The sequence below is a fragment of the Pelophylax lessonae genome (assembly GCF_965119305.1).
Source record: "Pelophylax lessonae genome assembly, chromosome: 2".
NCBI lineage: Eukaryota > Metazoa > Chordata > Amphibia > Anura > Ranidae > Pelophylax > Pelophylax lessonae.
In genome coordinates, this window is record NC_138769.1 from 130703539 (window position 1) to 130991896 (window position 288358).

The window sequence follows — 288358 nt, forward strand, 5'->3', positions numbered from 1 at the left end:
TATCAAAGGATACAGGAGTAATCAGTAGCGATTGCTCACTGTGTCCAATTCAGAAAAGGAAATGGCCGGTAAATGACATATTTACAGGCCCCTTTCTCTGCTCTCCATCCTGACACATCCCCCATAGCTGCCGGCCAGAGAGGAGGGATGCTGGCTGCAGGGAGACGAAGGGGGACAGGGGGAGGATATGGAGGGGCAGAGGAGGACACGGGGGGGGCTGGAGGAGGAGCACACAAGGGGGGTGGAGGAGGAATTGCAAGCACCAATCTCCCTGTTTGGCTTTTCAGCTGACAGTCGTGGGAGGGAGAGGAGGAGAAGGGGCTGTTAGCTGCTTCACTGAAAAATATACAGGAAAATCGGTGCATAGCCCCCCCTCCGATCACCCCCAACTGTCAACCAGCGACAGATTATCTATGGCTGCAGTGTAGGTCACAGTAGGCCCCCCCCCTAAGGGGCCGTGTTTAGTGAACACCCTGCACCTATGAATGATATGCCACTGGCTTCCCCAGTGACCCAAGAAACCATAGAGGAACCGTGTTCCTCTTGACTTCCTCTCCTGCTTTGGTTGAGAACCCTCTGCAGTGGTGAAAGTAGGCTGCACCTGCCTACGAGCTCTTTTTCTGAAACTCTACAACTCCAAAAATTCCACTTGCCCTCTCAATAGCTCATAGGAATAAAAAAAAGCCTTGTAATGTGTATCATCTTATTTATTAGTATAATAAAACTGCACTTTCATCTACACCATCTGTTAACCAGTTATATATTTATATTAGAAGGCCAGTATGGTGGCCTGAATTTATGGGAGGAGCCCGGGGGGGGGGGTATTTAAGCAGCCCACTCACCTGTGTTCCTTGTCAGTTCCAGTGCATGATACTACATGTCACTAAGCCGACTCTCCCCAGCTCACTCAGTGTTCGTGAGTCTGTGCTGCGGCTTCTCAGTTTTTGTCTTCGTTGGTAGTTCTCGTTCGCTGTTGCAGGTAGGATTCGAACCTTTTTCATTTCAATGTTACGATCCGTTATCTTTCCTATCCTGCATCCAATTCATACTTAGCTGCCTCGGAGTTGTTGTTGGTCGTGTCCCGACATCATTCGGCACAGGCGTAGTAGATTTGTAGGTTCGCTCTGCCTTGCTTGTCATCTCATACACAAACATACAATTTGTTCATAGATAGAGTTGAGCTGACACCTGGATGTCCGTGTTCGGCAGGTTCGGCCGAACTTTAAAAAAAATGCCGGGTCCGTGTCCCGGACTTTTGCCGGACACCGAACCCCATTGAAGTCAATGGGGACCCGAACTTTTAGGCACTAAAATGGCTCTAAAACACCAATGGAAAGGGCTAGAGTGCTGCAAATGGCAGCAAAACGTAGTTAAGAGCATGGCAAGTGCTCTGCAAACAAATGTGGATAGGGAAATAACTTAAAACAACAAAAAAAAAACAGAAAAATCAAACAATGTTCTTCATCTCTGAAGGACGAGGCCCATATGGGGTAGGAGGGAGGTTGAGGTGGTGGTGGATGTGGCGGTGTCATAGGCGTGCGCACAGGGTGTGCCAGGTGTACCTGGGCACACCCTAATCACCTAGGGCACATAGCATTATCGCTCTGTTTGCCAGTGAGGAGATGGGAAAGATCTCCCTCGGACCTGCTCTGCTCTATTTCTCTTTGCCAGCAGGGAGAGTAATGTATCGGGGCCATGTACATGTAGGCAAACACATGCATGTGTATTTAAACTTTGGGGTGCACACCCTAATGCAATAGGCTGCGCACACCTATGGGCGGTGTAGGTGGAAGCGGCGGTGGAGGAGGACCTGGGCCGGATTAAGAGCATCATGGGCTTGGTGCTGAGGATTTTGAAGGGCCTTAAGGGCCGTGCCTTGGCATGCACCCAGAGGAGGAAGGGTGCAGCCATGCATGCCTAATTCAACATGGGATGCTGTCTCTGAAGCCCATAAACACATCCATGCATCGGCAACTATCCCTCCTTGTCCGGCCTTCGTGCTGTGTGGGGAGGTTCTGAGGGAGCTGCCTGGGGAAGCGAGCATAGAAGCCAGACTTCTGTGTTTACAAGTGACAGAAGAGCGGGAACAGTGAATATGGCCAACCCGGGGCCTATATTAAGGTAGGGGCCTGGAGCTGCAGCTCCAATAGCCCCTATGTTAATCTGGCCCTGAGGAGGACGAGGTAGCCAACACTGCTTTTTTTCAGAAATTTTAAATGAGGGTACACCCCAAAAGAGTGAGAAAGAGCAAAAATAGAACAATGGCTGGGTAAGGTCGGTATCCATCGCTATTCTGCACAAGGTACGGAAAAGTCCCGTGGGATCCATGCCTGGTTCATTTTAATGAACGTGAGCTTGTCCACATTGTCTCTGGACAGACGGCTGCGCTTGTCTGTGATAACGCCCCCAGCCGTGCTAAATACCCGTTCAGATAATACATTGGCTGCAGGGCACGCCAGCACCTCCAAGGCGTAAAGGGCAAGCTCAGGCCATGTGCCCAACTTGGAGACCCAGAAGTTAAAGGGGGCAGACCTGTCATTCAGTACTTCTAGGCGTGTGCACACATACTGCTCCACCATGTTGGTGAAATGCTGCCTCCTGATAAGACGTTCCATATGAGCTGCTGGTGCTGCTGTTTGTTGTGGCGTGCTGACAAAGCTTTTCCACATTTCGGCCATGCTAACCCTGCCTTCTGAGGTGCTGGCAGTGCCCTGGTTGCGTTGGCGACCTCTTCCTCCTCCTCTGCCTTGTGCTTCCACTGTGGCCCCGCTGTCAGGTGGGAATGCCAGCAGCATCGCGTCTACCAGCGTGCGCTTGTACTCGTGCATCTTGCGATCGCGCTCCAGTGAGTGAATTAAGGACGGTACATTGTCCTTGTAATGGGGATCCAGCAGCGTGGCCACCCAGTAATCAGAACAAGTTAGAATGTGGGCAACTCGGCGGTCGTTGTGGAGACACTGCAGCATGTAATCGCACATGTGTGCCAGGCTGCCCAGAGGCAACGAAAGGCTGTCCTCTGTGGGAGGTGTATCGTCTGTGTCCTCTGTATCCCCCCAGCCACGCACCAGTGATGGCCATGAGCTGGCCTGGGTGCCACCCTGCTGTGAACATGGTTCCATCTCCTCCTCCAGCTCCTCCTCCTCATCCTCCAGAACTGTGCCCCTGCTGGACAATTGTGTCCCTGGCGTTGGTGTGTGCAGGAACCCACCCTCAGAGCCCCTTGTGAATGACTGCCCTGAAAGCCTTGGAAATGTTACCTCTTCATCCTCCTCCTCCTTATCCTGTGCCACATCCTCTTCCATCATCGCCCGAATTGTTTTTTCAAGGAGGCATAGAAGTGGGATAGTTAGGCTGACAACGGCGTCATCGGCACTGGCCATGTTGGTGGAGTACTCAAAACAGCGCAACAAGGCACACAGGTCTCGCATGGAGGCCCAGTTATTGGTGGTGAAGTGGTGCTGTTCCGCAGAGCGACTCACGCGTGCGTGCTGCAGCTGAAACTCCACTATGGCCTGCTGCTGCTCGCACAGTCTTTCCAGCATGTGCAAGGTGGAGTTCCACCTTGTGGGCACGTCACATATGAGGTGGTGAGCGGGAAGGCCGAAGTTACGCTGCAGCGCTGACAGGCGAGCAGCAGCAGGGTGAGAACGCCGAAAGTGCGCACAGACGGCCCGCACTTTCTGCAGCAGCTCTGACATATCGGGGTAGATTTTAAGGAACCTCTGCACCACAAAATTCAGCACATGCGCCAGGCAAGGGATGTGCGTCAAACCGGCTAGGCCCAGAGCTGCTGTGAGATTTCGCCCGTTATCGCACACCACCAGGCCGGGCTTGAGGCTCGCTGGCAGCAACCACTCATTTGTCTGCTGTTCCATGCTCCTCCACAACTCCTGCGTGGTGTGTGGTTTTTCCCCCAAACAGGCAAGTTTTAAAACTGCCTGCTGTCGTTTACCCCTGGCCGTGCTGAAGTTGGTGGTGAAGGTGTTACGCTGTCCGGATGAGGAGGCGGTAGAGGATGAGGAAGCGGAGTAGGAGGAGTTAGGAACAAGAGGCAAACTGAAGCGCCCTGCAATCCTCGGTGGTGGAAGGACATGCGCCAAATTGCTATCCGCCTCGGGCCCATCCGCCACTGCATTTACCCAGTGTGCCGTTAGGGAGATATAACGCCCCTGACCGTGCTTACTGGTCCACGTATCGGTAGTTAGGTGGACCTTGGCACAGATGGCGTTGCGCAGTGCACACCTGATTTTTTCCCCCACTTGGTTGTGCAGGGAAGGGATGGCTTGCCTGGAAAAGTAGTGGCGGCTGGGCACGACGTACTGTGGGACAGCCACCGACATAAGGTTTTTAAAACTGTGCGTCTCCACCAGACAGAATGACAGCATTTCAAAGGCCAAGAATTTTGAAATGCTGGCATTCAGGGCCAGGGATCGCGGGTGGGTAGGGGGGTACTTCCTCTTCCTCTCAAGTGTTTGGGAGATGGAAAGCTGAACACACGTACCAACACAGACTATCCCGCAATTTATTTGTTTATACCCAAAGGTTTTTATTGAATAGCGGAATAGAAAATATTATCAAAAAAAGTGTATGTATCTCACACGTACACAACCAGACTAGGCCCCAATTACTATTTTTTGTACCCCCAAAGGCAGGATGAGGAGTAGGAGGAGTACGGAACAGGCAGCACCCTCAAATCTTCAGAAGTATGAGATGAACCCCAAAAATTGGAAAGGTGTATCTCACACGTACCAACACAGACTATCCCGCAATTTAATTGTTTATACCCAAAGGTTTTTATTGAATAGCGGAATAGAAAATATTATCAAAAAAAGTGTATGTATCTCACACGTACACAACCAGACTAGGCCCCAATTACTATTTTTTGTACCCCTAAAGGCAGGATGAGGAGTAGGAGGAGTACGGAACAGGCAGCACCCTCAAATCTTCAGAAGTATGAGATGAACCCCAAAAATTGGAAAGGTGTATCTCACACGTACCAACACAGACTATCCCGCAATTTAATTGTTTATACCCAAAGGTTTTGATTGAAAAGCGGAATAGAAAATATTATCAAAAAAAGGTGTATGTATCTCACACGTACAGAACCAGACTAGGCCCCAATTACTATTTTTTGTATCCCCAAAGGCAGGATGAGGAGTAGGAGGAGTTCGGAACAGGCAGCACCTTCAAATCCTCAGAAGTATGAGATGCACCCCAAAAATTGGAAAGGTGTATCTCACACGTACCAACACAGACTATCCCGCAATTTAATTGTTTATACCCAAAGGTTTTGATTGAATAGCGGAATAGAAAATATTATCAAAAAAAGTATATGTATCTCACACGTACACAACCAGACTAGGCCCCAATTACTATTTTTGTACCCCCAAAGGCAGGATGAGGAGTAGGAGGAGTACGGAACAGGCAGCACCCTCAAATCTTCAGAAGTATGAGATGAACCCCAAAAATTGGAAAGGTGTATCTCACACGTACCAACACAGACTATCAAGCAATTTAATTGTTTATACCCAAAGGTTTTTATTGAATAGCGGAATAGAAAATATTATCAAAAAAAGGTGTATGTATCTCACACGTACAGAACCAGACTAGGCCCCAATTACTATTTTTTGTACCCCCAAAGGCAGGATGAGGAGTGGGAGGAGTACGGAACAGGCAGCACCCTCAAATCTTCAGAAGTATGAGATGAACCCCAAAAATTGGAAAGGTGTATCTCACACGTACCAACACAGACTATCCCGCAATTTAATTGTTTATACCCAAAGGTTTTGATTGAATAGCGGAATAGAAAATATTATCAAAAAAAAGTGTATGTATCTCACATGTACAGAACCAGACTAGGCCCCAATTACTATCTTTTGTACCCCCAAAGGCAGGATGAGGAGTAGGAGGAGTTCGGAACAGGCAGCACCCTCAAATCCTCAGAAGTATGAGATGCACCCCAAAAATTGGAAAGGTGTATCTCACACGTACCAACACAGACTATCCCGCAATTTAATTGTTTATACCCAAAGGTTTTGATTGAATAGCGGAATAGAAAATATTATCAAAAAAACTGTATGTATCTCACACGTACACAACCAGACTAGGCCCCAATTACTATTTTTTGTACCCCCAAAGGCAGGATGAGGAGTAGGAGGAGTACGGAACAGGCAGCACCCTCAAATCTTCAGAAGTATGAGATGAACCCCAAAAATTGGAAAGGTGTATCTCACACGTACCAACACAGACTATCCCGTAATTTAATTGTTTATACCCAAAGGTTTTGATTGAATAGCGGAATAGAAAATATTATCAAAAAAAGTATATGTATCTCACACGTACACAACCAGACTAGGCCCCAATTACTATTTTTGTACCCCCAAAGGCAGGATGAGGAGTAGGAGGAGTACGGAACAGGCAGCACCCTCAAATCTTCAGAAGTATGAGATGAACCCCAAAAATTGGAAAGGTGTATCTCACACGTACCAACACAGACTATCAAGCAATTTAATTGTTTATACCCAAAGGTTTTTATTGAATAGCGGAATAGAAAATATTATCAAAAAAAGGTGTATGGATCTCACACGTACAGAACCAGACTAGGCCCCAATTACTATTTTTTGTACCCCCAAAGGCAGGATGAGGAGTGGGAGGAGTACGGAACAGGCAGCACCCTCAAATCTTCAGAAGTATGAGATGAACCCCAAAAATTGGAAAGGTGTATCTCACACGTACCAACACAGACTATCCCGCAATTTAATTGTTTATACCCAAAGGTTTTGATTGAATAGCGGAATAGAAAATATTATCAAAAAAAAGTGTATGTATCTCACATGTACAGAACCAGACTAGGCCCCAATTACTATCTTTTGTACCCCCAAAGGCAAGATGAGGAGTAGGAGGAGTTCGGAACAGGCAGCACCCTCAAATCCTCGGAAGTATGAGATGCACCCCAAAAATTGGAAAGGTGTATCTCACACGTACCAACACAGACTATCCCGCAATGTAATTGTTTATAACCAAAGGTTTTGATTGAATAGCGGAATAGAAAATATTATCAAAAAAACTGTATGTATCTCACACGTACACAACCAGACTAGGCCCCAATTACTATTTTTTGTACCCCCAAAGGCAGGATGAGGAGTAGGAGGAGTACGGAACAGGCAGCACCCTCAAATCTTCAGAAGTATGAGATGAACCCCAAAAATTGGAAAGGTGTATCTCACACGTACCAACAAAGACTATCCCGCAATTTAATTGTTTATACCCAAAGGTTTTTATTGAATAGCGGAATAGAAAATATTATCAAAAAAAGTGTATGTATCTCACACGTACAGAACCAGACTAGGCCCCAATTACTATTTTTTGTACCCCCAAAGGCAGGATAAGGAGTGGGAGGAGTACGGAACAGGCAGCACCCTCAAATCTTCAGAAGTATGAGATGAACCCCAAAAATTGGAAAGGTGTATCTCACACGTACCAACACAGACTATCCCGCAATTTAATTGTTTATACCCAAAGGTTTTGATTGAATAGCGGAATAGAAAATATTATCAAAAAAACTGTATGTATCTCACACGTACACAACCAGACTAGGCCCCAATTACTATTTTTTGTACCCCCAAAGGCAGGATGAGGAGTAGGAGGAGTACGGAACAGGTAGCACCCTCAAATCTTCAGAAGTATGAGATGAACCCCAAAAATTGGAAAGGTGTATCTCACATGTACCAACACAGACTATCCCGCAATTTAATTGTTTATACCCAAAGGTTTTTATTGAATAGCGGAATAGAAAATATTATCAAAAAAAGTGTATGTATCTCATACGTACAGAACCAGACTAGGCCCCAATTACTATTTTTTGTACCCCCAAAGGCCGGATAAGGAGTGGGAGGAGTACGGAACAGGCAGCACCCTCAAATCTTCAGAAGTATGAGATGAACCCCAAAAATTGGAAAGGTGTATCTCACACGTACCAACACAGACTATCCCGCAATTTAATTGTTTATACCCAAAGGTTTTTATTGAATAGCGGAATAGAAAATATGATATAAAATTGGTGTGATTTATCAATAGCACATGTGAACAGTAGTGTCTTATATCATTCAGCTCTGCTGCAGGCTATGGAGGGAAAAAAAAAATTCCCCTTTTAAGTGTAATTTTTAACTAGATTAGTACAGACTATGCCACAATTTAATTTTTTTTACCCAAGGCTGTATATTGAATAGTGGAATAGAAAAAAGTGTATGATTTTTGAAACCACTCAATAATAGCACATGTGAACACACACAGCAGTGTATTATCACAGTCAGCACAGCAGCACTGAAGGAAAAATGCTGCACACAGTGACTGATAGAAAAATACTTTTCTCCCTCCTCCTCAGTGGGTAAAAAAGATTGTTTTCACTGCACCCCACACACAGCAAAATCGATGTGGACCACTGACATCTGACTATCTCCAGCCTCTCCCTAACAGGATTGATAAGATCGGTCACTGCAAACCCCCCCCCCCCCCCACACAGCAATATCGATTGTAGAACACTGACCCTAAAAATCAGCAGCCTCGCCCTAAAATGCCTATATCTCGCCCTGCCTAACACACTCCGACCTGTCCCTCAATTCTATCCGGACACAAACGGTTTTTGCCTGTCTGTCCCTAATCAGCAGCCAGCACATATGATGTGTGCTCTGTCCCTGAACTAACACAGCAGAATGACGCAGTGGCGCTGCCTCGAACTTATAAAGACTTGGTCACATGCTTCAGATGGCCAATCACAGCTACTAATACATTTGTAGGCATGGCTGGGATGGCTTAAGGCACACCAGTTAAACGCTTGTTGATTGGCTGTTGAAAGCCTGCCATGAAAAGCGCACCATGCATACAAAACCCGGAAATAAAATGACCGAACATGGATTTTTACCCGAACATACAGTAAAGTTTTCGGGTCCGTGTTCGGGTAACAAAAATCCAATTATTCGGTACGAACGCGAATAATACAGTCCGTGTTCGCTCAACCCTATTCATAGATCCAAGCCTCCGAGCTGCTTTCGGTCGTTGTCCGATATCACTGGACACAGGTTTCACTGGTTATAGGATTCACTGTCTATGGGGTTGCTGCCTCATCCATTTGGAGATCAGCATGTATTGTTGGCACGGGTTCTGTGACTGATTGAGGTGGTAATTACCCACCTGGTGCCTTTCTGCAGTTTGATTAGCCTGGGGGGCTGGGTGGTTGGTATGTGTTTTGTTTTGGAGGAGGGGGTGGCACCCTAACACTCTAAGAGCTCTTTCACACAGCGGGGGATCGATCCGCCGATCCCCTGGTGAGCAGGAGGATGACAGCTGTTCTCTGCACTGTGTGCGGAGACACAGCTGTCAGTTCCCCATACATCTCTATGAGGGAATCGGATGGGAACGGACCATCGGTCCGTTCTCATCCGATCCCATCCAATCCGCTGGATGGATGGAAAATAGGGTTTCCATCCGTTCAGATTTGACGGATCGGATCGGATGTCAGCGGACATGTCTCTGCTGACATGCGATGCCCCATAGGGATGCATGGGGGGACCGTTCAGATCCGCCCAAAAAAAAATTTTACTCAAGCACATACGATACTCTAGTTTCATAACTCCGACCCGAGTCAACACGATTTTTCCTTGTTTTTGCCTCACTGTTGAGGCTACTTGATTATGTACGTTGCAAGCACGTCTCCAGTGGCACACAATCCAACCACTCATTGTCTCCAGTGGCACACAGTTTGGCCACACGTTTTCTTGTCTGTCATTTCTCCCTTAGGTCAGTCGTGTTCAGGTTGTTCCATCCTCGACTAGGTTAAACGTGCTTTCTAAAAAAAAAAAAAAAAAACAAAGAAAAACAAAAATTATATATAAAGTATCTCACAAAATTGAGTACACCCCTCACATTTTTGTAAATATTTTATTATATCTTTTCATGTGACAACACTGAAGAAATGACACTTTGCTACAATGTAAAGTAGTGAATGTACAGCTTGTATAACAGTATAAATTTGCTGTCCCCTCAAAATAACTCAACACACAGCCATTATTGTCTAAACCACTGGCAACAAAATGAGTACACCCCTAAGTAAAAATGTCCTAATTGGGCACAAATTGTCAAAATTTTGTGTAGCCACCATTATTTTCCAGCACTGTCCTACCCCTCTTGGGCATGGAGTTCACCAAAGCTTCACAGGTTGCCACTGGAGTCCTCTTTCACTCCTCCATTAAGACATCATGGAGCTGGTGGATGCTAGAGACCTTGCACACTTCCACCTTCCATTTGAGGATGCCCTACAGATGCTCAATAGGGTTTAGGTGTGGAGACAAAGTGTCGTTATCAAAGACCTTTGATAACGCCCATTGTAGGCGGGCGAAACGCATCAACGTACTTCCTGGCAGACGAGAAACCACACAACATCACTTCCTATACTCTGTGGAACGCATGCCGGCAGCGTACCCGGAAGTGGACGAATTTGATGTGTTACTGCTGATATTAACATGCGATCTTATGCCTTACCTTTGTGAGTAGATTTTATATATATTTTACATTTAATAAATGCTCTACAGGCTTCACTATTATTGGCTCCTTCCCTTCCTTTTGAGCACTGGATCGAGGGGGGACCTGTACATAGAGGCTGGTGGTCTGTGTGAAAGAGGCTCTGCTGATCTGTCCATCTCTATTGCCCATTTGGTTGATTAACCACTACATATTTGAGGCTCTATTATATCCGAAATCTGGTGAGTGGATCCCCAAAAGGGTCTCTTTGAAAGCACTTTGGCACCTGTGTGGAGCACTTGAGGCACTTTATCCAGCACCTTAATTTTAAGTTGACTATATATATATACATGGTAAATATGAGGGATGATATTAATAATGGAGCTATGGACGAGGCAGAATCCCTATGGGTAGAGCTTCAAAGGGAAGGCACGGCGGGGAAGGTAATATTGGGCGTATGCTATAGGCCCCCCAACCAGAGGGAGGAGGGTGAGGCGGACCTCATGTTACAGATAGGATTGGCAGCAAGGATGGGAAATGTCATTATAATGGGGGACTTTAATTATCCAGATATAGACTGGGCAGAAGGAACCGCACACTCAGCCAAGGCTCGGCAGTTCCTAAATGTTTTGCAGGACAATTTCATGGGTCAGATGGTGAATGCACCGACAAGAAGCAATGCGGTACTTGACCTACTGATTACCAACAATACAGACCTGATCACGGATATAGAAATACGGGACAACTTAGGGAACAGTGACCATAGGTCAATTGGTTTCAGTATTAATTACAGTAATAGGAAACACAAGGGTAATATAAGGACGCTGAATTTCACAAGAGCCAATTTCCCTAAACTGCGCTCGCTGCTAGAAAATATCAAATGGGATAGAACCCTGGGAACAAAGAACACGGAGGAAAAATGGGAGTGCTTCAAGAGCATACTTAACAAGGGAGTGGGCCAGTGCATTCCACAGGGAAATAAATTTAAAAGAGCAAAACTAAACCCTGGGTGGCTAAACTCCAACATTAAAATGTATATTAGAGCTAAAGAAAAGGCCTTCAAAAAATACAAGACTGAGGGGTCATTGGCAGCATTTAAGCACTACAAAGAGTGTAATAAGAAATGTAAAGATGAAATCAGGGCGGCTAAAATAGAACACGAGAGACATATAGCGGAGGAGAGCAAAAAGAACCCCAAGAAGTTCTTTAAGTATATAAACAGTAAGAAAGCCAGGCCAGAGCACATTGGCCCCATAAAAGATGATAAAGGAAAAATGGCCACTGAGGACAGAGAAAAGGCGGAAGTGTTAAATAATTTCTTTTCTTCAGTCTTCACAAAGGAATCGGGGGGCTACACGAAACCCGCTTGTAAGGCCGAACTAAATAATACACCTCAGGAAGTGCCGCCATGGCTAACAGAGGATAGACTTAGAGCTAAACTAGAGAAACTTAACATAAATAAATCCCCGGGACCGGATGGCTTGCACCCGAGGGTTCTTAATGAGCTCAGCCAGGTGATTGCCAGACCATTATTCTTGATCTTTAAGGATAGTTTACAGACGGGTATGGTGCCAGCTGATTGGAAAAAAGCCAACGTGGTACCAATATTTAAAAAGGGGCCGAGATATATCCCGGGTAACTATAGGCCGGTCAGCCTAACATCAGTAGTCTGCAAAATTTTGGAGGGGATGATAAGGGACCACATACAAGACTTTAGTAATGAAAATGGTATTATAAGTAGAAATCAGCATGGATTCATGAAAAATCGTTCGTGCCAAACCAATCTGTTAACCTTCTACGATGAAGTGAGCTGCCACCTAGATAAAGGTAAGCCTGTGGATGTGGTGTATCTGGACTTCGCAAAGGCCTTTGACACCGTTCCTCACAAACGCTTACTGTACAAACTAAGGAAGGTAGGTATGGATCATAAGGTGAGTACCTGGATAGAGACCTGGCTCCAGGGGAGAGTCCAGAGGGTGGTGATTAATGGGGAGTACTCGGATTGGGCGGGTGTGGAAAGTGGGGTCCCCCAGGGTTCTGTCCTGGGACCAATCCTGTTTAATTTATTCATAAATGATCTAGAGGAGGGGATATCTAGTACAATCTCAGTATTTGCAGATGATACTAAATTAGGCATGCCAATATCTTCTATGCAGGATGTGGAAATCTTGCAAGCAGACCTGAACAAAATAACGGGGTGGGCAACCACATGGCAGATGAGGTTTAATGTAGAAAAATGTAAAGTAATGCACTTGGGTGCCAGAAACCAGAAAGCAAGCTATTCACTAGGGGGTGAACCTCTGGGTGAGTCTAGGATGGAAAAGGACTTGGGGGTACTGGTAGACAACAGGCTTGGCAGTGGCATGCAATGCCAAGCCGCCGCAAGCAAAGCCAACAGAATACTGGGATGTATAAAAAGGGGGATTCACTCCAGAAATAAAGAGATTATTCTCCCGCTCTACAAGACTCTGGTCCGGCCACATCTGGAGTATGCTGTCCAGTTCTGGGCACCGGTCCGCAGGAAGGATGTGCTGGAACTGGAGAAAGTCCAGAGGAGGGCAACAAAAATAATTAGGGGAATGGAGGACATCGGCTATGAGGAAAGACTACAAGCACTGAACCTATTCTCTCTGGAGAAGAGACGATTGAGGGGGGATATGATATCAATGTACAAATACTGTACTGGCGACCCTAGCATAAGGAACAAACTATTCAGAGAAAGGGAATACAATAAGACACGTGGCCACTCACTAAAACTTGAGGAAAGGCGGTTTAACCTTAAAGTGCGTAAGGGGTTCTTCACTGTAAGAGCGGTAAGGATGTGGAATTCTCTTCCACAAGCAGTCGTATCAGCGGGGAGCATAGATAGTTTCAAAAAACTATTAGATGTACACCTTAAAGACCACAACATACAGGGGTACACAATGTACGGTTAAAAGCAAACACACACGCATCATGGGTTGAACTGGATGGACTTGTGTCTTTTTTCAACCTCACTAACTATGTAACTATGTAACTATATATATTTTTTTTTTTGGACTGCACAAGATTCAGCACTTTGGCACTTATGCACTATACATGAATTTAACTGCACCTTTGTATATTTATTGATTTATTAATCACATTTATTGTTATTGGGATTGAATAATTTTTTAGATGTTGTCACTAGTGCACTTTGCTATTTATATTTTATAATTTGGGAATTATTCATATTTATCACTTTTTATACGCCTGGTAGCGCTGTTTTTATACCCTTTACATATATATATATATATATATATATATAAATAAAATAATAATATATATGTGTATATACAGTATCTCACAAAAGTGAGTACACCCCTCACATTTTTGTAAATATTTTATTATACCTTTTCATGTGACAACACTGAAGAAGCGACACTTTGCTAAAATGTAAAGTATTCTGTGTGCAGCTTGTATAACAGTTTAAATTTGCTGTCCCCTCAAAATAACTCAACACACAGTCATTAATGTCTAAACCGCTGAAAACAAAAGTAAGTACACCCCTAAGTCAAAATGTCCAAATTGGGCCTGTTTAGCCATTTTCCCTCCCTGGTGTCATGTGACTCATTAGTGTTACAAGGTCTCAGGTGTGAATGGGGAGCAGGTGTGTTAAACTTAGTGTTATCGCTCTCACTCTCTCATACTGGTCACTGGAAGTTCGACATGGCACCTCTTGGCAAAGAACTTTCTGAGGAGCTGAAAAAAATAATTATTGCTCTACATAAAGATGGCCTAGGCTATAAGAAGATTGCCAAGACCCTGAAACTGAGCTGCAGCACGATGGCCAAGACCATACAGCAGTTTAACAGGACAGGTTCTACTCAGAACAGGCCTCGCCATGGTTGACCAAAGAAGTGGAGTGCACATGCTCAGCATCATATCCAGAGGCCGTCTTTCAGAAATAGACGTATGAGTGCTACCAGCGTTGCTGCAGAGGTTGAAGGGATGGGGGGTCGGTCTGTCAGTGCTCAGACCATACGCTGCAAACTGCATCAAATTGGTCTGCATGACTGTCATCCCAGAAGGAAGCCTCTTCTAAAGATGATGCACAAGAAAGCCCGCAAACAGTTTGCTGAAGACAAACAGATTAAGGACATGGATTACTGGAACCATGTCCTGTGGTCTAATGAGACCAAGATAAACCTATTTGGTTCAGATGGTGTCAAGTGTGTGTGGCAGCAACCAGGTGAGGAGTACAAAGACGAGTGTGTCAAGCATGCTGGTGGGAGTGTCATGGTCTGGGGCTGCATGAGTGCTTCCAGCACTGGGGAGCATACTCAAACAGAAGGTGGAGGAGCGCAAGGTCTCTAACATCCACCAGCTCCATGATGTCGTCATGGAGCAGTGGAAGAGTACACCAGTCGCTAACCTGTAAAGCTCTGGTGAACTCCATGCCAAATACAATAGGGTTAAGGCAGTGCTGGAAAATAATGGTGGCCACACAAAATATTGACACTTTGGGCCCAATTAGGACATTTTTACCTGCGGTGTACTCACTTTTGTTGCCAGCGGTTTAGACATCAATGGCTGTGTCAAATTATTTTGAGGGGGCAGCAAATTTACGTATATGTTCTGATCCGAAGAAGTGCGCTATCGGACAAGCCCAAAACCGTAATTATGGACATTTTCTGACCGACTTTTGTGCAGGCCAGTCAAGTTTCTCCACCCCAAACCCACTCATCCATGTCTTTATGGACCTTGCTTTGTGCACAGGTCCAAATCATTTGGTGGAGGGGGGATAATAGTGTGGGGTTGCATTTCAGGGATTGGGCTTGGCCCCCTAGTTTCAGTGAAGGGATCTCTGAAGGCCTCATCAAACCAATACATTTTGGACAATTTAATGCTCCCAACTTTGTGGGAACAGTTTGGGGATGGCCCCTTTCTTTTCCAACATGACTCAACAGTGCACAAAGCAAGATCCATAAAGAGTGAGTTTGGGGTAGAGGAACTTGACTGGCCTGCACAGAGTCCTGACCTCAACCCGAGAGAACACCTTTTGAATGAATTAGAGCAGAGACTGCCGAGAAATCACTGTAATCACTGTAATCACTTGCTTGTTTTACAGTTTGATTTGTAGTTTAATCAAGGGCATACAATGGGGTTGGCCAGACCGGCGCCCCCGCCAGGGGCGCAGGCCGAGGGGGGGGCACAAAAAAATTGGCAGTGTTAGCAGTGGTTTTTGCACCCTCCGCTCAGCCTGTGCCCCGGTGCTCCAGGCAGCGTGCGGCTCCAATCCCAGGAGCCTGTGTCCACTCCAGACAGAACAGTGGCAGTGCGGGCTCTCCAGAGCTCTGTCTCCGCCCACACATACGGACGGTCAGCAGTCACATGACTGTGACATCATTATTCGGCTTCAGCTCGGCGGCAGGCTGGTGATGGGGACTGCACTGAGCTGTCAGAGGAGCTTGTACCGCCGCTCAGCACCTTCAACCTGCTCTCCACTCCCAGCCTGAAGGACAGGCTGCCTGGGGGACCCCCCTCCCTCTCTGTCCCCCCTCCCTCTCTGTCACCTCATCCCTCTCTGTCACACCCCTCCCTCTCTGTCACCCCGCTTCCTCTCTGTCACACCCCCCTCTCTGTCACACCCCTCCCTCTCTATCACCCCCTCCCTCACTGTCACACCCCCCTCTCTGTCACACCCCTCCCTCCCTGTCACCCCCCTTCCTCACTGTCACCCCCCTTCGTCTCTGTCACCCCCCTCCCTCTCTGTCACCTCCTCCCTCCCTGTTTCCCCCATCCTCTCTATCACCCCCCTCGCTCTCTGTCACCCCCTCCCTCTCTGTCACCCCCTTCCTCTCTGTCAACCCCCTCTCTCCCTGTCACCCCGTCCCTCTCTGTCACCCCCCCTCCCTCCCTGTCACCCCCTCCCTCCCTGTCACTCCCCCTCCCTCTCTGTCACCCCCTCCCTCCCTGTCAACCCCCTCCCTCCCTGCCACCCCCCTCTCTGTCACCTCCCCCTCTCTGCCCCCCTCTCTCCCTGTCACCCCCCTCCCTCTCTGTCACCCCCTCTCTCTCTGTCACCCCCCTTTCTCTCTGTCACCCCCTCCTCTGTCAAACTCCTCTCTCTCTCTCTGTCACCCCATCTCCTCTCTCTCTGTCACCCCCTCCCTCTCTCTCTCTCTCTCTGTCACCCCCTCCCTCTCTCTGTCACCCCCTCCCTCCCTCTCTCTCTGTCACCCCCCTCTCTCTGTCACCCCTTTTCTCTCTCTCTTAATAATTGTGTTAGAACTAAAAGGGAACATGTGATCCGTGTTTAACATCTCTTATCTTATATTGGTGACATAGAATAAAGACACAAGTTAGACCTAATAGTGCAATGTACAATTACTGTGGCTAGAGTACACTAACCCATGCTATTTATTCAGAATGTATCCTGGCCATCATTTCACACTAGTAAACTGGGATCTAATTGAAAACATGTTGGGGCCCATTTAAAAAGCAGTGGTACAGTATAGTCTTACTGCAGCTATACAGTTGCTTTACAAAAAGAAAAAAAATCATACATTTAGAAAACACAGCAGTGTGCTTTACAAATGTGCTTAGAACTCTTTGAATCAGTGAGTAAAAAAAAAAAAAAAAAACGAGAGCCTAAAAACATGATATGATAAATTCAAGTGCCTGGCCTCTCCTCCAATCACTTAGTTCTCTCTGCTGCATTAAAGCGTAATTCAACTCTGCAATGCTTGCTTTTACTTCAACAGTCTGACACCTATGAGCTCCTTCGCCGGTGCTGGCATCTTCTCACTGTCTTTTTCTAGTTGCCGGTCTTCAGCCATTTTGATTAACCAGTACAGATTGACATCACTCCTGTGCATTTGCAGTTCAGTAAACATCTGCATAAGTGTGAGAAAGCAAGTAGGTTTCTTTTATTGCAGAAAAAGACATGCTAAAAACCTATGTCTCTTCTGCAATAAAAAGTCTCCCTGCTCACAGTTTTTTATTATTATACCTTAGTTTCACTTTAAGCAGTGAGAACTCCCTGACATACAGTACCAAAGGCTTCACACCTCAATCTGCATTTTATAAATACAAAATGCAGTCCACGGTGTTGAATAACCAGCAATATTTGGTAAAGAGCAGGTAGCTACATCACCCATCCATTATAACTAAGCCCCTTTGTCTGCCACACACTGTCAGAGAAGTCCACAGTTATCCATTTTTATGTATCTACTTTGCTAAAACACTGGACACTAACCACTTGCTGATCCTGGCTTTTTCTGACATGTATTGTTTACAAGTAAAAATATGTATTTTTTGCTCGAAAACTACTTAGAACCCCAAAACACCAAAACATTATATATATATATATATATATATATATATATATATATATATATATACATACTGTGTGTATATATATATATATATATATATATATATATATATATATATATATATATATATATATATATATATATATATATATATATATATTGTGAGGGATTAGCTCGGTAGCGGGTGTGGACGACCCCTTTGGGGGGGTTCGTTACACAGGGAGATAGCCGAGGAGTGGTTGAAAACAACAGTTTATGGTTTATTCTTCCTATTTTCTTCAAACACGTGCATGCATCAAAAACATCAAAAATCAAAATAAAACACAAAATAAATCCTGGCCGCTGTGGGCGTCTACCTTCTCACACACAGGAACCTACCTAAGGAGTCTTCCCAACCTACTGCTGGGCAGACACTGCTGTTCCTACAGCATACAGAAAATGTCCATTGGGTTTTTCTTTACACAGAAAAAGTTCAACACCTCACCTTTAGAAGTCTCTCATCTGACTGCTCTCCCCAGCTCACACAGCCTCAGGAGGCAGCAATCAATAGACTTCCTTTGGACAAATTATAGAGGCCTTACTTGCCTCATTCTAAACAGCTGAAGGTTTTTCAACTTCCGTACACCTTCCTGCCTACCTCTGCAGCCTACACCCTATAGTAATTGGTGAATTGTCTAAACCAAGCAGAAATGTATCTCCCGTCTGTGACAACACCCATAGATTTACCTGACTTCCTGTCACAATATATATATATATATCCTGTCACATACCCCCCCTCTTGTTTCAACCCTAGGGTTGGGACACATGTTGCCAGGCACGCATGTGCTCGGGACAAACCATCTGCATTCCCCATTTGAACACCGGGGCGATGCGTTACCACAAAACTAAATTCCTGAAGGGCCAGGAACCACCTATTTATTCTCCTATTGGTCTCCTTGTTCTGTGCCATCCACTTCAATGGGGCATGATCCGTCACCAGTTCAAACTGTCTACCCAGGAGGTACCCAGGAGGTAGTACCGGAGAGAATCCAAAGCCCATTTCACCGCCAAACACTCTTTCTCAATGGTGGCATAATTCTCCTCATAACAAGGTACATAACAGGGTGTTCTTCCCCATTGATAATCTGGGACAGTACAGCTCCTAAACCCACTTTTGATGCATCTGTCTGGACCACAAAGTCTCGTGAAAAATCAGGCGACTTTAAAACTGGCTGACTACATAAGGCCTGTTTTAAAGGCTGAAAAGCTGTTTCTGCCTCGGGAGTCCATTTGATCATGACAGACTCCTTCCCTTTGGTCAAATTGGTCAGGGAAGCAGCCTGTGAGGCAAAATGGGGAATAAAACGGCGATAATAACCTGCAATCCCCAAAAATGCACAAACCTGTTTCTTGTTGGTGGGACGTGGCCAATCCTTAATAGCCTCAACTTTGTTTATTTGGGGCTTGATTAGACCTCTACCAATGGTATACCCCAGATACTTTGCCTCTTCTAGCCCAATCGTACATTTTTTTGGATTGGCTGTACACCCAGCTTTCCAGATGGAATCCAACACAGCCTGAACTTTTGGTAAGTGTGAGTCCCAATCCTCATTGTGAACGACCACGTCATCGAGGTATGCAGCAGCATAGGCTTGATGTGGCCGAAGGGTCTTATCCATGGTACGTTGCAATGTGGCAGGAGCATTCTGTAACCCAAAAGGCATCCTCCGATATTGGAAAGATCCGTCTGGAGTTACAAATGCTGTTTTTTCCCTGGCCGACCCCGAGAGAGGAATTTGCCAATAACCCTTGGTAAGGTCTAACGTGGTCATGTACCGGGCAGTGCCTAGGCGATCAATTAGTTCATCTATGCGGGGCATAGGATAGGTGTCAAACTTAGTGATTTTATTCAGGTGGCGAAAATCATTACAAAACCGCCAACTTCCATCTGGTTCGGGCACTAAGACAATGGGACTGGACCAATCACTATTTGACTCTTCTATCACCCCCAACTCAAGCATTTTTTTTATTTCCTGGCAAATGGCCTCTCGCCGGGCTTCTGGAATTCTATAAGGCTTTAACTTGACCTTATCCCCTGGTGTGGTGATAATGTCATGTTTAACTCCAGAGACCCAACCTGGCAGGTCTGAAAACTTCTCCCTATTACGGAGCACAAATTCTTTAACCTCCTGTTTCTGAATTTTGGACAGAGTCTCTGCTATCCCAACTTCAGGGACAGCCAGTTTAAATGGAGCAGAAAATCGGGTAGTCTCAGGGACCAAGGACTCCCTATCCTTCCATGGTTTTAACAAGTTCACGTGATAGAACTGCTCAGGTTTTCGTCTTCCCGGTTGGCTAATTTTATAATTCACCACCCCTATTTTCTCCAACACTTCATAGGGACCTTGCCATTTGGCTAGGAATTTACTTTCGACCGTGGGGACCAACACCCTATCACCAGGTGCAAAAGAACGGACCTGGGCCCCACGATTGTAAATCCTTTGTTGAGCCAACTGGGCTTGGGCTAAATGTACCTTCACAATCGGCATCACTTGGGCAATTCTATCTTGCATTTGTGCCACATGCTCAATCACACTTCGACGAGGGGAACTCTCGCTCTCCCATGTTTCCCTGGCAATGTCCAGTAGGCCCCGGGGGTGCCTCCCATACAGCAGCTCAAACGGAGAGAACCCTGTGGATGATTGGGGAACCTCTCTTATGGCAAACATCAGATAAGGGAGCAGATAATCCCAATTCTTTCCGTCTTTATCCACCACCTTCCTCAACATTTGTTTTAAAGTTTTATTAAACCTCTCCACTAACCCATCTGTTTGAGGGTGATATACTGAGGTACGTAATTGGGTCACTTTCAGGAGTTTACAAAGTTCTCTGGTCACCCTAGACCTAAACGGGGTGCCCTGGTCAGTTAGGATTTCCTTAGGAAGACCCACCCGGCTGAAAACTTGAAATAACTCCTTGGCTATGGTTTTAGCAGAGGTATTTCGGAGAGGAATCGCTTCTGGGTAACGGGTGGCATAATCCATTATTACCAAGATGTGCTGGTGCCCTCTAGTGGAATTCAGTAAGGGCCCAACCAAGTCCATGGCGATCCTCTCAAAAGGGACCTCGATAATGGGCAGGGGTACCAACGGACTGCGGAAATGGGGCGTGGATGCATTAATCTGACACACTGGACAGGAAGAGCAGTACAATTCCACTTCCTTAGTGATCCCAGGCCAATAAAACCTCTGGGTGATTCTCTCCCGGGTTTTTTCTGCTCCCAAATGTCCCCCAAAATGTGCCCATGGGCCAGTTCCAAAACCATCTTGTGGTACGGTTTAGGCACTACCAGTTGCTCAAGGGTGTCCTCTATCCTCTGTGACACTCGATATAAGAGGTCCCTTTCAATAATGAAGTAAGGGAGGGCAATCCTCTCGTCAGGGTTAACTAACTCCCCATCTATCTTCACTACATTCTCCCGGGCTCTTAGCAATGTGGGGTCCCTCAATTGCTCAGTGATAAAATTTTCTCAGTGTACCTTGAGGTCATCCAACCCTAACGGCCGCTGTTCCTCTTCTGAGGTAGCAGGCTCCTCCGTAGGGACTGGTGTTTCCCCGGCTAAGACTGAGCACGGAAATTCAGAATAATCCTCATAGTTAGAGGATTCTGGAGTAGATGTTTCAGGCTCAGAAGAATCACCTACTGGGGTATCTGGGCAATCCCAGAGTTCCCAGAACTTTGGGAAATCCCTTCCCACAATGGCGTCATGTGGCAGTTTGGGAACTAAACCCACTTGGTGACACAAGTTCCCGAGGGATGTTTCAAAAGTAACTGTAGTCACCGGATATTCTCGAGTATCCCCATGTACACAAACTACCGCCATTTTCCTAGGATGTACGTTTTTTTTCACCACTAGATCACTTCTCACTAAGGTGACCAGGCTACCTGAATCCAACAATACCACAACATCTTTACCATCTAAACACATTCTATATAAAGGTTTCTCATTCCCCTTTACTGCAGTGTATGTGGTCGCAAAAAGGGACTGTCGTCTCTCTGTCAGAAAGTCACAATGCATGGGTTCATCATCCGCTGGGCAAACTGCTGGGCAAACCGCTGCTACATGTCCCTCTTCCCGGCAACGGTGACAAATCAACCTTCTGGTCCTCTCCTGTGGGATGGGTCTTCCAGGCCGCTCTCGCCAAACATTAGTAGTAGTTCCGTTAATACCTCTAGTTGCTCTTTGGATCCTCTCTCCACCCCCATCCGCTGACGCAGTCTTACTTATGGGTGGGGAGGGTCTGGTCTTGGGGTGAAAAGTCTGTGCATCTCTGGGAAAAGAGGTCAAATTCTCTGTTGTTAGGTACCTTTCGACCAGGTCTACTAATTTGTCTGCGGTTTCTGGACCACCATGGCTCACCCATTTCTGCAGGGTATTAGGAAGAGACCTAAGAAATTTGTCCATGACTACTCGCTCCAAAATTTTTGGTCCGGACAGAATTTCTGGCTGCAGCCATTTCTTAGCCAAATGGATGAGGTCATACATCTGCGACCGGGGTGGCTTCTTCAGCTGATAACTCCAATTGTGGACTCGCTGAGCACGGACATCCAAGGTTACCCCAAACCGTGCCAATATTTCCTCTTTTAATCGATCATAGTTTTTTGCATCTGCAAGCTCCAAGTCAAAATATGCCTTTTGGGCTTCTCCAGATAATAGGGGGGCCACTAGTCCGGCCCACCGGTCCTTAGGCCAACTCTCTTTCTCCGCTGTTCTTTCAAACGTGGTCAGAAACATCTCAGGGTCCTCATCTGCAGTCATCTTTGGCAATAAGTGGTTTACCCGTAAAGTCGGTATGTTACTGGCCTGACTCCCAGCCTCGGTCTGCTGTCTCTGAAGCTGTTTCACAATGGCCTCCATTTGCTGCTGTTGTCTCTGTTCCAAGCCTACAATGGCCTCTCGGTGAGCTGCCATGCTCTCTTGGTGAGCCTGTTGTTGAGCTGCAATGCTCTCTTGGTGAGCCTGTTGTTGAGCTGCAAAGCTCCGCTGAAAATCCGCATTTGCCTGCTGTTGAGCTGCATTTGCCTGCTGTTGGGCTGCATTCGATATAATCAGTTGTTTCAGTATCTCCTCCATTTTGGGTTTACTTTAACTGCCCGCGGCACTCCACCATATGTGAGGGATTAGCTCGGTAGCGGGTGTGGATGACCCCTTTGGGGGGGTTCGTTACACAGGGAGATAGCCGAGGAGTGGTTGAAAACAACAGTTTATGGTTTATTCTTCCAATTTTCTTCAAACACGTGCATGCATCAAAAACATCAAAAATCAAAATAAAACACAAAATAAATCCTGGCCGCTGTGGGCGTCTACCTTCTCACACACAGGAACCTACCTAAGGAGTCTTCCCAACCTACTGCTGGGCAGACACTGCTGTTCCTACAGCATACAGAAAATGTCCATTGGGTTTTTCTTTACACAGAAAAAGTTCAACACCTCACCTTTAGAAGTCTCTCATCTGACTGCTCTCCCCAGCTCACACAGCCTCAGGAGGCAGCAATCAATGGACTTCCTTTGGACAAATTATAGAGGCCTTACTTGCCTCATTCTAAACAGCTGAAGGTTTTTCAACTTCCGTACACCTTCCTGCCTACCTCTGCAGCCTACACCCTATAGTAATTGGAGAATTGTCTAAACCAAGCAGAAATGTATCTCCCGTCTGTGACAACACCCATAGATTTACCTGACTTCCTGTCACAATATATATATATATATATATATATATATATATATATATATATATATATATATATATATATATATATATATATATATATATTTTAGCAGAGACCCAAGAGAATAAAATGGCGATCATTTCAATATTTTATGTCACACTGTATTTGCTTTCTTTTAAACGCAATTTTGTTTTAGATAAAATATACTTTAATTAATTAAAAAAACAAAACAGTAAAATTAGCCCAATTATTTTGTATAATAAGATGATGTTACGCCGAGTAAATTGATACCTAACATGCCATGCTTTAAAATTGTGCACGCATTGCACAAATTACCTGTTTAGTTGCAGAGAAGGTCTGACGCTAGAATTATTCCTCTCACTAACAATACTTCACATGTGTGGTTTGAACACCGTTTACATATGCGCTGCTGGGTTCACTTTTATAGAAAAGCCAGTCGCCTAATGAAAAAAAAAGATACCAGGTTTATGGCAGCTATTTAACGCTAAAATCATGGCGTATATTCACAGTTAGGCAGTTGGCAAGTTGTTTTAAAGGAGCATATGGGACGAATGGGACTGTCAGGAAATTTTCACTGCAGGTGCAACGGTCATTTAAAACACATGCAAACATTCACCTACTGAATGTTTGTTGAAAGTTATATTCACTGTTTTATAAATATTCCTCTTTGTTTTAATTGCTTTTTTTCTTAGTGTGGCATCTTTCTATGTTAGCCTGATGCCAAAGAAAATAATCATACTCATGATTTCAGCAAAATGTTACCTTTATTAGAAAATGTATTTGAATTGAGGGCCAGTTCACACCACATGCAGTCCAGTGTGTTTTTTTCTCCATCAAAAATGCAAGGATAGTTGGTTACATGGTTTTTAATGGCTTATATCACACCAGTGCGGTCAGTTCCAGGGTGTTCTAGTTTCAGAAAAAAAAAGTAGAACATGCCGGATTTTTTCTCCACTGAACTCTACTGGATCATGGTAGAAAACATCAAAAATGCATCGAAACCCACCTAAACTCACCAAAAAAACCCACATTGTACCCCTACTCATTCACCAAAAAAAGTGTCAAAAATAAATAAAGACGGGAGGCAGTTTTCAACAATTCCCCCCAAAAAATAAAAAAAAACAATGTCCCCCGATGTAGGTACATCTTCCACCACGCCGCCCACTGCAACGCCAGACTAAAAAAAAAAAATGCCCCACCTGTGATGAAGGCTAACCACCAAAGGCCTGCTCCGCTGCCTGACAGTTTTTAAATAGGTGGGAGGCGGGGCCACCTGGCGACGTCACCTGGTGCCCCCTTTCCCTTACCTATTTAAGAACTGTCAGATAGGGGAGGAGGCATTCAGGGGTTAGCCTTCGTCACAGGCAGAATATTTTTTTTCCAGGTCCAGCGGTGTGGCAGGTATTGTGATTGACAATGAATCTACATCAGGGGCCATGTTTTTTTTTTTTTTTAATAAAAGGAATTGTCGAAAACTGCCTCCCATATTTTTCTTTGACAATTTTTTTGGTAAATGAGTAGGGTTACAATGTACCCCATACTCCTTCACATGGGGGGCAGGACCTAGGGGCCCCCTTTCTAAAGGGGGCTTCCAGATTCTGATAAACCCTCTGCCCCCAGACCCCCACAACCACCCCCCAGGGTTGTCAGGCAGAGACCCTTGTCCCCATCAACATGGGAACAAGGGGCTTTGGGGAGGGCCCCAGAGCACCCTCCAATGTTGAGAGCATGTGGCCTGGTATGGTTCAAAGGGGTGCTCACTCCTCCCCCCCCCCCTTTCCTGGCCTGCCAAGCTGCATGCTCGGATAAGGGTCTGGTATGGACTTTAGGGGGGACCCATGCGTTTTTTTTTCCTAATTTTTGGCGTGGTAGTAAATTATTACAACCCCTGTCGGTTTTTTCTAATGTCATGTGTGTGCCTTTGGGTAGATTTCACCTCATGTTCTGTTCTGTAGACACAACAGGAAGTGAAAAGAAATCTCCCCAAACTGAGGGCAATCCCACAGCAATATATAATCTGACAGGGATTCTGGCTCTTTACCAATGTATCCAAAACTAAAAAAAAAACAAAAGTTTTGGCTTTAGATACAACTTTCCATAAATAGATTTGAAACAGCTGTATATCTTTATTTATTGTGTTTAACATAACATACCTAAAATCCTTCAGACATTTTTATGTAGCAGTGATGACAGTGCAAAGTGCCCATGCTGTAATAAATAATCTCTTGTATTTATTAGCATTAATATATGAAAGTCAATGAAGGTATATAATTGAAGTATGGGGTGGTGTCAGCTCATTAATGGTTATGTTGAAAGAGTGAGATGTAATCTTGAAAAAAGCACAAAAGGCTGAACCTACTGTAAATCCAAATGGATTGACCTTTAATAATGTACTTTTGATTGACTTTCTTAATAGGCCTTCTTTAAACAAATAACAAATAGTATACAGTACAGTTGCAGTATATGTAGTGATGAAAAGGATTTTCATTCACAGGAAGCGGACATGTTTCAGGTGCTCTTGAACATGTGTAGCACCCCCTAGGTGGATGAGAAAGTATAGTTTTGATCTCTGTCTGCTTACCAGAGGGGCTGCAGGTAAATCTATCCAGAGAACAGGATCTGTTAGTAGGGTCTGCTAATGGTGCTCAGGATGCAACTTGTTCTGTCTGCAGAGTGTTTCACATTGGTCCAATAAGGAGGAATATTGGACAGTGGGAGAAAATCTGATGAATGGGTGCATAAGTGTTTGATACAGCCCTGGTGATTTGGCAGAGGAAGAATGCCTCATTGCATGCTGGGATACTGTATAAATACCATGAGCACATGTGCTCGGGGTCCTTCGGCTGGATAGCGGAGTCTCGGAGGTGGGGGGGCGGCTGCCTCCTCCTCTGTAGAGGTGTCACAAGGCCTCAGGGGGGTTGTCCTGAGGACCTGGGGAGAAGCAGTGAGAAACTGAACCCAAAGGTCCAGAGGAGCTGACTAAGAGGGAGACACTGGAGGATCTGACTCGGCAGTATAGGGAGCACAGAATCTCGTGCCAAGGGGCCTGACCTGAGGGTGGTCACCCCTGCTTCTAGGATAGTCAGTGGATGGGTGTCAGTTGTAAGGGGATGCTAGTTAGAGTGTCCTGAGGATAAGTGATATCCACCAAGTCGATTGCTAGGAAGTGAAGAGCAAAAGACTTAACCCCTTCCACATCTGTGGTAGGGTGGATCAAGCAGCCCAGCTGCTTACAATTAATCTATGAGGCCTAAAGATGTCCTCAGCAGTTGTACATAGTGCAAGCTGGAGTATCCCACTATTCCCTTCTCCCATCCAAGTTCCAAATAAACATAAAAAAAAACAACACCCATAGACTGTTTATTGTGTGACGAGCCATCAGGAGCCAGGAGGGATCTGTGAACAATATCTCAAGGTAACCGTGTGCTGTTAACTAGGGGAGCCCGTCAAGTCATCATTCAGCAGGCCCTACAGTGACAGTGCTACACATGCAATGACATTATTGAATATGTTTATTCTTGGACTGAAACGAAAATGTATTTCAGATATATTGTATGTGTAAAATAGGTCAACTTCGTGACCTTCATCCAAGAAACCCATTTTCGGACCGGCACCCTGCCGCTTCTTCAGAACAGATTCTACCCATGTGCATATCATGCGCTCAATCTTCAATTGAAATCTAGAGGGGTTTCTATCCTGGTTTCGAATAGAATCCCCTGGACCCTGCTTGATCAACGTGTCGACCCTGCGGGTCGTTTCCTCTTCCTTAAAGGCCGCATAGGCACTGTCAAGGTTACCTTGGCTACCGTTTATGTCCCTAATGTGCATCAGGAGGCGTTCCTGCAGAAGACTCTCACGGCAGTGATGGACTTTGCTGAGGGTCGTCTGCTCCTGGGAGGTGATTGCAATATACCCCTGGATCCGGTGCTAGATACTTCGACGGGATCCTCTTAGGTTCCGCGGGGTACAAGGAAGAGAATTTTGTCGCTCCTCCACGGCATGCAGCTTGTAGATGCGTGGCGTATACTACATCTGGGGGAACGGGATTACACCTTTTTCTCCCACCCCCATCAAGCTTATTCGCGGATTGACATGTTCTTAGTCCCGCACAAGTTACTCTCCTCCGTGTTAGACGTTGAAATTGGCCCCGTGACGTGGTCAGACCATGCCCCAGTCACCCCAATTTAACAGTCAGACTGTTAAATTGGGGGACGCAGATCGGGAATCTGCTTGGCAATGGAGACTTAATGAAAGCCTTCTCCAAGATCCCGAAGTTTTAGCGGACGTTGCTCTGCAGCTTCAAATTTATTTCCAGATGAACGATGTCCCGGAGAGTGACCCCGGAGTGGTCTGGGAGGCCCACAAAGCCGTGATCTGGGGGGTTCTCATGAGCCATGGGGCCCGTATTAAATGCAAGCGGGAAGCCCGCCTGCTCCAACTTCTCGCTGACATCACTGCGTTGGAGAATAGGCATAAGCGAACCCAAGAGGCCTCTGATGGCGCTGAGCTGCTTCGCCTACGGAGCCAGGTGTCAGATCTCTTGCACTACAGAGCCAAAGCGGCGATTCAACGCTGCAAGAAGCTCTCATAGGAAGCGGGGGATAAGTGTGGGCGGCTCCTGGCAAATTCCCTTCGGGATCAAAGAGCTGCCTCCTATGTTCCCTATGTAGCTGTTGAGGGGGGCAGGCGGCTACACCTTCCTAAAGACATTTCCCGCAGCTTTGCTTCCTTCTATTCTCGCTTATACCATCTGCCACAGGCACCGTCCCATACTTCAGATGTCTCATCCTACCTGGACTCTGTGCCCCTACTGCGTCTACCGTCACCTGCTTGTGTATCTTTGGAATCCCCATTTTCCTCGGAAGAACTCTCACAGGCCATAAAGGCGGCGAAATCGGGTAAAGCCCCGGCCCCAGACGGCTTCACAGTCCTTTACTACCAAAAGCTTCAATCTTTATTAATGCCGCATATGCTAAAGTTATTCAACGACTTAGGTCACACTGCCTCCTTTCATGACTCCTCCTTACTAGCCCACATTTCGGTTATTCCCAAAGAAGGGAAAGACCCATCTGCTTGCAGCAGTTACCGCCCAATTTCTCTGCTTAATGCGGACCTGAAATTCTTCACCAAGATCCTGGCGTCCTGTCTTCAACCTTACCTTCCTGACCTGGTACACCTTGACCAGGTTGGTTTCATCCCTTCAAGGGAAGCTAGGGACAACACCATCAAGGCCTTGAATCTGATACACCTGGCCAGGACAGATAACACACCGACGGTATTCCTGAGTACAGATGCCTAAAAGGCGTTCAACCGGGTTAATTGGGACTTCATGTTTGCCGTGATGCGCCGTCTGGGCCTTGGCCCACGCATGCTGGGGTGGATAGCCAGTGTATATGTGAACCCCAGGGCGGCGGTGAAGGCGAACGGAGTAATGTCTGACCCATTTCGGATCTGTAATGGCACCCGCCAGGGATGCCCCCTTTCCCCCTTGCTGTTCGCCCTTTCCCTAGAACCCTTCCTGATCAAGGTTCGTTCGAATACGGACATCTCTGGTGTCCAGCTTGGCTCCGTCTCCCATAAGATCTCGGCGTATGCCGATGACCTTCTTTTTTCAATTACTCACCCCTTGATCTCTATTCCTAATCTTCTGAGAGAGTTTGAGGTCTATGGGGCGGTCTCCAATTTGAAGATTAACTATGGAAAATCTGAGATAATGGGGGTCTCACTACCCCCCGCGCTCCGCGACCTGTTAACCCGTAATTTCCCCTTTAAATGGGCCCCGGTGGCTTTGAAATACTTGGGTACGCTTCTTCCCCCGAACCTGTCGGATGTCTTCAGCCTGAACTTCCCACCCCTCCTGAGCTCAGTACGATCCCTACTGGAAAATTGGACGGCGGGTTTACACTCATGGTTTGGACGTTGTAACATCCTGAAGATGTCCGTCCTACCTTAATTCCTTTACCTGTTCCAAACTCTGCCGGTTTTTATCCCAGCCGCTTACTTTAAGAAGGTGGATGCGATGTTCACCAAATTTATCTGGAGGGGGAAATGGCCCAGGCTCCCAAACGTATCCTTACTTTACCTTATGGCGGTGTAGCAGTGCCGGTGTTCTAAAATTTCCTCGGACCCATGTAAAAATCGGACCTCGTCACTTCCGGTGGTCCTACGTCATGAAACAGCTGATGGAGTCTCAAGTGCGCATGCGCACAAGACATTATCTTGGTTTGGTAAAATTATAACACATAGCGGGCAGTTGACTGAGAGAAGGCGGGGCTGAGGTGGGACGGAAGACACCGCCGCGTCATCTGCAGAGCTGAATAGAGGAGGCGGGACAGAGGTGCGGCCGTGTAATACATGCAAGGGCTTAAGAGACTCCTTCTGTTTTATTATCTTTAGTAATTATCGTATTATTTATCCTTAGGATTTAATAACATTTAGTATTTCTATAATACAAAATAAGAAATACTAAATGTAATGAAATCCTAAGGATAAATAATACGATAATTACTAAAGATAATAAAACAGAAGGAGTCGCTTAAGCCCTGCATCTATTACGGCCGCACCTCCGTCCCGCCTCCTCTATTCAGCTCTGCAGATGTGCCTCCGTCCCTGTAATGTTTCAGTGAAGCGGCGGTGTCCTCCGTCGCACCTCAGCCCCGCCTCCTCTCAATCAGCTGTCCGCTCTCTGTTATAATTTTGGCAAACCTCGAAAAATTTCTTCTGTGCATGCGCACGGACGACTCCATCAGCTGTTTTGTGACACTGTCCACCGGAAGTGACGAGGTCCGATTTTTTCACGGGTCCGACAAAATTTTACAACACTCTAGACGCTACTATCACGCCGCACACCTAAACCGATGGGTGGACTGGTGCAGACTTTCCCATCTGAAGCTCTGGTCCACTATAGAACGATCCTTGTTCCCGATCTATCTCCCTGGAGCCCCGTGGTCCCGGGATGCTCTTCCCGACACCCCTCTTGCTCGCCCCTTATCGCGCCGACCCTTCGTGTCTGTGCGGTGTCCGTTTTCGGGAGAGGTCTATCAGACCTGCACTCCCCCCTGTTTCTGATCCTGGGCAACCCGGCTTTCCCCCCGGGTTGCGAACGGGATAGGTTCCGGGAGTTAATAGAAGCTGGTTGCGTCCGGGCTAGCCATTTTCTGGTTGGCGATTCTTGGCCGTCCTTAACTCAATTGACGGCCTCACACGGCCGCTTCACACTTTCTCGCTGGCAAGCCCTGCAACTCCATCACTTCCTGAGGGGATTGGGACCCCCCTCTCAATTTGCGAGAGAGCGTACTCCCTTCGAGGACTTGCTGGTGGGACGAGGGCTCCTCCCGCATGCACTATCGCAGCTATACTCCCTATTGTCCCTACCAGAAACTGATTTTGTCCTACCGGGCATTTCAAAATGGGAAAGGGACTTACACAGGACGTTTTCCTTGACCCAATGACGGAACATCATTCGCTTTGCATCAAAATCTTCCATATGTACTCGTATCCAAGAATCAAATTACAAACTGCTAACCCACTGGTACTATACCCCGATGCGACTTCGGCGCATCTTCCCAGAGACATCGGATAAATGCTGGCGTTGCAATCACTCGCAAGGCACATTGCTTCATATCTTCTGGAGCTGCCCTGTGCTACGTAGCTTCTGGGACGAGGTTGGTAGGATAACCCAAATGATGACGGACTTTACCCTTCCGGCTGAACCCGCTTTCTTTCTGTTGCATTGCTCGACCATCCCGCCAAAGCAATATAAACACTGTCATACGCCACTTGCTGAATGCAGCTAAATCCTGCATAAGTCTTCGCTGGAAAGATACCGCCCCCCCCCCCCCCCTGTGTCGCTTTGGTTACGGAAGGTAAAATTTATAAACGACCTAGAAGATTTAGTGCTGACCTCACAGGATAGAAGAGAACGTTATTCCAAAACTTTAAGCTGCTGGAACATGTTTATATTCTCGGATGAGGGCCAGGCCCTGAGTGCTAATGCAGACTCTTAGGTGCTCTGGGGCCGTTTCGCCCGCACGGGGTCCCATACCTCTCGTCCTCGTCCGCCCTCCTCTTGCCTCTTCCTACCCACTTTTCTCTTACTGCCCCCTCCCCCCCCTCTTTCTGTTTCCTCCCTGTTCCATTCTCCTCCCGCTTTCCCACATCATCTCCACAATTTCAGAAATATCCTGATTTTCTCTCAGTTCAGTTATTCCTTTGTATACCCATTTTTTTTTTTTCCTTTTTGATACCGCAAACCTGCGTTGAAATCCACTTATGGTGGATTACACATTCAGATGCAGACCTGTATTACATTTCTGAAGTCCAAGGTTTTTTTTTTGTCAACTCCTACCTTGCTCTGAGTGTCTACATGTTATTATGTCCGTTGTTGCTGCTCTACCAATGTTATCTTGTGTACCTCAGGGATTGTACTGCTGTAATGCGTATACAATGTCATTGAGTTTCATGTTCTGTACTTTCTGCTTAAATAAAAAAAAAATTGAAAAAAAAAATAGGTCAACTTCACTGATAAATAATATTGTTAATGAGTATTAATGTGTTCAAAATCATGTTTCCATGTATAGTTAATCATTATATATGTACATATTTGGGGGCAGCCATAAAATTCTTACTACTGTTCATACTCAGGCTCTGCTATCTGCTTTGCAGTGCTTTACAGAGGTTGTGTTTTACTGCCCCCTCTTAAAGCGGAAGTCCAGCCTAATACTTTACATTTTCTCTTGCAATCATTAATGTGAGCTGAGTTCAGCCATTGTCAAAATGAAAAAGTTCCAGTTTTGCTACCATTATTTTGCAGTATTCAGTTCTGTCACATGACTTCAATCCCTTTTCCTGCTGAGCCCAAGAACAGCAAGTGAGTGTGGTTAGTAAAAGATAGTGCCATCACTCCCAGGGAGGGACATTGTTCCTGTGTAGCCAGTGGGTGTATACAGGATGGGAGGAACTGATCATAGGTTCCCGCCCAGTGTTCTCTCATCAGGAGGGATGCATTGTACATCCTAATTCATGAGAAAATGAAGAAATAAAAAGAAGGGGGGGGGGGGGTAGGACTGTCAGTGTTGCTGGAAGTGCTCTGGGGTCTCAGCCCACAGTCTACAATGATCATAGTACAGGCAACCACACTAAGTCTACATTTCCAGTAGTGCGACTTGTCATGCGACTTTGGACACACAAAGTCGCGTGACAAGTCACAGCCCTTTGATTTCAATAGCACCCGTTCCCATATATACGACTTTGAAAATCATTGACCTTGAAAAGGTACCTGCACTACTTTGATGCAACCTTTGCTGCAACTTTGATCCAGAGAATGTAAAATTTAATTAAAGCTGCACTCAAAGTCACATCAAAGTCGCACTCTACCCTAGTGGCTACGTTTCCACTAGTGCAACTCTTAAGTTGTGTGATTTAGAGTGCGACTTTGAGTGCAGCTTTGATCCAACTTTACACTCTGTGGATCAAAATCACATCAAAGTAGCCCAGGCACCTTTTCAAAGTCACTGATTTTTAAAGTGGCATAGATGTGAATGGGTGCCATTGAAATCAATTTGCTGTGACTTTCATGCGACTTTATGTGTCCAAAGTTGCATGACAAGTCCCACTAGTGGAAACGGAGCCTAAAACTCATTACTCACATGTAATGAGCAAAATAAATTGATCTGTATCCTTCTAAACTTTCAAAAATGTTACTTTGTACCTTATTTCTTTCATATATTGTGCCGGTCATGTGACCCCCCCCTGCCCCCCCTCTCTCCCTCTCTCTCAGGAGAAGCTGCTAGCCTAAACGAGGCTATGAACGCAGGAGGAGCTCATGTTCTGTGAAGGATAGGAGGGATGGGGGTGAGACTGGACAGGTCTAGGCATGCCTGTCCAAAAAAGACCGAAAACCTTTTCAGGAAGTGAAAAACAGCTTAGCAAATTCAGATAAAGAGAGATAGCGTTGTCAGTGAAGAACAAGAAGAAGCTATTTGTCTAATTTAGATAAGACTTTCTAAGCTACACAAGCAGTTAACCAGAAAATGAATAATATCAAAGATAAAGATATTTACCATACTATTAATAGGAAAAATCTCTTTTTTGACTGGAGTTTCCCTTTAAGGCCCATATACATGATCAGAAAATTGAGGAAGCGTTTTCACGCGAAACGGCCGTAGAGCAGTATTACATGCCAGAGGTCATAGCAACCAGTGCTATTGTGGGTTCTGGTGGCTTTTCATGTAAGTGATGTTCTGAAGATTGGATCTTTGTGTTTGGCTTTTTCTTGTTTTTAGTTGTCTTTTAATAAATACTACACTATGGAAAGCATTTTCTCTCTTGCATATCTATTGATATAACTTCCTGCTGGTTGGAGTACTTGAAGGAATTTTCTCCGGTGTTATCATCTCTTCTGATTTGCTTTCTGGCTCAAGACCTGCTGTGTAATATACAAAAACGCATTAGCTGTCTAATAAGACAGCAACATGGTCTGGTGAGTGCGCATTTCTGTTTTTGGGTGAAGGACCACTGGTGGAGGATTGACTTTGTTTACACTGACACTGCTCAGCTGAAAGCCAAAGCCACCCCTGCCTGACGCTCCAGTGAGCAGGAGAGGCAGAGCGGAGAGCAGTGACTGACTGTCACCACTCTAATCTCTGAGAAGAATGAGAACTGGCGGCCATATGATTGCTTAGTTCTCGGGATTAGAGCCAACAGGGGACAGCTGCAGCATCAGACTGATGCAGTTGCATGGAGGTGAGTACGTTATGTGTTTCATTTTTGAAAACCCCAAACTTCTCCTTCAAAGCACAACTTTAAGCCAAGACTTGAGAAAAGTAAATACTTCTGACAATTTTTTTATGTTATCTGTGACCATGGTAGAGACATTTTACATAATTCCTGGTCCCTTTAACTGCAGACGACAGTGAGACAAGAAATGAGGAGATTGGTGGTCACCTGGACAGGAACACAAAGACAGTAATAAAAAACTGACGCAGGTTCTAACATATCCTGATTTTACTTTTAAAAAAAAGTGTAATTTACTGTCTGTGTCCCCACTGAAGAGATTTTCTATCACTTCTTGTGCTAACAAGAGGTGAATAGAACTGTCCCAAACTGGAACATGGATCTCAGTGTAAATCTTATAGGCTCTATTGTTTCCCCACTCTATCTATAACTGAAATGAGAGTCAGGGTTTAATTTACTTTACATTAATGTGCCCACTATGCATCTCTTGGTTTCTTAGGACAGTGAAATCCAAACTTTCTAAAAAAAAAAGGGGCTAAATAAATGACTGTCCTTCAGACTTTGGGGGGGCAGACTATGGCCAGTGGGAGTAGAAAATGCCCTAGCATTAGTGAGAATAAACAATGCCTCGGCTGGGAAAAAAAAAAAATTACATAGTACCTATGGTCAGTAGAAGATCGAAAATTGTCCCATTGTTGATGTCAGAGAGAGGAGTAGTGCCTTGTATCAGTGGGAGGAATAGTGCTTCATCATTGGTATCAGTTGGGGGGTTTAGTAACTCAATAGTGCTGCATCATTGGTGTTAGTGGGAGGAATAGTGACTCAAGGGTCAGAAGGCAACCAAAAGACCACCATTCTAGAGTATCAGGAAGCTGTGTTATGTGTTTGTGTATGTGTACACAAATGTAGATTTTGTCAAATTGGATCTGCCTAGGCCAGTTGTTCTTTTCAGTAAAAATAAGCATTTGTTGATTAAACTACAGTATATGTTTTAGGCCCTGTTCACATAAGGCGATTTGAAATCTCAGGCAGAACTGCTGTGATTCTGTCCACAATTTCAAATCGCGGCAGAGTGCCCAAAGTATGTTTGTCTTCCATTATTCTTAATGGCACCCCAAACGCGGTCTGATTCTGCCGAAATTGTTGCATGACAGAATCATGTGGCAATTGCAACAAAACACAGTTAAAAGTCACACTTAGCTTGTCACCCAAAAAGCAGCAGGACTTTCTTTGGGGCAAAAAACATGCATAGGGCAGCCCATTTAAGTGAACGGGCTGTCTTATGCACGACAAGAGTTTTTGCCTGTAAATCACGCTTTAAATGTTTTGAGCAGGAAAGCATGTTCTCGCTATGCAAAGTCTGAACGGGGCCTCATTGGAAACGGTGATATACTGTATATGACTGTTAAATTGTTTGCATTAAATGGCTTTGCCAATTTGTGTGTGGCCACACTATGTACTTTAGCTATTAGGGTCACCCCACTGTTTTCTGCTGTATAATGTAAATAAATAGTAAAAGTATTTAAGTAGTTACTATGGTAGTTAATAGGGATGATCGAACGGTTCGTGTCGACCATCGGTTCGACCCGAACATTGGGTGTTCGAGGTTCGGCCGAATTTAGAACTTTTTGCTGAAAAAGTTCAGAAATTCGGCAACCAGAACCGACCAAAATGCAATGGTTCAGGAAATGGGCTTTAAAAGCCCGTGATTGGACCAGAACCATTAGCAAAAGCCAAATGAGGGGGCAGGAGAATGCACGGAATGTGATTGGAGTGACTAGGGGGTCCATAGTCCAATCATTAGTGAATACGCCCCCCAGTATATAAGATAGCCCCCACCAAATTCCTAGCATTGTTATACAGGGACATGGAAGAGAGTGGAAGCAGTTCTGTTAATTTTACTTTAAAAGTGTCATTTAGCATTTATTAGTGTGAGGAAAGGGATATCTAGTGTAGTTAGGGTGCTCTTTTACACTTTAGTTAGATGCAAAAATTTAGTTTCTGTAGGGAAAGTGTGAAGTGTCAGGGTGACTGTAATGTAGTGTAGGGTTAACTGACTGCTATGGCAGGGTGACCAAACCCTTCCATATCAGGGTGACCGTAATGTAGTGTAGGGTGAACTGACACTGACTGCTATGGCAGGGTGACCAAACCCTTCCATATCAGGGTGACTGCTATAGAGAAAAGATAGTTTCTCTCAAGTCACTTTCGCTGCAGTAATATGGCTTCGCACCTGTCAGCTTGCTTTTTGGCTGCAGGCGTCTATAGGGATTTTTTGAGCACATGTTTGGAGTCAGGCATGACATCTGAACATGTGTATAGGGGGTATATATACACACCCATGTATGTATATATACACCTGCGTATATATAGGTGTGAAAGGAGCAGAAAACACTACTTGCGCTAATGAAATAATTAACACCAATATAGTTACGCTCCTATCACACCTATATATGTCTAGGTGTATATATACATATAAGTATGTGTGTATATATACCACTATACACAAGTTCAGATGTTTTGCCTGCCTCCAAAGAACCCAAGAAAATGCCCAAAAAAACGCTAGCGTCAAAAAAAAAAAAAAAAAAAAAAAAACGCCCAGGTGTGTTGTTGCAGGCATTTTTTGGGGGTTTTTGGAGGCAGGCAAAACATCTGAACTTGTGTATAGTGGTATATATACACACATACTTATATGTATTTTACACTTAGACATATATAGGTGTTATAGGAGCGGAGCCATATTAGTGTAAATGATTTCATTAGCGCAAGCATATATTTCTGCTACTATCACACCTATATATGTCTAGGTGTATATATAAATATAAGTATGTGTGTATATATACCCGTATACACAAGTTCAGAGGTTTTGCCTGCCTCCAAAAACCCCCAAAAAATGCCCGCAACAACACACATGGGCGTTTTTTTTTTTGGCGCTAGCGTTTTTTTGGGCATTTTTTTGGGTTCTTTGGAGGCAGGCAAAACATCTGAACTTGTGTATACGGGTATATATACACACATACTTATATGTATATATACACCTAGACATATATAGGTATGATAGTAGCAGAAATATATGCTTGCACTAATGAAATCATTTACACTAATATGGCTCCGCTCCTATAACACCTATATATGTCTAAGTGTAAAATACATATAAGTATGTGTGTATATATACCACTATACACAAGTTCAGATGTTTTGCCTGCCTCCAAAAACCCCAAAAAAATGCCTGCAACAACACACCTGGGCGTTTTTTTTTTTGGCGCTAGCGTTTTTTTGGGCATTTTTTGGGGGTTCTTTGGAGGCAGGCAAAACATCTGAACTTGTGTATAGTGGTATATATACACACATACTTATATGTATTTTACACTTAGACATATATAGGTGTGATAGGAGCGGAGCCATATTAGTGTAAATGATTTCATTAGCGCAAGCATATATTTCTGCTACTATCACACCTATATATGTCTAGGTGTATATATACATACATGGGTGTGTATATATACCCCCTATACACAAGTTCAGATGTTTTGCCTGCCTCAAAAGACCCCAAAAAATGCCCAAAAAAACGCTTGCTACTAAACCGGCAAGGTGTGAAAAGAGAGAAGCCACTAACCTGTTCTATAAGGGACCTAATACAAACTATCTTTTTTTTTTATGGTTCTGGACATGCTACAGAGCTGAAACTTCACAGGTACACTTTTTAGACCCCCCAGATACTAAATCCAAAGAAATTTTTTTTTCTTTAATTTTTTTTTTAATTTTTTCAATAATTGGCTCTCTATCAACAATGACAATTTTTAAGAACTTTTTTTGTGTGATTAATAGTCCCTGGGGTATGACCCAGAACCCTAGGCACTTTTTAGGGGCATTTATTGAGTTTTAGGGCTTCAAAATGGTGTTTTTTGATCACCGAAGTTCGGGTCCCATTGATTTCAATGGGGTTCTGAAATCCGGGCCAAGCTTTCGGGAAGTTCGGATGTTCTGGCCGAACCGAACTTTTGAAAAGTTCGATCATCCCTAGTAGTTAAACCTGTGAACATGGGTGCAGAGATGATATCAGTGGAGCCAAAGGTATACTTAGGAAGCCCACTGGTAATTCAACTCACCATAATCCACCTGAAACTGAAAATGTCGTTTTGATGGAAAGTCTTTTAAAAACTGTTACTATTTGCCATCAGTATCAACCCCATTCCTTGTAACCCATGCCATGTACTATATATCATATTCACAGATTTAGTGAAGATTTGAGTAGAGATGACCAGAACCAAGCAGACCATTCATAAATCAGCCAGCATGAAAGCTCCCCGCAAGCAGCTTGCCACCAAAAGCGCCCCAGCCACCAGCACAGTCAAGAAGCCTCACCACTACAGGATGGGCACTGTGGCTCTCCAAGGGATATAAAACTACCAGTTGTCCACCCAGTTATTTATTTATTTCTGTTGGTTGAACTAGGTAGATTTTTGTCTTTTTTTCAACCCAATTATGTAACTATTTATATCTAATGGAAGGCAGGTTTTTCCAACACTAACCTGGCATATATGGTTATAATATCATAGGCTGGGTGTTCCTGCAAGTATTACAAGCATTACAAATAAAAACAAGGCAGAATCAACATTTGATTCTTACAAATTAGAGGGTGGTTGATTAGTATCCAAAGTGACTGGTGGGCTGAAGGAAGTTTTTAGGTGAGCAATATAATAACTCATATGAGTAAAGTATTTACTAACAACATCATTTAATTCCGCCATTGTCTAAAGGTAATGAATAATGGGATTTTTGGATGGGGTGCATAACTTTGAACATTACACATTTTTTCACAGATGTGCACATAAGTCTAATTATAGGATGGTACAAAAATCTCTTATGAGTAATGCTGTATAATATGGATTTAAAAAGGTCATCTTGCTTACACTTTTAAGGAATGCATTCAGTCTCAATGGATTATCATTTTTGCATCATCATTTTTTAATTTTTTAACGATCATCAAAATTTTTTGTTCAGAATTGCAGTAGAAGATGCGAACCTATTATAAATCCTACATATCAATTGCTGAATTGAAGTTGCTTTGGGTTTATTGTATTAAAATAAAAAAAATGTATTTACATATTGTTCATTGCTATATAATTATTTTATTATACTATTATAGCCCAACTCCAAGGAAATTAAAAATGCTCCATTGCTGCGGAGCTGCACATTAACTATGGGGTTTAAATGCTCCTTTAAGTCTACGGGACGGGAAAAGCAGTTTCACTTGCCCAGTACTCTGATCTTGCTGGAGACGACACTCCCCTACGCTCCAGCAGTGGACTGCTTCTTAGCGTCCTCATGTCTAATGCAAGACTATGGATCCTGCATTGCTCTTAATGACTTCAGAGGACCTGCAACCATTGGGGCATACAGGAGAAGAGGCTACAGGGGTAAGTCTTACAGATGTGAGGGAGTTTGCGAGAGCAGAAGATTGTGTAAGTAAAATGCTTTTCCCCTAGTGTTCCCTTAGACCTAAACAATCAACTGGGGGCAACTCCACAGCAAGAGAGCTTTTTTCCTTTCTCTTTAGTTCAGTTTTGACATGTATGTAGCAAATTGCAATGTTGAGACCAAATTTGAGGAGTTGTTGGGTTGACCTGGTATAGAATACTTCAATAGGATGGTGGCTCGATCAGATGCATATAGTAGTACTCACAAGATTGCATTTTCTGAACAGGAATCTGTATACTCCAAAAATACACGCAGGTACAGGAGGAAAAATTCTTAAGCAAAGTCCTTCAGTAGCAGCCTATAGTATTGCATGAGTTAAGAGGGACAGGCAGCTAATATGAGACTGTAACCTTAGGCATCTAACCCTCAAAGCACAGGCACACCTGAAGCTCTAGACAAAAGGTCCTGCTCACAATATACAGCTTCTTGGTGACACTCTTCAGTGAAGGAGGTGTTGTTCACCAGCCTAGCTTCCTAAGGTAGTGTCCTCCAACAAATTATCCCTGATCCAGGCTCCTCCAGGCTCTCAGCCTACCACATGCATGCTCCCTGCTTGGTCTAGATACCCCATTCCCCTGGCTGCAAGTTATAGTACAAAATCTATTCAAGGAGATATGGGCAGCCTCAACATTTTTAGGGCAGTTAATATTGCCATTCTTGGGGGATTCCCTGAAACTGAAAATCTGCCTATAGGTCCTGGAAGTGGCTTGTACAGGGAACTGCAGCCAGCAGATTCAAGGAGCAGGAATACATCATCTGTGTTTTCATGAAATTAGTAAACTCTAAAGAAATATTAAGGCACCCAAACCAGTGAGGGCACTTTCACACTGGCTTTCCCATCCGGTTCACCTGTCAGTTTGTTAAGCAGACCTGATTGGAAGCACCATGCAACTCTGTGGGCAGGCTAATGTAAACAGACTTTTTTCCATTTAACCGCCTACCTCTGATTCCACCCTGGTTGGATGTGTTGAATCAGAGGTAGCCTGATTTAAACAGACACAAGTTAATTTGGCCACTCATAGAGCTATCATGGGTAAAAAGCCCTAATTCTTGCTCTAAAGCAAGCCATAGATTATGCAATTTCTTTTCTGCAACCACTGGAGTTGTCCCCGGAACAAGAGGTATGGGTAAATCTATCAATAGGTCACTTGCTTTGGGGAAACCTCGAATGAACGGGCCACAAAATCGATTTTAAATTAAACATCTATTTTGCTCATACAGAATTAATTTCAATGCCCCTCATTGCAATGGAAAGGCAAGTTGCACAAGTCATAGTTTATGCAGGCCTAATCCTAATCCTAATCCTCCTAATGTGACAGTGATGGTGCTTGGTAGTTGCCTTAGTGCTGTTACATGGAGTGAGTCACATGTCCCCCTCATACCTACTTTAGATGTATTGGGTATTTTTAAACCTTTGCCCTGCACTTAAGCACAAGTTTGCCTAAAGCCTACTTTCTACTGTTTAAAGTGTTGCCCTCTGTGTAGTTTTTTGACAGGGTTCCCCGTTGCAGAGTTCACAGAGAGTACTAGTATATCAGTGCAGCAATATAGCATACACTGCTTGATGATGAGAATTGTATTTCACTGCTCATCCTCTAAGTAATATACGGTAAGGAGCAGCAATGGTGAGAAGAGGGGATCCTTCTATTTTTACATCCTTCACATTGGGAACATCCATTTCTTTTTCAAATTCTATTGAAAAATCCTGTCTTTATTGTACATGCATATACTTTATATTTTTTATAATATTTTACCATACTGAAAATAGATTTTTTTTGTTTTACTTTAATTAAGTTACTTGTAAAAGATATACTGTACTTGTGAGTTTGTTAGAGACAATGGACAAAGTCCAGACTGAGTGTTTTGCTATGTTACATTTCTATCTGCACAGTGCACACCATACCACTATTTTTCATAGAATATCAGTTTTGGAAGCAATGCATAGGCTGTGTGCTATTTGGAAGCATGATGATCATCTCTATTCGGTATGATGCATATTACACCGGAAAGGGTGTTCATAGATGAATCAGCAGATAAGTTTTGCAGGTAGGTGGATAATTCAGCAACTGGAATCACAGGTGGGTTGCAATTTCCTCGTGTGCTGAGATGTCATCATCAATACATATATACAGAATATTAATTGCTGCACTATTTAAAATTACTATTGTATTCAGCATAGAGAGCAATATAGGATGTGCATGTCCTTAAACAGATATGTGACACATAATATGAATTACTCACTTAAAAGAACCTCACCTTTTAAAGCAATGATTTCTAGTAAGTATTCTAATATAAAAATACTAATTTGGAGCAATCCAAGAATCCAAGAACTGGCACACTAACTATAATACTGTACTTATTTAAGGTACAACATCCTATAAACTGAATAAATGTAATTAGCCTAACAGAAAAAAACACTAGAAGATTTTAGAGATACTCCTTCAAAACATACTATTATTTGTTCTATTATAAATATTTAGGATAAAATGTGCATTCCTTGCTGTTACTTAAACATATACATTTCGGCCCCGTTCACACTGGGGCGATCCGACTTCCCGGGCGACCTAACAGGTCGCGGCACGCTGCTCACACCGCGACCTCGGAGTGGCCGGCACGGACTTCATAACATTGAAGTCAATGCAGGTCGCTCCAGGTCCCCCCAAAGAAGCTTCGGACCCTTTTTCTAACTCGGAGCGACTTGTGTCGCTCCTATTAGAACGGGTCCACAGCTTCTCTATGCCAGGCGACCTACGGCGACCTGTCAGGCGACCAGGTCGCCTGACAGGTCGCCCCAGTGTGAACGGGGGCTTCATGTACAATGGTTCACCCCGGACACCATAATACAAAATATATGACTACATAAGTCATTTCACAATCCGTGATTCCATTGTTGGTTCAGGTGAGTATCTTGATATCAGAAATTTCAGCAGGGTCAACATCAGCTTTTTCAGGACAAAATGTTGGAATAATTGTCTGCAATGCAAATCAAATCATGTTTCTATCAAACACTATTAAAAATAACCTACCTCCTGAAAACAGGTTTGGCTCTGATATAGGGAATGGCAGGTCACAAGGTTCCAGTAAAAATCTCCCCAACGTGGCTCTCAGACATTCCAAATGATCCCCAAGTTCAGAATAAGATAGTGAAGCCAATAGTGAAGTACTGTAAGGCTGATGTTTTTTTTTCGCAGTAATAAAACATACTTTCAAAACAGATGATAAAAACGGGCATGTAAAATGCAAGGATACTTCCGGGAATGCCGTAACCAACATGGGAGCTATCCCCATAAGCCAAATGATGAGAGCAAGACGAACCTGCCGATCAGCAAATTAGTAATAGTGATAACCTAGTGCAGCACACAAAATGGCTAACTATGAGAGCTATACATAAAAGGTGTTGAACATCCAGGTAAGCATAAACAGTAGCAAGGCCACCCCAGGATGCAATAACAGGCAGCAATAAACTTTAAAGTAATAATAACAGAGCTTTACTGCCGGTATGCACTAGTGGTGGCTATGGTAGGCCTAGATCAATTGGGCAAACAAAGACAGCATTAAACAACATAAACAGTGTAGGAGAATGAGGGAAACTTGGAAGATGGTAGAGAAAGTCTCTAAGATTAGTCTTCTGCTGGTTAACGTTGGGGCCTTTAGATGAGCATTGGTGCACTTAGGGTAGTCTTTAGATCTGCATGTAGTTATATGGCAAGAGCACAATGTAGTCTGTGGTAGGGGGAATTGTAAGAGAAGTTCAGCTGGACCCAAACAGGCATTGGCACGCATGCGCGGACACATTAGCGTGTGCACAAGAAGAAAGGTACATATGCGCAAGTGCAAAAAAGCGTGCGCGTGCACGCACTGGCGCCAAACTGTCTATTTAAGCTGAGCAATGACAGGAGCACATTGCTAAGTGGTCTTTCAGCTTGTTCCTGGTCACCTGTGCCCTGATCTGCTTCCTGTTTACTGTTTTTTGACTCTGCTTTACTTTGACTCTCCCCTGGATTCCTGCCTGCCTACCTGTGACCTCGGCCTGCATTTGACCCTGCTCCTGTCTCATGCCCTTGTACCTCACTGCCTGACTGTGTACAGGCTCCGTTTTGTATCCTGACACCGCTCTTGTCTCACGTTCCTGTACCCTCACTGCCCGGCTGTTGACGACCCCTTGGCTTGTGTTCTGGCTACGCTCCTGCCTTCTCATCCAGTATCATGACGTTCCAGTTCCAAGTGCCCATCTGGTGATCCACGGCTATCGGTTTTCTGTCAAGCCTCAACTGGTGCCACCTGCTATACTGGCCCTCGTGCCACTCTGTGCCCCACACCACCTCTCATCTCTACCAGGGGTGTTGGACAGTAAGTGCAAGAGAAGTCCCCTCGACAGCTCGATCTCCACCACGTACGTGATAGGAAGTAAATCAGGCCAGAGATTGTGATGATGTACAACAGCCACAGTTCAAAAGGCAATAATGGTGTGGCTAAAACAGAGGCCCTCTCAGTAACTTGACTACTGTTGACAGTGCAAAGCCGGCCAGAGGCCTGACTCCCCAAGTTGGCAATAGGTGTTTGGTGGTGGAAGAGCCCACTTCTATACAGTACTGATGCATTTGAAATCCACACATCATAAGGAGGAAGCTGCCAAACTCTCTGGTCTCTTGGCAGCAATCCATCCAGGTCAGCAGGCTGATGACTGTGACTGGTATCTTGGCTATCCCACCCCTCAACCTAAACTCTTTAGGGCTGACTCTGTCTCCTGTTCCTGTGGACAGGTCTCGATCCGCTGACTCCCTGTGGGACCAAGACAGTGTGCTTGCCCTGGTAATAAAGAATATATCAGCACTGCAGGCTCCTCCTGCGCTCCACAGTCTGATGGGACCTGTAGTTCATGAAAGACCACTGTTCCATTACATGGCCAACACACCAAACTACTCCTTCTAAGATTCCAAATGTCTTGTGTAGAAGTCTATTGGCTGTGTTGACTTGAGTCTCCTCCCCCTTGCAGCTCAACAATAACACCTCAGATGAAAGAAATAAATACAAAGCAATGTCTTTGTCTCCATATTGTCATAGCCTGGTACCTGGCTACATATGAATTTAAGGCACTGCTGTTTCTGACTGCAGGCCTCAGGAGATATGATGTTAGATTTGCTGAGGTTCCTACTGGGTTGCTCACTGTTCTCTTTGCTGGAGGCATGAAAAAGCGTTCAGCTGCTCTTTAGGTCCTATTAAAATGTATTTTAGTGAGACCTTTTTTTAAAATAGCAATTTAGTTATTTCATACTAAAACGTATTTATTTACTCTTGTTTGCTGGTGAGTTATTACAAAACAGTGGCCTCCGCAATTACAGACTCTAGACCCTGATAGCTTCCTTTCACAGTTATGGAGAAAGAAAGAAACCAAAACTAAGAATACCTAAATAATCCTTGGTCCACTTGACATGTACATCCACTATTCCATAAATATTGGATGATTTTTAGCCAATATACAGTATTTGACAATAACTACAACTGCCCAATCACTAGCAACCCAAATTCGGTTGATTGTATCATTCAAGTGAAAAGCCCAATTATCACCCATTGTATTGTGTTATTCAAAAGTATCTGGCCATATATGTTGGTCTTCTGGTTGTTTACCTAATTTTGCAAGATAGGTGTAGGCTAACGTTTATCCAAACTTGGACCTTCACTTTCTTACATGGAGATATAACCTGAAGGACACTTTTGAAACAGTTTGTAAAAGTGTGTGGGAGTTCAATTGCAGTCAGGTTTAAAACCCTAAGAACAATGGCCTGAATCATGTACAGTAACCTTTATAATGACTTGGTATAGGTAACAACTAATCATTTCCATGATTAACAGGAAATGTCAGAGTGACAACACTTTCATGTAATTTAGGTAACCGAACCCATAGAAGTTGCTCTGATCTGTCCCAGAAGTCCTGCAGAAAGAAGAGCGAGCAGGGTGGGGATTTCAAATCCCTGAACTGCTGTATCAGCTGTGTGGGTAATGACGGCTCATTATCACCCATGGAGTTAGGTACAGCATGGTACAGGAGGTAGGGAGGGTGTAGGGTGTTAGTTCCCCTTTTCATTTTTCCTGATGAGATGAATATAAACTTTAGCACTATACGTGATTATATGGAGACCATCAGTCACACATAGAGAAAATAACACGACTAACTTATTGAAGAATAAGGTCATCGACCTTTAATTTTACTCTTTTTAATCATAGGTTTACTTACCAACCCACCAACCAACTAAATATTGCTGGCAGAGGAAGATTTTATTGGACTTTGAGGGAAATCCTCTTTCATCCATGCTGAGCTCTCAGCCTTTATTCTTGACAGGGAGTAAATCTTTGATGGACTCATTCTCTCATGTTTATTTGTTAAAGAATGAAGTGTAATTGCAGTAATGACCCGTCTGTCTGAATTTACTAGACAGGCGTGGTTCTAAAATGGAAACTCTCTGAAAACCTAAGTGAGACATTTCTCCTTGTCAGAATGCACCTAAAAAAAAAGTAATAAAAATAAATTTAAAAATAAAATACTTTGGGTTTATCCCTCTACGGTACCAGAACACATTCTTTGATGTGCAACTGCTGAGCTTTGGTCACCATGTTCAGGTTGGCAGTTGGCATAATTTATCATTGACCAAAGCTGAACTGTAGCTCACCTAAACACAAATTAAAAATGGCTTTCCGGAATGGATTTTTTTTATGAAAAAATGTTTCCCATGTAAATAATTACCTTGTATTAAAAATAGCATCCCTCTATGGTCCATGCTATTGTTTGTGCCTAAAGGTATGCTGTAAAGTGTATGTCTGAGCAAAATAAAATAAAAAAATCCAGTACAGCTGTGTAATAACTGCACATTGTTCCATCTGTTGTCTCTTTACAAAACCTTGCAAATACAAAAAAAAATACCTGTTGATGCTGCCAGAAATAGGTCAAGCTCCTATCCTCCTGTAGAAAGCAGAGGGGAATTCACCCAGAGCTGAAAACTCCACCTCGGACTTAGATGCAGCAGATGCAATGTTGTCAGATCACTACAAAGATTCACTGGATTTCTGAATGTATCAGCCAACACTTTTCTGCACTTTTTAAAAGACAAAACATGGGGAAATGTGCATGCATTGCAGAGATGTAGTTAAAGGCATTGTCCACTTTCAAATGTTTTTGTTGTTTTAAAGAGGAGCTCCAGGCTCCTGCAGAAAAAATAAATAAAAGTCAGCAGCTAAAAATACTGTGACTGCTGAATTTTAATATTAGTACATGCACTTGTCCAGGAGACCAGCGTTGTCTTCACCTGAGCTGATTTTTCAATCAGCTATCGGGTGCTGCCACCACCATCTCCACTTAGGGAAACTGCCAGTCAAGCCGTAGCCCGATCCCTACTGCGCATGCACGAAGCGTGCTATGCTCTTTAATTTGGCCTGCTGCTGGGGAAGGAGGGGGGGCTGAACTTCCGGAAACGGCCAAAACCAGGTACCCGCTCTACCATTTTTCCCAAAATGTGTCAAATATGGCAGCAGAGGGGGGGTAGGTAGATAAGCGAAGTATCCCCTTTTGGGTGGAGCTCTGCTTTAACTAGGTATTAATGTAGTTATGTTCCCTGTGTTTTTTGTTTGTCTCACCTTGTTATGATTGGCTCACGTGTTGTGGCTGCAATTTTTCATAGGATAACCGATTAATTCCTCTATTTCCATGTATTTGTTAACCTAGCTTGTCCATGTTCACCAAAGGGATAGACAACTTCTTGTTTCAAGTCACAACCCATGCCTTGCCATTTCTCTGGGCTGCATCACAAATGTGATGAACACATCTCTTTTATTTCATTGCTTTGCCTTCTCGTGTCTGTGTCAGATTTAATTGTTAGCTTTCACTTGCACAGCACTAAAATGAGAGACCCAGGGATTGTGGGATATATAGTTTATTCACAGGAAGTGCCAGTTCTTAGATTACAGAGGTCATGCATTATTCTCTGCAGTGCCATGCTGCATGAGCACAAACAGAAACGCCTGATGCCAAAATGTGAAGATTTACTATGTGACATGTGCATACAGGGCAACAAATTACACCCTGAAACTACATAATCAAAGCATCATCTTATGAAGATGAAAAAATACAAGGTGCAGATAGGAGGGTTTATAATGCTTTTTTTTTTTTTTTTGCCCAGACATGCATATTAGGTAAGAATGAGAGCATGTCTCATGTCCACCAGTTTGCTCCTACCTCCTTAATGACTAGAGGCCATTAATGCTTAGATAAAATGCATCAGTCAGTTTACATCATGGTATGTTATGGTGGTGTCATGGTATTTGTTTGCATCAAATGGGCTTCACATTCCCATTAGAGTTGAGCGAACACCTGGATGTCCGGGTTCGACCGAACTTGAAAAAAAAGGTCTGGGTTCGTGAACCGGACTTAACTCGAACTTTGCCCCGATTCTGAACCCCATTGTAGTCAATGGAGACCCGAACTTTTGAGCACTAAAATGCCTTTAAAACAAACATGGAAAGGGCTAGAGGGCTGCAAATGGCAGCAAACTCATCTTAAGAGTATGGCAAGTGCTCTGCAAACAAATGTGGATAGGGAGATAACTTAAAATAACATAAAAAACATAAAAATAACAAAATATTCATCTTGAATGATGTAGGAGGAGGACGAGGCCCATATGGAGTAGGAGGTTGAGGTAGCGGTGGATATGGCGGTGTAGGTGGAAGTAGCCAACACTGGTTTTGGTTTTTAATAAAAAAAATTTTAAATTCGGGTACACCCCAAAAGAGTAAGAAAGATGAAATCCAGCAATGGCTGGGTAAGGCCGGTATACATGACTATTCTGCACAAGGCACGGACAAGTCCTGTGGGATCCATGCCTGGTTCATTTTAATGAACGTGAGCTTGTCCACATTGGCTCTGGACAGGCGGCTGCGCTTGTCTGTGATAACGCCCCCAGCCGTGCTAAATACCCGTTCAGATAATACACTGACTGCAGGGCAGGCCAGTACCTCCAAGGTGTAAAGGGCAAGCTCAGGCCATGTGCCCAACTTGGAGACCCAGAAGTTGAATGGGGCAGACGCGTCATTCAGTACGTCTAGGCGTGTGCACACATACTGCTCTACCATGTTAGTGAAATGCTGCCTTCTGCTTAGACATTCCATATCAGCTGCTGGTGCTGCTGCTGGTTGTGGCGAGCTGACAAAGCTTTTCCACATTTCGGCCATGCTAACCCTGCCTTCTGAGGGGCTGGCGGTGCCCTGGCAGCGTTGACGACCTCTTCCTCCTCCTCCCCTGCCTTGGCCTTGCGCTTCCACTGTGCCCCCGCTGTCAGGTGGGAATGCCACCAGCAACGCGTCTACCAACGTGCGTTTGTACTTGCACATCTTCTGATCACGCTCCAGTGAGGGAATTAAGGATGGTAGGTTGTCCTTGTAATGGGGATCCAGCAGGGTGACCACCCAGTAATCAGCACAAGTTTTTTTGCGTTTGATGACATACAAGACATGTGAGTGTGTTACCTTATGTTTTATTTATATTTAATAAAACCCTTTTAAACGGTATCACGCTATTGGGATTATGTTCTCTCCTCCCCATATGCTGCTGAGCTTTTTTTGACTGCGCTGGTGCGATTCCTGTTGTGGATACTCTGGACCAGTGACCATCATTATAAGCCTGAATGCTCAAACACGAAAGTGGGTTGGGCCACAGCATCTGGTGAGTGGGCAATTCTCCTCCCCCCTTGGAGCACGGTGGTGGTGGTGATCCTTTTGAGAAACACGTCTTCGTACATTATCATCCCAGGAGATAGAGTGAAGGATTATGGACTGTTTGAGTCATTTCTGAACTTTTTCCTGCTGCCTATGTGACATCTATTGCATTTCGGACTTTTGTGCAGTGGGCACAGTATTTTTTTTGGCACTTGCTTCTTGACAAGTTTGCGCTACTATATATATATAGGGATATTGCTGAGTATCTATCTATTATATATCTTTCTCCAATCAGCACAAGTTACTATGTGGGAAACTCAGCGGTCGTTGCGGAGACACTGCAGCATGTAATCGCTCATGTGTGCCAGGCTGCCCAGAGGCAACGAAAAGCTGTCCTCTGTGGGAGATGTGTCCTCTGTGTCCTCCGTATCCCCCCAGCCATGCACCAGTGATGGCCATGAGCTGGCCTGGGTGCCACCCTGCTGTGAACATGGCTTCATATCCGACTCCATCTCCTCCTCCTCATCCTTGTCATCCTCCAGAACTGTGCCCCTGCTGGACAATTGTGTCCCTGGCGTTTGTGGGTGCAGGAACCCACCCTTGGAGCCACTTGCGAATGACTGCCCTGAAAGCCTTGGAAATGTTACCTCTTCATCCTCCTCCTCCTCCTCCTCCTCATCCTGTGCCACAACCTCTTCCATCATTGCCCGAAGTGTTTTTTCAAGAAGGCATTGAAGTAGGATAGTTAAGCTGAGAATGGTGTCATCGGCACTGGCCATGTTGTTGGAGTACTCGAAACAGCGCAACAAGGCACACAGGTCTCGCATGGTGGCCCAGTTATTGGTGGTGAAGTGGTGCTGTTCCCCAGAGCGTGCGTGCTGCAGCTGAAACTTCACTATGGCCTGCTGCTGCTCGCACAGTCTGGCCAGCATGTGCAAGGTGGAGTTCCACCTTGTGGGCACGTCACATATGAGGCGGTGTGTGGGAAGGCCGAAGTTACACTGCAGATGTCAGGGAACTTCCCACAAGAGAGCTAGATCTTCCACCCTGTAATGTTCCGGTACCTTTGGTACCCTAAATTACACTTTCCACAAGTGTATGCGCCCCACCATTTACTTTTGGAAAGGTGCGCATACACCTTTAAGACTGGAGCTGTCATCACCCAGCGCCGGACTAGATGGCTATTTAAAGCGCCGGTTCTCACTCACATGTGTTCGTTCAAACACCTTTACCTGGATGCTAACCTTGCTTGAAGCTTCCATGCTTGCAAGCTTACCTCGCTGACGGAACCTCGCCGCGCTGATCCCTGTATCCCGCTACTGGATCATCCGCCACTCCTGAACCACCCTTCGGCTGTATCGCTAATAGTGCTAAGTACCCCGCAGGGGAATTCTCTATAAACTTATACTAAGCTTACACTATCTAGCTCTGCATAGTAAAGACTGTTTATCACATCTGCATAACTAGATTGCTAGCTCTTGAGACTACTGCTACTTTTCTGCACTGGGTTGATCTCTTTTGTATGTCCACCTGCTATTCTGTCATCTGCTACCATACAACATTGCTAAACCTTCCTGCATCCATCTGCTACTGTCTCACCTTCAAGTGTCTATCACCTACCACCTCCACTCAACCTATCCCTCAACCTTCATCATTGTGTTACCACATACATAAAGTCATTCTAGGAACCAGCTTGCTAATTGTGTGTATTTACTGGCTGAAATAAGACCTTCCACACATGATGAGTCATTGAGGTTGGGAATGGTATCTCAGCATATCTCTTACATGACTACTGACGTGGAACTATTTCTGCAGCTGAAAATCCACACCATATAAGAAACGCAGAAGCGTTACAGATTGAACGAACCAAAAAAATGGATTCAGCAGAAATAACCACTCAGGTGACACAATTAAAACAGCAAGTATCTGCGTTAATACACGCACTTGCTGAATTAAAAGAAGACAATCAGGCTCTGTCGCAGCAGGTAATTAGACTGACACAACTTACCTCTGCTCAGTCCCCTGAACCCAAGATAAATCCCCCTTTGGTATTTACAGGCGATCGCAAACAATTTCGCGAATTTAAAAACGCATGTGAGTTACTTTTTTTGCTAAAACCTCGTACCTACCTTACTGATCACATTAAGGTTTGTACTATTATTTCTTACCTATCAAATGATCCTCGAGCCTGGGCAGATTCTCTTTTTGAGAAAAACGACCAGCTTCTCAACTCCTATGCCTTGTTCCTGGCAGAGCTCACTAGCCTATATGATGACCCCAATAGGCAGGGTACTGCTGATCTTCAGTTAAGATCCTTGAAACAAGGAAGGAGGCCTGTAGAAGACTTTGTCGCAGAGTTCAAGAGATGGACCCTTGATTCAGAATGGAATGATGCATCTCTGAAAACCCAATTTAGGCTTGGCCTATCAGAAGCCGTTAAGGACGAGCTCGCCCGAGCGGATCTGCCAAAAACCCTGGATGCACTAATACAACTCTGTATTACCATAGATAGAAGACTACGAGAAAGAAAGGCTGAAAAGATGGGAATGCCATTATCCGTTTCCTCTCGGAGTCTGGCCGTTGACCCCGTTCCTATGGAGATAGGAACCATACGCCCACCGCTATCAACTATGGAAAAAGCCAAAAGACGAAATGAAAATCTCTGCTTGTACTATGCATCCCCGGATCACAAGATAAACGTCTGTCCCCTAGTCAACAAAAAGAAGGGTGAGTGTTCACATGTCTCCCTAGGAGGATTGACAACTTCATTCACTAACCCCTACATTTCTGTTTTTTTGACATTACAGTGGGACCAGAACAGGATTACTACTAAGGCCATGATTGACACAGGATCTTGTGGAAATTATATGGATATATGTTTTGCTGCTTTAAATAAAATTCCTATTATTTCTAAACTCAAACCTGTCTCAGTAAGTCTTATTACCGGTGTTCCGTTATCCTCTGGTCCGATCACCGATCAGACACAAGCACTTCTAGTCACTATTAACGAGTCTCATAGGGAGACTTCTACCTTCGATTTAATACCATCACCCCACTTTCCCATTGTGTTGGGACTTCCCTGGTTGCACACACACCAACCAACCATAGATTGGAAGAAACGGTCCTTGACCTTCCCTTCTTGTTATTGCGAGGAAACGTGTAACCTCCCGTTTTCCGGGAAGATTCTGTCTGTGGTGACAGATGAGATTGCACCACTATGTTATCAGGATCTTTCTGAGGTTTTTCTTGAGAAAAATGCTCAAGCATTACCTCCTCATCGAGACTATGATTGTAGCATTGATCTACTCCCAAATAGCAAATTGCCGTTCGGTCATGTTTATCCTCTTTCACAGGATGAACTTGCCCATCTCAAAACCTATTTGGATGAGAACTTGGGAAAAGGTTTTATTAGACCTTCCACTTCTTCCACAGCAGCAGGACTCTTTTTTGTTCGCAATAAAGATTCAAGTCTCAGACCTATCATCGACTACAGGAAATTGAATGCTATCACAATAAAAGATCGCTATCCTCTACCGCTTATCCCTGAGCTCATTGAGCAGGTGCGTGGAGCTACCTATTTTTCAAAATTAGACCTGAAAGGAGCATACAATCTCATTTGAATCCGTGATGGACACGAGTGGAAGACTGCATTCAGAACTAGATACGGATTGTTCGAATATCTTGTGATGCCATTCGGCCTATGCAATGCCCCTGCAGTTTTCCAACGATTTATAAACAATATTTTTAAAGACTTACTAGATGTCTGTGTTGTGGTATATCTGGACGATATACTTATATATTCACGGACCCTGTCTGAACACATAAGACATGTAAGACTTGTATTATCGAGATTGCTTGCACATAATCTTTATGTGAAGCTGAAGAAATGCTTGTTCCATAAAGATGAGGTACTCTTTCTAGGCTACATCATATCCAAAACAGGAATCGAGATGGACATGAGTAAAATATCCTGCATTCAGGATTGGCCTACACCAACTACACGCAAGGCGCTACAGCGATTCCTGGGATTTGCAAATTTCTACAGGAAGTTCATGCTATTGTGAGACCCCTCACACAGCTCACTAGCATAAAAATACCATTTAAATGGTCAGAAGAAGCAAATAAGGCTTTCCACTTGTTAAAGACAAGGTTTACTTCCGCTCCCATATTACGCCATCCAGACCCATCCCTCCAATACATTCTGGAGGCAGATGCGTCAAACATGGCAGTAGGAGCAATACTCTCCCAACGACCTACCCACACTTCACCACTTCATCCAGTCGCTTTTTTTTCTAAATCCCTGAGCAGTCCCGAGATAAATTACCCCGTGGGTGAAAAGGAACTGCTTGCTATAAAATTGGCTCTGGAGAATTGGCGACATTTACTCGAAGGCACCCAACTACCAATAATTATATACACGGACCATAAAAACCTCCAATATCTTCAGACTAGCAAAACTCTCTCGCATCGACAGGTACGATGGTCACTATTCTTTCTAAGGTTTAACTTCCTAGTGACCTACACACCTGCAGATAAGAACAAAAAGGCGGATGCACTATCACGACTAACTGAAGAAAACTACTTTGAAATCCCTTCCGTTCCTATAATACCTCACAAACGCATTATTGGAGTTGTCCGTTCCTTAAAGGAAGAGGTTCTGCATGGTATAAGTTTGGATTCACCCCCACCACAACTAAATACTGATGCAGAAGGCTTCCTCTACTACAACGACAAACTTTACATACCACCTACCCTACGCACCAAGATCTTGGAATTATCGCATGATGTGCCTATGGCAGGACATATGGGTATGACAAAGACTTTCAATTTGATTTCTCGACAATTCTGGTGGCCTGACATGAAAACATCTATACAAAAATTCGTCTCTTCATGCAATGTCTGTGCCAGGTCCAAAATTGACACTACGAGACCATCCGGTCTACTATGCAGTCTACCAATACCCCAAACTCCATGGGAGGTTTTGTCATTGGACTTCATCGTAGAATTGCCTCCTTCCAAAGGATTTAATACCATCTTGGTGTCAGTGGACCATCTGACAAAGATGGCACATTTCATTGCTATTCGCAGACTACCTTCGTCCAAACAAAGAACTCCTGATGAAACATGTCTTCAGATTACATGGTATCCCAAAAACTCTTCTTTCTGACCATGGATCCCAATTTATTTCTAAATTCTGGCAAGAACTATTTCACATACTACGGATTGAGCGGAAGCTCACTTCTCCTTACCATCCGCAGACCAACGGACAGACTGAAAGAGTCAACCAATGCATCGAGCAGTATTTACGTTGTTACACTTCTTACCAACAGGATGATTGGTTGGATCTTCTCCCCCTGGCAGAATTTGCCTACAACAACGCAACTCACAGTACAACCAAGCAGAGTCCGTTCTACTTGAACTATGGGTTCCATCCCTCTATTCTCCCTCCACGCATCCTTCCTTCAAATAACCCAGTAGCCTCAGACTATCTTACCCAAATAAAGGATTCTCTGGGTTTACTAAATACTACCATTGCACACGCTCACAGTCAACAAAAGAAGTACTATGATCTTCGTAGAAGACCTTCTCCACAGTATACTATCGGGGACCTCGTTTGGCTCTCAACAAAAAACTTGAGACTGAAGATCCCTAGCAAAAAGCTTGGACCTCTGTTCTTGGGACCTTTCCCAATCAAGAAACTTATTGGAAAAGCTGCAGTGCAGCTTACATTGCCAATGGACCTAAAAATCCATCCCATTTTCCATGTGTCGCTACTAAAACCCCATGTTCCGGACCAAGGAATAAGGCCTAATATTCCACCTCCCCCTCCTGTACAAGTTGAAGGTGGAGAAGAATACGAGATAAAAGAGATTCTGGATTCTCGTATCTACAGAAGAAGACTTCAGTACTTGGTTAGATGGAAGAACTATGGGCCCCAAGACGACACCTGGCTAAACACCTCTGACATACATGCCCCTAGATTAATCCGCAATTTTCATGCGAGATACCCAGACAAACCAGCTCCAGAGGCCTTCAGGAGCAGGCCTTAAGGGGGGGGGTATTGTAATGTTCCGGTACCTTTGGTACCCTAAATTACACTTTCCACAAGTGTATGCGCCCCACCATTTACTTTTGGAAAGGTGCGCATACACCGTTAAGACTGGAGCTGTCATCACCCAGCGCCGGACTAGATGGCTATTTAAAGCGCCGGTTCTCACTCACATGTGTTCGTTCAAACACCTTTACCTGGATGCTAACCTTGCTTGAAGCTTCCATGCTTGCAAGCTTACCTCGCTGACGGAACCTCGCCGCGCTGATCCCTGTATCCCGCTACTGGATCATCCGCCACTCCTGAACCACCCTTCGGCTGTATCGCTAATAGTGCTAAGTACCCCGCAGGGGAATTCTCTATAAACTTATACTAAGCTTACACTATCTAGCTCTGCATAGTAAAGACTGTTTATCACATCTGCATAACTAGATTGCTAGCTCTTGAGACTACTGCTACTTTTCTGCACTGGGTTGATCTCTTTTGTATGTCCACCTGCTATTCTGTCATCTGCTACCATACAACATTGCTAAACCTTCCTGCATCCATCTGCTACTGTCTCACCTTCAAGTGTCTATCACCTACCACCTCCACTCAACCTATCCCTCAACCTTCATCATTGTGTTACCACATACATAAAGTCATTCTAGGAACCAGCTTGCTAATTGTGTGTATTTACTGGCTGAAATAAGACCTTCCACACATGATGAGTCATTGAGGTTGGGAATGGTATCTCAGCATATCTCTTACATGACTACTGACGTGGAACTATTTCTGCAGCTGAAAATCCACACCATATAAGAAACGCAGAAGCGTTACACACCCACACTAATGCAGCAACGCCCAGTGGCCTATTTAAACCAGCCTGCTCCAGCCATTATGTGCTGGATGATCTTCAGCTTCCTGTTTCCTGCTTCCTGTGTTCCTGTTCCTGTTTACTTGGATTACCTGTTACCGACCCGGCTTGTCTCACCTGTCTTGTCTCTCCTCCTGGCTCCGACCATCGGCTTGTTTACCTACTCTGCTTCAGTCTGCTGTTCCCGTGTATGACCCTCGGCTTGCTCCTACGGACTCCTCTACTGCTTGATGAACTGTGTTTGACCCCTTGGCTTGACCTTGACCTCGCTCTTGTCGCACGCCTGGCTACCTCCTCCAGTCACCTTCAAGGCATTTTGCATTTCAGCACGCACTATGTGTCTACTACCACAGCAGTCACCTCTTCACCGGAGCTTGCCGCAGCTGGCAACCCCTGTTCCTTTGGGCACAGCATTCCCTGTCTCCACCTCCAGGGGTGCCTTGCACTTAGCCACAAGGGAAGCCCTCTCAGCACCTCGGCCTCTGATCAGGTACGTGATAGTATCATCCAGCCAGAATATGTCAGAGGCCGACAGAGGTGCTTCCCAGCTCGAGGCTCTGTGCCAGCAAGTCGCAGCCCTCACTCAAGTAGTGACCAACCTACAGGACGGATACTTCCAGTTGGAGGGTCGTTTACAGAACTTGGCAGTATCTTCCGCAACTACAGCTCCTCCTTCTGCAGGTCTTGCCTCAGCCTCACTGACTCCGGAGCGTCACTCACCCACTCCTATGATGATGGCTCCTCCTCCTGAACCCAGGGTTCCCACTCCAGAGCGTTTTTCCGGCTATCGGAGGAAGTTCAGGGCCATTAAGAATGCCTGTTTTCTCTACCTGGCTCTGCAACCAAGGACCTTCTCCCTGGAAACAGTTAAAGTGGGATTTGTCATCTCTCTGCTCTCCGATGAACCGCAGTCCTGGGCTAATCACCTGTTGGAACAAAAAAGTCCTGTCATCAACACTTTGGACACCTTTTTTGAAGCCATGGGCCAACTATATGATGACCCACAACGCAGGGCCACTGCAGAGGCCACTCTCCATACCTTACAGCAGGGGAGGCGCCCTGCTGAAGACTACACTGTGGACTTCCGCAAATGGTCAGCGGATACTGAATGGAACAATGCCGCCTTCAGGTACCAGTACCGACTAGGCCTATCTGAGGCCCTCAAAGATGAGCTGGCAAGAGTAGAAAGCCCCACCAGTTTGGAGGGCCTCATTCAGCTCGCCATCCAACTGGACAGACACCTGCGGGAGTGGCGATCTGAACGTGTTCAGTCTTTCCGGCCTTCCTGGATGCTACCTAAGGTCCCAGTTGTCCCAGCACCTATTCCGGCCACAGCAGCCTTTTCTGAAGGAGAACCTATGCAAATTGGCATGGTTCGTTCTGCCCTGACCTCTGATGAGAGACTCCGCCGCAGGCGGGCTAACCTCTGCCTCTACTGTGGGGAGGCCGGACACTTTCTCCGCAACTGCCCTGTGAGGCCCAGTAAGTCTTCCCCACAGAACTCCATGTATCAGCAAGTCTCAGGATCTTCCCTTACTCATCTTATTCTCCATGTCTCCCTACAGGTCGCGAAAGGGGAGGTCCGACTCCCAGCAATAATTGACTCTGGGGCATGTAGTTGCTTCATGGATGTAACCCTTGCCAAGGACTTCCGGATTCCTATTCAGACTAAAGAACTTAAACTCAAGGTCCAGTTGGCCGATGGTACCACTCCTCGATCCGGGCCTGTTACTCACGAGACGGTACCTATTCTTACCATTACTGACTCTGGCCATCAAGAGTTCCTGAAGTTTGATATTTTATGTTCCCCCATGTTCCCCATAATTCTGGGTATACCATGGTTGCAGGCACACAACCCGCAGATAGACTGGATCCGAAGGGAGATCTCCTTTGGGTCCCCCTACTGCCTTCAGCACTGTCTGATGCCCAAACCTGTGTCTCCTTCCAGTTGTCTGACCGTCCAGCCAGTCTCCGACTCCAGCCAGGACGTTCCTCCAGTTTACCATGATTTCCTGGACGTCTTTGACAAAAAGAAGGCCGATATACTACCACCTCATCGCCCCTACGACTGCCCTATCGAGCTATTACCTGGTGCAGAAGTTCCTTTTGGAAGGATTTTTCCACTTTCAGAGACTGAGCTTGAGGTGTTGCGCCAGTACATTGATGAAAACCTAAAGAAGGATTCATCCGCCCCTCATCTTCTCCAGCTGGCGCCGGAATTTTCTTCGTAGAAAAGAAAGATCATACCCTCAGACCCTGTGTGGATTACAGAGAGCTCAATAAAATCACCATTAATAACCAGTACCCTCTTCCGCTTGTTCCTGAGCTCTTTCAGAGGTTCTGTACTGCCCGGGTCTTTACTAAATTGGACTTGCGCGGTGCCTACAACCTAGTATGCATTCGCGAGAGCGATGAATGGAAAACAGCCTTTCGAACACGTTTTGGGCATTTTGAGTACCTGGTTATGCCTTTTGGTCTATGTAATGCTCCAGCTACCTTTCAGCACTTTGTGAATAATATCTTTAGAGAATACCTGGATAACTTCATGATTGTGTACCTGGACGACATTCTTGTCTTCTCCCCTACCCTGGAACTACATAGAATCCATGTCAAGAAAGTGCTGTCCACACTAAGGGATCACGGACTCTATGCAAAAGCAGAGAAGTGTTCCTTTGAAAAGACTTCTATACCATTTTTGGGTCTGATCATTTCCATTGATGGGGTAGCCATGGACCCCCAGAAGGTATCTGCCATCCTGGAGTGGCCAGCTCCCACGGACAAAAAGGGCATTCAGAGGTTCGTAGGGTTTGCGAATTTCTATCGGAGGTTCATCAAGGACTTTTCTGGTATTATCACCCCGATTACCCAGCAAACCCGCCAACACTGCCGCTTCCAGTGGTCCCAAGAGGCTCAAGAGGCTTTTGATAAATTAAAGGCGTTATTCACTTCTGCCCCTGTCCTGCAGCATCCCGACCCCGCCCTGCCCTACGTACTGGAGGTTGATGCATCTGAAGTCGCCACAGGGGCCGTCCTATCTCAACGTCTGGGCCCTGAAGCACTATTGCATCCAGTGGCTTTCTACTCCCGAAAGCTCTCTCAGCCGGAAAGGAACAATGATGTTGGGGATCGGGAACTGCTGGCCATCAAAGTCGCTCTGGAGGAGTGGAGATATCTCCTGGAGGGTGCAGCGCACCCAATTATGATATTCACCGACCATAAGAACTTGGAGTATCTCAGATCTGCCAAGCGCTTAAGACCACGACAGGCCAGGTGGGCCTTTTTTTTCTCAAGGTTTAATTTTCACCTCACCTATCGCCCAGGATCCAAGAATGGTAAAGCGGATGCTCTGCCATGAATGTTCCCTGAGACCCCAAATACTGCCACCCCCAGCACCATTCTGTCTCCCCAGAACTTTCTTCTTATCCAGTCTGATCTAAGGGCCACCCTGGAACAGGTTTCTGCCCGGTGCCCTGAGTCCGAAATCCCCACACTTAGAAGGCAGGAAGGTCTTTTGTGGCACGGGGATAAGATTTTTGTACCCGAGGGAGCCAGAGTCCAGGTTCTTAAAACGTTCCACAACCACCAGCTGGCAGGCCATTTTGGGGTCCGCAAGACATTAGAACTGATCCAACGTTCCTATTGGTGGCCCAACCTTAGACAGGACTGCAAAGACTATGTAAGTTCTTGTACGACCTGTACCCGAAGTAAAGGAAGTCTCACGCAGACTTGGGGCTTGCTAAGACCTCTGCCTGTTCCGGACCAGCCTTGGAGGAAGTTGTCTATGGACTTTATTGTAGAACTGCCCCCTTCTGAAGGTTTTTCCCCTATCCTGGTAGTAGTAGACCGCTTATCAAAGATGGCACACTTCCTGCCTATGGTGGGCAATCCCTCAGCCATGGACACAGCACATATCTTCATCAAGGAGATTGTAAGGCTACACGGCGTACCAAACAGTATTGTCTCGGACAGGGGGGTACAACTCACCTCTCGATTCTGGAGGGCCCTCTGCAAGGCTTTGGATATCAAGATTTGCCTATCATCTGCCTATCACCCCCAGAGCAATGGCCAAACGGAGAGAACAAATCAAACGTTGGAACAATACCTTCGTTGTTTTTCTTCCTTCTCACAGGATAATTGGGTGGCCTTACTGCCCTGCGCAGAGTTTGCTTACAATAACTCTATTCATGCCACCACCAACCAATCCCCATTCTGGGCCAATTACGGCTTTCACCCCTCTTTTTTACCCAACTCTGTACCAGAAGCAACGTTACCTGCGGTTCAGGATAGATTAACCTTTATCCAAGAGAACTACCTAACCCTCCAGGCAACCATGCGTAAAGCGCAGGAGGATTATAAGAGGTCATATGGCAAGAAGAGAAAGGAGAATCCAGCCTTGAAAGTGGGGGATGAAGTGTGGCTCTCCACGGCAAACCTCAAACTACCCTGCCCATCACGGAAGTTGGGTCCAAGGTACATTGGCCCTTTCAAAATCAAGAAGGAAATCAATCCTGTAGCCTTCGAACTTTCCTTACCGGATTCCTACAGGATCCATCCTGTTTTCCATATCTCCTTGCTCAAGTCTGCCTCTTCTGGCCCTTTCTCAGGAAGGGGTGATCCACCTCCCATCTCGGTGGGTGAGGAATTTGAGTATGAGGTAGAGACCATCCTAGACTGCCGAAAGAGGGGAAGACAGGTCCAATACCTGATTAAGTGGAAAGGGTATTCACCTGAGGAAAGTTCATGGGAGCCTGCAAATAACGTTCATGCCCCCAAAGTTCTTAGAGAATTTTTCAACAAGCATCCTGAGAAGCAGGCCCAATTGGGCATCCGGAGGCTGCCCTTTGGGGGGGGGGGCACTGTCAGGGAACTTCCCACAAGAGAGCTGGATCTTCCACCCACACTAATGCAGCGACGCCCAGTGGCCTATTTAAACCAGCCTGCTCCAGCCATTAGTTGCTGGATGATCTTCAGCTTCCTGTTTCCTGCTTCCTGTGTTCCTGTTCCTGTTTACTTGGATTACCTGTTACCGACCCGGCTTGTCTCACCTGTCTTGTCTCTCCTCCTGGCTCCGACCATCGGCTTGTTTACCTACTCTGCTTCAGTCTGCTGTTCCCGTGTATGATCCTCGGCTTGCTCCTACGGACTCCTCTACTGCTTGATGAACTGTGTTTGACCCCTTGGCTTGACCTTGACCTCGCTCTTGTCGCACGCCTGGCTACCTCCTCCAGTCACCTTCAAGGCATCCTGCATTTCAGCACGCACTACGTGTCTACTACCACAGCAGTCACCTCTTCACCGGAGCTTGCCGCAGCTGGCGACCCCTGTTCCTTTGGGCACAGCATTCCCTATCTCCACCTCCAGGGGTGCCTTGCACTTAGCCACAAGGGAAGCCCTCTCAGCACCTCGGCCTCTGATCAGGTACGTGATAGCAGAGCTGACAGACGACCAGCAGGGTGAGAACGCCGAAAGTGCACACAGACGGCCCGCACATATCGGGGTAATTTCTAAGGAACCTCTGCACCACCAAATTCAGCACATGCGCCAGGCAAGGAATGTGTGTCAAACTGGCTAGGCCCAGAGCTGCTATGAGATTTTGCCTGTTATCGCACACCATCAGGCCGGGCTTGAGGCTCACTGGCAGCAACCACTCATCGGTGTGCAGTTCAATGCCCCTCCACAACTCCTGCGTGGTGTGTGGTTTTTCACACAAACAGGCAAGTTTTAAAACTGCCTGCTGTCGTTTACCCCTGGCTGTGCTGAAGTTGGTGGTGAAGGTGTTACGCTGACTGGAAGAGGAGGCGGTAGAGGATGAGGAAGCGGAGTAGGAGGGGTTAGGAACAGGAGGCAAACTGAAGCGCCCTGCAATCCTCGGTGGTGGAAGGACATGCGCCAAACTGCTATCCGCCTCAGGCCCAGCCGCCACTGCATTTACCCAGTGTGCTGTTAGGGAGATATAACGTCCCTGACCGTGCATACTGGTCCACGTATCCGTAGTTAGGTGGACCTTGCCACAGATGCCGTTGCACAGTGCACACCTGATTTTGTCACCCACTTGGTTGTGCAGGGAAGGGATGGCTTGCCTGGAAAAGTAGTGGCAGCTGGGCACGACGTACTGTGGGACAGCCACCGCCATAAGTCTTTTAAAACTCTGCGTCTCCACCAGCCGGAATGACAGAATTTCAAAAGCCAGGAATTTTGAAATGCTGGCATTCAGGGCCAGGGATCGTGGGTGGGTAGGGGGGTACTTCCTCTTCCGCTCCAGTGTTTTGGAGACAGAAAGCTGAACGCTTCCATTGGACATTGTGGAGATGGTTGTTGGTGACCCAGGTGGTGGTGTTGCTGGTGGATCCTCTGTTTGCAGGGTGGAAGGTGCCACTGTCACTACAGAGGTGGATGAAGAGGCCCGAGACTGCAGCAGCAGAAGAGGAAGCAGGAGCCCTTTCTTGGTTTTTGAGGTGTGCACTCCACTGCAGCTCATGCTTTGCACTTAGATGCCTGGTCATGCAGGTTGTGCTCAGGTTGAGAACATTTATGCCTCGCTTCAGGCTCTGATTGAACAGCGTGCAAACCACTTGTGTCCTGTCATCATTACATTGTCTGAAGAACTGCCACGCTAGGGAACTCCTGTGAGCTGGCTTTGGTGTGCTCGGTCCCTTGCTGCGTTGGGCAGTTACATGCGTAGTGTCTAGGGCATGGCCACTCCGCTTTTGCACCCTGCTCCCTCTTCTGCTGTGCTGGTGGCTCTGTGCGACCACCGCCTCTTCCTCCAAACCACTCAGGTCACCTGCATGACGTTCATTCCATGTGGGGTCGAGGACCTCATCGTCCTCCACATCGTCTTCCACCCAGTCTTCACCCCTGCCCTCCTTGTCGGTCTCCACAATTCGGAATTCCACAGCAGTTGGCACCTGTGTTTCGTCATCATCTGAGACGTGCTGCGATGGTCCTCCCATGTACTGATCTGGAGACATAAGTGGTTGGGCATCGGTGCACTCAATCTCTTCCACTTCTGATGCAGGGCTAGGTGGATGGCCCTTGGAAACCATGCTAACAGAGTCATCAAAAAGAAGAAGAGACTGCTGCATGACTTGGGGCTCAGACTGCTTGGCTGATTTGCAAAGGGGTGAGGTGAAAGATTGATGGACATCGGCTGCAGGTGCCAACTCTGACCTTTCAGACAATGTGAAGGAAGTGTAGGCACTGTCAGCAACCCAATCTACTATCGCCTGTACTTGTTCTGGCCTCAACATTTGTAGAGGCACATTAGACCCTGCCAAATACTGCTGCAGGTTCTGTCGCCTACTCGCAGCTGAGAAAGGTGTTTCACCTGTGCGAGTAGCTGGCACAGATCGACCACGTCCTCTGCTTGCAACAGGAGCTCCACCAGCAACACCCCGACCCAGGCCACGTCCCTTATTTGACCTTCTCCTCATATTTATCGAATTTTGGTTCTTCCCCGAAATGGGTTTTTATTGCAAAGCGCAATACAACAGTATTAAGTGGGTGTATCTCACTGTAACATATGCAGACAGGGCCGCAATCAACTTTTTTTGCCCCTAAATGTTTTTTTTTATTGCAAAGCGCAATACAACAGTATGCAATGGGTGTATGTCACTGTAACATATGCAGACAGGGCCGCAATCAACTTTTTTTGCCCCTAAATGTTTTTTTTTTATTGCAAAGCGCAATACAACAGTATGGAGTTTGTTTATGTCACTGTAACATATGCAGACAGGGCCGCAATCAACTTTTTTTGCCCCTAAATGGGTTTTTTTATTGCAAAGCGCAATAAAACAGTATGCAATGGGTGTATCTCACTGTAACATATGCAGACAGGGCCGCAATCAACTTTTTTTTGCCCCTAAATGTTTTTTTTTATTTCAATGCGCAATACAACAGTATGCAATGGGTGTATGTCACTGTAACATATGCAGACAGGGCCGCCATGAACTTTTTTGCCCCTAAATGGGTTTTTATTGCAAAGCGGAATACAACAGTATGCAATGGGTGTATCGCACTGTAACGTATGAATGAAAATCTGATAAATAATTGTCCCCTTAATGGGTGCTTGTTGGAATGCAGATTTGAAATGCAGTGTCTGTCTAAATGCTGTAAGTCACAATAAAATATGAAGGAAAAAAGTTTTTTTCTTTTTTTAAATGCAGATTAAGCAGACACATATGCACTTGCAGTAAATGGCCGCTACACACCGCACGCCTAACAGGTTGGATACTGTTGTTGTTCTATTCCGCTATTGAATAAAAAAAAAACTCATTTGAATGAAAAACTGAAAAATATTTTTTTTCCCTAAATACTGAAAAATACTTAGTTTCCCCTTACATTGGTGCTTTTTGAAGAGCAGGTTAGAAAAGCAGTGTCTGTCTAAAGACTGTATGTCAAAGTTAAATATGAAGGAAATTTTTTTTTTAAAATGCAGATTAAGCAGACACATATACAATGAGCTTGCATTAAATGTGCAGCACCACACGCCTCCCACCTAACAGACTGATAAATTTTTTTTTTTTCTCCTTTCTCCTCCTCACTGGGCTCAGGTCACGGCATAAAGATCGTGCACTGCACCCCACACAATTAAATTAATGTAGATCGCTGTCTGTCAGTGTCTGATTAAAGAAGATTCTTCCTATGCTTTCCCTCAAAGCAATTTCCAGCCTGACCCTACAGTAATCTCCTATCCCTCCCTCCGGGCAAAAAGATTGTGCACTGCACCCCCACACAATCAAATCAATGTAGATTGCTGTCTGATTAAAGAAGATTGTTACTATGCTTTCCCTCAAAGCAATCTCCAGCCTGACCCTACAGTAATCTCCTATCTCTCCCTAAGCAAAAGTATCAGGAACCTCTCCCTAGTATAGTTGAGCAGAGTGACTGTAAGATTCTGGTACCTCTGGTACCCTTATTTTCTATTTTATTTTCAAATATGCGTCCCACCTTTCTAATTAGGTGGTACGCATACACCTTTAAGACGGATGACGTCATCGCGAGCGCCGCAGAGCGGCTATTTCAACCCGCCGGCGTTCTCTCTCACATTGTTCGTTCAACCTGCCTGTGTGTCCACATGCTTACAAGCTTGTCTTGCTGCCGGAACCTCCAGCTACTTTCTTTTACTTGGAAAAGACCGGAACCTCGCTACCGATCCCTGTATCTCGCTACTGGATCACTCCCTTACTACTGGACCCTTCTACTACTAACTTACTAGTGATAAGTACCCCACAGGGGAATTCTCCATAACCTTACTTACACTATCTACCTCTGCACATAAGGACTGTTACTATCTATGCATACTAATTCTATCATCTGCACTGTTACATAGATTGCTAGCTCTTGAGTCTACTACCATCTATCCTTGCACTGGGTTAGTCTATCCTGTATTTGTCATCTGCTGTCCTTACCACCTGTTACCATACTCGATTACTAACCTATCTGCATTCTACCTAATACCATCTAATACTCTCCTGAACATTTCTATCAAGTGCTTACCATCTCTGTCACTGTTCACACCTGTCCCTTCAGCACATCATCTTCATACTATCATATACATCCTACCACTCCAGGAACATCTTATTGAGTGTGTATATCTGTATGCTGAAGCTGACAGGCCCACAGTGATGAGTCTGGAGAGTTGGATCTGGTTATTCAACACATCTCTACATGACTACTGAGTGGAGATTCTGCAGCTGCAAATCCAGCCTACTACAAAAACGCAGGAGCGTTACAGTGACGCGCGGCGCTATATGGCTCCAACTTATATAGACTCTGAGTCAAATGCTGCACTGGCCAATCACAGCTATGCCATTAGTAGGCATGGCTGTGATGGCTTCTAGGGCACACTAGTTAAACGCTTGCTGATTGGCTGCCTTGCACCTGTTAAAACCGCTCCATTAAAACCGCGCCAAAACATCAAATAACGTTACCGAACAACGGACAGTACCCGAATATACAGTGAAATGTTCTGGTTCGGGTCCGGGTACCGAATACCCAAAAGTCCAGTACGAACCCGAACAATACAGTCCGGGTTTGCTCAACCCTAATTCCCATGCAAGTCTAAAGGAATGCAATACACACTTGAAGCAGATCAAATGTATATAGCTGCCATCCATAGTGATAGTTGCAGCCTGCAGGTTTGTTTGTAAACAAAGCTCATGTGATCACTATGACTGGCTGTCATAGTAATCAGGTGTTGGGAATCTTGTTGATTGGTTATTGATTATTTTTAATTAACAGCGCTGTCAGCTCCTGGTTCTAAAATGAAGTGTTCTCCCATCATGTGAAACCATGGCTTTAAAAACATTTATCTACAGATTGTGGTTGGTAAGATGTTAATTTTTCACTGGAAAATCACAGGTGAAAAATGAAAGTCTCAATCTGAATAGTGGCTGAGGGGAAAACGCGGAACTGCAACTATGTAGAGGATATATGAAAACAAAAACCCCTCCATGCAATTATGCCAATCATACCTCCCACCTGTTGGAGATGTAATGACTCAGTAGGGACTAGAGTGGGGCAAACAGTTTGATCCAAGCAAAAGTTCGGCCCGCACAACGCCTGTTCGCTCGTTCGACAAACACCCAAATTTTCAGAGCGCTTGGCAGGATGTACGCCTGCCGATTGCCCCACAATGCACTGCGTGCTGCACAGTGCATTCTAGGGCCCTTATTGGCTAAAGCAATGCACCTGACCTGGCACCATGTAAACAAGGCAGATGGCTGTTTTGTCAGAGGGGAAGATGGAGATCTTGTGTTTTTGCTGTCTTCCATCTGTCAAATCACCCCCTACACAACTAGCAAGCACTCCCAGGGAACACATTTGATCGCCCCTGATGTTAACCCATTGCCTGCAAGTGTCATTAGTACAGTGACAGTAAAATTTTTTTTAGCACTGATCACTGTATTGGTGTCACTGATCCCCAAAAAAGTGTGACTTAGTGTCGGATTTGTCTGCCCAGTCACAGTCCAGCTAAAAATCTCTAATCACTGCCATTAACATTAACAAAAAATAAAAATACCATAAATCTAACCCATAGTTTGTAGATACTATAACTTTTGCGCAAACCAATCAATATACGCTTATGGAGAAAACATTCTGGCCTAAACTGATGAAGAAATTAGATTTTTTATTTTTTTTTATTGGGTGTGTTTTACAGCAGAGTAAAAAATATTGTTCTTTTAACAAAATTGTCAGTCTTTTTTTATAGCACTTCTTTTTAGCGCAAACAATAAAAACCGCAGAGGTGATCAAATACCACCAAAAGAAAGCTCTATTTGTGGGGGAAAAAAGGACATACATTTTACATGGGTACAGTGTCGCAGGACCGCACAATTGTCAGTTATAATAACTCAGTGCCGTATCGCAAAAAATGGTCTGGGGGTTGTCCATGCCAGTTGATCAACCATGTTTTGACTGTGGATAGATGCCTTAAAATGGAAACAACTACTACCACTCTCATTGGCAGGTATTTACAAACTTATTCATGATGTCTATAACATGGAATGTTTGACAGCTCGGCTCAACAACACCATTTCTAAATTTAACAAAATATGGAGCCCTAGGCACCTTATAGCTTCGCCCTACCTAGTATGTGTATGTATGGATGTGAGTTAGGGACTGTAGATTGTACAGTGGGGAATGGATCGAAAGTTTGGGCACCCCAGGTAAAAATTTGTATTAATGTGCATAAAGAAGCCAAGGAAAGATGGAAAAATCTCCAAAAGGCATCAAATTACAGATTAGACATTTTTATAATATGTCAACAAAAGTTAGATTTTATTTCCATCATTTACACTTTCAAAATAACAGAAAACAAAAAAAGGTCATCTGCAAAAGTTTGGGCACCCTGCAGAGGTTATATCTTGTACTGCCCCCTTTAGGCAAGTATCACAGCTTGTAAACGCTTTTTGTAGCGACCCAAGAGTCTTTCAATTCTTGTTTGAGGTATCTTTGCCCATTCTTCCTTACAAAAGTCTTCCAGTTCTTTGAGATTTCTGGGCTGTCTGTCACACACTGCTCTTTTAAGGTCTATCCATAGATTTTCAATTATGTTGAGGTCAGGAGATTGTGAAGGCCATGGCAACACCTTCAGTTTACGCCTCTTGATGTATTCCCTGTGGATTTTGAGGTGTGTTTAGGAACATTATCCATTTGTAGAAGCCATCCTCTCTTTAACTTCAGCTTTTTCACAGATGGCATCAAGTTACCATCCAAAATTTGCTGAAATTTTATTGAATCCATTTTTCCTTCTACTCGTGAGATGTTCCCTGTGCCACTGGCTGCAATACAACCCCGAAGCATGATTGATCCACCCCCATGCTTAACAGTTGGACATCATTAAATTCTGTGCCCCTTCTTCTCCAAACGTACCTTTGCTCATTCCGACCAAAAAGTTCAATTTTAACCTCATCGGTCCACAGAACTTGTTTTCAAAATTAATCAGGCTTGCCTATATGTTCATTTGCAAAGTTCAAACGCTGATTTTTGTGGTGAGGACGTAGAAGAGGTTTTCTTCTGATGACTCTTCCATGAAGACCATATTTGTACAAGTATCTCTTTATAGTGGAATAGTGTACCACAACTCCAGTGTCTGCCAGATCTTTCTGGAGGGATCGTGCAGTCAAACGTGGGTTTTGAATTGTTTTTCTCACAATCCTGCGAGCTGTTCTGTCTGATATTTTTCTTGGTCTTCCAGATCTTGCTTTAACTTCCACTGTTCCTGATGACTGCCATTTCTTAATTACATTCCGAACAGAGGATATTGACATCTGAAAACGCTTTGCTATCTTCTTATAGCCTTCTCCAGCTTTGTGAGCATCAACTATTTTCAGTTTCAGTTTTCTAGACAACTGCTTAGAAGATCCCATGGTGCTGATTGTTGGGGCAATGTCAGATGAGTCTGGGCATTTAAAACCTTTGAGATTGACATCACCTGGTCTTCCCAGACGATGAATGAGAACAATCCATGACACCGGCAGGTCTCAGCCTTGCAAAGGGGACAGTGCATGCTATAAATTCTGCAGGGTGCCCAAACTTTTTTAGATGCCATTTTTTTGTTTTCTGTAATTTTGAAAGTGTCAATGATGGAAATGAAATCTAACTTTTGTTGACATATTATAAGAATGCCTAATCTGTAATTTAATGCCTTTTGGAGATTTTTCCATCTTTCCTTGGCTTCTTTATGCACATTAATACAAATTTTTACGTGGGGTGCCTAAACTTTCGATCCCTACTGTAAGCTCCTTGATGGCAGGGTCTGATGTGAATGTACAATGTGCGTAAAATGTAAAGCGCTGCGTAAATTGACAGAACCTGTAAAAATAACTTTATATGCAGAAATGTAGTGTGTGTAATGCACTATCTTGGGACATTTGGAACAACCCAGGAGGGGTCACAATCTCCCCCCCCCCTCTCAACCCCTACCTCTAACTCTCTATCTTTTCTGCTTTTTATTCTAACTTTCCTGTTCTCCCATTCCTTTATCTCAGTTGCACTAAAGCCTTGTACACACAATGAGATTATCGGATGAACAATCGCCTGTTTGTTTTGCATGCTAATCTCCATATCGAATGCAAATAGGTTACTAAACTATGAAAATTCTTGTACGACAGAAAAAAAGTGATGTAATGTATTTGTATTGTACAGTGTCTCACAAAAGTGAGTACACCCCTCACATTTTTGTCAATATTTTATTATATCTTTTCATGTGACAGCACTGAAGAAATTACACTTTTCTAAAATGTAAAGTAGTGAGTGTACAGCTTGTATAACAGTGTAAATTTGCTGTCCCCTCAAAATAACTCAACACACAGCCAATAATGTCTAAACCACTGGCAAAAAAGTGAGTACACCCCTAAGTGAAAATGTCCAAATTGGGCCCAATCAGCTATTTTCCCTCCCCGGGGGCATGTGAGACCGTTAGTGTTACAAGATCTCAGGTGTGAATGAGGAGCAAGTGTATTAAATTTGGTGTTATCGCTCTCACTCTCTCATACTGGTCAGTGGAAGTTCAACATGACACCTCATGGCAAAGAACTCTCTGAGGATCTGAAAAAAGTATTGTTGCTCTACATACAGATGGCTTAGGCTATAAGAAGATTGCCAAGACCCTGAAACTGAACTGCAGCATGGTGGCCAAGACCATACAGTGGTTTAACAGGACCAGGTTCCACTCTGAAAAGGCCTCGCCATGGTCAACCAAAGAAGTTGAGTGCACATGCTTAGCATCATATCCAGAGGTTGTCTTTGGGAAATAGACGTATGAGTGCTGCCAGCATTGCTGCAGAGGTTGAAGGGGTGGGGAGTCAGCCTCACAGTGCTCAGACCATACGTCACATAGTGCATCAAATTGGTCTGCATGGGTGTCATCCCAGAAGGAAACTTCCTCTAAAGATGGTGCACAAGAAGGCCTGCAAACAGTTTTCTAAAGCCAAGCAGACTAAGGACATGGATTAGTGGAACCATGTCCAGTGCTCTGATGAGACCAAGATAAACTTATTTGGTTTAGATGGTGTCAAGCGTGTGTGACTGCAACCAAGTGAGGAGTACCAAGGCAAGTGTGTCTTTCCTACAGTCAAGCATGGCATTAAGAGTATCAGTGCTACTGGCACTGGGGAGCTACAGTTGATTGAGGGAACCATAAATGCAAACATGTACAGTAATATATTGAAGCAGAGCATGATCCCCTCCCTTTGGAGACTGGGCTGCAGGGCAGTAGTCCTACATGATAACGAACCCAAACACACCTTCAAGACGACCACTGCCTTGCTAAAGAAGTTGAGGGTAAGGGTGATGGACTGGCCAAGCATGTCTCCTGACCTAAACCCTATTGAGCATCTGTGGGGCATGATAGGCCACTCCATGACCTTAATGTGCTTCTTGAGCCACTCCTTTTTTGCCTTGGCGGTATGTTTTGGGTCATTGCCATGCTGGAAGACCCATCCATGACCCATCTTCAGTGTTCTGGCTGAGGAAAGAAGGTTTTCATTCAAGATTTTACAATAAATGGCCCCATCCATTGGGTCCTCAATGTGGCAAAGCAAATGTAAGGTGGAGGAGTGCAAGGTCTCTAACATCAACTAGCTCAGCTCTGTGATGTCATCATGGAGGAGTGAAAGAGGACTCCAGTGGCAACCTGTGAATCTCTGGTGAACTCCATGCCCAAGAGGGTTAAGGCAGTGCTGGTGCTGGAATATAATGGTGGCCACACAAAATATTGACCCCTTGGGCCCAATTTGGACATCTTCTTTTAGGGGTGTACTCACTTTTGTTGCCAGCGGTTTAGACATTAATGGCTGTGTGTTGAGTTATTTTGAGGGGACAGCAAATTTACAAATATATAAGCTGTACATACACTCACTACTTTACATTGAAGCAAAGTGTCATTTCTTCAGTGTTGTCACATGAAAAGATATAATAAAATATTTACAAAAATGAGAGGGGTATACTCACTTTTGTGAGATACTGTGTGTAGAGAAAGAGCCTGCCTGATTGCATATGAATTTGAAGTGTTTAGGTTTGACCTCATATTATATGGTTTTGGTAAATCTAATAGGCAAACTATAGAAGAAAATTGTATCATGTATGGAAAGCCTAATACTGTCACTAGTCCTGTGAATTGTTTGACCTAAATGTAATTCAATTAATAATACTTGAGTGTATTTTTACTAATGTATTGAATCTTGGACCTCTGCTTTACTGTGTTTCCTGCTAATTTGCTAGTGATGTTCTACTGTATTGCTGGAATGTTTGTTTATTTACCACAATTTTTTACTGTTTGTGTTTTTTTTTTTTGCCTTTTATTAGTTTGATTTTAAATTATTACTGAAAATAATTGTCATATAAACTGGATGTGAAACAGGTAAAGTATACCACATTCATTAGACTTTTATTTATGCTAATATTTCATCTTTCTATACATGCAAAGTTAGAGAGCTGTAGCTGTAGTCATTTTTAGTAGGAAATACCTGAAACCTGAAAGTTATTTCCAATAGTTCCTTCTTGGTAAAATAATGAGAAAGGCTGCTGTAGAGGAACCTGGGATTAAGTAATAATTTATTCTTAGCAGTTCACCTACCACTGCTTAGAAGTGTCTTGGTAGGTTCCCTGTACATTTCAGTGCCTATACTTTCTATTTAATTTGTAACACCCCAATTATTCCACATGTAGAGAAACTTCGGGCTGTGAGTTGAGCTGCACTGTACCAGGAAATAAGATGTGTTTGCAGAAAGGTTAAACAAATCATCTTATGACAAACGAATAACTTCAGTATATAGGGTGATTTAGGTATTTAAAACACAGGGACAAGGATTACGAGTCAGACTGAAACCAAAGTCATAACATTTATTGTTGAAAGTGATTATTTCTATGGGATGTATGTGCTGGGACAACCGTAGTAATCACCGTGCCCTAAGCTTCAATTAGGCAACATTATAAGATATTATGAAATGTGGCAATTAATTCAGCCTAATTTTTCAATTTTGCCATATCTCTTTAAAACCTATCAATCTGGTACTACCGGCTGCTTGAGCATGTAACTGCATTGTCACATCGCCACCTAGTGGCGGTATCAAGACAGTATTTCCATATAATGCTTTGCATGTTTGGCTGATGTATGCTCAATTATCATAGAAATTATCTACTAAAAATGACAGTTCAGCAAAGGCAGACAGTGAAGAAACACTATGGAGGTGAAAATAACAACTAAATAAAATATTAACCTATTTTTCAAGTTTTCTAAGTTGTTTGTGTTACATTTTAAAGTTTGTGTTCATTTTTTCAGTATAATTAATTTAACACCATAGTGCACAAACTAATCATGTGATATACTCGTCAACAACCAATTTTAAGTAAAACTCTCACTAAAGAGTTCTTTGTTTCATTTTGGTGGAGGAGGGAGAGGTTAGAAACTTTTCCAGGTGTTTATTATCATTTGTGCCCCAAAAGGGAGTTTCCCCTCACTTCTTATCCTGTTCCAGTGATGGTGGTAATTGAAAAGAAACCGCGTTCTTATATCATAAATTTACATGTCACCATAGTGAATAAACAATATTGAATAGACAAATAAATAAATACATCTTAATTTAAATTATAGCAAATATATAAAAATTGTGAAGTCCGTATATAATCCCACCCATGAATAGCATCCTCAGTGTGTATTGGAAAGGTTCCTCTCCACCAGCATGCAGACGCACTATACACTCACCAGACTTGATTGACCCCTATTACAGGGAGTCAAATTGTGCATATGGGAAAATCCAAGATGCCATACATGAGGTCACAGGAATGAATTCAAACTGCCACTGTCATACATTCAATATGTATATAAATAGCTTATTCAAAGCTCCAGTGTTGCCATATAGGAGAGGGAGAAAAGAGGGAGAGGAAGAAACACTCTCATGCTGCAGTAATTCAAAATCATTTATTAAAAAAGAAGGTTGTACTGCACTTACATCAAAGAAGAAAGGGATCAGCATTTATTGTATAGGAATCGCTGGTTTGCACTCTGACGTCTGAAGACGTCAGACATAGACTGACGAAACAGCGTTCGGTGGTGTTTGAGATAAGTCATTTTCGGTCAGCTGGAACGCAGGTGGAGAGCAAACCGGCAATTCCTATACATAACATGCTGATCCCTGTCTTCATTGATGTGTGTGCAATACAACCTTCTTTTTAATAAATTATTTTGAATTACTGCACCATGAAAGTGTTTATTCCTCTCCCTATCTATATGGCAACACTGGAGCTTTGAATACGCTATTTATACACATTAAATGGATGACAGCAGCCGTTTGAATTCATTCTTGTGACCTCCTGTATGACATCTTGGATTTCCTCATATGCTTAAACATGATTAAACTAATGAAAAGAACGGTTCGTATGTGTGAAAGGGGCCTTATAAATATGGCCCTTAATTGTATTCAAGTGAGAAAGAGTAACATCAAGGGATGTTCCCACTGAAAATAAACTGCTATTATTTAAAACTACATTGGCCCCCAAAAATGTGTGGAATCTGGCAGGGTTAAATCACTCCCTTTTTTTCCCCTTTTGTCTATTTGTGATGTGCATTGCCCTTCTATGTGCACCTTACTGCAAAGGCTGGTTATAAATTGGGTTGGTTGCCTTCTTTCTGTATAGCTTAAATCACTCTCTGACTTGTCATAGGACATCAGGATAGATATTCTCTACCCCACAAGATGTCAGGTCCACAGCTAGTGCCCAGCTGTAGTGACCTATATTGTAAATAATACAGCAGGGAAAAAACAATCTAGATGATATCTCCACCTAAAGTGTAGCGCCTCCCTTGTGAGGGCTGCTGGAAGATGACTGCTTCGCATACTAGCACATTATGTGACACATATCTAAAAATGAAGCCATCCAGTGTTGTCACCACTGAGACGACTTCCATCTTCACTCGGTCTTCCTACGCCGACTGTGTGAGTGGCCAGAGCTGCGATGACGTCAATCCTGCGCATGTCCGGGTGGCTGTTTCTTCAGAGCACATGCACCAGTGACATCACCGGCTACATGTACAGTAAATATCTCCTAAATGGAGCACATTTAGGAGATATTTACAGTACCTATATGTAAAAGTCAGCGATGGGAGTTTACTCCCACTTCAAGTGGGGGGTGGAGAAGTCCTGGTGATGTAGATGTTCAGTGTCTTCAGCTAGCTTAACAAGGCCCCAGAGAGATTTTCTGTACAATGACATCCAGTACTGCAAACAGTATGTGCAATATGTCTCCTTGTTAAAGCTTTAGTGCAAAAAAAGTGGAATAAAGGTGTCTGCATGCAGTGTCTTTTGAGGGTGTATAGAGGGTGGGATTTTGCCCACTCACAAATCCCGATGATACCACGCTCAAGGAAATAGGAAGTCTCGGGATAGGCCCTTGTAAAATCACCAGGAAAGGGTGCCTGACCGCACACCTTGCAACGCTGGGAATTAGCGGGATATGTGCCAATGACAATGAGAGTGATCCCCAACAGTCACTCAGCCAACAAGAAGCTGGTAAAGGGGATCCGCTTGCACATCAAGGCTCTCCACTCTGACTAGGCTGCGGCATTTCCTTTGACCCTCCAAGCATCTGGGTCCCTGCTTCCAGCTGAAGGCTGTAGTCCCAAGAGAGTGAAGATTTGAACTAAAATCTGAATCCAGGCTAAATCGTGGGGCCCATTGCCGAGTAAAGTTCCAGCACTTGGTTCCACTAATTAGCCTGGCAGGGGAGAAATGCCATTCCGTTCCCTCTTCTGTGTGTTCCCTGCAGCTGCCTTTGTCACTTGCAGCTACAGAGGAAATGGTGTTTGTTTATCCTGGGGAGCCGGCGGGTACTAAAAGTCAGTGCAGGAGATTGCTATAAGCCAATCACAGTCAATTATAGCCTTGCCCCCTACTCCCTGTGGCGGCTTTTAGCACCAGCTTCCTCCCTGCCATAAATGAACAGTGTTTCCTCTGTAACTGCTTGTGACAAGTACAGCTGCAGCAGAGACACAGAAGAAGGATTGGCCTACTTCTGATCTCCACCCTGGTAGTAGGTGGAGCTATGAGTAGATATAATTAGCTGTAATTTAGCTCTGCCTATTGGATCAGGGAATATAAAGAATGGGGTAAAGAGCTGGAACTGCATTACCCTGAGAACTGCGATGAGTCCACGAAGAAGAAAAATAGAGGTAAGCAGAGCAGAGGTGAGACAGAAGGTTAATTAACCCCGTGGCGCCGGCCATACACAGATATGCAGCCTCTTGGCGCCTGGTCCTTAGCGCCAAGGGGCCGTGAATTTGGAAGAATTGCTGCCTATACACCTGTGCTGAGAGCGTGCGCACTCACAGTACAGTTACTGTCGTCAAACCAAAAGTAAGCGACTGGGAGTTTTCAGACCACGTCAACACTGCGACAGCCAATCACGGTGGTAACGTGATCTTAAGCCGCGTCCTGCCTCCCAGTGTCATAAACCTCTTAAAGGGCTAGGAGGCGCCGGCGCTAAGAGGTTAATACTGTACTCTGTGTCACTACGAACCTCTAATCTCTGCCTAACTTAGTACTGACCTCTGAACTCTGTAGTAAATGATGCAGAGATCAGTAGTAAGGGGCTCAGAGATCAGAAGTAACTCAAAGGCCAGTATTAAGTTAATCAGAGGTTAGTAGTAAGTAACAGAGAGTTCATAGGTCAGTAGTAAGTAACGGAGGGTTCAGGGATCAGTAGTAAGTAATGGAGAGTTCAGAGGTCAGTAGTAAATAATAGAGAATTCAGGGGTCGGTAGTAAATAATGGAGACTTTGGAGGTCAGTAGTAAAAAATGGAGCTTTCAGAGGTAAGTAGTAAGTAATGGAGAGTTCGGAGGTCAGTAGTAAATAATGGCGACTTCAGAGGTCAGTAGTAAATAATAGAGACATCAGGGATCAGTAGTAAATAATGGAGCCTTCAGAGGTCAGTAGTAAGTAATGGAGAGTTCAGGGGTCAGTAGTAAGTAGTAAGTAATGGAGAGTTCAGGGGTCAGTAGTAAGTAATGGAGATTTCAGAGGTCAGTAGTAAATAATGGAGAGTTCCGGGGTCAGTAGAACATAATGGAGGGTTCAGAGTTCGGTAATAAGTAATGCAGAACAGGGGTCAGTAGTAAATAATGGAGAGTTCAGCCGTAGGGCTCCAACTCTCTGAGATGTCCCTCATTCTCAATTTCTAAAGTTGAGAGATATGCTTAAAGTCTTTCTAAAGTCTGTCCTACCCTCCTGTCTCTAATCTCTATAGGCTTACCTGGTTCCATGTCACTGCTCCTTGGAAGTCTACGGTTCAAGCGCCGCTCCTTTTACTTCCTGTTTTCACATGCGAAACTGAACACAGAAACTTTTCCAGGTTTTTATTGTCATTTGTGCCCCAAAAGGCAGTTTCCCCTCACTTCTTGTCATGTCCCAGTGATGGTGGTAATTGATACAGGAGATCTCTCCAACGGGGATATATTTATTGAATATTACAAACACACGGGATCCATTCATAAAGCAGTGAGCCCCGGTTCACACTATTGCACTGTTGGAACCAGCGGGATTCCAGTGCAGGTTCCCACAGCGGTTTGCAGAGGGCAGTGTGAACTGCCTGCGAGGGATATGTGATGCGGGAACCTGCACTGGAATCACGCTGGTTCTCACAGTGCAATAGTGTGAACCGGGGCTCACTGCTTTAAAACAAAGTTACTGACACCCCCAAATCAGATCGCAAATCACAGTGCAAACTATGAATTCGGACAGGAATCAGATCACATAGGTGTGAACACCCATGCGATCCGATTCCAGTGCTGGAAAAAAGGTTCCTGCAGCATTTTGGTGCAAATGCAATGCGAGTTCAGCCATTCAAACTGTATAGTTTAATTTTCATCGCACAGACATCGCATGTGATCTGCACAGCAATGCGCCGCTCCCTTCACTTCATTTTTTACAGGAGAAACTGAAAGCAGAAAAGCCATCATTCAAATACCTGTGAGGAGGGAGCGGGGGCGTAGCTTACCAGCACTGTGCGTGTCTATGAATGCACATAGCTCAGTTCGGTAATGCACACACACCGGTGTCTCCTTAATTAAATCATGCACTTCTGTATTCACTAATACAAAATTAACCACTTGCCTACAGGGCACTTTCACCCACTTCCTGCCCAGGCCAATTTTCAGCTTTCAGCGCTCTCACACATTGAATGACAATCGAGCGGTCATGCTACACTGCACCCATATGACATTTTTATCATTTTTTTCACACAAATAGAGCTTTCTTTTGGTGGTATTTTATCACCGCTGGGTTTTTTATTTCTTACAAAAAAAAGAAAAAAATACAGAAAATTTTGAAAAAAAAAACGTTTTTCTTATTTTCTGTGAGTAAATTTTGAAAATAAATACATTTTTCTCCTTCACTGATGTGCGCTGATGAGGCAGCACTGATGGGCACTGATAGGCTGCACTGATGGGCACTGATGAGGTGGCATTTATTGGCACTGATGAGGTGGCACTTATGGGCACTGATGAGGTGGCACTGATGAGGAGGTACTAATATGCTGCACTGATGAGCACTGATAGGTGGCACTGATAGGCGGCACTGATGAGCACTGATAGGCGGCACTGATGAGCACTGATAGGTGGCACTGCTGGGCACTGAGAGGCGGCACTGACAGGCGGCACTGATGGGCACTGAGAGGCGGCACTGATGGGCACTGAGAGGCAGCACTGATGGACACTGATGGGTCCATCAGTGGCATATGTTTACATTTGAGATCATCTCTCATTGCACGTTCCGATCAAGTGGTAAATGGCCGCTGTGATTGGCCATTCACCACGATCTGTGATTGGCTGTGTCCAAGGGACACGGCCGACACAGATTTTCCCCGATGCGCGCGTGGGAGCGTGCGGGGAGCCTGTTACTGGGAGGCCGTTTAAAGACGGCCTCCCGGAAATTAGAGCCCGCGCTGTAGCCGTCTTTCGACTATAGCGCGTGCGGGAACAGGTTAAATTAATATTTTTTTAATGCAAACATTATTAGTACATGTATTTAATTTGGTATCAGCCTCTTGCAGTCTGTTGTACAGCAGAACTCCGGAGGGGGGGGGGGGGGCAACTCAATGAGCCAGTCAGGTGGTCAGTAGTACAAAAAGCATGTTAATAGGAGAACTGTACTTTGTGGAAGAGCTGTATAAATCTCAGGACTGGATAGACAGATTTCCAAACTTTTAGCAGGTAAAACAGCTCCTATATTTGTATTCCATATGTGTATTTAGCTGTTTCCCTGGAATTTGTATTTAACATAAAGCTGAACAAAGTCTGTCCTGGTAGCAATCAATGAAATGAGTAATGGCCACACACCAGATCCAGATTGAATCAGTCTATTTGTAGGTAGGGCCTAAGGCCTATGGTACACAATCAGGGAGAGACCACACACACAGTCTTTGATGTTGTAATTTATTCACAGGCACTGGTATTAAACAATATAGCAGTTGGTATAGAGCAAAATAGCAAATAGTATTTTTACAGTATCACCAGGCTTGGAACAGCTTTCAATGGAGAGGTGCTGGTTTGCTGTGTCCTGGGATGGCCCACTGATGCAGCTCAGGAGAGCCCCACTTTGCTGGTCCAGGTACTGGAATTTTCCTTGTACACAGGCATTGTCCCTGAGCTGGTCCTACTTGCCAGAAACCTGTTGCTGTGCTTTGCACCCTCCCTATCAAGCAGTGGCGGCTGGTGCTCAAAATTTTTGGGGGGGGGGCGCAAAAAGAAAAATGTAATAGGTATTGCTTCGCTGCAAAAAACGCGGTAAAAAATTGCATGACTTTGAGGTCATGGTACAGGCATGGCACAGGTGATGGCATAGGCATGGCACATGTGATGGTATAGGCATGGCACAGGTGATGGCACAGGTGATGGCATAGGCATGGCACAGGTGATGGCATAGGCATGGCACAGGTGATGGCACAGGTGATGGCACAGGTGATGGCATAGGCATGGCACAGGTGATGGCATAGGCATGGCACAGGTGATGGCACAGGTGATGGCATAGGCATGGCACAGGTGATGGCACAGGTGATGGCACAGGTGATGGCATAGGCATGGCACAGGTGATGGCATAGGCATGGCACAGGTGATGGCACAGGTGATGGCATAGGCATGGCACAGGTGATGGCATAGGCATGGCACAGGTGATGGTATAGGCATGGCACAGGTGATGGCATAGGCATGGCACAGGTGATGGCACAGGTGATGGCATAGGCATGGCACAGGTGATGGCATAGGCATGGCACAGGTGATGGCACAGGTGATGGCATAGGCATGGCACAGGTGATGGCATAGGTGATGGCATAGGCATGGCACAGGTGATGGCACAGGTGATGGCATAGGCATGGCACAGGTGATGGCATAGGGATGGCACAGGTGATGGCATAAGCATGGCACAGGTGATGGTACAGGCATGGCACAGTTGAGGGCACAGGTCGGCTTCAATCACTTACCTTCTGACGGCGGCGGGATGGTGGGATTCGGAGAACCGAGACGAGCAGCGCCGTGGATGTCCTCCTCTTCAGTCTTCTGTCTTCCGGTCCGGGCGGCGGGAAGGAGATCGGGCGGTGACGGTGCGTGACTGACGCACGCACCGGCACCGCCCCCATTGCGAGTCAGCGATGTCCTGGATGATGATTGGTCCAGGCTGGAGACTGGACCAATCACAGCCAGGATATCACGAAGGTGGGGGTGGCTCAGCGCTTTTTCATGCGCCCAGGTTACGCCCCCAGAAGGCAGCCAATCGGCGCCTCTTCTGGGTCGTAAACCCCCCCCCCCATATCCACCAGGCTGAGCGCATAGGCCTGCGAACACGAGAACACGATTTTTTTTTTTTCAAAACTTTACTATTTTTTTGTCATTTTTTTTTTCTATTTTTTTTTCTTTTTTTTTAGGGGGAGCGGCGCTCCGGCGCCCCCTATGCACGGGCCGCCACTGCTATCAAGTGAGGTCTCTGTCCCTGTCCTACCACTTGCTTCAGATGTGCCCGAATGATGAGGGAATCCTAATTTACATTGTCCCACACAAAGATGGCTGCCAAAAGTCACCAGAAGTTGCAGTGCTCAATCATACCACTTCATTCCATCTGTATAGTGGCACAGTGCCACATACTGGACAGAGAAAAACCTGCACCTGTCTACGCATTTATTACACAAAATGGTGCAAACACATCCTTGCCTAAAGCTGACCATACGTATTTAGTGCTACCCCCGCAGGAGCCGCTTGAGTATATTTCATTCTGTACCCCAAGAACAGTCTCAGCCTATCTGCCACACCTGGCGTAAGTGTTAGTGCGAACACACGTTATAGTAAAACACAGAAATCGTCTTTACTGTGAAATTTCTTAGAAACAGAAGCAAACAAAAGCAATATAGCTTAACAGTAGATGAATGTATCTCAAATAAGTCAACTGTGTAATATTGATTGAAATCAGGAGGAGCAATAGAACTCAGTAGTACTTTATGGCTGCTTTCAGGGGAATCCTCAAGGCGAGTAACCCCCGGGAGCAGAGGCAAGACACTTTAACCTTCCTGGCGGTATTCCCGAGTGTGGCTCAGGGTTAACTTTCAGTACCGAAAGCGGTAACCCCGAGCCACAATCGGGATTACCCCGCAATGTTACTCACCTTCCATGCGATCCCCCGGCATCCTCCCTGGCATCCTCACTGTCTCTCCCCGCTCTGTGCACGGCCAATTGCTGGCACTTGCCTTCCGGTTACCTCCCTGCGAGCGTTGCAACACAGAGGGGTGGAACCGGCGGCAAATTCAAAAGTGTAAATACACTAAATGACATGATACAAAGCTGTGATCCTAACGGATTACACTGTGTCATGCCAATTCACCACAGGATTGCACCTGGTGACTTTTCCAGGGCCCTGCCTGTGCTTTTCCAGTGCGACCATGGCGTCTAAAAAGCGTTTTTTTCTGTGCAAAAGCACTTTTAGATGAACTGGAAAACAGCGACAGCAAAATTGAGTTACTTGAAGAACTGAGCGATAGCGGTTTGTGGGAAAATTCGTCATCAGGTATGGAAAGTGAAGACAGCGACGATTCTGATGTCTCTTTTTGGCACATAGCTTGTGGAATTTGGGAAGTATATCAAATGATTCTTCAGAATTTCCAACGGAGCTATCTATGTGCCCGAAAGAGACATCAGAATCGTCGCTGTCTTCACTTTCTGTATCTGATGAGGAATTTTCACACAAATCGCTATCGCTCAGTTCTTCAAGTAACTCCGTTTCGCTGTTGCTGTTTTCCAGTTAGTCTAAAAGCGCTTTTGCGCAAAAAGAATGCTTTTTGGACGCCATGGTCGTTCTCAATTTTCCAGGCACAAAGAACTGGAAAAGCACAGGCAGGGCACTGGAAAAGTCATCAGGTGAAATCCTGTGGTGAAATGGCTCATTACAGTGTAATCCGTTAGGATCACAACTTTGTATCTTGTCATTTAGTGTATTTACACTTTTGAATTTGCCACCAGTTCCACCCCCTGCGTTGCAACGCTCGCAGGGAAGGGAACCGGAAGACAGGTGCCAGCATCGGCCGAGCCCACAGCGGGAGGACAGCGGAAGGACGGCAGGGGATCGCAGGGGAAGGTGAGTTGTAAATTGTAAAACAACAGATTTCTATGCAAAACAATGTACTGCTTTTAGCACAGAAATCTGGACATAATCAGACTGCCAGGGAGATTAACAATTGACAGGTCACAAAATGGCAAACTCTGTAATGGATTGGTCACCACTCTACTTAGATTTGGCTCTATGAGTTCAGGCAGGAGGAAGAAGAGGAATGACCCTTTCTTATGTCTTCTGTCCCCTGACACCACAGGCCCAGAAAACCATAAACACTGCACCTAATGCAGAATTCAATATTGTAACTTCCAAGTTCAAATTTCCCCGCTCATAAACTACACATACTGAGCCCTGGGTATGTGTGTGTGCTTGTATGGCACCAATAACTTCCATCCTTTAGAAGAAGAAGAAGGCCTTGAACCCCCAGCTAGCCACTTTAGTTGGTGCACTTTGCATTACTCCTACCAAACAGGATTTCTAAGTGTACTGTGTAACTCCTGGAGCAGAAATAACACTGTTACTGCCTGGCAGGAGATAAGTGCAGCACAGTGTTCTTTTAGTGTATGAAACCACAGGCAATGTTGTCTGCATGCAGTGTCTCTGTATCTCTGGTAAATTGGCAAGTGCCCGCTCACCAATCCTGCAATTAAGGCCCAAGTGAAGTGTCCTGGATCAGGCAGGTTCTTCAGGTAGTCCGATCCATTACCTCACAACTGGAACGCTTCATGCCGTCTGTACAGGTGCGTCTAGAGAATGCACCTAGGATCTCCCTCTCAGGCAGGATGTCCCCGACAGGCTGTGGGGACAGCATACTGACCCAGGAGGCAACACCTCTCCATTGGGTCCAGTCTTCTCCTGTGCCTCGTGGGGTCTGACTAGCTCCCAGTCAGCCCCTGGTGTCCTTTTTTTCTGGTCTGTGTAGGTTTTATCCCCAGGAACTGCTATGGAGCCATTTGTGCTGGGGACTACATGTCCCATGATGCTTTGTTCATCCTGTGCTGAAGTCCCCAATGAAAAAGCAGGGGAGGAAGCAGAGTTAGCTGCTCTGTCTATTTGTGTCTATGCAATTTGCATAGGTGTGAATCAAGCCTTATTTGCACTCAGTATTTTCAATAAAACCAAGTTTAAAAAAGTTACTGAAAGGTAACTTTATATGAGCTGGAGTACATGCTACATTCTTCTGTTTTAATAAAGCAAAGTGAATGCCCACAAAAGTTAACAAATATATTAATTTATTGTTACCATTAATCTTTAGACAATGTTGTTACAATATATTGCTCTGAAGATAGTAACATTTTATACAAGTGTGCACAAACATAGATATCCAGTACGCTGTTTACTGATGCCAGCCTGATATGTATTGCTGATGTTGTGAGTAAATCATTAACATTCTATATGGCTCAGAATAAACAGAAAAATGTCTGCAGACTAAGAAAGTAAACAGATAGTTCAAGCGGAGTTCCGGGCACAGAATCGTTTTTTTTTTTTCAATCTCCCCCTAACAATCACCCTTACACATCGATACATCCGCTAATCCTGGTTAGAATGGTGAAATAATGAGTTTGCAAGAATAAAATCTTACTTTATATAATTTCTGATGTGCGGCGCCATCTTTGTTGTGGATTGCCGAGTCCGTTGTGGGGAAATGTCTTCCCTTCTTCCTGATTCCAGTGGGCGTAGGCCTGTGAGTCAAGAAATGAGAACAGTGGTCGGCCGCCCATGTGACTGCAAAGTGCATCATGGGAGGGCCGAGGAAGAGCTCCCAGGACGCATTGCAGCAGGAAGTGACGAGGAGAGCCGAGGCACAGGAGGGAGGAAGTCCTTTGAAAGGTGAGTATACAAACCTCTGTAAACAGGTAAGTGAAAAAAAAAAAACTATGGGAATATCCAATTCTGACTCAGCGGAGAGTAAGGAATACAATGCAGTAATTATTAGAAATTGAATTTTGTGCCCGGAACTCCGCTTTCAGTGGTTTTAATCATGTGACATTTTAGGATGGATTTCCAGACATCAAAGATCTTAATAAGTGGACAAGCTCCTTCATCTTTTCTAAAAAAAAAAAAAAAAAAATTGAGACATCCTGAAATCCTGGCATGCCGTACTTGAGGATATGCAGATTGTTCCATCAGTGCATTATTTGGGGGTTTTCATGTAATATTCCCTTGTTCTTGTAAATAGCTGCCATTTTTAAGCCACTGTCAGATCACTATATACTGGTCCGCATATTATCAAAGGCCGTTAGGGTTTTCCGGTGGAATTTGCCCAGGAAGGGAAGGTGTTTAGGTTGAACATGTAATATCCCCAGCTGTTAATGGACAATGTGATAACAAGCACTCCTATAATATTCAGCAAAAATCCTGCTTTTGCCTATGACAAGAAAAAAAGGAAATCATATGTTACACAATAAACTATCATGTTTTTATTGTACAACTATGCCTTTAGTTACAAACTTGATATCTTAAGGTATGGTAAGTGAAATCACCAACACTTTGAAAAGTATTCATTCACACAGCTTGGTCTATTATGCTTGCCAGGCTTTTAGGCCGACTGTACATTGGAGATCAATGAGAAGTAAAAACAGGCAGCTGAGCTGCAGTTTTATCACCCACCTGGCCTCCCACCAGAATTCTAACATTACAGCGTGACAAAACTGTACACGTGCCAGAGGCACGATGCTTTGCTTTTTGTCTGTGGCATTTTTTAACTCAGGCTTCAGAGTCTGACAGGCAGCTGCGCCAAAATGTTTGGCTTGCTGTTGTGGCACGGTCTTGCAATGTAATGTTGCCGTTCAGCACCATGCTTTTTCTGGCACAGTTAAATCAGTATTTTTTGCTAGAAAATTACTTATAACCCATAAACAACATACATTTTTTTTTTCAGCAGAGACCCTAAGGAATAAAATGGCGATTGTTCCAATTTTTTATGCCACACGGGATTTGCGCAGCAGTTGTGCAAATGCAATTTTTTTGGAAAAAATACACTTTAATAAATAAAATAAAACACAATAGTTACCCCAATTTTTTTTTCGTATAATGTAAAAGATGATGTTACGCTGAGTAAATATATACCTAACATGTCACGCTTAAAAATTGTGCACAATCGTGGAATGGTGACAAACTACAGTGCCTAAAAAAATCTCTATAGGCGGCGCTTTAAACGCCTTTACAGGTTACATAGTTACATGGTAGGTGAGGTTGAATAAAGGCAATAGTCCATCCAGTTCAACCTGTGTAGGTGTGTGTGGCTGTAATCATCTCACATGGCCCTTAATGTCCTGATCCTTGAGATGTAAGTCTAAGAGTCTTTTGAAAGCCACCATATTACCCGCAGAAACCACCTCTTGTGGTAGAGAATTCCACAATCTTGAACCCTCCTCGTTGCCTGAGGTTAAAACGCTTCTCCTCTAATCGCATTAAATGTCCTCGAGTCCTCATGCAGTTCCTTCGATTGAATAGCTTTTTTTCTAAGCTGAGATCCCCATTAAGATATTTATAAATTGCTATCATGTCCCCCCTCAGACGTCTCTTCTCCAGGGAGAATAAATCGAGCGATTGCAGCCGCTCTTCATAGTTAAGGTCCTCCAACCCCCTAATTAGTTTAGTTGCCCTTCTCTGGACCCTCTCCACCTCCAACACATCCCTCCTGAGGACTGGCGACCAGAACTGGACAGAATACTCCAAATGCGGTCGGACCAGAGTTTTATAAAGTGGAAGGATTATAGTCTCATCTCTGGAATACATCCCTTTCTTTATGCATGCTAATATTCTGCTGGCTTTGGCAGCTGCCGCTTGACATTGCATGCTGTAGTCTAATCTATCATCAACCAAGACTCCCAGATCTTTCTCCATTTTTGATTCCCCCAAGGGTTCCCCTCCTAACGTGTATTGTGTTTTTATGTTTTTAGTCCCCAAGTGCAAAACCTTACACTTCTCCACATTAAACCTCATTTGCCATGTCGTTGCCCACTCCGTAATTTTGTCCAGGTCATTCTGTAGGATATCTGCTTCATGCTGTGCAGTTATTGCCCTGCCCAATTTTGTGTCATCTGCACAGAGGAGGTCTAGCACTAGAAATATTTCTCTCGCTCCAACGTTCACAGCAATACCTAACATGTGGTTCGAATACCTTTTATATATGCGTGCCCTTCTGTGCACGAACATAGAGGGATGGGGGGCGCTTTCAATTTTTTTTATTATTATAATTTATTTTATTTACTGTTTATTTTTACACTATCCATTTACATTTTTTTTTTTTTTGATCACCTTTATTCTTATATAATAAATTATAAGTATTATATAACGTAAACATCCCTTGTAATAGAAAATAGGACAAGTCCTCTTTATAAAAAGATCTGGGGTCAAAAAGACACCAAATCTCCTCTTTAACCTTTAAAAGCAAAAGAACAAAAAAAAGAAAATTGATATTTTGCCTAATTTTGTTTTATTTTTTTCAGTCTGGACTGGAAGTGAAGTCAGGATGTTGCTCCAGTCCTCCAAGGCCATACAATCAATCAAAAAGTGTAAACTCTTAGATTGCCTATGGGAGCAGACGGCTGCACCATTGGATCATTTCTCGGCGAACCGGCGGTAACGGTAAGACCGAGAAGCACCAGCGAGCAGCGGGCGGTCTGCAGGGGGCAGGTTCATGAGAAAGCCGGCTGTCTGCTGAAAAAAAAACAGTACTGTCGGTATGGCTAATATCTTCAGCCATAATCCCGGTAAACCACTTGCAAACGGTAACATATATATGCGTACTGCGGTAGGCAAGTGGTTAAAGTAAAAACACAAAAACAGGCAGGAGGCATTAGTGGCACCTTCTTAATGCCTGATAGCAGTTGCTACACCAGCCTCTGAAAAGCAATTAACTATGGATCACTTTTCAGAGGCACGCATTGCTGCCAATATGAAAGACCCCTTAAAGTGTGTCTGTAGACACGTTTTTCAGCTATAAACAAAATTATTAGAATGACTGTCAGAATTTTAATCCTGTTTGTGTCCCTTTTTTTTTTGCAAACTTCGGCAGACCACTGTTCTGTCTCCATGGAGAGCAATCACGGGTGCCCAGCCGGCATCGCGTCTGCTGGACCTGCTGATTGGCTCTCCATCTAGCCTATCGGTGCATGCACCCCCACTAACTGCTACACGAAACGATGTACAGCTGGCCAAATGGCTGACTTCTGTTGGACCGGCTGCCATACACAAGGACTAAGTGTGGGCCGGTTTTACCTGAACTGGCCGATGCTGGCTGACATTCAGCCCGTATGTACTAGGCTTTAGGGATAATCTCCCCAGTGGGACAGTGTAGAGAACTGGGCCATGAAGGCATCGATTACCTTCTGAGGATGGGTAGGGGGTTTTGTGGAGTCTATATATATTACTAAAGACAGGGCTAGACATTTTGTGAGCGATTTTGGAGGATGTCAGAGATTTTATGTTGCATAAGTCTGATTACTATTTTTTTTTTAAAAAAGCAACAGGAAGATCTGAGGAAGTATGTAGGACTGTACCTTGAGGCTGCAGGTGTTTGGTTATGTATATTCTCGATTGTTTAAGACAAACTAATCTAGCTAAGCATTTACCAACCTAATATCCATGCTCTAGGAAAGTTCTGAGAAAGATATAGTTATGTTTAATGTAGGATCCAGGGCTGCTGTTAGAAATTGCGGGGCCCCGTACAGACTACCTGGCAGGGCCCCCCCAAGAAAATGTTAAAGATATATTTAGCTAAAATTACAACAAAATCACTATTAGCAGACACAAATATAACATAACTCGCATAATTCCTGCTAAATAATAAAAAAAAAAAAACTATGTTAAATAAAAAAGAAGATGAGATGAGAAAAATATAAAGTCTGGGCAGTTGGAGCTCAGTGATCAGAGAGAGAGAAACAAAGTTACAATTTACAAATAAACTCCTGAGCAGAGATAAGTGCTGGGAGGGGGGGCCACAAGGGAGGGGGATTAGTGAGGGACGACTGTCTCTTTCTCAACAGATAAAAGCTGATAGCAGGGAGAGGGACAGATCAGCTTCAGGTGCTGGAGGAAGATTTCTGTATTTGTTGTCCATCACTAATCCCCCTCTCTGTGTGGGCCCCCCTGTGTGCTCGGGCCCCCTACAAGAGGGCTGGTGGTCCCCCCCTATCAGCGGCCCTGGTAGGATCCACCTAAGAGAGTTTGAAGCTCTCCTCTTTGAAGAATAGACTGATAGGTTGAAGCCTCTTGAGTATGTTTGCAATTTAATTTGAGGCATTGAACTTCAGCAAACAGGAGCCATGTGCTATGAGGCAACACCGCTAGGCACACTTCCGGTATTTCCATGAGAGGCTGTAGCTATGTGATTAGCTAGGAAAGCTGAGATTATAGTGGTAACATATGATGCCACCAATTGATAATGCAATAGGGACTCTCTATGATTCTCCAGGTGGGATTGGGCTTAGATGTATTATGCATGAGGGTGGAGAAGAAAATTGGGGTGTGGTCTGACCACAGTTTCAGGCAAATAAATGCCTTTGGGCACCAGCCAAATACTTGATGAGAGGTTAGGAAATAGTTATTTCTACTATATTTTGTAGAAATGATGAACAGCTGAATGAAATGTATAGTTCCTACTTATGGAGCAGAAGATTCCCCATATATAAGTTAAATGTGGGGAGTGCAATTTGGATTTGAGCCAGTTCAGGTTAGATAGTGAGACCTGAGTCCTCCCAGAGGTGGTATCCAGCAAGGGGTTGGGAACCATGTTAAAGTTCACACTCATTATAATGGTGCCCTCTGTGGAGTCTGAGAGCAGGCATAACAAAGAAGAGAGTTTGGATTGCCTATATATCCAGTATTTCCATAGGAGGTGCCTGCCCTCAGGATCACTAACCTCTGAGACTAGTTGAAACGATAACAAGCCATGAACACCAATGGCAACACCTCTTCTCTTTTTTTCAGGGGATCATTGCTCAAAAACCAAGTCCTTAAATAGTTAATAGGCATGGAGGGAACCAAGGAAGTTTGAAATGTTTATTATGCATATACTCCTGAACATTGAAGGAGCCAATAAGGGGGCCCGGAGTAAAGGAGAGAAAAAATATGGAAGGTGGGCCGGTATGACAGGGGTTAAAGGGGTTTGGGTCTGGGTCTGAGTCTGGGAGGGGTTTTAGCCTAGTTTGAAGGAAAATAAAAGTTGTATGGACTTACTGGGTTGGTGTTCAAGCCAGGAACAGGTGGAGCTGTAAGGCATGGCCAAGCTAGGGGTCTCAGGAGGTCTTCAGTTGGAGGAAAGCTGCATTGGGGAAAACTTCCTGCCCTCCCTCCCCTTTCTTAATCCTGGATTTTGGTTCTGGGGTTTTGTTTTTAATGTGCTTCTGTGTCATGGCAGCAAGCGGGGTACAAGGCCCTGGTAGGTTAGTATGGAGCAAACATATACTTGGTAGGGACCTGTCTGTGGTATGGTTCCCAGTATTTGGTATGTTGGTTTCTGTGACTAGTTGTCACTGAGTCAGTGGTGTGGTGGCTGGAGGCCTAATTGGGTTGAACGCAAGTTCTTTCTTCTTTGTGCTTACTAGGACCTTGAGGCTCCAGTAAAACTGGGTGTAACGTGTTATTTATCTGATATGTATACAGTTTGTTAATAAAAAGCTGCTATGGCAGCATAGCTGCAGACCATCCAGAGTGTCCATGCTAACTCGTGTCCACAGCCAAAAGCACCTACAATGAACATGTGAGCATAAGAACTGGACTACGGTGCAATGGAAGAAGATGGCCTGGTCTGATAAATAATGTTTTTTTTTTATATTATATGGATGGCTGGGTGCATGTGTGTTGCTTAACTGGTTAAGAGATGGCACCAGGATGCAGTACAGAACCAAGGTAAGCCAGAGGGGGCAATGTTCTGCTGGGAAACCTTGGTTCTACCCTTCATCTGGATGTCACTTTGACATGTACCATCTACCTAAACATTGTTACTGACTAAGTAGACCCCTTCATGGAAACGATATGGCAGGTGCATCTTCTAGCAAAATATTGTGCCCTACCACACTGTAAAATTTCAAGAATGGTTTAAAGAACACAATAATGAGTTCAAGGTGTTGAATTGGCCTCAATATACTTCATATCAATCCACTGAGCATCTGTACGGTGTACTGGAAAAACAAGTCTGAGTCATTGAAGCCCAACCCCGCAACTTACAGGACTTAAAGGACTTGCCAGATACTACAGCATAACATAAGAGGTCTAGTGGTGTCCATGTTGCCACAGATCAGGGCTGTTTTGGCTGCAAAGTGGCTGCTTTTGCGGCAAAAGGGGGACCAAATCAATATTAGGTAGGTCACCATAATGATTTAGATAATTGTTGTATATTAGTGTATGGTAGTCTTGTGCAGCCTGAAAATTAAAAGGTATATTTGTATCTCAGACATCTCCTGAACCTCCCTCTCTGCCTTTACCTTTCTGAAATCTTTCTGATGGATCTTTATGGCTTGATAACTATCCAAAAGTTTTAGATAAGTCTGCCAAAAATGTACAGTAGTAGCTTGGGATTTCTTTCCAGTAAGGAAAATATCACTTCACTATTCCCTCAGATGTGGGCACCTCCTTGATTAGCTCAGAGGAGAAGTAGCAGAAGAGGTTTCTGGAAGATGGTATGGGTTTTTGATACAGCCACAGGGAATAAAGTTTTGCAGGTATGCATGCATGCACAATTGTATCAAGCTATTCTACAGGAGTTGTATGAAGCAAAGAGTTCTGCTTTAACTGTATATCATTGTAGAACTGAAAGACATGTTGGTGATACATACCATGTCCACAACCTTGAGCTGTCCATATGCAAAGGCTATAGCATTTGGGGGTGTGGCCACTGGTAGCATAAAGGCTAAAGAGGCGGAGAGTGTGCATGGAAGCATTATGTATAATGGATTCAGTTGTATTGCTTTTGCCTGAAAAAAAACAAAAAAACAGAAAAGAAAAAAAAAAGTATTAGAACCCAGAATTCACTTTAGATCACTTTACAGTCATATTGATGATTTCTGATTGGTTAACTGATATATTGATTAATGTCCATGTTTAGCTTCCCAATTTTCCAAATAAAATGGCTTTAAATGCATACACACGTGCACATGAATATATGATCCTCAAAGAGATTAATTAGGATACTGTAAGCACGGTAACTAGCAGTAATTATTTCTAGTATTACTACAGTTAAATCAATAAAAGGTGGATTTTTATTTACATTGTTTGTCATGGGTTTTTCAGTTTGCAAAGACTGATGTGTATCTACAGACAAAGGTTTTTTTTTTTTTTTGGATGGAGTAGGGAATGCTTAGAGCCCCTGTCAAATGTTTATCTTGTTGAATTTGTATGTAAGTTGGAACAGGTAATTATTTTTTTTTTAAACATACTTACTGTACAAAGTCAAGATAACCAGAGCAATAACAACAGAAACCAGCGGGGTATAACCCAGAGAATAACGGGAAGGAGGGGGAGAAAGGGGGGGATGGGGGAGGAGGGGGGGATGAAATGAGGGAGAAAAAAAGAAAAAAAGGGGGTAGACGGAGAAGGGGGGAAGGTAGGGAGGGAAAGGGAAGCCAAAGCTAGGGTCTTACATAAGGGGAGCTAACAATGAGCAGCTCAGAAAAAAAATCAAGCACTTAACCAATCAGGTGTATATCAGTAAAATAGGTAGCACTTAACTATGGGGGGGGGGGGGGGGGTAGTGTGGATCACAAACCACTGTAGACATGAAACACATGAAACAGGTAAGTTCTGTATTGTAGTAGTATCCAGCTGAGTAAACAAACAAGAAGGTGGATCCGTGGCGTCAGTCTTTTTGGAGTAGGTTATGAGGCGGGGTCACCCCACTATTCAGTGGTTGGAGTCCTAAATTAGAAATGTCCGAGGCTGGCAATACCTTAGAAATGTATGAATCCCATTTGTTATGGAAGTGAGGAGAGCGGTAACGAGCAGACAGAACTAAGTCAAGTTTTTCTTTGCGTAAAAAACTTGAAAGGTCAGTTTTTACATCAGCAATGGTTGTAGGAGAAGTAGATGCCAATTGTTTGAGGATGGCCCTCCTAGCAGCAATGAAGCAAGTGGAAAGCCAGGCTTTTTTGTGTTTGATAACTAATAGTTTATTTTTCGGTAGGCCTGGAGAGGGGCTTTCTAAAAAAAAAAAAAAAAACGAATAAAAGAGGAAGATAATCTTTGCGTGGCTGATAACCTGTGACCATGGAAGCAAAGTTCTCCAGTTAATCCCAAAAGCAAGAGATGTGGGGGCAGAGTCACAGCCTGTGGAACAAAGAGGGTCTATGCTTACCATACCATGGACACTGCTGCTGAGTTGGAGGGGACATGGCCATGGTAAAGAGGATGTAGACACAGTGCATGATTTTGAACTGCTGTTCCATCCAGAACTCATTGGTGATGAAAGCACAAGTGATATTGTAGCCGATCAGTATGCAGTCTATTGCTTCTGAGGAATGAAAGTTCTTTTTCCATGAGGAGGTGGAGCCAGAGTTCAATGATTGGTGAGGTGTGAGGACAGGGGTTTGTAGATATTAAAAATCTTGAGTTGTTGACGCTCAAGGATGGTATCTAGTGGAGAGGTGCAGAATCTCAGGTTTCTAGAAGGGCATAGACTGACTGCGAATGAATTGCTTGATGAGCGTAAATGTGATGAGAAGCAGGTAGGTTATACTGAGCCATAATCTGAGAAAATGGCAAGGTTTTGCCAGAGGACGGGTCGAGGAGGTAGATGAAATTAGTAATGCTGCATATTGCGGCGCCTGTGGAAACATAAGGTGTCTGAATATATGGAGGAAGCAAGGTATAAAAGGAGACAGGCCTATTTTTTTCCTGATCTCCCTCCAGTCTATTAATGTGTTCTGTAGGAGCAGGTTATGTTTCAATCAGGGGGGAAATGGAATTCATTTTGCAATGCAGCAGAGTAGACAATCCACATGGGTCTACCATCTGGGACTCCAGCTCGAAGTTGGAGTATCTGGAGGCCTGAGCTATCCAATCTAAACCCACTCTTAAGACACAAGACAAGTTGTAAGTTCGAATATTTGTGAAGTTGACACTCCCCTCGCATCTGGGAAGGTACAACTTTTGAAGAGAGGCACGGGGACGGCGGCCACACCAAAGAAAAATGGTGAGAGCCTTTGTGTTACAGCTGGAGAGGGATAGTCTGAAGGGGGTAAAGGAGTTTAGAAGAACTAACCATTTTAAACAAGTGTCATCTCCTGAAAAGGGTAAGTGAAAGGTCTGCCAAGTTTCTAGTTCCCCAATGATTTTGGAAATAACCGGGGGGTAGTTGTGGTGGTGTAGGAAGGTAATTTACCTATTTTAATCCCAAGGTAAGTAATGTGGGTCTTTGCTATTGAAAAGATGGAATGTGTGGGAGGGGGACAGGCATAGTACAAGGGTAGTATTTGGATTTTAGAGAAATTTATCCTAAGCATGCCCAAAACCGTGTGAAGATCTCCTAAATATGGAGCATATCCGTCTTGGGGTAAGAGGTGAATATTAGAATGATATCAGTGAATAAAGCCATGCGTAACTCATGGTGACCTACCATAACACCATGAAGGTTAGAGTGAAAGAGGAGGTAGCGTGACAATGGCTCAAGCGCAAGGTTAAACAATATTGGTGATGGGACATTCCTGTCTGGTTCCTTTGTGAAGGGAAATACTGTTTGAAATTTGGTCTGCAGCTATCACATTCACAGATGGGGCAGAATACATAGTGGAGATAAGGTGGAAAAAGGAGCCAGCAAAGCCAAATCTCTGAAGAGCTAACCGCAACCAGTGAAAGCTAACATTATCAAAAGCCTTTTCGGTATCTAGAGTGATGATGGCAAGATCACTTGTGGGGTTAGCTCTTGCGTGCTCCAGGATTGTAAGAACTTTATGTATACCGGAGGTGGCAGAGCATCCTTATGTAAAACCAGCCTGGAAGGGGGAATCAGTGAGGGCATGATCAAAGCTAACTTTTGGCAATAATTTTGAGGGGAATTTTAGAGTCAAGGTTCAACAGGGATATCAGATGGTGGGAGCCTTGCTCCGTTGGGTCTTTGCCCTTCTTGGGAATCAATTTGATATGGGCTTGAGATCCAGAAGGGAGGTATAGACCCCTATCGACGATTGATAGATATATATATAAGTGAAGGTTGGGGCGATAGTATCTGCAGACAACTTATAGAATTCTGGAGTATACCCGTCAGGGCCCGGGCCTTTACCATTCACCAATGATACAATTACAGATGCAACATCCGTAGCAGTTATTGGATCGCTGAGCTGGTCTAGAAGTGTAGGATCTACCTGAGGAAGAGGGACCTGATCTAGGAAAGCCACTGTTGCATCAATGGGAGCTGGGCCATAAAGGTTAGTAACCATTCTAGAATATAATTGACGTCTTTAGGATAGGACATCAGCCTACCACTTGTGTCTTTCAGGGGGGATATGTGGGTGGGGGTGCAGTATCCCCTGCTCAAACGGGCCAGCAATTTCCCAGCTCTATTGCCAAATTTGTGGAATTGAAGGTCCAGGAAGGACTGGTGAATCCATTCATGTGCATCAGCCCACAAATCAAATAGATTTTTTGCTTCACACCAAGCTTTTCTGTGTTCTGAGCTAAAGTTTTTAAGTGTAACTCCAGCCAAAAGTTTTTTTTTTTTTTTTTTTTTTTTTAAGTTTTGGATAGATAGCATAGGGAAGGGTTAACACCACCATAACCTTTGTTTTGCTGTCTGTGCCCCTGTTCAGAAGACTTCACCTCAATTTCTGTACCTGTGACGATTGGATTTTGAAAATTTTGGCTTGTTGTGGAAACAAGGATTGGTGATAAAGCTTCAGTGGAGACACCTTTTTCCCTTGATAACTCTTATAGGAGTGAATTTCCCTTCCTATGGGTAGATTTCCTTTCATTTCCTGTTGTCATCCTACGTATGTAAGTATTAGTTGTATGTAAGTCGGATGTATGTAACTCGGGCACTGCCTTTACACTAATGCTTTTGTGCATATGATGTATTTCAAGGATTAAGAATTCCCTGTGTTCAGGGAATACGTCATACACACCTGTGACCAAATTATGAACCTCAAAAAGCCCAAGTGCATGTTGTTTAAAGCGGAATTAAAGGGATCAATACTCTCCTTTCCAATGGTCCCTCGCCGGTGAAGACATCTTCTCCAGTTTGGCGGTTTTTGGCCAACTTCATTGGCTGCCACGGGATGACGCATGAGCAGGAGCTAGTCATTCTGGTACACAGGGATCAGGCTAGCCACTGTAAGCTGAGCTGCGCATGCACAGCTCAGTTTACTTTCTGGGAATCCCTGTGTAGCACCTCCTGTGTACAGTTGGGTAATTTAGTTCAGCTCCTGCTGTAGCCAGGGTTAATTTGTTTAGAGTCAGATTGGCAGAGCTCCAGGTTTCTCTGCTGCCTCCCCCTGGTTTCTAGAAGCTCTTAGAGAGTTCTAGAAATTAGAGGGGTAGAGATGAGGCCTGAATATTTATAGAGTCTCCTCCAATCTCTTGGTGAGGAAAGCCCAGAAGGTGGAGAAATAGCCCATGAGCATTCTGGAGCCTGGCCATGTGAGGGGCAGAGTCCAGGATCCAGAGGCCTGAAGGGGTTCCCTGTGCTCTGTGCTGAGGGGGGAGGGCTCTGCCTCCAGGCAGAAGGGGCCAGAGAGCAAGAATGCTCGGAGAGAGGGAGAGAGAGTGGTTGAGGAAGCCTCACACTTTTTCAGCCTCAGTCACCACATGCGCCACAGGACTTTTACAAGAGACTGGGTGGCTAGCTTCAATTCTACACCCATAGCCTATAGAGGAGAGACAACCAGGTGCAATACCCAGCTAGTTTTCTACAAGGGACAGCTTAGAGCCATAGAAGCCATCTAAGCTATCCTACACCTCTGCTTGGGGATTCTTGTGAGAAGCCAGGTGCTTTGACATTACTCTGAGGAGGGAGAATAGCTTTAGTCAGAAGTTTGGAATTGATCTTTGCCAGATGGCTAATCAGTTTGTTTTACTGGAACACAGCCCTGTGCCCTTTTCTGGAATCCAGAGACAGTTGCTGCATGTCCTCAAGTTCTATTATACTACAGCTCTGGACATCCCATACCACCCTTTTTCCTATCCAAGTTGCTTTCCCTTATAAATTAAAAAAACAAAACAAGCCCTTGGACTGGTTTCTGTCTACAGAGTGTGTGCTGAAAATACCTGTTGCCTGGCTATGCATGTGAAGGGTGATCCAAAAATCCAGTGGCCCTTACAGAGGTAGCCAAGAGGGAAGACAGCGCAGCGCCTTCTAAGTGCAGCAAGACATTTATTGAAGTATGTGCAGCAGTATTACACTCACATTTAGTCGGTGAATAAGATGCAGTTAGTCAAGTAATGTTGATCATCAGGAGCATCACTGGAGCGGGTCCTGGTGGTGGAGGCAGTGGATCCCGGTGAGAGCGGCAGGGGGTTCCTCCGTGTGTACAGGGATGGCCTGAGGAAGGAGTGCATGCTCCGATAACGCGTCGCCGTAGCATCCCGCATCACCGCCAGGAGTGACTCCAGGATCCCAGGACCCATGAGTGCCAGCGTTCCACCAGTTGACGAGGAGCCCACGGACACCACCGAGGCCATCCCTGTACACACGGAGGAACCCCCTGCCGCTCTCACCGGGATCCACTGCCTCCACCACCAGGACCCACTCCAGTGATGCTCCTGATGATCAACATTACTTGACTAACTGCATCTTATTCACCGACTAAATGTGAGTGTAATACTGCTGCACATATATCAATAAATGTCTTGCTGCACTTAGAAGGCGCTGCGCTGTCTTCCCTCTTGTCTCACCCCAGAGATCTCTTCTGTCTCTTCCGCCGGCAGCCGCTACAGTGGACAGCTACCCCCTGAACTGTTTGGGGGTCCCCCCACCCCTGGTGTTTCCCTTCTCCCTTCTCCCCTTCCCCCGGGTCCCCAGGACCAGACTTTTTTTTTTTTTTTTTTGAGACCTCTTCTTGCGCCAATTCACCACCAAACCATTGTCTTACAGAGGTAGCGCTACACCTGTGATCAAGCAGGTAATTTAGGTTCAATAAAAACCTTGCCTATTCACAGTATGTAACAGAAGAACCTTAGTTTCACTTTAAAATTTGAGATTTCTGTACTGTTAACAATATGATCTAATAAAGAGAGTGAATCCCTCCACCAGCAACATAGACAGCATAAAACCCTGACAGGTTTTACCCCTCATCATCCTACCCCCCAAAAAAGAGAGAATTGAGATTTGGATATTTTTGCTCTTCTTCTGCACTTAAAATTGCTTACTGTGATTTTACTGCACACTGTGATCTTCTCACAATATACATTAGAAGTTGCAGCAAGTTAAATAGAGCCTGTCTTATTTCTTAGCAGGAGGATGTCCAGCATCACCCAGCCCTTTCCTCCCCAGCCTTACTGTCCCTGACCTGCCCCTTTCTTTTATTGGTCTTCAGTTCCTTCAATCAGGAAGGTTTAGCATCACACGTGGACCTTACCTAGGGCAGTCTGAATGTAATTCTGCTTAGGAACGCCCACTAAACACTCCCCCCATACTGACATCTGCCCCTAAGACATGTAACGCACCCCCAAGGAGCTGAAAGTAAACTGGGATCCCCCCACTCTGCACAGCACAGCACACCAAATTTTCACAGGGCCTCCAGAGACAGAGAACAGTCCGCAGCTTTGTTTTTGTGTTTTTTTGAGGGTTAATAACTTGGATGGGGATGGGAAATTATGCAATGCCACTTGACTTTAGCAACAAACTTGGCAATCCAGATGGGCTGACTGACCCCCTGTTCGGTTCGCACCAGAACATTCAAACATCGCAAAAGTTCAGAACCGAATAACGAACCCCATTAAAGTCTATGGGACCCGAACTGTAAAAATTAAAAGTGCCCATTTTGAAGGCTTATATGCAAGTAATTAGGCATACATTGGTTATGGGGGGTTCGGGTACTGCCTGGGGGACATGTATCAATGAAAAAAAAGTTTGTAAAAAAGGTAATTTTTAAATGAGCAATGATTTACTGATGCCTACAGTGAAAGCATAAAAATGAGAAATAACAATAAAAATAAAAACTTCCTTTCAATATAGTGCCTGGGGATTCCCCTTAATCTACCTGTAAAGTGGCACATCTGTACTGTGTATAGAAGCTGCTGCAGAAATAACTGAATTTATAAAGCCAAAAAAAATTATATTTTTCCTGCAAGCTTTCTTTATTTTGTAAACAACGACTTGGGGAGCCAGCCTGTATGATGGGGCCACAATGTAGTGCACTGGAAACAAGATTATAGATTTTTTGGATACATTTTGGTGTCTCTTCCGCAGAGTTTGGATAGAAGTAAATTGGTGCTTCAGACTGTAATCCTATAGAGGTACTCTTGATGAAAGTAAGAATTGGACTTGCTGTCAAAAATGTAAATTGTATGCACATGTCAAACAGGTGTCGAAAAAATTGGTCTTTGTGTGTTAATTGTGCCCATGAAACCTACACCAAAAAAATTCTTCCAGATTAAATCAACACCCGCAACGCTAGGAAGCCTGGAAGTCTTACTATAAAAGTGACATCGCTGTACGCAAATATTCAGACTATCTGTGCTATCAGTGCATTGGACGTCTTCCCACTGCCCTGGGAAGATGTCCAATGACAAAACGTGCATATGGCGAGTGTTGGAGGTGTCGTCATCATGCAGGATCCGGTTCTGCTCGCGACATTTGAGGAGTCAGAGCTAACTCGTGAATGGTTTTTATGCTGTTTAAACTTGTGTCCATGGAGACATCTGCAAATGTGAGTGCATTGTTTTTTTTAATAAAGTGGAAACGTGTTTTAAAAGGTTTTATGCTATGGCGAGTTTTCTCTCTTTTGCTGAGATTTTCCTTGTCTAAAATATCGCTTCAATCAGTAGGCGATTGTTCAGATGGTCTACAAGGAATTCTGCAGATGATTATTCTCTATAAGGGAAAATGCCTGTTTGCTGGTTTACAACATTACCAGCCATTATATATGGTGAGGGATTTTGATCATAAGTGATGGTGGATATTTCACTTGGTGTGGTGAAAGTATATGAAGAAGAGAAGAGGAATTTGTTTAATTGCACGCTCTTTATCTGGATCATGTACTGGAGTTGGATTTATATGAACGTTGTTATATGATATATTGGACTGTTAATACGAACTGTTTATATTTATATTGCACAAAAGTGATTTTTGGAAAGAATTTTGAGCACAGAAGCACTTTAATGAAAGATTACTCTTACATAGTAAATCTGTTGGATCCCATTTAGTATTATTATGATAAAAAAATTTTTTTTAACATTATTTGGATTTTATTATGATACAAATATGTTTCTTTGTTCACAGCATTAGCACTTTACATATAAAAGGCTTTATTGGACACTATGAAGATTTAAGCACAGATAGCCTGAATATTTGAGTACAGCGCTGTCACTTTTATAGCATCATTTTTTAAATAGGAATTTCTCAATAGGACAGCAGCAGTACCAGATTAACATTAATTACCATCTGGTCGTGGTCACTTTTATTGTTGTAGCCTATAAGTCTTGCAGAGATTCCACATCCCAAAAACACTTAATCATTGACATTGGCATCAGGGGCTTCATAGCTGCTTATAATCCAGGACTGATTCATTTTTAAAAATGTCTGACAGTCCACAGAGTCTGTGGACAGACGCGTTCTATTATCAGTAACAAAACCTCCAGCAGCACTGAATGCCCTTTCGGAAAGCACACTGGATGCAGGGCAGCCCAGTAGCTCAATTGCATACTGGGCAAGTTCTGGCCCCGTGGTCTATTCTCATGACCCAGTAACCCAGTGTATCGTCAACTGGAAAGCTCTCCATCTCTGTTTTCACCTCTAGATAATGGTCCATCATATGCAGATGCTGATGATGAGATGTGGAAGCTGAGAGCTTGAGGGGGGGGGGGGGCGAGGACTAAAAAAATTGTGAAATGCATCACTTAGGCAGCTCTCTTCTGCACCGCTCCTTTCTTGACCAACAGAAGCCTCAAAACTACATTTTCCCTCCCTTAGGAAAAGCGTTAAACTCCTCTTAAAATGTCCTCAAGAGATGTCATCTTCTGCACCCTCTGTGGGGACGGGAGGAGTTCTGAGACTTTCCCCTTGTAACAGTGGTCAAGGAGGGTTGCCAACCAATAGTGATCCTTCTCCTTGATGCCACATATTCTTTTTTTCAAATATTTTATTTTATACAATCAGGCAGAAAATAATAACAACCGGATATAATATATTCTTGGGTTTAGTTGCAGGCTCTGAAGAATGAGGGTGCCAATGCACCACAAGTTTGTAGAGGCAAGAGAAGCACACTCCTCTGGGTCACTGAGGATTACAGTATCTGGAACTGCCTCCTCCCAGCCACATACTACTCCCAAGGGTTCTGGGGATGGAAAAACTTCTCTTAAGGTTTTTTATGTAGGTCTTCCTCTGCTTCAATGCCTCCAAAACTGCCAGAATCCTCCTCCTCCTCCCTCTTCTCTTGTGCGTTCTGTGGTGTAGGAAGAATGGTGTCTGCATAAAGCGGGCCTTGAGAAGAAAGGAAGTCCTCCTCATCCTCCCTCTGCTTAGAGTGCCCTGTCCATAATGCCAAGTAGAGTCTGCGGCAGTAGGAACACAGCAGGGATTGTATTACTGATGCATAAATGTGCTGCGCCAGAAATCACACAAAATAAAACAGTGATAATATGTGATAATAATAGATGAAAAACAGTTCATAAGGCACATAATCGTGCTAGTGCTCCAATCAAAGAAATCTCCAAAAGTCCCAGTGTTCAACTGAAATGTGATCCAATCGTGATAAACAACGAATATTGTGAGCACCGTTTAGTGAATCCCTCCACCAGACAGATAAGCCTCTCACCTTCCCATCAGACCCAAATGGGCCAGCAATCACATAACATGGATAATGGATTTCCAGGAAAGGGCCTCTCTACTGTGTAGCTCCAGGGATTCCAAGATATATGTGGGGATAAGAATGGGACAAAATCTAGTGCTCTCTGTATATATATATATAAATCAGCTTTATTGAAGAGAATAAACAAACTCACATTTGCAGGGCACTCAGCCGTGCCTGCTTTGCTGACATGTAGTGTAGATAGTGCTCCGGAGAAACGATCTGCGTCGGCCACGCACGCTCCGCCCCCCCTATACGCGTTACGTCGAGCGTGATGCTCCTTTGACTTCCTCGGTAGGTAGACCCCTACCGAGGAAGTCAAAGGAGCATCACGCTCGACGTAACGCGTATAGGGGGGGCGGAGCGTGCGTGGCCGACGCAGATCGTTTCTCCGGAGCACTATCTACACTACATGTCAGCAAAGCAGGCACGGCTGAGTGCCCTGCAAATGTGAGTTTGTTTATTCTCTTCAATAAAGCTGATTTATATATATATATATACAGAGAGTACTCAAAACAAAAAAACTATCAGCGCAAATCCAAATCTGTGCGGTACAAACACTAAAACACAAATAAATCACTGTGCATGAAATATGTGCTAAAAAACGTAAAATACACGCAAGCAAAATCATAAATTGTGCATAAATAAATCCAGCAGCATACACCAATCGTGTTCACTCCTCACAATAAATCATAAAATACATAAACGTGATGCGCTAGAAGTGCACTCAATAATACTGTAGTGATGATATAAATAAAGAGTCCATATAAATAGTCCACTGTGATCGTGTTCAACTTCAACAGATGGTGCATAAGTGATCAAATCAACAATTCCAATCTTGTGGGAAACAAACACCCATAGTGAAATCCCTCCACCAGACAGATTGGCCTCTCACCTCAGTAGGGACCCAAACGGGCCAGCATACGCCTATATGAGGGTATAAGACTCCTAGGGTTGACTCTCCAGCTGCTCACCTCCGGAGGTCCCGGGACATGTAGTAAAATAATAATAAAGGCAGATCTAATGCTCTCAGTATATACACTGTGGTAGGCTTTATTAAGAAATATTAGGCAACTCACATGTTCATGGCACTCAGCCGTGCCTGCTAGTAAAGCGAAAGCGTTATCCACTGGGAGAGAGAATCTGCGTCGGCCACGCAAGCTCCGCCCACCCTATACGCGTTACGTCAGAGCGTAGGGCTCCGTTGACTTCCTCGGTAGGGGTGGCCTATGCGTGTCAAGCCTCGCTATAAATCAGCACAATGAGAGGTGGATTGGCCAGCGGATCTCTGCCCCTCCTCCTATTACCAGCACTATACGGGACACCGGAACCAACGATCTAAGCACCAGATCTTCGGTGTCACGGGCTGGCATGTTCTATTGGGGCAATCTAGTGCATATAATATACACCTTAGATATCTATAATTATCTTATTATTTGCGGAGATCGCGTGCCTGCTTCATTCTCTCCCAGATGTCTTGAATTCATATATATTACATAGAGATATGCCATAAATAATTAATTAATTTAAATTAATTTAAATTAATTTAAATTAATTATTTATGGCATATCTCTATGTAATATATATGAATTCAAGACATCTGGGAGAGAATGAAGCAGGCACGCGATCTCCGCAAATAATAAGATAATTATAGATATCTAAGGTGTATATTATATGCACTAGATTGCCCCAATAGAACATGCCAGCCCGTGACACCGAAGATCTGGTGCTTAGATCGTTGGTTCCGGTGTCCCGTATAGTGCTGGTAATAGGAGGAGGGGCAGAGATCCGCTGGCCAATCCACCTCTCATTGTGCTGATTTATAGCGAGGCTTGACACGCATAGGCCACCCCTACCGAGGAAGTCAACGGAGCCCTACGCTCTGACGTAACGCGTATAGGGTGGGCGGAGCTTGCGTGGCCGACGCAGATTCTCTCTCCCAGTGGATAACGCTTTCGCTTTACTAGCAGGCACGGCTGAGTGCCATGAACATGTGAGTTGCCTAATATTTCTTAATAAAGCCTACCACAGTGTATATACTGAGAGCATTAGATCTGCCTTTATTATTATTTTACTACATGTCCCGGGACCTCCGGAGGTGAGCAGCTGGAGAGTCAACCCTAGGAGTCTTATACCCTCATATAGGCGTATGCTGGCCCGTTTGGGTCCCTACTGAGGTGAGAGGCCAATCTGTCTGGTGGAGGGATTTCACTATGGGTGTTTGTTTCCCACAAGATTGGAATTGTTGATTTGATCACTTATGCACCATCTGTTGAAGTTGAACACGATCACAGTGGACTATTTATATGGACTCTTTATTTATATCATCACTACAGTATTATTGAGTGCACTTCTAGCGCATCACGTTTATGTATTTTATATATACAGAGAGCACTAGATTTTGTCCCATTCTTATCCCCACATATATCTTGGAATCCCTGGAGCTACACAGTAGAGAGGCCCTTTCCTGGAAATCCATTATCCATGTTATGTGATTGCTGGCCCATTTGGGTCTGATGGGAAGGTGAGAGGCTTATCTGTCTGGTGGAGGGATTCACTAAACGGTGCTCACAATATTCGTTGTTTATCACGATTGGATCACATTTCAGTTGAACACTGGGACTTTTGGAGATTTCTTTGATTGGAGCACTAGCACGATTATGTGCCTTATGAACTGTTTTTCATCTATTATTATCACATATTATCACTGTTTTATTTTGTGTGATTTCTGGCGCAGCACATTTTTGTATTATTTGTATGGTTTGTGATTTGTGAACACGATTGGTGTCTGCTGCCGGATTAGTATTTACACACCTGAGGATATATATTTTTCCACACTATATTCACACACATTAATTTTGTGTTATATTTTGGTTTGCGCTGATAGTTTTTTTGGTATCATATTACTGATGCATGCATTGTCACGGCTCACCATCCTTGTGGCCTCCTGAAATGGTGACAGTACAGTGCAGTGCATGCATCCTTTATCAGCAGCCATTGGCATGGGGAAAAAAAGCCAAACCGGCCTGAGGCTGTCGTTGTGCCATACTCACACAGGTCCTTGTTGACGGCCCTCTGCTGCATGTGCAGTCACTGCAGCATTGCCAAAGTAGAGTTCCACCTGGTGGGCATATCACAAATCAGACTGTTTATGAGCAGGTGGAATTCCCGGTGAATTTCAGCCAACCGAACACTGACTGTGTATGACTGCCTGAAATGGCCACAGACTCTTCTGGCCTGCTTTAGCAGATCTTCAACCCTGAATACCTATTTAGGAAATGCTGCACCACCAAATTGAGGACATGTGCCAGGCATGGCACATATGTTAACCTTTACCTGTTGGAGAGGAGGTTTGTGCCATTATCGCACACCACCTTTTCTGGCCCCAGCTGGCTTGGCATGAACCACCTCTTGGCCTGCTCCAGTGTGGTTCCTGTCCCATAGACACACCAACTGAAGCACTGCATGGCACTTTTTAGCCTGACTCATTGAATAGCCCCTTGAACGCTTAGGGGGTACTTGTGGTTCATAGGACAATTCAGCAGAGGAGGGCATAGAGAAGGAGGAGCGGGTAGAGATGACAAATCTCTCATCATCACCACTACCTGTATGGAAACCTGGCGGCACAACAAGCTGCAGCCTTGAGCCCTGTCTTACCTCCTTCTGAATTGCATGCAGAGTTACCCAGTGTGTTGTGAACTAAATATAGCATCCCTGACCATGCTTGCTGGACCACGTGTCAGCAGTAACGTGAACTTTGCGGCTGACTGCCTTGCCCAACGATGCCACAACATTGCTTTCCATGTGATGGTACAGAGCTGAAATGGCCTTAGATAATAAGGAGTAAGGAGGAGGAACAGAATTGCATCCCTTTTGTGTGGCTTTCATGTGCTTTTGCCAACTGGCTGAGTGGTGGGAGGTTAAATGCCTTGTCAAGCATGTGGTATCCACATGGCTGGGGTTTTTACCATGCATGATGTGCTTGAGACGAAGTTTGAAAATTGGAACAGTGCGATCGGCTGCACATCTGTAAAAAAGTGGCTGTTCTCCACTCTTCCATGATGGCTGCCATGTTGGCGTGGTGCCTCACCCTCACCTAACTCCTCTGCTTTATCCGGTAACCAATTCGCATTAGTGACCTCATCATCATCATCATCTCCCCTATCCTCATTACCACTGGAGACAACTTGGCAATATGCCGCGGCTGGGAGAACATTACTGCCAGTTTGTGTAACAGTGTTCTCCCCTTTCTGTAGGCTCATGTTCCTACCTTCCCCAACCTCAGAACCAACATCTGAATCAAGTAATGGCTGTGCATCGTCAAGGAGCAAGTGGCTGACGCTGTGTTCAAATACTTCAGCTAACTCCTCCATGCCTGATGCTGGGGCTATGGCAGGACAAGCTGTGGACAAGGAGGCAGATTTTGCCACTCTGGCAGCGGCAGTGGACTACACACTAGTCTCTGCTTGGGTGACAGGGGATTAAGATGGTTTAGTAAGCCAGTCCACCACCTCCTCTGTATATTGTGGCTGGATAGCACGGCAACATCACTAAACAGAGGAAATGATACCCTGCCTGAGGCCTGACCATGTCCACCTTTGCCTGTAGACACATACGCTGCTGTCCCCCTCACAGTGCCATGGGATAGTCTGCCTCTCCTTGTTTGCCTCCCAGACATTATGGGGGGTGCTTATTAACAAAATGTAATAGAAATGTGTACGTGGGTGCACTTTAATCAATGGAAAGTGGTGTTTGGTGCACTTTAACCTCACTACACTTTAAGTACTCACTACACAGACACACTCCATGACACATTACAATATACTGCAGTAAATCTGCACTGACGCACTGCAATATACTGCATTAAATGCGCAGTAACACACAGAAATATACTGCGTTAATTGTGCACTAACGCACAGAGATATACTACATTTAATGTGCAGTAATGCACTGAAATATACTGTGTTAAACATGTAGTAACGTACAGAAATATACTGCGTTAAACATGCAGTAACGCACAGAAATATCCTGCATTAAATGTGCAGTAATGCACTGAAATTTACTGCGTTAAACATGAGGTCACGCACTGAAATATACTGTGTTAAATGTGCACTACGCACAGAAAAATCCTGCATTAAACCTGCAGTAATGTACTGAAATTTACTGCGCTAAACGTGCAGTAACACACAGAAATATACTGCATTTAACGTGCAGTCACGCACTGAAATATGCTGCCTTAAACGTGCACTAACTCAGAAATATGCTGCGTTAAATGTGCAGTAACGCACAGAAATATACTGCGTTAATTGTGCACTAACACACAAGAGATATATTGCATTAAACGTGCAGTAACACGCAGAAATAAACTGCTTTAAACATGCAGTGATGCACTAAAATATAGTACTAATTATATTACTAATACTGCGTTAAATGTGCAGTAACGCACAGATCTATACGGCGTTAATCGTGCACTGACTAAAATATACTGCATTAAACATGCAGACAATGCACAATGCACAGACATATACTGTGCTAAGAGTGCACTAATGCACTGAAATATACTGTGTTAAACGGCATGTAACACAGAAATATACTTTGTTAAATATGCACTAATGCACTGAAATATACTGCGTTAAACATGCAGAGGTACACAGAAATATACTGCGTTAAATGTGCACTAACACACTGAAACAAACTGCGTTAATAAGCGCGTAATGCACAGAAATATACTGTGTTAAATGTACACTAATGCACAGATATATACTGCATTAAACATGCAGTCACGCACTGAAATATACTGCATTAAATGTGCAGCAACACACAGTAATATATAGTGTTAATTGTGCACTAATGAACAGAGATATAGTGCATTAAACGTGCAGTAATGCGCTGAAATATACTGCATTAAACATGCAGTAACGCACCGAAATATACTGCATTTAACACGGGATATTTCTGTGTATTAAATCATGTTTAACGCGGTATATTTCTGTGCATTACTGCACATTTAACACAGTATGTTTAACGTGTAGTAACGCACAGAAATATACTGCATTAAATATGCAGTAATGCACTAAAATATACTGCGTTAAATCTGCAGTAACGCACAAAAATATACTGCTTTAAACACGTAGTAACCCACAGAAATATACTTTATTAAGAGTGCACAAATGCACTAAAATTTACTGCATAAAATGTGCACTAATGCACTGAAAAATACTGTGTTAAACAGCGTGTAATGCACTAAAATATACTGCGTTAAACGGGAACTAACACACAGAAATATACTGCGTTAAACGTGCAGTAACAAACAGAAATATACTTTGTTAAATGTGCACTAATGCACTGAAATATACTGCGTTAAACATGCAGAAGCGCACACAAATTTACTGCATTAAATGTGCACTAACGCACTGAAATATATTGTGTTAAACATGCACTAACGCTCAGAAATACACTGCGTTAAATGTGCAGTAACGCACAGAAATATATTGTGCTAAACGTACAGTAACGCACATAAATATGCTGCGTTAAATTTGCAGTAATGCACTGAAATATACTGTGTTAATGTACACTAACGCACAGATATACTGCATTAAACATGCAGTAATGCACTGAAATATACTGCGTTATACATGCAGTAACCCACAGAAATATACTGCGTTTAACACAGGATATCTCTGTGCGTTATTGCACATTTAAAGCAGTATATTCCTGTGCATAACTGCATGTTTAACGCAGCATATTTTAGTGCATTACTGCACGTTTAACACAGGATATTTCTGTGCATACTGCATGTTTAACATGCAGTAACGCACAGAAATATACTGTGTTAAATGTGCTGTAATGCACCGAAATATACTGCATTAAACTGAATTTAATGCACAGAATTATACTGCGTTAAACTTGCAGTAACCCACAGAAATATACTTTGTTAAATGTGCACTAATGCACTGAACTATACTAAGTTAAACATGCAGTAGTGCACAGAAATATACTGCGTTAAATGTGCACTAACGCACTGAAATATACTGCGTTAAACAGCGTGTAATGCACTGAAATATACTGTGTTAAACGTGCATTAACACACAGAAATATACTGCGTTAAATGTGCACTAACGCACATAAATATACTGTGTTAAACGTGCAGTCATGCACTTAAATACTGTATACTGTGCTAAACATGTAGTAATGCACAGAGATATACTGCATTAAACGTGTAGTAAAGCACTGAAATAGTCCTCTGACAGTCGCAGCACGTTCAGATATTCTTCAGTATTGGGTAATGCGCCCTCTCTGCAGGAGCAGGTTAGGTAATGAAAACTTGATAAAAAAGAGTTAAAGACACCTCTAGGGGGCTGTCCCTCTCAACATTACCCTCAGTTATTCAGTGCTGCTCTTCAGTTTCGTAGCAAGCACTATAGGAAGTAAACAAACCCCAAAATAGAGGGGCGGGGGCTGCGACTTTTAGAGGACTCAGAGAAAAGAATTTTACGGTAAGTTCTTACAAAAATTCTATTTTTCCTTACGTCTTCTGTCAGTCGCAGCTTGTTCAGATGTTCTTCACTATTGGGATGTCCCAAAGCAGTGCAGGTGTGAGGGGTGGGAAAAGACGCAACCAAAGAATGGCAACGTGTCAACAAGGCCAGATAAAACTGAGCCAACAGGGCAACAGAAGCTCAACAGGAGCTAACCCCAGAACAAAAATCACCCCACGAAGAGAAAAAAACATGTCTCTTCAACAAAACCGCCACGCTCAAAACTTGCGGCCAAAGGAAGCATCCGAGGATGCCATCACGTCAAGTCTGTAGAATTTTTGTGAAAGTGTGCACAGATGACCAGGTTGCCGCTTGCACACCTGAGCCACAGAAGCCTGATGGCAAAAAGCCCAAGAGGCTCTCACAGCTCTAATAGAATGTGCCCTCACAGGCAAAGGAGGCACCTGACCCTTCAGTGAATAGGCCTGAACAATAGTCTGTCTGATCCATGTGAAAATGGTTGCAGCGGACGCATACATAATGACAGAAAGAGCCGCTCAGGTGTGGTGAAGTACTCCGGGTCGGATCCGCCATCCAGATACTGAGCAATCAAAAGGAAAGTTGACAGCACTCAGGAGTATGATGAAGTAAAAGTGCTTTAATTCCCCATAAAAAAATGAATACATATAGTGCATCACATGGACATGGGACAGGTTAACGCGTCTCACGATTCAGAAGATCGCTTACTCATAACCACAGCGGACGCAACCGAACCCTTCCGAGCTCCCTCAGGTAGGACAACCAGAGAATCAGATGTCCTAAAAGACTCCGTGGCTGACAGGTAGACCACATCCAATCAATGCAAGGCAAACACCTTGGGCATCGCACAAAGCGAAGACAACACAATATCCTTGTTTAGTTGGGAATCCGACACCACCTTAGGAAGAAAAGACTGAGTTGGTCATAGGACCACTGCATCTCTATGAACAACCAGATAAGGCGAATGGCAAGATAGAGCCGCCAGTTCAGACACTCTGCGAACAGAGGTGATAGCCACAGGCAGAGAGATTTCTCTGATGTTCTCAAAAGGAGACCGTTGCAAAATGGACAAGACCAAATTCAGGCCCCATGGAGGCAAAGGAGCCCTCCGTGGTGGAGCCAGATGACGCACCCCTTGCATAAAGCTACAAATCAGGAAAGTAGTCGCCAAGGGACGCTGGAAGAAAAACAGACAAGGCTAATAACTAACCTTTGATCGCGCCCAGCGCCAAACGCTGGACCACACCTTCCTGCAGGAAGGCCAAAACCCTTGCCACCGAAAAGGAGCGAGGATGAAACCCTTGCGACTCACACCAGGCAATATACGCCTTCCAGGTACGATTGTAAATCTTCCTTGAGGTAGTCTTCCGAGCCTTCAATAAGGTAGGAATCACAGCATCCGAGAGACCACTGTCTCTCAACACCTGGCTTTAAACAGCCATGCCGTTAAAGCCAGAGACCGTAAGGCAGGATGGAAGATCGGCCCTCTAACAGCAGATCTTCACTCAGGGGTAGCCGCCAGGGAGACTCTACGACCATTTGTACGAGGTCTGCGTACCAAGACCGATGAGGCCGGTCTGGAGCTACCAGAATTACCTGCACCTGTTCCAATGTCCTCCACGGGCACCACCATGGAGTTAATTAATCCGGAAACAGTGTGGTGCACCCCAGGTGACACCGTCTCCAAAAGGATAGCGGCATTGAAAAACTGATGAGGCACCTCCAGCGTGAGCTTAACGCGGCACCACTGTATGTTCACAATGTTGTGAAAACTCCTCAGGACAGGGGAAAACCTTACCCGACTTCTGGGCTGCGCGGGACCTGAAGGAAACCCGCTAACCTGACTGGGTGGGCTCATCATGCAAAATTGAAATTTAAATTGTAAAAATTTTTCTGACAGAGCAAATAAGCAACCAAAGCGTGTTCCCGCACTGCAGCGGAGGAGGACCAGTCAGGATAGTGCAACCACTTTGCGGCTGTCATTTTGCTACATGACGGGCAGGAAATGGTTAAGCATCTGTAAAATCACTGCTCCTGAAAAAAAGGATTGTTTTTTTAAAAAAATCTTTGCATTAATACATGTCCTCACGGGGCTGTACCCGGACCCCCATACCCCTTTTTGGCCAATTACTCGCATGTAGGCCTCCAAAATGGGCACTTTTGATTTCTCATGTTCGGCCTCAAGAGTTCAATGGAGATGGCATTTGGGGTTAGCACCTTTTCCCTTTTCAGGAGTTCTGTTGCGAACAGAACAGGGAGGCGTTTGGCCCATTCTATTCGTGACATATTTTGCTTAGTGCCTATTCACAGCTGTCTGCATTGGTGCATTCTGTTAACATGCCCACATTGAAGCATCGTTGTGTGTTTCATTATGGCAGCTCGTTAATTTTAAATGGGATGCCAATGCACTGCAGTGAACAGGAAAACATACCCCCAAGAAAAGCAATTTTCTTGCTTTTCCATATCCGATGTATCCCTGTCTCGTATTGACCTTTGTGTGGGCTCCACGTCCATGTCCCATTTACTAATACATATACAATATTTTTCTCAAAGAGTTTTAGACCACTCCCCTCTTATAGCTTGGCTTTGAGTCCCTACCACTTTTATGGTGTCTAAAGCACCCTGGAAACTAAATGCCTTTGGGTTACAATTATTCCCCTCCCATGATAGTATAGAAAGTTATATTTCAGATTTTTTTGACCATTATTCAGATAATATAGATAAGCATAGATAAGTAGTCATGCTATCACTTTTCTCTGCACACTAAAAGAATGATGTTTGAGCACAGGGTGATGCTGCAATCTGGTTGCAGTCTCCCACGCCAATTTTTAAAATGATACAGAACACTGAATCTACCATGGGTTTTCTAACTCAATGTTATTCAATGTTGTTAGAATTTCTTGATTAATTCCCTTTGAAGGCAGATGCTCCTTGGGCTAAAGATGTTGGAGCCTTTGAGGAAGCGGAGTGGGAGGAGGCCTTGCAGGCAGTTCAGGAGTTTTCCCTTAGTGTCCATCAGAAACGTATGCAATTATTTATCCTCCTAAGAGTGTACTACACCCCGCCCAAGTGGCTTAAAATGGGACTGTGAGGACCCTCTTTGTAACACATGCATGCAGTAGAGACCATGGAGACCTAGTTCATTAATTATGGGGGTGCCCAAAACTTCACCTGTATTAGTCAGAAGTTATTAACCTGCTTAACACTGTATTTCAGGTAAATATTCAGCCTGACCCTAAACAATGCATCCTGGACAGTCAGCAATTGCAGACGTTTTCCAAAGTAGCTACAGTGAGGGCATTGTTTTAGGCACCAAGAATGAATCTTGCCCACTGGAAATCTGATAACTTACCTACCTGTAAGGAATGGTAAGCCTATAAGGGTGATACACTATGCCTAGAAAAATATATCTATTATCATAGGGGTTGTCTAGATAAGTTTAAAAAAATATGGGCCCGCGGTTGGACACCCTAGTTGCCCATTTAAGGTGGGGGGGGGGGGGGGGGCAGAGGGGAGTACATATTACTGTACCCTCATCATAGGTTTTGTATGCCTTGGTGTAGATTCACTGCCAATATGCTTTGGATATAATGGCAGTGGTGTTTGCAGTGTTGATGATTTGTTCTGATTAAAAGAAAATACTTTTGGCACTTTTTAGGGGGGGGATGGGTACCTGGTTTTGTTAGGTACCCACTTCCAGGTAAGATCACTGATCTACGTCATGACGTCCATCCCCTCCTCCTTCCTACCCGCTGCCTTCTGGGACCTGTGTGTGTCCCAGAAGACTGCGGGACCATTCAAAAAGCACATCGCCTCGCGCATGCACAGTAGGGAACTGGTTGTGAAGCCTGTGTGGGCTAGAAGGGGAAGGGTCTACACATCCTAAATTACAATTGAGTTGTTAGAAAATATGCTTTATTGATCTTTGGACATAACAGTATGCTTTATATGCTATGGCCACTCTTAATTTCCATGCTGGCTTTGAAATTTTAATAGCTGTGATGGCTTCAAAAATAATTCTTTCTTCCAACACCATTGAAAGATATAAATATGTAATGTCTACAGTTCTTACAAGCAGGCTGTACCTAGGCAAATCAAACTATTTAGCTGAAGTCTCTAAGTCAATGGGTGACTTGGACTGAGTATCAGGCTCACACATACAAATCTGGGACATCTGTCTGGTACCAAAAATTAGTTTCCATTTCCTGTTTTTTCTTTTTTTTTATCCAATACGTTTTTATTATTATTGACATAAGAGAGGAAAACAGTAGCAACCGTGACTACCTACAATAAAGAAAGGAATCTACGATTTACACAGTTGTTCAATATCATGTACATAAGTACTAAAAGGTAGATTATTTACATATAATAGAAGACTACAAATTGTAGACAATTTTAGATGTAATTTAAAGCAATTCACATCATATTGCGTATCATAAAAATTGACATGTTAGAATTGATCATAAAAAAATATTGATTCCTATTGGAGAATGTAAAACACTGTGTAAGCTTTAAACGCAGTAAAAAGAAAAATGAATAGGAAAGAAAAAGCAAGGGAAAAAAAGAAAAAAGTTTCCACTTTCTATTACAGTATGATGGAAGCATCATAAACTTACACAATCATTGTGTCACACATATTTGACTGCTAGTCATTCCTGATTAGACACGTATCTAATCTCTAATGTTAATATGAGCAGCTTTATCAAGCAGATTACAAGAAGAAAAAAAAATAGTTGAAAATGTACAAGCTGTTATAATAATAAACTCTATGTTCATACAGCACATGGTAAAGAAGACTAGTGTATGTTTTGTGTACATACATTTTTCAATTATTGCTCTAGATCAGCAGTCTCCAAACTGCTGCCCGGGGGCCCGGATGCGGCCCTTTGCTTGCTTTAACCTGGCCCTTGGAGAATTATTCCATTCAATGACACCAACAATGGGGCATAATTCCTGTCGCTGACACCGATAATGGGGCATTAATCCCCCCACTGACACCATCAAAAGGGCACAATTCCTCTCATTATCACCAACAGTGGGGAACAATTAGTTCCATTGACACCAATGATGGAGCACAATGTCTTCCATTGACACCAACGATGGAGCACAATGCCTTCTATTGACACCAACAACAGGGCACTACTCCCACTGACACCAACGAAAGGGCACAATTCCTCCAACTGACACTAACAATGGGGCACAATTGCTTCCATTGTCACCAATGAGGGGGCACTAGTCCTTCCGCTGACACCAAAGATAGGGCATTGTTTACTCCCACTGGATACCAGGACATTGTGTACTCCTACTGGCCCTAGTCCAGCCGCCCGAAAGTCTGAAAGACAGTAAACTAGTTCTTTGTTTAGAAAGTTTGGAGAACCAACTCTAGATTTAAAAGACACAGGTATGTTCAGTTCAACACATGTGTATGTGTGTGATTTGTATTCTCTAGCAATTCTACAGCTCTGTATAATCTGCTTCATGAGCAGGACATCTAAATGTTTTCACAGTTTAAAGAGTACCAAAAGAAAAATCCTTCAAGGAAGGACCTTTGCTACTTTTACTGTGAACACCTGCACTGACTGTTGTTTGTAACATCTTCTGCCTGCAGATCAGTCTGGTTAGGAGAATTTTTGAGTCCATTTCCCATTATGCCATTTCATGCAGCTCTGATGAAGGGGGATTGTGTGGCCCCAAAACATGTTGGCTTTTCTTTGCCCTGCTTGTTGTAACCAGTTTAACAAAAAAGACTTTGGACTGATATATTTTATTTGGCTCACTTTGACATATTACACTTAGATTTTTACAATGTCCTCTCCTGGGGGATCCCCATCCTTGTGGTGAGCTGCCAAATACAGGTTAGTTGGGTTTAAGTAATGAGTTTGTCCTTTTTTAATAATCCATGAAAATCCATGTCCAGTACCATTCTACCACTACCTTTTGATCTAAAAGTTGTTGATGCTCTCAGCTAGTACCACTTCATTGGGGAGGAAGTTTGCCTCTAAGTAAGTCCTTCCTCCTTTCCTTAGGCAAGTCATAGATTAAGACATGTGACATTTTATGCTATCAAGATATCTCTCTGCATAGTTATATATCAGCTATGTTAACAATGAGTGTGATCCACCGAGACAGAGGAGAAAATAGATATGGGATTATGAGTGTTTGCATACCATTATAATCCACTTTCTGTAAACAACCAATTCAATTTACATAATTTGCACGGTATTGATTTATTTTCTGCTCTGTGGTGTTATATCATTGGAAGTTGGTGGCTGAGTAAGTAAAATCTCTTGATGAGAGCTCTGAATTATGGTCTATTAAGAAGGTACTGTATTAATGTATATCCTTTGAATTTTTTATATTCACATGTAAAACAGGTTGGAGTAATGTAAGTGGATCCATGTATTGTTATACACCCTATCAATATGTAGTTTATAAATATATAAGTAAAGAGATTACCTAAGTATGTCCTGACCAATTGAAAACAATATCAGTGTGTCTGATAGCTTATCTCAACAGTTAAGCCTGGAACACACTATTAGCAAGGTCCATAAAGACATGGGTGAGCGAGTTTGGGGTGGAGGAACTTGACTGGCCTGCACCCGATAAAAGACCTTTAGGATGAATTAGAGCAGAGACTGCGAACCAGGCCTTCTTGTCCAACATCAGTGCCTAACCTCACAAATGCGCTTCTGGAAGAATGGTCAAACATTCTCCATAGACACACTCCTAAACCTTGTGGACAGCCTTCCCAGAAGAGTTGATCCTGTTATAGCTGCAAAAGCTGGGCCAAGTCAATATTGAACCCTACAGACTAAGACTGGGATTCCTTTAAAGTTCATGTGCGTGTAAAGACAGGTGTCCCAATACTTTTGACAATAGTGTATATCCTATTAATGTAGGCTTCTTATCTACTCTATGGCAGACACATTTTTGGAAAATACCACTGCATACATTATTTTGAAGTAGATAAAAGGAAACTGCATGTAGGCAGGTGCTGCAGTCTGTACTCCCCACCACAGGTGGCGCTCAACTGCAAAAGGGGTAGGAAGTTATGATGAACCTGGTATGAATTCCTGCAGTCACAAGGAGACAGTTGTCTGATTGGACGCTGTCGCCCCACGTGACTTCAGTGGCCATCTTGGCTCAGGCAGAGTCTATTTAAGGCTCCGGCTCCCAGGTTTGGCACGCTTTATGTAAATTGCTAGTGTAGGCACAGGTTCGCCATCTGGCAGGGACATTGCTTACAGATAGGGAAAGGTTTCCCAGAAGTAGCGGCCGTGCAGGGACTATCTCTACCTCACTTCAGGAAGCCTTCCCTCTTGGGTGTGGACTGGCCAGGCCACATTCCACTCCTTGTGGCAGATGCTGTCAGCATCTTTGAAGTCTACAGACCACTCTTGCAGTTCATAAGTGGCTCTGGATGGGCATGCCTACCTGCAGGGCCTTGTTGTGTTGTGTTGGACCTTTCTACAATATATTGTTATTGCCTAACTTGTCTAACTTGCCTGTGTGTTTACTGCCCACCACACCACGCTGCACCTTTGTCACATGCATGCCCCCCCATGATAGAACATATGCTGTTCATCTGATTTTTTACTTTGTTTCTTACCATGGATGCTAGGATTGGTAGGAACAGTGTAGTTGTCGCTACGTTACTGGTACATTCTGTAAATGTAGCAATCAGCAGACACAAGACTAGAGCAATTGCAGCTGGTGGAATACTCTCCAACGGAGTGAGCTTTTCTCCAAGCCAACTCGACAACCCTGAATCCTAAATGAGAAAAAAAATAGGCTATTGACTCTTTATTCCAACATATTAAAATCTGACAGCAAGACTAGTGATAAATGCTGTTTCTAGTTTACCATAGGAGTAGCTGATCTGTCTCATTCCAAGCATGTTTGACATGAAGCTGGGTGAGTATATTATCTTTAAGTGTTACCTATGTGGCATGAAATCACACAGCCTCTCTTAAAACTGTCCAAGAGAGGCATTTCATAATTGTTTTACATGTGTCTTATAGGCAAGTTCATGACTTTGGAAGTGACAGTACAGACTCCCTATTTCAAAGCCATTTTTCTGTGATATATTACCTTTTTTTGTGTGGTTTTAGGTAAACTAACACTTTAAGGCAAAAACTATGTCTTACCTCACTGCCCTTAGCTAGAGCAAATCCTCCTCCCAGCAGGATGACAATGTTCCAGGGCATCTTCTCGTTTACAGTCTTCCAGTCCAAGAGAGGCGGTGGTACATAGATTTTTATTTTTTTTCCTAATATTAAATGAAGCAGCAGAAAAGAAGATGGTGAAAAGTGCTGTGAGGACTTTTATTAAAATGTATCTGTAGCGACCTTATTAACAATCTGAAATTATATAAACTTAATAGTCCATAGTAGCCAAGATAAAGCTCCAAAAATCATCATAGCAACCTAACATGATGACGTATTGACCCTGTCTCCTCCACCTTCCCCTGGGTGCCTTGGTTTCAACATCGATGCGCAGCAACGGCTGGTGGTGGGTGCATGCGCAGTCCACCGTGCATGCCGGAGCCTGGGTCAGGCGGTCTGAACTCATCCGGCTCCAGGGTGGTTGGATGTTCCTTGATACGTCTTATAGCGACGATCCAGGAGAGGGAAACATCTAATACCACATGCCTGTTTTTACTTTTGAGAGCCTTTCTTGTGTGTCCCTATTGAAACAGTATTACACTAGCGCGGCTGTGCGCTCTTTCCTTTTTTTCTTTGTTTTTGTGTAAAGCTCCAAACAAGTAGCTGAATATAAACAACCGTGTCTGGGTAACAAAAAATACAGATAAACGGTCCCTGCAATAGAAGCGGTATTATACTCACCTCTGTGGTAGACCTTGTTTCCTACCTTCCCTCCATTCCAGCCCTGCAGCCCCTACCAGCATCTTCAGCATTCAACACTTCCAAAAGTGTTGAAGGCTGTGTCCCTCACCATAGTGTGGTTTCCTCCTCCCACACCTACATCAATATAGGGCACAGAAATGTGATAGGAATCAGACGATGGAATTATGCTGAAAATGAAGAGGTTCCTTTAGGCCTAGGTGTTGACAGTTTATTTCCAAACACACTTTACTAAATGAAATATAAAGAATCCGCGCTTAGGATAATTCTAAGCTTCTAATAAAATACTGGCTGCAGCCCACCTATGCACTATATTCCTAAAAATATAGTAAGAATGAAGATAAAAGGAAGGTGTATGGCGCTGCCAAAATGTACTAATAGTTCCGTATGTACAACAGAGATGCTGAATGTGTATTCAATGTGTGTCTCCACTGTGAATTCTAAATTAATAAAGTGTCAAGTGCATCATGTGTGTGACAAATAAATTATATAGTAAGTGCAACAATATAGGCGATCCAATCCTGTGAGGGGTTTGCAATGGTGCTAAAACCGTGCAGAAATATATAGAAAGTATAAAAATGGGTGAAAAATAGAATGTGGGTAAAAATATAAAAAATGTGGGTGATATCTGCCCAAAAAAATTAGGAAAAATTAATGAAACTCAGTAAAATCAGTTGGGTCCACTTAAATGAACTGTGACCTTATAACTATACAATAAATAGCATCATATATGACATAGAACTGAGTAAAAGATTGGTATACAAATCTTATAAACCACTCTAAAAAATGGCAGCAATAGTCCAGGTGTTGGTAAGTCCGTAATAACTGAAAAAAACCTAAAAAAGGAGGGTGGTCCCACAATGGAAAAAATGTCATCGCGCCACATCCGCCCAAGTGGAACGCACATCCGCCCCGTGGAACGCACGGCGTCCCGGAAGTGCGCGACTATTGCTTTTTTATGCCGATTACCCTCTTTTCGTTTGGGAGTACCTATTTTCTTTGAATCTAATAAAGTAATTTTAAAAGCGGTACTACTCTATATGAGCCTTCTTCCCCCATATACATCGGTGCACCTGCGGACCCTAATGCCAAGGACCCTGGTACGCAAGACTTGAGCAGAATATTGGACCACACAATCACCCCAGGATTATATACCTAAGGCCTGTGGAGCAAGAGGATGATGCCGTGAGGAGGACCGTAGCAGAGTCCAGAGACCCGTAGGCAGGCATCCGCCCACAACAGACAGCGTGCGGCACCCTCCCCCCTCAGACCCGGAAGGGAGTACACGTGGTGACACACCGCGCGCCAGAGAGCAGCCGTTCCAAAGGAGCCGAGCCTAGACCGGAGTGGAGCCTCCTTTTCCCCAGAGCGGAGTGGAGAGTCTTGGAACGACCAGGCTGTACGTTGGAGGTCGTGCAGAGACGGTGGGACCGGCCTTGGTGAGTCCCGAGACTATTACAACTTGAGCTGTATGTTTGGCCGTGCCACACGAGTACATTCACAAACGGAGGAGGTTCAGGAAAGGGGGGGGTTGGAAGATATAACATCCCATTAAGAAATATGAGGGATAAAGGATACGGACGCTGGTAAATGTCTGCTCTCCCCCCCCCATTTCCTATGCAGACTAGTGAACTGTACAATATAAAGAGACCAGGCCGGTCCACAGATATCTCCGCTTACTTTTTAAGGGGAGCACGTTGTGAAAGAGTGGAGGAACAGTATAGGATGGCTCCAACAAAGGCTGGAACAGCAGGGAACACAGGATCAAAGAAAGACAGTAAAAATAATAACAGCAGTAAGGAATTACAGGCTCAGAACATTGCGGACACAGCTGAGCAGATGGCGGTGGCGGGAAAGGAACAGTCAACGGCACAATCCCCCCCTCCCCAAAATTTATCAATACAGTCTCCTGAATGGAAAGAGTTAATATCTCTTATGCCTACGAAACAAGATCTAACTGCAATGGCTGCCTCGATAGTCAGCTCATTAACCAGCGAAATCAACTCTTTAAGGGGTCAGATACAGAAAATGGATGGAAGGATAGAGGGGGTGGAAAAAGACCAGGCCCAGATGGCAGAGAGAGTGGAGAGCATAGAGTCTTCGCAGAGATCATTTGCCAAACAGCTAATCATGATACAGCTGCAACAAGATGATGGAGAAAATAGGCATCGGCGGAATAACATACGCCTAAGAGGGCTACCTGAGACAGTGGAGGGACCCAACCTATCTGCCAAAATGACCGAGATTTTTAATAGCCTTCTGGACAGACCCCAGTTGGAGGCAATTGAGATGGACAGGGTCCACAGAGTAAGGGCTCCAAGGAGCATGGGCGAGGGATACCCACGAGATGTCCTGGCTAGGGTACATTTTTACGCCCTAAAAGAAAAAATAATGAGGAAGGCATGGGATAGGGGCCCCTTTGAGTTTGAAGGGGCAACGATCCGGCTCTTACCAGATCTATCAAGCAACACCCTAAGAATGCGAGCAGCAGTGAAACCCCTACTGGAGGAAATTCGGAAGGCAGGGGCCATCTATCACTGGGGTCACCCATTTCATCTAAAAGTCAAGAAAGGGGAACTGACCTTTACACTGCGCTGGCCTGATCAACTGCCAGGACTTTTTGCCTTCCTAGAGATTCAGCCGATCAGGGTCACTGACTGGCTGGGCCCCTCAGCTTTTAAGTAGAACCCAGGAATATCAATACAAGAATAAAGCTATTATTAATATAAGTCATATATGACTAATCTGGGATTGACTTGGGGTCACGGTCGGGGGAGGATGCGGGTCCAGGGGTAATTGGGGAGCCATGATTATTCTGGATTAATTGGTATTCAAGGGCAGTAATTTGCGGTGTTCTCTTTCCTTTATATTTGTGTTCTCTCTTTATCCCCCTCGGTGTCCTGCTGGTCTAGTGCTTTGGTTCCTCTCTTGGGTCTAAAACTCTCTGGGCATGGTCTTCGAAAGTAGGAGCCCTATGAGTTTGGAAACGAGCAGATGAGTGATTAGAAAAGGTAGAGTAATTCCAATAGGAGGCACAGAGCAGGTCAGAGGGGGCACATACGTGATATGGTGGAGGGGGAGGGGGTCGAGGGAGGAGGATCACCAATACTAGGTAGCTAGGGGGGCTCAGGAGTTAAATAATGTGTTTGGTAATTACAAAAGAAAAGGGATCCTGATACAGCGGGTGGATACAGGAATGTATAGGTAGGGGGGAATATATACGGGAACCCCAATCCTCCCTAGAGATAGCAACACAGGGGCGGATGCCTAGGGTACATGGACCTGCAGAGGTCGGTGTGTTTATTTCTTTCATTTTTCTTTTTCTTTTTGTTTTTTTCTTTATATCCTAAACTGGAGGAAATGAATGCACCTACAGGCTTATGTTAATTTGTCAACTCATTAGGAGATACAGATATTGTGGGTTGTGTTAGATTTGCTCCTGTTCACGGTATGAATCCTCGGATTTGCCCACCCAAATAGGTTGCGTCTAGTTACGCAGGGTCGAGAGTCGACCAATAGGATCACGCTCCACTGGCACTTCTTTGGGGGGGGGGGGTGGAAAAGGGGGGGGTTGTTCTGTCTTTTTTTTTTTTTTTTCTCTTTTTTTTTTTTTTTTTTTTTTTTCTTTTTTCTTTTTTTTCTTTCTCTCTCTGTCCCTTTTTTTTACTCGGTCTCCCCCTGTCTCTATTAGGTCTGAGTAGGTCTAGGGGGCTTTCTGTACAGAGGGATCAGTTTATCGACTTTGGATAAATCCTAGGCCTAGTAAGCCCTAAAGCCATTGGCACTTGGAGGGGACAAAGGGAGGAAGACAGCTGAGTAAGAAAATTCAGAAGTAAAGTAGTAAATTGGTTAGAATCATTTGAGACAGGAAAAATGCAGGAAGTGAAAATTATGTCATTAAACGTTAGAGGGTTGTCTACACCTGAAAAAAGAATACGCTTCCTGGCAGACATGAGACGAAACCATGGGCAGATAGTTTTCTGCCAGGAGACGTATTTTAAAAAAGAATCTATCCCAAAATTACAAAATAAGGATTTCCCATGGTCTTATCACGCCCCCACCCCTATTCCTAAATCAAAAGGGGTTAGCATATTGGTGGCCAAAGAGGTTCCATGGACATTTTTAGAAACTTGTATTGATCCACAAGGAAGATACTTGATGGTAAAGGGTAAGATAGGTGAAAGGCTGATTACTATGATTAATGTGTACTTCCCTAACCAGAATCAGATTTCATTCTTAACACTGGTGGCACCAATAATGTTAAACTTTCAAGAAGGGCTGGTAATCATGGGGGGGGATTTTAATTACGCTGCAGAGCCACTCTTAGATACATCACAAGGTACATCACATCTCTCATATGCCCGACTTAAAAAACTTAGTAAGGAAATCACACTCCTCAACCTAGTCGATCCCTGGCGCATTATGCATCCAAGTGAAAAAGATTTTACCTACTATTCGTCAGTACATAATAGGTACTCTAGAATAGATCGCATCCTAATTTCAAGGGGCGATCTGTCTAGAGTAGTGGCCTCACAGATTGGCTCTTTCTCCATGTCGGATCACTCCCCCATCCACATTATAATTAACTTTGAGGCAGGTCCAGTAAAGCCACCATCATGGAGACTGAATGAATCACTGGTGCAAGGAATAGAGACAAGAGCAGAGTTAGAGGCAGAACTGACAAAATATTTCCAGGAAAATAAAACACCAGAAGTTACTCCGTCGAACATATGGGAGGCCCACAAATGCGTCATTAGGGGAGTGTTGATTAGAATGGGAGCAAAACGTAAACGAGAAAGGGAGGAGAAGATCTCAGAGCTGCTAGCGCAGATAGAAGAATTAAGCGCCACTCATAAAAGATCGATGGCGATGGAACATCTAGTGCCCCTGACTGCGGCCAGGGAAAAACTCAACGAGTTACTTTATGAAAAAGCCATGAGAGTACTGGTGTCACAAAAAAGACATTACTACGAATATTCGGATAAACCAGGAACTATGTTAGCCAGAGCCCTAAGGGGGCCCCAGAAACGGACGGTAATTGCACAACTTCAAACAGGCGGGGGACAAATGAAATATGGATCATCAGAGATTGCCGAAGAATTTAGCAAATTCTACCAGAAGTTATATGACATCGCCTCATCGGAATCAGTTGATAGGGGGGGTGCTGGCTTCGATGAGGCGATCAATTATATCAAAAAGACAGATATGCCATCGCTGGATGCAGAACAGGCATTGGCATTAGAAGGAAAGATAACAGAAGAGGAACTAAAAACAGCTATCTCTCAGTTAAAACCACACAAGGCCCCAGGTCCAGATGGACTATCACTGTTATACTATCAGCAATTTTTTTCAAATTTAAAGACCCCCCTTTTGGAACATCTAAATTACATCGGGGAGGGAGGGGTCATGCCGACAGATTCTCTGAGAGCTTACATCACATTGATCCAGAAAGAAGGGAAGGACCCCGCGGTGTGCGGGAGTTACCGCCCAATCTCATTATTAAATTTAGACACCAAGTTGTTTTCTAAAATATTGGCAAATCGACTCCTGCCATATATACCACAATTAATACATCTCGACCAGGTCGGCTTTGTCCCTACAAGAGAAGCAAGGGATAACTCTATTCGAACAATAGATTTGATATATAATGTGCGTTTGCGGAGAATCCCGATGATGCTGCTATCAGTTGATGCGGAAAAGGCGTTTGACAGGGTGGCATGGAATTTTATCCGGGCCACCCTGTCACACTTAGGCCTAGGGGAATGGATGATGACGTGTATCCTATCATTGTACTCCGGTCCTACGGCGGCAGTAAGGGCAAATGGTTGGTGCTCAAGTTTTTTCAAGATAAAAAATGGCACTAGACAAGGCTGCCCCCTATCTCCGTTGATTTTTGTCTTGGCGTTAGAACCTTTACTGTGCAAAATCCGTCAAAGTGCAGAAATAGAGGGCGTACAAGTGGGTAGAGGTCAACATAAAGTGGCAGCCTACGCAGATGACCTGCTTTTTTATGTTACAAACCCTGACAGAACAATACCATCAATCCTAAAGGCTATCAGAGAGTATGGGGAAGTATCGTACTTCAAAATAAATGTGTCGAAGTCAGAGGCATTGAATGTGTCTATATTAGGGACTAGATGGAACCATATGAGATCTTCCTTTCCCTTTCAGTGGAATAAGAAATCGGTGGTGTATCTGGGGATTCACATTACAGCAGATCCGAAGGACTTGTTTGAGGCAAATTTCATTCCACTCTTAAAATCTATTAAAGCAGATCTACAAAGATGGCAGACACTATTTTTGTCATGGTTTGGGAGATGCAGCGCAGTGAAAATGAACGTATTACCTAGGTTACTGTATGCTATCCAGGCTGTTCCGATAGCAATCCCGATGACATATTTTGTACAGGCAAGGGCAGTGTTCAGAAATTTTGTGTGGGCCAGAAAATCCCCGCGAATAGGGATGCAGATCTTAACCCTCCCGAAGGTGAGAGGAGGAGTAGGGTTACCGGATCTGTTGCGGTATTATAGAGCAGCGCACCTGACGCGAGTGATGGAATGGCACGGCAGTGGGACCTTTAAACAGTGGGTGCAATTGGAAAGGGAGGCCATGAATACAACAGTGGCCTTAGCCCCATGGACTCCGATATTAAAAAATGATAAAATACATTTACATCCGACGATAGGGGCGACGGTAAGCGAAGCAATTAAAGCACAAAAAAATAGCTCGGTAGCACCAACAATATCACCAATGACCCCCTTAGGGGATAACATAAACTTTCCCCCTGGTAGAACGAATGCTAAAATTATAGGTTTAATTAATGGGGGTAGAGGACGATTGTGTGACATATGGACCCACAGGGAACCACCTACGATGACAGAAATGCTAGCATGGCCCGAAGTAAATTTAGATGCATTCAGTGCCTACCAGGTTAGACATTATTTAAAACAAATGCAGAAGACAGGCTATATCCCACGCCCCCTAACGCCATTTGAGACTTTATGTAGAGCAGAGGAGAGAATACCACATGCACTATCACATATATATGCACTTCTGGGGACATCGCGTGATTCGGAACCACTTAAATTCCTGCAAAAATGGGAAGGAGAATTAGGTATCTCCTTTAATCAGCGACAAATAAATAAAATCTTGAGACTGACTCATAAGGTATCCATAGCTAGTAGATATCAAGAAATCAGTTATAAGGTGTTAGCTAGATGGTACCGTGTTCCAGCAACACTACACAGAATGGATAGGAAACATCAGGATAGGTGCTGGAGATGCGGAGAGGAGGGTGGAACAATGGTGCATATTTTTTGGACGTGCCCAGCAATAAGGAGTTTCTGGGATGAGGTGGCTCGTATAACAGAGAACCTAACCTCGACCAAGGTACGGGATGACCCCGTGCTGTGTTTATTACATGGCACGGGGAGCTCAGTAAAGAATTATAGGAACTCTTTGTTGCCGCACTTATTGAATGCGGCTAAAGCCTGCATACCAGCATTGTGGAGACAAACACAGCCGCCTACTGTGCGGCTATGGGTTGCCAAAATTGGGGAAATTCATAGGATGGAAATGTTAACAGCCGCACGTACATGCAGGGAAGAACGTTGTAGGTTTAGATGGCAGGCATGGTCACAATATACGTGCTCAGAGGAATATTTACGACTGATAAGCTAAATACGGAAATAGGAAGTCCAGGAGACCGGGGACAGAGGAAGGTGGACTGGAGAGAGGGAAGGGGACTAGAGAGTAGAGGAAGGGGCTTTTCCCCGTCTCCTCTATTCCCCCCCCCTTTTTTTTTTTTTTTTTTTTTTTTTTTTTTTTTTTTTTTTTTTTTTTTTTTTCATGTCCTTTTCCCCCTGATCCCGCCCCCCTTACGGAGTGTCAGTGGAGGGATCCTTAGAAGCCTGACGTGCGCGTCAGGAGGGACAGTATAGATGGAATACATGAGGATGATATAGAATGATGATTGTAGAGTGGTAAATTGGCTGAGCTTCCCACCCTCTAGGGCGAGGGGGAGGCGGGGGGTTTTTCTTTTTTTTTCTTCTTCTCTTTCATCTGCCCCCCCCTCCCCGTTCTTCTCTCTTTTTTTTTTTTTTTTTTTTTTTTTTCCTTGGGGTGTGTATTGTGTTTTTTTTTGGCATGAAGTGGGGGGGGGATGTTAAGTAATTTATATGTGTGTTTTTGAATTTGGATGGGGAGGGTAGGGGGGAGTATCATGATGTGGCACATAATAATTATGTCACTTAAGATGGTGCAGGGGGGGGATTACCCCCCCTTTTTTTTTCCTTTTCTCCTTTTTTTTTTTTTTTTTTTTTTTTTTTTTTTTTTTTTTTTTTTTTTTCTCTCACAGAGCACAATAATTTAATAACTCCAGTATATATATATATGCAGGAGGAATACAATGGAAGGAATTGTAACACGATTGGGGTTTTTTTTTTTTTTTTTTTTTTTTTTCTTTCCCTTTTTTTTTTTTTTTTTTTTTTTTTTTTTTTTTTTTTTTTTTCTCACGATGCAAGGTAATTTCCTCAAGATGCGAGGATCATAGAAGTAGTAAATTTTTCATTAATTCACCTTTTTTTTTGGGGTTTTTTTTTTTTTTTTTTTTTTTTTTTTTTTTTTTTTTTTTTCTTTCTTTTTCTTCTTTTCACGATGCAAGGTAACTTCCTCAAGATGTGAGGATCATAGAAGTAGTAATTTTTTTCATTAACTCACTTTTTTTTTTTTGGGGGTTTTTTTTTTTTTTTTTTTTTTTTTTTTTTTTTTTTTTTTTTTTTTTTTTTTTTTTAGGGGGGGGTGAGGGTGGGAGGGGGAGGCCAGGAGAGTACTGCTATATGCTTTTGAGAGTATTGTTTGTAGGTTTTGATGTATGTTTGGTGGATTTTATGTAATTAATATGTAATGTATTGAAAAAAACAATAAATGTAAAAATTAAAAAAAAAAAAAAATATACCTAAGGCCTGATACCCCTGCAGGGGTGAACAGCTCTGGTGAGTGCGGTCCAAGGGGTGCGGGGAGCACTGAATAGTCACTGACATCTGAGCACCTGAGCATCGCCGTTAGAGCACCTGCACTCAAGTCACTTTTCTGCTCCCCTATTTTAGGAAGGGTTTTTTCCATTGTGGGACCACCCTCCTTTTTTAGGTTTTTTTCAGTTATTACGGACTTACCAACACCTGGACTATTGCTGCCATTTTTTAGAGTGGTTTATAAGATTTGTATACCTATCTTTTACTCAGTTCTATGTCATATATGATGCTATTTATTGTATAGTTATAAGGTCACAGTTCATTTAAGTGGACCCAACTGATTTTACTGAGTTTCATTAATTTTTCCTCATTTTTTTGGGCAGATATCACCCACATTTTTAATATTTTTACCCACATTCTATTTTTCACCCATTTTTATACTTTCTATATATTTCTGCACGGTTTTAGCACCATTGCAAACCCCTCACAGGATTGGATCCCCTATATTGTTGCACTTACTATATAATTTATTTGTCACACACATGATGCACTTGATACTTTATTAATTTAGAATTCACAGATTCACACATTGAATACACATTCAGCATCTGTTGTACATACGGAACTATTAGTTCATTTTGGCAGCGCCATACACCTTCCTTTTATCTTCACACTTTACTAAATGCTGACATTTTCAGGGGAAAAATTGAAGCCTGTTTTTAAAAAACACCTTACTATTTGTGTTGTCAGAACTAAAAAATCAGTGTGAAACCTGTAAATGTAGTGCAGTTCTTACCTCACTGAATATGGATACTAGATATGAGTTTAATTTCATACAAACCTACTTGAAAAAAAAAAGTATAGGCATAAAAATGGCATTTGTAATAAAATATACATCAAACTTTTTTCTCTGTAAGGCTTTACTTGAAGCTTTTTGTTGTCAAGATTTTGCATTAATGGCCTTTAATAACCGTCATAGGATTTGGGAAATATAACAACAACCTGTCCTCCAATGGCAAAAATATTTCTCCACATATATTGTTGTTTGGGTTGGTTCATTAGGCATGTTTTGGTTTGTTAATTTTTCTATATTTTGTTTTCACAAACATCCATCTTGTTTTAGAGCAAGCATGTCAAACTGGTCATTTTTGGGCTGCATGTGATCTAACTTTCTTTGTGCCCCTTGCCTGTGTAGCTAGGTGCTGGACTACAGAAACATGGAGGAAGAGACATCTCCCTCTTTCCAATCAGTTAACTTTCCCTTTCTGCTGTTTAATGTTGTCTTGCACTATCCACTCCAGTCAGCAGGGGAGAACTATAGCCAGGAAAGCCTATGGACTTATATGCAGAACACTGAGGGCCTTGTGGAGGTCTGAAACATCAATCACAGAATGGGACTTATGTACCTTAGGCCCCTTTTACATGGGTGCCTCCGTTTGGCGGACTCCACTTGCTCAGCGGGGAATTGCTCAGCTGAGCAGGCAGATAACAGGTTAGTCTCCACACACTGTGTAGAGCAAAGAAAGACACTTTCCTGCTCTCCTCTATGGGGAAATCGGGTTAAAATGGACCGCAAATTGGAAAATGGACCACCATCCCATCTGGATTTGCAGGCAGGATCGGATAGTGGCGGATGTTAGCAGACATGAGTCCGCTGACATCTGCCGCTCCATAGGGGAGAGTAAAAGGTCCAATCAGGTTTGCCTCAAAAACTGACAGAAGGACCTGATCGGACAGACCATGTTAAAGGGGCCTTACAGTTCCCATAGGACATTGAGGAAGAAGGTGAGTGGTTGAATAGCTTTCACAGACCGCACTGGAAACCTCCTCCTCTATCCTTTATACACTGTCAGTGAGTGGATCACTGCACAGAGCTCACCAAGCACCTCAGATCCCCAGGGTCCTGCATCTATGTGTTTGTTGTGTTCTGGGGTGTCAGAAGTAGGAGAGCAGCCGTTACTTATTGACAGGGGGCGGAGCTTCACTTCCTCGTCTACCGCTCACCCCCTACTGTGCGACTATCTTGAAGGGCTATTACATTCAAATCGCCACACAGCAGAGGGTAAGCTACAGGCAAGCTAGTGAAGCTCCGCCAACTATAAATAAGTGACGGCTGCTCTCCTCCTTCTGATGCCCCGGGGTACACCAAACACATACAGGTCCCCTGCCCTGACCAACAACAGCCGAGGCCTGACTACAGAGTGTCTCCTGCATGGCTCCCTATGAGACATTCATGCTGCTGCTGTATAGCCAGAAATACCGCTAGAGGTCCAGGGTTGGCACTGGTGAGTTGGTCTACACTACCATTTTGGGGGAAGACCAGCTCTTGTGGAGGGGAAGAAACAACAAGAGGCAGAGCCCAGGTGGCAATAGAGATTGAGCTTCCCCCAACCCCAACCCTGTGGCCCGGTCCCCAGCAGGTCACAAACAGGGCTGCGACCCAGAGGCTGGGGACCCCTGGTGTAAATAATGCCGTCCAGAAATGTAATTTCCTGTTTGTATTATTGGTTCACTGATTTTCCCAGAAGTCTGCACTAAGATACAAGTCAGATTTTGGGCATCCCCTTCAACAGTATTTGGTGAGATACTCTCAAAGAGAAATCTCTTATAAAGGGATGCAGACCTTGCCACTTTCCTCATTAGGAGCCCGCAAGTGCAGCAACTGATTGACAGTTACAAAAGTCATTCCCATACATATTCACTCTGAACATGGACACAGACAAAGAAACAGCTATTTCTTCAGAATAACAAAAAGTAGAAATCTGCAACAAAGCTTGGCAAAATCCTTGCAATATACATAGATCTGCCAGGGGGGATTGTTTTATTTTTCTCAACAAAAAAGTGGAGTTACTCTAAGTCATTTAAAACCTCAGACCAATTTAAATTCTCTTTCTGTACCAATAACATGTAAAGGAGCTTGCACATAATAAGCCGCAAGTAATTGGTGGTTGTGGAGATGCCATTCATTGTCTTCCATCCCTTTGGTGTTGGGTGTCATCCGATGTCACCCAATTCACCTTTCCGTTATAGCACTGTCTTTGGCCACAGTCCCCCCTTTCTCAAAATGGCAGTGGTTAAACTTCCAGTTCAGGTTGTGAATTCACCGCCTTTAAGGCGGGGACGCACGTCTGGCCGGATTCGGCTTTGGGTTACAGATGGCAGGGGACAGTAGGAGACATCTGTCTCCAATTGGGCAACTTTAAAGGGTGCTCCCTCCTCCCTGATGAACCAGGAAACAGGGGTGTTTTTTGGTGCCAGAACACAGGGCTGGTATTGACTCTGTTGATCCATGTGACAGATCCTCTCCCACACTTAAGGGGCCCCTCTGCATTGGGTAATTTTCTCCATGTCTGCAGTCATGAGGTCGATGCCTACTATGCCTGTGTAGGATCACCATTAATACTAGTATAAACACATGCTTCATATTCATCTTTCTGCTATTGGATATCACAAACCTACATTTGTTAACTATGTGCTTACTGGGTGCTTGGCTAACTTACTGTTTGTAATACACTTTAGGTAAAGGTGTACCTTTCCCTTGGGCTTTTTCTGTCTCCATGTTTCACCAGAGACACAAACTATATCATAAGTGTTAAAAAGACCTTTTTGCCCAAAATACTGGTCTTTACACACAGGTATGTGAAAACTTTAAGTCCTCTATACCTCAAGTTCTTTGGACTCACTGCTAGTGATTTTGTAATCTCCCTATACCGCATATGTTTTTAAGGACAATTGTTTTTAAGAGATTGATGAATTCAAGTAGGCACACAGGTTTAGGCTGCCGCCATTTGTCCCTTGTACTTGGGATCCACTAAGGGTGATAGAGGGCAGTTCCATCTTGTTCCATTACATGAATGGATCCCCAGCACAATTTACTATCCCTGTAATAACTATGTAACTATGTTCATTTTTGATATTGCATGTCTATTTTCTTTGTGCGTGTATATACATTTTCTGAATGTGTGCTATGTTTTTTTTAGACAAATCAGTGTGACTCCAATGTCCAGTATCTCCCTGAGGAAGACTGAACAAGTCGAAACATGTTGGAGCCTTGAATGAGAATCACTGGAATCACACTCTGTCGTGTATTTACACTGCAAAGTTTATGCTATGCAATGTCACATGGGTTTTGTTTTCATTAACCCCACGTCTCATGGGGATATTTTAATATCTTCTGACAATACATTTTCTTTTTTTTTTTAAAAGATTTTTTGTATAATTGCATGACTGCTTTGGCATCGTTCAAAGTCCCGTTCCCTCCCCTCTTGGCCCTCGTGGCTTCTTTTATGCAACATTTGAGACAGATGCCTTTTTACATGATCAGTATTCATGATTGGTATAGCCACTAGTTAGATGGCTGCAAACAATGTAAATTGGCTTGTTAATCAATACCCAATATTTTTATTGAAAATATTAAAACTGCCACCAGTTAGGGAGAAAACACTGTTAGCAAAGGTCCTTGCTCTTTAAAAACCTTTAATTCTACTCACAAAAAAGTGGCTGTTATCGATTGAAGCACTTGTCAGGTGGTTTCTGATAAAGATAAAACTCATACACCTTCTGCCTTTAAAGCAATAAGGTTCGCTGCAGGCTTCCTCACTTTCAGTCTCTTGTCATGTCTGATATTACATGAAAAAAAACTAAAAACAAAATTTAGGCTTCTAGAATCTAAACTCAATTGCTCTTTGTTCTATTAGGTGCTCTAAATGACTTTTATTATTATAATTTTTACTAACTGTTTAAACCTAAAACTAAAAGAAAAAATACTGAAAATAAAACGAGGAATGCAAAAACCCATTAAAGTTCAGTCAATTGGAATCACTACCTTTCTATTATGAAAATAGAAAGTTTACCTGTCTGCTCTGGATCCCGTGCTTTGCATGATGGCAATTCAGATGGAAAAATAAACAACATAAGTGCTACAAATACAGCAACTGTAGCATCTGTGACATACCTACAAAACAGATAAAATGTAATCAATCTTTCTCAAGTATCGTTATTAGACATCACACCAAGATGGCTGAATAAACAGCTGTTACATTATAAGTAAGATGTTGCATAGAATTAGGGCAGGTCATATGCATAACCTACCTTTTTAACACATGAAAGTATCAGTGCATTTAAGAAAGCCATTATTATTAGCTTTTAAAATGAATCAGACCCGTACAAAAATCCCTGCAGCCGGCCTGTTGTGACTGCAGAGACTAAATTACTTGTATCTAGGGTATTGAATTGTGGGCTTCCTTGAGAGATAGGATTTAATGTGAATAGATGTATGCACTCTAGGAAAGTGCTGTTGGAGTTATACAAGTAATGTAACTAAATACATCTTGTGCAGATTGGAACACAGCTGGACTTCCTTGTATATTACTATATGAAAGTCATCTACAAGTACAAATTTTAGACATTGGCATTAAAAAAGAAGTATATTTGGTGTTTCCCTGAATACAGCAAATGCCAGGTGTCACTGGACACAACTTTACACTTTTTTTCAGTTTTCTATAAACTTACTCTTTTCCACCTTTGTTAAAGCTGATAGTTGCCCATCCTGGCATGAAACCTGGCTCTCTAGTGAACCATAAAAGAACCAACAAGGTGAAAAGAACCAAGACACAGATTTCTGCGAATGTCATGGGACCCAGGTTCTTGTGTTCCTTTAATATGACACTGTATGCTCTCTTCTCTTTCTCCTTTTCTTCTGGTTTTCCGCCACAGCCAAAATTCTTCCTAAATCTGGGGAAGACATAAAGACAACAGATGATCAGTCATGTTCTCTAGAGGATAAGTGTACTTCTGATACAAACAAAAAGATAGATGTTTACTGTCCCAACGTTTTTTACAGGTCAGACATTTTCTAGCCACAGCAGTGGAATTAAGGAGCATGAAAAGGTACAAGACATTCAAGTAGGGCATCATTTTCATGTGTGAAAACAGTTTTATCAGCCGTCAGCAAACAATTCGGGACTAACATGCATTTGAGAATCCCGGTAGAGTTCCCAATGGACATCAATCGACAGCAAGGAAAAGGAGAGGGATGAAAGTCTTTGTAAAGTTGCTTAATTTTTCTGAAAGTATATGAGCCAATGAGGATCAGCCGTAACATTTTTTTTTTAGTTTTGAAGTGATTGGGAAAGGTTAGAACCTTTTTGGGATTTTATATTTTGAAGCTCTGATAGATTTCCCTTTACTTCCTGTTCTGAAATTCTCCGTCAGAAACACAGTTAGAAGCAAAAATGCTTTATTTTAGTAGAGTAGGGAAAGGCTAGAATCCCTGTTAAAAAATGTTATTGTTGTATGTGTCTCTGTTGCACATTTTCTCTCATTTTCTGTCTGGTAAAACCATTATCCACGGGACAGAACACAAGAGAAATGATTCTAACAGAGCCCTGGGCAGCAGTAGTAACCCAACAGGTGTTCTAACTTTTTCCCACCTTCTATTCAAAACTAACTTAAAATGTTTTCGCAGGACAAAAACTATGAGAAATAAATCCCCACAGTAATTAGGTGTGACAAGCAGTAAGCTGCAGCTATTTACACAGGTAGTTGATTTCACAATAAATTGGCCTTTGACTTCATGAAAATAGATGCCGATATAGACTTACTTGGTTCCCAGAAACATAATCTGTAGCCAGATCCAGGCCAGAGCAAGTAACAATAACATTGTAGGGAATGCAAATCCAAACCATGAAGCAAAATTTATTACATTATTATTTCCAGGGAATAACCTGCAAGATAAGATCCGTTTATCACTAAAAAAAAAATGGCAATCGAAAAAGCAGTGTATAATGTTTTATAAGGAAGAACTGATTTAGAAATGATTGCATCCTTCATTATAAATGACGGCCTTCGGAGCATTGGCATATGTATCATTTAAAATACTAGAGCAGTGTTTTGAATGCTAACTGTAATATGAGTTTCAACTCCAAAAAGCAAAGGTGTACAGCAATCCAGTCAACCAACGATAGGCCAGTTTTTTTGAAAAACAAGGTACCTTGTGCTTGCAAATTCATCAACCTTCAAAAAAAAGAAAAAAAAAAAAACAGTGCACCCGACCGATTTCAGCAGTACCACTATACGAATGACAGCTGCTCAAAGCAGGGATGGAGATGATGGGAACATTATCTCTTTTTAATTAGTTGAGATGACAGAAAAATATATTTATATCAAACAAAATAATGTACATGCAGTATAATCAAACCTCTACTCCTCAGACTGTATTAATTTAACACTCATTAGTAAGTATTATGTTCCTGTACTTACTGTATAGGAATGACATAGTAGGCTGAATGTACTTTGTAACTAAAGGAAAATAAATCTTGTTGTGTTAAGCAACTATAATGTAGGTTGATGTAGTAAATGTCATATAAAGTCTAAAATGATATAGTAATAAATTTTTTTTTTTTAATTTTTTTGGTCATTCCCTGATAAGCATATGGCATGAATATAGAAAGAAATATTTTATTTTGGTGCATAAGGAGGCATTAGAGGGTGTATATTTTTACTTGATATTGCATATGCCAAGAGCACTTTGTGAACCTACGTTACAAATCTTTTAAAAGAATACAACCTACTGGTCCATCTGTCCTTTCATGACTAGATTGGGCGTAGTTCCTGTTAGTGTTGCAATGCCCCCAATGCTGGCAGAGTAACATACACAAAGACTCATTCCTTTGCACAATTTCAGATGTTTTTGTTTTCTCAAAGATTGTTGCTCCTGCATTAATTGTTCATCCTCTAAATCCATCTCAACTGCTGTGACACCTATGGAATAAAACACATTTTAAAGAAGATATCTAATTTTCTTGAAAAACAGATATAGAGTATAAAATTGCTACAAAAGCCATTTTTTTTTTTTTAGGTATATAAAACAGGTACAATGCAGCTTATGCAACACACCATATATATGAAGTATACATGTCCATAGAAACAACTATCGCCTTTCCAGGATAAATTAATGAGTAAGATAACACAATCTTACCCAAGCCATTTTACATTTGAAAGAATTAAAAAAAATAGCTTTCCATATCAATCTGTAATTTTTTAAAACTGTTAAAAATGTTTAGTACAACATGTCAACCTGGAGGGGCTCTGTACACTAATCCCTCGCTCACATTGAATGTGGCTCTGAAATCGAGTAACTTTATCTGAAATCACACGATTTCAAAGCCTCATGCCAGTGCAACTTTAGGTGCGACTTTAAAGACATCTGTGCGGCTTCATGGACAGAGGTCTATGCAAGTCGCCTTTTTTAAATCGATGCAACACCACAAACTCTGCATTGCATCGATTTGAACAGTGCCATTGCTGACAATAGGGTGCGACTTGTCATGTGATTTGACCTGTCAAATTGTATGACAAGTCACTCCAATGTAAACGAGAGCTAATGGTGTATAGAGTGCTCCCAGACATGTAATTGCCTGCTTTTGTAATTGGCTCACTGATTTTTTTTCAGATGTCTGCACTAGTGGCGCTTCTCCACTGCATGGAACCAAACGGTTTGGCTCGCTTTTGTGCTTTTCCACTGCTGGTACCGCATGGTATGGTGTAGGAACGGTTCGGTACGGTACGGCGGCGCTTTTCCACTACATGGAACCAAACGGTATGGCTCTCAAAAACAGTACCACCTCGATTGTGGTTCCAAGAGGTACCATACCCGGTACCATATCTCACAATCCTTTGCATGCAGTCACTACTAGCCACTGATTGGTCAGAGAATCCCACCCACCCCGTTGTTATCCCACCCACTTAACTTTAGTACTACTTTAGTGGAAAAGCAAACCATACCGTACCGTACCGAACCGTTCCAACACCATACCATGTGGTACCAGCAGTGGAAAAGCAAACCGGGCCAAGCAGGGCCGAGTAGAGCCGAGCCGGTACTTGCATTGGAAAAGTGCTATAAGATACACACAAGGTGTTCACACTAGGGTGTACGTTTATTAACCACTTAAGCCCCGGAAGATTTTACCCCCTTCCTGACCAGGGTTTTTTTTGCGATTCGGAACTGCGTGACTTTAATGGACAATTGCGCGGTCGGGCGACGCTGTACCTAAACGAATTTGACATCTTTTTTTTCCCCACAAATAGAGCTTTCTTTTGGTGGTATTTGATCACCTGTGCGATTTTTTGATCATGCGCTATAATCAGAAAAAGAGCGACAATTTTGCAAAAATAACAATATTTTTCAAACTTTTTTATATGACATTCCCCAAAAAAAAAAATTTAAAAATCAAATTTTTTTTAACATTTTTGGCCAATTTGTTTTCTGCTACATATGCTTGGTAAAAAAAAAAAAATCACAATAAGCGTATTTTGATTGGTTTGCGCAAAAGTTATTGCGTTTACTAAGGGAAAGATTTTTGTCATTTTTGTTGGGTTTTTTTTTTGACGAGTAATGGCGGCGATCTGCGATTTTTTTTTGCGGGACTGCGACATTGCGGCGGACAGATCGGACCCTTGACTGACATTTTTTACACTTTTTGGGGTACCAGTGACACCAGTGCTATAAATATGCACTGTTACTGTAAAAATTACACTGGCGGGGAAGGGGTTAACTTTATTGGGGAAGGAGGGGTTAAGTATGTCCCTAGGGGCGTGTTTCTAACTGTGATTGGACATGGCTACTGGTGTAAGAACAGAAATCAATGGTCATACATAGTAGAAATGTGTGATCTCCATTTTTACACAGGGGAGAATGACAGGCGGCTTTGTTTACATTAGCCGCCTGCCTTTCTCCCTTCACGGCGAACGATCTCGAGTGACCGGCGGACATCGGGTCACACGCACTGACTTGTTAGGGAACGAGCCGAGGCGGGCGCGCACCTCTGCGGGCGCTCGCTCGCCCGCTATTGGCTCACAAGCTAGTGACAGGCTAGTGACGTACCCATACGTCACTTTGCCTGGCCGGGGCTGACCGCCGTAGTATATGTACTTGCGGCGGTCGGCAACTGGTTAAACTGAGAAGTTTTCTCTCGGTTCACTTCTCTGAAGTTCTCAGAGGAAAATTATCTCCTCTGGCACCCTGTTTAGGAGGCCAAGAACTTCGCCTCTCAGAGGGAGAACAGAGAAGTTTTTCCTCTGAAAACGGCCGAGATCCTTGTAAAACTGGGTGAACTGCCTGTAATCTCACGAGATATTGTGAGATTACAGTGCCGCCAAGTTTAAAAAGTGAAACCAAAGTTCAAAAGAACATGTAATGACATGTTCTGACACATGAAAACTAACTGAATAGGGTTGAGCGAACACAGACTGTATTGTTCTTTGCTGAGCAAACAGAGCAAACCTCCTTCATATCATCTTATATGTAGCGTCCATGAACTTGTGGTCTTCAAGGTCTGAACCACCTCGGATGAGAATCCGTGCACCTCTAGTCCAGCCAATTCTATAGCCAGACAAGAGTCCCACTGGATTGGGGTGCTGCCATTGTCGTTGGCATAAATGATCTTCTTGTTTGATCGGAAACAGGATTGGTGGTGTGGATGACATCTGGGGGAAGCAATTATAAAGTAAAGCCTCCTCGGCAGGTGGAAAGCACCTGTATGGCATAAACGTACTCTGTCCAAATGATCAGAAGAATCTTCATAAACCAAGGGACACTGGAGGAATACAAACCCATGGCACTGTGAATCCACCTTCAATTACTTCACCTTTGTACCTTGTTACAAATACCGGAAGATGTGTGTTCAGTAGACTCTCTGAGAACTACCACTGGAAGGCCCCATAGAGCCACTACTAGTTGAGGTACGTATTGTTGGAAAATAATTTGCATAACTGATCCGTTAGTGGATCCTGCTTTCCCAGTAAGTAGACTGCTGTTAACTGCCTATAAGCGGATCTCCGTCCAGCAAAAAGTTTTATTATGAAAAGTACCAGGAAAAGAAAGACACTTGGCACCCCCTTGGTGGGCAATATAGGCTACTGCTGTCAATTATCAGCTTCACTTGGACCCCTTGGAGGAAGATCCTGAAAAGGCTTGCAATGCTAGAAAAACTGCCTTACATTCAAGACAGTCAGAGCATCTGCATTCCACTAGGTTCCAATGACCTTGCACTTGTCTCCGCAGACTGGAGGCAGACCGACAACCGACGTCAGAATTATTCCATCTCCTGGGCTGAGAGGCACAGTGGTGTCCAAAACTCCAGTTCTTGCTAATTTGTGCAGACAAAAAGACCTTCTGATCCATAGGCAGCCCAGCCCATTGACTGAGTAAGGAAAATTGAAAAGCCCTCATGTTCCACCTGGCCCAAGGTAGCACTGGAATGGCTGCTGTAAAACGTCCCAGTGGGGACAGGGAAGTCCTTCGCTGACATAAATGCTGTCTCCATGATTCTTCGTACGTAAATTTTCAATTTGCAAATTTTTGTCATTTGGAAAACCACTTGACCTATTTGAGCATGAAAAACTACTCCAAGATCCTTTAAAGATTAAGAAGGGGTTAACTGCTTTTCCTGCTTGTTCACTTGTCGACTGAACTTAAAAAATTATTTCTAGGACAAGTTTGTGATGCTTTGCAAGCTACTGCGTCAAGCACCTGCGGCAATCAAAAACGTTGTCCAAGTAGTGGTAGAGCCTTATCCCCAAAGACGAATTACTGCCACAACTGAAAACAAAAGTGTTCAAAAAGTTTATTGGTGCTGTGTCAATTCTAAAAATGACAAACACCTGAACTGGAAGTGACAGCCGGTCACTGCAAATCTCAGATGTCTCTGGTGTTATGCACCGAGACATGGAAATATATACGTCAGCCAGGTCAATTGACTCTAACCGGTCCTCATTCTGAGCCATCGCCATGACAGTTTGCACGGACTCCATTTTGAATCTTTTGTTGTGTATGTACCCATTCAATTTCTTTAAACCCCAAAAGTTGGGAAAGTTCCTGATGCCTTGGGTACTAGATAGAATGGGGATAAACCCCCAGATTTGTTCTTCTGGTAGCAGCAGCACTATGGACTTGTTGCAGTAGAATTCTTATACGCAATCTTGCAGTAATTCTTTCTTCTTGGGACCTGTTGATCAGGAATGAAAGGATTTGGTGATTGTACTCCCAGCTACAGTAACGGTCTTTGATGTTTGTCTCCCAAGCCCTCCAAAAAAGGAGGCTATCCAGGTTCCCACTGGAAGACACTGTTCAGGCCCACCTTCAAAAGATTTTCCTGATGTCTAGCAGCCTGCTCTGGATTTGATTCCAGTAAAAAGGAAGTTCGAGCTCCTGTCACTATGATCTGATAAGTTTCAGTCTGGCCTATAAGATTGGCCTCCTGAACCCTTCTGAAGAATGACCGATTTGAGAAAAAAAGACAGCTGTTTCCTCTTGTTAGACTGTGGCCACAATCTCAACATTTCTTTTGTCAGTCACTCGCTTCGTCCAGCGTTCTGCCAAACAACAACCTCTTTTATGGAGAATGTTACAAAGGGCTTGTGTGGAAGCTTCATTCACCCTCCAGTGGCACAACCACAAAGCTCTCATCAGTGTGACTTAATGTGCCAGAACTAAAACTAGGTCTACTGAAGCCTCGGCCAAAAGTCAGCAGCCAGGTTTAAGTCCTTCAGAACCATGCCCACTCCTGCATGTTCCACTTGAATTAAAGGCCATTTCTTAACGCTTTAAACATCACAGGTAATGCTGTTGCTAGTCAGCAGGCAAAAAAAACCTGGCACAGTATAGATTTTCTGCAAGTCTGCGGGCCAGTTCACCACAACTTTTGAGTTGAAGGGGCCTTTCTGCATGCACAATTTGAAGTGTTCAGGTGCATTTTTTTTTTTTTTTTAAAAGGGGGTTTTGCCATGTTACAGATGTGTTCCATACAGAAAAAGTGCAACATGATCTCCTTTAGTTGACTGTACTGGAACACACTGCACTGCACTGGTGTGGCGTAGGCCATTGGAATCCATGGTAAACACTGTTCATGCATCTTTGACTCAGAATAAAAACGCATTGGACTGCATCTGGTGTGAACCTAGTTCAGTTTCAAAACATAGGATCCCTAAAGGTATTGAAAGGCGAAAACACTTGCGCATCAGATGCTAGCAGGCCCCATCTACTCCTGGAAGTGTGTTGCTTAAACATGCATCAGCCAGCTTCATTGGATAAAGCTTGGAGACCCTTAATATAATTTGGTCTCCTTATCAGATCTCTCCCATTTTTCTTTATTGAGCTTTTAACTCTATCATCATGGGAAAAGAAGGCCCTTCCTTTTTCGCATTTGGAAATATCTGTGTGCTTTCCGTGATGTTTGGCCTTCGTCTTGAATGTGGTATGGATATTTGCTGCATACTTTCTGCTACAGCCTCTAGGCTTTGAAATTTGTGCATTCGCTTCCTTATCCATTGTCATTTGAGGCAATACATGCAAATTAATTTCCCATCACTGCAGACTGCATGCATCCAGGGCTGGGCAAGACATTTTCTATTGCGCTGATTTAAACGCATGTGAGCCATTGCCATGTGAGCTGCTTGAGGAGCATGAAAGCCGCCCTGTGCAGGAATCTGAGGAATGCATATTGTCCTGGTCGGGAGATGACCAGAGGCGGGTCTTATGTTTTGCGTTTAGGGCCTCCGCGCCAAAAACAAAAATGCAAAACATCATACTTTGCATTCCTTGAGCACTCTTTTAGAAAATTGTCCCACGCTGCCCCCATCCTACCTTTGCTAGTCTTTTGTGCCACTGACAGGTGTGGTGAGCTCATACAAAAAAGAAATATAGAAAGAAAAAAAAAAAATAATTCTCTCACCAAGAAAAAAACAGGTACTCTGTCCCTTTTAGACCCCTCTGCTTTCATCTACTTACTTCAGAAGCAGCAGCAGGTGAGGCCAGGCAGTCCTTCCAGAGGCAGACGGGAGACACAGAATCTGAGACAAAAACCAGTCAGACTGTCTAACCCCCGGGAACACATCGCAGCGCAGCGCAGCACAGCACAGCACAGCACAGTACAGCACAGCAAACAGCAACAAGTCTTTACCTCACAAGAGAAAACTGGCAGGACTGCAGAGAGGAGAGAAACCAGTTCCTCTGCCGGTGTTCCGTGAAAAAACCCTACCCGTGAAAATTCCCTACCCTCGTCACTTCCTGTGCACCTACATCATTCAACAGCTGAGCAGCTTCCCACTGCGCATGCTCACAGCTGCGGAGGGTAGGGAATTTTCACGGGGTAGTGTTTTTTAACTTTACACAGCATCAGCTGTTGCCACGCGAACATCAAATCATCTCCGCTCCAACATGAAGTCATCTCCGCTCCAACCCCTCACACTTCCCTGATCTCGGCTCCAAAATGTAAAAGCGGCGGCGGGTGTATGAAAATATAAATCACGGAGCCGAGATCATGTGGGACGCCGCACCTGCTGAATAATGACGCGCGCCCGCAGGGAAGTGTGAGGGGTTGGAGCGGAGATGATTTAATGTATGCGTGGCAACAGCTGATGCGGTGTAACGTTAAAAAACACTACCCCGTGAAAATTCTCTACCCTCCGCAGCTGTGAGCATGCACAGTGGGAAGCTGCTCAGCTGTTGAATGATGTAGGTGCACAGGAAGTGACGAGGGTAGGGAATTTTCACGGGGTAGGGTTTTTTAACGTTACACAGGCTCTAAGACTGTTTAAGCTTCTGCTTGGTGACTGGCGGTCACTAATGCGCACCACCACTTCTCCCTGCCCCCTGTGACATCATCCACCGCCGCTCTCAGACCAAAGACAAAGTCAGGAGAGCAGTGCGGCATGCTGCCTATACAGGACAGGAAAAAATCCAATGGTGACATTGCAGAGCTTACTAATACCAAACCTGTAGAATATTCTTGCTGTTTAAGCAACATTGCCCACGGCCCGGCACAAAGGGCACCCAGTTTCAGGAGGGTTTACCATCCAACATTCAGGGTCTTCCAACTCCATGAGAGGCTGAACATGGAGGGGTAGGTTCAGCGGGTGGGGGGGGGGATCCTTGCAGCAAGCAAAGAACTTACCAACTGCAATCCACAGGTGGCCTGGAGCATGACCAAAAAAAAAAAAAGAACACTTCAGTGAGGGAGGGGCTGTCTTTTATTTAGCTAGGAAGAGGTGGTCCTGTGGGCTCAAGAGGAGGTGTTAACCCATTGTGCGCTGACGTGAGGTGGGCCAGGAAATATATATACACATACACATACATACACACACAACAGTATATATATACAAACTATATATATATATATATATATATATATATATATATATATATATATATATATATATATACATGCATACATACAATATATACAAATATATTTTTCTTATTATTAATTTTGAACCTTACCCACTGGTGCTGATATATAGGAAGAAAGACGTCTTCTTCCTCTAATCGCACCAGCTTCTCTCCCTGATTCTCCACCTCTGAGCTGGAGAATCTGAAATGGAGATATTTCAGAGTAACGGCTGTGAGATCTTCAGATCTCACTTTTGTAAACTGGCCGTTTGTGACAGAACGGTCATGTACTGTGATGAGAAGCGAAGAACATGTTCTCTGCTCTTCATCTCAGCTACCTAAACCGGTACACACCAGAGATCAGTCGTGATCCTGAGGATCGCGGCTTTTCTCTGTTTAATAAACGTACACCAAAGTGTACATAACCATACCCCCTTGGAGGGTTGTGTTTACTCACACAGGATGGACAAGTGTTCTGTGAATTACCATGTAGGCAATCCCATTGCTGTCAATTTGGATGCAATGGCTACACAGACAGAGCTGCTGCTCCCAATATGACACTTGTGCTGGTGCATTCATAGCTGTGCATCCACATCTGCATGGATGTCACATTGGGGAACAGTGTCCCAACTGACAGCAATGGGACTGCCTTTCATGGAGATGCACCGAGCATCTGAGCATCCCTCTGTGGGTAAACATGGCCCTTCATGTGTGTTTGGTTTAGTACACTCAATGGGAATGAGGCCTAAAGTGATGAAGACCTTGCAGCTTGTCTCATCAGAATACTGTGGGTGTACCAGGTGGTTTTATTGAACCAAATCTTTCCATTTAGAAATCCACGTGCAAAGAATTTAGTGAAACAAACTGCTTTTTCTTGAGAACAGGAAAAGGTAGAAATCTGCAACAAATGTTTTTAGATTGTTTAGCAATGTACATAGAGGGAATCGTTTTCTCTCAACAAACAAATTAGGGTATAAACACAATTCTGAAGCCTAATCTAAATTAGACTGATCTGGATGAAGACAGCAAGAAAACGTTGGAGATGCTTAACTGCCCATCCTAGGTCTAACATAACCCCCATCTAACCCATTCTGCAGGTTTTTTTTTTTTTTACCCTGCTGGAAAGTTTTTTACTTATCTAAGTCCACAACCCAGGTGGGTGACATTTGCTGTCACTGTACTAATGGCACTGGCAGGGAACGGGTTAACATCAGGGGCAATCAAAGGGTTAAATGTGTCCCTAGGGAGGGCTTACTGTGTGAGGGATACTTTGACTGGGTGAAGACAGAGATCCCTCTTCCTGCTTAGCAGAAACACAGGATCTCTGTCTTACCTTGTCACAGAATGCCTCTCACAAAATGCCTCTCTCGGGAACGATTGGTGGGTCCCAGCAGTCATCGGGTGCGCTGGACCTGCTGATTGGCTGCCCTTGCCGCAGACCCGGGAAGTGCGAAATCACGTACCTGTATGTGATTTCGCGCAAAAGAGCCGCCGCCCACAGTATATGTACATGGCGCGGTCAGCAAGAGGTTAAAGAAATTTTTTTGCGTCAGTCCTGTGTTGGTTTCCGGACAATTTTTCTTTATCCATCTACATTCACTGCACAGCCCTTCCCTTGTACCAATCAATAGTTTCCCCATTGAGACAAATTAAAGTGATTCTAAAGGTTGTAATTTAACCACTTCTGGACCGGAAGATTTTCCCCCTTAATTACCAGGCCATATTTTGCGATTCGGCACTGCGTTACTTTAACGGACAATTGCGTCGTGTGACGATGTACCTAAATAAAATTGATGTCCTTTTTTTCCACAAATAGAGCTTTCTTTTGGTGGTATTTGATCACCTGTGCAATTTTTTTTTTTTGTGCTATAAACATAAAAATAGCGACAATTCTGAAAAAAAAAAAAATATATATATATATATTTTTCACATTCTGCTATATAACAATCCCCCCCCCCCCCCCCGAAAAATGTAAAATTTTTTAACATTTTAGCCCATTTGTTTTCCGCTACATATTTTTGGTAAAAAGAATCGCAATAAGCGTATTTTGATTGGTTTGCGCAAAGGTTATTGCGTCTACTAAGTAACTACGGGAAAGATTTATGTAATTTTTATCGTTTTTTTTCTTTTACTAGTAATGGTGGCGATCTGCGATTTTTTGCTGGACTGCGACATTGCGGCAGACAGATCGGACCCCTGACTGACATTTTTGACACTTTTGGGGGGACCAGCGACATTACTACAGTAATCAGTGCGAAAAATATGCACTGTTACTGTTATAATAACACTGGCAGGGAAGGGGAGCGCCGCCTGCATCAGTAAAGGAGAAAAATTACTTGTTTGCAAAACTTTATAACAGAAACTATGAAACTTTTTTTTTCAAATTCTTGTTCTTTTTTAATTTGTTTAGCAAAAAAAAAAAAACAAATCCAGTGGTAATTAAATACCCCCAAAAGAAAGCTCTGTTTGTGTGGAATAAAAAAAAAAAATAAAACAATTTCATGAGTACAGCATTGCATGACCGTGCAATTGTCATTCAAAATGCGACAGCGCTGAAAGCTGAAAATTGGCCTGGGCAGGAAGGGGGTGAAAGTGCCCAGTAGGCAAGTGGTTTATTTGTGGCAGCGAGCGGGGGGGGGATCCTGCAAAAACAGGGACTCGATGGGTTGCAGGGGCCAGTACATTTCTAACATGTTACATGTTACACCCTGAACATGGGTGTAAAATGTTACAAAAGGTGAACTTATCTTTTAAGAAGCTCTGCCAAATGACGGCTACAGCACGGTTGTCCACTTCTGGGAGGACGTCTATTGATGTCCTCCCACAACCGTGCCCAGGGCTGCTGATAGAAATTGTGGAGCCACGTACAGACTACCTGACAGGGCCATTCTCAAAGAAAATATTAAAGCTATATTTCGCTAAAAATACAATAATTCCTACTGAATCTAAAAGATAAAACTAAGTTAATAAATAAATCTGTGTGTGTGTTTGTGTGCGTGTGTGTGTGTGTGTAGGGGGGCGTCTTGGGGCTCATACCCATGGGTGCTGTGGTCTGTACAGTGTGAATCAGTGGTTCATTTATGTGGCCTAAACCACCTGGATCTGTATGAACACAGCTAAAGGTCTTAAGCCCCGTACACACGTACCGATGGTCGGCTTACAAATGTTCCTCTTTTCTCCCCGGGATGTCGGTGTCTGCTGAAAAGTGCAAAGACAGCACAAGGACAGCACAAGAATTTTGTCCGCCGACTGCAGAAGTGATGTCATGTAATGGTTAACTTTCCCTGTGTTTTCTATTTTCTGAGCATGCCCAGTCTTGCAAATCTGCGGTCTGTCGGCCGAATTCTGTACTGACAGGCGAACAATCGTCCGTTCTGGTGTCGGCATACAAATATTTTCATGTTTGCACGAAAGACTTTTGTCCGCGGATTGTGCGCAGACATCTGTCGGAGGCACCATACTAACACGCGTACAATCGGCAGATCCTTCGTCCACCGACGTTTGTATGCCGACGATCGGTACGTGTGTACGGGCCTTAAATTTGACAGGCGTGGGGATGCAGGTGTACGGCCCGAACACAGACAGTATTTGGGGGCCACTGCACACCTGTCCAATTAGGGCCTGCGGCTCTGTACGTACAGGCGATGCATCCCTATAGAATGACAGATGGCTTCAGCCCAAACCCCTCCTTCACACAGCATACTTGCCAACTGTCCCCTTTTTACCGGGACAGTCCCAGCAAATAGGAGCCTGTCCAGGGTCATTTACATTGTCCCGGCAATGTACTTATTTACACTTTGCACTTTATTTATATTTACATATTAAATTTTTTGTATGGTCACAACTGAGCACATTTGACACTTTAGAGTTGCAGGGAATTGTGATGAGAATTTTAAACTTTAGGCAGAAGTAGTGCAGCTGAATGGGAGAATTATTCCAACTTTGCTACTTTGGCCTCCGGTTTAAAATTCCCTTTTCAATTTCCTGTAATTCTCTCTTTATTGAGTAGACCCTATAATCTGATGATAAGTATGCAGAGATTAATTATGTGGAGTGGACGGAACTTCAGGGTAGTGGGTGTAGTAAGTAATTAATAGCTGTGCTGCAAAGTCTCCCTGGAAATTTTTTTCAAATGTTGTCAACTATGACACATCAGAGTGCCTGTGTAAATGAGCCCTTAACCACTTACGGACCACCCGTTTTACGTTGGTACTTTGACGTTAAACACCGGGGGTTGCTACCATAACCCCGATATTTTTTTAAACGGCGGGCAGTCCACTTTGACATAAAAGTGGTCCCAGAGGTGGAATCTCTCATTTCCCCCGCTTCCTGGAGCTGTCAGTAGGAGAAAACGATCAGGTCCGATGGAGTCCTAGGCAGAAAGTCGAGTGAGGGCAAGATGGCCCCACTCAACTCTATGGCCTTGGAGGACCAGAGCGACGTCATACGTCACTTCCTCCCAACGGCCTTAAAGGGCCCATTTTTTTTTTTTGTTTCTAAGTGTAGATGTGAGATGTTAGGTCTTTTTGACCCCAGATCTCACATTAAAGAGGACCTGTCCTGCTTATTTATATTACAAGGGATGTTTACATTCCTTGTAATAGGAATAAAAGTGATAAAAAAAACACATTTTTTTAAAGGGACAGAGTAGAAATAAAAGGTAACATAAATAGTTGTCCCTCCGAGCTCACATGCAGAAGCGAACGCATACGCAAGTCGCGCCCACATATGTAAACGGTGTTCAAACCACACATGTGAGGTATCGCCACGATCGTTAGAGCGAGAGCAATAATTCTAGCTCTAGACCTTCTCTGTAACTCTAAATTGGTAACTTGTAGAAAATTTGAAATCATTGCCTATGTAGATTTTTTAAGTACCACAGTTTGCCGCCATTTCACGAGCTTGCCTAATTTTGAAGCATGACAAGTTGGGTATCTATTTACTCAGTGTAACATTCTCTTTCACATTATAGAACATTTGGGCTAATTTCACTGTTTTTTATTTTTATATTCAAAAAAGTGTATTATTTCCCAAAAAATTGCGTTTGTAAGACCGCCACACAAATACGGTGTGACATACATTTTTGCAACAATCTCCATTTTATTCTCCAGGGTCTCTGCTAAAATATATATATATATATATATATATATATATATATATATATATTTATATAAAATTTGGGGGTTCTAAGTAATTTTCTATCAAAAATATACTGATTTTAACTTGTAAAAAACAAGAGTTAGAAAAGGCCTGGTCCTTAAGTGGTTAATTATTTTTGTCTAACAAATTTTTTTTTTAAACAACCCTGTTCGGAAGGAGGGGTGGGGCTTTGGTGAAATATCATTATGACAGACTTACCTAAAAAACAGATATCTCCAGCGGTGTGCTGTCACTACTTAGAAGGATTCCATCTTCGTCTGGTCTTCTCTCTGGGTTCTTGGGCTCCAGCCTTTTGGCCAAACTGTGATAATGTAACTCACACGCATGTGTGGGAGAGTCATGGTCACAGCACAGCTCTCTCAATGGATGGTACACTGTTCCATGAGAGTGCAGTGCACATGCGCCAGGGCTATCACCGGTTGCTACGTTTAGGAGATATTCACATATTCAATAAGTTCTTCACCCCATGGGAATTCCGCTGATCAGCTGTGACTGTGTCAGGGAGACAGAGCAACGGTTACAGTAGTTACAGTAAGTAACAATCTCAGGAGCAGAGATAACTTTAGAGCCAGTGTTGTGAGGGGGAAGGGGGGCTGCACAGAGAGGGGGATTAGTGAAGGACGACAATTACAGAGCTGTGTCTCTTTCACCAGCAGATAAAAGCTGGCAGCAGGGAGAGGGGGGAGAGACCTACTTTCGGTTGCTGGAGGAAGAGTTCTGTAATTGTCATTCCTCACTAATCCCCCTCTCACTTTCGGGCCCCCCTGTGGGCACGAGCCCTATAAAAGAGGACCGGTGGTCCCCCCCTGTTAGCGCCCCTGATCTTGCCCCCTGCATGCCTGCAGCGGCGCACAGCCACCACACTCTGTCATCGCTGTGTCCTTTGGACACAGCTGATCACAGATCGGGTTAAAGGGCCAATCACAGTGGCCCTTTACTATGCGATCAGCTGTGTCCAATCACAGCTGATCACAATGTAAATACACTTGCTGGTTATCGGCATTCCTTTCCTTATGCTGTGACAGCATGAGGAAAGGAGAGCCAGTAACTGGCAGATGTTAAAGGGGACATCTACACTGATAATCAGATAACTGATCATCAGTTTCCTGATGATTAGTGCATCCCCAACATCGTACACCCATCAGTGCCCATATGTGCACTCTTTCAGTGCAGCCTCATCAGTGCTTGCTCATCAGTGCCTCCTCGTCAGTGTTCACCAGTGCTGCATCATCAGTGCCTATCAGTGCTGCCTATTAGTGCCCATAAGTGCAGCCCCAACAGTGCCCATCAGTGCTGCCAATCATTGCCCTTCAGTGTGGCCAATTAGTGCCTCCTATCAGTGTCTCCTCATCAGAGCTGCCTATCAGTGCCCATGAGTGATGCCTATCAGTGCCCATCAGTGAAGTCTCATCAGTGACCACCAGTGTTGCCTCTTAAGTACCCATCAGTGCAGCCTATCAGTGCCCATCAGTGCAGCCTATCAGTGCCCATCAGTGCCATCTATCAGTGCCCATCAGTGGCACATATTAGTGCCCACCAGTGCCGCCCCATCAGTGCCGCACCATTAGGGCTCATCAGTGCAGCCTATCAGTGCCCAACAGTGCTGCCTATCAGTGACCATCAGTGCTGCCTCATTATTGCTGCATATCAGTCTCCATCAGTGCACCCTCTTTAGCAATTTTCATTCAAAAAGCGACAGCGCTGAAAGTTGAAAATTGGCCTGGGCAGGAAAGGGGTGAAAACCCCCAATAGGCAAGAAGTTAAATTGTGGCAGCGAGCAAAAACGGGGACTCGTGGGGTGGGGGGCCGGTACATTTCTAACATGTTACACACTGAATATGGATGTAACATGTAAAACGTTACAAAAGGTGAACTTATCCACCTCTGCTCTAGAGTCAGAGAACTGCATTATTCTAGTATGCAATCTAACTGTAATGATTGGCTAGGAAATGATACACAAAAGCACTGTTTTTGTATGATTGCCAAAAACCCAGCTCTGTAAACATCTTGCTGCTGAATCAGTATGTCACACTCTTCACAATATTTCATTTGTAAACAGAATTGTTTTTAAATGTTACTTACTTGGCTTCTCCTGTTTAATGAGATCAGAATCTATATGATTTTCATACATTTCAAATGCCTGGTTTATGTTTCCATTTGACTGATTATCTTCTGCTTTGGATTCCTTGGTTACTTTATTGTCAAAAGTCAGTTTGGTGCCTCCATTTTCATTTTCATTGATATTATCAAAGTCTTTTGGACAATCTTTTAGTTTTTCTTCTGAAGTGTAAAGCTGCTCCAGGACAGCCTGGGCTATTGGTATCATCATGGCAGTAGTGGCTGTATTACTGATCCACATGGACAAGAAGGCTGTAACCACCATGAACCCCAGAAGCAACCTGGGAACAAAAGATGTTTTTTTTATGTTTTATCATATTTTAAGTTTGTAGTCAGTGAACCTTTCAGAATACAACATTATATAAAATTACTGTATACAAAAAATACTTTTTAAACCTGTGTTGACTGCTGTTAATAAAAGATATTTCTAATAAATTAGAGATGCACCGAAATGAAAATTCTGGGCCGAAACCGAAAATTCAGGATGCCCTTGGCCGAAAACCGAAACCGAAAATGACTTTTTTCTCCAAATGATTTTACCACTTAAGCCCCGGAAGATTTTACCCCCTTCCTGACCAGGGGGTATTTTGCGATTCGGCACTGCGTGACTTTAACGGACAATTGCGCGGTCGTGCGACGCTGTACCTAAACAAATTTGACGTCCTTTTTTCCCACAAACAGAGCTTTCTTTTAGTGGTATTTGATCACCTGTGCAATTTTTTGATCATGCGCTATAAACAAAAAAAGAGTGACAATTTCGCAAAAAATAACAATATTTTTCACATTTTTTTTATATGAAATTCCCCCCCCCCAAAAAAATGTAAAAATCTAAATTTTTTAACATTTTAGGCCAACTTGTTTTCAGCTACATATGTTTGATAAAAAAAAAAAAAAAAAAACGCAAAAAGCGTATTTTGATTGGTTTGCGCAAATGTTATTGCGTTTTACTAACTAAGGGAAAGATTGTCTATGGTTTTTTTTTTCTTTTTTTTTTTAACGAGTAATGTCGGTGCTGCGACTGTGACATTGCGGAGGACAGATCGGACCCCTGACTGACATTTTTGACACTTTTGGGGGGGACCAGTGACATTACTACAGTAATCAGTGCTATACATATGCACAGTTACTGTAAAAATGACACTCGCGCACTGCAATTAGAAGGGGGTGAGCACTGCACAAGGCTGTGAATCCGTTCTACTACTGACATTTATGCAGGGGAAAAGGGAGAAACTGTTTTTTTTCTTTTTACAGCACAGCACATATCAACATCCTTCCTCCACAGCAAACACCACGGGAAGGCACTGAAGGGAGGAGGTGGGTGGAGCGATGCAGCAATCGGCGCGGAGGAGAATGAGATCCTCCTACACTGTCACTGTGCATTCTGGGTCCCTCTCCCCCGGGACTTCCACTGGTCTAGAAAGCAAGCTGTAAATCACAATGAAGGCACCGCATCGGATCGCGGCGGACAGGGAAGTCAATGACTCACTTCTTTCACAGATCAGCGGCCATACATTTTCGGCTTTTTAACCCCCCTATCGGCCGAAATGAAATAGTAGCATTTTCGGCCGAAAATATCGGCGGCCGAAATTTCGGTGCATCCCTACTAATAATCGTAAAGTCCCTTTCCTGAAGTCCATAGAGAGACATACAGCCTTTTACTTTCAGGTGGTACTGCTGTCTATAGGAGAAAAAGATCCAATTTTTTTTTCTTATCCAACAGCAGTCCACTCAACTGAGGGGTGGGCAACAGCAAACGAAACACTAACAGGCCCACAAAAAAACAACAGAACAAAGGAACTTCCTATTACTCAGAGAGCCGCCTGAAGGACCTTATGCCCAAAGTTGGCATCAGATGAAGCTTGAACATCCACCTGTGAAAATGTAAAGAACGTTTAAACAGAAAATCAGATGGCAACCTTGTAAATGTGAAAAACCATAGCCTGATCCAAAACCGCTAAAAAAGGCACTTAAAGATCCAGTGGGGTGTGCCCTTACAGGAATGGGTGGCACCCAATCATATTCTTAAAGGATGATCTGTCTGAGCTATTGAGAAATGGTGGAAAGAGAAGCTTGTTCACTTCTGTGGGGACCATGAGGAATGACAAAGGAATGACAAAGAGAGAGTCAGACTTTCTGAAGGAAGAAGAGGTTATGAGGTAAACTGTCGCAGTACAAATTTTATCCAGGAAATGGAGGGAAATAACTTCTGATGAGCCAGAAAGAGAGATATTGGAGGGGAAGTTCTTTGCATGATAGAGCTATCAACCAACTCAGACATCTACCTCACAGGGTTGATGAAAACAAGAGACACAACCTTGCCTTGTAAGAGTGGAAAGGAAAATATCCCTGATCAGTTCAAAAAGAGGTTTTAGAAGTGCAGAAAAAACAAATTCAGATCATTTGGAGTCACAGGGGAGTGAACTGGGAGAGTCTTATGAAGAATGGAAAGCCAGTGGTCTTTCAAATGAAGCACAAGGATTGGACTCTTGTTAGTGATACAGGTTCAGACCCTTCTGCAAGAAAACAAGATTCATCTTACTTTCTTAGGGTGAAAGTCTGTTGCCTCGCACCATGCAAAGTATGCCTTCCATGTGCAGGTATAGACTATACAGGAGGTAGACTTTCGAACTTTTAGCATTGTAGGAATAACTGATTCAGAAATGCCCCTGTCACTAAAAATGTGGGCTTCAAAAGTCATGTCTTTAAAGCTAACAACGGTGAAGTAGGTGTTCTTTAGACAGAAAATTCAGATGATCTAGAACATATCATCTGTTAGGAGTCTTGTCAGGTCAGAGCACTACTTCTGCCTGAACCAGTCTAGAACTATGAGGAATAGGATCACTGGACTGCCATCCAACTTGAAACTGCAAAGCAAAAGGGGAAGGAGTTTTAAGGGAGGAAAGGGGTAGATCGCCGTCTGTAGTGTGTGTATGTGTTCTCCAGCTTGACATCTGTCCTGCACACCTGCACATATACACAGAAAGCCTGTGTGTGTGTGTGTGTGTGTGTGTGTGTGTGTGTGTGTGTGTGTGTGTGTGTGTGCATCAGAGGGTAGAGTATGGGTAGGGATGCCGGGGCAGGTACAACAAGGATAGGATGGATCATCAGGAAGAGGAGCAAAGTCACTGGCCTGTTCAACACACTGTGCTGTGCAATCCTATTCTTGTACCTCATAATATCTCACTCACAGATATTAAGTAACAGGATCTGCACAGCACAGTGACAGTGCACCCGCTCCCAGCCACAAACTCCCATGACTTCTGGCCAGACAGCAGCTCAAGCCGCCCAGGCCAGCAATCGGCCATGATGACAACTTGAGGACTGCAGGCAGCAGGTGGGCGCAGTGCCGCTGCTAACAAAATTACTGTTAGTTCATCTCTGTGCGCAGAGCAGTGTACTATGCCACCCCAACACTGCCAGCATTTTCCCCCTAGATCCAACCGACCCTAATTGAGCCCCATGTGCATTTGGAGCCCTTGGGCTATGCCCAGGTGTGCCCGCTTGGTAAGCCAGCCCTGATGATTCCCCTTTCTATGCTTCCTGGGCTCCCACCTGCAGGCCTCAGACACGCATTAAGGGTACTGCCAGGTATCTGTAAAGAACCGGAAATGACATGCTATAATGTCACTTCCACTTTCTTTGGTCACTTTCCCTGGCTCCTACAGCCAGCGAAGAAGCTAGTGGACCATGATCTGTGCTCCATTAGCTTCAATAGAAGGCAGGTGAGACATATTTTTAAAAGGCCCCTGATATGACTGAAAGAGCCTGTCACAAAGAAATTATATCACATAGGGGATGTTTTCATCCCTAATGTGATATAAATAAAGTTTTAGTTAAAAAAATTGTCAAAAATTAAATTACATCCAAGCTCTGAGAACCTACCACCCAAAAAAATGTTTTCCCCAACTTTGAAAAGTGTGGCAACCCCCCCCCCCCCCCATTCCAAAGATTTTTTTCCTAGAGTTTGAAAGACTTGAAATTCTAAGATTTATAGATTGACTTGGCAGATTTGGAAGTTGAGGCCATAGACCAGTCAGCTAAGATTTGACAGATTAAGGTCATAGTCAAGAAAGGTTGCAGTACAGAGCCTGTTAAAGAGACCAAGGCTCTAACAAGGTAAAAGGATTTTTGCAGTCTCATTAAAGGAAGACCTAAATGTCTTTTCAGTCCTAGGAGCCCTATATGAGCCCTGACTGAGGACAGAACTGGTAAAGGATATAGGCTGCTCCTCAAGTTTTAAAGTAGTGCATATTACATCATGGGGCACTGAAACAGACTTCAGTTTGAGAGTAATGGCAGAAGACTAGGACTCCTCAGGTGTAGGCTCTTCCATCAGGACCTTAAGAGACTCAGCATCCGACAGGGTCTTGATGGCTGAGGGCTCAAAAACCTGTAATGCTGTGGGCATATCATAGAAAGATTCTACAGGGGAAGGCGTGGGAGTGTGCTTATGGCCTCTGTGGTCAGAGTCAGCAATTATTAGGGCTATTTGGTCCATTAGGTCCTTCTTGACTGCAGTGAAGTCCTCCATTAATAGAACAAGATTTGGCCATGTGGAGCTAATGAAAGACCTAAACTATACTCAGTGGTCCTAGTAATGAAGTAGCTCCTGGTACTCCATACACAAAGTCTGTTCACAAAGTCAGTCTTAAGGGAACTGAGGCAATGCCATGGGTCTGGATCTAGAAAGAGCTCCATGTGTAAAAATGTTACTGGTACGCATAGGTTTGGAAAGCACCACAATGCAGAGTCCAGTGCCTGAAGTTTATATTTCAGGCTAGCTCTGTGGTCCAGTCAAATGAGGTCCGGGAACGGCACTCCAAATTCAAGTTTAGGAAAGGCTGGAGGCGAAAGCTGCTCATAGATCCCAACTCATAAGCAGCATATTCTTTTTGATTGAAGGGAAAAGTAGCTAATAAAAATGTAAGACTTAGCAGCAGAGCAGAAAAAAAGATGCCAAAATTCCTTGGACACTAGCAAAAAATTGAGGCTTGCTGGGAGTAGGAAGGGCTATGCTGGCGTGTCTACAATTTTTTTGTTTGTCAGTGTCCATACCTTCTGTAGGTGGCAACATAATCAAAATTGACAAGACTTTCTAAAAAAAAATGGTAAAAAAATCCTATATTATGCTGCTTTACTGACGTTACCAGGGGCAAACTTACCATTCGGGCACTGCCTGAGGGCAATTTCTACAGTATCCACACATGCATAAAATGTCACTTCTAGCCATTTTATTTTTTTGTTTTAACACCGAATCACAACTTATATTTTTTTAACCTATCTTTTTAACCAGCAACACTCTCTCCCTAGCTTCCATATTCTTTCCCTCCAACTGCCTAACAGTTACCCAAAGAAACCTTCGCCAATTTAACCCATCTCTTCTGTATTCTGCTACTAACCACCTTTATGACAAAATCTCATTCCTGTCCTCCCCCCTCCTGGCCACTTCTGTCTACAACATTACACTCTCATCTTCCCTGGACACGCTCACCACCATCACTACATAAAACTGTCCTCAATAATACAATTCCTGCCTCCACATTGCCAAGCAAACATATTTTATCATTCTCTTTAACACCCTCTCATCCAGTCCCCATCAACTCTTCTCTACTTTTAACTCTCTACTTCATCTTCCACTGCCTCCACTCACTAACACTCACTGCCCAGGAGATCGCCAATCACTTCTTAAATAAGATTGATATACTTTGTGATGAGATCTCTACTGTTCAGATTCCTCTCTCACTTAACACTCCAGGTCCACAGGTACATTAAATTTTTCCCTCATTCAACTCCGCTACTATAGATGAGGTTGCTGAATTTTTTCTAATGTCCATCTAAACAAATGCCATTTGGACTCTGTTCCCTTACATATGCTACAGCAGTGACCCTCTGGTACTATCGTATACTCTCTAACTTACATCTTCAATCTCTCCCTCTCTAATGGCATCTTCCCCAACTCTCTAAAACATGCACTAGTCGCCCCCATGCTTATAAAGTCCTTATTGGATCTCACCAATCTTAACAACCTACGTCCCATCTCCTTGCTCCCCTTTTTCTCAAATCCCATTAAACGCCTGGTCTATAACCAACTGAGCTACCACCTCACTGAGAATAACATTCTCTATACCCTTCAGTCAGGATTTTGCCCTCAGCACTCCACAGAAACGGCTCTCCTAAAACTTACAAATGATTTTCTAACGACTAAATCCAATGGTCGCTATTCTGTACTCCTACTCCTGGACCTCTCTACTGCCTTCAATATGGTTGACCACCCCCCTCCTCCTCCTCAAAAACTCCACTCTCTGTCTTTATTGGTTCACATCCTATATATCCCAATGCACCTTCAGTGTCACCTAAAATTCTACCTCCTCCTCTCCTCTTCCTTTTTCTGTTGGGGTCCCCCAAGGACCTGTTTTTGGACTTCTTCTATATTCAGTCTACACCTCCTCCCTGGGTCAGCTGATAGCCTCCCATGGCTTTCAATACTATTTGTATGCTTTCATCTTCTTCATCAGTCCATCCTCCACAGTTATTAATTTTTTGTAGTACTTGACCCTCCCTTTTGGATTGTAAGCTCTAGCGAGCAGGGCCCTTTGGACATCCTGTATTGAATTGTAATATAACTGTACTGTCTGCCCTATGTTGTAATATGCTGCACAAACTGTTGGCGCTATATAAATCCTGTATAATAATAATGATAATAATATTATTAATAATAATAACACCCACAACCTTGCTTGTGAGCCTATATAGGCATTCATAGATGTAACTCACAGGGCTGGCTTCACTCCAACAAGGAGCAAAACCCTTAGGGCAATCCGTTTATGCAAATTCCATTTCTCTACTGATATGGCCACCAGCAGCCCACCAATGAAAAGCATGTTGGTATCTTTCAGATACTGGCTGCAAGCCTGAAATGAAAAGGATTATAGAGATATTAAAAACATGGTGAAAAAATAAAAATAATCTAGACTTTTAATAATATTTTGATACTCAGAAAGTGATGGGAAAAATCAAACTTTTGCAGTTGCCACCAGCATAGGAGATGAGAATAAAGTTTCCAAAAGGGGACTTCCAGTAACAGCTATCTTAAAGAAGATTTAGCAAGCAGCTAGTGTAAGCTCTGTACTAGGGGGAGGATGGGGGGAGCTTTGTAGTGAGGAAAGGAGGGGGGAGGGGGGTTGGCGTGTTGGAGGAGCTTTGTAGTTGTGTTTCTGCCAGGGACACCACCGATGCAGGGACATTTTTACCTTTTGGTGATATTACCAGGGACATTTTTCCCTTTTACTGACACGACCAAAGCAGGTGCAATATTTCTTTTCAGTGACATCACAGATGCAGGGCCAGTTTTTACTTACAGTGACACCACTGACTCAAGAACATTTTTTCATTTCAGTGATACCGCCAACCCAGGGCCATTTTGACTGCACCCATATTTGTGCACCGATTTTAAGGTCCTTTTTGGGTTCTTTTATTCCATAAGCCTTATAGGGGGCTATGTTCAATTCCAAAAGTAAAGTAAGGACATAACTGACCCACATCTTACTTTGTGTCCACTCAACATATAGATAGGGCCATCATGGGCAGAGGTTTATAACATGAAATTGAAGCTGTAGCAGACAGTATTGGTAATGTGCCACAAGGCAGCCAGAGTGGAACCCAGAGTGATTAATATGCTGTATATTACACTGGGAACTAACTTTCTATATGTGCTTTGTACCGATCCCTCTTGCTCCTTTTAAAGTACTTAAAGCGATTTTAAAGCCTTGTTTTTTTTTTTTTTTAATAACAAATATGTTACACTTACCTGCTCTGTGAAATGGTTTTGCACAGAGCAGCCCAGGTCCTCCTATTTTCAAGTCCCACGCCAGCTCTCCTTGCTTCTCCCTCTCACCGAAATCTAAGCAGGGGTGGGAGTCCCCGGAAAGGCAAGGCTCTAGTGGACATCACCGGATCAAGATCGGGCTCAGGTAAGTACTAGGGGGGCTGCTGCACACAGAAGGTTTTCTACCTTCATGCATATGCATGAAGGTAAAAATCCTTGTGCCTTTCCAACCGCTTTAATGTTTATTTTCCTTATTTCCATCTAATTGTCCTCTCTGAATCGAGAATGAAGCTTGTGTATTTTGTATGTTGAAAAAATTGAAATAAAAACTCTAATGGAAAAAAATAGTCACTTATGGTTTTATAAAAACATACTTAATTAGTATGTATTAGTAAGTATGTATTCCTAACTCAAGAAAGTGCCTTTTATTGCTTTCTGCCTCCTCCAAATGTCCAAATTCCTTTTTTTCTTTATTCTTTTTTAGGCTTTGGTCTCTCGTATCCAGGTACGTTTGTGTAGCAATCTGGAAATAACACAGGTCTCCCGTACCTGTAGAGAAGCTGCCAGCCCAGGCACCAGTTCCAGGGCACACTGACAAACTTCAGACTCAGTCTAGGGTTGTCATTTTGAATTTTTTTTTTGCAGTATTTGAACACAGGTGGGCAGCGGAATGAGGGTGCAACATACTCCAAAAACACATGCAGGTATAGGAGGACAAGCTCTTAGCAAAGTCCTGTTTCAGTGACAGTCCCAAGGCCCTTCACTAGCAGCCTTAAGTATTTATGGAAGTGGAGGGGACATCCAGCTAATCTAAAACTCTGTATGGGCAGTCACACTTCTTGTAGCAACCTCTGGCATCTAATCCTTCAAGTATTGGTACACCTGGAGCTTTATGAGAAAGGTGCTACTCAAAATGGCAAGAGACAGCTCAGCAACCAGTTTCCCTGTGACATTTTTCAGTGAAAGTGTTCCCTCTTCAGCCCAGCTTCATTAGGTAGCTTCTTCCAGCAATTTTCTCTAAGTCCAGGTTCCCTCAAGCACCTCAGCCAAGCCCATGCTGAGGCCTAACAGCAACAGCTTATTTGTAACACACAGGGTATCTCCGGGGGGAGACCCCAGGGGAGAAAGCTCTGATCAGACCATGTAAAACATTTATCCTCTTTTCAGCTACACCTTCTGGGCCTCCCTCTCAGGAAATGGCTAAGGTCAGATAAATATTCATAACCCATAACCTTCTCAATTTTTGGAAGCTTCTTCCAGACGCAAGCAGGAGTAATCAACCACCAGGCTTAGGGACAGACCCAACCAGACCTGAAAACTAAATTGCTGCTTAGATGAGTACAGCAAAGCCAAAAACTAAATTTAGCCAGTCTAGGGCAGGACGCTACATTTGTATATACAGTACCTGGATACAGGGGACCAAAGCTTAAATCTGTACATAGTTTTATGTTGAATTAGGGGTTCAATGCATAAAGGCCCGGACTGGCCATCGGGCAGACCGGCATTTGCCCAGTGGGCCGGGGTCACCCGCTCCATGGCCGGTTGATGATCAGGCCGCACAGTGGGAGGTAAGCGGCATCCGTGGCCTGGACAGGGTTAACACAGGCCGTGGCAGCCGCTTACCTACCACTGTGCGGCTGTGCCTCTGTCTCCTCCGACTGCAGGGCTAAGCTGTGTTTCTCACAGCTTAGCCTCAGAGCCGCCGCTGACATTTCCCTTCCTGTCTCTGCAGGGAAGCGAGAGGAGAGACAGATCCTCTGCTCCTCCTCCTCCCGCCCCTTCTCCTCCTGGGTCTGCCTCGCCCACACTCCCCAGGGATGTGTGGGTGGGAAGTTTAAACCCAGAGGAGAAAATCTGCAGACAGCATGTGCCAGAGCCTTCATCCTGGGGTGAGTAAGTTCACCCTCTCTCCTGCCTCACCATGTAAAACGAATGTATGGGGTGCTCTGTGGGGGGTTTCTAATGTAAGGGGGGCTCTGTGGGGGGTCTCTAAAGGAAGGAGGGGCTCTTTGGGGGGTCTCTGATGTAAGGGTGGCTCTGTGGGGGGTCTCTAAAGGATGGGGGGCTCTGTGGGGGTCTCTGATGTAAGGGGGGTTCTGATGTAAGAAGAGGGGCTCTGTGGGGGGTCTCTGATGTAAATGGGGGCTCTGTGGGGGGGTTCTAATATAAGGCGGGGGCACTGTGGGGGGTCTCTGATATAAGGGGGATTCCGTGGGGGGTCTCTGATGTAAGGGGGGTCTCTGATGTAAGGGTGGGCTCTGTGGGGGGTCTCTGATGTAAGGGGGGCTCTGTGGGGGGTCTCTGTTGGAAGGGGGGCTCTCTGATGTAAGAGGGAGCTCTGTGGGGTCTCTAATGTAAGGGGGGCTCCGTGAGGGGTCTCTAAAGTAAGGGAGGGCTCTGTTGGGGGGCCTCTGATGTAAGGGAGGGCTCTGTGGGGGGGTCTCTGATGTAAGGGGGCTTTGTGGGGGGTCTCTGATGTAAGGGGGGCCTCTGTGCAGACTCTGATGTAAGGGGGCCTCTGTGCTGACTCTGAAGTAAGGGGGCCTCTGTGCTGACTCTGATGTAAGGGGGCATCTGTGCTGACTCTGATGTAAGGGGGCCTCTGTGCTGACTGTGATGTAAGGGGGCCTCTGTGCTGACTCTGATGTAAGGGGACCTCTGTGCGGACTCTGATGTAAGGAGGCCTCTGTGCGGACTCGGATGTAAGGGGGCCTCCGTGTGGACTCTGATGTAAGGGGGCCACTTTGCGGACTCTGATGTAAGGGAGCAGGGTGGGAGGAGCTGGAGATCTGCACAGTAAGCAGAGATTAAAAGGGGGACATGATTTCTAGGGGCACTGTAATCATTACAGTGCCTCTTCACATTGCAGACCCCTCTATATCACAGTGTCTCCTCCGGAACATTAGAGGACATACTCTGAATATATCCATGTCACCAGCTGTCCCCCGCAAACCCCCCCCCCCCCCCCCGGTCCCTGAAAAAATTGGCTGCTCAGTGTAAAATGCCCGGGCCCTTTTTTTGTCCCAGTCCGGGCCTGAATGCATATATGATATAATTTCAAAATGAGGTATATTTTCCAACATTGATGGATCAAATGTTATGCAATATGGGGCAATATGTATACACCTGTAATGTGATAACTAAATTCATGTGTTTTAAGGTGCACATCCATTCTTGATAAATTGTACGCTGTTCCTGAAAACGCATTGGATAAACAAGCCAATGATCTATGTATTAGTAGTCTTTATTTTGAGTTGACGTAATGTATTTACATTGTGAATGGACCCTTTCTCTAATTTATGATGACACTAGCGTAGTTAATACTTTTTTTTTTTAACTTTTATATCTTTATTATTTTCCTTCAAAATAAGTTACATATTAATATAAAAAGCAAACATACAATGATTTCTTAACATCTCTCCCCTCACCCTCCCCAAAACTCTTTTAAAATTGTACTATTTAATAAACATTTCTACATATCTATTACCCCGGGAGCCAAGCCAGGAGTTTCTATCCATGTTTTATATATTATTTCAAACCTACTTATATTTCCTTTTCTTATACAAGCCACTTTTCCTCTAATTATTATATTATTGACTTTTCTTAGCCAGTCTAATATATATGGGGGTTCAGAATTTAGCCATTTTCCTGTTATTGCTTTTCTGGCTTGATATGGACATTTTAAAACTGCTGTTCACTTGATCTCATATCCTCCTTTCTGCTTCATTTACCCCAATATACACAAAACTGGGTCCAACTGTAAATGTATTTGGAATACTGAATTTATTTTATCCAACACCTCCTTCCAGTATCTATGTAGCATGGGGCACCTCCATAGCATGTGGATCAGAAACCCAACTGCCACTTTACATCTGGGGCAGAGCGCATCTGGTCTTCTCCCAAATCAAAACAGCTTTTTGGGGGCATAAAATGCTCTATGGAGTATATAGAACTGTTTGAGTTTCTGAGATGTTGAGAAGGATAACTTGTATACTGAGGTTACTATACCATCCCATTGGGCATCTGTCAGTTTCCCAAGATCCTCTTCCCATTTTATTTGGCTAGCCAGTTGGGAGTCTTTATCCAATACTTATTCTTGTATATTTTCATATAATTCTGAAATTTTCTTGGAAAAAAATAAATAATAATTCTGAAATCAACACTTTTAAAGATGTAACCTCTATCGATTTTTTTAACAGGGGGATCCTATTATAAACGAATCCACCTTCCTTAAATTGTGTTGCCAGAGCATGTCGCAATTGCAGATACATAGAAAAGTGTCTATTTGATAGCCCAAATTCTTCTTTCAATTCCTGAAAAGTCTTCAATATCCCTACTTTGTATAACTGCAATATTTTAATCACTCCTTTCTGTTTCCAAGTATTAAAAGTTCCTATTTTCTTAAGTTCAATTAAATTTTCATTATCCCAGACGGGTGTGTAATCTGTAAGTCCTAAATAACCAAATAACAAGATTGTTTTGTTCCATATCTTCTCCAGTATTTTTACTGTCAAACTCTGTCTCACCCCACCCCATGCGTTTGCCTCTAGTTCCTTTGTAATTGATTTGTGGGGAACATAGGACAGCAGTGCCCGTGAGTTATAACAGGTAGTGTCGTTACCCACTTCCCAGACTCCCATTTGTTGTAATTCAGATGCCAAGAAGTAATTCAAGGGATGAGGCACATCCAAACTCCCCCTACCTTTTGGTAATAGTAAAGTTCATAGACAAATTCTAACTTTTCCTCCAGATCATTTTCTAAAAAGCCCCTCCAGTCTCTTGAACCACATTCCTGGAATCCACATTAGGGAATTATGCAAGATATACAATATTTGGTGAAGCCATATCATTTTAATCAAATTGCAACGACCCATTACAGATAGGGGAAGACGACTCCATGTCTCATTTTTTTCTAAATATTTTTATTAATGGTTCTAAATTTTCACGTATATATAACCCGGGATCAGCTGTCATAATTATTACCGGATATCTAAAGCTTTTAACCACCTGCAGATAATTGACTCTCTTCGGCAGCTCTCGCACCAACCCATCCACCAGGTGAAGAATAGATTTCTCCCAGTTGATGGAAAGTCCAGAGAACGAACCAAATTTTTTTACCATATCAATCGCTGCAACCAGTGAGTAGTTCACATCTTCCAGAAATAAAAGGACATCATCAGCATATAGCGATATCTTTTCCTCTTTCCCCCTTTTAAACCCTCCTATGCTATCAGCTGTTCTAATGGCTTTGACCAAAGGCTCCATCACCATAGCAAATAGCAGGGGTGATAACGGATACCCCTGCCTTGTCCCACGAAAAAGCAGAAAGCACTCCGAGGATCTCCCACCAAATTTCACTTTCGCTCTTGGGTTGTGTGACAGGAAGTCAGGTAAATCTGGGAATGTAGTCACTGAGAGGAGACACATTCCCACCTGCTTTGAAAAGTTCACTAATTATTATAGGGTGTCGGCTGCCAAAGGCAGCAGGAAGGTGTAAGGAGGTTGAAAGGCCTTCAGCTGTTCGGAATGAGGAAATTAAGGCCTCTATAATTTGTCCAAAGAAAGTTTATGCATTGCTGCCTCCTGTCGCTGTGTGAGCTGGGAAGAGGAGGACAGACATACGTGTACCTCCCGACGCCGTGTGGGCATGGGAGAAGGACTGCTGCCGCCTGTCGCCGTGTGGGCTGGGAGAGGGGGACAGTCGGATGTGTGCCTCCCGACAAGCTGGTGAGCATGGGAGAAGACCCCCTAAAGCGATGTGAAGCTAAGGAGGGTAACCAAGTGTGAAGACGTCTCAAAGGTGAGGACATGGACTGTTTTGCTACGTGGAAAGAAAACAAAGGGACATGTTCCATGTGAAGAGTCTGAAGAGTAAAGGGACCTGTTATAGATAAAACATGGACTGTTGAGTATCCGCTGTAGGATAAGAAAGTTTGCTCCAACAGTAGGTTGGAGACAGACTCTTAGGTAGGTTCCAGCGTGAGAAGGTAGCCGCCCACAGAGGCAAGGATTTATTTTGTCTTTTATTTTATTTTGGCTGTTTTGACGCTTGCAATTGTGTGAAGTAAATTGCATGAATAAATCAGTCTTGTTTTCAACCTCTGCTCGGCTATCTCTCTGTGAAAACGCACCCCCAAAGGGGTCACCCATACGCCTACCACCGAGCTAATCCCTTACATATGGTGGAGGTATGCAGTGGGCATAAGCAGAGATCCCTGCAAGGAAGTGCAAATGTTTGATGAACTTTATCTGGTGCATGAGATTGCACAATCTATGTGTGCAGGAGAGAAGATCCTGACAGAAAAAAAAAAAAAAGTGTTTTAAAGAGACAGTGGTCTGAAAATTTTTTGCTGGACTGTGAAAAATTTGTTTGTGGAGTTATTGAAGATGGGGCGTTCCAAACGCCTGAAAAATGCAAAGATAGATGAAATGAGAAACCGGATTCTATGGATGGAGGGGATGCTACCGTCTGAACCAGCCCCATCCATGCCTAAAGAGAGTCTACTAAAGAGGAAGGTTGTTGTCCCTAGCAACACTGATGAAACTGCTATGGAGACGCAGTGTGCTCAGATGAAAAGTAAACTCAAAATGGAGGAGATGTTGAAACAACTGATTATATCAAATACAGCTCAACAGCAGGCAAATGCAGCTCAACAGCAGGCAAATGCGGATTTTCAGCAGAGCTTTGCAGCTCAACAAAAGGCTCACCAAGAGAGCATGGCAGGCTGGAAACAGAGACGCCAGCAGCCAATGGAGGCCATCGGTTTGGAAGAAACCGAGTATGTGTGCAGGGCTGAGTTGGATGCCTTGCAACGGAAAATGGAAGAAAAGGAACAAGCCTTGGAATTGCTTAAGATGGAGCATAGAAACTTGCAGGAAACGAATGAACTACTCAAGTCTCATGTGTCACAGTGGGAAGAATCCACTGCTCTTCTTTTGGTCGAGTTGCAAAAACGTCAAGACACTATAAAGGAGAAAGATACCATCCTCATGGAAAAGGAAATTGAAATTCAGACTTTGCAGAAGCAAAGCATGTGTGAAATGTTGGAGTTGCGTAATCAGCTGGAAAAAAGTCTTCAGTGTTTGGAAGTTACAAAAATAGACCTGCAGGAGTCGCAGGAACAGAATGTCGCTCTGAAAACGACATTGTCTCTCAGCGACAACGAGAAAAGTGAAAGAGAGGCTAAATTACTGAGTACTGTGTATGAGCTCACCACTTTGAGCAATGTGGTAGATGAATTACGTGCAGACTGTGAAAGTTGGAAAGGTGAAGCCCAACGTTTCCAGCAGCAGTTAAAGGAGAAAGAAGCCTGTGTGGCAGAATTACGGTCTCATTCCCAGAAGCTAGCCAATGAGGTGAAAGCTCTTATGCAGGGAAAAGGAGATTGTGAACATAAGAGGGAAAAAGTAGAGGCACAGCTTCTGGAATCACAAGTGAAGGTGTCAGAAGGTGACCGATTGTGTGCTAAGCTGTCAGAGAAGGCAAACCGACTGCAGGTTGAGCTGGACAATGTTACAAATCAGCTTTCTTAAGCAGACAGCAAATCTAGAGAAATTGCGGAAGATTTTTCTATCTTGGAATCGCAGCTGCAAGACACGCAGGAACTCTTACAGGAGGAGAGGTGTCAAAGGCTGAGTTTTAGCACAAAGCTCAAACAAATGGAAGATGAGAAAAATGGCTTCCTGGAACAATTAAAAGAGGAGGAGGAAGCAAAGAAAAACCTATCAGAGCAAGTCGCAACATTGCAAGCTCAGATAGCGGATATGAAAAAACGCATGGAAGAAAGCGGTGGTTCATTACAGTGTGTTGAAGATGTGAAAAAGAAGTTTGATCAGATGCTTGGTGAAGAGAAGACTGTGTCTGCAAAATATGCAGAAGAACGCGCCCGTGCAGAAACGGAGGTGCGTGATAACGAGAGCAAAGCCCTGTTCTTGGCTCGCTCCTTGGAGGAAGCTCTAGAGTGTAAAGTTGAACTAGAAAGAGTTAACCAACAGCTGTGTACAGAAATGGAAGATTTGGTCCGCTCCAAGGATGATGTTGTGAAAAGCGTTCAGGAGCTAGAAAAGTCTAAGCGAGTCTTAGAACAGCAAGTAGAAGAGATGAAGATTCCGTTGCAGGAACTGGAAGAGGAATTCCAGGCAACAGAGGATCTGTCCCAAAGAGGGGATAGTGTGCCTGATGCAGTTTTTAAAAGGATCAGTGTTTTGGGGTCTGTCCTGAGTGATCCTCAGAAATGTGATGACATGTGGCTTGAATCACCCCTTTGGAATAAACCGTTCCTTCAAAAACTTCAAGCATTGGAAAATGTATCATTAGAGCTTCAGCAAACAAAAGAGTTGTGTAAGAAATGTGATGATTTCTCAGTTCAGGCTGAAAACCTAGTGGAGAAAACTAAAGCGGAGAAAACTAAAGCAAGTGATATAAATCTGGGAGAAAAAAGCAAACGCCACCTAGTGGAGAAAACTAAGGCTGTTGGTGAAAACGTGAAGCAAATGAATAAGTGCCTTTCAGGGAGTGTTTCCAAAATGGAACTGGTGAAAGACGGGTGGCAGAAGTTTGATCGTGATCTTGAGATGCATTCCATGTGGAATTCAGATAGAGAAAAGGAACTAGGTGACTTTGAGCGGTCAAATAGTTCAGCAGAAAGTGCATTGAAGAAACCTGTAAAAGAATGTGTTGCAGTTCCATGCTTCTTCACTGATGCAGAGAGGAGGTCTATAATGGATACCACCCAGATCGCTGGGTTCAACTGTGTTGTTGCCTTTGACCCATATGATGATGGAAGGAAAGTTGATAAAGTACAGACGTTTCCTGGAACAAAGCTAAGTGAAGCAGAGGTTCTCAAAGTGTTGTGGAAATCATTTGTTGATTGCAGAGAGAGGCGTCTTAAGAATGTTGAAGACTTTAAGACTAGCAAAATTGAGTTGCCTATGGATCACGGACCTCCATGGTGGATTGGACAGACGGTTATGAGGGACAAGCTGTGTGGCATTTATGAGAAATCTGTCAGTGAAGATGACAGAAACAGTTTCATCCGGAAGCTTGAGGATAATAGGAGGCTTATCAGTGAGTCAGCAGTGCCTGACACATGCGTGCCTGGAAATATGTGTCCCAACCCTAGGGTTGAAACAAGAGGGGGGGGTATGTGACAGGAAGTCAGGTAAATCTGGGAATGTAGTCACTGAGAGGAGACACATTCCCACCTGCTTTGAAAAGTTCACTAATTATTATAGGGTGTCGGCTGCCAAAGGCAGCAGGAAGGTGTAAGGAGGTTGAAAGGCCTTCAGCTGTTCGGAATGAGGAAATTAAGGCCTCTATAATTTGTCCAAAGAAAGTTTATGCATTGCTGCCTCCTGTCGCTGTGTGAGCTGGGAAGAGGAGGACAGACATACGTGTACCTCCCGACGCCGTGTGGGCATGGGAGAAGGACTGCTGCCGCCTGTCGCCGTGTGGGCTGGGAGAGGGGGACAGTCGGATGTGTGCCTCCCGACAAGCTGGTGAGCATGGGAGAAGACCCCCTAAAGCGATGTGAAGCTAAGGAGGGTAACCAAGTGTGAAGACGTCTCAAAGGTGAGGACATGGACTGTTTTGCTACGTGGAAAGAAAACAAAGGGACATGTTCCATGTGAAGAGTCTGAAGAGTAAAGGGACCTGTTATAGATAAAACATGGACTGTTGAGTATCCGCTGTAGGATAAGAAAGTTTGCTCCAACAGTAGGTTGGAGACAGACTCTTAGGTAGGTTCCAGCGTGAGAAGGTAGCCGCCCACAGAGGCAAGGATTTATTTTGTCTTTTATTTTATTTTGGCTGTTTTGACGCTTGCAATTGTGTGAAGTAAATTGCATGAATAAATCAGTCTTGTTTTCAACCTCTGCTCGGCTATCTCTCTGTGAAAACGCACCCCCAAAGGGGTCACCCATACGCCTACCACCGAGCTAATCGCTTACAGTTGGCATACAACAATTTATCCCAATTCGTAAAGATGGGACCCACCTAAAATAATGATAGAACCTGCCACAGATATTTCCACTCAATGCTATCAAATGCTTTGACGGCATCTAGGGACAATATAGCACGTGACCCCACCCTTTCTGTTGGAATTTGTAGATTTAGAAATAGTCTCCTAACATTTAGTGATGTTGATCTTTCTGGAATAAATCCACATTGGTTACATTATAGTGTGAATTATTTTACCTAATCTACTAGCCAATATTTCTGCCAGTATTTTACCATCTGTACAAAGCAAAGATATTGGTCTATATGATGTAGGGTGAGTTAGATCTTTCCCTACTTTTGGTATTAGTATTATAGTAGTTTCTGTCACCAACATCGGTAATCTACCTTGCTTCAACACTTCATTCAGTACCTGCAACAGCTCAGGCAACATTATTTCTCCATATTCACCATAAATCTCATTTGGTAGTCCATCTGGCCCTGGTGCTTTATGGTTTGCTAGCTCCCCTACTGCCTTTTGCAGCTCTTCAACAGTAACAGGCATTTCCAATAATGCCCTATCACTCTCCGAGAGCTGTGGGATAGGGTAGGTAATACTTTTAGAGGTTTTTGAATCAATAAAGCTATACTTTTTATTTTATTTTTCTTTACACAGTTTTGTTGTTATGAGTTAGTTGGTTAGTTATAACACCCAAATATCGCTGGTAGACTGTATACATTTTTCAGTAATGTCACTTTACAGTAAAATAAGATAATTAATTTTACCGCTGTTGAGTCCATGATACCCATCATAGGGAATAGCACAACTGGAAATAGTGCAGTGACAGCAAGCGGGAGGGCTTCTGTGCACCAGAATAAAGCCATTAGAACAATCACATATCCACAGCTTGCTTCCTGTGAAGACACATAAAAGAATAATACTTTTATTAAACAGTATTTCCTATAGCTTAGTTCTGTAATAGACCTAAAAAATGTTTATGGGAACCTATAAGGCCTCTATCCAGTATTGCTTTATAAAATATGAATGTAGTGATCTGCCAATTTCATAGATGGTGCTTTTATAGTTATGTGATCTGTTGGAAAGAGTTTGGCTGTGGCCAGCAAGTGTTTCTTCAATACAGGCATACCCCACTTTTAAGTACACAATGGGACCAGAGCATGTATGTAAAACGAAAATGTACTTAAAGTGAAGCAATACCTTTTTTCATTTCTCAATGCATGTAAATACACTATCTCTATAGGAAATCTTGGTCAGCTTGACATGGCATTGCTCCCAAACAATGTGACAAGGACACCAAGCTTGGGGAGCATGTTAAGGGGATCCAGGACTAGGACATAGATTACCTAGGCAAGCTGGCCAGCCACAAAGGATATGGTGTAGTCCTGGGTCCCCTCTCTGTGCTCCCTAAGTTTGGTATCCCTGTCACTTATGGTTTAGGAGCAGTGCCATGTCAAGCTGACCAAGATTTCCTATAGACGCCAATGTTAAAAACTGGGAGTAGTGTCATGCCAAGCTGAACAAGCTGTGTCCTTACTCGCGAGTGTACTTAAAGTGAGTGTACTTAAAGCGGGGTATGCCTGTACTCCTTCTTCCTGCTGCTGTTGAGCCTGCTTTAACAATCTGTCTGAAGAGGTAACTTCTGAGTGTAATGCTTACACCTAGACTGGCCGCTTGGTATGACAGGTTCTTTGTTCTTTGCACAAATCTGAGAACTGCTTTGGCCCCATTAACATACCTGGTTAAGTAATGAGCAAACACCTATGAGCGCAGTTAGTGGTATGCTAACTAAAACTGTATCAGCATATACAGTATCTCACAAAAGTGAGTACACCCCTCACATTTTTGTAAATATTATATTATACCTTTTCATGTGACAACACTGAAGAAATGACACTTTCCTACAATGTAAAGTAGTGAGTGTACAGCTTGTATAACAGTGTAAATTTGCTGTCCCCTCAAAATAACTCAACACACATCCATTAATGTCTAAACCGCTGGCAACGAAAATGAGTACACCCCTAAGTGAAAATGTCCAAATTGGACCCAAAGTGTCAATATTTTGTGTGGCCACCATTACTTTCCAGCACTGCCTTAACCTTCTTGGGTATGGAGTTCACCAGAGCTTCACAGGTTGCCACTGGGGTCTGCTTCCTCTTCTCCATGATGACGTCACGGAGCTGGTGGATGTTAGAGACCTTGCGCTCCTCCACCTCCAATTTGAGGATGTCCTACAAATGCTCAATAGGGTTTAGGTAGGAAGACATGCTTGACTAGTCCATCACCTTTACCCTTAGCTTCTTTAGCAAGGCAGTGGTCATCTTGGAAGTGTGTTTGGGGTCGTTATCATGTTGGAATACTGTCCATACTTTGTATGGACAAGCAGTTTAACACTGACAGGAAGACTCAATTGCACAGGAAAGAGAAAAGAAGGTGCAAACACCTAGTGAATTGCCTTTGGACCCCTTTAAAATGTTTATTAAAATGCCAAAAACATACTCACAGACATGAAGAGCAAAAATTGCATAGACTAATTCCACCACATGTGGAAATGAACATGCCCCTGTAATTGGACCGCGGTCCAATTACAGGGACATGTTCATTTCCACGTGTGGTGGACTCATTCTATGCGATTTTTGCTCTTCATGTCCGTGAGTATGTTTTTAGCATTTTAATAAATCTTTAAAGGTGTGCAAAGTTAATGAACTAGGTGTTTGCGCCTCCATTTCTCTTTCATGTGCATATTGTTTGGAGTTCTCTGCCAGAGGACAGCGGCACGCCTATTATTCCCATCGGAGTGAGCGCTTGGGTGATTCATTCAGTTGGAGGAATACCCAATTAACTACAACAGCCCTCAACAGCTTGAAAAGGCTGTCGGTAGTTGTAGTTCATCCATTAACAGAACTCTGTGAATGAATGACAAGGCTGTGTAGGTGGTGCCCCCCACAGCTAGGCTTGTTTAAAAAAGTCCCGTTCCACCATAAAACCACATTGAGAAATTCTGACCCCAAAGACCAGCAAACTTATTAAGTACTTTTTCATTCGGAATCCCATTTATTTTACTTCAGCTACTGTACAAGTGTCTATTTTGTACTGTATCTTTCTCTGTAAATATTTTTCCTTGCGCCATTTTTCTTTTCTTCAATACATTATATTTTACACTCATTAAGCCTGATCTCTAGTGCACCAAAATTTAAAAAATTTCTACCTTTACCTACTATATTTTCAATCTCGGTTATCCACTTGAAGACCAGGCCTTTTCTGGCACTGTTTACGTGAAAGAATCTGTTTTTTGACTTAAATCCCCTAAACATTATATATTGTTTTAAAGCAGAGGCCTGGAGAATGAATCGAGTTTTGCTATTTTTATATGTCATACAGTGTTTGTGCAGCGGGTTTTAAAATGCATTTTTGGGAAAAAATACACTTTACTGAAATTTAATGCAAAAAAGCACAATATATAACCCATTTCTTTATAAAATATAAAAGATGTTAGGGGAAGTAAATAGTTACCAAACATGTCACGCTTTAAAATTGCGCACGTCCATGCAACTAAGACAAACAACATAATTTTTACTATCTATAGCCTTCTGAATAAGTCACATACATCCATTGATCAATGGCACCTTCATCCAAGAAAAGTAGAATTTTTTGAAAGAATATTGAGAAAGGGATTTCAATAGTGTCACAACAAAGAAATTATTATAAAAACATTTTTTTTTTTTTTTTTGTTTCAAGTATTTTATTAAATAATGCAAGTGAGTAACAACGTTTGACATACTGAATAATGCAAGGTAATGTAATAAAAGCTCGGTAACAGAGCATGACCAATAACTGTAACTACAGCAAATCGTGAGGGTTAGTAGACAAGGGGTGGTAAATGGGTTGTCATAAAAACATTTTTATTTGGATCAAATTATAAAAGATATGGGGCATACAATTACTCCCCAATGGAACATTTGATAAAAAGTTTTTTTTCCTATACAAGCATGCATACATATAAATACTATGTCAATCACAATGCAAAGCACACCCAGAAAGTTAAAAATGTCCCATCAACACAACAGGCATGGAGACATGACAGCACACTCCGGCTCCAGGCAGTGCCTGTTCTCAAAGTAAAGTATGCATTAAATAATCTTGCATAAAGACAGTGCTCCAAAACATCAAAACAGAACTCTGGTAGGAGGAGGGCAAAGAGGTAAACAGGGAAGATGAACAAGTCAGACTGCGGGAGCAGAGTGGGAGAAACTAACATCCGAGCACTGAGTCGGCTCAGTGAGAAAATGACAGGAGGGTGTGAAATGGAGCGTACCTTAGTGGCTGCAAATGGGCTTGTCAGCTGCCAGGGCCCCCCTCTTAAACTCACAGGGCCGGGCTCCGTACAGGAGAAGAGTGATACCCCCTTATCAGCAGCCCTGCAAACAGGAATATAAATCCGACAGGAGTCTTAGCTTTTTCCTGCCCTATTAAAAAAATAATATTTAATTCTGTCCGTTTTACTGTTGGAGATTTTCCTTGCTTAAATGTTGTCCGCAGGACAGCAAGTGAGGGTACTTTTCAGGGTCCCAGATAGTACTAGAAACCTGAAAGGGGTTCTAACCATTCCACACTCCATACCCTATTTCAAAACCTTTAACAAACTGTGCTAGGATTATATATATATATACACACATACACACACACACACACACACACACACTATATTACCAAAAGTATTGGGACACCTGCCTTGACACGCACATGAACTTTAATGGCATCCCAGTCTTAATCTGTAGGGTTCAATATTGAGTTGGCCCACCCTTTGCAGCTATGACAGCTTCAATTCCTCTGGGAAGGCTCTCCACAAGGTTTAGGAGTGTGTCTATGGGAAAGTTTGACCATTCTTCCAGAAGAGCATTTGTGAGGTCAGGCACTGATGTGCAGGAGAAGGCCTGGCTTGCAGTCTCCAATGTAATGCACTCCAAAAGTGTTCTATCGGGTTGAGGTCAGGACTCTGTGCAGACCAGTCAAGTTCCTCCACCCCAAACTCACTCAACCATGTTTTTATGGACCTTGCTTTGTGCAGTGGTTTACAGTCATGTTTGGGGGCCACCCCTAAACTGTTCCCACAAAGTTGGGAGCATGAAATTGTCCATAATGTCTTAGTATGATGACGCTTTACGAGTTCCCTTCACTGGAACTAAGGGACCAAGCCCAACCCCTGAAAAACAACCCCACACCCTAATCCCCCCTCCAGCAAATGATTTGGACCAGTGCACAGAACAAGGTCCATCAAGACATGGATGAGCGAGTTTGGGGTGGAGGATCTTGACTGGCCTGCACAGAGTCCTGACCTCAACCCGAGAGAACACCTTTGGGATGAATTAGAGAGGAGAGTGCGAGCCATGCTTTCTTGTCCAGCATCAGTGTCTGACCTCACAAATGCGCTTTTGGAAGAATGGTCAAACATTCCCATAGACACACTCCTAAATCTTGTGGACAGCCTTCCCAGAAGAGTTGAAGCTATTATAGCTGTAGAGAGTGGGCCAACTCAATTTTGAACCCTATGGACTAAGACTGGGATGCCATTAAAGTTCATTTGCGTGTAAAGGCATGTGTCACATTACTTTTGGTAATATAGTGTATATGTGTGTGTGTGTATATATATATATATATATATATATATATATATATATATGTGTGCATGTGACACAGTTAATAAAGTATGTTTTGTGTGTATAAGGACTGTGGCACACAGTATGTGTGGTGCGTATTCAGTAAGTGGGATTCTTTGTAACTAAGCCCCTTTAAGTCCCTTCCAATGTCAGCGCAGTGTAACCACCATGGATGAGCTTAAAGCTGAACTTCACCCAAAAAGGGATATTCTGCTTGTTTGCATCCTCCACCACTGCCACATTTGACACTTTTTGGGGGGGAGCAGTGTAAGGATGGGCTCCTCTTTTCATATATTGGCTGAAGCAAAAGCCTAGACCCTTGTTCTTTAGTTCTTTAGTTGTAATGGCTTGCTACAATCACTTGACTTGTATCTTGCATGGGATGATGTTCTTACAGATGTGCAAAGCATTCTGTTTGCATAGTTGGGATGCTGATGCTGCATTAAAGGAATATCTGACTTGATTATCCTTCAAATAGGAACGTCACTATGATAAGGTGGCTGGAGTGTGCTCGTGCCTCAAGGCAGCGGGTTTGCGGAGGGGTCAAAGGAATCCTATCCTTCTTTATCTACTCTAGCTGTATGTACTTTAGGGCTTAAAGAAGAATTGTGGAAGTAATATAGTAATTTGTCCCATCTTCCTAGGTGCCCTGTAAAACTAGCTGTGATGTTATACATGGTGCCTCACCTTAGAGCAAGGGCACCCGACGCTTGGCACTCAGAAGTTACGTGGGGGGGCTGTGATGTGTTTTGGAGCATGCACAATAGCTTCTCCTTCATGACCTAATGGCCATTTCTGGCTGCTTGCCTTTCATGCTGGCTCTGGCAGCGCAATGGTTATTCCTGCATTCCAGACATACTGTTCCACACCACTGGCCGTTGGCGAGATACCATACAATCTCACTCACTGGGTTGTGTCTGGAGGAAGCTGGGACAAGGCACCTGTCCTGGGGACGTGTGAGTAGTGACCCTAAGTCGATCCCTGAGACTGTGTGCTGGATGCTGCGCTGGGTACCAATAGTTGCCAACTGGCTGTTTGGAAGGAGAACTAATTAAAATCAGCAGCCCCTGTAGGGGTAGTGCTACACACATATTTGAAAAAAGATATTTCCAGATTTATTCATCATAACATACAAATATACAAATGCTTAAAAAAGAAAATCATATATGATACTAAATGTCATACATTATTTTATTGATATCAGTATAGTGGTCTCAATTGGTATCCACAGGGGAATAGCAAAACGGCTACTCCTACCTGGGTCTAAAAGGTAGAAAATTCAGGAAGCCTTTTCCCTTCCTAGTCTGCAAAACAGGAATATACACAAAGAGGGCAGTTGCAGAGGTTATTTGTTAAATAACTTGTTTCTAGTGACTACGTTGCATATCAGTGAATTGTAATCTTTTGTAGATATATGATGGAGATATAAACACTTAGGCTTCATTCACACTTGTGTGACTTGTCATGCAACTTTGGACAAGTCGTTCCACATGTTTTCAAAAATAACTATTCTAATGTGCGCTACTTAAAGTTGCAGCAACTTCAAATTCAAAATCAAGTTGCATGAAAGTCATACCTTAATGTTATACAATGCAACTTGTGTGCAACAGTTGTCCTTTATCACTGGTCAAAGCCAGAGTCAAATCCAAGTTGCACCCATCCAAAGTTGGGGCAACTTTGGAGTCAGACAAGTGTGTATGAACCCTTATAATCTTTTTTCTTGTCAACATTATTCCTATAGTTTATAATCATTTGTCAAACTGATTGACATGTCATTAAAAAAAAAAACATAGGTAAACAGATCTTATCATAATATCATAATTTTTCTCATGTATAAGTTAAGTTATCCTATAAGATTTTAGAATTTATTATTATTTGTGACTTTTCTTTTATATGTCTAGCACTATCACCGAAGGAGCCACTTCGTAATTTGGCTTCTCTGTTCTGTGCCTCAACTCCAAGAACAACCTCAGCCCCTCTGACACATTTGGTTAAAGAGGAAGTAAACCCTCCTCTGCAACTTGTACCTATAGGTAAGCCTATGATAAGGCTTACCTATAGCTACTGTAAATATCTCCTAAACATGTACCGTTTAGGAGATATTTACTTTGCATTCAGCCAGTGACATCACTAGCACATGCGCTCTGAAGGAACAGCCACTCATGCCGTTCCTTCGGAGCCCTGTGCTTTGAACGTCGGCTCACGCGCGCATGCGCGGGAGTGACGTCATCGCGGCTCCAGCCAATCATCGCGGCTCCAGCCAGATGCCGCAAACCCGGAAGAAGGGCGATCGAACATGTCACCCGTGAGAGAGGTGAGTGGGCGGCACTGCGGGGCTTCGTTCTAAGGTAAGTATTTCATAATGAGCTAGTATGCGATGCATACTAGCTCATTATGTGTTTGTCTTTCAGGTGTTTTTTTTTTTTTCTAAGGTTTACAACCTCTTTAAGTAGACACTACTGCAAGAGCTTATAGCAACACAAGTGTAGATACAGTACCTTTAACTTGGTTGTGAATTAGTACTAGGAAATAGGCACAAGACTGTTTAGTGGTAAATTAATTCAATGTATTGGTACGTTAGAACAAATGGTTCTGAACTCAGCACTGATCATGCAGGGGGTAGGTTCAGACACAGTCTGCTAGACAGTATAATCACTATGCCAAGGTAACTTGGAATAGAGTTCTGTACCACTAGACTGGGTTTAGCTTATGAACCAGCAAATGCAGCTCCTTCCCTTCCTCCCGGCAATCTCTTTCTGGAAAATGCAGTTCAAAAGCTCTTGGTTAAAACAGAGTCTCTCTCTTCCGGAGTACAGTTTCCACAGTGCAGTGCTTCCGGAATAATTCTATTGAACTCTTCCTGCTCAGCAGCTTATTGCTGATATAGCTGTTAGCCAGTTCAGCGCCGCAGGGTAGCAGCTACCGAGAGCAGCTGTATCCAGTGTTTCTGGCACTCTCCATTCTTAGCCAAGCACCTGGCTACATATGTTAAGGCCAAGCAAATTACTCTTATCAAGAGGATAAAGTAGAACAATTTGCATGAATGGAGGAAGTTTCAAGGTCCAGAAGATTTTATTTAGTCATATTCTTTCATGATAAGCCAAGGGGCAATGTAATAAGTTATTATTGATGTGCTTAATTTAGATATACTTGAGACATGTTACATATTGAAGGTACACATGCAAGGGTAGATACAGTAGGTTGTAGTTTTCCACAAATCTGTTTTATATCAGCTTCATCAAAGAAATTGGTAGGTTGTTTGCATGTCATGTAAGCCTAGTAGTTAAAGCTAATTGCTTTTCCTTGGGTTTGGACAGAGTAGAGAAGAGTTCAAAGTTTATATTTCTTTCTTTCTCCAATTAATTGGGAAGATTTTCACTTACTTCATGTCCATGTGATCCTTCTAGAAATGGTGGGATTGGTTGTCCCTGGAACAGGGAATGTGGATGGCAAAAGTAGAAAAATCTCTTCACATTCTACTAAAAATGTGTTCTAGTTCAGAAATAGTTTTTTGCCCTGCTGGAGAAATATTACATTATTTCCTGGCTTGACAGGAAAGGAGAGGGGACCATCTGCCCAACAAAATACAGATATCGATAAAAACCTGACAGGGGCTTGAACCCTTTCCTGCTCTATTAAAAAAAAAATAAACAGTTTGGCCAGTAATCAGGCTTTCAATTTACTTAAAATAGGAATAATATGTAGAAATACAAAAATGTAAATAAGCTTCTCAAAGTATAACTAAAGGCAAATCTTTGATTTTAAATTTGAGTAGTGAGGGTTTTGAACCACTGCTGCTATTTATGGCTGTCTGTGTTAGCATTAAGAATATTCACTCTCTCTAATTGTCCTGATCACCAATGTCACCACAAAAAAGTGAGGTTACATTAAAATTTTTGAGTTGCCACCATAATTGGAACAGGCGTGAAACCTGCCAATGGGGACAGTTGTTCCCATGACAACTATCTATGAAGAGATTTGTCTCACTTTGCAAAGACATCCTCTCTCTTCCCATTAAGGTATAACTAAAGGCAAAACATTTCTTTTAGTTTTGGATAGAATGGAGAGGGATTAGAACACTTGTCAGTTTTTATTGCTGTCTGTGTTCCCGTTGAGGAGATTCACTCTCGCTATTTGTCCTGTTTACCATTATCATTAAAAGTCAAAGTAAAGGAAAATCTCAATTGCTGGGTTGTCCCAGAGATATAATAGAAGGGAAGTCTTCCAATCGGGACACTAGTTTTGCTGAACTAGGGGTCCCCAAGGGATTCCCATAATTTGCATGGACTTTCCCTCACTTCCTGTTTGGCTATGGAACAGGAAGTGAAGGAAAATCTCTGCAATGGGACACAGATTACGAAAAAGAATCTGACAGGGGTTTTAACCCTCTCTTACTCTATCCAAAATTAAAAAAATATGTTTTGCCTATAGTTCTACATGAAGTTTGCTCCATACGATACTGGAATGGGAAGAACATCTGTTACTTTCTAGAAATACAGATAGGTCAGAGGGAATATAATGCCTCGTTTCCACTGAGCGGATCAGTTTGGGTCGGTTCGGTACGGTACGCTAATTTGAGTGTTTCCATTATGAAAGTGGCCCATACAACCGAACCAAACCGCACCATTCCTGGTCCTGCTTCAGATGTAGGGCCATAGGAAATGGTACGGTACGGTTAAGGCGGAGCTACTGGCGTCACACGATACATTCCACTGATTGGCGGACAGGAAAACTTCAATGCTCACGTCAAATGAAAGAGCAAAACAAACACCTCATTTGGTGTAAACCCCGCATGGTCCCTGGTGGCCCGACTTGCAGTGGAAACGCTCACCTGAATAGACCGGACCATTCTAACCCTTCCAAACTGTACCGACCCGAACCATTCCGCTCAGTGGAAACAAGGCATAACAGTCAGGAGGAAACAGGTAAATCCAAAATGGGTTAAGCTTCCGCATCACCCCTTCCTAAAGGTCCCCCAGTAAGAGGGTATATACAGTGCCTTGAAAAAGTATTCATATCCCTTGAAATTGTTCACATTTTGTCATGTTAACTTACAACCAAAAACGTTATTTTTTGGGATTTTATTTGATAGACCAACACAAAGTGCCACATCATTGTGAAGTGAAAGGAAAATGATAAATGATTTTCAACATTTTTTACAAATAAATATCTGAAAAATGTGGCATGCATTTGTATTCAGCCCCCTGAGTCAATACTTTGTAGAACCACCTTTCACTGCAATTACAACTGCAAGTCTTTTTGGGTATGTCTCTACCAGCTTTGCACATGTAGAGAGGGCCTTTTTGCCCATTCTTTTTTGCAAAATAGCTAAAAGTCTTTCTGATTGGATGGAGAGCAACTGTGAACAGCAATGTTCAAGTCTTCTCAATTATATTTAGGTCTGGACTTTGACTGGGCCATGCTAACACATGAATATGCTTTGATTTGTGCCATTCTATTGTAGCTCTGGCTGTATGTTTAGGGTTGTTGTCCTGCTGGAAGGTGAACCTCAGTCTCAAGTTATTTCCAGACTCTAACGGGTTTTCTTCTAAGATTGCCCTGTATTTGGCTCCATCCATCTTCCAATCAACTCTGACCAGCTTCCCTGTCCCTGCTAAAGAAAAACATCCCCAGAACATGAGGCTGCCACCACCATGTTTCACGTTGGGGATGGTGTGTTCAGGGTGATGTGCAGTGTTAGTTTTCTGCCACACATAACATTTTGATTTTAGGCCAATAAGTTCAATTTTGGGCTCATCTGAACAGAGCACCTTCTTCCACATGTTTGCTGTGTCTCCCACATGGCTTATCACAAACTGCAAACAGGACTTCTAATGGCTTTCTTTTAACAATGGCTTTATTCTTGCCACTCTTCCATAAAAGCCAGATTTGTGGAGTGCACAACTAATAGTTGTCCTGTGGACAGATTCTCCCACCTGTGGAGCTGGGGATCTCTGCAGCTTCACCACAGTTACCATGGGCCTTTTGGCTGCTTCTCTGATTAATGCTTTACTTGGCAAGCCTGTGAGTTTAGGTGGACGGCCATGACTTGGTAGGTTTGCAGTTGTTCCATACTCTTTCCATTTTAAGATGATGGGTTGAACAGTGCTCTGTTAAATGTCCAAAGCTTGGGATTTTTTTTATAACCTAACCCTGCTTAAAACTTCTCCACAACTTTATCCCTGACCCAGAGGCATAACTAGAACCTTAAGGGCCCCGGTGCAAGAAACCATGAAGGGCCCCCCCGGACCCCTGGCCAAAGCCCTTCCCTTCAAGCCTGGAGCTCTTCCCACTTGTCCTGGGGCCCTTTACACCCATTGTGGGGCCCTTTATTATGGTTCCGCATCGGGACCCTTTCACAAGTTCTGCAGTGGGCCTCCTTCTTGCCATCTTGGGGCCTCCCCACGGTGGGGGAATGCCAGGGCCCGGTTGCAAGTGTGACCTTTGCAATCCTGGAAGTTCACCCACTGGTGCCATTAGTTTTTTTTGGAGCCAGTAGATCAGGGGAGCACACAGGTGCCCAGAGACAGCAGAACACAAGTGAACTGGATAGGAGTGGCAGGCAGCTTACAGATGAATCAATCTCCTCCATTTTTCTCCTGCAGCTACAGGAGGAAAAAGGAGGACAGCAATTTCTCTACATGCTGCCCCCTGCCGCCCCTCCTATCCAGGTGTACAGGGAAGCCGCACAGGCCCCTTGGAGCAAGGGGCCTGGTTGCAATTGCAACCCCTGTAGTTACTGTATGTTCATTGCCCTGACCTGTCTGGTGTGTTCTTTGACCTTCATGATGCTGTTTTTTCACTAAGGTTCTCTAACAAACCTCTGAGGGCTTCACAGACTAGCTGTATTTATACTGAGATTAAATTGCACACAGGTGGACTCAATTTACTAATTAGGTGACTTCTGAAGCCAATTGGTTCCACTAGATTTCAGTTAGGGGTATCAGAGTAAAGGGGCCTGAAAACAAATGCATGCTGCACTTTTCAGATATTAATTTGTGAAAAAAAATTGAAAACCATTTATCATTTTTCTTCCACTTCACAACTATGTGCCACTTTGTGTTGGTCTATCACATGAAATCCCAAAAAATACATTTACATTTTTGGTTGCAATGTGACAAAATGTGGAAAATTTCAAGGGGTGTGAATACTTTTTCAAGGCAATGTAACCTTCAAATGAAAATGTGTACTTGATAGTTAATTATACATTTTTCTTAGTTTTGTATGTGTAATGACAATTGAAACTTTCGTACAATTTTTGTATAATGTGTACACAACTTTCGACAGCCGATTCTAAATTGTCGTAGGAAAATTCCCGAAGGCATAAACTCCAAAGTTTTTCTCGTACAGGAACAAAATGAACGATTTTCATTTAATGTGTATCGTTTTTACATGATTTTCAGACAAGAAAAATCAGAAAAGAAAATTTGAGTATGATCAGAAACAATCAACAACAAATCAAGCTTTTACCATACGATAATTTTCGTACAAATTTTCGTTCATCGGTTTAAATTTGCTGTGAAACAACGAGGAAAATTGAACGATTGGTCGCCTGATTTTCTTATAGTGTGTAAACCCACTTAAAGTGGAGTTCCACTCTAAAAAGTGACTTTGGCCCATCCGCTTGCTCTGTGTCACCTGAAAAAGAAATGGATAATGACTATTTTTTTTTGTTTACTTACCTTGTTTTTGAAAAAAATATACTTACCTTCCTTCCTCTTCCTCCCTCTGTGGCCGTGGCCCGCGCCGTCAGTTCCTGCTTGCGTTGACTCCTGGGAGCTGAACGTCATCGCTCCCAGGAGTCATTCCCTGCTAAACATCTTCCGGGCATGCCCAGAAGTTGTGCAGGGATGACGTGCCTGCCCCCGGAAGTGATGAGCGGGGCCGGTGAAGGGCATTCTGGGACCAAAGAGGACACCGAAGAGGACGCTTTGGCTTCAGCTGCCCACACCTGAGATGACAGTGCTGGACAAGAAAGTTTCAAGGTAAGTATTTCTTCTAAAAGGTAAGTGCAACCTGGGACAGTTCAGAGGCTATCCATTCTGAAATGTACTAGCCCTGACTGTCCCGGGGATATTTTTATCTCAAAAGCATTTTTGAGGGTGGAACTCCGCTTTAAGTCTGTTGCGGAATTGGTGTGGCACATGAGTAGAGAGTTGTTTCCAATTCTCTATATAAATAACGGCTTGTGATAACAAACACTTAGTAACATTTATTATCACTCTCCTACATGTCTCAGTTATCACCCTAGAATAGTGGTCTCCAAACTGCGGCCCATGGGCTTTGCTTGCATTTATCCTGCTCTTGGGGCAACATTGTTCCTACTGACATCAACGATGAGGCACCATTCCTTCTACTGACACAGACAATGGGGCATAATTCCTCCCACTGAAACCCAAGGCCATTATTCTTCCCACTGATACAAATGACAGGGCATGATTCCCTCCACTAACACCAATGGCAGGGAACTATTCCTTCTACTGACATTAAGGATGGGGCCCATTTAATCATTTTTTTTTTATTTCCACTGACCACCAAGCCAGAGACATTGTTTATTCCCATTGACACTAGGGCATTTTTTAGGGCATTTTTTAGTCCCACTGGTGTCAATCAGTAGTCCAGAGGACAGTAAACTGGCCCTTTGTTTAGGAAGTTTGGAGACCCCTGCCCTAGAAGGTATTTTTGTCTGCATTAATTGATTCAAAATACAGTCTTGCACAGCCAAACAAACATAGAGCTGTCTGTAGCTAAGCGTGTTAAATCAAAAAGTTAGGATAACACAACAGCTTGTGATTTCAAAACAAGCCTAAAGAATGCATTATTGAAGAGAAACAGAACATTAAGTCTTGAGGAAGAAATGGGTGTATAATAAATGCAAAGTCCACTAAGTTTATCTTGTACGCAAACACTTTGGATATGGGCCAACCTATTTATAAGGTGGAAAAATAACTGAAGGTTACTAACATTCCTGGTAGGTGGAAAAAAACTTTATGACCACTTTATAACTGTTTGCATGAACAGATCCCGCAGAGTTCACGTGGCAATTGGTAAAATTTACACTGCAGTTAAAATGCAGATACTTTGTTCGACTTCGGTACTGTTCATATGTGTAGGCAAACTCATCTTAGTAGCTAATTTACAAAAGGACCCAATGAGAATTTACCTCATGCCCATCAGCTCACTTTATTCTTTGGCGGGTCATTGGGCATCCTTCATGATGATTGATGTGGATCTGCATTATAGAATGATGTAATTGACAGCGGACTTACATCGTGGGACTTTTTTTTTTTTTTTTAAAGGACTGGTCAACTGTGTTTGTTATTTACTTTTCACTTTTTTTGTGAGTGAGAAGGGATACTATTGGCGATTACAATAAGCCCCCCCCCCCCCCCGCCCTCAGACTCCAACGACCACCAAGTTCCCTTTTTCCTTTTTACGTATTACCACCTTAAAATCCATACTAGACTTACAGAATTTTGGTTGTAACCCCACCCTATTTTTGTATGGAACCCCCTTCGATATATACCAGACCTAAAGAGCCTTCTATAAATCATGGGGGGAATCCCACAGCATTTTTTCTTTGGAAGGGGACCCCATCTGACATCTATACCAGACCCTATGCAGTATAAGGTTCTGGTATAGATCTAGGGAATCCCTAGCTATTTGTTTACAAACAAAAAGAGTAGCCAAATCTCTTACTTGCCACCTATTTAACTACAACCCAATTCAAAAAAAGTTTGGACACTGTACAAATTGTAAGTAAAAAAGGAATGGACTAATTTACAAATCTCATAAACTTATATTTTATTCACAATATAATATAGATAACATATCACATGTCGAAAGTGAGACATTTTGAAATGTCATGCCAAATATTGGCTCGTTTTTGATTTCATGAGAGCTACACATTCCAAAAAAGTTGGGACAGGTAGCAATAACAGGCTGGAAAAGTTAAATGTACATATAAGAAACAGCTGAAGGACCAATTTGCAACTTATTAGGTCAATTGGCAACATGATTGGGTATAAAAAGAGCATCTAAGAGTGGCAGTGTCTCTCAGAAGTCAAGATGGGCAGAGCATCACCAATTCCCCCAATGCTGTGGCGAACAATAGTGGAGCAATATCAGAAAGGAGTATCTCAGAGAAAAATTGCAAAGAGTTTGAAGTTATCATCATCCACAGTGCATAATATCATCCAAAGATTCAGAGAATCTGGAACAATCTCTGTGCGTAAGGGTCAAGGCCGGAAAACCATACTGGATGCCGGTGATCTTCGGGCCCTTAGATGGCACTGCATCACATACAGGAATGCTACTGCAATGGAAATTACAACATGGGCTCAGGAATACTTCCAGAAAACATTGTCGGTGAACACAATCCCCCGTGCCATTTGCCGTTGCCGGCTAAAACTCTATCGGCCAAAAAAGAAGCCATATCTAAACATGATCCAGAAGCGCAGGCATTTTCTCTGGGCCAATGCTCATTTAAAATGGACTGTGGCAAAGTGGAAAACTGTTCTGTGGTCAGACGATTCAAAATATGAAGTTCTTTTTGGAAAACGTGGACACCATGTCATCCGGATTAAAGAGGACAAGGACAACCCAAGTTGTTATCAGCGCTTAGTTCAGAAGCCTGCATCTCTGATGGTATGGGGTTGCACGAGTGCCTGTAGCATGGGCAGCTTACACATCTGGAAAGGTACCATCAATGCTGAAAGGTATATCCAAGTTCTAGAACAACATATGCTCCCATCCAGACGTCGTCTCTTTCAGGGAAGACCTTGCATTTTCCAACATGACAATGCCAGACCACATACTGCATCAAATACAACATCATGGCTGCATAGAAGAAGGATCTGGGTACCGAAATGGCCAGCCTGCAGTCCAGATCTTTCACCCATAGAAAACATTTGGCACATCATAAAGAGGAAGATGTGACAAAGAAGTCCTAAGAAAGTTGAGCAACTGGAAGCCTGTATTAGACAAGAATGGGACAACATTTCTATTCCTAAACTTGAGCAACTTGTATCCTCGGTACCCAGACATTTGCAGACTATTATAAAAAGAAGAGGGGATGCCACACAGTGGTAAACATGGCCTTGTCCCAACTTTTTTGAGATGTGTTGATGCCATTAACTTTAAAATCGACTTATTTTTCCCTTAAAATGATACATTTTCTCAGTTTAAACATTTGATATGTCACCTTGTTGTATTCTGAATAAAATATTGAAATTTGAAACTTCCGCATCATTGCATTCTGTTTTTAATTCACAATTTGTACAGTGTCCCAAATTTTTTGGAATCAAGCTTGTACTTGACCTCTGGAAGCTTTTACTCCCTTCACGAACATAGCACAGCATTGTTATTTACTTCTCACTTTTTTGTGAGTGAATGATTGAGAAGGGATACTATGGACCTCTGACTTATTCATATAGGGGAATCCAGGTGTCTGGGTGCCCCCCTATTGTTAAAGGGTGGTTTCCCTATTCCAATAAGCCCCCCCCCCTGCTCTCAGACCCCAATGACAACTATGTACCCTCTTTCCTTTTTATGTAATACCCCCTTAAAATCCATATTAGACTTAAAGAATTTTGGTTGGAACCCCAAACTTTTTTGTATGGGACCCCCTTCAATACATACCAGACCTAAAGGGCCTTCTATAAATAATTTTTTTTATTGTTTGCGATATAAACAAAAAAGACCAAAAATTAAAGAACAATATTTTTTACTTTCTGTTATAAAACATATCCACTAACTAGATTTGGGTCCAACACCCCCTGGTTTGGTTCAAAAGTCCCCATTATGAAGACTCATATGCAGGTAATTGAACATAAAAAGGGTATGGTGGCCTGGGTACTGCCCTGGGAGGACTTGTATCAATACAAACATTTTTTTTTTTTAAAAAGATCATTTTAAAGGAGCAGTGATTTTAATGATGCCTAAAGTAAAACAATAAAAATGAAAAATTCCATGAAATATGGTGCCTGAGGGGTCCCCTTAGTCTGCCTGTAAAGTGGCACACCTCTACTGTGTATAGAACCTGCTGCAGCAAAACTAACATCTATAAAGAAAAAAAAATTACATTTAAATTAATTTTCCCAGCTGCAAGGCATTTCAGGCAATACAAAAATGTTTAAAAAAATTGCCTGGGTGTCCCCATTATAATCCGCGTAGGAGTACAATCTATCCCATACTCATTCACATGAAGGGGGAGGGATCTGGGTTAACTACTTGCCATCCTTAGGATGTCCTCGGTTTTTGGCAGGTATACGGGATGGTGCCCGCACCTACAGGCATCATCCCGGCAATTCCCTAACAGGCAAATGTAATTCAGGTGGCTAAATAGTGTTACACCCATCATTTTATGCTATATGGCCTCTGCTAAAAAAATATATAATGTTTGGTGGTTCTAGCTACAGGGCAAACAACAGAGGCCCCTGTCTCGTCCCGTTATACATTCCGAAAGAAGGTGAGAAATTTCCGTTTACTTTTATCGAAGCTGTCAGATTTCTATAAAGTGCTCTTATCCATTGGTTCATCCTAGGGCCAATACCCAGATCTTCTATTGTTTTTAGCATAAAGCCCCAGTTCACCCTGTCAAATGCTTTTTCTGCATCTATTGACAGTAGTAGTTCTGGGGCCATAATGCCTCTAGATTTATGTAGTAGGATTAATGTTCTTATCCCATTATCTTTCCCTTCTCTACCTGGGATGAATCCAGTCTGATCGGTGTGGATCCATTCGGGCATTAAATCTTTAAATCTAGTTGCTAGCACTTTTGCATATAGTTTTATGTCAGAGTTTAATAGCGCTATTAGCCTATAACTAGAGCACAGGGTTACATCCTTTCCTTCTTTTGGTATTACCGTTACAAACGCTTGTAATAATTCTGCTCTCATTTCCTTACCTTCTCCTAGCTAGTGATGGACGAACATCTGCAGGGACAGTCGCGAACGCGATCGACGAACTTGCTCAAATGTCCGCGAACCGCGGGTTCGCGGCTGACCCCATTCATTTTAATGGCAGACGAACATGAAAAACCTCCAGGTCATATTTGCAGCCGCAAAATACTTACTAGTTGTGCACAAAAAGTCCCACAACATGGAAAATTACATACCAGAAGTATTGCTATTGGAAAAGTTGGCATAAAAGTATTTTTTTTTTTTCAGCAAAAAAAAATTTTTTTTTCTAAATCAGCCAGGACTGACAGCAGCCAGTAAATACATGTCAAATACATATAGGGTCCATTCACACGTCTGTAAAATGGGTCCGCATCCATTCCACAATTTAGCGGAACGTTTACAGACCCATTGATTTTCAATTCCAGTCTGAAAAATTAGGCATTCACAGGATAAAGAAGTAAGTGTCGGCCAGTACAGGCCCCAAAAATTAGCCAACAGGCGTTCACCTGACAGCAAAGAACTTTGTATTCTGTGGCTGGAGGTACATTAGGCATTCACATGATACAGAAGTAAGTGTCGGCCAGTACGGGCCTCAAAAATTAGCCAACAGGCGTTCACCTGACAGCAAAGAACTTGGTATTTTGTGGCTGGAGGTACATTAGGCATACACAGGATACAGAAGTAAGTGTCGGCCATTACACGCCCCAAAAATTAGCCAAAAGGTGTTCACCTGACAGTAAAGAACTTTGTATTCTGTGGCTGGAGGTACATTAGGCATTCACATGATACAGAAGTAAGTGCCTGCCAGTACAGTCTCCAAAAATTAGCCAACAGGCGTTCACCTGACAGCAAAGAACTTTGCATTCTGTGGCTAGAGGTACATTAGGCATTCACAGGATACAGAAGTAAGTGTCGGCCATTACATGCCCCAAAAATTAGCCAAAGGGTGTTCATCTGACAGCAAAGAACTTTGTATTCTGTGGCTGGAGGTTGCTGTGTGGAGCAGGGACAGAGAGTTAGTGACACAAATCGCTAGCTGATAGGTCCACAAAAGTCTTTTGTCAGTGTAGGGAGAGGTTGCTGTGTGGAGCAGGGACAGACTGTATAGTGACACAAATCGCTAGTTAATAGGTCCACAAAAGTCTTTTGTCAGTGTAGGGAGAGGTTGCTGTGTGGAGCAGGGACAGACTGTAGCAATTAGGCATTCAACGGACATAAAAGGCCTTTTAAGACAGGGACCATGATATTTGTGGCCTTGAAGGAATTTGAATCAAACATTCCTCTTCCACCCTCTGTCTAGACCATTTACTAGGGGTCATACAAAGAGGCTCAATCCAGAGATTAGAAGGGGGGACAACATCATCACATGATTTTATGATTTTTGCACATACTTTCCTTCTTCTTTGCTTTCCCACCCTTATCTCTATATCCCCCTCCCCCACATTCCCTTCCCACTCCTCCCCCTGTCCTGTTCCCTTTCCCCCAAATGCCTTCTGCTGATCATGGCAAGATGTAAATCTGACCACATCATGGTCCTAGAGTAGTATTGTGGTGTTCCTCTTGGGCACCTCCTTGTCCCCCTACTCTTTATGCTATTGGGTGGTGCTCTATCCGGTGAGCTCATTGCCTCACCCCCCCCCCCTTACCCAGGGGAATGAGTTTTTGGGCCCTCTAGAGAGCCAGATTCACCATTCTAAGTTTCCTAACTCCATGCCTTCCCCCCCCCTCCCGGTAGTTCTCTTTGCCCTAACTTCTGTTTGAGTTTGAAATTCAATTTCTTTTCTTAAAGGCCAATCACCACTGTTCTTCTTTATTTACTTCTTCTGTCTTATCTATGGACCAACCCAATATATTTGGTATGGGAATTTCCAGTTTTTTACAGACGCCCTGCAGTTCTTCCGGGAATCTCAAATTTGCCATGCAGCCTTCCCTCCGGGCCTACCAGACACGCTGGGAAGCCCCAATTATACCATATTACATGATTTTACATCAACTTCAATAGTGGTTTTAGTAATCTCCTTCTTAATGTTTCTTGTACCAGATCTGTAAAGATCTGAAGGGTGATGTTTTCATATTTGACTGGTGTCCTTCTTTTCAAACTCTCCCAAATTTGAGATTTTTCTGCATAGTTCTGGAATTTTTCTATTACATCACTTGGAGCCTCCACTGGTGTACCTTTTGATTTTCTTATCTGATGTACTCTTGCTATTTTTTAACTGCTCTACCTCTTCTCCGTCTAATAATGGGGTTCTTACCTGTGTGTTGGTTTTGGTAGGTCTCATATTCTCAGATTCTTCCTTCTATTCCGGTTTTCTTGGTCTTCCAGTTTATATGCCTGGTTCCTCTGTTCCATTGTTAGATCTTTCATTTCTCTTTTTAACTCATGTATTGTTTGTGTATGACGATCTTGTCTTTTTTCCATGTCTAAAACACGTGACAATATGTGGTCTAGATCGCTATGTATTGTTGCTATTTCTGACTTTAAAGATTTTTCTAATGCCGTAAACATAGCCGCTATTTCCACTTTTGTAGGCAGTTGGGTGTTCATGTTTTGTTCTACAATGTGGTCCCTTTCTGGATCACTATCTACAAGTCCTGTTCTATTCCTGGTTGCCCAAGGATATTAGTACGCATTGATGATCAATTTTGTCAACTTTTTTCCTTTGCTTCTTGCACGGGTTCCCTGTTGTTTTTCTAATACTTGCTTATCTGGGTCATCTTCTTGTGTCATGTACTTTTTAATTGTTCCAGGGCTTGAGATTATCTTAGGTGGTTTTTGTAATGTTCTGGTACCTTTGGGTACCCTAATTACTCTTTCATAAGTGTATGCGCCCCACCATTCTCTTTTGGTAAGGTGCGCATACACCTTTAAGACTGATGCTGTCATCACTGAGCGCCAGACTGGATGGCTATTTAGATCGCCGGCTCTCACTCACATGTGTTCGTTCAAACTGCTTTGTGCCTTGATGCTAACCTGTCTTGAAGCTCTCATGCTTGCAAGCATACCTCGCTGTCGGAACCACGCTGCGCTGATCCCTGTATCCCGCTACCGGATCATCCGCTCTTGCCGAACCTCTCCTCTGCTACATTGCTATTAGTGATAAGTACCCCACAGGGGAAACCTCTATAACTTTCATACTAAAGCTTACACTATCTAGCTCTGCATACTAAGGACTATTATTACATCTGCATTATCTAAGATTGCTAGCTCTTGAGCCTACTACCACCTGTTCTTGCACTGGTTGATCTCTCTTGTATGTCCACCTGCTACTCTGTCATCTGCTACCATACATGATTGCTAAACCTATCTGCATCCCATCTGCTACTATCTTACTTTCAAGAACATTTCCTTTCAAGTGTCTGTCATCTACCATCTCTACCCAACCTGTCTCTTCAGCCTATCATCACTGTGTTACTATATACATAAGTCACTCTAGGAAACATCTTATTGAGTGTGTGTATTTACTTGCTGAATTGAGATCATCCACACATGATGAGTCATTGAGAGTTGGGAATGGTGTCTCAGCGTTTCTCTACATGACTACTGAAGTGGAATATTTCTGCAGCTGAAAATCCACATCATACATAAAACGCAGGAGCGTTACAGTTTTACAGTTTCTCCTCCCTTTATTGTTTTGCCTTTCATGATTATATATTTTTATTGCCCGGCTCTCTTAATTCGCAGACCCCTGTGGGGTTTATATGTCCCCCCCTATAGTTGAGTTGAGCAATAAATCGATGCTAAGCAGAGTCAAATAACAGTAGACTTGAGAAAATATGTAGGAGAAAACAACTCACTACTCTGTTAAGGGGATCTGTGAAAATATAGTTGGCATACTGTATATTGGGGGAACCAGTTTTCTGTCGAGAGAATATTTGGGTCAGGTAATTTCTGTAAAGTTCTGCTTGTCTGTCTTAGCAGAGATTGTTGTGCCTGTAGGTGTCCTGGTCATATATGCCTCCCTTAATTCGCAGGCCCCTGTGGTGTTTTTATGTCCCCCCGTATAGTTAAGTTCCGCAAACAATCAGTGCTAGGCAGAGTCAATTAAGAGTAGACCTAAAGGAATATGTAGAAGAAAACAATTCACCATTCTGTTAAGGGGATCGGCGAAAAAGATAGTTGGCATACATTAGGGGGATCCAGTTTTTTTGTTGAGAGATTATTTGGGTCAGGTAGTTCCTGTGGAGTTCTGCTTGCCTGTCTTAGCAGGGATTGTTATGCCTATGGGTGACCTAGTCATGTATGCTTCCCTTAATTTGTAGGCCCCTGTGATGTTTTTATATCCCCTGTATAGTTGATTGAATTCAGCAAACAATCAGGACTAAGCCGAGTCAATACCACTCGATTTTAAAAATAAATAATTAAGAGAGAACAACTCACCACTTTTGCTGAGGGGATCTGCAAAAGAGATATTTGGCATACATTGGAAGAACTGAGAAATTATTTGGTCCGGTCCTGTATACTTCCTCAGTCTCTTTTACCGCTAACCTCTGAGGCTTCGGTTCTTTCCGGGGCTCCCCCGGGTGCCCCTGAGCACCGAAGTTTGCCATTCAGCTTGTCCTGATCGCCATTCGGCTGTCCTCAGGTGCCTCCACATTAACTGCTGCATCCTGGCCGCCTGGACACCTGGAGTTCTCCAGGAACGTTGACTGCCCCGCCTGCCGACAGACCGGCTTTTTCGCCCCACCACTGCTTCAATTAGCCGTGCCGTGGGCTACTGAACCCTCTCAGGCCGGGAGGAAATGGAGACTGTGCCGGATTAGATGGAGGGGATGGATAGGGTGGGGTGGAAGGGAGGCCTCAGGGATACCGCTGCATTGGTGGATGGCTACCTGGAGCTCCTAGCACGAGCTCCCTACGCATGTCATGTGTAGGCTCCTCCCCCTAGTGCTGATAAAATTATAAACCAGCAACTGCGCATTGCTCCTGGTATGAAAAATCTGTAGCTGAAATTCCTAACTGTGTTAATAAAATCGTATATTCGACATTCATATATAGGGAACAAGAGGAAGGAAAAGAACTCCCATAGCAAAAATTGTTTAACAAATATTTATTTTCTAAAAGGGATACATTCCACTTGCATTCACGTGTGTCTCCACTGATACAAGTTACAAATGCACTGGTATTAGCTGACCAAACAAAGGGATGACAGAGGAGGAAACAGGGACAAAGAAATATGGTTTCAAAAAAGAAACAGTTCCTCCAAAGGGATGCAGTTGGTAACCATGTTAAAAGCATTAAGGTTTTCAGGGGACAAACTTTACCTAAAGCTGGCTATAGATGGGTCAATTAGCTAGGTGACAGAATAAAAAAAATGAACGGATTCCTCCACCTTCTGTCAAACAGTAAAATCCACACATGGATTGAAATTCATCTGGTCCCTGCCGAACCGAGTTTCAAACCATCTACTGTATAACCAGCTTAAAGGATAAGTTCACCTTTCATAACATGTTATATGTTTAACCCCATATTCAAGAGGGTAACATACAGTATATTTAGGGAGTAACATATTCAACAGACTGGCGCCCCGCACCTCCCGATTACCCGATTTGACAGCCATCGGGGATCTTCTCCATTTTAAGTACCATTGATTCATTTCAAAATACACCTTATGTAACCAAATAATGAGAACCACACACCGCCGAAGTGACCATTTATTAATACAACCACACATTTTAACATTCCTTATAATAGAAATAATAATAAATAACATAAAGGTTGCCTGTCTTAAGAGGCTTGGGGACCACCCACCTGTCAGAGAAACGGCTATGCTGCAACTGGCAACTCCGCCAGAACTTCCAATGGCCGCAACAGACTCAGGCCATAGACTCATTATCAGTGAAATGGCTGTGCTGCAACTGGCAACTTTGCCAGTACTTCCCATGGCTGCAATGGACTCAGGCCAGACTAATTCACTGGCCTATAAAAGGACTCTGCTCAGCCCATCAGATTGCTGGATTGTCTTCAGCTCTTCCTGTTTCCTGTGCATTGTTACTTCCTGGATTCCAGTTTGACCCGGTGTAACGTTAAAAAACCATACCCCGTGAAGAAACCATACCCTCGTCACTTCCTGTGTCAAACAGCTGAGCAGCGCAGCAGTGCGCATGCTCAGAGCCCCGAAGACGTAACAGAACAGCAAAGAAGAACACAAGTGCGCATGCTCAGAGGGTAGGAAAAACTCACGGCACTGTGTGAAATGTCATACTTGCGGCGGTATAATTAAAACAGTTCGGCTGCAACATTAAACATCTCCTCTTCTATCGCTGTGACTTCCCTGATCTCCCCTAATAAATATAAAAGTGGCGGCGGGTGTATGAGATGAAAATGACGCCGATCTCGGCTCCGTGATCCGCTTTTATATTTATTAGGCGACATGAGGGAAGTGACAGGGGAAGGAGCGGAGATGAGTGATGTTGCAGAGGATTTGTTTTAATGTAACGGCGGCAAGTGTAAGGACCGTGAGAAATCCATACCCTCCGTAGTAGCACCGGAAGTGACGAGGGTATGGTTTTCTCACGGGTATGGTTTTTTCACGGAACACTGGCTCGTTCCTGACCTGTCTGCTCTCTCTCCTGGCTTTGACCCACGGCTTCGTCTGACCCTTCGATCCTGCTCCAGTGTTTGACCCTCGGCTTGTGTGACCATCCTTGCTCTTTTGTCCTCTACCTGACTTCTAGTGTACCGATCCCGGCTTGCTCAACGGACTTGCTTCTGCTCAATCCCCTTGTCTTGGCGACCTGTTTGGACTGATACCTGTGTATGACCCTCGGCCTGGCTTTTACCTGCACATTGCTTGATTCCCTGGAGGCCCTGCAAGTTGTTCCGGATATCCTTGTGAACCTTTACCTGCACTCCAGAAGCATCCAGTGCTCCTTGGGACGCGTCACCTCCTGTCCCACTTCCAGCCATGTCAGAGGCCGACAGAGGTGCTTCCCAGCTCGAGGCTCTTTGTCAGCAAGTCTCCTCTTTAACACAGGCAGTCCAGAGACTGCAGGACGGTTATTTTCAATTAGAGGGTCGAGTGTTGAACCTAGCTGGTGCACCCTCTCCTTCTGACCCCAATCAACCGCCCGCCAGCTCCGGGGGCACCTCCACTCAGCAAGGACCAGCCAGCCCTGCTCAGGCAGCCATGGTTTTCCCACCTGAACCCAGGGTACCTACACCCGAACGCTTCCGTGGGGAACGGAGAAGGTTCAGATCCTTTAAAAATGCATGTCTCTTGTATTTAGCCCTTCAGCCCAGAACCTTCTCTTCAGAGACTGTCAAAGTAGGATTCATAATTTCTCTGTTGTCAGAAGAACCCCAGACCTGGGCCCATAACCTCCTTGAGCAAAAGAGCCCCTCATTGAACTCTGTAGACTCCTTCTTCCAGGCCATGGCCCAGTTATATGAGGACCCCCAACGGACTGTTACGGCTGAATCAGCCCTACATGCCTTACAACAAAATAAACGTCCTGTAGAGGACTATACCATTGACTTCCGCAGATGGGCCGCAGATACAGACTGGAATGAGGCAGCACTCAAGTACCAGTACCGTCACGGATTGTCTGAAGCCCTTAAGGACGAGTTAGCTCGGGTAGAAACCCCTACGTCTTTGGAAGGTCTAATCTCACTGGCAATCCAACTGGACAGGCGCCTGCGGGAGAGACGCTCAGAGCGCCTTCAAGGGGCCCGACCTACCTGGGTACTCCCGAAAGTCCCACTTGCTGCTTCACCCCATCCTGGGCCTTCTGTCTCTGGGGGATCAGAAGGAGAACCCATGCAGATTGGTCTAATCCATTCTGCCTTGACCCCCGAGGAAAGACAACGTCGCCGGCAAGCTAACCTCTGCCTTTATTGTGGGGAATCTGGCCACTTCCTACGCAATTGTCCTGTGAGACCCAGTAAGTCCTATTCACGGCCTCTGCTGAACTGTCAAGTTGCCGGGTCATCCCCTACTCATCTTATTCTCCCTGTCTCCCTACAGGTAGCAGAAAAGAAGATTCGGCTTCTGGCGATCGTTGATTCCGGGGCATGTAGTTGCTTTCTGGACCGTTCTTTAGCTCAAAGACTGTGTGTCCCCATGCAAGCTAAGGAACAGCGACTCCATATTCTTCTGGCTGATGGTTCTTTGCCCAGTTCCGGGCCTGTTACTGAAGAGACGTGCCCCATCTTCACCACGACAGATTCTCTTCACCAGGAATTCCTCCGATTCGACGTCCTTTCCTCACCAATGTTTCCCATTATTTTAGGACTTCCCTGGCTACAGGCCCACAACCCACAGATTGACTGGGTTAAGAGAAGGATCTCCTTCACGTCTAATTACTGCCTGAACCATTGTTTCCTACCCGGATCTGATACTTCTGCTGCTTGCCTGGCCGTCCAACCAGTACATGATCTCCCGGAAAATGTCCCCGCAGTTTATGAGGAATTCATGGACGTATTTGATAAAAAAAAGGCAGAGGCTCTGCCTCCTCACAGGCCTTATGATTGCCCTGTAGAACTTCTGCCCGGAGCCGAGATTCCTTTCGGAAGGATATTCCCGTTATCTGAGAAGGAGCTGGAAACCCTACGGATTTATATTAATGAAAATTTGGAAAAGGGTTTTATCCGCCCCTCCTCCTCACCAGCAGGGGCCGGGATATTCTTTGTCGAAAAAAAGGATGGCACACTAAGACCTTGTGTAGATTACCGGGAGCTTAATAAAATTACTATTAAAAACCGGTATCCTCTACCTCTTATCCCAGAACTATTTCAACGTTTCCGGGCAGCTCGGATCTTTACCAAATTGGATCTCCGTGGAGCTTACAACCTTGTTCGCATTAGGAAAGGAGATGAGTGGAAGACGGCGTTCAGAATGAGGTTTGGCCATTTTGAATACCTGGTCATGCCTTTCGGGCTGTGTAACGCCCCTGCTACCTTCCAACATCTAGGTAATGACATTTTTCGGGACTTCCTGGATCTCTTTCTGATTGTCTATCTAGATGACATACTCATTTTTTCCTCCACTCTGGAACTCCACCGGACCCATGTTAAGAAGGTATTATTTACTTTAAGGAAACACGGACTTTATGTGAAACCAGAGAAATGCAAATTCGAGAAAGACTCCATTCAATTCCTGGGTCTCATTATCTCAACAAACAGCATTTCCATGGATCCACAGAAAGTGCAGTCAATTCTCGATTGGCCAGCCCCCTGTGATAAGAAAGGAGTTCAACGCTTCGTGGGGTTTGCTAACTTCTATCGGAGGTTCGTGATGGGGTTCTCTATGATTATCTCCCCCATTACCCAATTGACCCGCCAACAGGTCCGTTTCCATTGGTCACAGGAAGCTCAAACGGCCTTTGACAAACTGAAGACGTTGTTCACCTCAGCACCTATTCTCCAGCATCCTGATCCAACCCTACCTTATGTGCTTGAAGTGGATGCTTCAGAAATAGCCACTGGAGCAATCTTATCTCAAAGACAAGGCCCGAAGACTCTTCTGCACCCTGTGGCTTTCTTTTCCCGGAAGATGACACCTCCGGAGAGAAACTATGACATAGGGGATCGGGAACTCTTGGCCATCAAATGTGCCTTGGAAGAGTGGAGATACTTGCTTGAAGGGGCTACTCATCCCATTTTGATATTTACAGACCACAAAAACCTGGAATACCTCAGGACAGCAAGACGCCTGAGACCCCGTCAAGCTCGATGGGCCTTGTTCTTTTCCCGGTTTAACTTTCATCTGACTTACAGGCCAGGGTCCAAGAACGGGAAAGCAGACGCCTTGTCCAGAATGTTTCCAGATACCCCAAACACAGCCGAACCTAACACCATCCTCTCGGCTCAAAATTTTTTACTTATTCAAACAGATCTGCAATCAGCAATTAAGCAAGCTTCAGTTCAATGTCTCGAGCCGGGGACCTCTTCCTTGGAAAAACGCGGGGGATTCTTGTGGTTCCAAAAAAGGATTTTTGTTCCTTCACAAATCAGACTACAGGTCCTAAAGACTTTGCATTATCACAAGCTTGCCGGGCACTTCGGGGTCAGGAAGACATGTGAACTCATTCAGCGCAACTTTTGGTGGCCCAATTTAGTTCGGGACTGTAAATCCTATGTGGGTTCTTGTATTACATGTCAGCGTAACAAGGGGGCTAAGACCAAGTCCTGGGGCCTGTTAAGGCCATTGCCCATCCCAGAACAGCCCTGGAAGCAACTATCCATGGATTTTATAGTGGAATTACCACCTTCAGAAGGTTTCACTACTGTCCTGGTGGTGGTTGACCGTCTCTCGAAGATGGCGCACTTTTTGCCTATGATTGGCACACCTTCTGCTGTGGAAACAGCTAACATGTTTATTAAAGAAGTGGTCAGGCTACACGGTCTCCCGGACAGTATAGTATCGGACAGAGGCATCCAGTTCACTTCCAAATTCTGGAAAGAGCTTTGCAAATCCTTGTCCATTAAGATATGCCTATCATCAGCCTACCACCCGCAGAGTAATGGTCAAACGGAAAGGACCAAACAGACCCTTGAACAATACCTACGCTGCTTTTGCACTTGCTCCCAGGATAACTGGGTCTCTTTACTTCCGTGCGTGGAATTCGCGTATAATAACGCCCTGCATTCTGCAACCAACCAGACCCCGTTCTGGGTGAATTACGGGTTCCACCCTTCTTTTTTGCCCAGAGCTTTCTCAGAAACTTCTGTTCCTGCAGTGTAAGACCGGATAATGGCTATCAGGGATAACTACCGGGTGCTACAGGACTCCATATCCAAAGCCCAACAGGAGTACAAGAGATTCTATAACCGAAAAAAAAAAGGAAAATCCTATGTATAAGGTCGGGGATAAGGTGTGGCTCTCCTCAAACAACCTACGACTATCTTGCCCTTCTAAAAAATCGGGACCAAGGTTTATTGGGCCTTTTAGAATCAAAAGGATGATAAACCCTGTGGCTTTCGAACTAACTTTACCTAATTCATACAAAATCCATCCTGTATTCCATGTTTCCCTGCTTAAGCCTGCAATTTCTAGCCCCTTCCCAGGGAGGGAAGAATTGCCTCCACCTCCAGTTTCAGTGGAGGGTGAACCTGAATATGAAGTGGAAACCATTCTGGATTGTCGAAAGAGGGGTGAGCTCATACAGTATCTTGTTAAATGGAAAGGTTACCCCCCTGAAGACAATTCCTGGGAACCCGCTAGTAACCTGCATGCCCCCAGGCTGGTACAGGAATTCCACAGGAGATTCCCAGAAAGATTGGCCGGGTTGGGCATCCGGAGGCTGCCCCTTGGGGGGGGGGGCACTGTCAGAGAAACGGCCATGCTGCAACTGGCAACTCCGCCAGAACTTCCAATGGCCGCAACAGACTCAGGCCATAGACTCATTATCAGTGAAATGGCTGTGCTGCAACTGGCAACTTTACCAGTACTTCCCATGGCTGCAATGGACTCAGGCCATAGACTAATTCACTGGCCTATTAAAGGACTCTGCTCAGCCCATCAGATTGCTGGATTGTCTTCAGCTCTTCCTGTTTCCTGTGCATTGTTACTTCCTGGATTCCAGTTTGACCCGGCTCGTTCCTGACCTGTCTGCTCTCTCTCCTGGCTTTGACCCACGGCTTCGTCTGACCCTTCGATCCTGCTCCAGTGTTTGACCCTCGGCTTGTGTGACCATCCTTGCTCTTTTGTCCTCTACCTGACTTCTAGTGTACCGATCCCGGCTTGCTCAACGGACTTGCTTCTGCTCAATCCCCTTGTCTTGGCGACCTGTTTGGACTGATACCTGTGTATGACCCTCGGCCTGGCTTTTACCTGCACATTGCTTGATTCCCTGGAGGCCCTGCAAGTTGTTCCGGATATCCTTGTGAACCTTTACCTGCACTCCACAAGCATCCAGTGCTCCTTGGGACGCGTCACCTCCTGTCCCACTTCCAGGGGTGATTCGCACCGAGCTGCAAGGGAAGCCCTCTCAGAATTTCGGCCTCTACCAAGAAGTGATCTGACACCACCTTTTCGCAGATACTTACTTTTTACCACTTCCCAGTTAACCCGCCAAACTGGGATACCACAGAGTTTAATCCCAGTTAACCCGACAAAATGGGATACCACAGAGGACTCCATGCCTTAGATGAGGGCCTATAAAGAACTGTTGAAAATCTGAACGCCTCTGAAGACCCCAACCGCCAAACATTTTTAACCAACGTGAAAAGAGATCCAACGTAGGGCAGGAGGGTGGGAAGCTTCTTCCACAGGTGTTAGCGCCTACTGCTTGCTGCCTTTTTAGATCCCACCCTGCACACCTGCACACCTGCAAATCCCCTGAAAGCCCTCCTACTTTCCAGAACTATTGAAAATCTGAACGCTTCCAAAGACTCCAACCACCACCGCTCACAGGTGTAAAGCCTTACACCTGAGAGCCCCTCCAAAAATGCAGAGCTCTCTGTACCCCATCCTATAAGCCCAGAAACCACAAATCAGGTCCAATGGCATTCAATTAAATGCCTCACCCTCAGTGGCGGCTGGTGCGTTGGGGGCACCGGGGCGCCGCCCCCCCCCCCCCCCCCCCGTCCATGCGTCCGGCCCCCTAATCTACATGCAGGGCGCTGGATGCATGGAGTTAAATGGGGTATTTTTTTAATCACCTGATTAGAGCCAGAGGCTTCAGAAAAGGGTGGATCTGGGGTGCAGAGCCCTGCGCCCTAGCTCACCCATTTGTGTGACAATAGCGAATGAAAATTTGCTATAAAAGCAAGGGGGTTTTTTGGTGTCTCACGCCAAGGTAATGGGACTTTATGGGCAAGTAGTGTTGATACAAAAAGGAATTAAATGATAAATATAATTAAATAAAAAGTTGAATTTATTTACAATCTTTGTAAAAAACAAAAGAATTAGTATGGCATCTCAAGATGTGAGCATTGGTGTTGGGTAAAGGCCCAATGTGATAAGGGTAGAAAGAGAGGATTCTAGGTGAATCCGTGACAATTGTGATAACTTGTGACAGTCAATATGGATTCTTGTCTCTGTACGTCCCAATAGTTCAGGAACCTTTTAACAGAGTTTCATCCATAATTCTCTGACGCGTTTCGGCTATGTCAGCCTTTTTCAAAGGTTTCTGTCACCCAGCTAGAAAGTATAAATAGTGATATTAAATACTTCCTTTAAAAATATGCATAATTATAAATGTATCAAAGTGCTAAATAGTACATACTTGTTTTTAATCCTGTTTCTGCAAACCAAAGAATTCAAAGGAGTTCTTTCTGCATCCTCCAAGTCTGCAGCAAGGAGTCGTGAGGTACCGCAGTCTGGAAGGATATATTTTTATTGCTTAGTGGGAATAATGTATATATAGTACATTGGGATGACTTATTGCCATTATAACACTCACCTCCAAATTAAGAGGTGTTCATGAGTCTCTAATTAAAGTTCCAATTGTGTCTTGAAAAGATCCTGGAATAATATATGTATATATATATTTATAAATAGGGTCATCTCCCAAATCAGTGATTGTAATTATATATATATAAGTATCCAAACACTTACAATTGCAGGGTTTGGGTGGAGATAAGAGGAATGTGTCTCTCCGCTGCTTCAATTAAGGGATGAGCTGTTAACCCGGTCTGAAAAGTACCCTTGTTGGTGTTCATGAAGTAATTCAGAACAGTAGTAGTTTGTGAGTAAAAATCTTTTATTTCGTGACTTCAAGCAATGGAAGATAAGCACTTACATTTTGGGGAGGTTTGAAAGTGAAAGAGAAGGTCCTTCACAGCGTACAGCTTCACGTCCGTCCTGTTCCCTCTGCGAGAGGGAAGTGAGGAGGGACGCCGGCTCCCCGGCCTTATAAAGCCGTTCGCGCATGCGCCGAAGGCGCCGCGCTTGATCGGCTTTTTCCGTCAGTGACTCGGGGGCCTCGTACTGCGCATGCGCCTGGGTGATGCGCGCGCAGTACGAGTCGGTCCTAACAGGTTGGCCGCCGACACGGAATGATGAGATCAGGAAGGCAATCTGCCATGATCGGCAGGTGCAGGGGGAGATCTTGTAAGTCCCCTTTCCCCGTCTCAGTAAGACCCCTGTCCCCGGAGGTGGCAGGGGTTAACCGTGCCAGGTGCAGATTTTGGAGAAAATACAGGATGGTTTGCCAATGAAGCAGGCTTTATAAGGCCGGGGAGCCGGCGTCCCTCCTCACTTCCCTCTCGCAGAGGGAACAGGACGGACGTGAAGCTGTACGCTGTGAAGGACCTTCTCTTTCACTTTCAAACCTCCCCAAAATGTAAGTGCTTATCTTCCATTGCTTGAAGTCACGAAATAAAAGATTTTTACTCACAAACTACTACTGTTCTGAATTACTTCATGAACACCAACAATGGTACTTTTCAGACCGGGTTAACAGCTCATCCCTTAATTGAAGCAGCGGAGAGACACATTCCTCTTATCTCCACCCAAACCCTGCAATTGTAAGTGTTTGGATACTTATATATATATATAATTACAATCACTGATTTGGGAGATGACCCTATTTATAAATATATATATACATATATTATTCCAGGATCTTTTCAAGACACAATTGGAACTTTAATTAGAGACTCATGAACACCTCTTAATTTGGAGGTGAGTGTTATAATGGCAATAAGTCATCCCAATGTACTATATATTCCCACTAAGCAATAAAAATATATCCTTCCAGACTGCGGTACCTCACGACTCCTTGCTGCAGACTTGGAGGATGCAGAAAGAACTCCTTTGAATTCTTTGGTTTGCAGAAACAGGATTAAAAACAAGTATGTACTATTTAGCACTTTGATACATTTATAATTATGCATATTTTTAAAGGAAGTATTTAATATCACTATTTATACTTTCTAGCTGGGTGACAGAAACCTTTGAAAAAGGCTGACATAGCCGAAACGCGTCAGAGAATTATGGATGAAACTCTGTTAAAAGGTTCCTGAACTATTGGGACGTACAGAGACAAGAATCCATATTGACTGTCACAAGTTATCACAATTGTCACGGATTCACCTAGAATCCTCTCTTTCTACCCTTATCACATTGGGCCTTTACCCAACACCAATGCTCACATCTTGAGATGCCATACTAATTCTTTTGTTTTTTACAAAGATTGTAAATAAATTCAACTTTTTATTTAATTATATTTATCATTTAATTCCTTTTTGTATCAACGCTACTTGCCCATAAAGTCCCATTACCTTGGCGTGAGACACCAAAAAACCCCCTTGCTTTTTTAGATATAGGGACGGAGGCACAAATTTATACCACTTTAAGGATCAAAAACCCCCACCCCCTCGTGAAAATTTGCTATTGTCACATGGATCCTCCTCCTGGCCAATCAGGAAGTGGGTCAGAGACCATTGATCTCTCTACATTGAAGGGGGCACGGCACGCTGGTAACTCTGCATTGAAGGGGGCGCGGCACGCTGGTCACTCTGCATTGAAAGGGGGCACGCTGGTCACTTTGCATTGAAAGGGGGCACGCTGGTCACTCTGCATTGAAAGGGGGCACGCTGGTCACTCTGCATTGAAAGGGGGCACGCTGGTCACTCTGCATTGAAAGGGGGCACCCTGGTCACACTGCATTGAAAGGGGCACCCTGGTCACTATGCATTGAAAGGGGGCAGGGCACGCTGGTCACTCTGCATTGAAAGGGGACACGCTGGTCACTATGCATTGAAAGGGGGCACGGAATACTGGTCACTGTGCCTTGAAAGGGGGCACGCTGGTCACTCTGCATTGAAAGGGGGCACGCTGGTCACTCTGCATTGAAAGGGGGCACCCTGGTCACACTGCATTGAAAGGGGCACCCTGGTCACTATGCATTGAAAGGGGGCAGGGCACGCTGGTCACTCTGCATTGAAAGGGGACACGCTGGTCACTATGCATTGAAAGGGGGCACGGAATACTGGTCACTGTGCCTTGAAAGGGGGCACGCTGGTCACTCTGCATTGAAAGGGGGCACGCTGGTCACTCTGCATTGAAAGGGGCACCCTGGACACTCTGCATTGAAAGGGGGCACGGCACGCTGGTCACTCTTCATTGAAAGGGGGCACAGTACACTGGTCACTCTGCATTCAAAGGGGGCACGGCACGCTGGTCACTCTGCATTGAAAGGAGGCACGCTGGTCACTCTGCATTGAAAGGGGGCACGTTGGTCACTCTGCATTGAAAGGGGGCACGACACGCTGGTCACTCTGCATTGAAAGATGGCAAGGCACGCTGGTCACTCTGCATTGAAAGGGGGCACGGCATGCTGGTCACTCTGCATTAAAAGGGGGAACAGCGCTCGTCACTCTGCATTGAAAGGAGGCACGCTGGTCACTCTGCATTGAAAGGGGGCACGCTGGTCACTATGCATTGAAAGGGGGCACGCTGGTCACTCTGCATTGAAAGGGGGCACGCTGGTCACTCTGCATTGAAAGGGGGCACGGCACGCTGGTCACTCTGCATTGAAAGGAGGCACGCTGGTCACTCTGCATTGAAAGGGGGCACGCTGGTCACTCTGCATTGAAAGGGGCACGCTGGTCACTCTGCATTGAAAGGGGGCACGGCACGCTGGTCACTCTGCATTGAAAGGGGCACGGCACGCTGGTCACTCTGCATTGAAAGGAGGCACGCTGGTCACTCTGCATTGAAAGGGGGCACGCTGGTCACTCTGCATTGAAAGGGGCACGCTGGTCACTCTGCATTGAAAGGGGGCACGGCACGCTGGTCACTCTGCATTGAAAGGGGGCAAGGCACGCTGGTCACTCTGCATTGAAAGGGGGCACGGCACGCTGGTCACTCTGCATTAAAAGGGGGCACGGCGCGCTGGTCACTCTGCATTGAAAGGAGGCACGCTGGTCACTCTGCATTGAAAGGGGGCAAGGCACGCTGATCACTCTGCATTGAAAGGGGGCACAGCACGCTGGTCACTCTGCATTGAAAGGGGGCACGGTACGCTGGTCACTCTGCATTGAAAGGAGGCACGCTGGTCACTCTGCATTGAAAGGGGGCACATTGGTCACTCTGCATTGAAAGGGGGCACGCTGGTCACTCTGCATTGAAAGGGGGCACGGCACGCTGGTCACTCTGCATTGAAAAGGGGCACGGCACGCTGGTCACTCTGCATTGAAAGGGGGCAAGGCATGCTGGTCACTCTGCATTGAAAGGGGGCTCGGCGCGCTGGTCACTCTGCATTGAAAGGAGGCACGCTGGTCACTCTGCATTGAAAGGGGGCACGGCACGCTGGTCACTCTGCATTGAAAGGGGGCAAGGCACGCTGGTCACTCTGCATTGAAAGGGGGCATGCTGGTCACTCTGCATTGAATGGGGCATGGCACGCTGGTCACTCTGCATTGAAAGGGGGCACCGCACGCTGGTCACTCTGCATTGAAAGGGGGCACGTCACGCTGGTGTCATGGACTTGCAATAGAGTTTGGCAGCTTACCTGTTCCTTCATGTCTGTATTAGAGGTCAGACTTCACTTCTGGTTCCTTTTTATCACCTCTCCTTCCTGTTCCTGCCCCACCCCAGGTCATCACAGGAAGTCTATATTAACTCTTCCTACGGAGCGTGACCCGGGGGACCCCAGGGGCAGCGACCTGGGCCCAGCTGCAGCCAAGTCCTTCCTCACCACTAGAGGCTCTGGTGAACTCCTGCTGGTTCTTAGACTCCACGCCCTGGGGAATCTTGGGCTCACGTTCCGGTCCATCCGCAGCAGTCTGCTATTGGGTTCACTACCTTGCGCTGCACCCCTGCCTCCAACAGGGTGCAGTTGTCACCTGGCCACAGGTGACCCAACAGCTGGTCACTCTGTATTGAAAGGGGGCACGCTGGTCACTCTGCATTGAAAGGGGGCATGCTGGTCACTCTGCATTGAAAGGGGCACACTATACCTTGATTACTGAAGGCCCCTTTCAAACTTTTGTGACCTCAAAGTCACACAATTTTTTACAGCGTTTTTTGCCGCAAAGCAATGCCTATTACATTTTTCTGTTTGCGTCCCCCCAAAAATTTTGAGCACCAGCCGCCACTGCTCCACTGCTATCCACCTCTAACTCTTGAAGCCTGACCACCAAACCACCATTCTGCATCACAAAATGCCTAATCTACTTATTGTAAACTATAAATTAAATCCCGCGCTAGTAGTGTAATAAAAAGTGAAGATAAATATGTGCCAGTGACAAAATATAAATATATGTATATATAAAATATAAATATAAATATATATATATATATATATATATATATATATATATATATATATATATATATATATATATATATATATAAAAGTGTAATGCAGCTGCTGTGAATCTAAGTAAAAAACCTAGGTAAAATGTATAATCAAAATTAAGACAGCGCTAGCATAAAAGCATACAAAAAATAAAATATTGTGAAAACATTCATAAATAGCATATAAAAATATTGATATCAAGTCCTTCCTAAAAGTGATCAAATTCCAAACAAAGTGCTCCAGTGCGGATAAAACTATAAAGAGTGCTCCGGGTGATGGTGACCCCCTCTCAGTTCCCCACTCACCGCAATGGCAGAATATTATAGCTTGAAATTTCAATGGATATATTGCACCAAGCCTCCTTCCATGGAATGCCACTAGATAACTTTGTATGTCCTCAGATGAAGTAGGTCCGATCCTCCTCCACAGACACCAAGTTAAAAACAGGACCGCATATAGTGAAGTATGTAATTAAAACGGTTTATTGCCGAAAAAACATAATGGAAACATACTCACAAACTAATAAGAAAAGTTTGCAGTGAATAACAATGGTGGTGGACGGCGCATGTAGCGTGCATTCCACTATCCAACCAGGAAGTGTAGCCAGAAGTGACGAGGCATCCAAGCCGTGCCGGAAATTACGTCAACGAGTTTCGCCCGTCTATATGGGCGTTTTCAAAGGAGGGGTCACCATCACCTGGAGCACTCTTTATAGTTTTATCCGCACTGGAGCACTTTGTTTGGAATTTGATCACTTTTAAGAAGGACTTGATATCGATATTTTTAATCTCCTTATTACCTTTGATGCGTGCTGTGTTTAGTTTGTCAACGGAACTAGCAAAATGGCATGAGGTGCGGCTGACAATTTCTGACCAAACTAACACCATGCCAGAAAAATCTGTGTGCAACCTAAGAAAATCAAATTTGATGTCTCGAATAAGATGTCACATGGACCTCACTCCCAGGTAGTTGCCACCAGCAGGAACCACCAAGACATCAGGTACCCTATCAAGGCGGGCCAAATGATGCACCTTCAGGACCACCCAAAACCATAGTAAACCCTGAACACCTATCCACCTTACCAAAGCCTCTGGAGAAGGAATGCCCCACTGATGGCCATTAGGCCGCACATCAGCCCGCTTAGCTCCCAAAAAACAAAAGATTGGCCTAAAACCCACAGGAGGCATGCAGTGGAATCTGAAAGAAAAAAAAGAGAAAGAAGCTCATAGAAAAATAACAGGTTCCCCACACACATAAAACCACAAAGAACCATCAAACATCACCATTAAGCCTGTCCTGAATCAAATGGGGGCGAACATAGATTCTGAACATGTCTGACTCCCACGTGCCAATGCGTTTTAAAACTGATTCCTCCAAATCCCAACTGGCAGCATCGGTAGCCACCCTGATAACATTTGGCAGCATAACTGACAGCAGATAAGCACCACCTGAAACTCAACAAAATCTGAAAAGCGGACAAGGCTGAGCTATGCAGGTATATGAGAAAAGAGTCCACCTGCCTGGGTCGGGACTGTAAGAACTCTTTGACTGCAGAAACCAGACAAATAGGAGAGCCCAAAACACGGTACAGTCTCAAATATGCACCTTTCCCAATCTGATCAGTCTTGGAATGTCTGATGAACATTATCACTGATGAACTGGAGTATTGTACTTCACCTACTAAAAGGCCCCTTTGCACTGATTTTGAAGGAGTCAACAATTCACTGATCTGTAGTGTCCCAATACAAATGCCGTTTTGAACAAAAGCACCTCATACTGGGAAAAGCACACAGTACTCACCTGAACCAGCAACTCCTGCAACATACGGAAAGTAACCGGTTAGTGACTGTCTGGCTTGCGGGCTCCCTTCCTATAACCCCGCAAAGCCTGTTTCACCATGAAGTTCTTTGTAAAATCCAAGATACTCACTAGTTTAAATAAGAAGGCTAAACCAGACAATTTCTTATTCATGGCCGAGACCTTTTCAAAGTTTAAACAAATAAAATACAATAATACATTCCGCACCTCCATACTGACCAGATTAATGTCGGATTGCTACAGCAGAGTCCTACATTTCTGCCATACCTTCAAATAAGCAGCCCACATAGACCCACTCAAGGAAACTGGCCTCTCCCCATGCCTCTGGCCACTGTTTCACACTCCACCTGCTGCCCAAGAAGGCTCTATAGTCAGTGGAGCCTGTAGCATCAGTGTACCGCTCCAAGTCAAAGTTGTTGAAAGGCCCTTGGAGCCAAAGCGAACGGTCATTAAAAGGTTTCCAAAAAAAGTGCCAAATCCGCAAATCATCCGCAAATCCTCCAAAAAAAACGGCAGAATCCGACAAGCAAAGTTGAGTTTGCCCAACAGAGACTGCAACGGACGCAATTGAATCTTACGTTTTCCAATCACTGTGCGAATCTCCGCCTTGTGGGCGAGCAGTTTTTCACCCAGAAATGACATTCTATGGTAAGTGAATCAATGACAATACCTAAAAAATGAATGGACGACGTCGGGCCTTCTCTCTTACTTCTCTCTTTCTCTCTTACAAGGGAATCCCTAAACGCTAAATCCCAACATGTTGGATAGTAGCTAACAGGATACCACACAGATTGTACGATAGAGGGGCCACACACAAGAAGTCATCCAAATAGTGGATAACAGAATTAACCCCTGAGACATCACGGACCACCCACTCAACAAACAAGCTAAATGTCTCAAAAAACGTGCAGGAGATGGATCCAAGCCAATGACACGGTCAACATACAGTAAAAGGCTCCCATCCACCTGCAACCCAATAGATGAAAACTATCAGGAAGCACCACAGGCAACTGAAAGGCTGACTGTATGTCTGTTTTTGCCATGAGTTTACCTTGCCCTTATTGCTGAACCCAAAAGATTGCCGCATTAAATGAGGTATAGAACACCACGCAGCTTCTGTATCAATGGCATCATTTATCGAACCGCCTTCCGGAAATGACAGACGATGTGTTAAAGGAAGGGACCAGCCATGCGTTCCAAAGCCACATCTTTTACAAGTTTGTTCGGGTCTACCTCCGAATGTAACAGAGCATGCAAGATGAATGCAAGTTATCTACAAAAGAACTTTCAACAACTGGGCAGCTGCCCGATCTGGGTACTTACTTAGAAAAGGCCGCATCCATTCCACCTTCACCAGCGTCATCCCTCTTACTTGTAGTATTGCCAGGACGTCCCCTAACCTGATTAAAGCGTTTGTTACCCCAAAAAATAAAAATCAGATCCTGTTCCCTTAAAGCATGTTATACAGCACAGTGCTTGTGGTGTGTAATTTGGCCCCCTGCATCACCTGAAATACCTGGCTGATCCGGCCAGTTTCTGCCCTCCCCCTGTAAACTGACCACAATGTATAATGGCTGCTAAACCCTGACACCGTAGTCAGTGTACATGCCTCCATCAGCCACAGCTCTCCTATCCTCCTCTGTCTCCCTCTGTCCTCCTCCCCACATGGCAGCTGGTCATGTGACAGCCGATCGGCGCTCTGAAAACAGGTAGAAATGGCATTTAAAAAAAAAAAAAAAAAAAGAGCACCTAGCATTAGGAGAAAAAGAGGGTTATAGAAACTTAGCAGAGTGGGTTAACAACCACTTTAAAGCATCGAGAGAGGGGATGGGCACCCCCACAGCCAGAGCATTCATGTTTGAACCTACACACTCCCTCATTAAATTACCAACAATAACTTTTTCTGCTTCGTGGCCGACTGCCCGGGGCATTTGAACTGCCAGCCCCCCTGGAAAAACTAAGAGGCCAGTGCGGGCATCATTAGCTTCATCCATAAGCTGATGTCTTTGTTGTCCCAGTGAAGCGACGGGTGAATGGCATTGCATTGCCGAAACCTTTCATCATAGCGTAGACACACCACACTGCCATACACCCTATGTGCCTCACTTATTGCATCTAAATAACAGAATAACAATGAACAATTCTCTGATTGTTTTTCGCCTATAACGCTAGCCAGAATGGTGAAAACCTGCAGCCAATTACTGAATGTATGAGGAATTAGCATGTACTGATGCTTTTTTTCGTCTTCCTTCTTGGATTCCTTCAGATTAAGTCTATCCAAGTTGAACTTCCCCAAAGGCAATAGCGTAAAAATCTCTACTTTCTCACCTTTCCAAATTTTTTCCGGTACGTCTTGCTTCAGATGAGACCCCAAGGGACCCTCAAAGCAAACGTAGATTTCACACTTAGCTGAATCCACTAAGCGAATGGCGTCGGCATTCTTATCCCTTTCCGTTAATTTCTCTGCCTCCTTCCAACTCGTTGTGAAAGTAAGCTGAGCCCACAACGCTACCACCTCCTGGCTACCTGAAGACACTACTGTAATAGACCTGGACCCTGACCCCACACCAGCGGCGGCCCCAGCTGAAGTCGATGGCACTTAAGCGGACACCGGGGAATCGAATCCGGTAATTTGAAACGCTGCACTAAAATGTTTAAATCCGCCAGCAACTCCTACAGGCCTGAAGAAGCACCTGAAGCAGCAGACCCAAGTTCTGCTGTGTGGGGCATAAAATTCACCAGTGCTAACACAGAAGAACCCCCGGAGTCAACAGGCCCCCACCCACTCCTAACAGACCACAAAGAGGGGGGTGTGGCTTGGATGGCAGGGCAGATGGATGCACACTAGAGGAGCTTTTTGAACCCAGCGACTATTCAGAGGCTTACGATCTCCCTCTGGCACAGAAATGGGCAGAGTACTCAGGCACAACTCACAGACCCATCAACACCGTCCTCCGGTAATCTCATCGAGCAAAAACATATCCTCCTTATTCAAGGCCCAGGCCGCGGTGCAGATATCAAAAAGACTTTCTCCACGGCTATCACAGATCTTAAAGCAGACCTAATGGTCCTAATGGAGAAACTAGCTATGGCAGAGAGAGCGGGACATCACAGAGACAAAAACATACAGCGTCTAGAGCAAACTACTGACTTACATATCGTACACTTGATTAAAATGAACAGGCAAATTGAAGACCTGGATAACCATGGAAGATGCAATAATATTAGAGTGAGGGGAGTCCCAGAATCTGTGCCACCAGACCAGATCAAACAAACTTTACAAAAAATTTTCAACAATCTATTAGAAAGACCAGAAGATGCTTCCATCAAATTTGTGAGGGCTCATAGAGCTCTGCGACCCAAGGGCCCTGATAACTCTCCTCCAAGAGATATTATCTGATGCCTAGCAAAACTTTATTATGAAAAAGGACATTTTGTTTAAAGCCAGGATGATTGATCACATTTTATTTAATGATGATCCCATCTTTCTTTATCAGGATTTATCTCCTATTACCCTAAGAAATAGAAGAGCACTACGACCCCTGCTGGAAGTCATAAAAACTAAAGGCCACACTTATAGGTGGAAATTCCCATTCGCCTTAAGTGTCACTCACAATGGCAAACCCCATCTTCTCTGCACTCCAGCGGATTTAACACTCTTCTGTGAAGCCTTACAGATACCGCAAGTTGAGGTGTGTAAATGGTACCTGGAATTTCGAAACTTGGAATCACCTGATAGTCCCACACCATCTCCATTTGCCTCACCATCTAAGCCCACCAACAGAAAATCCAAGATGCACAAACATCCAACTGGCACTCTAGGACGCCTATCATTCCACTCCAAATCTCCTAGGACCCCGGGACCAAAGGACATCTTTTGATCTACTAAAGTCATAACACTTGCATTTACATAGTTCTTACCAGATCTATATCATTCCTCCCATTGTGAGGCCAAGATTTTAAGACCATAGACTCGCCTACTATTAATGGCTAGAGACAAGATCAGGTTGAGAATCCCTTCCCATATGATCCTTAGGGACAAACTTCTTTATGCCACTGACTTTGTTCCTTAGGCCCGAAGACGCATCTCCAGATTTGCCTCACAATGTCCCACCACACCACCACCATGCATGACTGACCTTACCCACAGGTCCCTGTAACCCCACCAGAACTGAATCTTTATAATCAACAGGACGAGTACATCCTTGTCATACTGCGAACATTTTAGATTACCCCATCTTTTCTTTTCTTTTTTATATCCCCATTCACAGAAAATAACAAAACAACAGACAATGTCCTGGTTTTGTAATTTCTAACTATCCATCCTGCCACCCCCTGTGCCGCAAAGGGGGAGATCTATCTTAACATAGATTTTAATTCAGCTAACCAAGTGAGGGGTCACGGGTTTGGACCTTTGCTCATTTTTGATTGTACAAGTTTACGTGTTTCTATTCTGTGGTCTATTCTCACAGTTCCTCCCAGGTTCCCCACAGATAGTAGTTACTTCAAATTACTTATAACTGTTTAGTTACTGTTTGACTATTTGCCTTTAGCTTCCGATGCTAGCCATCGATAGGTTCTGATACTATTTTTTCTAACATAAGTATACCTGAATTGAGTCTATTTACTGAATATATCTCAATACTGTGATATATAAACCTTGTTTACTTTTGTCTTCTTATTCTTAGCCAATTTCTCATTCTTGTTTCCACCCATTCTTTTCTCCTCTTCTTCCTCTTCCTTCGCTGCTTTATCTCTATTTCAACTTCGGGACCGCATTGAAACGAGACCCCAAGAATGAAATTTCAGAACGGAACTCCAGAAACTCCAGATATCAGGCAAACCAAGCATACTTCACGTTCCTTACTGTGAGTACAGAGCCAGCTTCCACATCTTTACATATAGCACATCTCAAAAATGCCATTTTCTGCCCTTGGGAGAGGTCCTACAGTGATCTCATTCAACTGCAGAGGCTTAAACATTCCTGAAAAGAGAACATCATTACTACGTGGCCTTAAAAAAAAAAAAAAAAAACACAAATAGTTTTTCTAAAGGAGACCCACACAACATGTCCCTAAACTAACAAACACTTTCTTTACCAAAGCCTTTCACGCTACCACCCATGCCTCCAAGTCCAAAGGAGTGTCCATCTTGATAAGTAAAGAAGCACCGTTTAAACTTCAACAACTGATTGACCCAGAAGGGAAATACCTTTTTATTAAGGGTACCTTAGCGGGCCGATCTATTACACTAGCTAACTTATACTTCCCAAATTCTGCACAAATTACCTTTTGTAATCATATTATTGATGAACTGAAATGGTTCACCTCGTGATGTATCATCCTTGGAGGTGATTTCAATGTGCCTCTGAACCCTCTGATGGACACTTCAAATGGACACTCCAGTTTTTTTTTTGCCAAACAAAGACACTCCAGTTTTAAATACAGCATACTTAAGAGATTCAAGGAGCTGTTACGCTCACTTACACTAGTTGACGTATGGAGAACACTACATCCAGGAGACAGAAATTATACATATTATTCTAGTGTTCACGACAAATATTCCTGTATTGATTTAATTTTCATAACTCAAAGAGACCTGGCGGATGTCAAAGAAGCAAAAATAGGAAACCAGTCAATATCAGACTACTCCCCTATATCTATAACGCTTACCCCACCCACACCCCAAACACAGAAAGTTTTCAGATGATAGCATTTAAATCCTACACCGAGGATTCCTTCAAGGGCACCCACTGGACACAGCGGGAGTGTGCTGTGCCAGCTGCCCTAGAGGGTCCCCACAAGGGCTCCCATTGTGGCGCTGAGCTCTGGGTGATGATGATGGGCTGAAGCGCTCTAGCGGCTGGGACCGTGCACTGATGATTTTTTTGCTTCGGGTCTGGCTTTTTCAAAATGCAAGCCCTTGTCATATGAGCTCACATATATTGGAACATGAGAGAGAGAGAGATGCTGAAACTTTGTAAGGCAGAATCTAAAGCTCGGGATTTGCCATGACAAAAGGATCTTGGAGCATGCTGCAGGTATGTGCAATCGGTGGTAGGTTAATTATTTTTTTAAGACAGTCCATGGAATTCACAGAATTCCAGTGCGCCTCCACACAGCAAATGTCGATCTGAGCGATTCATTCATGTACCTGTTGTACACAGGTACATGAACCTGGGCAAGTGCCAAGTCTGGAGGCTCAATGAGATTGGAGTGTCCATACGTACATCCTGACCTCAGTACAGCAGCGCTGCCTCCCCGCCACTGAAGAGGTCATATACACTGGGGACGAAGCTTGATGGGTATTTACAGATGCTAGTTGTAAGCAGGTGCAGTTAGCTAGTCTGCAGTTAGCTAGTCAGTTATTAGTTGGTTGCTATTGAAATTAAAAAAAAAAAAAAAACAGCATAGCCCACCTCCTCCAGTCCCTCCCAGGGCTGACAGGTCTGGTATGAATTTTGGGGGGAACCTCACACCAAAATAAAAAAAAATAAAAAAACATTGATGTGAAGCCCCCCTAAAATCTATTCCAGACCCTTACCTGAACATGCACCCCGGCAGGCCAAGAAAGAGGGGAGACAAGCGAGTGCCCCCCCAACAATACCAGGCCATCTTAGGACCCCCCCACCAAATTATCTTGCCCCCATGTTGATGAGGAGAAGAGATTTTTCCCTACAACCCAGTGGTTGTGGGGGTGCAGGGGGTGACTTATTGGAATCTGGAAGACCCCAGATCCCACCCTTCCACTCATTCAACATAAAAACGGGCAAAGTGAATAAAAATCGAGTCCGTTTTTATTAAAAAAAATAAAAAAAACAAAGTAAAGTTTGAAGTAAATCCAGCATCAATCACGATAAATGCCAGCCCCTGACCAGCAACACACAAAAAAAAAAGATCCACACTGGATGCTTGGCTCCCACCGACTGACAGCTCAGCTTCCAACCCTCTGCGAAATAAACTAAGGGGTGGCGTACTTCTGTAATGGTGACCCCGCCCTTTTTTGACATTATCCACTGTGCCATGCTGGATTGGGAGGGGACCCACGCTGTTTTTTTTGTTTTTTTTAATGCCGTCTTTTCCTTTGTTTACATTCTGCTGAGTGAGTCATATCATTCCTAGTTGTTAAGTACACGGCAGGTGCCACCTCCTTAACAACCAGCTATTCCCTTGTCATAAGGGACTCTAGCTCATGCTGGAGTTAATATGCCACAAATGTTATTACTAAAATACCCCACCACCTAAAGAAATATCGCATGCAGTATTTTAGTAAAGTTTTTTTGGTGAATTGCGAAAAAACATTTTTTTTAAAAATACTATGATCTATTTCTTTATTGTACATCACGGAACACAGAGCAGGCTATAATCATGACTATGTGGGTTTTATGTCTCCTATTAGGTAAATGGACACTGGCCGACCAATCAATCAGAAAGTCCACCCTATATTACTCCTCCTACACAGGAAGTACTTCAGTTTTTTTTTTTGCCATTGTCTGTAAGGTGAATGTCACTGATGTGCTGCATGTGCTCCTGGAGCATACTTGGAGGTCTGGAACGTTTCTGCTGAGAATCATAGACTTCAATCAGAGCCATTTGAAAACCTGCCAGTCAAAATCGATGGTACCCGAGCTTCACTGGATAAGAAGAAAAATCCTCAGGGTTTTGCATGTAATGCAGCCATTTGGCACTGGGCCCTGCGTAATGGAACCCTGTGCAGTAAGAATTCTGACCAAGGCGCTTTCTGGAAGGGTGCTATACAGGTCCAAGGCAGTGGACCCATTGCAGGGGGGTACCAATTCCTTAGGAGCTTTGTGACAAAGTCCACAATGAAGGGGAAGGTTGGACCCTGTCTGATATCAGGGTCCTGCGGTGGAAACCGTAAGTTGCAAAATAAAAGAAAAATGTGTATGAGCCGAATGGTGAGAGTTAACTACTAGGGGGGGTGCTTGGTTTTCTACCTGCCTGTTGTTCCTTTCGATGCCTCTAGAGGGAGAGCTCAGTTGTCTCATGTGTTCCTACCTATTCCCAGCCAGGGGCGCGCGTGCACACGCAGTTTCTCCCGGAAGAGGAAGCCAGGTTATTTATGTAGGGGGCTTCCTGGGCACACGTGGGATGAGGCTGCTGCTGCTGAATCCTGTGAGTTGGATGGGAGACAGAGCAGGTTATAGTGGAGGGCACATGAGTACTTTCCTGGAGGTGGGCTGGCCAGTCGGGCAGGAGGCTACTTCTATGCTACTCTTGTCAACAAGCTGCATTGAGTGTGTTTATATTACACTACTTGCTTCGCTGTATCCTGGGTTCTGTGTTTTTTTTTCTGTTGATACAGGGGTTTAGGTCACTTGTGGAGTAATGTCTTCAAGAAAGTGGAGTGAGGGAGGCACAGCAGAAAATGGCACAAGTGCACCGCCGCCAGGACTTGAGGAACCTAGTCGGAGTTCCGCTGTGACATATTCTCCTGAATGTCCAGAGGCGTTAGGTCAATCTGAGTCCAGCATTGTGTCTACAACTGGTGCGTCCGCCTCGACGTACGTGACCAAGAACGATCTTGCATCAGCCTTAGCGGGTTTAGAGGATTGCTGGGATGATTGCTTCTGTGACCCAGGGGGGTAAGAAGCAGGAAAGGTCCCCATTTCCTGATCCACCGGTTCTTGAGCAAGAATTAGAGGATGGTCAGGCAGTAGATTCTGCTTCTGAGGCGTCTGAACCTGAAGAGCAGCAGGCTGTCTTTGCTTCCCAATCACAAAGGAAATTAGTTTGGGGCCTTACTGATATGGTCCATTCAGGTTTCAAGCTACCCTCGGTGGAAACCTCTGAGGTCGCTTTCTCTTCTTTCGGTTCATTAGGACTGCTGCGAAGGGCTCAGGCCTTTCCATTACACCCTCTCCTGGAACAGGTTATGTATGCTGACTGGGATTATCCAGACAGGGTTTTTGTCCCACCTAAAAGTTTTTCCCTCCTATACCCCATGGAGGATAAGTTTATTAAAAAATGGGGCATGTCGGTAGTTGTTGCAGCTGTTTCTTCCCTGAATAAGTATTTAACTTCTCATGTGGACAATGTCCAAGTATTTAAAGATTTTGCAGATAAAAAGCTAGAGTAGCTGCTTAAACCCTCTTTTTCTCTGGCAGGGTCGGCCACACAGCTGGAAGTAGCTGCTTTTGGCATATTTCAGAGTCTGAAAGACCGTGTTAAGCAGTTAGTTAAAAGACCTCCAGGTCAGGGGGAGGATTCTACTGAGAATCTGGTAGACTTATTGTGTGCCTTATGTTTTGCTGTTGATGCCCTTACGGATTCAGTTCACTAGATCTCTCGCATGGCTCTGTTGTCAGTACAAATGCGTAGAGTTTTGTGCCGGAAGAGTTGGACAGCAGAACTGCCGTGCAAGAAACTACTAGCGGGCTTAACATTTCATGGGGAGTGACTGTTCAGCAAGGATTTGGATAAATATATTCAAAAGATCTTGGGGGAAAGAGTTCACTTCTACCTTTTCAGAAGAAATCTAAGTGTTCAGCCTTTAGAGGTTCAGGTACTTCAGTTTTGGGTTCCCTGTCTGCCAGGCAGTCATTTCACCGCGCTCAGGACTCTGCCACCAGAGATAAGGCCCAAAGTTATGGCCAAAGAAAACCCTGGGTCCAAAAGCCTTTAAAGATTGATTCAAAATCTGCTCCCTTATGAAGGGGCACCCCCACTTGTGCGGGTGGCGGGGAGGCTTTTGGATTTTGCAAATGTCTGGAAGGAACTGATCCAGGACAAGTGGGACATTTCCACTGTATCTCGAGGGTACGTACTGCAATTTTGGGTCTTTCCCCCTCTCTGGTTTTTAAGGTCAAATGTTCCTACAAATTTGTTAAAAAGTAAATCTTTGTTTCAGGCTCTCGATTCGTTTTTAATGCAGGGAGTGATCATAGAAGTTCCAGCAGACAAAAGGTTCCAGGGTTTCTATTCAAACCTGTACCTATTAACGGTTCCAAAACCGAATGAAGATGTGAAACCTATTCTAGATCTCAAGGGACTGAACTAGTTCCTAAATGTTTGTTCGTTTCAGATTAAATCAGTCCGCTCTGTAATAGCCTCATTACCTGCATGTGCAGATTTCTCTTTCTCATCAGAGGTTTCTGTGGTTTTTGCAATAGAGACTCAACATTTTCAGTTCATTGCTCTGCCTTTCAGTCTGGCCATTGGCCCCCCGAATATTTACAAAGGTTCTGGCTCCAGTATTGGGGTTGCTCAGAATGTGGAGTGTTGGTCTTATGTTATCTGGACAATTTACTGCTCAGGGGTTAATCTGTCCTAAGTTTAAGACAAAATGTGCGTACCCTGAAACACCTAGGCTGGGTGCTCAACTTTGAAAAGTCAGCCCTGGAGCCAGGAAAAGATTTGGGGTTTGTCCTAGACATAGTCCAGGCAAAAGTGTTTCTGCCTCTAGTAAAGGACTGTGCCCTGAGAGATCATGGGGTTTAAGAAGCAGAAGGTATGCTTCAATACGTCTCTGCATGAGGTAACTGGGGAAAATGGTATCCTCGTTTGAGGCAGTGCCCTATGCGCAGTTCAACTCCAGACCCTTAGAGAGAGACATTTTTTGTCTGTTTGGAACAATTAGATTCCAGCACTAGATTGTCGCATGTCTCTGCTCCCTGGGGTGCTACGGAGCTTGAATTGGTGGTTAGAAGCTTAGAATTTGGAAAAAGGGAAATCCTATCTGCCGATAGTATGGAAATTGGTAACCACCGATGCCAGGTCGGGGGCCTGTGCTGGAGGCGACCACAGTCCAGGGGAGACATGGTCTCTCCAGGAAAATATTTTACCCATCAATATTCTGGAGCTTCAGGCAGTACAGCTTGCCCTGAGGTATTGGACAACCAGGTTGCGGAGTTGAAAGGAAATCCCTTCGTTTTTGATCTGCGTTTGCCCTTCCAGTGCTCCTTACTATCTAGACCAGTTATAGATGGAGGAGGTGACCACTTTTTGCAATATCGTATAACGTTTATATTGGTCAGGCAACGCACTGACACCTTCGCTGCCATTGTGCTATGTGCTGGGTGTTCAGTGTGACCCTGTGCCTTTAAGGAGGGGTGGGCTCCCTCCAGTCACCTGTCCTCCATCTATCTCATCAGAATGCATGTGCTCCCATTGTGGAGACTCTTTAAAGGTAGAGTTAGGGACTGCAGATATCAGGGTGCCTTGGCGCGGCCTGCAGCTTACACATGTATTTGCAAATGTGTGCAACTAAACCCCTGTTTTAACGCATACTGTTAGACAGGTTAATTTGGCTGGTTGCTGGCTGGTTGGTAAGTAGCGACTGGAAATCCCTTCGTTTTTGATCTGCGGAGTTGATTGGTCAGGATTAAGTCCGACAATGCCACAGCGGTGGCATATATCAACCACCAATGTGGCACCAGGATTCAAATGGTTCAGGAGAAGGTAAACTACATTCTGCCTTGGGCAGAAGGGCATGTTTTGATTATATCGACAGTACACATTCCATGGGTAGAAAATTGTCAGGCGGATTATCTCATCAGAAGTTAGTCTTGGGGGAGTGGGCCTTGCATCTCGTGGGTTTTTGGCGATCTGTCTGTGTTGATGATACTCGGACGTAGATCGATTGGCATCCAGGTTCAACAGCAAGTTGGACAGGTTTGTGTCCAGGATGTGGGACCCTCTAATGGTAGGGGTGGACGCCTTGGTAACACCCTAGGTTCAGTTTTCCCTAATCTATGCTGTTCCCCCGAATCTGCTTCAGCCGTGTCTCTTAAGCAGGACTCGGGAGGAACTAATTTTCGCAGCTCCTACTTGGCCCAGGAGGGCCTGGTATGCAGACATAGTGAATCTGGCAGTGGATGGCCTGTGGCCTCTGCCAAGCCATCCAGAACCTGCTGTCTCAGGGGCCAGTGTTGCATCCAGATTTACAGTCGCTAATTTTGACGACATGGCTATGAGACCCAAATCTTGAGAGATGGTGGGTATCAGGCGCAGTTATTCCCAATATGCTGAACCCCAGAAAGCTGGTTTCCAGGAACATTTATTACAGACCTTGGAAGGCATATATTTACTGCTGTGAGCATCCACGGAAATGTGCAATTAGTGGAATTTTGTCTTTTCTCCAATCCGGAGTAGAGAAAAAGCTGGCTGTTGGTACTATTAAGAGCCAAATTTCAGCTTTGCCCATTTTTAATATTTTATTCAGAGACCTATTGCTTCTAAATTTTTGATTTGTACTTCTGGTCCTCCTGTCAGATGACCTCTGTGTCCTTGGGACTTGAATTTGGTCTTGGCAGTATTACACAAGTCACCCTTTGAGCCTATTAAGGAAATTCAGTTCGTTCTGTTGACTCAGAAGGTTCTGTTTTTGGTGGCAATCACGTCTGCAAGAAGGGTGTCAGAGCTGGCAGCCCTTTATTGTAAAGAGCCATATTTGATTTTACATAAGGATAGGATGGGGTTGCGGCCATATCCGTCCTTTTTGCCAAGAGTGGTTTCTAGTTTCCATTTAAATCAGGACATTGTACTGCCTTCTTTTTTTCCTAGGCCTCAGTCAGCAAGGGAAAAGTCTTTGCATGCCCTGGATGTGGTGCGGGCTATCAGAGTGTTCTTGAAAATTAGAGCACAAATTAGACAGATTCCTTATTTATTCTGCCTGCAACTATTTCTCATTGGATCCGCCAGGTAATCATTCAAACCTATGGTTTGAAGGTTAAAGTTCCACCCTTTCGGATGAGAGACTCTACCAGGAGTGTGGGGGCGTCTTGGGCTTTCCGACATCAAGAGTCACTGGCTCAGGTGTGCAAGGCTGTTACATGGTCTTGCAAGGCCTCTACATGGCTACAAGGATACATGCATTCACAAGGTTTTACCAGGTGGATGTTAGAGTCGCGGAGGATACTGCCTTTGGCCACAGCATAATACGAATTGCAGAGTAAGTCCTTTAACTTTAATGGTGGTGGTTTTTGTGTGTCTCCCACCCCTCAGGTTTATTGCTTTGAGACATCCCACATAGTCATGATTATAGCCTGCTCTGTGTCCCATGATGTACAATAAGAAAATTAAATTTTTTTCTAAATACTTAACTGTAAAATCCATTTCTTGGAGTACAGCACGGGACACAGAGGTCCCTCCCCTCTTTCTGGAATTTCATTGCTTGCTACAAAACTGAAGTACTTCCTGTGTAGGAGGGGTTATATAGGGTAGGACTTCCTGTTTGATTGGTTGGCCAGTGTCCATTAACCTATAGGTGGCATAAAATCCACATAGTCATTATTACAGCCTGCTCTGTGTCCAGTAATGTTCTCCAAGAAATGGATTTTACAGGTAAGTATGTAGAAAAAAAAACAAATTCTTACTTCTAATCTTAAAGTGGTAGATGACGTTTTGTGAATTGAGCCCCCTGACTCTTATGGTGGAGGAGGCTAGAGCGGGTTACAAAATGCCTTTTAGGCTAGTCCAAGTGTTCCCTGAAGTAAGATTATTCCCCCTGAATGATCTGAGAGAACCTACCAGTTTAAAAACAACACTCAATCCTTCTGCACTTTTGGATAGTGAATCAATGCGAACACAAAAATAATAAATCCATAAACCAATACTTGTAATGTCCCTAAGAAAAGCTGCTGTACCTAAAATATCCCTAAAAAATTAGAAAAAGTCAGGAAATTCAAGATCCTCATCTAATAAAACACTGTTTCATAGCCTACCAGTATGTCTTTGGTGAGCATGTAAACCCCATGCAGGTTTTTCCGTGGTTGGGATTTAAGCTAATAACCCTAATGTTGCCAGGTGGAAGAGCTAACCACTTTGGTGCCCATACTTTCCATATGAAGCCCAAGGGTTAGCAAATAAAGTGCAACATCAACAAAGGCAGGGTTTGACAAATTTGCTTGGAATCTAGAAGCCAGCTAAAAAAGTTAGGAGCCAGCTTTTTTTTTTTTTTTTTACAACAAAGCTTTATTTTCAATGACAAAAATTACCGATCCTAAATTTACACATAAAGACGACTAGAACCAAACATCATAGGCATTTACCTTGTGTAGATAATGAATATATTCTGATGTGACACACCAGGTGTTTAATGCAATGTCATTTTTTCTTCACTTGGCTTTTTGTGGCCATGAATGTGCCTTGTACTTTTGCGTGTGATGGGCTCACTACGGAAGGACAGTGCAGCAAAGTGGAGGCGCAGCAAGGTGGGGGTGATAGGAGATCCAAAGACGAAGAGTAACATATGCCACCGTAGGCCCCTTTAACACAGCCACCTCCGCTCAGCAGATCTCTCTGCTGATCCCCGCTGAGCAGGCGGATCCTGTCCACTCTATGCAGACACAGCCTATTCTCCTCTATGGGGCAATCGGATGGAAATGGACCGTCTGACCGTTTCCATCCTATGCCATCCAATCCGATTCACCGGACGGATGGAAAATAGAACCACCATCCGGTCTGTTTTTAGCGATCAGGATCGGATGGCGGCAAATTGCCACTCCATAGAGGAGACTGAAGGGCCTGATCAGGTCTGCCTGAAAAACTAACAGGCGGACCTGATCAGACAGCCTGTGTGAAAGGGGCCTTCAGCTGTGTGACTGTGGTATGGCAGGGCAGGGAGATGATGAAAAATAATTAATTAATTTTTTTAAACATAATGTAAAAAAAAAACACTCCCTTTCCACTTGCCCTTTAACTACCTCGATAATGGGCACTTAAACCCCCTTCCTTCCCAGACCAATTTTCAGCTTTTAGCACTGTTGCATTTTGAATGACAATTGCGCGGTCATGCAACACTGTACCCAAGCCAAATTTGTGTAATTTTTTCCCCACAAATAAAGCTTTCTTTTGGTGGTATTTGATCACCGCAAGGTTTTTTTCTTTTTTGGTGCACAAATAAAAAAAGACCGAAAAGTTTGAAAAAAAAAAAAGTTTTTTTGTTTAGGTTATAAAATTTTGTAAATAGATACGTTTTTTCCTGCACTGGTGAGCACTGATGACACCGCACTGACAGGCACTGATGAGGAGGCACTTATGGGGTGGCATTGATGGGGTGGCACTGATATCCAGCACTGATGGGCACTGATAGGTAGCATTGATATGCAGCACTGATGTGCAATGATATGTGGCACTGATAGGTAGCACTAATATGCAGCATTGGTGGGCACTAATAAGCAGCGCTGATGGGCACTGATAGGCAGCACTGATGGGCACTGATGGGTGACACTGATAGGCAGCACTGGTGGGCAATAATGGGCACTGGTGGGCGGCACTGATTGATGGCAATAATGGGCACAGGTGGGCAGCACTGATAGATGGCATTGGTGGGCAGCACTGATAGGTAGGGCACCACTGGCAGGCTCTCTGAGCCCTGATTGCCATCCCTGGTGGCCATGGTGGGCATCTCTGGTGGTCATGGGTGGGCATCCCTGGTGGCTCTAGTGGCACCCCCCCCCCCCCCCAGGGCTGCACTGGTAATCAATGTTCTGATTACCAGCACAGACCCCCCCTGTGATCAGTGAGTAATTAGAAAAATTACTCCCCAGACCCCCCCCTGGATGCATCACAGATCATCTTCTTCTCCTCACTGACAGGATCTGTGTGAGGCTGTATTTACATTACATGACGGTTGTGATTGGTCACAGCCGTCATGTGATCAGGAGGGCCAATCACAGGGCCCTCCTGCCGCAACTTGTTGCTCTGTGTCCGAGGGACACAGGCACATCGAGATGTGCGTGCCCGCCGCGGCGCGATCTCGCTCCTTCTGAAGGACGTTCCGGAACGTTCGATCAGAAGGACGAGACTCCCACCCGGCCGTATATATGTACAGTGGCCGGGTGGGAGGTGGTTAAGCAAAGGTAAGTGGACAGGGAGATGAAGCCTGCAAAAACTTCCATCTCTTCTCCTCTTGAAAAGGAGATGGGCGGACATTGAGAATAGGCAGGGAAAACAGTCTTGTTAGTGACTGCTTGTCATACTCCCTGCCACCACAAGAGGGCACCAGTTCCCCATTGGAAGTGTCTCACTCAAGAAGGTCGAAAAGCCGCGGCCTCAATTATCAGATGGCGCAGTAGTCCGCGCACTCGCGGGGGGCGCAAAGGGACAGAACACCTCCTGCACTGCACCCCAGTCACCAGGTCGCTAATTCTAGTCGCCAATGCGACCTGGCGCCTGGGGTTTGTCGAGCCCTGAACAAAGGTACAGTAAAAAATACATATAGCACAAACCTTACTTTATTTCGCCCCAAATCCAATGATATCTACACCTGCATATCACTCCTTTATACATAATGCAGGTAACATAGCAAGATAAAATGTATAGCATTATGTAACCACATAACAATGGTGGTGCTCCATTCCACAATCTCAGTTTGAAATATCCACAGTGTCGAGAGAGAGATAAGCAAATGTCTCTCATTGCCAAGCGAAACTGTAGGTACAGATGTTATCAATCATTATCTATACATTTTAGCAGAAATTATTTTATATCTCCTTCCATATAACCATATCTATCAACTTTTCTAAGAGAAGGAGGGACACCTTTTAGCACAAATTATGTAGCCGAAGGACATCACAAAGATCCCCCCCAACCTTGGTAACACAAACGTTGAAGAATAAGAAAATACAGAAAATAATTGTGTAAACCTACAAGCATTTTTTCCATCACTAGTTTTATTTTGTACTGACTTTCCAAAATAACAAATGCAATAATTTTCAGGCTGGATGAAGGTAAATAATACATTGTTTATAAAGGTATGAACATCAGACGAAAACAATTTCCAACTTGCAAGAAAACAAGGACAATGGGATTTGGTTCCTAAAGAAGGAGAGTTCCTCTATAGATGGGAGAGTTGGAAGCTATGAAATACCTAAAGTTCCCTAATACTAAAAAGGAAAATGTAAAGCTGGATAATTTAAGAGCCTGTGTGGGTATAAAACAGATAACATTATTTACAATGTGAATTATTTCACTGTCCTGCCTTACAGTATTACATTAGCCAGATATGTGTATTAACATTATTTTTGCATTATTATAACATTATTGCACTGGCACTTCTAAAGTCCAAGTCCAAGATTGTCAATCATAGTATTTCTGTATTAAATATTCCCTGTGCTGATAATGTTGAGACCTTAAGATGAGTAAACATAAAGCAAGAGTCTTGCTGGCAGTGATTACTAAACACCTGTTTTGTTACGCACCTACATGAATAAAACTAGTACTTACTTTTGCTGACACTACTAAAGGCAGAGGAATAAAAAGAAGTGGAGTCAAAAAGATGATTAAATATTTTCTGTTCGCCAGCACCCATCCCCAGACAGACACCATGTTATCAGCAGAAAATTTAACTTTAGAGGAGACTTCACTCTAATCCATATCTATTTAAACTGTGAGAAACTTGTGACTAATTGTGGGTGTTTATGCTTGCTTCTTGCGTATACGTCTCTGCCAATGAGGAAGGAGGTGAGTGACAAAGGGAAGACTAAACCTCCACGATAACAGGTGACAACACAAAAATTTAACTGTTTCCTAGTGACTCAGGTTATTAGTTCTCAAATATCAATATATCAAACTCCTTCAGAAAATCCAGTCTTTATTTAAGCATGCACTGCTTTGGTCTATTGAAAGACTGGACATATAGAGCTTGTATAGCATACCTGTTAAAGCCTAATTCCAACTTAAAACAGTTGAAATTTACATCAGGTTTCTATTTCTGTCTAGGAGACCATTGAAGAGATTTTCCCTGACTTCCTAACCTAGTGAAACCTGTGCAGGAAACGACTGGAGAGGTAATCATCACGACACAAATGCAAAGACATCCATAAAAACAGTGTCAGAAGTTCTAAGATTCTCCTGCACACTAAACTTGTGTTTTTGTCTTCGTCCCTGCTGGAGAAATTTTCCATGACTTCCTTTTCCTGACAGAAAGTGACCCAAAGCGACAGAAAGTGACAAAAACCCAAAGGACACAGCCAATATGACCACACAGTAGTTGAAGGAGAAAAAGGGGAATGTCCTTATATGGGCTAGTCAGTAGGGATGATCGAACTTTTGAAAAGTTCAGTTCGGCCAGAACATCCGAACTACCCGAAAGTTCGGCCCGGATATCAGAACCCCATTGAAATCAATGGGACCCGAACTTCAGTAATAAAAAAACACCATTTTAAAGCCCTAAAACCCAATAAATGCCCCTAAAAAGTGCCTAGGGTTCTGGGTCATGCCCCAGGGACTATTAATCACACAAAAAAAAGTTCTTAAAAATTGTAATTTTTGATAAAAAAGCCAATTATTGAGAAAATTAAAAAAAAGAGAGATTTTTTGATTTTGTATCTGGGGGGTCTAAAAAGTGTACCTGTAAAGTTTCAGCTCTGTAGCATGTCCAGAACCAGAAAAAAAGATAATTTTTCATTAGAGCAGGGAACTTGGGACCCCACTTTTACACCTATATGATCTTTTTTTGGTGGTTCTGGACATGCTACAGAGCTGAAACTTCACAGGTACACCTTTTAGACCCCCCAGACACAAAATCACACAAAAAAAGTTCTTAAAAATTGTCATTTTTGATAGAGAGCCAATTATTTAAAAAATAAAAAAAAATAAAAAAAAATTCTTTGGATTTAGTATCTGGGGGGTCTAAAAGGTGTACCTGTGAAGTTTCAGCTCTGTAGCATGTCCAGAACCATAAAAAAGAAGATTGTTTGTATTTGTGCAATTATAGATCTGGAATATGGCTTCTCGCTTTTCACACCTTGAAAGTGTGAGGAAAAACATCTGAACTTGTGTATAGTGGTACTGTATACACAAGTTCAGATGTTTTGCCTGCCTCCAAAAACCCCCCAAAAATACCTGCAACAACACACCTGGGCGTTTTTTTTTTGGCGCTAGCGTTTTTTTTTTGGGCAGTTTTTTGGGTTCTTTGGAGGCAGGCAAAACATCCGAACTTGTGTATAGTGGTATATATAGCACTATACACAAGTTCAGATGTTTTTCCTGCCTCAAAAGAACCCAAAAAAATGCCCAAAAAAAACGCCTGCTATTAAACCGGCAAGGTGTGAAAAGCGAGAAGCCAACCTCCTGTGCTGAAAGTGTTCTAATACAAACGATCTTTTTTTATGGTTCTGGACAAGCTACAGAGCTGAAACTTCACAGGTACACTTTTTAGACCCCCCAGATACTAAATCCAAAGAATTTTTTTTTTTTCAATAATTGGCTCTCTATCAAAAATGACAATTTTTAAGAACTTTTTTGTGTGATTTAGTGTCTGGGGGTCTAAAAGGTGTACGTGTGAAGTTTCAGCTCTGTAGCATGTCCAGAACCCCCCCAAAAAAATCATATAAGTGTAAAAGTGGGGTCCCAAGTTCCCTGCTCTAATGAAAAATTATCTTTTTTTCTGGTTCTGGACATGCTACAGAGCTGAAACTTCACAGGTACACTATACACAAGTTCAGATGTTTGCCTGCCTCCAAAAAACCCAAAAAAATGCCTGCAACAACACACCTGGGCGTTTTTTTTTTTTTTGACGCTAGCGTTTTTTGGGCATTTTTTTGGGTTCTTTGGAGGCAGGCAAAACATCTGAACTTGTGTATAGTGGTGTATATACACACATACTTATATGTATATACACACCTAGACATATATAGGTGTGATAGGAGCAGAAATATATTGGTGTTAATTATTTCATTAGCGCAAGTAGTTTTTTCTGCTCCTTTCACACCTATATATGTGCAGGTGTATATATACAGACATGGGTGTGAATATATATACCCCCTATACACATGTTCAGATGTCATTTCTGACTCCAAACATGTGCTCAAAAAAGCACTAGCAACGCCTGCAGCCAAAAATGCTGGCGGCGGCGAAGCCATATTACAGAAACGAAAGTCAGCTAAGAGAAAATAGCTTTTCTCTATTGCGGTCACCCTGCTATGGAAGGGTTTGGTCACCCTGCCATAGCAGTCACTGTCAGTTCACCCTACACTACATTACGGTCACCCTGGTATGGAAGGGTTCGGTCACCTTGCCATAGCAGTCAGTTAACCCTACACTACATTACGGTCACCCTGACACTTCATACTTTCCCTACAGAAACTAAATTTTTGAAGCTAACTAAAGTGTATAGGAGCACTCTAACTACACTAGATATCCCTTTCCTCACACTAATAAATGCTAAATGACACTTTTGAAGTAAAATTAACAGAACTGCTTCCACTCTCTTCCATGTCCAGTATAACAATGCTAGGAATTTGGCGGGGGCTATCTTATATACTGGGGGGCGTATTCACTAATGATTGGTCTAGGGACCCCCTAATCACTCCAATCACATTCCTAGCATTCTTCTGCCCCCTCAATTGGCTTTTGCTAATGGTTCTGGTCCAATCACAGGCTTTTAAAGCCCATTTCCTGAACCATTGCATTATGGTCGGTTCTGGTTGCCGAACTCCGAACTTTTTGGGCAAAAAGTTCTAAATTCTGCCGAACCTCGAACACTTAATGTTCGGGCCGAACCGATGGTGGACCCGAACCGTTCGATCATCCCTACTAGTCAGAGCCCAGACTTAAACTCCATGGAAAATCTGTGCAATGACTTTAAAGACTGCAGTCCACAAACAATCACAATCAAATTTAACTGAACTTGAGCAATTCTGCAAAGAGTGGGCAAATATTGCAAAGTAGATGTGCAAAGTTAGTAGAGATATATCCCAACAGACTAAAGGCTTTAAATAAAGCAAAACTTAGTTAAAAATAAAATACTGACACAAATGGGTGATCCTATTTACAACTCAGTAATCCTTTTTTTTATTTTTTTTTTCTGACATGTTGGTGTTATAGCTTTCACTTGGATGTTAAAAGTTGCTCTGCGTAAATACAGCTGGATAAAACAAAACCTGTGTCTGTCTTCATTTCAGGCTGTAAAGCAACAACATGTAATTATTTTAAAGGGGGTGATTCTTTTCTATGCCTACTGTATATATCCAAAAGTGGTTTAGAGGCATTCACAGGTCTTGCAGAGGAGGAAGATCAACAACAGTAGTGTTTTTATTGTTATATATAATTGTCAGTTTTAGAACCCCCCCATTTTCCAGTTTTTGTTAAAGTTTAAACAGTTCAGATTTAGTGAATAACCTGAAATGGTACAAAGGTAAGCAGTAAATTGCCAGAGGTGAAAAAACAGGTTTATGTTAACAAAAACAAATATTTCAGAGTTCAGAGAATTAATAGGTTGATAACTCACAGTTGTTCTGCACAAATGAAAGTAAAATAAAGCCTTGACAGTTTATGCTAACAATTCCAACAGGTGTCGCAATTTTTATTAACCACTTCTGGACCAGAAGGATTTGCCCCCTTAATGACCAGGCCATATTTTCCGATTAGGCACTGCGTTACTTTAACGGAAAATTGCACGGTCGTGCGACGCTGTACCTAAATAAAATTAATGTCAGTTTTTTTTTTTTTTTGATCACCTGTACGATTTTTATTTTTTGCGCTATAAACAAAAAAAGAGCGACAATTCTGAGAAAAAATATATATATTTTTCACATTCTGCTATGTAACATTCCCAAAAAAATAAAAATTTAAAAATCTATTTTTTTTTTTTTAAGAATTTAGGCCAATTTGTTTTCTGCTACATATTTTTGGTAAAAAAAATTGCAATAAGCGTATTTTGATTGGTTTGCGCAAAAGTTATCTCGTCTACTAACTACGGGAAAGATTTATGTCATTTTTATTGTTTTTTTTTTTTTACTAGTTATGGCGGTGATCTGCGATTTTATGCGGGACTGCGACATTGCGGCAGACAGATCGGACCCCTGACTTACATTTTTGACACTTTTGGGGGGACCAGTGACATTACTACAGTAATCAGTGCTAAATATATGCACTGTTACTGTAATAATGACACTGGCAGGGAAGGGGTTAACACTGTGGTTGATCAAGTGGTTAAATGTGTACCTAGGGGCATGTTTCTAACTGTGGGGGGCGTGGCTTTGAAATGATCACAGAGACCTGTGATCCTATATAGAAGGATCACATGAGCTCTGTGATCATTCCAGGGAGAAGAACGGTCAGCTGTGTTTACAACAGCTGACCGTTCTCTATGAGCAGGGAACAATCGCAAGGCGGCAATCGGAGCCGCCTGCCCTGTGCATCGGCTTTCCCACTGACGAGCAGGGGCAGGAGCGCGGCGGCGCAAGCTCGCCCCCTAGCAGCCTGCGTGCGACCGACGTATAGCTATGGCGGTTTTCCCAGGATCGGTTGCCTGTCGTAATTACTTGCTCTCTGTCTGTATTAGGGGCCAGTTCACACCATAGAAATGCAGCCCGGATGCTTTCAGGATGCTTTTTTGCATGCATGTTTTCTACACATTTTGATATGTTCCAGTGCATTTTTTCCACCTCTTTTTTCCTTACCTTAAATAAGGACATTTGTGTTCCAGTGCATTTTTTGATGTGTTTTACCGCTTTCCAGTACGGTTCAGTGCAGAAAAAATGCAGCAAGTTCTACTTTTTATTCTGGAACTGGAAGACACTGGAGCTGACCACACTGGTGTGAACTATGGCATTGAAAACCATGTAAGCTACTATCCATGTGTTTTTGATGCAGAATAAAAAATCGCACTGGACTGCATGTGGTGTGAACTGGCCCTAAAAGCAACATTAAAAAACAGACTATGTTACTACACTCTTTAAGGGCTAGCTCACACCAGATGCAGTCCAGTGCATTTTTTTCTGCATCAAAAATGCATTAACAGTTTTTACCATGGATTCATGCTCCCAACTTTGTGGGAACAGTTTTGGGTTGTCCCTTCCTGTTTCAACATGGCTGCGTACCAGTGCACAAAGCAAGGTCCATAAAGACATGGATGAGCGAGTTTGCGGTGGAGGAACTTGACTGGTCTGCACAGAGTCCTGACCTCAACCCGATAGAACTCCTTTGGGATGAATTAGAGAGGAGACCCAAGCCTTTTCGTCCAACATCAGTGCCTGACCTTACAGATGCACTTATGGAAGAATGGTCAAACATTCCCATAGACACACTTCTAAAGCTTGTGAACAGCCTTCCCAGAAGAGTTGAAGCTGTTAAAGCTGCAAAGGGTGGGACAACTTAATATTGAACCCTACGGGCTAAAGGCCCGTACACACACGCAGATCGTCGTCATACAAACGTCGGCGGACGAAAGATCTGCCGATTGTATGCGTGTTAGTATGGTGCCTCCGACAGATGTCTGCACACAATCTGCGGACAACAGTCTTTCTTGCAAACATGAAAATTTTTGTCTGCAGACACCAGAACGGACAATTGTTTGCCTGTCAGTACAGAAATCAGCCGACAGACCGCAGATTTGCAAGACTGGGCATGCTCAGAAAATAAAAAACACAGGGAAAGTTAACCATTACATGACATCACTTCTGCAGTCAGCTGAAGTCTGCGGACAAAATTCTTGTGCTGTCCTTGTGCTGTCTTTGCACTTTTCAACAGACACCGACATCCCGGGGAGAAAAGACGAACATTTGTATGACGACGATCTGCGTGTGTGTACGGAGCTTAAGACTGGGATGCCATTAAATTTCATGTGTGTGTAAAGGCAGGCGTCCCAATACTTTTGACAATATAGTGTCTATATATATATATATATATATATATATATATATATATATATATATATATATATATATACACATACACACACACACACTGAAACACTTTTGTTTTTGCCCCCATTTTTCATAAGCTGAACTCAAAGATCTAAGACGTTTTCTATGTACACAAAAGGCCTATTTCTCTCAAATATTGTTCACAAATCTGTCTAAATCTGTGTTAGTGAGCACTTCTCCATCCACCTCACAGGTGTGGCAAATAAAGATGCTGATTAGACAGCATGATTATTGCACAGTTGTGCCTTAGGCTGGCCACAATAAAAGGCCACTTTAAAATGTGCCGTTTTATCACACAGCACAATGCCATAGATGTCACAAGTTTTGAGGGAGCGTACAAATGGCATGCTGACTGCAGGAATGTCCACCAGAGCTGTTGCCCCTAAATTGGATGTTAACCACTTTACTACCGGAGGATTTTGCTGTCTTGCGTCCAGGCCACTTTTTGTGATTTGGCACTGTGCGACTTTAACTGACAATTGGGCGGTCATGCAATGCCGTACCCAAACAAACTTTACGTCCTTTTTTTCCCACAAACAAAGCTTTCTTTTGGTGGTATTTGATCACCTGTGCGATTTTTATTTTTTGCGATATTAATAAAAAAATGCGACAATTTTGAAAAAATAACAATATTTTTCTACTTTGACAGTTAAAAAATATCCAATATATTAAATTTTTGTCATAAATTTAGGCCAAATGTATTTAGCTACATGTCTTTGACAAAAAAATTCTCAATGAGCGTATTTTTAACCGCTTTAAGACTGGAAAATTTTACCCCATTCCTGACCAGGCCATATTTTGCAATTCGGCACTGCGTTACTTTAACGGACAATTGCGCAGTCGTGCGATGGTGTACCCAAATTGAATTTATGTCCTTTTTTTCCCCACAAATAGAGGTTTCTTTTGGTGGTATTTGATCACATGTGCGATTTTTACTTTTTGCGCTATAAACAAAAAAAAAAGCAACAATTTTGAAAAAATAACAATATTTTTCAATTTTTTTATATGAAATTCTCCCCCCAAAAAAATGTAAAAATCAACATTTTTTAACATTTTAGGCCAATTTGTTTTCTGTTACATATTTTTGGTAAAAAAAATCGCAAAAAGCGTATTTTGGTTGGTTTGCGCAAAAGTTATCGCAGCTACTAACTACGGGAAATTTATGTCATTTTTATTGTTTTTTTTTTAGCTAGTAATGGCGGCGATCTGCGATTTTTTTTGCGGGACTGCAAGGGGAGGAGTCCAGCAACGTAGGTCTACGTCGCTGGATGATAACAAACCACTTTGCCGCAGTGCCCATGTGAGCGGTCGGCAAGTGGTTAATTTCTCTGCCATAAGCCATCTCCAAAGGCGTTTCAGAGAATGTGGCAGTACATCCAACTGGCATCATGACCGCAGACCACGTGTAACCACTCCAGTCCAGGACCTCCACATCCAGCATCTTCACCTCCACGATCGTCTGAGACCAGCCACCCGGACAGCTGCTGCCACAATCGGTTTGCATAACAAAGAATTTCTGCACAAACTGTCAGAAACTGTCTCAGGGAAGCCCATCTGCATGCTTGTCACCCTCATCGGGGTCTCGACCTGACTGCAGTTCGTCATAACGGACTTGAGTGGGCAAATGCTCACATTCAATGGCGTCTGGCACTTTGGAAAGGTGTTCTCTTAACGGATGAATCCCGGTTTTCACTGTACAGGGCAGATGGTAGACAGCATGTATGGCATCATGTGGGTGAGCGGTTTGCTGATGTCAACGTTGTGGATTGAGTGGCTAATGGGTGGCGGTGGGGTTATGGTATGGGCAGGCATATGTTATGGACAATGAACACAGGTGCATTTTATTGATGGCATTTTGAATGCACAGAGACACCGTGACGAGATCCTGAGGCCTATTGTTTTTCCATTCATCCGACCATTACTTCATGTTGCAGCATGATAATGCACGGCCCCCTGTACACAATTCCTGGAAGCTGAAAAAACATCCCAGTTCTTGCATGGCCAACATACTCACCGGACATGTCACTCATTGAAGATGTTTGGGATGCTCTGGATCGGTGTATACGACAGCGTGTTCCAGGTCCTGCCAATATCCAGCAACTTGGCACAGCCATTGAAGAAGAGTGGACCAACATTCCACAGGCCACAATCACCAACCTGATCAGCTCTATGCGAAGGAGATGTGTTGCACTGCGTGAGGCAAATGGTGGTCACACCAGATACTGACTGATTTTTGGACCCCCCCCCCCAATACTGTAAAACTGCACATGATTTAATAATCATGCTGTCTAAGCAGCATCTTGATATGCCACACCTGTGAGGTGGATGGATTATCTCAGCAAAGGAGAAGTGCTCACTAACACAGATTTAGACAGAATTGTGAACAATATTCGAGAGATTTAGGCATAGAAAAAGTCTTAGATCTTTGAGTTCAGCTCATGAAAAATGGGGGCAAAAACAAAAGTGTTGCGTTTTTAAATTTTGTTTAATATATATATATATATATATATATATATACATATATACATATACACACACAAACACACACAGTATCTCACAAAAGTGAGTACACCCCTCACATTTTTGTAAATATTTTATTATATCTTTTCATGTGAGAATGCTGAACAAATAACACTTTGCTACAATGGAAAGTAGTGAGTGTACAGCTTGTATAACAGTGTAAATTTGCTGTCCCCTCAAAATAACGCAACACACAGCCATTAATGTCTAAACCACTTGCAACTAAAGTTAGGACACCCCAAGTTAAAATGTCCAAATTGGGCCTAATTAGCCATTTTCCCTCCCTGGTGTCATGTGAGTCGTTAGTGTTACAAAGTCTCAGGTGTGAATGGGGAGCAGGTGTATTAAATTTGGTGTTATCGCTCTCACTCTCTCATACTGGTCACTGGAAGCTCAACATGGCACCTCATGGCAAAGAACTCTCTGAGGATATGAAAAAAAGAATTATTGATCTACATAAAGATGGCCTAGGCTATAAGAAGATTGCCAAGACTCTGAAACTGAGCTGCTGCACGGTGGCTAAGACCATACAGTGGTTTAACAGGACAGATTCTACTCAGAACAGGCCTCGCCATGGTCAACCAAAGAAATTGAGTGCATGTTCTCAGCGTCATATAAGGTTGTCTTTGGGAAATAAATATGAGTGCTGTCAGCTTTGCTGCAGAGGTTGAAGGGGTGGGGGGTCAGACTGTCAGTGCTCAGACCATACGCCGCACACTGCATCAAATTACTCTGCATGGCTGTCATCCTAGAAGGAAACCTCTCCTAAAGATGATGCACAAGAAAGGGCATGGACTACTGGAACCATGTCCTGTGATCTGAGGAGACGAAGATAAACTTATTTGGTTCAGATGGTGTCAAGCGTGTGGTGCGGCAACCAGGGGAGGACTACAAAGGGAAGTGTGTCTTGCCTACAGTCAAACATGGTGGTGCTGCCGACACTGGGGAGCTACAGTTCCCTGAGGGAACTATGAATGCCAACATGTACTGTGACATACTGAAGGAGAGCATAATCCCCTCCCTTCGGAGACTGGGCCACAGGGCACTATTCCAACATGATAACAACCCAAACACACCTCCAAGATGACCACTGCCTTGCTAAAGAAGTGTGTTTTGCCTACAGTCAAGCATGGTGGTGCGAGTGTCATAGTCTGGGGCTGCATTAGTGCTGCCGGCACTGGGGAGCTACAGTTCATCAAGGGAACCATGAATGCCAACATGTACTGTGACATACTGAAGCAGAGCATGATCCCCTCCCTTCAGAGACTGGGCCCCAGGGTAGTATTCCAACATAATGGCTCCAAACACACCTCCGTGATGACCACTGCCTTGCTGAAGAAGCTGAGGGTAAAGGTGATGGACTGGCCAAGCATATCTCCAGACCTAAACCCATTTGAGCATCTGTGGAGCATCCTCAAAGGAATAGTAGCGTGCAAGGTCTCTACCATCTACCAGACCTCTGATGTCGTCATGCAGTGGAAGAGGACTCTTGTGGCAACCTGTGAAGCTCTGGTGAATTCCATGCCCAAGAGAGTTAAGTCAGTGCTGGAAAATAATGGTGGCCACGCAAAATATTGACACTTCACTTCTGGCCCAATTTGGACATTTTCCCTTAGGGGTGTACTCACTTTTGTTGCCAGCGGTTTAGACATTAATGGCTGTGTGTTGAGTTTTTTTGAGTAGACAGCAAATTTACACTGGTATACAAGCTGTACATGCACTACTTTACATTGTAGCAAAGTGTCATTTCTTCAGTCTTGTCACATGAAAAGATATAATAAAATATTTACAAAAATGTGAGGGGTGTACTCACTTTTGTGAGAAACTGTATATACATATAAATATATACACACAGTACTGTCACAATGAATATCCCCTGTCTGTGTCAGAGAGTGTGGTGCAGCTTACAGATTCATGGGCTCTGGGAACAGGGCACCCAAGAAAAGAGGCTCCTTCAGGAGTAAGCGATACAATACTATTAAAAAAAAAGGGTTACAAACCAAAATCCCCAAATAAACCACAAGGATATAAACAATCAAGTTTATGTATTCAAAAAATCTTCCACTTCTTGAGTAACAGTTACCCTATTACCACCTCTTTTTAATTCAGGGATAAAATCTATAACAGTATTTTTCAAATGGGACACAGTATGACCCTTCTCCAGAAAATATCTTGCTAACGGTTGTTCAAATGTTTATCTCTCATAGCATATTTATGTTGCGCAATCCTTTCTTTAACCAGCTAAGCAGTTTTTCCTACATAACAGAGTCCACAAGGACATCTTATGTAGATCACAAAGCAGGTAAAGTATTTATCTATATTGATCCGATAACCTTTATTTATTTCTCAAAATATGCCAGTGCTGCCTATGATAAGTAAACAAATGTGAAAGGCCATGGTATTGAGACACAAAGGAGATCCTATCTGCCAATTGGAATCAAATCCAATTATGTACTAACATTTCACTACAACAAACATAGTGAACAGTGTTAAGTGTATAAAACAGTAAATTAATACCCGCGCTGTGATAAATAAATATAGTGAATTTTTTTTTTTTTTTTAATATATATATATATCCTGAAGCTGCTGCTCACCAAGTATAACACCAGGAAAAACTAAAAAACATATATAGGCAGCGCTAGCAGGTAAAGTCTATAGATAAGTGCTATATAATTAAAATTAGTATCTGTGATATAGGTTATACTAAAAATTAAGTGCATATAAATTCAGTAAAAATTCATAAATACATAAAGTGCAACAATAAATATGGTTAAATGTATACAAAATTAGTGAATTTATAAAGTGCCACAATAAATAGGATCCAGTGTCCAAAATGTAATCATAAATAAAGTGCAAAATGTAATTAAAGTGCAGTCCAAACTTATATTCTTCCAAAGAAGTTATGGTGCCAAAAAGGTGCTCAGAATCCAAATAAAGTGCCCAAGTGCTCTTCAATCCCATAGGGGGATTTTCTTTGAAGAGCACTTGGGCACTTTATTTGGATTCTGAGCACCTTTTTGGCACCATAACTTCTTTGGAAGAATATAAGTTTGGACTGCACTTTAATTACATTTTGCACTTTATTTATGATTACATTTTGGACACTGGATCCTATTTATTGTGGCACTTTATGAATTCACTAATTTTGTATACATTTAACCATATTTATTGTTGCACTTTATGTATTTATGAATTTTTACTGAATTTATATGCACTTAATTTTTAGTATAACCTATATCACAGATACTAATTTTAATTATATAGCACTTATCTATAGACTTTACCTGCTAGCGCTGCCTATATATGTTTTCTAGTGTTAAGTGTATATTTAAATACAAATGTGAAAAAAATGTAAAATAAACACTACCTACTACAGGTAAACAAAAACTAAAAAGTGTCAAAATGTCATAAATATTTATGACATAGTGACAAAAACCACAATGTAATCACCCAATGTGATGTATCTATAAAAAACACAAACATATATAGGTGTGCAAAAAGTCAATATAATAGGTGGAAAGAGTATAGTTCACATAAAAAGTCCTCCAACATAGATGAAATCTTCACAGCACACTGTTTGTGCACCAATCGCCTCTCCCCATGAGATGTAAACTCACCAGAGTTACTTGCCTTACACTCTCGTGTTTGGCAGTAGAGCGATATACCCACATGGGGTTAATGAATGCAACCAAACGATCTCCACCACTGCCGATATAGATATAACTTGCTAATGTATGGGTGGAATGTCACCTCCGATACGTCCTTCCACGTCACTTCCGGTTGCCGTACAGCCACGTCCCAACATGTTTCTTCATCACAACTTCATCCAGTCAAGAGATTGGCTGTACAGCAGCGCCACTCTCCTTATATTGACTCCGGCCTACACATGATTACCATCTGCACACTCTACCTTGTTCCATCATGAGTCTCCACACTGCATTTCTACGCAAAGGGCAGCGCCCACTAGAGCACTGCACCCTAAATTGCAACACTTACAGACCCCATAGAATAATAATATTATTGCGTTGCTGCCATCCACAGCGATATTAAATACATGTGAATCGGATCCACAGGTAATCACTACCGGTTACAGCATCACACGTCCACTCAAATGGACTGAATGACTAACCTATAATTCATTCAAATGATATTGTCAAAAATAGATAAAGTATAATCTAGCAAATTACTAGAATACAACTACATGCTTAAAAAACATATGTAATGAGAGTCATAAGGTTAAAAAGGTATGGTCTGAAAAATAACTGGGTGTAAAATAATGTATACTAAAATAACTATGTAAAAATTACTAATAAAACAATTTAAATCCAAATCAACATTTAACCCCTTCGGTGTTAAAGTATTTAACAAAAAGATCCACTTAGTTTCTCTCTGTGACAAATTTCCCACTAGATTGGACCCTCTCCAAGTAGGATAAACCCTGACAATCACGCAAAATTGTAAGACTATAGGATCCCTGTTGTGAACATTCCTAAAATGCAGGTACACACTAATGATGAGCCAAACACCCCCGGTTCGATTCGCACCAGAACACCGCAAACAGGGGAAAAGTTTGTTAGAACTTTCGAACTCCATTGAAGTCAATGGGACTTGAACATGAAAAATCAGAAGTCCTCATTTTAGAGGCTTAAATGCAAGTTATTGCCCAAAAAAAGTGTATGGGGTCTGGGTACTGCCCTGGGGGACATGCATCAATGTAAAACATTTTTTAAAAACAATCTTTTTTACAGGAGCAGTGATTTCAATAATGCTTAAGTGAAACAATAAAAATGAAAAATTCCTTTTAATATCGTACCTGGGGGGTCTCCTTAATGTGCCTGTAAAGTTGCGCATTTGTGCGATGTATGTAGCCTGCTGCAGCAATACATTTCTAAATGAAAAAATGTCATATAAACTTGCTCGCGGCTGTAATGTATTGTCGGCTCACGGCAATACAGATCAAAAAACATGAAAAAAACAGCGTTCCTGGGGATTCTGGTACGGATTTTAAGGGGAACCTCGCCAAAATTGAAAAAAAAATGGCGTGGGGTCCCCCCCAAAATCCATACCAGACCCCCCCAGGAAAAGGGGCAGGGACACCCGGTTACATCAACCGGTGGCACCACCCCTTCTGACGTGACGTCAGTAATTTTTTCACTGCACCAGCCAGTGCATTATGGGGCGCTCGTGACGTCAGATTCCTATAAAAGAGCTGTCACAGCTTAAACAGCTCATTACGCGGGAGGCGTGTGAAGAGGCTGGAGCGTCTTTTTTTTTTTTTCTATTTTTCGGGTGCATCAGGCGACGTGATTGACGATGGATTTACATCGGGGGGCACTATTTTTTTATTTTTAATAAAGGACTTTATTTTTTATGTACACTTTTTGGGTGAATGGGTAGGGGTACGATGTACACAATATCCATTCACATGGGGGGAGGGCCGGGATCTGGGGGCCCCCTTGTTAAAGGGGGCTTCCAGATTCCGATAAGCCCCCCACCCGCAGACCCCGGAAGAGGATCTTGTCTCCATCAACATTGGGACAAGGTGCTTTGGGGGGCACCCCAAAGCACCCTCCCCATGTTGAGGGCAAGCGGCCTGGTATGGTTCAGGACAGAGGGCGCTCGCTTGTCCCCCCAATCCTGGCCAGCCAGGCTGCTTGATCAGTTAAGGGTCTGGTATGGATTTGGGGGGGCCCCATATAATTTTTATTTTCAATTTTGGCATGGAGTTCCCCTTAAAATCTGTACCAGACCCAAAGGGCCTGGTATGGATTCTTGGGAGCCCCCAAGCTGTTTTTTTTTTCAATTCTGTCATAGGGTTCCCCTTAACCACTTAAATACAGGGCACTTTCATCCCCTTCCTGCCTAGACCAATTTTCAGCTTTCAGTGCTCATTGGCGTCTATGGGATATCTCAGTCAACTTGACATCGCACTGCTCCTTGTCTTTTTCATTGGCAACTATGGGAAATCTTGGTCAACTTGACATGGCACTGTTCCCTGTCTAACATTGGCATCTATGGGAAATCTCAGTCTGCTTGACATGGCACTTCTCCCTGTCTAACATTGGCATATATGGGAAATCTCGGTCACCTTGACAAGGCACTGCTCCCCGTCTAACATTGGCGTCTATGGGAAATCACGGTTAGCTTAGCATGGCACTGCTCACAGGTGACAGGGACAAAAAACTTGGGGAGCACTAAGAGGGGAACCAGGACTACAACATATCTATACATTATAAAAGTGGGGCGTGCCTGTTCACTACACTACACTGACTGCACTAAACTAACTCAACACACTATCCACTAACCACCTGCCTAACCTCTATTATCATATACTATACATGGCTGCCGTGGAGTTAGCCCCTGACCCACGATTGGCTAAAGGCAGCCTGCCTTTGGCCAATCATGCCTCGGACAGGACACTGTGCTGTGATTGGCCAAAGCATACAAGTCATGTGCATGCTTTGGCCAATCATCAGATCATCAGTAATTTATTCACTGCACCAGTGCAGTGCATTATAGGGCGCTTATCGGCGGGCAAACTGCCCGCCGAGATCCGATTTGTTTGTGCGTTTAGCGAACACACAAACAGCTGATGTTCAAGTTGAACTTACATTTGACTCTGACTTGAAGCTCATCCCTTGTACACACTGTGTTGTCTTTTTTTATTTGAAATAGACTTTAGTATTTAAAAACGGGCCTTGTTTTTCAATAGTTACATCCAGAAAGTTTATACTATCTTCACTCACGCTCTCAAAAAGTTTTTTTAGGTAAGTCATTGGATTTTTGTATGTCACACTATTATTTCTGGTTTCATGGCCAGTTTTACTCCCAGCAGGTTGGTGTAGCAATGGGCGCGATATTTGCACCCAGTCTTGCCAACCTGTTTATGGCTGAATAGGAGGATAGACATGTGTTTAATTTCCATAGACCACAGCTGAAATATTGTCGGAGGTTTATTGATGACCTCCTCTTTATATGGGAGGGGTCAGAATAATCAGTTCACTCTTTTTTGTGATATTTATATACCAATGACAATAACATATATTTGGACTACCAATTGAGTGAAGATAATATAAACTTTCTGGATGTCACTATTGAAGTACTAAAGTCAATTTCAAACCTACAGACCGAAATAGGTTTTTGCTGGTCAAGAGCGGTCACCATCCAGCCTAGATAAAAAATATTCCAAAAGGTCAAATGATGCGAGTGAAAAAGAATTGTAGTAAAGATGATGGCTATTATACACACGCAATAGTGCTTAAGGATAAATTTGTACAAAAAGGGTAAAGTCCCAAATACCTGGACAATATAACTGAAGAGGTGGGCTGCTCCTCTAGGTCCTTAAATTCCCAAATAAGAGAGAGACAGCACCACCATCAGATAAGCACCAATGGGGTTTATATCCAATGTTCATCACCAATATCGGGAAGATGAAGATATTTTCAGGAAGCACTGGCATATTTTTTGCATGGATAGAGACTTGGGTCCAGTTCTTCCGGCAAATCCCAAGTTCATTTATAGAAAGGCCCCAAATTTTGGAGATCGGTTTGTAAAGAAAATTATAGATTCACCTGGACAGCACAAATTATATTTTGAAAAAAAAAAGGGGTTCTATTCTTGTAGGAATTGTGTATCATGTAGTACTGTGAGGATCAGTAATAGAGGTCATACCTCATTTAGTACAACACGACGCATGTGGTTTACTTACTATGGTGCCCACGTGGGTTATACTGCGTGTGAGATACTAAAAGACCTTTAAAAAGAAACGTATTTCAGAACATATTACTGACATAAAAAATGGCTTCAGACAACACAGTGTGTCCCTACATTTTTGGAATGTTTAGAATAGGGATCCTACAGTCTTACAATTTTGTGGGATTGATAAGGTTTATTCTATTGGAGAGGGTCTAATCTAGTGGGAAATTTGTCAGAGAGAGAAACTAAGTGGATCGTTTTGTTAAATACCTAAACACCGAAGATGTTGAATGCTAATTTGTATTTAAATTGTTTTGTTAGTAATTAAATTGTTATTTAATTTACATTGTTTTACATCCAGTTATTTTTCAGACCATACCTTTTTATCTTTATCACTCTCATTACATAAGTTTTAGTTTATTCAAGCATATAGTTGTATTTTAGTAATTTGGTAGATTATACTTTATCTATTTTTGACAATGCCATTTGAATGCATTTTAGGTTAGTCATTCAGTCTGTTTGATAAGGCGCGTGATGGTGTCGCCAGCAGCGATTACCTGTGGATCCGATTCACATGTATTTAATATCGCTGTGGATGGCAGCTTTAAACGGGATAATCCTATTGTCCTAGCACCCTTGTCCTAAACAGGGCTGTTAATAAAGTTAGCTGTGCTAGGTAGTAGTTAGACTGGCAAATTTGTAGTCTTTGTGATCATTGGATTTTCCTCCTAAGCCTGGTTTAGCTGTGGTTTCTCCCTTTTTCTCTCACTTTTGTAATATCCTGTAGTTTATTGTGATAATTTAAAGTGACAGCTACATTTAGGGTATTTCTCATTTCATTATTTATTATTTAATAATGATGTGCTTTTTGGCGCAGTGATAAATGGGTGTTTTTGCATTGTTGGTAAATCACTTATTCATTTTTTAATCCAATTATGTGCATTCTTCAGAATCTTGTCACGCTCTCAAACCAATTAACGACGATAAGCTAGTGCAATCAGTTGATTAGAAATCTCTGTTCGGCCGGCCATAGACTGTTCAATCGCTGAATGTACTAAGTTGATCGATCAATCAACGTTGGTACAACCAGCCTGCCGGATTCTCTTGTGATAATCGCTAGTGACTGTTATAGCCACTAGCGATAATTACTGTCTTCTCCCAAGGGAACCACTTTCACAACCCCCCCCCCCCCCACCAGGAGAAGACAATCGCTGTTTACTCTGTCAGCAGTGTCTGTGTTGTTGGGGGAATCATGTGAATTTCTTTCCTGCACCCACGCATTTGCACCGTGTATGGCCAGCCTAAGATTCTGATTTCTAATTAGCTGATCCTGAACAATGCAGGAAACCAGCTGCAGCTGGCTCCTAGACACAGACTTGAAAACTGAGGGTGGATGAAATCTCTGAGGCCCCTTTCACACATGCTGTCCGTTTGTCCGTTTTTCATCCATCCGTTGACGGATGAAAAACAGACATTAATGTATCTCTATGTAAAAACGGATGACAACGGATGATCATCAGTTAACATCTGTTTTCATCTGCTTCCGTCAATGTCTGTTTTTTTGAACGTATGAATGCCCTATTTTTCATCCGTCAAAAAAACGGATCGGACGAAAAACAGATGACAACGGATGAAAAACGGATGACAACGGATGACAACGGATGAAAAACGGATGGCAACGGATGAAAAACAGATAACTGATGAAAAACAGATGAAAAACGGATGACAACTGATAAAAACTGATGAAAAACGGATAACAACTGACGAAAAACGGATGACAACTGATGAAAAACGGATGAAAAATGGATGAAAAACAGATGGAAAACTGACACATTTTGACGTGACTGAACTGGTAAACTGAACGGACCGTATGTGTGAAAGGGGCCTTATGTTTTAACAATCGGTTAATTATCCGTCAGTTTCATGAATATATCACTGCAGAGATAAACGCTCATTTCTAGGAAGAAAATTGCATGGAAATCATGCTAAATATTGAATTGTATATTGAGAAGCACCTGATTAAGAAAATCCTGAAATAATATTAGTAAATCCACAACCCCTTGCCCCCCATGACAAAGCCATTACCAGTATCACATATCAAAATGGCTTAATGGAATATTACAAAATATTGAAATATAAAAAATGAATGTCCATATAGCTATTGCTCCTCAACCCACATAACAAAGGCATTTGCATATAGTAGTGCAGCATTAGAACCCATCACAGCTCTTCTCAATTGCAAATAATAATAATAATAATTTTCAAAGATAAAAAAGCTATTATTCAAAATAATTTGTAGCAGATCTAAAATAAACTTTTTCTGCAGGGATGATATCGTCCGAATCAATCCAGAAAAAAGCTGCTTGTCATGGTCCCCTCCTCATGTTTAATTGAAGTGTAAAGTGAAGAAATATCATAGGTAACTAAAATTACTAACAAAGGTTTACCCATAAAATCATTATTATCTCCCTAACTCGACTGGCCACACGATATAAAAGGTAAATTTATCAAAAAACTGACCTAGTGGGGAAAAAATTAACCCTATACTCTAAACAATCAGTCTACCTGGGGGTTGATCTATTTGTTGTCAAAAGTACATAAACATATTACGCCCGAGCAGGTGAAAAGGGCTGAGAGGAGACCTACATTTTTTGTTTATACCATCTGACAGCAGGTCTTTCCATAGGTGAAAGAAGTGACAGACATATTGTAATTATTTATGGACATGGTATCAGCCAGAATTTATAACAGTTCATTCTTGCTTCGGACACTTACTATTAAACAATAAAACTTATTTAAAATGAAACATCTTACACAACCCGTCAAAAGAATAGCCTAGGCTATATACAGCGCTTGCTGGTGACCTTTTAATTTACGGTATATTGGTGAATAAGTTGAATAATAATAATTTAAATAATAAATAGATAAATATGGAAATTACAGTGCATACAGAATATAATGAATAATATAATAAATAGTAGATATAATATAAAAAATAGTATAAAAATAGTAAAACTTGTGGCAAATATTGTGTTAAATATTTGTGCAAAAATTGTGAATAGTGAGAAATAAAGTCCAAAGAAGTTGCAAAATATAATATGACAGTCCTTTCCAAAGTATAAATTGAATCAAGTGCAGGTGCTTTGTGCCCAATATTCAAAGGTTCGTGACTTTTGTGGCGTGGGTTCCTCTTTCCTGTGGCATATGGTAAAAATTGGATCACTTGCCAGAGATAATGGGTTTTATGTGCTGTATAGCACTAAGACCAGACATGGTTATGCAAAGAAATAATATGCTCCAGATGGTGTAGTATGTTTTTAAAAGTTTATTTTCCAATATCCATCCAACCATCTGGAGCATATTATTGCTTTGCATAACCCTGACTCCATACCCTGAGGAGTGAAACCAGGTGAGAAGGGATCCAACCTGCACCCCACTAGGAGCAGCACAGGGGACCCACATTATTGGCCCGGAAGGCCTCCAAGCGTGTCTGGTCTTAGTGCTATACAACACTAAGACCACTTGACATTTACCATTATCCTACAGCTGCTGCTATATATTCACATAATAATTTGAAAATTGAGCACAACACCCTCCTAGGTGCGGGGAGATACACTATATTCCAGTGTCATCTTTTTCTCTATATCTTACACAACCGCCAGGGAGATTGATTGTTCTGTGTATGGGGTCTATTTGTTCCCCACTAGCTCAATTTTTTTATAACATTACAAAAATCAAATCACATGGCTGAAAATATAGATCTTTGTATTAAAGCTTTATAAATTAAGCCTAATGTTGGATCAGTCACGCCATGTAAGACCTGCTGTCCCCCAAACTCCTTGAGTTTGCTTTCTAGTCTAGAACATCTGATTACTTATTATAATAATATAATAATATATAATATTATTATTGTAATAATAATATTCTAGAACATTTTTTTATAGAGTTGAAGAAGATACCATGATCTTGAATATACAGTCACTACATTATGAACAAATGTCCCTGAGACATGCAGACCTGTTTTTGTTGCTTCTATGCACACGCGGCTCCTTTTTTACCTTATTGATCATTGCTAGTGATATGTAAAGTAGGATCCTGGGTTAAAACTATCTAGTCTCATGTAGCACTAGCCCCACAGGAGCCGCTTGGTAATTTGGGTTCTCTGATCTGGGCCCTGAATCCAAGAACAACCTCAGCTCCTCAGACACACCTAGTTGAATTAAAGTTACTGCAAGCACTTATAAGAACACAAGTATAGATACCTAACTCAGCTGTGAATTAGCACCAGGTAATAGACACAAGACTGTTTAAGCCTCATGCACACAGGGGGTTTTAAAAAATGAGCTGCAAAGCCAGTTCTGACACCAGAAAAAAGCAGCTGTAAAAACGCGCTTTTAGAAGCGTTGTGTATTGGTGTTAATGCACATTTTAGCCACATTTAGCACTGTTAGTGTTTAGCAGCCTTTCTCTGCACTCTTCTATTTTCCAACCTCAAATCCAACTACTACAGCCTAAAAATGTCTGACGTGGCCTAATGCTGTATGCAGCGTTAAGCAGCCTTTAGCAGCGTCAGACGTTTTTACAGCTTAAAGCAGCTGCCCCAGAACGCGCTGGCCCTAGGTTTTTTTACAGTTTAAAAAGCCTATGCCACTTACAGCTCCTAAAAGCCTGTGTGTGTATGAGGCCATAGAATAACATGGAGGAGCGTTCTTAAGCTGCAAAAAAAAAAAAAAATACCTGACGCTCCTAAGCAGCTGTAAAAATGCCCTGTGTGCATGAGGCCTTAGTGCTAAATTAACTCAACGTATTGGAATGGGTTTGAATAAATGGTGGTTTGAGCATCAATGAACACAAAGAACGTAGATTCAGACACAGTCTACTAGACAGTATGATCACTATGCCATGGAAACTTAGAATTGAGTTCTGCATCACTAGTCTGGGATTAACTCATGAGCCAGCAAAGTGAGCAATAAACAGTGCAAATAAACATTAACTGCAATGTGAATAGTAATATTATAACTAGTCTATTGTGCTCACTAGGAGAATGGCTAGGATATGGTGCAATATCCCCTGAGAGGTACCTCTTAGCATAAGCGTTACGTGAAGTCCTCTGTGTAGCAACTGTAAAGGGACAGTCTTTAGTATACAAAATTGAGACATGACCCTGTGTATAGTGGTACCACATCCAAAGAATATGTAAAGAAAGAAAGAAACCCCTAAGGGTATTAGGACTTAGAAGGCATCCACTGTTAATCTCATAAAGAAATATTCGATACTCAGATATAAAAAACATACAAAATGTATTAAGACGGCATACTAGGAAAATTCATAAAAACCATAACATGGATAAATGTACACAAAAGTGCCATACAACATGCTCCTAATGCAAGAGAACCCGTGAATAGCCCGACGTGCCAGGGTCTGGTGTCTGTGAGTCACAAGGACAAACGACCTCCTCTGTTCGGGTCAATGGAGCTCTAATGTGTAGATACCAAAGAATCACTATTCGTTTCGCTATGTAGTGGATAGAAAAGCTGCGCTTAGTGACACGAATATAATGAGTCCAAATAAGTCCCAAAATTCAGTGTTGAAATATGAACTGATCAAATAAGGGTCCAAAATTTCAAGTGAAGATCCACAGAAGTAGATTACGTATGAAATTACTGCTTACCAGATGCAGCAGCAAATTGGGCCTTGCGTGTATTTATCCAAACTTGATGGGAGTCTATGAAGAATTCCTCCTCAGAAATTTCCGTCCCAGGATTACAAGTTGATGGATATATCAAAATAAAAAATAGGAATACATAGCGTGATACTGTATAATGAAGGTATATCACCCGTGTGTATCAGACAGAAATAGTGCTCATAGGAACCACCACCATCACAGACTGCTTACCAGATGGATTATCAGAGAAAGCAAAATAGCGAATAAAGCAATCCTGACTAAGCCAACATAACAGCCACCACCTTAATCACGATGTAATTACCAGATAGTGTAGGTATAAGGAGCAAGTGAAATCGCTCTAATAGTAAAGGAACCCTTCAAGGCCGTTGACAGAAGTCACCGCTTACCAGATTGTGTGTATATAGATGCTTATATCACAAATCAAGATATCCCTGGATGCGGTCACTTGTCCCCTGTGTGCAGGTCCAGTCCCAGTAGTATCCGTCCCAGGATCACCGTTAAGGAAGTAATAGAATAAAAAACACAAACAGGCACATAGCGTGATACTGTATATAATTGATAAAAGGAAAGTCCCGTGTGTGTCAGGAAAGGAAAGTGTCAATGAAGGCCACCACCATCACAGGCTGCTTACCAGATGGAAAAGCAAATTAAGTATGAACTATCCGAAGGCTGTCTCAGATGACTAAGACAGATAAAGAGATGACCTAAGCCACCACCTAGATCTCAATTAAATTACCAGATAGTGCAACAAACAGGCATATAGGAACACTCAGATGACACGTGACCCCTCTATGACCGTCACTAGTAATCCCTGCTTAACAGATGTAAGCAGATGCATGCAGGAATCACAATATCGGTATCCACAAGCAAGGTATTCTATCCTCTATGCATATTTTCCGTCCCTGGTGGTATAGATGGCTGACCCACAAACAAGGCTGTTTATCTGCTGTCTTCTCGTCTCTACATCCGTTCAAAGTCCAGCATTTATAAAGCTTGTCTGAGGTGTCAGAAAACAGGGGGGCGGAGAGCAGCCAGGCGGCACCACGGGAACTCTCCCCCTCCAGTCTCTGTCACCAGCCGCACTTGTTGTTGGATGTGAGTGACGCCGGTCTCTGCAGAGCATCGATGGGTTCTCTGGGAAGGCTCCTTTACTGAAGATGAAACGCTTCCACTCAGTCACTTCAGGCCTAGTCCGCAGCATCAGCCCACAGCACTTGCTTCCTTCTAGGTGTTGTGTGAGGAAACAAGAGAGAGATCCTATTGGTGTTTGAATAGACATAGCGCGCCCAATATACTCTCAGTTTTAATATATAAGGTGATAATAATAGCAAGTTTGTTCCTGATTGAAAATATCCACTATATAGACGTATCCTTCCTGTTCAGGAGCAGCATCTCCTCCAAGTGCTGATCTGAATTTTGGGGATAGTCCCTCCAACAGGGAGAAAATGGAGATGCGATTATTGTCACCTTATATATTAAAACTTAGAGGATATTGGGCACCCTATGTCTATCCTCATAACACCAATAGGATCTCATGAGGAAGCTGCATAGCAAAACGCATAATGATCCATTGGTATCTACACTTTAGAACACCATTGGACTGAACACAGGAAGTCGTTCGTCTTTGTGACTCACAGACACCAGACCCTGGCACATGTCGGGCAATTCACAGGTTCTCTTGCTTTGGGAGCATGCTGTATAGCACTTTTGTGTACATTTATCCATGGTTTGGTTTTTATGAATTTTCCTAGTATGCCGTCTAAAAAAATTTTGTATGTTTTTTATATCTGAGTATGTAATATTCCTTTATGAGATTACCAGTGACTGCCTTCAAAGTCCTATTACCCTTAGGGGTTTCTTTCTTTCTGGACAGTGTTTAGTCCAAACTCTTCAGCGTTGGGCCTAGCTGTAACATTGGTGCACATGAGAATAATCCCAGTCAAGCCTGCAGGCAGCAGTGGGGCTACTAGCTGACTGTGTGGTCAGTTCTTAATGGGCACTTTCACACAATCAGTCCAATCAGGTCCACTTGCCTGTTTTTCGGGTAGATCCAATTGGACCCTCCATTCTCCTTTATGGGCAGTTAGATGTAAATGGACTTGTGTCGATTTACACCCAGCTAACTCTTATCGCTGGACCGTGGGACAGGTGAGTGTGCGGTTAGGCTGGAACTCCGCTTTAAACTGCTGAACAGCTCCCTCCTCTTGCTGATATAGCTGTTAACCAGTTCTGCACCACAGGGGAGCAGCTACAGAGAGCAGCTGCAGCCAGTATTTCTCTCACTCTCCATTATTAGCCAAGCATCTGGCTACACTTAAAACTGCTCCCACTCACCTTCTAAGACCTATACTAACTATTAGGCACTCTGTTTTGGTCATGTAATCAGCTCTTCTCTCTCAATTATTAGCAGCTTCAGGGGAGAGAAGGGAGCACAGACAATAGAAGGCCCATAGTAAGCCTATGGGTGACGGAACAGCTCAGACATTCCAGTCATTGTCAAAGTGACGTAGCCAGGGCTGGCTGGCACAGGGGAGATAACGTGGTTGGTTCAGAGCTCTCTGTGTTAGTATATGCATCTTTTTTTTTCTAAAGGGTAGTTAGTATACTCATTAGAAGTGGGGGTGGAAGCAGTTTTAGGATTCGATTTTTTAGCCCAGAATTCTACTGTACATCGGATGTATATCAAGCAAATTGTCAGGCAACAAAATTGCTGTCCATTTTATGGCAGAAATATTTCTCTGTCTGTTTTAGCATGCTAGAGAATATTAAACAATCAAAAAAAAATTATTACATGTGGTAACCACAATGCAACATTCAATAGGCATACTTTAAAATTTCTCCTTAGTTTGCCCTTAGACTAATTCTTACTTTTGTTTTTCCTTTTTCTTTAATAAACAATGCTTCATTCTCAAAGAGACAATGTTCTCTTTCACGCAAGCCTCTGAACATCTGACTGTACTGTGTTTAATATACTTACATAACATGTTCTGCTTGATTAACATTTTACTTTTAATAAAGCTGAACTACAATCAAGAAACTTAAGGTCCATAAACATAGACAACTATGAGCATTTTTTATGTTTAGAGTAAACTGGGCGCTGTGCTCAAAAGCATTTGTGTTTAGGAAATAGTCAGACTCTCTATCCTACAGAAAAAACTACAGGACTTTTAGGGTACCAATTCACGCGTTAATTACCGTATATAAAAATCATAGTTTTTTTTGCCTATTTAAAACATCAAGATAAAAATATTGTACGCTGTTCATTATACAAACATATTAGGAATACATGGTTTTTACACCTCAGATATCCAAATACGTTAATATACAGATCAATAATTAATACATATTTCCATTATAGATGCGTATCCTGATATGAAGCTTCAATGAGTTTCTCAGGTCAACGACTGATTCCTCAAGAAAAATGGAGGAATAGTTGTATGTAATACAGATCAAAAAAATCTTATAACAAACACGCTTGCAAATGTCTTACACTTTTACAGAGGTGATTTACCAAAGCCTACCCCCAGAACAGCAGTCAAGAATCATTACAAACAGCAAAATAAAAGAACAGTGCAGCACAGTAGCCCCATCCAGCTCTCCAGTATATTGACCACAGAGGACGGGATCCATATGCCAGCCAATCACGGGGTAAGATCAACAAAGTTGATCACTAAAGTTAAAATAAAGATGATACAGGAGATAGGTAAATCCATAATTGCCCCGGTGAGGGCATATCTCAATAAACTATTCCAAAAGTGATAGAAAGTATAATCCCATACGGGGCACCAAAATTATATATGTATACTGTATATAATCAGCTAGTACCAGATTTCTACAAAATGTATGAATTAAAGCAGCATATGTTGGTAATTGATGCTAAAAGAAAGCATAAAAATTCCATGCAACAGGCTGGTGGGAACAGTAAGTGAGTTATTGACATAAGGACCAATAAATTAAATAACTTATTAATGACTTCAAAGGGTAACCTAATTTTCCCCATTATATCATACAATTTATATTTCAAACAGTTATTAAAATTTCTGGGCTCCCTTCATATCATCCTTTTTTATAATCTCATTCTAATACAAAATATAGGACTTTAAGAAATGGCTTGCCATACATCCTACTTCCGGGATTTCTCCCACCAAACAAATTAAGCGGGATGATGTCATGAAGCATATATGCCTCATGGCATCATAGCGTTGTGGTGAAAATGGCACATAATGTTATCACGCCATACACACCCAGAAATGTCCTTTCAAACCCCACCATCGTACCACAGCTGAAATTATGCCAAATAGAAAACTAAACACCGCAATAGTAGACATTAAAAAGGGAAAGAACATGTGTTATAGAAAGCACAAGTGTAAACAAATACTAAGCAACTTAGGCAAAATTGTATTCAAAACTTGAAAAAAGATGAAAGCATAAAATCGCATTTCTCAAATATAGCCATATCTTACCTCCCACACATTAATGCTACCCTAACAGATCTAACGTTACCACCAAGCCACTACAGGATGGAATGATTGAAATATCTAAGATTGCACTATTAGCCCCCAGACGTGATCTGGACCCCTCCTGCTTTTGCAACTACTCCCGCCGCAAAACACAGCAGGATGATGTCATGACGCAATCATGTGTTGTGACAAAATGACAGAACGATGTCACAGCGTATAACATTGTCACTCCATTTATGGTTCCAGAAACCACCCTCCAAGACTCCTAACCATGCAGAGTCTAATAGGTGGGAAGATCCTCAACAAACATAACAAACTATAAAATGTTGGAGGGCATGTTAAAGTGACACTCCCCCCCCTTAGATGGATGGCAAAAAACATTCCTGTGACAAAGTCAAGGGACTCAGTGGCGGATGCCAGGTATAACTAGAAAGCAAAAGTAGTAGTGCTGGGAACACTCTACTGTTAATGATATATATATATATATATATATATATATATATACTGTATGTATTTGTTACAGAGACTTATTTTACTACTAAACAATGATCATACATCTTCATCATTTTTTTTAAGCTACAGCAATAAGTTTAGCATACAGAGCAACCAAAATCCTGGGAGAATTGTACTGTGGTTTGGGGAGGGGGAGGGGAAATTGTATTACCCCCTTGAGGGTTGCTAATTGGAGGGTGTTCCTCAGTACTACTATGACCCTGTAAACCGTCCAGCCCACCTGACACTCTAGGTTCTGACATTTCGTATATACCTTTAAAAACACAAAGACAGTATAAGTAAGCTTTGACTTTTTACTCAGTGAATAGGCAGATATATTTATGTCAGTCAACCGAATCCTGCCCAAAGCAGCAAGGTTCAGCAAGACTGATACAGAACAACAGGAACAATGAGCGATAATATCAAGAAACAATGTTAAGAAATCTGAAACTATAACTGATAATCTAAATGATAACAAGAAAATACTCAGATTAAAGACGAACTATCGGTTATTTTATACTGTCAATACCTTAACTAATGTGAATTGTAATCCTAAGGGAGTTGATGTCTATTGCAATGTCTGCAGTCAGTGTGTAGATGAAAAGGTTATACTTGTGGTCTAAACCCATCACAGGCACCCTCTCTCACTCTTGGATGTCCGTCCACGAGGGCCCTTTAGGATTGGCGATGTGGTCTGGGAAAGCCACGCTCTGGCCGACCTCCACTCTATCTCCTTCAGCAATACTGTGAAGTCTCCACAGTATGGCGATCAACATCTGTTCCACTGAGAATGGGTTCCACGAGCGGTTCAGGCCTTGTGCACTAGGCCGCAGCTGCCGACAGTCTGTCATGATCAGCAGGCTGATGTGCGCTCAGTGGGTCCACAGAGCAAGAGAGTTTCCAAGCTGTGGGGCAGATAGTTTTATGTTCTCCCCCATGATCCTTCACTTCTCTATTGCTCCCCAGGAGAATAGTTCTCACAACAATCCTGTCAGATCACTGGGCGGAGGCCAAAGTGCTGAGAGGGCTTCCCTTGCAGCTCGGTGCGAATCACCCCTGGAAGTGAGACAGGAGGTGACGCGACCCAAGTAGCACTGGATGCTTGTGGTGGTGCAGGTGGATGGCTGAGAGGGATATCCGGGACCCTTCTGAGAAGCTCCAGGGAAAGCCAGCAGTGCAGTAGTAAATGCCAGGCCGGGGGTCATACACATGTGGTCAGTCCAAGTAACAGCAAGCCAGGGTCAGTACACAAGTTATCAGGCAGAAGCAGATCCGTGGAGCAAGCCGGGGTCGGTACACAGGTTATCAGGCAGAAGCAGGTCCGTAGAGCAAGCTGGGGTCGGTACACAAGTTATCAGGCAGAAGCAGATCCGTGGAGCAAGCCGGGGTCGGTACACAGGTTATCAGGCAGAAGCAGGTCCGTAGAGCAAGCCGGGGTCGGTACACAGGTTATCAGGCAGAGACAAGTCCGTGGAGCAAGCCGAGGTCACAACAGGAAACAAGAAACAGGAAGCAGGAAACAGGCAACAGGAAACAGGAAGCTGATGATAATCCAGCACTGGATGAGAGGGTGAGTGATCCTTAAGAGGAGGCTGGGTTGGTACAATGAGCGTCATGACGCACACACTTGCGCACTCGCCTAGATGGATCGTAGGCTGCACAGCGGCGTCTGAGTCCCTGACAGTGCCCCCCCCCAAAGGGCAGCCTCCGGATACCCAACTGGGCTTGTTTTTCAGGGAATTTGTCATGGAATTCTTTTATGAGTTTAGGGGCGTGAATGTTACTTACAGGTTCCCACAAATTGTCCTCAGGGGGGTAACCTTTCCATTTGATTAGGTATTGTGTAGAATTACCCTTCTTCCGACAATCCAGGATGGACTCGACCTCGAATTCTGATTCCCCCTCCACCGTGATTGGGGGTGGAGGCGGCTCTTCCCTCCCTGGGAAGGGACTAGGCACTGCAGGCTTCAGCAGGGAAGCATGGAACACAGGATGAATCTTGTAGGAGCCTGGTAGGGCCAGTTCAAAGGCCACAGGGTTGATGATCCTCCTGATCTTGAAGGGTCCGATAAACCTTGGTCCTAATTTCTTAGAAGGGCACGAGATCTTTAAGTTGATTGAGGAGAGCCAGACTTCATCCCCAATCTTAAATGCAGGATTCTCCCTTTTCCCGAGATCGTGGAATCTTTTGTACTCCTGTTGAGCTTTTGCGATGTTATCCTGTAGCAGTCGATAATTGGTGTTAATGGTAGTTATTCGGTCCTGTACTGCAGGAACTGATATCTCAGGTAAGATGGGTAAAATGGAGGGATGGAACCCATAGTTTGCCCAAAACGGAGTCTGGTTAGTTGCAGAGTGCAAGGAGTTGTTATATGCAAACTCCGCGCAGGGAAGAAGCGGGACCCAGTTATCTTGAGAGCAGGTACAGAAGCAACGCAGATACTGTTCAAGGGTCTGATTGGTTCGTTCGGTTTGCCCATTACTCTGCGGATGATAGGCAGACGATAGGCAAACCTCAATAGACAGAGACTTACAGAGTTCTCTCCAGAACTTGGAAGTGAACTGAACACCTCTATCTGAGACTATGCTGTCCGGGAGTCCGTGTAGCCTGACCACTTCTTTTATAAAGGCATTGGCTGTGTCAAGTGCAGAGGGTGTGCCCATCATGGGCAGAAAGTGAGCCATCTTAGAGAGACGGTCTACGACCACCAGAACGGTGGTAAACCCTTCCGAGGGTGGCAGTTCCACTATGAAGTCCATAGAGATTCCCTTCCATGGTTGTTCAGGGATTGGCAGTGGTCTCAGTAGACCCCAGGATTTAGTTTTAGCTCCCTTATTCCGCTGGCACGTGACACATGAACTAACATAGTTGGTACAGTCCCGGACCAGATTTGGCCACCAGAAGAGACGCTGAATGAGCTCACACGTTTTCTTGACCCCGAAATGGCCGGCCAGCTTGTGGTTGTGTAAGGTTTTCAAGACCCGTAGTCTAGCTTGTGCTGGGACAAAGATCTTTTCACGGTACCATAAGAATCCTTCTTGTCGTCTCAAGGAAGAGACACCTCTATACATTGAACGGAAGCTTGCTGGATTGCTGACCGTAAATCGGTCTGGATAAGTAAAAAATTAAAAGTAAAGAATGGTGTTAGGCTCAGTCATGTTTGGAATGTCTGGAAACATCCGGGAAAGGGCGTCTGCCTTCCCATTCTTCGATCCTGGTCTGTAGGTTAGGTGAAAGTTAAATCGAGAAAAGAACAAGGCCCATCGGGCCTGACGGGGTCTCAGGCGTTTAGCTGTCCTGAGATATTCCAGGTTTTTGTGGTCTGTGTAAATCATGATGGGATGAGCAGCCCCTTACAGTAGGTATCGCCATTCCTCCAAAGCACATTTTATGGCCAGAAGTTCCCAGTCCCCCACATCATAGTTCCTCTCAGGAGGAGTCATTTTCCGGGAGAAAAAGGCAACGGGTGAAGAAAGGCCTTTGGGCCTATACGTTGAGACAAAATTGCTCCAGTGGCTGTTTCTGATGCATCTACTTCAAGCACATAGGGTATGGCTGGGTCAGGATTGTGAAGAATAGCTGCTGAAATAAACAAGGTTTTTAACTTGTCGAAAGCCATTTGAGCCTCTTGTGACCAATGGAAACGGACCTGTTGACGAGTCAGCTGGGTAATAGGTGAAATAATTGTGGAGAATCCTTTTATAAATCTTCTATAGAAGTTGGCAAACCCCACGAATCGTTGGACCCCCTTCTTATCGGTTGGAGCTGGCCATTCCAGGATGGACTTCACCTTTTGTGGGTCCATGGAAATGCCGTTGGTGGAAATAATAAGCCCCAGGAATAGGGATCAGCCCTATTTGCATAGGCTCCCCCTCAGGTCCCGTGGTGGCGGGAGGCCCAGGATGCAGTGCAGCAGCAAATGGAACCTTGGGCAGTACCCAGGTGGGTCGAGCCCCTTGAAGACGCTCCGAGCGTCTCTCCCGCAAGTGCCTGTCCAGCTGAATCGCTAGAGAGATCAGGCCTTCCAAAGATGCGGGGGCCTCTACCCGAGCCAGTTCGTCCTTAAGGGCTTCAGACAGTCCGTGTCGGTACTGGTACTTAAGGGCTGCCTCATTCCAGTCCGTGTCCCCGGCCCATCGGCGAAAGTCCACGGTGTAATCCTCCACAGGACGTTTATTCTGCTGTAAGGCATGCAGAGCGGATTCGGCCGTGACTGTACGTTGCGGATCCTCATATAGTTGGGCCATGGCGTCAAAGAAAGAGGTCACAGAATTCAGAGCTGGACTCTTTTGCTCCAGGAGGTTATGAGCCCAGGTCTGGGGCTCTTCAGCCAGCAGAGAGATTATAAACCCCACTTTGACCGTCTCGGAAGAGAAGGTTCTAGGTTGACGTGCCAAGTACAGAAGACATGCGTTTTTAAAAGTGGGGACCCTGGGTTCAGGTGCCGTAGCCATAACTGGTCCTTGCAGAGAGGAGACAGGCACCGAGCTGGCAGGAGATTGATTGGGGTCAGCAGGAGGTGGTGAGCCTGCGAGATTTAATACTCGACCCTCCAGCTGGAAGTAGCCATCCTGCAGTCTTTGGACTGCTTGGGTCAGACTGGAAACTTGCCGACACAGTGCCTCGAGCTGGGAAGCGCCTCTGTCGGCCTCTGACATGGCTGGATTATACTGTCAGATCACTGGGCGGAGGCCGAAGTGCTGAGAGGGCTTCCCTTGCAGCTCGGTGCGAATCACCCCTGGAAGTGAGACAGGAGGTGACGCGACCCAAGTAGCACTGGATGCTTGTGGTGGTGCAGGTGGATGGCTGAGAGGGATATCCGGGACCCTTCTGAGAAGCTCCAGGGAAAGCAAGCAGTGCAGTAGTAAATGCCAGGCCGGGGGTCATACACATGTGGTCAGTCCAAGTAACAGCAAGCCAGGGTCAGTACACAAGTTATCAGGCAGAAGCAGATCCGTGGAGCAAGCCGGGGTCAGTACACAGGTTATCAGGCAGAGACAAGTCCGTGGAGCAAGCCGAGGTCACAACAGGAAACAGGAAACAGGAAGCAGGAAACAGGCAACAGGAAACAGGAAGCTGACGATAATCCAGCACTGGATGAGAGGGTGAGTGATCCTTAAGAGGAGGCTGGGTTGGTACAATGTGCGTCATGACGCACGCACATGCGCACTCGCCTAGATGGATCGTAGGCTGCACAGCGGCGTCTGAGTCCCTGACAAATCCAGATAATGATCAACTCTCTGTCAGAAAACTATATCTCCCACAATCCCAATCTTCCACTTCCTGTGAAATGACAATCTCCTCTGAAAGCAGTCTAAAGGGGCACAGAAACAATCCCGGCAACAGCAACAACAAGTACATATATATATATATATATATATATACAGTACATTGGTAGTCCGATCTCGGCTACATCCTCTCCCCACTTGAAAGTCTTTGGTCCTGGAAGACTGGAGGAACTTTTCCTAAGGTAAACCTATTATTTTTCAGTTTAGAAAGAAGCTAAAACAATAACTTCACTAAGTAGAATCTACAGTAGCTAAGAACTGACTTATAGAAGGATTTTCTGATAACCAGCTATACAGAGTATCAGAAAAGGTTGAGTCCTTCTCACAGCAGGCCAATAATAAATTAGTGGCCCACCTAGCAGTGTCAGATGGTGGAACAGGGTCATTCTCTACCAAAGGCTTGGTAGAGGAGGCTAGTGCTTGACTGGAAGATTGGGTAGTTGCAATAAGTTCATCTGAGCTCTCCCCAAAGTTTTATATGTAAGTATCTTAGGTGGATTAATCTCCCTTCGGAGTCTGGAACACACATTCTCTGCAGACTCAGATCCATGCCCCTGGCTCCAAAAACTACACCCAGGTTGTGGTTCTTCCAAGCTGTCGGATACAACTTCACTGTTGTTCAATGGCGGGGAGACCAAACTTTCTTCAACAATAGATGGTTCAACACCATCCAGTGGAAGTGAATCTGAATTATCTTCAGTACAGAATGGTTCAGGGTTAGTCAATAAATGTATAACTGGAGTTTCTTCAACACTTGGTAATTCAAGTTGTTCGATAGGTTCTGATTTAATCTCCCCAATTCCTCTTCCAGGGCATGATGTAGATCGCCTTACTTCCCTTAATTGGTGCATCTCTCACAGGTGAGTGCGGCATCTGAACATCTTCCACTGAAGACCGGGAAACGTCAAGAGTATCTTCCAATAAACGGGCCCAAAACCAGTCAAAAGTAATTTCCTCCTCATCACTATCCAGTTCACCTTTATATCCTTTGGATCGTAAGTTAGGAGGACGAGGTACATCAGGACAAGGAGCGATGGGTACTTGAATGACATCCGAAATGGGTAAAAGGTGATTCTGATGCCAAGTCTTTACTGGACCAGTCTTTCCCTCAGGACGAATCTGATATACAGGTAATCCAGGCAACCTTTTGCACATGATGTAGGGTTGAGAGCGCCAATGATCAGCCAGCTTATGTTTACCCAGCACTCCCAGATTTCGTAATAATACTCGATTTCCAGGCTGTAAATCTTCAATTCTCATCTTTAGATCAAAATTCTTCTTGTTACGTTGCTCCCTTGCAGCAGATGCTTCTAAAGCTTTCTCATAGGCCAACTTTAAATTCTTCCACATAGCCACGATAGGAAGTCTGAGAAGTATGATCAGGGGATGTTCCAAAAGCTAAGTCCACTGGTAAACGAGCCTCTCTCCCAAACATCAGTTGATAAGGGAAAAATCCAGTAGAATCGTTCACAGTACTGTTACAGGCATGGACCACAGTGGCACTGTGATCACCCCAATCTTGTTTCTTCTCCAGCGATAAAGTCCCCAACATGTTCAATAGGGTACAGTTAAACCGTGCCGGCTGCGGATCCCCCTGAGGATGATAAGGAGTAGTTCTGGATTTCTGTATACTCAACAGTTCACAAAGTCGCTGTATCAACTTGCTCTCAAAGTCCCGACCTTGATCCGAATGGATGCGTTGAGGTAAACCATAATTAATGAAAAACTTCTCCACAAGAGTCTTGGGAACTGTACCTGCTTGCAGATCTCCGGTCGGGAAAGCTTGAGCATATCTAGTAAAATGATCAGACACAACCAGGACATTACTACATCCACCCAAGTCAGGTTCAAGACACAGAAAATCAATGCACACCAACTCCATTGGTCCCTGACTTCTTATGTGGCCCGTTGGGGGCAGCTTTGCTGGGCAGTGGTTTCCTCTAAATACATCAGATACAGGAATGACAATAGCTTTCAATTTCCGTTCTCATGAAGGGCCAATAAAACCAATCCCTGACCAATCTAAAGGTCCTATCTGGCCCTAAATGTCCATGATCATCGTGAAGGGCTGTCAGTTGATGCTTTTCCGGCAAGAACAATTGTTGGACTCCTATAGGTTTTTCAATGGGACAAGTCCGTCTTCTAAATTCAGTCGGTCCCAATCCTTATGAACCACCTTAGCACCTCCAACTGGACTGCTCAACAGTATCTTGGGGTCCCCTGCTGTTAAGGCCTTCTTGACCAAAGCACACAGAAGATCCTCCATCTGATCCTTCCTCAAATCTTCTTTTGTCAAATGAGGAAGTTCCTGGCTTCATACTTAAGTCAGATCACAATAATAGCGTTGCACCCCAGCTGGAGTGACTCCCACAGCTTCAGCTCCTGTAGCTCCCCTATGATGGTACTCCACTCCTTGACACACTGCTTGAACCCCTTCAGGAGTTAAATGTCTCCACTCTTGAGCACCAACATTTAAGGCATAAGATTTTCTGGATAAAGCATCCAAATTCCCTTTTCCTGGTCGGTACTTCAGACTGCATTGAAACTCGGACAAGGCAGCAAACCACCGATGACCAGTAGCATCCAACTTAGCAGTAGACAGCAGATAGGTCAAAGGGTTATTGTCCATCTTCACCACAAAGGAAGCCCCATGTAAGTAATCTCGCAGTTTGTCTACCACTGCCCAATTGAGGACCAAGAACTCCAGTTTGTGTATTGGGTAATTCTTCTCAGAAGGTGTTAGACTGCGACTCACATAAGCCACAGGGCGAAGCTTCCCAGCAGTTTCTTGATAAAGCACACCACCAAGACCATCCTGGCTAGCATCTACATGCAACTCATAGGGCTTGGAAGGATCAGCATAAGCCAGAACTGGAGCTTGTGTAATACTCTCTTTCAGACATCTAAAAGCTTGCTCACATTTTGGGGTCCACTGATCTTGAATAAATTCTCACGATCCTCTGGGCCCCATAGAAGGCCGTTCCTTTAGACTTAACTGCAGTAATTCTTCCCCTCCTTCCTTTTGCATCAACTCGTTCAAGGGTTACGCTATCTGTGCAAAGTTCTTCACAAACCTCCAGTAATAAGAACAAAACCCAAGGGCGGAACGCAGGTCAGTTACAGTTCTTGGCCTAGGCCAAGTGGTGACAGCCTCCAACTTCTGGGGATCAGTGGCCACTCCGTCAGCTGAGACCACATGCCCCAAGTAAGTGACTGACATTTGAAAGAGCTGACACTTCTCAAAGGACAACTTCAATTCTTCTGCATGCAACGTTGCCTGGAAAACGTTCTCAAGACGAGCTTCATGTTCTTCCAGTGTCTTGCCAAACACGATGATGTCATCTAAATACACAAGGGCCTCAATCAGGTTGATATCACCTACTGTATTCTCCATCAACCTCTGGAAAGTGGCAGGAGCACCTGTCAGTCCCTGGGGCATACGATCAAATTAGAAGAAACCCAGTGGGCTGATAAAAGCGGTCTTCTCTCTGTCATCAGGATGCATGGGTATCTGATAATACCCACTGTTTAAATCCAGTACACTGAACCACTTGGCTCCAGTCAAACATTGCAATGGATCTTCAATCCGAGGAGTCATGTACTGGTCCGGGATGGTTCGTCAGGTAGTCAATGCACATCCGAATGGGCCCATTCTTCTTTCTTACCACTACAATGGGGGAGGCATATGGACTTCTAGACTATTTTATGACCCCGGACTTCTTCAGCTCAGCTAATTGTTCCCGAAGATTTTCCAGGTCACTCAAAGGAATCAGTCGAGCTCTCTTTCGAAAGGGCTGATCTTCATTTAACCAAATTCGTTGTTGAGCACTCTGTACAGCCCACATCAAAGTCATTCTTCGAGAAGATCTCATCCCATCTGGCCAACTGTTCCTTTATCCACCCATGAAAAACTAGATGATGGGCACTCAAGGATGTTCTTATATCATAATTAAGAGTTAGGCATATCAAGTGTCTAAAGAAGTAAGACAAAAGAGGAAAGGGGGGAGTAAACCAGTACATATTAATTAGGAAAAATAAGTAAAAGCAAACTGGATATATATATATATATATATATATATATATATATATATATATATATATATATACTGTATATATATACCTCCCAACTTTTGAACTACAGAATGAGGGACAATTGAGGGAGGAAGCGGGCTGCGGCACGTGTAGAGTGCCACTGCAAAAATATGAATGTGGACAAAGTCTTGATGGCGGAAGGGGCTTAAGGGATGTGGTTAAACCAAGCCCAGGCTTTTTTGTATCTATAAATTATGCTTTGATTACATTGTCTGAGCCTACTTCATTAAAATAGTCCAGGGCTGCATAGTAAACAGCAATTATTAAGACAATAAACATGTTGGTGAGAAGTATATAATGTACAGTAATGTGTATATAGTGCAGAAGTGTGTAAGGCAGAGTACAGGGGTTGGGGGTGTGCAATGCACTGAGTGCTGCAGTCAGTGTCAAGTTTAGAATACATAACGGAGAGTGCAGGGGTCCAATGTGTGTAATGCAATGTGTTGAAGGATCAGTAGTATGTAACACACAGAGGGCTGTAGTCAGTGCTGAGTTTAGAAGTATATGACACACAGAGATCACTAATTTGCATGCTACCCCCCCTCCCGGTACACCTCTCACAAATGACCCCCCCCCCCAGCTCTCTCACCTCTAACAAAGGCCCCAAAGCTCTCACAAATGCCCCCTAGCTCTCTCACCTCTAACAAATGCCCCCCAGCTCTCACAAATGCCTCTAGATCTCTCTCACCTCTTACAAATGCCCTCCAGCTCTATCAGCTCTTACAAATGCCCCCCCCCCAGCTCTCTCACCTTTTACAAATGCCCCCAGCTTTTACAAATGCCCCACCAGCTCTCTCACCTCTCACAAATGCCCCCTCAGCTCTAAAAAATGCCCCCAGCTCTCACCTCTTACAAATGCCCCCCTTCTCTCTCACTTCTTACATATGCCCCCCAACAGCTCTCTCACAAATGCCCCCCAGCTCTCTCACCTCTCACAAATGCCCCCCAGCTCTCTTACAAATGCTCCCCAACAATATCAGCCCATACAAATGCCCCACCCAGCTCTCTCACCTCTCAAAAATGCCCCCCAGCTCGTTCACCTCCTAAAAATGCCCCCAAACTCCCTCACAAACGCCCCCCAGCTCTCTAACCAATGCCAGCCCTGAGCTCTTTCACTAATTCCACCCCCCAGCTCTCTCACTAATGCCAGCCCAGAGCTCTCACACTACTGCCCCCCCAGCTCGCTCATCTCTCACAAATGCCCCCCAACTTTCTCACTAATGCCCCCAGCTCTCTCACGAATGCCAGCCCCCAGCTCTCTCAATAATGGCCCCCAGCTTTCTCACCAATGCCACCCCTCCAGCTCTCTCACTAATGCACCCCCAGTTCTCTCACTAATGCCACCCCCAGCTCTCTCACAAGTGCCCCCCAGCTCTCTCACCGCTTACAAATGCCCCCCAACTTCCTCACTTCTCACAAATGCCCCCAAACTCTCTCACTAATGCCCCCCAGCTCTCTCACTAATGCCCCCCCCAGCTCTCTCACTAATGCCAGACCCTCCCAGCTCTCTCACTAATGCCAGATAGTGATGTCGCGAACCTAAAATTCGCCGTTCGCGAACGGCGAACGCGAACATCGGCAAATGTTCGCGAACCGCCATAGACTTCAATATGCAGGCGAATTTTAAAACACACAGGGACTCTTTCTGGCCACAATAGTGATGGAAAAGTTGTTTCAAGGGGACTAACACCTGGACTGTGTCATGCCGGAGAGGGATCACGCAAAAAAAAGTTCTTAAAAATTATAATTTTTTGATAGAGAGCCAATTATTGGAAAAATTAAAAAAAAATAAAAATAAAAAATTTCTTTGGATTTAGCATCTGGGGGGGTCTAAAAAGTGTACCTGTCAAGTTTCAGCTCTGTAGCATGTCCAGAACCCCTAAAAAACAGCATTTTTCTTATATTTTCAGGAATACGGCTTCTCTGCGGCTGGCTTTTTCTCTTGCAGGCATTTAGCGGGCATTTTTTTAGGCAGGCATGTCATTTTTTGTATTTAGTGTCTGGAGGGTCTAAAAAGTGTACCTGTCAAGTTTCAGCTCTGTAGCATGTCCAGAACCCCTAAAAAACAGCATTTTTCTTATATTTTCAGGAATATGGCTTCTCTGCGGCTGGCTTTTTTTCTTGCAGGCATTTAGCGGGCATTTTTTTAGGCAGGCATGTCATTTTTTGTATTCAGTGTCTGGGGGGTCTAAAAAGTGTACCTGTCAAGTTTCAGCTCTGTAGCATGTCCAGAACCCCTAAAAAACAGCATTTTTCTTATATTTTCAGGAATACGGCTTCTCTGCGGCTGGCTTTTTCTCTTGCAGGCATTTAGCGGGCATTTTTTTAGGCAGGCATGTCATTTTTTGTATTTAGTGTCTGGGGGGTCTAAAAAGTGTACCTGTCAAGTTTCAGCTCTGTAGCATGTCCAGAACCCCTAAAAAACAGCATTTTTCTTATATTTTCAGGAATACGGCTTCTCTGCGGCTGGATTTTTCTCTTGCAGGCATTTAGCGGGCATTTTTTTAGGCAGGCATGTCATTTTTTGTATTTAGTGTTTGGGGGGTCTAAAAAGTGTACCTGTCAAGTTTCAGCTCTGTAGCATGTCCAGAACCCCTAAAAAACAGCATTTTTCTTATATTTTCAGGAATACGGCTTCTCTGCGGCTGGCTTTTTCTCTTGCAGGCATTTAGCGGGCATTTTTTTAGGCAGGCATGTCATTCTTTGTATTTAGTGTCTGGAGGGTCTAAAAAGTGTACCTGTCAAGTTTCAGCTCTGTAGCATGTCCAGAACCCCTAAAAAACAGCATTTTTCTTATATTTTCAGGAATATGGCTTCTCTGCGGCTGGCTTTTTTTCTTGCAGGCATTTAGCGGGCATTTTTTTAGCCAGGCATGTCATTTTTTGTATTCAGTGTCTGGGGGGTCTAAAAAGTGTACCTGTCAAGTTTCAGCTCTGTAGCATGTCCAGAACCCCTAAAAAACAGCATTTTTCTTATATTTTCAAGAATACGGCTTCTCTGCGGCTGGCTTTTTCTCTTGCAGGCATTTAGCGGGCATTTTTTTAGGCAGGCATGTCATTTTTTGTATTTAGTGTCTGGGGGGTCTAAAAAGTGTACCTGTCAAGTTTCAGCTCTGTAGCATGTACAGAACCCCTAAAAAACAGCATTTTTCTTATATTTTCAGGAATATGGCTTCTCTGCGGCTTGCTTTTTCTCTTGCAGGCATTTAGCGGGCATTTTTTTAGGCAGGCATGTCATTTTTTGTATTTAGTGTCTGGGGGGTCTAAAAAGTGTACCTGTCAAGTTTCAGCTCTGTAGCATGTCCAGAACCCCTAAAAAACAGCATTTTTCTTATATTTTCAGGAATATGGCTTCTCTGCGGCTGGCTTTTTTTCTTGCAGGCATTTAGCGGGCATTTTTTTAGGCAGGCATGTCATTTTTTGTATTCAGTGTCTGGGGGGTCTAAAAAGTATACCTGTCAAGTTTCAGCTCTGTAGCATGTCCAGAACCCCTAAAAAAACAGCATTTTTATTATATTTTCAGTAATACGGCTTCTCTGCGGCTGGCTTTTTCTCTTGCAGGCATTTATCGGGCATTTTTTTAGGCAGGCATGTCATTTTTTGTATTTAGTGTCTGGGGGGTCTAAAAAGTGTACCTGTCAAGTTTCAGCTCTGTAGCATGTCCAGAACCCCTAAAAAACAGCATTTTTCTTATATTTTCAGGAATACGGCTTCTCTGCGGCTGGCTTTTTCTCTTGCAGGCATTTAGCGGGCATTTTTTTAGGCAGGCATGTTATTTTTTGTATTTAGTGTCTGGGGGGTCTAAAAAGTGTACCTGTCAAGTTTCAGCTCTGTAGCATGTACAGAACCCCTAAAAAACAGCATTTTTCTTATATTTTCAGGAATACGGCTTCTCTGCGGCTTGCTTTTTCTCTTGCAGGCATTTAGCGGGCATTTTTTTAGGCAGGCATGTCATTTTTTGTATTTAGTGTCTGGGGGGTCTAAAAAGTGTACCTGTCAAGTTTCAGCTCTGTAGCATGTCCAGAACCCCTAAAAAACAGCATTTTTCTTATATTTTCAGGAATATGGCTTCTCTGCGGCTGGCTTTTTTTCTTGCAGGCATTTAGCGGGCATTTTTTTAGGCAGGCATGTCATTTTTTGTATTCAGTGTCTGGGGGGTCTAAAAAGTGTACCTGTCAAGTTTCAGCTCTGTAGCATGTACAGAACCCCTAAAAAACAGCATTTTTCTTATATTTTCAGGAATACGGCTTCTCTGCGGCTTGCTTTTTCTCTTGCAGGCATTTAGCGGGCATTTTTTTAGGCAGGCATGTCATTTTTTGTATTTAGTGTCTGGGGGTCTAAAAAGTGTACCTGTCAAGTTTCAGCTCTGTAGCATGTCCAGAACCCCTAAAAAACAGCATTTTTCTTATATTTTCAGGAATATGGCTTCTCTGCGGCTGGCTTTTTTTCTTGCAGGCATTTAGCGGGCATTTTTTTAGGCAGGCATGTCATTTTTTGTATTCAGTGTCTGGGGGGTCTAAAAAGTGTACCTGTCAAGTTTCAGCTCTGTAGCATGTACAGAACCCCTAAAAAACAGCATTTTTCTTATATTTTCAGGAATACGGCTTCTCTGCGGCTTGCTTTTTCTCTTGCAGGCATTTAGCGGGCATTTTTTTAGGCAGGCATGTCATTTTTTGTATTTAGTGTCTGGGGGGTCTAAAAAGTGTACCTGTCAAGTTTCAGCTCTGTAGCATGTCCAGAACCCCTAAAAAACAGCATTTTTCTTATATTTTCAGGAATATGGCTTCTCTGCGGCTGGCTTTTTTTCTTGCAGGCATTTAGCGGGCATTTTTTTAGGCAGGCATGTCATTTTTTGTATTCAGTGTCTGGGGGGTCTAAAAAGTATACCTGTCAAGTTTCAGCTCTGTAGCATGTCCAGAACCCCTAAAAAAACAGCATTTTTATTATATTTTCAGTAATACGGCTTCTCTGCGGCTGGCTTTTTCTCTTGCAGGCATTTATCGGGCATTTTTTTAGGCAGGCATGTCATTTTTTGTATTTAGTGTCTGGGGGGTCTAAAAAGTGTACCTGTCAAGTTTCAGCTCCGTAGCATGTCCAGAACCCCTAAAAAACAGCATTTTTCTTATATTTTCAGGAATACGGCTTCTCTGCGGCTGGCTTTTTCTCTTGCAGGCATTTAGCGGGCATTTTTTTAGGCAGGCATGTCATTTTTTGTATTTAGTGTCTAGGGGGGTCTAAAAAGTGTACCTGTCAAGTTTCAGCTCTGTAGCATGTCCAGAACCCCTAAAAAACAGCATTTTTCTTATATTTTCAGGAATATGGCTTCTCTGCGGCTGGCTTTTTTTCTTGCAGGCATTTATCGGGCATTTTTTTAGGCAGGCATGTCATTTTTTGTATTTAGTGTCTGGGGGGTCTAAAAAGTGTACCTGTCAAGTTTCAGCTCTGTAGTATGTCCAGAACCCCAAAAAAACAGCATTTTTCTTATAATTTTTAGTAGAAAACTAATGCAGTGTCTTTCCAGCTGTCTTTTTTTCTTTCTGGCAAGCTGAAATATGATATGCCAAGGCAAACATGCCTATCAGTTGAGCTATGACACAGACAACACTGCACACATGGGGAAATATGTAAAACAAAAAACAGGAAAAGGAAATTAGGTGACGGTCACAAAACATGATATTGTGATTGGCCAAATAAAAAGTCGCCTCGCGATGAGGTCGCGCCAAAGTCGCGCTAAGTCGCGCCAAAGTCGCACTGGAAGCGACGCTACTTTAGTGGTAGCGGCAGTGTAAACCAGCACTAAAACATCCAGTGTGTGAATACGATCAGGTATGATGTTTTATCGGTCAAGTAGTGTAAGGGTTACGCCCGTCGCCCGCTTCACAGTGACAGACCAAACTCTGACAGACCAAACTCCCCGTTTAACAGTCAGTCAGTCCATTTGCACAACCGCAAACTCCCCATTTGCACAAGGTTGGATACCAGCTAGCCATGTCCCGTTCCTTGTCCTCACTGACATCATTGAAGGTCTCTTCCTCCACCCAGCCACGTACAACACCAAGGGTCCCCGAAAGGTGACAACAAGCCCCCTGGGACGCCTGCTGTGGCTGGTATTCCACCTCCTCAAAGCCAACATCCTCCTCTGACTTCTCTTCTTCAGACTCCTCTCTCTGCGTTGCCACAGGTCCAGCAATTGACAACGACAAGGCTGCTTCTGGTGGTGATGGGGACCACAACTCTTCCTCTTCATGCTCATCTACAGCCTGATCCAGTACTCTTCGCAGGGCACGCTCCAGAAAAAACGCATATGGGATGAGGTCGATGATGTTGCCTTGGGTTCGACTGACCACCAGGGTTGTCACCTCCGCAAAAGGACGCATGAGCCTACAGCCATTGTTCATGAGCATTCAGTAACGCGGCCAAAAAATACCCAGCTCCGCAGAAAGAATGAAAGAAAATGAATGTTTTTTTCTATGAAAAATTATCCTGCGGATCGCTTTTGGTCTGTACACAATGATGCAACGACCTTATCATCTGGGGTGTGCCAACACAATCCTAGAGGTGATCGCTTCATTGTGATACGCAAGCCCCTTCACCACGACAAGGTAACGATCACGAAGGGGAATTGACACATGTATGTGCCTTTTTTTTTGTTTTTTGTTTTTTTGCAGCCACAGTGTAGCACCAGAGGCCAGAAAAATTAGGCATGTACACATGCATGAAAAAGCAGGTATTGTTGCAGCCGCTGCTGTAGCAGAGGCCTGAAAAATTGAGGTTTTAAGGCAGAAAGTGCACTAAAAAATTGCGGCTTGAACCGTAGTTGGTGGCGGAGACGTCACGTAAGTCATCCGGCATGCAGAGAATGATTATATACAGCAGCGTGTGGACCATTTTTAGGCCAAGGCATCTCAGTCATCACCAGGCCTTTTTTAGTCGAATGCATCCCCCACTGTCAGTCCCTTCGGGATCCATGCCTCATTCATCTTAATAAACGTGAGGTAATCAAGACTTTTTTGACCTAGGCGACTTCTCTTCTCAGTGACAATACCTCCTGCTGCGCTGAAGGTCCTTTCTGACAGCACACTTGAAGCGGGGCAGGCCAGAAGTTCAATGGCAAATTGGGATAGCTCAGGCCACAGGTCAAGCCTGCACACCCAGTAGTCAAGGGGTTCATCGCTCCTCAGAGTGTCGATATCTGCAGTTAAGGCAAGGTAGTCTGCTACCTGTCGGTCGAGTCGTTCTCTGAGGGTGGACCCCGAAGGGCTGTGGCGATGCATAGGACTAAAAAAGCTCCGCATGTCCTCCATCAACAAGACGTCTGTAAAGCGTCCTGTCCTTGCCGGCGTGGTTGTGGTGGTAGGAGGAGGATTACTTTCACCTCTTCCCCTGTTGGATTCCCGTTGTGCTGTGACATCACCCTTATATGCTGTGTAAAGCATACTTTTTAACTTATTTTGTAGCTGCTGCATCCTTTGCGACTGCCGGTAATTGGGTAACATATCACAGACTTTCTGCTTATACCGGGGGTCTAGTAGCGTGGCCACCCAGTACAGGTTGTTCTCCTTCAGCCTTTTTATACGAGGGTCCCTCAACAGGCATGACAGCATGAAAGACCCCATTTGCACAAGGTTGGATGCCGAGCTACTCATGTCCAATTCCTCGTCCTCACTGATGTCATTGAAGGTGTGTTCTTCCCCCCAGCCACGTACAACACCACGGGTACCAGATAGGTGACAATGAGCACCCTGGGATGCCTGCTGTGGTTGGTGTTCCTCCTCCTCAAAGCCACATTCCTCCTCTGACTCCTCTTCCTCACACTCCTCTTCCAGTGTTGCCGCAGGTCCAGCAATCGATGGTAAGGCTGTTTCTGGTGGTGGTGATGGTGACCACAACTCTTCCTCTTCCTCTTCACGCTCATCTACGGCCTGATCCAGCACTCTTCGCAGGGCACGCTCCAGGAAAAAAACATATGGGATGATGTCGCTGATGGTGCCTTCGGTGCGACTCACTAGGTTTGTCACCTCCTCAAAAGGACGCATGAGCCTACAGGCATTGCGCATGAGCGTCCAGTAACGTGGCAAAAAAATACCCAGCTCCGCAGAGGCTGTCCTAGCACCCCGGTCATACAAATACTCGTTGACCGCTTTTTCTTGTTGGAGCAGGCGGTCGAACATTAGCAGTGTTGAATTCCAACGTATCGGGCTGTCGCAAATCAAGCGCCTCACTGGCATGTTGTTTCGCCGCTGAATATCTGCAAAGTGCGCCATGGCCGTGTAGGAACGCCTGAAATGGCCACACACCTTCCTGGCCTGCTTGAGGACGTCCTGTAAGCCTGGGTACTTCTGCACAAAACGTTGCACAATCAGATTCAACACATGTGCCATGCACGGCACATGTGTCAACTTGCCCAAATTCAATGCCGCCAACAAATTGCTGCCGTTGTCACACACCACTTTGCCGATCTCCAGTTGGTGCGGGGTCAGCCACTGATCCACCTGTGCGTTCAGGGCGGACAGTAGTGCTGGTCCGGTGTGACTCTCTGCTTTCAGGCAAGTCAACCCCAAGACAGCGTGACACTGTCGTATCCGGCATGTGGAATAGCCCCTGGGGAGCTGGGGGGGTGCAGTTGGTGTGGAGCAAGACGCAACAGCAGAAGAGGACTCAGCCGAGGAGGTTAGCAAAGAGGATGGAGTAGGAGGAGTAGAGGAGGTGGCAGCAGGCCTGCCTGCAAGTCGTGGCGGTGTCACCAACTCCTCTGCAGCAGAGCCACGCATTCCATGCTTGGCAGCCGGCAGCAGGTTTACCCAATGCGCAGTGTAAGTTATATACCTGCCCTGACCGTGCTTTGCAGACCAGCTATCAGTGGTCAGATGGACCCTTGCCCCAACACTGTGTGCCAGACGGGACATGATTTCCTTTTCCACAATAGAGTACAGGTTGGGGATTGCCTTTTGTGAAAAATAATTTCGGCCGGGTACCTTCCACTGCGGTGTCCCAATAGCGACAAATTTTTTGAAGGCCTCAGACTCCACCAGCTTGTATGGTAAAAGCTGGCGGGCTAAGAGTTCCGACAAGCCAGCTGTCAGACGCCGGGCAAGGGGGTGACTCTGTGAGATTGGCTTCTTACGCTCAAACATTTCCTTGACAGACACCTGACTGTGGGCAGGTGACGAGCAGGAACTGCTGAAGGTGAGAGGCGGAGGGGCGGGTTGTTGATAGGGGGCATGGAGGACAGCAGTGGTTGACGTGGCTGAAGATGCTGGACCAGGAGGAGGATGGTGGCTTTCAGTTTGTGTGCTGCTTTTACTCATGTGTTGATCCCATAGGCGTTTGTGATGTGAGATCATGTGCCTTTGCAAAGCAGTTGTACCTAGGTGGGTGTTGGACTTCCCACGACTCAGTTTCTTTTGGCACAGGTTACAAATGGCATCGCTGATATCAGAGGCAGACACACAAAAAAAATGCCACACTGCTGAGCTTTGCAAGGACGGCATTCTGGTGGTGGCAACAGCTTGCGTTGATTGGCGTGCTGTCTGGCTGACCCCGGGTGCCGAATCTACATGCTGTCTGACTGCGCCACTAGCTCCTTGCGATGACCTCCTCCCCCTGCTTCCAACTCGTCTCCTCCTCCTCTCTGTCTCCCCATCTGAACTTTCCCCCTCTTCTTCTGCTCTTCGAACAGGCACCCAGGTGACATCCACAGACACATCGTCATCATCAGCCGCTTCACTTAACAACTCAGCAAAGGCAGCAGCAGCAGGTACAACATCATCATCATCATCTTCACAATGTATGTCCATGTGTATAATGCTGCCTGACTGAGACATATCCCCGTTATCTACATCCTCTGGCACTAATAGTTGCGCATCACTTATTTCTTCCAACTGATGTGAAAATAACTCCTCTGATGGATCAAGTGAAGCGGCTGTGGTGCTAGTGTTGGTGGTGGTGCCGGCGGGCTGGCAAGTGGTAAATTGAGAGGTGCCCGAAGCTGAGCTGGAGGAGGATGGTACATTAAGGTTCCGAGCGGAAGCTGTAGATGATTGGGTGTCCTGTGTAAGCCAGTCAACTATGGCCTCAGAATTTTTTGAGTTCAGGGTCTGTGGTGGCCTCTGAACACTGGGCATTATTCTAGGGCCTAAGGAAATCACAGCACCACGACCACGACGGCCCTTGCGGGGTGGCCTGCCTCTGCCTGTCATTTTTTTTAATGTGTTGTTACTGTTGTACTATGAGTGCAAGCTGCTGTGCCACCTTATATATCAGTGGTGGGTGGGCAGTGGCACAGTACACTCTCTGTGGACCTGACAGCAGTCACTGGCACCCAGGCAACTGCAATTTAAAAAATATATATATTTTTTTTTTACTTTGCAAGCTGCTGTGCCACCTTATATATCAGTGGTGGGTGGGCAGTGGCACAGTACACTCTCTGTGGACCTGACAGCAGTCACTGGCACCCAGGCAACTGCAATTTAAAAAATATATATATTTTTTTTTACTTTGCAAGCTGCTGTGCCACCTTATATATCAGTGGTGGGTGGGCAGTGGCACAGTACACTCTCTGTGGACCTGACAGCAGTCACTGGCACCCAGGCAACTGCAATTTAAAAAAAATATATATTTTTTTTTACTTTGCAAGCTGCTGTGCCACCTTATATATCAGTGGTGGGTGGGCAGTGGCACAGTACACTCTCTGTGGACCTGACAGCAGTCACTGTCACCCAGGCAACTGCAATTTAAAAAAAATATATATTTTTTTTTACTTTGCAAGCTGCTGTGCCACCTTATATATCAGTGGTGGGTGGGCACACAGTGGCACTGCAGTGGGCACAGTACACTCTGTGGACCTGACAGTCACTGGCAGCCCAGGCAACTGCAATAATAAAAAATATTTTTTTTTTTTTCAATTTATTGCAACAAGATGCTGTGCCACCGTATATATATCAGTGGTGGGCAGTGCACTGCAGTGGGTACAGTGCACTCTGTGGACCTGACACAGCACTCACTGCAATTATGACAGAGGAAAAAAAAAATACATTTTTTAAAATGCCAGGTACTGTGCCTGTGCCACCCGAAATGAGTGTGGTGTGCACACAGTACAGTCTGTGGTAGGTCTGTGGCCTCTCACACACAGCGGGCAGGCAACTGCAGTGTACAATAGATATATATATATATATATATATATATAGAAAAAACTCTATTACCAGTTACCAGCCCTTAAAAGGGCTTTTGGGGACGCTAAATATATATATATATGTATATATATAAATAAAATAAAAAAACCTCAATTACCAGCCCTTAAAAGGGCTTTTGGGGACACTAGATATATATATATATATATATATATATATATATAAAAAAATTACACAAATACCAGCCCTTAGAAGGGCTTTTTGGGGTGCTGTCCTTACAGCAGTAGTGGACCAAGAACACTGCAAGACCAGGAACACTGACTAACTGTCCCTAGCTTAACAGCAGCAGCAGCAGCAGCAGCAGCAGCTCTCTCCCTACTCTCACTACACACACTGCTTCAGAATGATCTAAGATGGATGCTGCCCTTGCTTATTTATAGGAGGTGGGAGGGTGTGGGAGGGAGGTATGCTGATTGGCTGGAAATGTGTCTGCTGACTGTGAGGTTCAGGGTCAAAGTTTGCCTCAATGATGTATTATGGGGGGCGGACCGAACATCGCATATGTTCGCCCGCAGCGGCGAACGCGAACATGCGAAGTTCGCCGGGAACTGTTCGCCGGCGAACAGTTCTATACATCTCTAATGCCAGACCCTCCCAGCTCTCTCACTAGTGCCAGACCCAACCAGGTACTCCCACTAATGCCGGACCCCCCCCCCCCCGCCAGCTCTCTTATTAATGCTGGATGCCACCCAGTTCTCTTACTAATGCCATACCCCCCCAACTTTCTCACTAATTCTGGATCCCCCCAGCTCTCTCACTAATTCCGAACCCCCCCAGCTCTCTCACTAATGCCAGACCCTTCCAACTCTCTCACTAATGCCAGACCCTCCCAGCTCTCTCACTAATGCCAAACCCCCTCCAGGTACTCTCACTAATGCCAAACCCCCTCCAGGTACTTTCACTAATGTCCGACCCCCCCCAGCTCTCCTACTAATGCTGAACCCCCCAAGCTCTCTCGCTAATGCCGGACCTCCCCAGCTCTCTCACTAATTCTGGATCCCCCTAGCTCTCTCACTAATTCTGCACCCCCCCCCCCCAGCTCTCTCACTAATTCAGGACTCCCCGAGCTCTCTCACTAATGTCCGACCCCCCCAGCTCTCTTACTAATGCCGGACCCCCCAAGCTCCCTCGCTAATGCCAGACCTCCCCAGCTCTCTCACTAATTCAGGACCCCCCCAGCTCTCTCACTTATTCCACACCACCCCAGCTCTCTTACTAATTCAGGACTCCCCCAGCTATCTCACTAATTCCGGACCCCCCCAGCTCTCTCACTAATTCCGGATCTCCCCCAGCCCTCTCACTAATTCTGGACCCCCCCAGCTCTCTCACTAATTCTAGACCCCTGCCAGCTCTCTCACCAATTCCTGACCCCCCCCCCCAGCTCTCTCAATAATTCTGGACCCCCCCAGCTCTCTCACTAATTCCGGACCCCCCAAGCTCTCCCACTGTTCTGGAACCCCCCCAGCTCTCCCACTATTCTGGACCCCCCCAGCTCTCCCACTAATTCCAGACCCCCCAGCTCTCTAAGTAATTCCGCACCCCCCTCCAGCTCTCTCACTAATTTAAGCCCCCCCCCCCAACTCTCTCACTAATCATGGACCCCCCAGCTCTCACTAATTCTGGATCCCCCTAGCTCTCTCACTAATTATGGACCCCCGTCAGCTCTCTCACAAATCATGGACCACCCCAGATCTTTCACTAATTCCGGACCCCCCCAGCTCTCTCACTAATCATGGATGTAATGGAACAGGGCACCCCTGACCGGGTACCTCCATTGACAGATGCTCCTAGTGCTTCCCGAGGGGCTCCAAGCACTCCACCAGACACCGTAACCACTTCAGACCCCATGAACCGCCGCAGCTTGGTTAGGGTCTCGCAATCTCCTACCCACCCTGGACCTACGACAAGGCTCCAGGTTCCTGTGGGTGAACCTCTCTTTCCCCAGAGAGTGCAGCAGAACAAGCTCTTATACAAGCTCTTACAAGAGCTTAGGGATTATCCAAGGGAGTATGGAGGACATAGCAATCCCTTGTAGCCGATTCCCCAATGAGAGACAGAACTCTAGATTGAGGGTGAACTAACTCTAGAACAACTTTATTGACAAGACTTATATACAGTTTTCACCCACAAGGTACTACCCAGGTGGACCTTGTTGAAGACTGTACTCAACATTCACCATCCAATCGGAACAGAGTTTTACACTCTCATACAGTGTACACAAAAATATACAATGTGGGACAATCCTCCCCTCCCCTTTAGCATCCAATCCACATATCTTTATACATCCCATAATACGTTTCTCTTAAGGCAGACAGATAGAACAATGGGAGGTCATTAGCACTTAACAATGAGACAGGGCAATCCACATTCCCTCCCAATACACAACAAAAGGAAAACCTTTCTGACATTGAAATATATGTAATATACACAGCATTTAGGAATTACAGATTTCATGGCAAATGGGAATAAATCTTAATATTTCTATATGGAGATATTGCTGACAAATATGAAGCAATCCAAACCATTACTTATCTGTCTTTAAATTCCAGTGACAGTGAGTACTGTCACATAACTTCCCCCCCAAAGGTAGGCGAACCAGGTACCAGACCTCCAATCGGTCTGTGCCTGAGTTAGTCGGGTAACAAGTCCCAAAGAGTTCATCCATCATGGCAGCTTCCTTGACAAAGTTCCACATAGTTTGTAAGTTTGTCTTGGCAAGGCCCATGGAGCTCTCATAGCCGATCAGTCTGTGAAAGTCTGGTTTGGGCAGGCCAGACTGGGCTTCTTGGGCACCCTGTATCCCTAAGAGACACAGGGTGATTTAGACATAAGAGCAGCCTAGTGGGCTGAAAGAGGAACTTTCCAACCTCTCTAAGGTAGGCTGTGTTCCACAGGCCCTCCCAATGTCTGCACCCACCCAGTACCCCAAACAAATTGTCGGGAAAACAGTGTTACTCACCCAGCAAACCTCTGCCTCTCTCGCAGAACATACCCGCTGCTCGGGATAAGTGTGGACTGGCCCTTCTCCTGGGAGTCCTTTCAGCCGCTGTAGAGAAAACAGGATGGTGGGGCTCACTTTGTCAGGCTGTTGGGGATCTGGGCCGACTGTCCAGCATCCCTGGGGGTGTACAAATGAGGACTGTAGCTTTTGCAGGTGCTGGGCAGAGGTTGGTAGCACTCTGCCCAGTTGCCATCTCTTCTGCTGGGTTGGGGTTGGCGAATACTACCCCCAGAACCTGGTTGGGGGTCTGCTGTAGAGAGGGGGGATCGCTTACCTCCTCCCCCTGGTATTCCTGCGGGGTAGGTTGGGGATCTGGACCGGCCATCCAGCATCCCTGTAGGTCTGGTGCAGAGACCGCGGTCCTATCTGCACCATTGGGGTCAGGGCTGTTGTCTCCCTGTGGTTGGGGAGAAGTATAAGTTGTCTCTTCTCCCTGGAAGGTACACTGCTGCTGGGAAGGAAGGACGACACCTTCGGCTCCCTGTAACTCCTGCTGTAGCTGGGGACCTGGGCTGGCTGCCCAGCCTCCCTGTAGGGCCGGTAGAGAGACCTCGGTCCCATCTCCACTTGCCATCAGTGGGTCTTCACAGTACCACCAGTCTGTAATGTCTCTCCAACTGAAGGGTTGTGGGTCTGGATCTGCCACCCAGGACTCTGGCTCTGCTTGCAGGGTAGATTGGGGTGGAATGGAGCAGAGCAGGCATTGGTAGTCCTGCTCCAGTTCCCACTCCATTCTGACCAGATGAATCAGGTCTGACCCCAAGTCATCCACTTTGGGGAGACCCAGTAGGGCTTCCCTGGTGTCCTGTATTTCCCAGCACCGAAACTCTGCTGGACATCCAAAGTCCCTCTCCTCAAAAGCCTCCCACAGCAAGCCCGGGCCACTATAGTCCTCACCTTCCGGCATATTGTCATCAGCCATCCAGTGGTCGTGCCGGGTGGCGTACCACTTTAGTGCCCGGTAAGCTTCATCCAGCCACAACTCCTTCCAAATCAGGTTCCACAGCTCCGCCACCCACTCATCCAGGGGTTGCTCAACTAGGAAAGGTAACCGCAGGGCAACGTATACCTGGAACCGCTGTTCTTCGCTGGGAAGGTTCTCTCTCCGCCTCCACTGTGCATTCTCTAAGGCCTCATACCACATTTCCTTTAGAGTGAAATCTCTCAAGTCCAGTATGGCTTCCTCTGATACAGGCCCATCCTGTTGGACCAAGTGTTGCTGCAACCTCCAGATAAACTCCTCCTCATATTGGGAAGCTGCACGAGTGTTAGCTCGCTCCATAACGTTACCGGTGTCTCCAGGCTGCTTCACCTCACACTAGGACGCTATCCCACCACTGCCACCAATGTAACGGAACAGGGCACCCCTGACCGGGTACCTCCATTGACAGATGCTCCTAGTGCTTCCCGAGGGGCTCCAAGCACTCCACCAGGCACCGTAACCACTTCAGACCCCACGAACCACCGCAGCTTGGTTAGGGTCTCGCAATCTCCTACCCACCCTGGACCTACGACAAGGCTCCAGGTTCCTGTGGGTGAACCTCTCTTTCCCCAGAGAGTGCAGCAGAACAAGCTCTTATACAAGCTCTTACAAGAGCTTAGGGATTATCCAAGGGAGTATGGAGGACATAACAATCCCTTGTAGCCGATTCCCCAATGAGAGACAGAACTCTAGATTGAGGGTGAACTAACTCTAGAACAACTTTTTTGAACAGACTTATATACAGTTTTCACCCACAAGGTACCACCCAGGTGGACCTTGTTGAAGACTGTACTCAACATTCACCATCCAATCGGAACAGAGTTTTACACTCTCATACAATGTAAACAAAAATATACAATGTGGGACAATCCCCCCCTCCCCTTTAGCATCCAATCCACATATCTTTATACATCCCATAATACGTTTCTCTTAAGGCAGACAGACAGAACAATGGGAGGTCATCATTAGCACTTAACAATGAGACAGGGCAATCCACATTCCCTTCCAATACACAACAAAAGGAAAACCTTTCTGACATTGAAAGATATGTAATATACACAGCATTTAGGAATTACAGATTTCATGGAAAATGGGAATAAATCTTAATATTTCTATATGGAGATATTGCTGACAAATATGAAGCAATCCAAACCATTACTTATCTGTCTTTCAATTCCAGTGACGGTGAATACTGTCACAATGGACCCCCCCAGCTCTCTCACGAATTCCAGACCCCCCCAGCTCTCTCTCTAATCATGGACCCCCCAGCTCTCTAACTAATTCCGGACCTCCCCAGCGCTCTAACTAATCATGGACCCCCGAGCTCTCTCACTAATTACGGACGCCCCAGCTCTCTCACTAATTCTGGAACCCCCCAGCCCTCTCACTAATCATGGCCCCCCCAACTCTCTCACTAATTGCAGACCCCCCTCAGCTCTCTCATTAATTATAGACCCCCCAGCCCTCTCACTAATCATGGACCCCCTGCTCTCTCACTAATTATGGACCCCCCAGCTCTCTCACTAATTACAGACCCCCCAGCTCTCTCACTAATTACGGACCCCCCTCTCACTAATCATGGACCCCCCCAGCTCTCCCACTAATTCCGGACCCCCCCAGCTCTCTCAGTAATCATGGACCCCCCAGCTCCCTCACTAATTACGGACTTCCCCCCCAGCTCTCTCACTAATTACAAACCCCCCAGTTTTCTCTCTAATTCCTGACCCCCCAGCCCTCTCACTAACCATGGACCCCGTCCATCTCTCTCATTAATTATGTACCCCCCAACTCTCTCACTAATTAGGGACCCCCCAGCTCACTCAATAATTAGGACCCCCCCCAGCTCTCTCACTAATCACAGATCCCCCCAGCTCTCTCACTAATTACGGACCCCCCCAGCTTTCTCACCAGTTACGGATCCCCCAGTTCTCTCACTAATCATGGACCCCCCCAGCTCTCTCACTGATTTCGGACCCCCCCAGCTCTCTCACTAATGAACCCCCAGCTTTCTCACTAATGCCGCCCCCAAGCTCTCTCACAAGTGCCCCCCAGCTCTCTCACTAATGCCGCCCCCAAGCTCTCTCACAAGTGCCCCCCAGCTCTCTCACCTCTTATTAATGTCCCCCAACTTCCTCACTTCTCACAAATGCCCCCAACCTCTCTCACTAATGCCCCCCAGCTCTCTCACTAATGCCTCTCCCCAGCTCTCTCACTAATGCCAGACCCTCCCAGCTCTCTCACTAGTGCCAGACTCCCCCCCCCAGGTACTCCCACTAATGCCGGACCCCCCCCGCCAGCTCTCTTATTAATGCTGGACGCCACCCAGTTCTCTCACTAATGCCGGACCCCCAACTTTCTCACTAATTCTGGATCCCCCAGCTCTCTCACTAATTCTGGACCCCCACCAGCTCTCTCACTAATGATTCCCCCCAGCTCTCTACTAATGCCAGACCCTCCCAACTCTCTCACTAATGCCAGACCCTCCCAGCTCTTTCACTAATGCCAAAAAACCCACAGGTACTTTCACAAATGCCAAACCCCCTCCAGGTACTTTCACTAATGTCTGACCCCCCCCCCAGCTCTCTTACTAATGCCGGACCCCCAAGCTCTCTAGCTAATGCCAGACCTCCCCAGCTCTCTCACTAATCCTGGAACCCCCCAGCTCTCTCACTATTTCTGCACCCCCCCCAGCTCTCTCACTAATTCAGGACTCCCCCAGCTCTCTCACTAATGTCCGAACCCCCAGCTCTCTTACCAATGGAGGACCCCCCAAGCTCCCTCGCTAATGCCGGACCTCCCCAGCTCTCTCACTAATTCAGGACCCCCCAGCTCTCTCACTAATTCCGCACCACCCCAGCTCTCTCACTAATTCAGGACTCCCCCAGCTCTCTCACTAATTCCGGACCCCCCCAGCTCTCTCACTAATTCCGGATCTCCCCCAGCCCTCTCACTAATTCTGGACCCCCCCAGCTCTCTCAATAATTCCAGACCCCCGCCAGCTCTCTCACCTATTCCGGACTCCCCCAGCTATCTCACAAATTCTGGACCCCCCAGCTCTCTCACTAATTCCGGACCCCCCAGCTCTCTCACTAATTCCAGACCCCCAAGCTCTCCCACTATTCCGGACCCCCCCCCCCAGCTCTTCCACTAATTCCAGACCCACCCAGCTCTCTAAGTAATTCCGGACTCCCCTCCAGCTCTCTCACTAATTTCAGTCCCCCAGCTCTATCACCAATCATGGACCCCCCAGCTCTCACTAATTCTGGATCCCCCCAGCTCTCTCACTAATTCTGGACCCCCATCAGCTCTCTCACAAATCATGGACCCCCCCAGATCTGTTACTAATTCTGGACCCCCCAGCTCTCTCACTAATCATGGACCCCCCCCCCCCACCAGCTCTCTCACTAATTCCAGACCCCCCCAGCTCTCTCTCTTTAATCCTGGACCCCCCCAGCTCTCTTACTAATTCCGGACCCCCCGGCTCTCTCTCTAATCATGGACCCCCCCAGCTCTCTCACTAATTACGGACCCCCCAGCTCTCTCACTAATTCTGGAACCCCCCAGCCCTCTCACTAATCATGGCCCCCCCAGCTCTCTCACTAATTACAGACCCCCCTTAGCTATCTCATTAATTATGGACCCCCCAGCTCTCTCACTAATTATAGACCTCCCAGCTCTCTCACTAATTACGGACCCCCCCCCCCCCAGCGCTCTCACTAATTACGGACCCCCCTGCTCTCTCATTAATTACGGACCCCCCCTGCTCTCTCATTAATTACGGACCCCTTCAGCTCTCTCACTAATTACAGACCCCCAGCTCTCTCCCTAACTGACCCCCCTCTCACTAATCATGGACCCCCCCAGCTCTCCCACTAATTCCGGACCCCCCCAGCTCTCTCAGTAATCATGGACCCCCCAGCTCTCTCACTAATTACGGACTTCCTCCCAGCTCTCTCACTTATTCCAGAGCCCCCCTGCTCTCTCACTAATTACAAACCCCCCCAGCCCCCTCACTAATCATGGACCCCCCCAGTTCTCTCAAAATTTATGGACCCCCCAGCTCTCTCACAAATAATGGACCCCCCCAGCTCTCTCACTAATCATGGACCCCCCAGCTCTCTCACTAATTAAAGACCCCCAAGTTCTCTCACAAATTACAGACCCCCCAGCCCTTTGAGTAATCACAGACCCCCCCAGCTCTCTCACTAATTATGGACCCCCCCCCAGCTCTCTCACTAATTATGGACCCCCCAGCTCTCTCATTAATCGTTGGACTCCCCAGCTCTCTCACTAATTTTGGACCCCCCCAGCCCTTTCACTAATCATGGACCCCCCCAGCTCTCTCACTAATTCCGGACCCCCCCCGCCCTCTCACTAATCATGAACCTCCCCAGCTTTCTCACTAATTAGGGACCCCCCCCCAGCTCTCTCACTAATTACGGAGCTCCCCAGCTCTCTCACTAATCATGGACCCCCCCAGCTCTCTCACTAATTATGGACCCCCCCAGCTGTCTCACTAATTATGGACCCCCTCAGCTATATCACTAATCATGGACCCCCAGCTCTCTCACTAATTTCGGACCCCCCCCCAGCTCTCTCACTAATTACGGACCTCCCTAGCTCTCTCACTAATCATGGACCCCCCTAGCTCTCTCACTATTTACGGACCCCCCAGCTGTCTCACTAATTACGGACCCCCCCCAGCTCTCTCACTAATCATAGACCCCCCCAGCTCTCTCACTTATTCCAGAGCCCCCCTGCTCTCTCACTAATTAAACCCCCCCCCCAGCCCCCTCACTAATCATGGACCCCCCAGCTCTCTCAATAATTATGGACCCCCCAGCTCTCTCACAAATAATGGACCTTCCCAGCTCTCTCACTATTCATGGACCCCCCAGCTCTCTCACTAATTACAGACCCCCCAGTTCTCTCACAAATTACAGACCCCCCAGCCCTTTGAGTAATCACGGATCCCCCCAGCTCTCGCACTAATTACGGACCCCCCCCCCAGCTCTCTCACTAATTATGGACCCCCCAGCTCTCTCATTAATCATTGGACTCCCCAGCTCTCTCACTAATTTTGGACCCCCCCCCAGCCCTTTCACTAATCATGGACCCCCCCAGCTCTCTCACTAATTCCGGACCCCCCCAGCCCTCTCACTAATCATGAACCTTGTCGGGGTTATTGGGGGTTGATTAAAATAATAATAGGTAAAAAGAAAAATGATTTTAAAAGCCATGTATATTTCATATTATGCATATAAGAGATTCTGAACAGGATGGCGTCCATCTTGTTTTTAAGGTGAAACAAAGTTCATATATATACTTGTTAAACAAAATGTCTCTCACAGGCTTACAAAGGGTCTATGGTTTCAACAGAGATCTTTGTATTTCTATGTAATCGTAAATAAGATTTCTTTTGACATCTCGATCAGATAAAACTTAGTCAGTCTGACGCTATGTTAAGGGGGGATATCTCAGTCTGTCTATAAGTATATAACAATGGACAATACCCCAGTATATTCTAGCAGACATTTAAAGATGAACCATATAAGTTTTTATAGAAAACATCATCATATGTAAGATGTATATTAACGATAATACATTGTATTCTTATTAATATAGAAGTGTGAACTTGATACTTATATAATATTAGATATATAATATATATATATATAAGTATACTTTTCTATGATGTGTAAGGACTTGTGCGTCTTAAAAACCAATTACTTCATTTTAAGGTATGTGGTAGGAGTGTTTATATAAGCGTTGTTTTAGAATAGACTAAGTAATAGATCTTCCAACCTAGACTAGATTTCTGACAGCCTTTGGCATGGTCAAATAAGTAATGGCTTCTTACTAGCCAGAGGTCAAGAGGTCATCAGATAAGAAGAGTGGTAATTGTTCTAATAAGTATGTTAAATACAAAATCTAATGAACGGTACGATACTGCCCTCTGGAGGCGAAATACCAGGTGCAGTCTTGAGATAATTTTAGATATTCCAATATAAAAATATTATATTGTGTTAAATAATATAATTATTGGAATGGCATTACTTGCACAGGTGAATTATGGAGATACAGGTGGACATTTATGTATGTACTGGGAGTCTAGACAAAGTTTTATGTTGTGTTATATGATTAATCTCACATATAGAGAAATCATTTAACTATATTAACGAAGTTTTGGGTTAATTATCAAAAGAGGTGTGTCTCTGACCTCATCAGTTTAGGTATAGAATATCCCATCCAATAGGGATAATGTTTCATCCCTCTGGGTTTAACTTATGGTAATTTTTATAGCTCTTTGTTCTTACCATATAAAAGACCAACCCAGATGAGAGAGAGCAACACTTTACACTACTGACAACACACCTCACACTTACACCACACACGCTATTACATTTTTCGAAAGACTCATACAGACATACTCCCTGGTCCATCATTCATCTGAAACTTGAAGGGAATCCACCATCTTAAGAAAGGCATCCATCTTAGGACTCTGGTAACGATTTGAAGCTAGCGGCTATCTTAAGTGTGGTAATTATGCCTTGCTATGTTATTTGATTTTATTCAACAATTGTTTATTCTTTCCTTATATGTTTTATATTGCATATTTAAGGGTAATGAGATTACAATCCCAGCCGTATAAACCATGGTATATTTTTCTCTAAAAAGCTGATTTTTGTTTTTATACATTTTTATTAATATCAGATTAAGTGCATTATTTGCAATTTTAAGTCTTCCGTTTTGCATGGCTTATTCTCATTCCTTCTGCAGTGGAATGACTTTGGGCCCTGTGATTCGCAGACCATTGTAGTCTGTTTATATAGAACATTCATTTATGGCTTATACTATACCTGGGAAGAAATGGTAATCTTGCTTTAGTTTTACTTTTACTTTGTTTTAGTTTCACTTTGTTTTACTTTCACTTTCATTATTGAGCTACACATCACATTGCATTGATTATTTGAAGTTAGTATTTTATGTAGAGTTATTTTTATGTGTCATTTCTTGTTTGATCATATATTGTGTTTGCATGTCTTGAGAATAAATATTTTTATATATATTCCACGCTGTAGACTGTACTCACTAAGATTGGTATATGCTTTTAAAAAGAAATTAATCAATTAAAAAGAATTCACGACATTGATTTATGGCAATAGGTGAAGACTCTCCTTTTTCACAGATCTTTGCTTATTAACCATAAATAAATACACTGCTATATTCAGAGCAGTATAAATATTCTGATATAAGTACGAGCGCAAGATATTTATTATTAAATATTCTTACATATAATGGAGGCCCCAGCGAGATAATTATTGATTTCTTACATATGCCAATCATAAATATTGATCAGGTGACATAATCAATAACTTTAAAAAAAAAAAATTTTTTTTGGAATTTTTTTTTATTAATTATGAATGTAATAGAAATGCCTTAAAATGTCCACAGCAGGTAATGTTCATGCTGCCAACTCTGGCAAGGTGTCAGTCCCTAGTGGTAATGCCACAACCCTAGTAGATTTGGCACAGATCATAAATGTGTGGAAGCACCTCTCTGAGTCTGAAATGGTGGAATATGTAAATGCTGGTTAGAGTCATATATCAAAATCCTCAAAAGTCGGGCCAATAAAGGGCATCTGACATGGGTAGAGGACAACCTGTATATATGAACTCACCAATAGCTTATCTAACACCAAAAGACGTCAGGAAGTGTGATCACATACTTTTTGGTCATGGCTAATCTTACTGTATCTTTATGAGGAACTGCACTAGAAGGCTCAGCAAAAAGGAGTTTAGTAAAGTTCCAATCTCCACTCCAAATAAATGAGAGATTGAGATTAGGAACCTCCTTGAGCAGGTGAAAGTTAACTCTATTAGGACACATAAGTTAGAGAATGTAGCGTGAAACTGCAAAATAAAGTAGAATTGTGGCAGAAATTTTATCAAGGAAGTTGTAATGAAAGTAACCATTTGAAAGTGAAATGTAAATGATTAATGCAATAATTAGGAAGTTTTAAGCAAGGAAAAATGTTTTTCTAGCAAAAAGTTGCCGAGTAATCAGCAGTGGAAAATTAAAAAAAAATAAATATATAAATAAATAAAAATGTAACAGTTCAAGTCATGACAGGAACTCATAAGTAAATACCTAGCAGAGTTCCCTAAGGTCATGGTGTCCATGCATAAGGGTATGCTTATTTAGTGCTGTATTAAAATATGAAATAATTATTCATAGACCCAGATATGATTCCCAGTCTTTTGGTTATGACCCAGACAAGGGGGGGGAATCAGGCAAAGAGTCCATGTCCTACCCCAGCCATCTTCCAAATATAGGAGGGCAGAAATTGGGCAGCCATGCATAAATAGGTATGAGTCATATCAGGTCACTGCAAAAAGACTAGCACCCCTAAATAGACACCATATACCTTCAGAATTTAAAAAGTTTTAAAAAGAGTACTGTCCTGATTTTTGTTAAGGAAAAGGTCCTTAGACATTGTCTTAGACATTGATTATCCTGAGGCCTATGAAAACAACTGTCTGTGTTGTGCCTGCAGGATGTAATTTAGAATTCAGCCCACACAAAAACTTCACCGCTGCTAGAGCTGTTATCTACAATTTAAAATGTACACAGCACCAAAGCCCCATTGAATTTTTTTTTTATTACTGTACTCAAAAGTGCCTAACACCCTTCAATGAAGGTCTGAGTACAACCATCTGAAATTTAAATCCCTGTGCTTTGAGGCATTGCCCATGTACATAAAAATAATAATATGTTTGGCAAAGGAGCAAGATATGCCACCTAGGCCCCAAGGGGGACACCGGATACCTTAAGGAGGACACCGGACATCCCATCAACAAGGGGGGGACACCCACAAATAAATAGGGATTTGCCCCATCCTAGGGCTCCCCAAAATCCTCGGGAAGATCAAGAGCCATTAAGGCCCAGACCTCAAGCCAGAACCGAGTAACTGGTTCTGATAGGGATCTGTCCCATAGGTCTGAACCCGAGAGACATAGGCACCGCAGGAGGCGGAGCCAATAATCCAATTCTAAAAAGTTTTCAGCAGAGTAGAAGCCAAGTGGGATCAGCTGATCACTTGATTCACTTTGGGCACTACAGCCCAGAACTAAAATAATTCCTCTTTAGGAACAAATCCAATGGCCAGCCAAAGGCCACAAAATCTTTAAATGTCCAAGTGGTAAGGAATCAGAAGGATACACTGAATAGAGGTATAGGATACAGAGGTTCTAACACCATTTTATCCCCAGGTCACAGCATTGAGGATCCTGAAATCCCTGCCAGGGGGGGATCTTGGTTGTTAGATACTAACTACCCTCCTATTTTTCAGTGGTCACTTCATCCCTCTGACTCAAACAGGTCGCTTAAAGCGGGCACATTTTGAAAAATCGCCAATGACTGTGATACCAAGGAGGATTAAACCCTAATGACGTAATGCAGTCAAGAGGTTAAAGGTTGTATACGGTAACCAAGAAGGAATCCTCAATGCCAGGTAGTTTTATTGCCTACAATAAATTGCATTGATGCCCCATAGGGGGAGATATATATATTTTTTTTTCTCCCAAGTAGTAGGTAAAATTTTAACAAAATATTGTATCATTTTATTATTGTCCAATGCATAGTATCCATGGTGATAAATACATCCCCATGTTAATAAGCCCCAGAAGTCAGTCGTCCTAGGAAAGGTCACATATATAGTCTCACCTTCCCTGGTGTCATATAAAAGGGCTGATCACATGGTGGTCTAAAGGAGAACTCTGAGAAAGCTTAGGGTACCAACATCGCATTGAAATGTCAATTGATAAGAATGTATATTCATACTGTATGTTTCATCCAATAGGAAGAGATTAACCTTCCATGCCAGGTCGTTGATTGGTACAGACGATGATGTTTGCCAAAGACACAGCGATTGGATGGGTCATCTCTCCTTAGAGTCCAGTTCTGGACGGAACCCCTCATTGCATCAGGTCCCTCTTCAGGAATCAAGCTGCGAGACGCCCCAGATTCTTGTTGACGGAAAGGAAGATTTGTTTCAACAGATCTTTGTGCATTTGATCCGAGGAAATCCATTGAGTGAAATCGCATTACCTCCTGTTTTCAGTTGAAGGAGATGTGAGAATGGTGCATTGCACATGTGAGCAAACATCAGTCTAAGTGTATGACACTCTAGACCATGCTGAAACCATTCATTATCCAACCAACATCCTAGGTTGAATGTCCAAACCGATTTCTCTGATTCCTGATTGCAAACATTGTTTTACTGCGCTTTGAATGGTAATTGCCAATGCCATTGCAGCAGTTAATTTCTGTCTCCATTAACACTTTGCAAGCTGGAGATGCAGATTTCAAGGAACATTTGAGTTTCTTTACTAGGAGATCAGAAGTCAAAGAGACTAACAAGGAACAGTTGGTGACATAGCTAACATTGCAAAGTCGCTACGAACTGACATTTTGAACTGATTGTTTTTTTTTCTCTTCTCATTTTTTTTTTTATTTTACCGATTTACTTAAAAGTTATGAACAATTCCCAATATGAACTATTCTCTTACAAAAAGAGAACAAGACATTTTTTTTTTCCTTTTACTACTCCTTAAAAAGCTTTCTTTCCAGATAGGCCTAAGTTGCTCACTTGTCTACTGGGAAGAAAGGGGGGGATATGTCGGGGTTATTGGGGGTTGATTAAAATAATAATAGGTAAAAAGAAAAATGATTTTAAAAGCCATGTATATTTCATATTATGCATATAAGAGATTCTGAACAGGATGGCGTCCATCTTGTTTTTAAGGTGAAACAAAGTTCATATATATACTTGTTAAACAAAATGTCTCTCACAGGCTTACAAAGGGTCTATGGTTTCAACAGAGATCTTTGTATTTCTATGTAATCGTAAATAAGATTTCTTTTGACATCTCGATCAGATAAAACTTAGTCAGTCTGACGCTATGTTAAGGGGGGATATCTCAGTCTGTCTATAAGTATATAACAATGGACAATACCCCAGTATATTCTAGCAGACATTTAAAGATGAACCATATAAGTTTTTATAGAAAACATCATCATATGTAAGATGTATATTAACGATAATACATTGTATTCTTATTAATATAGAAGTGTGAACTTGATACTTATATAATATTAGATATATAATATATATATATATAAGTATACTTTTCTATGATGTGTAAGGACTTGTGCGTCTTAAAAACCAATTACTTCATTTTAAGGTATGTGGTAGGAGTGTTTATATAAGCGTTGTTTTAGAATAGACTAAGTAATAGATCTTCCAACCTAGACTAGATTTCTGACAGCCTTTGGCATGGTCAAATAAGTAATGGCTTCTTACTAGCCAGAGGTCAAGAGGTCATCAGATAAGAAGAGTGGTAATTGTTCTAATAAGTATGTTAAATACAAAATCTAATGAACGGTACGATACTGCCCTCTGGAGGCGAAATACCAGGTGCAGTCTTGAGATAATTTTAGATATTCCAATATAAAAATATTATATTGTGTTAAATAATATAATTATTGGAATGGCATTACTTGCACAGGTGAATTATGGAGATACAGGTGGACATTTATGTATGTACTGGGAGTCTAGACAAAGTTTTATGTTGTGTTATATGATTAATCTCACATATAGAGAAATCATTTAACTATATTAACGAAGTTTTGGGTTAATTATCAAAAGAGGTGTGTCTCTGACCTCATCAGTTTAGGTATAGAATATCCCATCCAATAGGGATAATGTTTCATCCCTCTGGGTTTAACTTATGGTAATTTTTATAGCTCTTTGTTCTTACCATATAAAAGACCAACCCAGATGAGAGAGAGCAACACTTTACACTACTGACAACACACCTCACACTTACACCACACACGCTATTACATTTTTCGAAAGACTCATACAGACATACTCCCTGGTCCATCATTCATCTGAAACTTGAAGGGAATCCACCATCTTAAGAAAGGCATCCATCTTAGGACTCTGGTAACGATTTGAAGCTAGCGGCTATCTTAAGTGTGGTAATTATGCCTTGCTATGTTATTTGATTTTATTCAACAATTGTTTATTCTTTCCTTATATGTTTTATATTGCATATTTAAGGGTAATGAGATTACAATCCCAGCCGTATAAACCATGGTATATTTTTCTCTAAAAAGCTGATTTTTGTTTTTATACATTTTTATTAATATCAGATTAAGTGCATTATTTGCAATTTTAAGTCTTCCGTTTTGCATGGCTTATTCTCATTCCTTCTGCAGTGGAATGACTTTGGGCCCTGTGATTCGCAGACCATTGTAGTCTGTTTATATAGAACATTCATTTATGGCTTATACTATACCTGGGAAGAAATGGTAATCTTGCTTTAGTTTTACTTTTACTTTGTTTTAGTTTCACTTTGTTTTACTTTCACTTTCATTATTGAGCTACACATCACATTGCATTGATTATTTGAAGTTAGTATTTTATGTAGAGTTATTTTTATGTGTCATTTCTTGTTTGATCATATATTGTGTTTGCATGTCTTGAGAATAAATATTTTTATATATATTCCACGCTGTAGACTGTACTCACTAAGATTGGTATATGCTTTTAAAAAGAAATTAATCAATTAAAAAGAATTCACGACATTGATTTATGGCAATAGGTGAAGACTCTCCTTTTTCACAGATCTTTGCTTATTAACCATAAATAAATACACTGCTATATTCAGAGCAGTATAAATATTCTGATATAAGTACGAGCGCAAGATATTTATTATTAAATATTCTTACAACCTCCCCAGCTCTCTCACTAATTAGGGACCCCCCCAGCTCTCTCACTAATTACGGAGCTCCCCAGCTCTCTCACTAATCATGGACCCCCCCCAGCTCTCTCACTAATTTTGGACCCCCCAGCTGTCTCACTAATTATGGACCCCCTGAGCTATATCACTAATCATGGACCCCCAGCTCTCTCACTAATTTCGGACCCCCCCCAGCTCTCTCACTAATTACGGACCTCCCTAGCTCTCTCACTAATCATGGACCCCCCTAGCTCTCTCAGTAATTATGGACCCCCCCAGCTCTCTCACTATTTACAGACCCCCCAGCTGTCTCACTAATTACGGACCCCCCCCCCCCCCAGCTCTCTCACTAATCATGGACCCCCCCAGCTCTCTCACTTATTCCAGAGCCCCCCTGCACACAAGGGGCAATGGTCTGGTTCCCATCCAAGCACGCCTCCATCCCAAAATACATATGAACACAGAGAATTGGCCCACGGGACTTTATATGAGGTGAGTGCTAGTGGCTGGAGAAAGATTAGATACCATAATAAATATGTAAAACAATATAGTTTATTACATTGTATAAACAAGTGTTACGGAATAATGATGACATGTAAAAATATCACATAGCATAGCTCGATGGCCATAATAGCATAGTGTATACAACATGCACAACATTCAAACACATATTATAGATAGGTGTCCTGGTGTAGTCACTTGGTTTGACGCGTTTCGGGAGCTACAACTCCCTTCTTCAGAGATCAATGTAATGAGTGTATCTACAAAAGAAACAATACATTTGGGTATATTGTAAGAATATTTAATAATAAATATCTCGCGCTCGTACTTATGTCAGAATATTTATACTGCTCTGAATATAGCAGTGTATTTATTTATGGTTAATAAGCAAAGATCTGTGAAAAAGGAGAGTCTTCACCTATGCCATAAATCAATGTCGTGAATTCTTTTTAATTGATTAATTTCTTTTTAAAAGCATATACCAATCTTA

The 288358-nt window shown here is 43.8% G+C and overlaps 1 protein-coding gene across 1 annotated transcript; it reads right to left on the reverse strand.

Moving 5' to 3' along the window:
• Positions 1 to 84540: 84540 nt before the first annotated feature.
• On the reverse strand, positions 84541 to 222840 carry LOC309546407 (solute carrier family 13 member 2-like). Its single transcript, XM_082246068.1, has 12 exons — positions 222729 to 222840; positions 167738 to 167866; positions 155967 to 156103; positions 149157 to 149473; positions 134320 to 134509; positions 133351 to 133473; positions 132260 to 132481; positions 131602 to 131702; positions 117060 to 117181; positions 116522 to 116683; positions 91238 to 91375; positions 84541 to 84822 (listed from the first exon to the last, which is right to left on the reverse strand). Exons 1-12 carry the CDS (start codon positions 222828 to 222830, stop codon positions 84694 to 84696), a joined length of 1872 nt encoding a protein of 623 aa, XP_082102194.1. The 5' UTR covers positions 222831 to 222840; the 3' UTR covers positions 84541 to 84693.
• Between the last annotated feature and the right edge of the window lie 65518 nt (positions 222841 to 288358).

Coding starts and splice junctions, on each gene's coding strand:
- LOC309546407 (XM_082246068.1), bottom strand. CDS start 222,830: ATGGTGTCTGTCTGGGGATGGGTGCTGGCGAACAGAAAATATTTAATC. Junction 117,182..131,601: donor ACGGGATCCAGAGCAGACAG/GTAAACTTTCTA, acceptor ATTTAATATTAG/GAAAAAAAATAAAAATCTAT. Junction 91,376..116,521: donor TACCAATCCTAGCATCCATG/GTAAGAAACAAA, acceptor GTTTTTTTTCAG/GCAAAAGCAATACAACTGAA.